At 40.6% G+C, this 286,738-nt stretch overlaps 26 protein-coding genes across 39 annotated transcripts; 14 read left to right on the forward strand and 12 right to left on the reverse strand.

Annotated features, from left to right (window-relative positions):
• Nucleotides 1–298: 298 nt before the first annotated feature.
• Nucleotides 299–3,128, reverse strand: LOC141910378 (uncharacterized). Its single transcript, XM_074801112.1, has 3 exons — nt 1,976–3,128; nt 1,026–1,250; nt 299–693 (listed from the first exon to the last, which is right to left on the reverse strand). Exons 1-3 carry the CDS (start codon nt 3,126–3,128, stop codon nt 299–301), a joined length of 1,773 nt encoding a protein of 590 aa, XP_074657213.1.
• A 2,388-nt stretch (nt 3,129–5,516) lies between these two features.
• LOC141909805 (uncharacterized) lies at nt 5,517–7,626 on the forward strand. The gene is made up of 4 exons (XM_074800435.1): nt 5,517–5,674; nt 6,121–6,221; nt 6,532–6,661; nt 7,087–7,626. Exons 2-4 carry the CDS (start codon nt 6,140–6,142, stop codon nt 7,307–7,309), a joined length of 435 nt encoding a protein of 144 aa, XP_074656536.1. The 5' UTR covers nt 5,517–5,674; nt 6,121–6,139; the 3' UTR covers nt 7,310–7,626.
• Nucleotides 7,627–8,956: 1,330 nt separating this feature from the next.
• Nucleotides 8,957–11,781, forward strand: LOC141910379 (uncharacterized). Its single transcript, XM_074801113.1, has 5 exons — nt 8,957–8,979; nt 9,364–9,442; nt 9,946–10,101; nt 10,908–11,120; nt 11,570–11,781. Exons 2-5 carry the CDS (start codon nt 9,370–9,372, stop codon nt 11,779–11,781), a joined length of 654 nt encoding a protein of 217 aa, XP_074657214.1. The 5' UTR covers nt 8,957–8,979; nt 9,364–9,369.
• A 25,373-nt stretch (nt 11,782–37,154) lies between these two features.
• LOC141910380 (putative G-protein coupled receptor 139) lies at nt 37,155–41,479 on the forward strand. Its single transcript, XM_074801114.1, has 4 exons — nt 37,155–37,247; nt 37,759–37,857; nt 39,317–40,434; nt 41,383–41,479. Exons 1-4 carry the CDS (start codon nt 37,155–37,157, stop codon nt 41,477–41,479), a joined length of 1,407 nt encoding a protein of 468 aa, XP_074657215.1.
• A 7,219-nt stretch (nt 41,480–48,698) lies between these two features.
• On the reverse strand, nt 48,699–49,679 carry LOC141910381 (green-sensitive opsin-1-like). Its single transcript, XM_074801115.1, has one exon. It carries the CDS (start codon nt 49,677–49,679, stop codon nt 48,699–48,701), a length of 981 nt encoding a protein of 326 aa, XP_074657216.1.
• A 1,895-nt stretch (nt 49,680–51,574) lies between these two features.
• Nucleotides 51,575–52,528, forward strand: LOC141910382 (uncharacterized). The gene has a single exon (XM_074801117.1). It carries the CDS (start codon nt 51,575–51,577, stop codon nt 52,526–52,528), a length of 954 nt encoding a protein of 317 aa, XP_074657218.1.
• A 1,394-nt stretch (nt 52,529–53,922) lies between these two features.
• Nucleotides 53,923–98,428, reverse strand: LOC141909509 (neo-calmodulin-like). Of its 8 annotated transcripts, none has more exons than XM_074799924.1 (8): nt 98,337–98,428; nt 94,005–94,150; nt 82,620–82,637; nt 64,012–64,042; nt 63,499–63,642; nt 60,425–60,528; nt 59,718–59,865; nt 53,923–59,476 (listed from the first exon to the last, which is right to left on the reverse strand). In XM_074799924.1, exons 2-8 carry the CDS (start codon nt 94,089–94,091, stop codon nt 59,436–59,438), a joined length of 573 nt encoding a protein of 190 aa, XP_074656025.1. In that variant the 5' UTR covers nt 94,092–94,150; nt 98,337–98,428; the 3' UTR covers nt 53,923–59,435. The 8 variants fall into 8 exon arrangements, with proteins under 8 accessions (XP_074656025.1, XP_074656026.1, XP_074656027.1 ...); XM_074799925.1 differs by lacking the exon at nt 98,337–98,428 and adding an exon at nt 95,004–95,074; XM_074799926.1 differs by lacking the exon at nt 82,620–82,637.
• Nucleotides 98,429–113,765: 15,337 nt separating this feature from the next.
• LOC141909697 (uncharacterized) lies at nt 113,766–126,984 on the forward strand. 2 transcript variants are annotated; one of them, XM_074800271.1, is made up of 4 exons: nt 113,766–114,414; nt 120,704–120,736; nt 125,002–125,040; nt 125,406–126,984. In XM_074800271.1, the coding sequence occupies exons 1-4, from the start codon at nt 114,081–114,083 to the stop codon at nt 125,570–125,572; spliced, it is 573 nt and encodes a 190-aa protein (XP_074656372.1). In that variant the 5' UTR covers nt 113,766–114,080; the 3' UTR covers nt 125,573–126,984. The 2 variants fall into 2 exon arrangements, with proteins under 2 accessions (XP_074656372.1, XP_074656373.1); XM_074800272.1 differs by lacking the exons at nt 125,002–125,040; nt 125,406–126,984 and adding exons at nt 122,180–122,227; nt 123,903–124,986.
• A 3,622-nt stretch (nt 126,985–130,606) lies between these two features.
• Nucleotides 130,607–131,825, forward strand: LOC141910383 (galactoside alpha-(1,2)-fucosyltransferase 2-like). The gene has a single exon (XM_074801118.1). The coding sequence runs from the start codon at nt 130,607–130,609 to the stop codon at nt 131,621–131,623; it is 1,017 nt and encodes a 338-aa protein (XP_074657219.1). The 3' UTR covers nt 131,624–131,825.
• A 1,346-nt stretch (nt 131,826–133,171) lies between these two features.
• On the forward strand, nt 133,172–137,311 carry LOC141909500 (galactoside alpha-(1,2)-fucosyltransferase 2-like). The gene has a single exon (XM_074799899.1). The coding sequence runs from the start codon at nt 133,778–133,780 to the stop codon at nt 134,861–134,863; it is 1,086 nt and encodes a 361-aa protein (XP_074656000.1). The 5' UTR covers nt 133,172–133,777; the 3' UTR covers nt 134,864–137,311.
• A 12-nt stretch (nt 137,312–137,323) lies between these two features.
• On the reverse strand, nt 137,324–146,597 carry LOC141909499 (T-complex protein 1 subunit alpha-like). Its single transcript, XM_074799898.1, has 12 exons — nt 146,518–146,597; nt 145,738–145,823; nt 145,204–145,332; nt 144,680–144,777; nt 144,095–144,205; nt 143,318–143,499; nt 142,740–142,866; nt 142,160–142,335; nt 141,530–141,653; nt 139,678–139,870; nt 138,821–138,984; nt 137,324–137,934 (listed from the first exon to the last, which is right to left on the reverse strand). Exons 1-12 carry the CDS (start codon nt 146,588–146,590, stop codon nt 137,721–137,723), a joined length of 1,677 nt encoding a protein of 558 aa, XP_074655999.1. The 5' UTR covers nt 146,591–146,597; the 3' UTR covers nt 137,324–137,720.
• Nucleotides 146,598–146,941: 344 nt separating this feature from the next.
• LOC141909582 (60S ribosomal export protein NMD3-like) lies at nt 146,942–153,258 on the forward strand. Its single transcript, XM_074800048.1, has 12 exons — nt 146,942–146,994; nt 147,700–147,834; nt 148,323–148,497; nt 148,999–149,127; nt 149,479–149,569; nt 149,887–150,062; nt 150,619–150,736; nt 151,092–151,237; nt 151,389–151,501; nt 151,931–152,110; nt 152,627–152,697; nt 153,051–153,258. Exons 1-12 carry the CDS (start codon nt 146,951–146,953, stop codon nt 153,188–153,190), a joined length of 1,518 nt encoding a protein of 505 aa, XP_074656149.1. The 5' UTR covers nt 146,942–146,950; the 3' UTR covers nt 153,191–153,258.
• A 472-nt stretch (nt 153,259–153,730) lies between these two features.
• Nucleotides 153,731–155,692, forward strand: LOC141909700 (serine/threonine/tyrosine-interacting-like protein 1). Its single transcript, XM_074800282.1, has one exon. It carries the CDS (start codon nt 153,805–153,807, stop codon nt 154,693–154,695), a length of 891 nt encoding a protein of 296 aa, XP_074656383.1. The 5' UTR covers nt 153,731–153,804; the 3' UTR covers nt 154,696–155,692.
• Nucleotides 155,693–155,962: 270 nt separating this feature from the next.
• LOC141910232 (tubulin alpha-2/alpha-4 chain-like) lies at nt 155,963–159,142 on the forward strand. 2 transcript variants are annotated; one of them, XM_074800949.1, is made up of 4 exons: nt 155,963–156,125; nt 157,204–157,361; nt 157,448–157,670; nt 157,920–159,142. In XM_074800949.1, exons 3-4 carry the CDS (start codon nt 157,490–157,492, stop codon nt 159,050–159,052), a joined length of 1,314 nt encoding a protein of 437 aa, XP_074657050.1. In that variant the 5' UTR covers nt 155,963–156,125; nt 157,204–157,361; nt 157,448–157,489; the 3' UTR covers nt 159,053–159,142. The 2 variants fall into 2 exon arrangements, with proteins under 2 accessions (XP_074657050.1, XP_074657049.1); XM_074800948.1 differs by lacking the exon at nt 157,204–157,361 and having other exon boundaries at nt 155,965–156,125.
• Nucleotides 159,143–162,214: 3,072 nt separating this feature from the next.
• Nucleotides 162,215–168,242, reverse strand: LOC141910384 (neo-calmodulin-like). The gene is made up of 5 exons (XM_074801119.1): nt 168,040–168,242; nt 165,277–165,307; nt 163,153–163,296; nt 162,706–162,951; nt 162,215–162,255 (listed from the first exon to the last, which is right to left on the reverse strand). The coding sequence occupies exons 1-5, from the start codon at nt 168,067–168,069 to the stop codon at nt 162,215–162,217; spliced, it is 492 nt and encodes a 163-aa protein (XP_074657220.1). The 5' UTR covers nt 168,070–168,242.
• Nucleotides 168,243–172,235: 3,993 nt separating this feature from the next.
• On the reverse strand, nt 172,236–189,506 carry LOC141909712 (dyslexia-associated protein KIAA0319-like protein). 2 transcript variants are annotated; one of them, XM_074800296.1, is made up of 21 exons: nt 189,403–189,506; nt 188,920–189,086; nt 188,070–188,384; nt 187,418–187,716; nt 187,135–187,291; nt 186,286–186,485; nt 183,171–183,258; nt 182,709–182,798; nt 182,006–182,212; nt 180,796–181,080; nt 179,883–180,015; nt 179,403–179,551; nt 178,714–178,865; nt 178,054–178,263; nt 177,450–177,544; nt 176,943–177,091; nt 176,520–176,642; nt 175,714–175,804; nt 175,211–175,305; nt 174,234–174,263; nt 172,236–172,499 (listed from the first exon to the last, which is right to left on the reverse strand). In XM_074800296.1, exons 2-21 carry the CDS (start codon nt 189,065–189,067, stop codon nt 172,354–172,356), a joined length of 3,162 nt encoding a protein of 1,053 aa, XP_074656397.1. In that variant the 5' UTR covers nt 189,068–189,086; nt 189,403–189,506; the 3' UTR covers nt 172,236–172,353. The 2 variants fall into 2 exon arrangements, with proteins under 2 accessions (XP_074656397.1, XP_074656398.1); XM_074800297.1 differs by lacking the exon at nt 174,234–174,263.
• A 522-nt stretch (nt 189,507–190,028) lies between these two features.
• LOC141909774 (protein unc-45 homolog B-like) lies at nt 190,029–202,202 on the forward strand. The gene is made up of 18 exons (XM_074800380.1): nt 190,029–190,189; nt 190,749–190,947; nt 192,152–192,327; nt 192,766–192,855; nt 193,114–193,278; nt 194,068–194,281; nt 194,707–194,874; nt 195,287–195,455; nt 195,740–195,902; nt 196,360–196,494; nt 196,772–196,866; nt 197,079–197,220; nt 198,179–198,322; nt 198,531–198,830; nt 199,156–199,271; nt 199,361–199,478; nt 199,827–199,985; nt 200,684–202,202. Exons 1-18 carry the CDS (start codon nt 190,178–190,180, stop codon nt 200,957–200,959), a joined length of 2,841 nt encoding a protein of 946 aa, XP_074656481.1. The 5' UTR covers nt 190,029–190,177; the 3' UTR covers nt 200,960–202,202.
• Nucleotides 202,203–203,322: 1,120 nt separating this feature from the next.
• Nucleotides 203,323–207,586, forward strand: LOC141909837 (uncharacterized). Of its 2 annotated transcripts, none has more exons than XM_074800484.1 (4): nt 203,323–203,551; nt 205,420–205,564; nt 206,042–206,174; nt 206,697–207,586. In XM_074800484.1, the coding sequence occupies exons 1-4, from the start codon at nt 203,549–203,551 to the stop codon at nt 206,857–206,859; spliced, it is 444 nt and encodes a 147-aa protein (XP_074656585.1). In that variant the 5' UTR covers nt 203,323–203,548; the 3' UTR covers nt 206,860–207,586. The 2 variants fall into 2 exon arrangements, with proteins under 2 accessions (XP_074656585.1, XP_074656583.1); XM_074800482.1 differs by having other exon boundaries at nt 203,330–203,551; nt 206,036–206,174.
• Nucleotides 207,587–209,803: 2,217 nt separating this feature from the next.
• LOC141909746 (solute carrier organic anion transporter family member 4A1-like) lies at nt 209,804–215,278 on the reverse strand. Its single transcript, XM_074800343.1, has 11 exons — nt 215,224–215,278; nt 214,275–214,908; nt 213,736–213,906; nt 213,160–213,262; nt 212,901–213,022; nt 212,491–212,748; nt 212,043–212,238; nt 211,652–211,823; nt 211,167–211,351; nt 211,027–211,091; nt 209,804–210,836 (listed from the first exon to the last, which is right to left on the reverse strand). Exons 2-11 carry the CDS (start codon nt 214,900–214,902, stop codon nt 210,514–210,516), a joined length of 2,223 nt encoding a protein of 740 aa, XP_074656444.1. The 5' UTR covers nt 214,903–214,908; nt 215,224–215,278; the 3' UTR covers nt 209,804–210,513.
• A 1,598-nt stretch (nt 215,279–216,876) lies between these two features.
• LOC141909816 (uncharacterized) lies at nt 216,877–220,752 on the reverse strand. 2 transcript variants are annotated; one of them, XM_074800454.1, is made up of 8 exons: nt 220,638–220,752; nt 219,354–219,530; nt 219,032–219,232; nt 218,864–218,939; nt 218,622–218,766; nt 218,327–218,530; nt 218,034–218,248; nt 216,877–217,833 (listed from the first exon to the last, which is right to left on the reverse strand). In XM_074800454.1, exons 1-8 carry the CDS (start codon nt 220,744–220,746, stop codon nt 217,548–217,550), a joined length of 1,413 nt encoding a protein of 470 aa, XP_074656555.1. In that variant the 5' UTR covers nt 220,747–220,752; the 3' UTR covers nt 216,877–217,547. The 2 variants fall into 2 exon arrangements, with proteins under 2 accessions (XP_074656555.1, XP_074656554.1); XM_074800453.1 differs by having other exon boundaries at nt 219,032–219,235.
• Nucleotides 220,753–220,869: 117 nt separating this feature from the next.
• LOC141910171 (uncharacterized) lies at nt 220,870–222,515 on the forward strand. The gene is made up of 6 exons (XM_074800897.1): nt 220,870–220,979; nt 221,140–221,215; nt 221,301–221,445; nt 221,537–221,740; nt 221,837–222,051; nt 222,237–222,515. The coding sequence occupies exons 1-6, from the start codon at nt 220,973–220,975 to the stop codon at nt 222,505–222,507; spliced, it is 918 nt and encodes a 305-aa protein (XP_074656998.1). The 5' UTR covers nt 220,870–220,972; the 3' UTR covers nt 222,508–222,515.
• A 19,818-nt stretch (nt 222,516–242,333) lies between these two features.
• Nucleotides 242,334–252,994, reverse strand: LOC141910385 (uncharacterized). The gene is made up of 6 exons (XM_074801120.1): nt 251,637–252,994; nt 250,750–251,101; nt 249,375–249,554; nt 247,545–247,678; nt 246,309–246,487; nt 242,334–245,796 (listed from the first exon to the last, which is right to left on the reverse strand). The coding sequence occupies exons 1-6, from the start codon at nt 252,992–252,994 to the stop codon at nt 244,421–244,423; spliced, it is 3,579 nt and encodes a 1,192-aa protein (XP_074657221.1). The 3' UTR covers nt 242,334–244,420.
• Nucleotides 252,995–256,564: 3,570 nt separating this feature from the next.
• LOC141910386 (kappa-type opioid receptor-like) lies at nt 256,565–257,512 on the reverse strand. The gene has a single exon (XM_074801121.1). It carries the CDS (start codon nt 257,510–257,512, stop codon nt 256,565–256,567), a length of 948 nt encoding a protein of 315 aa, XP_074657222.1.
• Nucleotides 257,513–258,526: 1,014 nt separating this feature from the next.
• On the reverse strand, nt 258,527–266,344 carry LOC141909601 (hydroxyacid-oxoacid transhydrogenase, mitochondrial-like). The gene is made up of 13 exons (XM_074800101.1): nt 266,029–266,344; nt 265,220–265,319; nt 264,743–264,796; nt 263,989–264,143; nt 263,307–263,503; nt 262,303–262,380; nt 261,632–261,737; nt 260,909–261,061; nt 260,725–260,823; nt 260,201–260,279; nt 259,978–260,074; nt 259,313–259,470; nt 258,527–258,854 (listed from the first exon to the last, which is right to left on the reverse strand). The coding sequence occupies exons 1-13, from the start codon at nt 266,094–266,096 to the stop codon at nt 258,771–258,773; spliced, it is 1,428 nt and encodes a 475-aa protein (XP_074656202.1). The 5' UTR covers nt 266,097–266,344; the 3' UTR covers nt 258,527–258,770.
• A 224-nt stretch (nt 266,345–266,568) lies between these two features.
• On the reverse strand, nt 266,569–273,125 carry LOC141909749 (arsenite methyltransferase-like). 2 transcript variants are annotated; one of them, XM_074800348.1, is made up of 9 exons: nt 273,042–273,125; nt 272,154–272,491; nt 271,725–271,875; nt 271,451–271,587; nt 271,247–271,316; nt 270,803–270,884; nt 270,440–270,711; nt 270,251–270,346; nt 266,569–268,802 (listed from the first exon to the last, which is right to left on the reverse strand). In XM_074800348.1, the coding sequence occupies exons 2-9, from the start codon at nt 272,324–272,326 to the stop codon at nt 268,743–268,745; spliced, it is 1,041 nt and encodes a 346-aa protein (XP_074656449.1). In that variant the 5' UTR covers nt 272,327–272,491; nt 273,042–273,125; the 3' UTR covers nt 266,569–268,742. The 2 variants fall into 2 exon arrangements, with proteins under 2 accessions (XP_074656449.1, XP_074656450.1); XM_074800349.1 differs by lacking the exon at nt 273,042–273,125 and adding an exon at nt 272,996–273,017 and having other exon boundaries at nt 272,154–272,556.
• Nucleotides 273,126–276,780: 3,655 nt separating this feature from the next.
• Nucleotides 276,781–283,218, forward strand: LOC141909773 (uncharacterized). The gene is made up of 2 exons (XM_074800379.1): nt 276,781–276,814; nt 280,187–283,218. The coding sequence occupies exon 2, from the start codon at nt 280,201–280,203 to the stop codon at nt 282,121–282,123; it is 1,923 nt and encodes a 640-aa protein (XP_074656480.1). The 5' UTR covers nt 276,781–276,814; nt 280,187–280,200; the 3' UTR covers nt 282,124–283,218.
• Nucleotides 283,219–286,738: the final 3,520 nt, after the last annotated feature.

Below are 286,738 nucleotides of genomic sequence, written 5' to 3' on the forward strand. Positions count from 1 at the left end.
TTTCACTTGCTTCAGCCAATCGTTTTACGCCGGGAAACTCCGTTAGCGCCGCCTTGCGGCTATATTTATTATAAACTTATAAAAAATCATCCAAAAAACCAAACAGCTTTTTACGTTTTGAATACTTCTTTTGACTTCTTATCTTCGTTATGTATTCATTATTAATTTGAATTAATTATATTGATTTAAATTGATTATATTGATTTTTTATGACGTCAGCATACGTGTACAATATCGTATTATGCATTAATGATCCTATAGATGTATCTATAAATCAGAACTTTTGGATTGACTATTTTTAGTTAATGACCGGTAGTAATTGGGCCCGATTTTGGGTTTGGTGTAAACTGTTCGACTGTCTCCTTTGCCGATTGAGGAGTTTCTGTTGTTTTTTGACGGTCTTCGGTATCAACGCTAAGTCAATTTCGTTCACGATATCCGCTCTCTTGATCGCGAGCAAAGCGTTCTTCAAATCGGCCATATTGGCGCGGGTATGTAGGCGGCGCCAGCGTTCTAAACTCTGTCTGGCCAGATCGACGGTTATGCCTCGGAAATTCGACTGATCTATATCGGCGATATCCGAGCTCAATAGCTCGTCCCCTCGGGTCGGAAAGAAAGGCAGGCTACGGTACAAAACGATCCAGTCCTTGTCGATGAAGCGAGCAGCGACGCGAATAGCCCGATCCAAAGCATCTGAAAACAGAAAAAAATTCTCAATTATGTCTACAATATTGAAGTAGTGAAAGACTGCCAGATTTCACCACTGACAGTTCGTCATCATTGATAATTGATTTACTTAATAGAGAAGCAAGGTCTCTATGAAATGTAATGGGAATTTAAGCGCTTATATAGTAACTGCTAGCGAACCTCGCGGATCCTAGCGAAATCCTCTGTTATTACAGTAGCAGTGCCATTATTGACCTAAGTATCTACATTGTTACTTCGTGAAATATCAATCTCATACAAACTACAAAGCAGCTCATTTTTTATTATCCTTTTTGTTGAGATTATTAGTAATCATTTACCTATCTTTTTTCTTGAGCCTGGCGATTGATGTTTCGAATTGAGCAATGGTAAACCGTGGAATATTTTCTTCAACGTTTCGGGATTCGTTTTCAGAGTGTATACACGTTTCAGCGAATTGACGCATGCCTCAATTCGTTCCAGTTCGACGCACATTTTCCTGTATTCTGAGCGATTTTGTTTTAGTTCTTTGATTACTTCGTCCAATTTCTTTCGTGCGGCTGTGCCTGTGGAGAAACGATTAGACAGTGTTTCTCTAAATAAAGTCATTAGTAACCAGTGGAAAGGTTTATGTAGGTATCAATCTGCGGTTTGGATAAACCCGCTTCAGGCATTCGCTGTTGTAGTTCCCGCCTGGACGATCGGTTAATGAAATTGTTCTGATAAAATATCTGTCTAAGGCCAAAAAAAATTGATACCTTGTTTCTCCGCTCTGCTGAGCTTAAATGTTGACCCGGCCGGCCGCCTATCTACCCTATACATTACTTTTTTTTAAATCGTGATCAATTTCACCATAACAGACCCGGCCGCTATAGAAATGAACTGTTTATAAATTTTATCATATTTTACAAAAATGACCCGGCCGCTGCGAAGAAACAAGGTATCATTTTTCTTTAGCCTAATTATCTGGTATTTTTAGTTTATTTGCGTTTAGAAATGTCTCGGATGAAGTTCTAAACAATCACGTGATGTGTGTATAAACTGTTTTTGAAAGTGTGCCGATGAAATGTCTAATGTCTGGTGTTGATAGTTCATTTTCAGTTAAAAATGTCTCAGGCGAAGTCCTGAACATGCGAAGTGTACACGATCAGTTTTTAAAAGTGTTCCGATGAAATGTATGGTGTTTGTAATCTATTTTCAATAGAAGATATCTCATATGAAGTCTTGAATGCGAGTACGACCCAGGTAGCAGATTGATACCTGTATACTATACGGTTACGTTGCCATTTACCTCTATCTCTCTTTTCGTTTATCCAAACTTGTTTCGAATGGATATTCTCGACATCTCGACGAAAAGACTGAAGCTTTACTTTCATGTTCTTTATTTCCGAAACGAGCCGATCGTGTTGTTCGTTGTACTCGGCGGGCGACATCGAATCCGCGTTCTTTTTGATGTCGGCTTTACGCAATACTTTCACGTCCAATTCTAACTTGATGTTGTTTTCGAGCGCGACGGCTCGCGCCTCGTCGTCCATCAGTTTATCGTTTTTTCGAAGCAGCCTCGTGATTTCCTTCTCGAGCGCGGAATGTTCGCGTTTCGCGGCTTGAAATCTGTATTCCATCGCGTAGATTTTGTCTTGTTCTTCGCGTACTAGTTTCGCTTGTGCGGCCAGCTTCTTTTCCAGTTCGGCCAAATCGAATTTGACGAAACTGGCGTACGAGCTATCCAAATCGATCCATTTCTTCAAAGCGGCGCAGGCGGATCTGACCTTTTCGACGCATTCGGGAAAAATAAGCAGGAATGGAATCTGAGCCGTTTGAGTTTTGTAACCTAGTTCTTGGACACTCGGCGAAAAGTCTCCGAATCTTAAACCGGTCGTTTTGAACTTCGGCGCCAACTCGCCGATTCCGTCGATACAAGCGCGGATTTTTTGAACGAATCCTTTCCGCGAGGAGTCGTAATGCAAGGCGCATTCGACGTACGGATCGTTCAACTTCGAATTGCAGAAACTCAAACAGTATTTCGCGGCGTATTTCAGAATATTTTCGAGAGCTTGAATGCAACCGTCGAACGCGGACGGTACGTTCAACATAACCTTAGCTACGGCGTCGCCAGTCATGTGCACGTTGCTGATGTTCACCAGCGGTTGTTCTCCGGGTATGACGACTTTCTCCTCCATGGCGTCTATCTGCCACATCCAATTAATCTCGGTAACGCCGGCCGCCGCCATGACACTCGTAATAGCGTGGCGCCAGTGTCGTATTTCCGTTTCCGGCTGCCCGTTGCCGTAGTACAGACGTTTGACGACATCCAGCGCGCTCTCTACGTCATCGACGGCTTGCGCGAGGACGCCGTGTACTGCCTGCAGCGACTGGGGTCGTTCGTTTCCCAGACTGGACAGAGTCTGTCGTTTACGCCAAAATGACAGCGTTGTCGGAGGCATCCTTGTTCGTTCGGTCGATATTCACTGAAAATTAATGACTGGCGTTATAACCATTGATGAAATACTCTGAGTCCGAGTTGTTCAGATAAAATGAAATCCAACAATGAACGAGTCAGAAATGTTCCCTCGAGCTATTTGTATTCGACGTTTTGACTATGCCCTAACAGCCATCTTCTTCGGGAATACCGATGTTCTTGGTGCAGCATTTCCGAAGATGATTAGTCGAATAGCTCGTTCATTCGCGAGTCGAAGCTCTAAGAAACATTTCAGACACTTTTCATCCTTGGTATTTGTATTTTTACTCAGTAGCTACAAATTAGTTTTTCGGGAGACGGTTTGTGATTATGTTTTCGCATGAACCCTCGTCTCATCGCTACGGGGTTCACTGACCTCTCATTATCCAGAATGACGCAAACGTCAGTTTATATCCTGTAATCAGGCTAAATACGTAAACTATTATATATAATGCTTACTCGATTAAGCGCTATCAACCCATTGATTGGTAAGAGCTACACTTCGGCTTAAAAATCTACGATTATAAATCATGTTAGGCTAAAAACGATACCTTTCTTATAATTTCTACTGAGCTTATTAAACGTTGAATCGGCCGCCTATCTACCCTGTACATAACGTTTTTTTTTTCAAAATCGGGATCAAGCTAACCACAACAGACCCGCCAGAGAAATGAACTGATATCAAAAATTTTGCGGTTTACGAAATGACCCGACCGATTAGGAGAAGCAATGTATCATTTTAGCATTAGTTTTAAAAGCAGATCAGATCAGTAAAACTCCAGATACATGCTGCAATGCTCAGCCCAAGTCGATTTAACTTGTTTCAAATCAATACAGAACACGGTCGTAAACTTATTTATACGTGTAGTTCTATTATTTCAGAAATCCATCATCATTATTAACTTCAACCGGATTTTTTTTCAAGGGGTCTGAACATCCATAGTTATCGCACAGCCTTTATGGCTGTGTTTATCAACAATTGGCTATATCCATATGATGAATGTTTGTAACCTAAGTTGAATTGATGATGAAGTGAAGATTATTATCATCATTATCATTAGTTGTACATTCATTCACAAAACAAATTTCTAAGAAGCGATAACAAGAAAACGGTTTGTTACCAAATTATTTTCTCGAATACTCACCCCAATTTAACGCCTAAATCGACGGCAATGTTTGACAACAAGTCGGCGGTCAATGGATAGCGATATGTATATTAATATATCAACTCCTACTCGTTTCTATATAACCAGTACTCGCGTATTGTTTCGCTTCAACCGTACAGTTTTACCGAATTAAGCTTCTAAGAACGTTTCGGACACGGATGGTTGTTTATGGGGGTTGAAACTATTCTTCCGAGGAAGTTTACTCAGCGTATTGACTGAATGTAAAATGGTCACTGTATATTAACACGCTATTAAAAGCGCGCGTACGCGTAAATGAATCGAACTTAAGAAATTAGGTTGAAGTATAGAATACGATTTAGTTGTTAGAGTTTATTTTTCAAGAGATATTAAAACAAATGTTCATGCGTAGAATATCATAAAACTATAAAACACTTCAGTCAACAAGATGTTGGGAAGCCCAGGAAGCATAAATACGTGTATGAAATAATCAGTCATCTTGTTCTGTGGACTGAAAGTAAAAGTCAAGTCGTCTTTATTTTCATGTTTACTTCATTCTCTTCGTTATCACCGATAACGTAGTTTTGCGAGATTCAAATTCGAATGTTTGAAAATATATGGACTGATCCATCAGATCCATCGACTTCGATAACGGTTCATTAATGCAATCTGATTATTAAACGCACGTATAATACGGCCGTTTGATTAAATATTTCTTTTTTTTCGACAATTTTTCAGTCATTTCTATTCAATTTCGAACTTAAATTCACTACTTTATCATATAAGTATAATGTATATTCCCACAGTAACTTTGCTTTTGAGTTGTTTGGTCTGTAACTGCTTTTTGCTGTATACTACTCTAATAGTTTGTATTACCTAAATGTTCTCTTTGTTCTGGAATATATTATCTCATAATTCTGTTTGATGACATTTAGTATTCCCGAAAGACGACTATTAGGATAAACTCGAAACGCTGAATAAATATCAGCTCGACGAAGCGATTCGCGAACAAAGTGATTCATCAACGGTTTTTAAAAAGAAGATTCGATATAATCCTTCTCACTGGCGATATAAATGATTTAGTTACAATACTCGGGTCGACATGATAATTATAGGCATACTTTGCGATGAAAACAAATATGCGCGTCACCCGTACGACCGTTTCACGCAAACAATAACAATAATTCAACTTTTTCATCATCGCATAAACGAGCTGTAATTTTGTTTGATTACCGGCAGTAATTCGGCGTCATTCGATCAGGAAAAAATGTCTATTGACGAAACTCATTGTGTGTGATTGTTCTTTGAAGTGGATGTTATATCAGAGGGGTGTTACACATATGAGGCGTCAAATGAAGTTCGGTGTTAAGTTGTGTTAGAACTGAGCAATTTGAAGAACTAAAAAGAGGTGAGTGTTTTGAGAATATTGTGTTCAACGGGATATCTTCTTTATATCTTTCTACCGAATTGTGCGTGGTGTTACGTGAAGGAATATGCAACTCACAAAACGAAGAGAAACCTATAATCAAAAAGATTAAACTAAGCGAGCCATTTCCGATATAGTCACCACTCGCTTTAGGTTATCTTTTTCTTTCTAAATTGTGGGTTTTCTTCAATTCAAAAATAGACTGTCACTAATTGTCAATGGCCCAATTGCTAATAGGCTAGTTGCGTAGTGACTTTTGCATAACTTCTGTTTTCAAACTTTCCAATGTACTTTCCGCTGCCTTAAAAGATACGAAGAAAATAACATGATGATGATCGCTTTGAGCTTCATATTGTCTGTGAATCGATTTCGAGAGAGGTTTCACATCAAACGCATTTTGATAATATTCATCATGTTTCTTATTACAGTCGTATCCATCCCTCGGAAATGATGACGTACACCATATTCTTCGCAGTTTTTCTACTGGGGATTTCCTGCACCCAATGTGCCGTTATGCAACTACGCCCAGGTATGGTTTCACTGAATCCCGTCATATTTTCTATTATTCAATTGCAGCGCTAGCTTTTGCAGCGGACGACAATACGAGCGCCCAGTCTAACATCAATTTTAATCAACTTTGAACTGGACTTAAAGTATTCTCATTTGATATAAGTGGAATCATCTATTGCCATTGATATCCTCACTGGCCCCAAGTAGAGTCCTCTATTGCACACTAGCGACACCTGGTGGGTCCTCGCTTGGCACACGTGGAATCCTCTATTGCCAGAGTAGCTTTGATGTTTTCCCTTTCTTTCATTGAATTCAATCATCGTCTTCAGGTATGTGTGCAGAAATGTTTGCGGACCGTTCGGAGTTCAATGAAGCGACGCGACAATTCGAACGCTACAACCGCACGAGTTGCACGACTTGTTACTGTGACGAAGACAAGTCCGGTGGCGAATGCCATAGGTACGTTTAGTTTTAGATGCCTATAATTTCTATGTATTGCGGTTGAGCAGAACAATAAGGCAGGTCAACGAGGGGTGTTTTTGGTTTCGTTCTAAGTACCTGACGACAAAAATGCAGTAGACTCTGCTTGAGTCTAACCTTTTGCAGGCACATTGTGTGATACGAGAATTAATTACATGTTATAGTATAAACGTTTCAATGTTTAAAAAAAAACTATTCCAGGACAAACCGGGAAAAACGGTTATTTCTAAGTTGATCAGATCGAATATTCATTTTTCGAGAAATAAGAGAGTTTGCGTAATCAGCCCTAAACTAAATACCGCTTTCGCAGGCACGCAAATAAAGCGCATTGTCCAGACGACCAATAGAACCACTTGCATCCACTTGGATAGTGCTACGAGCAATCAATTATTTGAATTTTTTAGCTGCGGACAAGTAGCATATATGCAGCCACCTTGCGAGGCTTTGCAGTGGTCGAAAGAGGGCTGTTATCTAGTCGATCCATACGTCGTTCGCGAGACCCAAAGCGAATGTTGCTCCCATCAGAAAGTCTGCTCGACAGGAAAATACTCGAAATACTTCGACCGACAACGATTCGAGCTGATTAAAACGCAGGCTGCTAAATTTTGTAGAAAAAATGGAAATTAAGTTCGCCTACTCTATCGTAGATAGCGGACCTCACCTGCGGCCTGTATGTGCGGTCAAGGCATAGGTCTGAGGTCGGTTTAAGAATCTAATAGTTCTACAACTAATTTTGAAATTTATCACGGCAAGTTTATGATTTTTGAGACCACTTTTGGATTTTTGGAGGTAAACAGGTCAAAGCTTCACGAATAAGTTAAACTCATATTTTTCGTTTAGTTGCTTTTAATTTGGTAGTTTACTACATATATTGCAGTTGTACAGAGCACAATCAATTGATTTCATTATTATTGTAATAAACCGCAATTATTATGGTAAAAGGATCCACTATATTTTCTCTTCGTTATTCAATGAACCTCTGATCTCGACTTTTCATTTCCCCTCTCAACAATCCTGACACGTATGTTTCACGGAAATAATTCGATGTATCGATAAACTGTGAGTCAGCCGCTATCAGGATTCGAACCATCATTCGAGGTCTTTACGCATTACGCCATCGTTCCTATTATCGAATAATCGTCAAAGCGATATGAAGCCTTCATGGCGAATCACTGAAACTATGCATACGCCGCGACAGATACTGCGGTGAGGTGACCAGATGCTTTCTCGATTCGCCGTTGTCGTGTTTACACACCTGACACATGCTTTTTCACTTGATTACTTCTATTAGATTTCAATATCTGCTGCACATGGTTAGAATGTCGAAGATCGCTATATCGAATTACGTTTATATACGTGGAAATAATTATCTAACATCATCGTTAATCGGATTATCATATAAAGTCAACCTCCGATATACCGCAAAACGTCCCCAACAACTTACAAACTTCTAAATCCCTGAGTGAACTTAAATATAAATTCAAAAATAACACAATCTCTCGCTATATGATTTAGTGTTAATGATTCGCAATTTTCTTATTCATTATTATTATGAATGCTGCTTGCTGAGTGGTCGAGTTGTTCTCATAGCATCCACTCCTTCTTAATCGGAGAAAGAAACCCCGATCACGCTAATAATATATTAAGCGCTGCTCAGCGGTTCGGGAATGGAGAAAACCTGACGCGCGATTAGCTCGGGTCAATCGCGCCGTGCCAGACACTGACCAATTCAGCACGAACAGGGCCGTATCTAGCATTTGAATGTTGGGAAGGCAGAGAAACCCGAAAAAAGGACAGTTGCCTTCAGTCAAAAACCGATAAAACGATTCTTCTTTTCACGCTCTCAGAAAAACTCTGTTTTAGGCCTATAACAAAATGCTTGTCAGTCACAAATGAAGGATTCTACATTGAATTTCTATGGGATTTAACAATAAATTTTTTATAAAGGGCAATTTGCCGAAATTACTGGGTAGAACTGTCCCCGCCCAACGGTGTGGCCAGCGTATCCGCGGCGCCAGTGTGCCACACAGTCACAGTCGAAAAGGAACCTTCGATATGAATATGAATTTGTCAACATTCCTAACGTCCGAATTCGTCCACACGATGCGCTTACTCGTGAACACCTGTTGCTTTAACGATCATGTCCGGTTTGTTTAGATTCGATTGTTTAATGAGTGTCCTATCCCCGAAGCAAACAAACACACGTGGCCATCCTCGCCCAGAAAGCTCTATAAAACCTGGTCTTTCCTTGGACATTCAATTGAAGTAATTGTCACGTACGGAACTGGCAGATTGAGGTGAGTAAACTGTTAACTAGGCAAGTACCTCCTCGCATCTACCTAATACAACTAATCTGTATTAGGCAATTTGAACTTGACTTAGAATGTGCTGATAATTGTTTTTTTGTTTGTTATTTTCAAGTAATTTTGTATTTTCTAACTAAGTGTTTGCCGATATCTCATATTCCGATCTCGAGAGGTAGATTTTCGTACCGTGGCAGAGTATCGGTGCCACAACAGGTTCAGATTCTGCTGGGGGAGGTGTACTAATCTTTGATGCCGCTGACATTAGCTTGGTAGCTGCGCACGGCAAGCAAGTGCGCGATGAGATTTCAGAAACAGTTGATTTTGTCCTGGGACACCCGTAGTATCAATGATAACAAGCTACACCGTTTCTTTCAGCGCAAAATGAAGCTGTACGCACTCACCGTGTTTTGCTGTGTGGCACTCGTGGCCGTAGTTTCTGCCGCCAAGTCTTATGGTAAGTTATATAGATTTTGAATTTGCATTTGTTAGCATTCGAAGAACGCTCCTGTAATAAAAGTGTATATGGATCAATCTGGGGCCATTTGCTTAAAAAAAGGTTAGAGAGAAAGCTAAAAGAAAAATACCACGGTAACGATTCCACTGGCTTACTCTTATCAACTTTTGATGAACTGACCCTAGCCGCATATAGAACCATCCCTCAAAAAATCACTATTACAGTGCGTTCTTCGCAATCATTTGGTGGGGTTATAAAATGTCTCATGTCTGGTGGCATTTCTAGTCTATTTTGTACGTTCATTCTCAATCAAAAATGTCTCGGGCGACGTTCTTCATCAATGCGATCGATGACGATAAGAATGGTTGATGAGATATCTAATGTCTAATCGCAGGGTCCAGGCTGCAGATTGATAGCCGCAAGAATTCAAATACTCTGTAACCAGTAATTATGTTTATCGAGATAAATTCATAGGTTATATTATTCATGTTTCTCTTCGACAGTCACACAAGGCGGTAACGCAGGCGGTGCAATGTGCAGGTTTCCATTCACCTTCCAAGGTAAAAAGTATTACAACTGTACCCGTCTTTTCTCCAACAACGTGCCCTGGTGCGGAGTAACTTTGGACTACGACACGGACAAGAGATGGGGATACTGTGGTAAGTGTTTGATTCGAAAGTGTGTTTTTTTCACAATGTCCACAACTAATGTTATCGATGATACACAACACGCGCTTTTTGCGAAGTAATCGTTCCAACTCCTCTCTCCTCGGGCGATTGAACATCCAAGCTACAATACTCACTTCGAATTGATTCGGAAGAAAAGTTATGAGAACAAACCGCCAATACTAAGGCAACGCAAGGAAAAAAACATCAGTTAATACTATTATTCAGCTGACGTTTTGTAGCCCATCTTGGAGTATCAATTCTGTAAAGTATTTCTCAATGATTGGACGTGATGTGCCCAATAAGTCAGCTGAATGACCATATCATATTAGTATACTTTCAAAAATACACAATGTCTTATTTTCATATGATGTACAGTTTGACGCTTTCAGGGAATGACCCCCATGTGTCAGGAAAGATATATATTTTTTTCCTATATGCCTCCAGTATAAGCGATATGGATAGTATTTTGCCTAGGGACACTATTATATATGGGGTTTGATAAAAAATCCCACAAGAAAAGGAGTTCGAAATGTTTCCTTGAGCTCACGGTTAATTCGACGGTAGGATTTAAGGGAAATCGAAACGTTGAATAAACCATCAGTCCAAGGAAACTTTTCGGACTTTTTTCCTTTCAGTTCAGTGCTTGGCAATTTCCAAGTACAGCTCCAAAGGCTCCCGCTGGATACATCTTCAAACATCTCATATTTTGACTTGCAAAATAGCCTATTTAAAATGTAGTAAAATAAAGATGAATTCAATATGTTCATTATAATTATCATCGTTATCTCTAATTCTAGTTCAAGACGATGAATCTTGCGACTGCAACTACAGCAATGGTGGTTGTTACGTGGTTAAAGCCGCCCCGTGGAACAAGGCTTGTAAATGCCGCTACAGAGGAGCGTGGACTTGCAGCGGTTCGGTGACCACGTGCATGCGTCCGGGCAGTCCTGAATGTCAGAATCCGACTAAATCGTTCGCATCATGCTTGAACGGTGGCGGTGACTGTCAAGGTAATTATGATGATTACTGTTATCATCATCATCATCATCATCATAATCTTTTACTGTGATATGCAGTCGATGTTCTATGATAGGTTTACTCCTATCGTAGTCAACCTCTTAACCAATTATTTTCGGGTTCACACGATACGTTGTCTTTTTTGGTGCCGGTCGCCACATCAGATTCGAATCCCGTCATATCAAAATTTTCCATAATTCCCGTTCTTGAACGTGGTCCATCGGTGCAGAAAACCCGTTATCGGTACTTTGCTGCCATATTTGATTTAGGTATCATCATTAACTCTGTGATATCGATGCACCGTGCGTCTCCCAGTGAATACATTCTGCTGACTTGCTCTGGCACCCTTGTAATTTATGTCAAAATCAAAATTTCATTCATGATCATGTTATGTTAAAGTACTATTATCATAATAATTATCATCTTTGTTATCATCATTAAGGTTACAAATGCGATTGCGATTATAAACGCGGCGGCTGTAAGATCAGCTCGGTTCCGACCAGCGGATCGGCGTGCAAGTGCATATACAAGGGCTTCTGGACCTGCCGCGGACAGAGCGTGAAATGCAAGAACGAAAAAGACGCTAAGTGCATAAAACCAGATTTTTCATATGCCACTTGCAAGTTAGGCGGTGGTGATTGCGGTGGCTATTAGAATGCTAATTATCTATCAGTTCGGGTCTGAATAAATTCGTTGGTGATATATTCTACACTTTGTAGTTCTGTATTTTGTTGTTTTTGCTATGATTTTGGATGAATTTCAACTGAAGTTGTGATTGGGATAGAAAAATCAAGCACGTCTTGTAAACGGCGAACTTCGTGAAATGGAAAAGAGAAAAACGACCAACAAATAACTATAGATAGAGAGAAGATTTTTGAAATTTAACGATTTAGATAAAGAGAGTCTGTTTATTCAAGTTATCTGAAATTCGACGACCTGTTCTTCGTGCCATTTGCGAGGATTCAAAATCTGAAAAATTTTTAGAAAAAGAATGTTTCTAATACGTAGCGAAACACCTCATATACAGGAAATGAATATCGGATCACAACGCGCCATATTGGACATCAAGCGGAAGTAGTATATAACTGCTGTGATTAGTAACCAGTTGGTTCAAGTTGCGTATTGACAAATATTGTGTATTTTCTAACTCACATTTCATCCTCTCCAGCAACACGGTGGAATTTCAATACAGTCGACTCCAGATTCTGGGCAGCAACACGGGCTGCACTTATCGACACAGCCGAATGCGTACGGTACTGGACGTATGTCATCAGAAGGAATTTTAAATGCTGCAAAACGTAAATATCTATTGTATTAATCTGACTGGTAATGCAGGTATCAGTCTGCTGACTGTACCCGCCCACCGATACAGTATCGCATTTCTTCTAATTTGTGATCGTCGCAGTTCATATGTTTTCAGCAGATATATATATTGCGATTATAAACGCGGCGGCTGTAAGATCAGCTCGGTTCCGACCAGCGGATCGGCGTGGTGCAAGTGCATATACAATATATATATATATATATATATATATATATATATATATATATATATATATATATATATATATATATATATATATATATATATATATATATATAAAACATTTATCAGCAGACTTTTGATTAATGATCGTCTACACTTCACAATGAGGTTCAGAACTACACCTGAGATCTTTTTAATTGAAAATGAACTACAAACACCAGGCATTAAACATTTGATCAGCACTCTCTCTAAAACTGATCATCCACTCTCCACATGTTTCAGGACTTCAGTTTCCATACTTAGAAACATGATCGTCAAGGCCGCACACTATACGACGTGGAATGTCTGAAGGGCCCAGGCTGCATTTCGGGGTTGGAATTTCTCGATAAGAAAAACTAAGTAGGCATCGATAATACCCCAACGCCTGTTGGTGAATCGTCATAACGAATGAGATGGCGTTACGATAAGACCTTCTTACCTTCGGATTGTACAGAGCACAAAACCAACAGTAATAAAACTATTTTCATAGCAGTCATCGCTAATAACGGTGTAGAGATAAACGAAAAACGGTGCTGGTACGGCGGGACGCTGATTTATATACCACGTGTCCGGCATCGAATGTTGCCGTCATAATGAATTCGCGATAAGATAATCAAATCAGCGAGACATTTTAAGGGAATTTTCACTCACAGATTTTCACTACCGACGACAACAGTTTTGATAAAATATCAGTTGTCGAATCATTTGGTATCTACAACTAAATGGCGATTCGTGATTTGCATACGTAATCAGATCAATTCGAAGTTGTTTGTCCTTTTACGAAAAGCCTAGCGACCACAAATATTCATCGATTGTTTGAACTATTATACAGTTTTTTCTTCGTAAAAGATATTTGAGAAAAAGAATTTAGAAAGATTGATAAATGCGACGTTTTTCGTGGAGGTGAATTGGACTTTAAAATTAGAACATTTGAAAATGAGACTGATGATTCAAGGTCGTTTCGCTCTAGAATTCGCGTTATACGTTTAATTAAAAATGTCTCGGGTGACTTGCCTAGAAACGTGTGAAGCATCGACGATAAAACAGGAAATTGAAAGAATACCGATGAAGTTTCGAATTGGTCTAGGATCCCGTTCCACAGTAATATGAGAAAGAAAGAGTTAACTCTAATTAGAATGAGCCTGTTTTCAGTGATTCAACTCTCAGTCAAAAACTGAATCCAGTTCCGCAATGTGAGTTGGAGTTCTGAGTTCTGAATAAGTTCATTTTCAACGAGTTAAGTCTTGAGTTAAATCAAGTAGATCCAGTTCCACACTAAAGAATTCGAGTAAACTCTGAATTACAGTTAACTCTGAAATACAGTTCATTTTCAATCAGTTAACTCTGAACAAGGTGTTGATTGATACGTTCCCGTGTTAGTAATTCAGAGAATACGGTTCTTGAATCATCAGCGCGACGCCAGGTGTCACTCGATTCCTCTTGGCAGACGAACGTGTGAATTCCTGCGTGGATGAGATCGGCTGCACTAGTGCGAAAACTTAAAAACTGCACGAATAGCGAACAGGATGAATTATGAACTACGAAACGGATTTCGCCGCGAATACAGAACTCCACGCGATTAGGAAGTGCGACAAGCGAGTGACTGCAATAAGGTGAGATGCTTTTTTCTAGCTTCGAATAACGGACAATGTATATACATCGATTCATTTGTGAATTTGAGTTAACTCCAGGTTGAAATCGGATAGTTAGTTTAATGAATCAAATCTCGTTTCAGGATTCAGTTCATTTACTCGGAAGTTTGGGTAAACTGTGAGTTATATATGGTTCCTACTCAAAGAGTTGACGCCGATTCAAAATCTCATTTCAGAACTGCGAAACCAGAGCCCTGGTATATATCGATGATTCGATAGATTATCTGACACTAGGCATCGCTGTGTTTGTCATCATGACCGACGATGCAGATACGAAATGGTTCGACACATTGATGGGTGTCGAAGGTACGGATATCGCCGGTGATTCTATCGTCAACGCGTCGTCGCCAAATGCTCTAGAAAAACTTCAGGTAAGTATCGATTTATCTCGTTAATTAGATAACATAATATTACAGGGGCGGATCTATGAATTCTGGATAGGGGGTGGCAAAAACCGAGAGCGCTGTACACACAAAGCCCTCAAGGGGTTTGGTAAATTTTGAAATGCTGCAGATATTTCAAAGCTTACGGATCTGACAATTTCTACATGTATCTAAATTCCCTCTGCAGAGAATCAGTAAACTTGTAAAAGTCAGGGCCCGGTTTTACAGTTTGGTGTTTACTTTTACCCGGGGGTTAACTCAATTGGAAATGAATTGAGTTAACCCCCGGGTTTAAGTTAATGCCAGTCTATAAAACCGGGCCCAGGTTGATAAACTTGAATACAAGTGTCATTATTCATTGTATCCTTATTTTTTCCCCCATAATTTTACCTTTTAAATTACGAATAACTCGAAATCACAGCATTCGCGATGTATAGTTGAATGTTTCGAGACACATATGCTGGAACTGTCTGGTGAATGACTTGACCATTTTGCTAAAATGCAGAAAATGTTTTGAAAAAGATACAAAAATGTAAAAAAACGACGTGACATTGACCTCATCGGGGATCGAAGTATGTCTCATACGCCTAAGGCGAGGGTGCTGACCAGTAGACCAATATTGACCGTTCGGTTGAACAGCTCGTCGTTTTCGCGTATCATTTTTCATTAGAAATTGACAATTAGCGAAAACACGGCGATCGTAAGTAGGATCTTCGTACTGGTTCAATCCACCACGGACATTTCTCATCTTCTCCCTGCGATATAGCCGCGTTATTCCCGTCAATCACGATAAGGCGATTAATACGAAGAATTCCCCATCAATATCCTATAAATATTATATGAACGACTTCGTAAAGAATGAATTCGTTCGATCCGCAGGAAAACCGCCACACTGCGCGAGCGATCGACGAGAATTAATGGATATTTCATTCAAGAATTTTTGAATCGCAGACCTTCGAATTGCGTCCGGGCTTTGTTCCGAGATCGTAAAATTATCAATAAAGCCAGTCGTATAATCTCGTCAAATTGGTGTTTCAACCAGAAGTTGAAAGAGGACATTCCACAGTTTGATAATTTACGATGTAACGAATTTATTTCCGTGCAATCAATTCAACAGTTTGGGAAACCGATATGGAACCGTGAGAACCTTTCCAGTGTCGCGCATATAGCGGGGGTGCGGGGGATGAAGAATCCTTCACTTTCAACTGATAAGCATTTCATTCTTGGCCTAACAGCCTAACAAGTCAACTGCCCTTTTTGGATTTATCTGCTTTCCCAAATCCAAAAGCTAGGCCCTGCTTCCACAGTAATTGCTTTAAGATTTCAACCCAGGGTTAATTTATTGAAAATGAACTAACTTTTCATTGGCCTAACTAATCCGAGACCTACAGTTCCGTGTGGCTTAGAAACAAGATTTGAGCAGGGTCCAATGAAATGATTTCAACTCGATAGCCGAACCTTACTCGGAACCCAGTTCAGTTCCATATGGTTGTGAGTGAGGAGGTAATTTTACGAGGAATTCGTCCCGGGCTGCTGCTGCTGATTGATATCTCGCAAAGAAATCTCAGCGGCAGTTTTGTCGTTGTTAATAAGGTTTTAGGAATAATTGGGTGTTATTAGCGCGCGCGAAAGTGTTCATCTCGTTACCGTGTCGACGGTTAAAATGGCACGCAACGTTTTGTGCGTGAAGCATCCCGTCGAGCTTTTCGAGTGGCACGTAACATCTGAGCGTATCCGTGCCTAATGGTCGCCATCGCTTAGAAAACCGCTAATAAGTCAGTTAAAGTGACCGACGCGTGCATGCTCAACGAGCGAAACGCCGTCGATGTTCATTTCGTCGATTAAATTTGCATTGTTTTTGAAACACACACACACCGGCAGACTGCGTTAGTTATTGGATATGTCCTTAACGAACCCTTCACATCTGCTGGAAAGAGAACCGAGCTTTCAAGTCAAATTTCGCGTTCAACCGTATAGAACGGAACCCCGAGTTAGGTTTTAATATATAGTTTTAAGATAATCAGTTATCAATGAAAAGTACGAAGAAAACTTCGCAGCAAAGGCAATATTGTATATTTTGCAGGCTTGTATGATCGGCTTTCGATTTAGGAGGTAGTAGTATTCAGTTAGTATTAGCCAATTAACCAATTAGTTATTAGTATTCAGTAGAATGCAAATGAACGTGGGACCGACTCTAATTCACGCCATCTGTTGGGATAGCTGGTGTTTTGGTTGCCCTTATTGGTGAAAGCTATTCCAAAACAACGAGTAGAAGAAGAGTCAATCATTTGGATGAATTATTCATGTGTTCAGACTTGATTGAAAATGAATCTAATCAAATATTGCATATGGTAGCTATGCGGGACTCGAACTTCTGATCCACCAGGTGCAAGTCTTGTGCTCAACTACGACCCACTGTTGGTCACTACATCTGCTGGTACGGCTCGTTTTGGTCATTTCCTTATGGTCGTCACGTATTGGTTTGTCTTTCTGTAGACAGAGCCACCTGCGTTTTCTAATGAAAATCTCACGATTATCCGCAACGTTGTCAGATTCAGAATTGTTATTCGTTCTTTTCTGCTTATAACGCGGACGCTAATATTATTACTGAAATCACCTGCCTGGTGAAATCAACCACTAGACCGTGCCTGGGGCAACTGTGGTTGCAGCTGAATGAGTGTAATTCTCCTGGCGCGTGGTTGAGATCGGCTCGGATATTGCGATCTTTTTCTCTGGATTCAGTTCCAGAACAAATTAAGTTCAGGTCTCTTTTATATCTTGAGACAGATGTCATAGATTTTAAAATGATCGAAGACGCGTTTCTTGAAAGAGTTTTATCATCGCCGAATAAACTTTCTTTAAATATAATGGCATCATAGTGCATCACATTAGACGCCAGGCACAAGCGGCTTAATGAAGTTATAAGTCACAATTTAACGGTCTTTGGTGTTGGCCGAACGTATTTCGCTGTGAACCAAACCTGCAACTTCCGTGTCTAATAGTACGAGTGAGCCTGTGATAAATGCCGCTAATTTTCCCATGCATATTACATCCTTTTCTTGAACGATCGTAATTTGTTGGTGATAAATGTTTTTACCGAGAATGTAACAGGAAACACTGAGTCATGGTCATTAGTTGGTCACTCCTCGGTACACTTCAACAGGTTATGTAGTCACAGCTCGTTATAAACACGCATTTAACAGATCGGTTACCATGATCACGCGTCAGTCACCGTGTGGGTAGCGGTACTGTAATCAGTTTGGGAGTTCGAATCCTGATTTTTTTCTTCGAAACATTTCATTTTCTCTGATTAGAATTGCTACTAAAGCCATAAAATGATTGATCTATTCGTATCTAAAATCTAATGAAGACCATAATACGTGTCTGCAGAAAACCCGTTATCGCTGCTTTGCGCAATACTGCCATCTACGTCCATTATGACGTGAACGATGCATTTCTATTCGAGTACTTTTCTTCGTCTTTGGCTGAATTCATCGTGGGATTTCTCAGATTCATCTCACGCGGACATAGTGCATCTTCTCTCGACTTTGCATATCGATAGATCTACGCCACGATGAAACGACTTGGAATTTTTTCAATGACTGTCACGCATTGACAACGTCGTTAAATGTCACCGAAATCGACGTTCTTTATTCGCAATGATGACCGTGTAATTGGTAACACGACCGTTTATTATTTCTTAAACACCGCAAATAACGTATTTCGAAACCCGACGATAAAGCCCACACACAACTCCGCAATTCGTGTATAGATGGATTATATTGGAGGTTAAACATGTGACGTCATATTGGCCGTCAAGCGCAATTGGCTTACTCGACAAAAAGTCGCAGTCGACTGCCGCCTTATTCGACGGCAAAGTAATGATGCGTGCGAACGATAGAGGGCGCGCACATGATGTCATAATCGACAGGAGACTCGTCTCTGGCCCTCTGCCGATGAGAAAAAGAAAAAGCCCCCTGATCAGCTAAACTGAGATCACGCTCAAATCGGCTTCATTATCCGGATCCACCAATGCTGAAAAAAATATCTGATTCACAATGTGTCTCCTCTTCGGCGTAATATCATCCATCACACCTGGCGACATTTCAAAGGTTCTGCCGACAAAAAAACGCGGTTGTTTTTTTTTCCCGTATCAGAAGTGCTCTCGTTTGATCAGGTCCTGGTTCGAAAGCTACTGTCAACGAGTTCCTGCATAATTCTCTCGCATGTCTACTCAAGGGTGAAGGCGAATCGACACGAAAACACGTTTGTCGTTATGGATTGTCTTTTTACTGTCTTTTTCTCTGATCGATGACCGGTTAACGGAGGAACTTCTGATTGTCAGCGGTACAAATTAGATTCGAGAAATCGTTTGAATATGCGGGAACGTGTCCGGGCGCATTTTGTTTTTCGCTGTGTTATCCAACCGCAACAACCTAATAAGAAAAAATCTAATTATTTCCGATGTCTTTGGACGTGTTTTACAGAACCAGGGCAATTTCGGCGAGTAACGATTATCAGGACTCGAACCTGACACCGAGCACATACTGGGACTCGAACCTTATATATTACACTTTAATGTTATAATGATGTAGAAACTGCTGATATCTGCCATGTAAATGTGGATATGGAAATGGGAATGTAGAAACTGCTTCGATCTTCTGATGCGCGCAGGTTGGTTCGTCAGAATGATAGGTGCGATTACGTGGTAATTTGCGCTGATTATCGCCACGTGACACGGTGCTTACCGTGTCACGATCAAACAAATCAAACAATGCACGCACAAAATGGAAATTAAAGACCTTACGCCCGATTCATTGAACAAGCGCGGTCGCGATTAATCAGGTATCATATAGATACCATCTCTCTCTCTCGACGATTTATCGCCAACTACGTTCAGGAAAGTAGTCCTGCGTCGGATCTGGCTAGATATATTGCTTTCAGGCCACGGGGAAACATTAGTGTTAGAATAGATAGCGTTTATCTACTTCGCGGTTGAGCACGGGGACTGAATGGATCTGTTAAACCGGGTAATAACTGAACTCCGCTGTGAGCCTATTCTTTTTTTTCGGACAGTCAGACGTACGTGAACTTCCAAACCGAATTGTTTTTTTTTGTTTCGACTCGATTTTATGATCCATCTTTTGAAAAATAACAATCCTAAGTTAATTCATTTCGACGGTTCGAACCAATTCTATGAGCCATTTCAAGAACTAAGAGAATAGTGACGTTTCGACTCTCAATGGAGTACCTGCAAAACCAGCTATCCCGCCAAAATCAGTTCATTTTCAATGAACTAAGAACTGAATTTTTAGACTCCCGAATCTATATATTATCACACAATTAGAAAATAGTGACTTTTTGACTTAATTTTGTGAGCAATTTTCAAAACTATGAGAGTAGTAACGTTTCGACAGTTTTGAAAACCAAAGTATTTCTGTTTTTGGTGGTCATTCCACATGGAGCTGTTAGCGAACAGCCGAAACGTTGTGGCTTCATTTCAATAAATTCTATCCGATAGAAAATTGTGGGATTTTCTTCTTCGTTTTTCTTCACAATTGTGGATTTTTTCTTCGATGTTTATAAACGTAGTATTTGTAGTAGGGAATCGTAATTATTTCGAAGTATTTCGATCACGTCGTTTTTTTAAGGATAGATTGCGCCCGGAACGAACTAACCAGCTCAACGAGCCACCCTCATTACAGCTCTGATATCTACCCGGCGCGTTAATGGGTATTTTACGATGCAATTAGCATAAAATAATGGATTGCATATGTTTTGATTTCGAGCTGTTGTACGTACGGGGCGACAGAGCTGTCTCTAACCGACACAAAGGTTAATTCGTGAAAAAGCAGTAAACACCAATCGTGCGTATAGAGGCGGCTTTAGGTCGACTGCCAGCGACTCGTCGCGACCCGAATGTCGTCTGCGACGGCCACGACCATCCAACCCACGCAACTGCCAGCAACGCCATAGTAACACATTTCTTCTTTCTGTTACACGACTCAACACTTGCGCTCCCAGTCGCAACGTACCTACTTACCCTAGCGACTGCCAGCGCAATGTAAGCCGGATGAGCGCTCAATTTGCAGGAAAAGGTTAGGTCCAATCATTTCTTAACATTTTCAAATCTATTCCCGTCCCAAAGTTGGAAATTCATAGCATTTTTCGTGGTCTTTAAGTCTTAACGGATTTACCCAGTAGGTGTCCTTTTGAAACATTGTGTGATTTTTGGTGGACGGAATGATAAGCTGCGCTCATATGAAGTAGAAATATTATGTAATAAAATGAATGAAATATTAGGTTAAAAACGAGAGCTCTCAATTAAACTTATCTCAGTAATGTGGGTTCTCGGGGCGTGCTCACCTCCGGTTATGACAAGCGCCACCTAGTGAGGAGGTATGAAATGAGTATGTTCGAAATCGCAAAGCTACTCTGTGTCAAACGAGGGTCCGCTAGATTCGCTCAGACACTCAGCTTCTTCCATATTTCATCATATGACATTTCATCAAGGCTTGTACGATAGTACTGAAAAAATTGAAAAAAAGATGTAGTTCAAAGTTTATCGGAAAAGACTTAATTTCTTCAAGGTTCGACCGCAGTGACATATCGGTGAAGACCAATTGTTTGTGGATGATTGCTGCTGGTGGTGCATATTTCCCAATTCTGAGAATTGAACCAGACGGCAGCCACTGTTACGTGCACCTGATAGCATCGCGCTACTGATGCGGCGGCGTCTCACTTCGAAACGACAAATCACGATATCTTCTTCGGTAACGTTCGTTGTCTCGAGACGCGAAGAGCGCGAAAATCAGCGATATTTACATCAAAAAGCGATAACTTATTGTGAACTCTTCTCCTTCGAATTAACGGTTCATTTCATTTCCCGCGAGAATTGCCACGGAAAGTCTGAGTATATTTTCCATGGAGACGATTTTTGGATTATGGCGGCCAACATGAGCAGAGCGGATACATTGACCGTAAGTACGTGCAGAACTATTGACTATGGGGTAACAAGAAGCCATCTTAGAAAATGGCCTCTAATATTGGCAGATTTCATTATCAAGTAACTGATAATGATTATAAATAGACGGGTGAATAGAAACGAAATAGAAACGAAATCGATCGTAATTCTGACAGAAATAATGGCTGATTGCTTATTCATTTCAATGTACCAGTTTAGAAAATGGCTCATAGAAGCGAGTCGAATACTCTTGTAATTTTTCTTCATATTCTTGATTTCCTTCGGTTTCGATAGAAAATCTCGAAATGGGTGTTTCCGAGTATAGTTGCGGGTTGCTACCTGCGTAAAATGGGTTAAATCGGGTAGTTATTGTGTCTTGGAGCAATAATGAAATATTAGGTCCGCCTGGTGTCGATTGAGTCAGCAATGAAGCCAGTTAACGCTGTAACTAACATGTACGTACTAAGTTTAGAAGCTTGTTAGTGCACGTTAACGAGGGAGCTGTGTGGCCATAAAGTACCTAGTATTCAGTAATGGTGTACCAGTCCCGACAAACTGGGTAAGCACTTTTTACCATACGCCATGGTAATCGACCTAGTTTTCATCGTCGTATAAGCACGGACAAATTCTGAGTCAATAGCCACGAAAATTGGCATCCGAACACTTCTATTCTAAAAAGTAGGCCCAACGAGGCAACACGATATCACACTTGTTTTATTACTTTTAGTCTAACCATAACCCAAACCCTGACCCCCTGGACCATGAATGACGTAACCGTCTAGACTCTAAAATCCTATACCTTAGAACCTACGATAAACCTAAATTTCAGGGCTGGGTTTCATAGAGATGGAAGAACTGGGAAAATTTTGAAATTTGTCTGTTATAACCATGATTTCTCATTGTTACTATGGTGGATGTCACCCAAATTGAGGATTTACCCCTAGGGATTAATTTGATACTCAGTCTATGAAACCGGGCCCTGCAGTTTAAAGCGCCGCCATTTTGTTTTTGTTACCACGCTTCAAAGTCTTACTTATTTCGACTACGATAAGATATTCGACCTGACAACGTCACATTGTATATCGTGAAAGTGCTATGAAAACACGATCGTAGTCACGCCATCTGGTGGTGTTTGTTCGGCGGTACCTCGTTGACGTTCGATGAAGAACATTCATTGCCTTCCGTCAATCTTGTATACCGAATGATTCGTTCCCCGTCAGGCGTGATGACACCCATCTCAAACAAACAACATCTAACACCGCATGATATAAGATTATCACCAGCGTTTGATGTCTTACATCACGTACGTCGTGAAAGAAAGTGACAACGTTTAATTTTTTGCTAGCATTTGTGCTGTATATCACATCAGTGATTGTGGGTCTGCGCTGGAGACATCACTTCCGATCAAAATACAGGAAATCTAAAGGCCACTGTTAGGGCGCACAATTGATCGGTCAGTCAGGGAGTTAGCCGGCTATATTTACGAGTTATCAGTTAGTCTGAACTTTAGTCGGGAAATATAGTGAACGATGCAACCAAGCACCGGGCCTAGTTCCGAGATGGCCGACACTGCGAAATGCGTGAACAAGCTGTGCGTTGAAAAGCAAAGTTCGCCCTAATCGTCGAATAGGCATTGCTACTGTGCCAGTGTCGATGTTTCTTTGAGAATCCACCAGGTTCGATAGACGCAAGGCGTTGATAAATGAAGAAATCCCACACTTCGAATTTGAAATTATACGATCAAATTTATTATTATGAAACCACAACGTTTCGGCTGTTGACTAACAGCCATCATCAGGTAGAATGCCATCATCATCATCAGCCATCATTCCACCTGATGATGGCTGTTAGTCAACAGCTGAAACGTTGTGGTTTCATAATAATAAATTTGATCGTATAATTTCAAATTCGAAGTGTGGGATTTCTTCATTTATCCACAGTATACACGGATTATAGTGTTTATTCGACAACTAACAAGACGTTGAATTCCTGAGGCACCGATGCGCTACTTTGGCAATTTAGGATTCTCCGAGGATCAGCCGGGTTCGTTAGTATCGAATAAACATTTCTCGAGGGAACCTGTTTATGAATGAAAACAATATCAAACACCACGTTGGATACAGGTCTATCAATGTTACATCTTTTGGTGGCTCATTTTACTGCACCAAGTTCAAAAGATATCAGCATGGGCATCAACATAGGGAATCGGGGATGCGGACGACCCCTCTACCGCTGTCTTAAGTTCCAATCATTCTTTTTCATATTCCGGAAATTTTATGAATATTTTGCCATAAAAAGGTCGAGAAAACGTCACTCTCAAGCTTCGAATGTCAAAGATTATGACTTTTTAAGAACATTTAACCGATTTCAAGGATTCAGAAATGTTCGTTTGCCATCAGCGATCGGCGAATCATGTTGCTATATGCCATGTATGGCATATCGTTTCGATCGCTGAAATAATGCCGATACAACAACGGACCACGTACAGACCGTTTTATGAAATCACTCGTGATACCTCTTATTTGAATACACTAACACTGACTACATGTTGGATGTCTACACGTAGAAGGTTCGATTATAATTATGTATTCGTCAATGGCAGCCTTATGATTGAAATTGCCGTTGGTCATCAGCTGTCTGTCACGAATAGCTGCGGCTACCGGGCCTGATATTGATTGCTCGAATGATGGTGGTCCGATGGGAATTATTAATCAAGTGTAATTTTCATACCTCTCAGAGCAAAACCACTTTTATTGTTGTTTGATGACCACACATAAACGCTGCATTGGTCCAGTGGGCTAAGGCAATTGGTGAAAAATACATTTCAGAGCACCTAACCAGCTCATTGTTTTGGCAACATAAGAATGATCATATTCTTGCATTTCATGGACGTGTCATAAACCTAACGCATACGACCCCTGTTTTTGCCCCAGTGGGATAAGGCATGATGTTGTTGCATTCATTTCAGCGCTGGGTAGCAAGTTAGTTAGAGTCCTGCTTGTCGCTTAAAGTGTGCGGGCAACACGTCAAAGGTCGTCCTATCGCTAAATTAAATGAACAATCCAATATGTGTAGCCTTGGGAAACAAGATCTAAACGGATTAAATGTAAATCAAAACAAATAGACCCATAGTTCAATTCGATGGAACGTGCGCAACTCGCAGACCCTGTTAAGCTCCTTGTTTTTTACAACATATGCGACTCGTACTAAGCACAGTAAAATCTGCCTACTTTTGGTGTTTAGCATTTGCACGGAATTGGCTAAATCTGCAACAAAAGTATGCTTGGAATAACACACATTCGTTGTTAAAGCCACATACGAAAGATAATGTCTTGGTTTACACGGCTTTACACAGATGCTATCGAGTAATTGTCTTTGCCATCAGATCTTCTTTCTTCATTCTGTCGTTCATGTCACATAGCTGACGCCTAGTCATTTGTCTCGTGTTTTGCCTATGCGTGTCGACAACCGATTTGTCGATATCTATAACAAGTACTGAGTACACGGACATCTTTCCGACGGATTTGAGTCGTATTTGTATCACCGGTGCAACGACAAAAATGCGTTTGTTACACGGTAATGCCATTTCGTCGGCGATTGCTCGCGGAAATCGAGTTCCGTTTTTGAACATGCTAGTCTGTCATCGCCGAGCAAATTAACCCGACGCTAAAATGTCTTCATTCAACGGAACGATATCGTGACAGACATTTCTGCCCGACATTCCACCCAGACAGACGTAATCGTCGCGTATTATCAGCATCAGCTCAGCCCCATCTCTTTGGGACATTCAGTCAACGTGAATATGAGGTAACGTAAAACGAAAATGGGAACCACGACGTCGTGTTAACTACGGCGCGCGTGGTTGATGATAACTTGCCAAAAGTGCAACCAACTAATGCCGGGTCCTAAGCTGCGTCCTACTGCAGACAGGGTGGATCCTCACTTGCCACCAGTGGAATCCTCTATTACCACAGTAGTTGATGTCTGCACACTTGCACACCTGGTGGATCCTCACTTGCCACAAATGGAATCCTCTATTGCTGCTGTGGTTGATGTCCTACTGCACACTAGCGACACCTGGTGGATCTTCACTTGCCACAAGTGGAATCCTCTATTGCTGCTGTAGTTGATATTCTGCTGCGCCATTGCACACCCAATAGATCGTCGCCAACTACACGGTAGCTTTGACAGAAGAGCCCATTTTATGTAAACACATCGTTATTGATAATTCGAAAGCACCCAAATGAAAGGCTATCTTTGCCTCTACATCACGTCCAACGCGCATTCGTTCTCATTCGTCGATTTTGTAATTATTCCTCGAAATAGAGATTTTATCCTGAATAATTCATAAACCTTTAAAACAACGCACTGAACGGCTTGTTATGCGGCACAAATCAAGATTTTCGCTGACAATTTCGCTATTCTATACTCCGACAAACGCATTTCTAAACGGTGAATCGAAGTGCATTTCTCAGAACAGATGAGGCATCGCACCCAGAATATTCATCACGATTCACGACGAATATTCATGACAAAGTTGCGATTGATGGGGCTTTGATAATAGTCTGAATGTTAATGATAATCTATTTTAAGTCGTCCATAAAAAGAAACACAATATGATAGAACATAAACGTAAACTTGATTTTGAAATCGGTTTACGAGGGATGCAGCGCGCAGGCCAGCAGGCTGTACGTGCGTTATTCAGAAATTGGGGCACTCGGGATCCCTTCACGCAGTCTTGGACGGAAGTGGATGAATCCACGGTTATCTGCGTCGATCGATACTAGTATACCCAACAGATTGAGCGAAACCATAGAACTTGTCAGAAATGTAATTTGGCAGCAACTGGAGACGAATTCCATTTTCTTTAAGTATGTCCCTTTTTTCAAAGCCTGAGAAGCAAATTTATACCTAGTTACTACTGGCGACATCCCAATGAAAATACCCTACATAACCTTTTCTGTTCGAGAGGTAAAACTTTGCTCAATCTGGCGATATTCATTAAAAAAGGTATCAAATCATTTACCTAATATAGTGTATAATTATCGGATCTCGATACTACAATTCCGCCTCATCTTTTACATTAAAATTTCATTATAATTATAATTATTATTACTATAAGTATTATATTATTGCTATCACAATTATTATTATTATTTTCCTATTATCGTAATTGTTATTATTATAAATATAATTATTATTAATACTATCATTATATTTTTGTAATATGCTGTAATCTATGCGCTACTTTTGTGCTCTGTGCAATGTTATTATAACTTGTGGAGTGAATAAACTAAACTGAAACTGAAACTGAAGCATTACACCAGATACCTCTGGAATATCAGGCAGGTTCTTGAATATCCAATCAGATTCTGTTTCTCAAGTTCATTAAATTCTGTTTCCTGAGTCTTATGTGTTTTCCAGGTGCTTGCGTAAAGCCTTCTTGTTTTTATTTACTTTTTTGCTTGTTTTTTTCGCAATTATATATTTATTCCTTGTATCAGTAACGTACGACTTGTAACGTTTATGCCGAAAAACGTTTGATTTGAATTACTGCGGCACGCGAGTAATAGGTTAGTTCGCACTTTCGCCGCTAATGGTTAATATAGTGGCAGCACGCGACGGTCGAGATCTGACACTAATCGACGACGTCACACTTCAGTTCCAACTTGTATAAAAGCCCCCCGCCCCAAAAAAACCCTCAAATATCAAATTCTTGTATAGCTATAAAACAATTATAGTTTTTTTTTATATCTAGAAATTGTGGGGTTCTTTGCTATACATGGAATAAATGCTAGAGCCAAACTTGAACCGAAAATGTGAAACTGGGTCCCGATTATTGCATATCTACCTTCACATTACCACGAGAAGTTCAGAGAGTTCACTGGTTTAATATACGGCAATCAACATTTCCATGATATCACGAACGGACTTTTTCCTTACGTTCGTGTTAAGCCTATTGTAAAAAAAAGAATCATGAATTTTTTATGATGGACGTTAATACCCATCCCGTGCCTGGCACAAATCCTAGGATTTATTGGACGCGTTATTTCGTTCGGAACGATGTATTTAACAAACTATACTCTGATCGAACATTCTGATACGAAACATACTCAGGAAATCACGCGCGCTCGCTTCATATTTGCATAAAACTTGTTAATATTGTCCTCGATTAACGCTGATGTGAATCTACCTCGTATGAAGCGTTATTGCCTTTTAAAAGACAGTATGAATATGGAATATATGATTTCTGATAATGAAATTAAAACCCACTTCAGGGGTTATGCATCAAGTGCCTTTCCACGTGACTACACTGTATTGGTTGGCGAACGCAATAAGTGTTTTTGATGCCAGTCCCTCAAAGTTTGTAAATCTCCTTGTTATGAACGGCAAGTCTCCGGTACTAACTATAGTGTATAACGACAGCACGGCTATGCAAAAAGCATATGCACAAATTTGAAAGATAGGAAAAGGAAATTCATATATCGAAAATCAAAATTAGAAACACGACGTTTCGAAATTTCGTGTAGATCATCGGCTGTTCGATTGATTTAAGTTCTGGTGTTTGTAGTTATTGTTAGTCCATTTGCAATTAAAAATCTCCAGAGCGAGGTCCCGGACATGATGCGAAGCCTGGATGATGAAAGATCTGGAAGAGTGGTGATTAAGTATCGAATGTCACGGAGTGGGTGGCTCCAGGCTGCAGGGTATTGATACCTAGGCGCGTCAGAAATGATGTATCGCCGTCGAGATGCGAATCCCTTGTGAATACTGACCGCATCTTCGTTCGTACGGACGTGTTAGGTCGAATAGTTCGCTAAATGACCTGGTTCGCAGACGATGGACAACCGGAAGACACGAGAAAAAACACCGAAATCCCTGTTTACTGCAAAACAAGTCAAGGCAACAAATCTATTCACATTACAGATGATGAACTAGGCCTTATACAGAACAGCACAAATAAGACCCAGCAATACCATTACAAACCTAAAGGCTAACTGTGACATTTATTTCAAAATACGACGTATTTTATTGACCTATAAAAGAATCTGAAACTGTCGTGTTCAAATACGTTCAGCTTTGGAATATTTCGTGATTTTGACGGGATTTTTTCGACCTCATAACGCGTTTCATTTTTCGGTCACGCGTTTATGGAACAATCAGGCGCAGGAGCGGATCCATAGACCTACCTCTGAAATGGAAGTCTTATGACACATGCAGAAGGGCATTTCCGATCATTGAAGATCGTATTGGAAGATACGTTAGCAATTGAGACATTTGTGGATTGATGAGATGCATCTTATAGCATTTCCGAGAACAATAACCTTTCTTTATCCTGCTAATTATGCAAGAAAGCTTATTCTATGTAAGACAGTAAAAAGTAAAGAAGAGCTCATTCAGGAGCAGCCGAAAACATTTAAGGGTCTTGTACAGGCTACAATATCTATTATACAGGATTCAGACTTGTGGCTACGATTTACCACAAGGCGCGGTGCGGAAGAGCTTGCGGTCGAATAAAGTTGAAACGTCTCTCGGGTGCCATCACCACTGTAACCATGTCATGTCACAATTTATAACAAACGCACCATAAAACGTCATCATCAAACGGAAATTGGATATACATTCAAAGCGTTCGCGGTGAACCAGTCGCGGCGCGAGTCCCGGACATCTCTATCGGACTGATTGATGTGTGATATCACCCGTATTCACGAAGTAAATTCCAAATGGAAATGAATTTTTTTTCAGATGTTTTCCTTGAAACGAATCGAATGTTGTTCTCTCATTTACATTTGAATTTACATTTGTGATTTACGAAGTGCAAGGTTTGTCAGTTCGGTAATTTTCCAATAAATGGATCGTTCCATATTGATGATGATAATTTACTACCATGTTTTCATATAATTTATGCTCTTTGGCCTACAAATGAAAACGTGAAATGTGTACGATGCACGAATGTGAAAAACAAAAATAGTACCAAAGAATAAATAATTTGTCTATACTTTTGGCAACGCCAATATCTAAGCGAGGAGCATAGTGAACACACTCCCTGCAGTTCTGCGGGATGAAGGTATGATTCCCCTTGGTAAAAATCCCCAATTCTTCAAAATAGGTAAAATCATTCGACGAATAAGTTACCGAATTCCGCCTAAATGTATCAACCTTTGTCTTCCGATTCCAATCGCAAGCGGAATTATACGGCGAACGATTCGCCAAGTCTATCGCAAGCTAAACTTTTTTTAATCGAAGGCTCGATTTCTGCCACCAGGTTCTAATTCGTCTTGACAACGAGAAGTCGACTTGATTCAACAAGAAGTCGTGTTCTCGTCTCGGCGTCGACGCGCGACAGGGGAGTCATTAAATCCGATCCAGACGCTGAAATTGAAAGCAATGCGCTCCTCACGTTGCGTTCACCTCGTAAAAATCTGGTAAGCGAACATTTCTCGCAGGAAATGAAATTTTCATCATGTAACTAATCGTTCATTGACTCGACGCGGTTAGCGGCGAGACGTTTTCAATTATATTGCCATCTCAGTTATCTCGACACCTGCCTTTGCTGAACGCCCGGTTTTACAATCGCGTTTCTTCAAAACTCCGGTGAGACTCCATTGCAGCTTTTCTGATTCGTTCGCTTCTAGCTGTACCCAATAATACAGCTCACGTGGCAGTTCCATATACGCCCGTCGATTCCATAGTCGAAATCAAACTCCAAACGTGGTATTAAAGCTTAGGATTGGCTTTAGAACTATATCGGTGTTTGACTGAGCTAACAAAAACAATAAACTGAATGAAGTGGCCCAATTTGTTTAGCCCCCAGTTTAAGTCCCCTTTAGGACCACTTGCCGCTTCGCTACATTGTCACTACACCCCTTTCTCATTTCTCCTCTTTCGTCTCAACCCGTTTCACACTTAAAGCAACATATCTGAAGCCGGTTCCATGTCCAAAAGTGGTCTTAAATCTCACTAAGACCCGTCTTAAGTTGATAGATTAACCTTGGTCTTAATCTGGTCTTAAGTATTAGCCATGGCTATGGAAGCGTTCCCCGTATGTTTTCATTACAGAATATGAAAGTGGGTGAAATTGGAAAAAGCGATGCTAGTTCGGAGCAGGCGAAAAGTATGATGATGGTTGAACTGGAATTTGGACGAAACACGAACGGGCCGAAATAGGAATGCATAGGAATACGATAATACATTCGTCGCCTGGAAGCAAATTGATTTCAAAATCTTTCCTTCGCTTCCCCTGGGACACAAGCGCGTGAATCTTTTTTTTTATCTCATTAGAATAATGGTCGAGCAGTATGCAAACATGAACGTAACTAGCCACAGGTGAATTCAGTCGAAAGCAAGGTAGCTTAGGAATACTTTTTTTAAATAATTTGTCTTGTTAACACGTGTGGACTGGGGGCACGAACCGAAGGGATTATGATAGCACATTAGCGCACGATGGTATCATAACCGGATAGAAGGTTGAAAACGAAGTCGACGCGCGTTTTGTCTTGTAAATCGCAAATCAAAAACAGCTTTTTGAAAATCAAGTTCGAAGATTAACAACGAAAAATCATTTAAACCGACGTTTCAGGTTTTTTTTCTTCAAATTTCTGAATAAATTCCTGAAGATGAATAAAAACGTTCTACCCGAAACTAATGGTGAACTAATTTTCGTAGTCGAGGCCTTTTTGGATTACTATACTCGGAGAATGGAATTCCTTCTTTTTGATTTGAATATTTTCCACGCAGTCCATCCAACGTTACATATACAAAATACAAAATGCTCGAATTATATAAAAAGATTTTTTCCGCAAATTTTTTCATATTTCACTTTTTTCAAATCGCCTGCAGAGGACGTCTTCTTTTATATTCACTATCTCTTCCATCCGCCCTTTCATTCCGTACCCGCTACAAGTAATTAGCAAAACGCCTACTCCTCGATATCGCGGGCCTTCTATTATAAAGGGAATTTGCAATCGCCGTTGCGCGGTTAATAACCTCGCGGATAATGATAAAACCATGTTTCTTCGGCGCGCGTGTAGGTGACGATTCCTAATAGATTTATCGCAGTTCGTGTATTAATTAATTAGTCATTAAATTCGTCCTTGAATTTTCAAGTCTCTTCGCGTCGAATGTTCACACGACGCGGGAGCAGGGGTTCGTACGGCTCAGGGGGTTCGTTAAGCGAGTACGACTCCGGTTTGTCCGGGCAGCGTTGTCCCCACTGGATTGGAGATTCATTAGTTCGCGATATCCCCTGGCGCACGATACATTAACCAGCGTTTGTTACCGAAATCGACTCGGGACTGAATTACACCCAACGCGTTTCACGTGAAGCCCAATTACCCGCAGTGTTTATTCGCGTCGACATCGATTCAACATCGATAAAGTTTCATAATTTTCTGAGAAGAATTCTCAGCGTTTCTTTTTTATCATAAATAAATTAGCTATCCGGGGTATTCCCGCGCCTTCCTTTGGTTCGCCGACTCGCAGCGGCGCTTTCAAGCTTTGTCGCCCACCAGTTACCCGGATTGGTTTTGTCAACGTTTTAAATGCAACTATAAAAGTGTTTGTTTTGAAGTTATCGAGGGGAAGTCGAGATAATTTCCGATGATTAGATTTGTCTTACACAGATTCATACATGCTGAATTGTGTTAATAGATAGGGAGAGTCTGACAAGGGATCAATCCCGATCAGTGTAACAATGAGCCACGGTCAAAGTTGAGTATCGATGTAAATATTCTTCTGACCGAGTTCATATATCGTTAAAATCATCAGGTGCATTTAAACAAAGTTACGCAGCATAATCGGTTCAACTGACTCGATTCCGAAGCATGGAACCATGTCTTGTGGCTTCGTGCAGGTATTCAACAGGGGTGGCTCCGACAATATGCAAATAACGGCGACCGGAGGGACTGGCTCGGAGCTCCGAGTGTAACGAGCGTAGAATATCCTCGTCAGAGGAAACTTTGTTTCAGCTATAATTAGATACATCTAATTTCCATCGCTTCAAACCTTCATATCGTGTATATGTATATAATGAATCCATGCGCACCAGGCGTAGTTCTCTAGTTCTCCGCCGAGTCATCGAATATGCCTTCAATCGTGGTCAGGGTTCGGCATTTGAAATCTAGTAGGAATTCCCGAATTGAATTGATAAGATCATCATCGATGGATACTCTGAAGTACGGGTAAGTATCGGTCTGTTCCTCTATGATATCTCTATCTGTTCTCTTGGCCCATAAGGTCAATTTTTCAATTTTGTGTTGGTCCATCGATAATCGGGTCGCAGAGCAGGATTTCAACTTTAGCGAGGGATAAACGGTGCAGGGTCTAGTTTCACGTCAATCTTCAAACTTAAACGGTTAAGGTTTACTCGTTGATCTGTTTGAAAACATTGATTGACCGATTGCAGGTTAACCAAAAATTTGAGTTTGAGTCTTTCTGGAATCTGGAACTATATGGTCGGCTTCATAAAACGCCTTAAGTTTCATTAGTTTTCATGAGTAATGGAGCTTGTTTTTTTTAAACGGTCCCTGATTCAAGGTTTTCTAGTTTTCAACTACGTTATTGCGTACGTGCTCAGCAATAATAATACAACGTTTCGTCAAAGAAATGTGTTAGTTTCACGAAACAGTGATTCACGAAATAAGAGCCTTGCACCGCACTATATTTTTATTTCGTATGTTCGCTTTAGCTTAAAAGTCTGGGCCGAGTTGCTCAGCATCTGGTAAAAGATAACCAGCGGATGAATACCATAACAATGACCTTTTTCATTTTCATTATGTTAACTATCCACTGGTCAACTCCAACCAACTCTTGAGCAACGAGGCCCTGATTGAAAACTAAGGCAACATGTTGGTTTCATAATAATCAGTGTTTCTTGTTCAGGGGCGCCGCCCTGCTCCGCTTCGCAAAAAATAACCGTTCTCTCTTTCGCGACTATGTGCGCCAAGCTTAAAAGTCTGTTCGAAAATTAATTTGGCTCCGATTTCGTAAGTTTTTTTCCTAAGAAGTTATGACGACGTCTCTCTGTTTGTTGTATGTTGTTCGTCTGAAGAGCGCGGCGGCGGTGGCGGCGGCGTGCATTTCTCGCGGGCAAAATCTTAATAAAGGCAATCGACACATGAACCTAAACATTTCTGGAAAGTAATTAAAACGCCCGGAATTAATCAGTGTGATACCGCAGGATCGGATTGTAACAGATCTCTTTGCGGTCGTGTGGTTTTGCTTAGCTCTCTAATAACAACTAAGCAACCTATCAGTCTACATGAAAGTAAAGTCCATTATGACTGTTATTGTTCTGTGGGGCGCAGTAGCAAATGGCTTGTCATTTGCCATTCGCTGTGTATATCGTCCGCATTGTAATAATTGCGTGGAATTGAATTTAAAGCATAAAAGACTTACCCATTTATTTGAATATTCTAGCGCCGATATTTTGCCAAGGCGCATTGAAATAAACAATTCGATAGTCATCGTACATTTCATGGAAAGCACCGAAATAAGAAATACACATCGAACAAGGTTGGCCGAAGGTTTGGCAAAATTCGGGTAGAAATCGCTCGAAGAATAACGAGAACTTTTAGCTAGAGTTTCAATACGTAGTACATCAATTATTTCGAGTAAAATAAAGTCAAAATATTGAAACATTAAAATTCATTTAATGGACAAGGGGCAGGGGGTTAGTGTTTACGCACATTATGTGTGTGTAAAGGGTGTGTAATTTAGACAAAAATCTTTATTAAAAAAAAGAAACAAACGCGAGCACAAATACTTAATTAACCAAGCAAAGCGCCTAAGTGGCATTATATGCAAGGGTGAGTGTAAAAAATAAATCATAAGGGCCCACAATTAAACAAAAACTATGACCGATGGTTTTCAACGTGATACTACAAAATGAAAACTGAAAATTTTGTCGGTTTGGTAAAAATCGTTGGCTTTACATAACTTTATGAACCCGTATTTCTAAACTGAGGAATCGTTGGCTATATTACATTTAGAACCCGTATTTAGAAACTGATAATACATGGGAATCGCTGGCTTTGTATTACTTTTAGAACGTCATGTGTTTTATTGCGGTAGATCAATTCGATATTGCGTACAATATGAGTATGTATTGGATGGGTAACTCGAGACAGGAGAGTAGAGTATTCCACATCAATTTACATGCATCATTTTGGTGTCGTGGTGATAACGTATGTACATACAACAAAACGCAATAAACCTCGTAGAGAAGCCGTTGTTAATTGATGCTATATCGATATCGAAGTAGCGATACATGTATTCACGTCGAGGAAGATGGAAAATGTTAAATTTCGTCGGTATGATTGGGATCGTTGGACACGACGATCGTTATGCAGAGACTAACTTTGACAAACCGTGCACACATACGAATTCTACGGCTTGATTCTATATTCATACGCACAAACCCATTGTGTAGGCGGTACCAATCTGCAGTCTGGACCGGACACCGCAAACTTTCATCACTTCCAATTTCCGATCCTTTGTTACAACATTCTTCCGATTCGTACCTGTCTAGACTCTTCGCGTGTTAGGAACTTCATCTAGACATTTTCAATTGAAAATGAACTACAAACACCAGACATCAGACATTTAATCATCGCACTATCAAAAACTGATCATCCACACTTCACATGTCATCAGGACTTCGCCAGAGAAATTCTTATTGAAAATAAACTACAAACAACAGACATTAGACATTTCATCTGCAGAATTTGAAAACCCCGAGACTTCACACGGTGTTCAGTAAATTGATAATGTAATTTATTGAAAAATGAACTACAAACACCAGACGTTAGACGTTTTATCAGCACACATCCAATTAAATCAGCCAGGATCCACGAGCTTCTGCACTTCACCTTTTGGAAATGAGCGACGTACGAACAAACACCAGGCAATAGACATTTTATCAGCAAACGTTGAAAAGAAATCGTCTAAGCCTCATATGTGTTCAGCCGATCGAAGATGAACTAAACGGTTCAAGTCAGACATATTGTCTTACTTCAAATGATTGCAAAAATGAAATCACGAATTACCGTGTGAAATGGCATATGCCAGGCTCAATACTCATATGAATAATTCATCGCCTTTGCAGGATTACTGGATGTATACTCCTTATCTGCTCAAATGCGAAATTGTTCAAATTGTAAAACCTTCTCAAAATGCCATCACACGTATACAATCGACTCACTTTATCATCGTATTCAAACGAAGTTTCGAGATCGTATCAGTTAGTGATGAGTCTACGTACATTAGAGGACGATAATAAAAAATGTAAAAACACCACCGATGTCTATAAGAAGAGTTCCGACGTCAATGGCCAAAAACACGTCTTAAACTGCGAAAGACGAGAAAAAAATCGTTCGCGCGACTAAAAGTGCGGCAGCTCAGGAAAGCCTAGCTGTAACCCGAGCGGAGAGACAATTTACTAACGGGCTAACGCAAATAATAAAGAAAGCCTTAGAAAGAAAACAACCCGGCAACGATCATTAAAGGTTATGTATGGATTCGTTGCGGAACAGAAACAAGAGAACAAAGCAAAGCTCACCGCACCGCGCGCGAACTAAATACTTTAGTCTTCGGAAAATCATTATTTTCTATTATTTCTAGTTTGAGTTTCCGTGTCAGAATACGATTACTAAGTCGTTATGCTGAACATAAGAACCTCACGCAATTCAAAGTAGAAATGGGATTCTGAAATTTCGTTGAGCTTATATTTCATTAGAGCTGTTTTCTTATAGTCATATTTCTTCAGTTACTGAAGATGATTATTCGGATATAGTTACAATGCGCTATTCTATTCTAATATTCATCTTTAGTTACTGAAAATGAATATTAGGATATATTAACAATATACTAGTCTATTGTAATATTCGTCTTCAGTTACAAAAGATGATTATCATGATGTAGTCGAAATATACAATATCAGCCGAAGGCAACATTTCTCCATTTTCATGCGCAATCGTACGTTTTTATATCATCGTTAAAACACGGACGAATTGTTTCATCTAGGTATAGAAATAATCATTCTTCAATTATTTGGCGTACGAGGATTTCGGATTCGGTATAGATTGATATTCGGGTGCCGCTCTCGGGTCATCTGTAGGGAAGGAAAGGGCAAGGAAATAGAAGGCGTGAACTGGTAATGATGATTTGGCCGGGCAAAATACGAATGGGCAAAATAAGATGATTACGTTGGGGATTGGATGCGGCGAAGGCATCCGTATTTTCTATTTTTTTATTTCGTTTTTAGACTTGTAGACCGAATCGTGTTTGTTCAGCCGGTTCTGGCGACTTTTGATGAGTTTCGATCGGTATCGTATACACACGCCGCCGCCGCCGCCGCCGCCGCGGTGGCAGTGGTGTGTGTACTTGCCCGTATAGGCAATATCGGTATCACACACGATTTCAGAGCCGCAACCGACGTGCGGCGAGGAAATATAGCTCAGGGGCTTCATCATCATCATCGCCGCCGCCGCGATAACACCGAAATTATGAATTCGAATGATACTTTAAAATCCGAGCAGCTGTTTCAACCGATTAACGTTAAGTCCAATCGACAACAACGTCGATCGCGACGCTCACGGGTAGACCGCGTAGATCGGGGTGTGTACGGCAAACTGCCGAAAGACTCACACGCAGCGATTTAGCGCACACGGGAAGATACGAAATATGGCTTATAATAAAACGGGTTATGGCTTATTTTGTCCGTTCATGAAACACACTCATTGTCCGCCTCGTTAGCGATAATACGAAATCCCACATTTAGAAATTAAATCGTCTGAAAGCTAACGATTCGATTCAAGCTTCGACTAGATCATATTAGGACTAGGATGTATATTTACTTCCACAAGCAATTTGGATTCAGGCAAAGGATTGTTTTGACTGTTTCAGTTCTAGTTGCACATCGAAATATCTAGGACATATATATTATTCAACTAGAGTTTTAAAGGTATTTAATGATATTCTTTGCAGCGACGAAGACAACCGAAGTTAATTCTTCAACTTAATTGCAATATTTTACTCAATTCGGGACCAATCTATTTTCGTAGATAAAACTATAGTTCCACCTGGTTTTTTTTTCGTTTATATTTTTAGATGGACCTAACCGATGAATTGGGCGGACCGCTTGAATTGTTTGTGACCAGATATCCAAACAACATGAACGAGACTGTCAGCAGGTATTTGAATCAAGGGGTAAGTATAACGATATACCCATCCATACTAAATGCGGGTAACTTCACGCATGGCGCAATCAGAGGGCAGACTGTAATTCTCTATATTGAATTGAATTGAGTAGCTCATTGGGATAAGGCGTGATGTTCTTTAATTTCTGAGCGACAAACGACGGCTGAGTGACTAATATGGGTTCGAGTCCTGCTATAACGACTTAAAGGCCAGTTTCGAATGGACGTTCGGCTAAAGAATAGCAATTTCTTATTACATGCTGTCTGTTATTTCAATCCGGAATAAAAAGAGCCATAAGACTAGTACATGTATAAGCGAAAGGGAAGGCCGACTCCTCCTCAAAATTCAGCTAGGTACCGCTAGTAATCTTGTCTTTTGATCAGCGCCCTCATCGTTAGCGATAAACAATGAATTCTTTAGACTGGTTGCCGGTCTCTAGGTCTCTATTCTTAATAAGCGTTTTTCAGAACTTGTTCAAGTCTTAAAACCTTGAAGAAAACGCGATCCTTAATTATTATACTCGTGGAAAAAAAATACTAAATTTCCGGGAATGTATTGTTTTTTTTGCTGACGATGAGGGCGCTTATCAATTTCGAAGATCGCAAAGGCTAATGAATAGTGACGTCACAGAGTCGGCGCTCCTTTAGTTTATATTTCTATAGTAGAGCGTATATTCTGGATGGAAAGAATTCCAGAATCGGTAGTAACAAATCGAAACCGGCCTAGATCAATGGCGCTTTTCACTTCGCCCGCTGCATCGGTTTTCGAATTCAAAATCTCGTGCCCCGGTTCGGCGAGATCTGTGAGCCCGTAATCCTACCTCGTTACGATCAATCTCATCTCGAATGTCGAAGAACGTAAGTATAATTACACACACACAAGACATCAGCGTTCAGACGAACGAGCGAGGGCGTAGGAAACAAGAGATAGAGAAGTGTGGCTGATTAGTTGTAAACATGGTTTTCCTGACACAATCAACAACGCACCGATGATTCCGGCAATCAGGCATCGGGCATAATCCATCGTAACGTATTCCTTTCAGTTAAATGTGCGTTACGTTTGGTTATGTTCCGTTGCTAGTTTGCATATACAACACCATAAAAGGCGAACTGTGACCCGAAAGGTTGAGATGACGTCATTATTTTTTGTGCTTTTTTCTGTTTTTCTAATTCCATGTGAATGTTATCATAGTTTGAAGTAACGAATGAATACTGATTAATAGATATGAAATGATAGTAAAAAAGTAAGATTTGTATCCTTAAACTTTACCGATTCTGGGGAGTATTAATCCACTGTCTAGAACCAGAAATATGTTTCAAAACGAACTACAAACATCAGGCATCAGACCTTTGATCCATACGGTCCACACTACAGTGGTGAATGTCAGACGGGGGGATTGTTCTAGGCAGCATATTGAAATCTACGTCCGATTCTACAATAACCACTCGAATTTTTTCGTCCTTTTCAGTCGGTCAATGTAAACTGCATAAACAAACTCATTCAGGAATATTTCAAAAACGAAACCCTGTCGTCGAAAGGCAACTGTACCGTACAAGATGTCGACGAGCCGTTTGTATTGAAGTTCGGCACGATGTTCTACGCGTACGTGACGCCGCTGATAATCATTATCGGACTCGTCGGCAACAGCATCAGTTTGAACGTGTTCACCTCGAAACGCATGAAGCGTCACAGCGCCAGTTGTAGTTACTACCTGGCAGCCCTTAGCGCAGCTGACCTTCTCGTACTTATCGTTTACGTACTAGTCGAATGGCTCAAATCGGGCCTGCCCGACTTGCCGGGCAATCTGCACCTGGGCATCGTCGACGTGAAAGGCGCGTGCCATATATTTTTGTATCTGTCGTACGTTGTAAGGTTCATGAGCGTGTGGCTGTTGGTGATCTTCACGTTCGAACGCTATATCGGCGTCTGCAAACCGTTGCAGAAAAAGAAGATCTGCACGCGAAAGAGCGCCCGCCGTATTATCAGCGGTTTGTTTTTGTTGGCCTTGTCCGTTTCGATATTCCGGCCGTTGATGAGCGGCGTGTACGAGGTGCTACCCGACTCGGGGGTCTACCGATGCGTGATGAGTCCGAACCTTCACCTGGCGTCGTTTCTACTCGACAGCATTTACGGTATCTGCGTGACACTGATCCCGTTTATCATCGTTCTCGTGTTCAATATGATGATCGTACGGAAGTTGTTCCGGCGAACACGTCGCCACAATCGATTTCAGGGATTCATTTCTCAAGAGGGACGAATACGAGTTGAGTTCACCGTGATCTTGTTGGCTATATCTACCTGTTTCATTACTCTGAACTCGCCGTACTTCGTGGCTATGTGCTATCAACGTTACCAGGCCCACTTCGGCGAACACCTATTCATCAACCATCTGTCGATCGAAACTTTCTCGTTAGTCGACTTCAGAGCGTTGATCGGCATTCTGAAAATCACCAAGACGATATTCTTCGTGAACTATTGCATCAACTTCTTTTTGTACTCGATCACGGGCGCGTACTTTCGCCGCGAAATGCGAATGGTGTTTTCGTACAAGTTCAAACGGACCACGGAGCCGCGCGCGTCCAAATCGCAGTCGGCCTCGAGGGATCAGGAAAATAACCACCGACACGTACCGGAGCAGCCCGCCAGTGCGCCGTCACGTGTGGCGGTAAAAAACACGACCGCTTCGACGCCGCCGACGACAAATCACTCGGGAACGCGCCAGGCTCGATCATGGGTGTAGAATGATTTGAAAATAGCATAGTATCTCAAATTGATATTAGGGTATGACTGCAGTTTAGGTGTCCCTAATGGTTATGTACCTAACCTTACCATAACACTATTCTTTAATAACACTTGCGCCACCCAGTGGAAAGGTGACCCAAACTGCAGTTAGACCCCAGCGGCGCTTTTGTGTGGCAATGGAGGTCAGATCCATAGGGTAGGACCACAGGGACCTGACAAAAAAAATTTTTGACCCAGTATTCTAGGTACTTTAAATAAAAAAATATTTTTATATATAGTACCTAGAATACTGGGGTCAAAAATTTTTTTGTCAGGTCCCTGTGGGTAGGACACCAACCCCCTTAAATTTTCTGAGTGCCCTTCTTTTTTTCTTGCCCCATTTTTTACGTGTTTATAAATATATATTTATAGTTTCAATGATTGCTTGATTACGTAGATCATATTGAGATCAGAGATGCAATGAAAGGTCACTTGAATATAAGTCTAGATTTTCGAAATCTTTTGGAGGAGGACCCCCAGACCCAGTCAACCCTCCCCATCCCCCAAACGCGAGCTTCGCACCTGAGATTCCTGCACAACGCGGGCTATGATGAATAGTTGCCCTCTTTTCTGCACACCCCGTTTTAAGAAATCCTATCCGCCCCTGAGTAAGCGACGAGGATCAGCCAGGTTTACAAATCTGGTTAGTCTCACATATTTATGGGGGAAAGGCACAATCTCTACGCCCAATTTGCAATTCAGTGAAATAAGTGTTATATATCACGGACATCGTATGGAGACGTGCCCATTAAGTCTATCATCTCACACGCTGTTTAGTACCACCACTATGTTGTGGTGCCTCGATGCCATCAGGTTTGAATCCCTGCTGAGAAGGACGGTTAAAGACTAGTCCGGTACCTTTTTCACACGATGTTGTTTTCGATATAGCCACCGCACGTCAATCAATTGCCAGGTAATCTTTCGGTGGCCTTGTTCTCGGGGCTATACGTCGAGATTTTCATTTCCAAGAACCGTGTAAACTAACAGTGTTTATGATAAACACACCAGATGTCAGAAAACCGACGACGAATTGGCTTTGATTCCTCGTAAATCAGTCAACCACCGGAGGGAGTTAAACCAAGCTACTTAGCCTAGTTTAATAGTTTTAAGTTAGGTTCTTGTAGTTGGGAGTTGAAATTAATTACGTCTCGCCCCAAGGTTTGAAAAGGATGACTCTAACCACCCGATATTTTCGTTAACGAATTTTACATTTCTATATATGTATTATGACTGGTATCGTTTTGTCCGACTGTATAAATTGAAGGTTTATATAAAAAGAATTCAGATCCTAAAAGGAGTAGATTTAATGACAATAAATTCCAATTGCTTTATCCTAAACAGTTAATGTTCTTTATAATACCTTCTTTATTTTGGGACCATTAAAAAACTTTGAGTAATAATGACTTTTGCGTCAGAAAGAAAAATGTCTCTGAAATATGTTGGCGTTTAGTGTGAACAGTGGCATTAAAAAGGAGGATGACAGCAGCGTTATAACGGGTTTTGACTGTAATAGACTCTGAATGCATTATCACGAGTGTTATGAGGTTTCGATGTCGTTTTGAAATCGATGGGAGATACATATTTGTCTACTATTCACCTTCGAGTGTAAGATAAATAAGGCTCGAAGCAAATGCAAATATAACCAATTTCGTTTATCGCGATATTCTTTGAAGAAATAATTACCAAAAGATGAGTGATTGTTTCGAAATGTAAGACAATTAGTTACGAGCGAATTGTGTGTATTAAAAATGAATATATAGAGATGTTCCACTCTCATTGCAAATGTATCCGCAGCCTGGACCGTCTGCCCCTTCAGATAATCGATACTTTATCACCGTTCGTCCAAATTGAATTTCTGTTCGCCCAGGCTTCACGTGCGTTCAAGATTTCACAATAGAATTTCTTATCCAACGTGAACTAACAGTTACAAATCTATAGCAGCCATCAGGTCATTACCGATCTTTTCCACTATTCGATCATATTATAAGATACTTCAAATTGAACGCAAACCGCAATTAATGATTATAAAGATACCGCGGACCGGCTGCTTATAACTTGGTTAACTCCAAGCATGTCGTTAAATCACTTGTAGTTATTTCCTTACGAAACCACAGGTTCAGTTGTACAAACGTTAATCGTGTCTCGTTCCTAAACCATTCGTTCAATGCAAGCAACCTCCTGTATTCACGTTAACTCCTTAAGGCCACTATTTCCTTCGATCAGCATGCAGCGAGCTTTTTGATGAAAATTATGATAATTTGGACGTTACTCGGAGATACGTAGATTTCCGAGCAACCGGTTGGTCATACTTTTCCACCGGGAATATTTTAAAATGGTGATCATCGAGACTTCAACCGAGTCTTAATTAAGGGGCGGTTCATGGTTGCAAAATCGGCACTTGCACAAATGTAACCATGTGTCCTGTAAACAGTTACTGTATATAGAATATTGTTTATCGCTTGGTGTATGGTTGTATTATCGCGTTTACGTATTTTAATTATGATCTTTTGTAAATAGGACGTATAATATTGGAAAGAGTCGAATCAAGATGTAAGAGTCGTTTCTATTGTAATCCGTCGTTTACTTTGCTGGACGACACAAAAATAATGTTGTTGTTGTTGTTGTTGCCTCTCGAATGTTGAAAGAATTGATTTTTGAAATATATACCAGTAAATATAAAAGGCACGTACGCAATCTTTTTGTTCTGATCGCTTGTTTTATGGGTTCGAGATTTCATCCAAAATAAGTGAGGAAAGGCTTGAACTAGAGAAGTGTCGTCCAAAAAACCATCCAGCCACCTGCATGGACTCCGAGCTGCCTTAGATGAATCGTTGACCAAAGGATTTTCCACTTTCCGTTGCCAGGGTTCGACGACTGCACCTTACGGACAACACGGAGCAGTTTATCTGCCTGTAATTTATGTTTCAAAAACACGAAATGTTCCGATAATTACGTGCGCGGTCGTCCTCTAAGCAGCTTACCAGGAAACATCAAATAAACAATAAACCTAACCTCGCTGGCCAGTGTCCTATTTCCTCCGCCCGAAGCTAACATCATCATGCAAAACAACCGTAAATACACTATGACAAAACGATTTCTTCATCTTTTCGTAATTCGGATGTTTTATTGAGCACAAATTTTTGAAACGTAATTCGGCTCTATTTTAGATGGTAACATTTCTGTTTCATTAACACGATACGGGTGATACACAATCACCAGGTCCATCCTTGAAGGTTTCAATGGCGCCTGCAAAAAATAACATTGGAATTGGAATTACTTTCGAGAATTTTAGATAATACGTAATTAGAAAAGTAGAGCTTATATTCTTCGGAGTTCATTTCGAGATCTCAAATCTAAATCTCATCTCCACTGAAACGGTAAATGTAGAACAACATTCAAGTACAGAATTACCGTTCCTTTGATGACGGAGATTAAGATAAATCTCGAAACTCTCGGATAAAAAGTCTTTGAAATGTAATCATTGTGGGATTTTCATCACCGGGAAAGCATCGGTTAATCCATCAAAGCTGTGATTCAACACGGTATAATCCAACATAAGATATCTCATGACATCTCATGATACAAGGAGGAAAAACGTTTCGACTTTATCCGAAAAGTCATCTTCAGGCATAACAGTCATTTTCAATATTCCTGAAGATGACTATTATAGTATATAAACGATATTTTGAATATAAACTATACAGCTAAAAGACACTTTTGGGCTCGTTTTTCTCTTTTAATTTTTGGATTTTCACCGTTTCATCAAAATTCCCAGATTAACCATAATATTAAGTGTCGTTGATACGTACGCTTGGCCATGTCAACATCGTTCAGTTTTTCAATCTCATCCGCATCTACAACACGAAAATATACAAAATCCTGCCTTTTATTAAAAGCTGCGAGTAAAATTCTACTTCAATCGACAAAGTTCCCCGACTGAATTTCAAGCATCGCTGGTTGTCTAATTCACTTCACAGAGATTTGTCTAGATTACAGAGGCGCAGAACACCACGTCAATGTAAACCCATATTATGCCTTCAGCTTCAGACATAATTTGTTTGGGTAAGTTTTTTTTACGATTGCCATACAACTAGACCACATCATGTCGCGGGCCGATAGTTTCGTTTTTTTTCTATCTAATGGTGAGGCTATCTAGATATGGAACATGTATTCTGCGAAAAGTCGGTCAAAGTTAGAACTAGCGAACTGAGCAGCATAATCCTCGATTGCCACAGTAGCGTTGGTCATAGCCCATGTAGGTTACGCAATGACGCCAAACGAATGTTTACACGGGTCATATCTATTGGACGTATGAACTGTGACCTTAACGCGTCATTTTGGACGTAAAACCCAACACACACGATGCAGGGAAACACGAAACACGTAATCAGTTTCCGTATTTCCTTTCGTCATGTGCGTCGGGTTTTTCTGCTTACGCTTGACGTCCAAAATGACGCGCCACCGTGACTTCGGTTGCATTACTTCTACCGGTATACCTGTTTCATTCTAAATGGCCAAACCAAAAAGATTCTTACGTAATGCTTTCCTTTCAACAGCAGCATCAGCAGAAATGCTGAACATGCCGACAGCAACGAGAACAATCATCAGGCATAGGAGTTTCGTTTGTGACATCTACAACAAAAATAACGGAATTTACCTGATTGTGACCATCGGTTTTTTAGTAGAAGTCAAAATTAAAGTTGAATTTTCAAAATGTCATTTTTGGATTCAATATTGGTCGCAATTCAATGAAAAAAATTGCCACCACTTTATGCGCACTAAAAGTGCTGAAAAGTGCTTACTTATGCATAATCCATACAAACCGTATGCAACACATTTACTTAGAACGTCAGTATCTAAACGGAAATCGCTCTGGGGCCCCATATCGGAGCATCAAATTTTTAAAACATTTTAACAGGGGAGGACCCCGGTTCATCAGATGAGTTTGATCAAATTTAGAGCGAACCCACCCGCATGGTCCTCACGTTACGGGCCTGATTTGAAATCGCTGATCTACAAGATCCAGTATCACAGTCGTCAACTCAGAGTTAACATCGCTTCATTTTCAACGAGTCAACTCTACTTATTAAATCTTATCTCACAAAACTGTCGAACTGGCTCCATATCTACAGTTCTCAGTGGAAAATTAACTAATTTCAACTCGGGGTAAACGCCGTGACGCAAAACTGTGGATCTAGATCCAGTAATCCATTCTAGACTTGATTCGTTGAAAATGAATTGTAATTTAGAGTTTTCTCTTAATCACAACTATGGAACCTGATCCAGAAAGTAATTTTACAGGAAAGAGATATCGATTTACAATAGTGATGAAATGTCAAATTAGAAAGCAGTTTCAGTCCAGACACAAATAATATTACCTTGATAGCTGTGTAACACGTCCGAATATCTTCGCGCTGAATAATGATGCCTGGTCGTTTTAGCCCTAGTTTATACTTCGGGATGCGTGATCGCAAATAATTTAATCTTGTAAGTCATTAAGATAAAGCAATCGAAAAAATATCGTTATCAGTGAAAAACCGTGTTTTTGAATTTTTAATCTGTGTATAAGCCGCCAAAGGCGCTCGCCGGAAGCTCTATTTAATTAAGTTAATCGCGCGAAGATAACGTTGAGATAAAGCGCTGCGTATGCGCTAGGCCATATCCTTCATCGGCAGGATTCGAACCCGATGGCACGGAGTCTCGCGAGGCCATCGATCGGTCAACTCTAACCAACGCGCTCGCCCTTAAAAAATGAAAACCAGTCGCCGGTAAAGCGAAAGAGGATTGTCTTATCATTGCACGCTCATAACTTTCTCAGATCTCAACTCCCGAAACCGCCTTAAACCCACGACTAAGAAATTTGATCCAGACGAATTGAAACTCACGATATTGTGGAGTTGAATATCTAGCAGAATCGATAACATTACCTTTACGTTATTCCATATGCCCTTTTAGCAAGTTTCTAAAACCAACCTCTAATCGATTGGCAGATATGATTTCTCATGACCCCAACAAATAAAAAAAAAATATATCCAAAACAGATATTGATTTGTCATAAGGGACCCAAATGAACTGAAAAAATAAATATGGGGTATGCCCTACTGCCAAAAGTATGTTTGGGCTTGAGGAGAGAATCCCACAATGATAATAAAAAGTCCGAAAAAGAAACCTCGAGATAGTAGTTTATTTCAACGTTTCGACTATATCCTAATAGTCATCTTCAGGAATAATGTAATTAGGATATAGTCGAAACGTTGAAATAAACTACTATCTCGAAGTTTCATTTTCGGACTTTTTATTATCATTGTGGGATTCTCTCCTCATCGCGTCAACACGGATATAGTGTTCTACCAATCGTGATGTTTGGGCTTCCCAGGGTTAAAGAGAAATAAATTCTAAAATAGCGAACGACTCTGGAACACTGTACAGAACACTATGCATTCACCTGTCTGTCAATGGATAGAAAAGTGGTAAGGGTATAGTATATAATTTTCTTCAACACACCGTATGAAATCCTTCTCTACAATTATAGTCATTTCCCAACATCGCATTTGATGGAAATGTTAAACGCTTCAGTTGTGCAGAAATGTTTCCCTCGTAGTCGCGTCATTTGGAATCTGATCGCAGTATCTATGATAGGACCGATTGGTTGGTTTGGTCTGGTATCCAATTCCGTTACTATAGCTGTGCTTTATCGGCTCCACAAGACGAATAGCTCCACGACTTCGCATTTCGTTTTATTGTTATTAGCCGTTTTCGACATCGTCTGTTGCGTCGCGATCATCATCTACAACCATTTCGTTTGGGTTTTGAAATTGATTCGCCACGGAAGAACCGGACTGTATTTAGACATGGGTTTAGGGGCCCCTGAACTTTACATAACGGGTAATTTAATCTCAAAATGGGGTTCTTACATTCGCAACGGCCTGACGCTTTTAGTGACGTTCGACCGAGCATTTAACATTTGCTTTCCACTCAAAGCTAAACGCTATTGGGGGTTTAAACATTGTTATATATTTTCAGCCGTTTGCGTAATCGTATGGACTGCCTTGATGTGTGACCGCGCGCAGAATCGAATAGTTGCGTACGTCAACGCGACGTGTACATACGGCTTGTCAATCCGCGACGTAAAAACTATTTTTCAACCTCATAGAAATAGTTATGTATTTGAAGTCATATCGACGACGTATTTACCATTCGCTCTTATACCGCTACTGAATACGATCATGATAATTAAACTACGAATTCACGCGAGAAATAGGAAGAATCTGACAGGCGCTGATACGAGTAGAAAAACTAAACAAGATGGAACCGGCCACAGAATGGTGTTTGTTGCATCCGCTTTATTTATGGTGTCTGTTTTTCCAGATATGGCATTCAACATTCTGTTCATGTACTTGTCATGGTCTGTTGTGTGGCCGGTTTTGCTTTTGAATGATGTTTTTCAAGCCCTGAATTCATCTGTGAACGGTATATTCTATTATGTATACAGTAAAAACTTTCGACAAGAAATAAAGTCGTTGCGCTTCCAAAGAACAGTCTAAACTCTTTCATATATTATTTGATGATTTTACCTATAGTGTAAAACATTTAAGTGAAGCTGGCGTACACGGGTCGATCATGAGCATTCACAAATTGGCGACCCTCACAGTCGAAAATGAAATGCGGCCATATTGTAATCACGTGGCACCACTTCACGGCCTGTGATCCATCTTCGCTTGCCAGGGTTAGATTACCACCTATCGGGGCCCTCACGTCAACACAAACCCTGCCACAACCCTTCATAAAATGGATATGTAACACGAATGGAACTACCCGAATCGACGACAAAAAGGTCACCTTGAGTGATACGATAATACTGATGAAACGAAAGTACTGTAGCGACCCATCCGCCACCTATCGGATTACCCAATCATTGGAATAGACTACCAAAGCTCAATACAAATCAACTTTATTTGCGATTAAAAATCGATTGTAGTCAGGGGGCTCGACACCTCGCGACGCATTGTATCGAGACCTTATTTAACAGATGCAAAGCCTACGTCATGGAAAAAAATTCCCAAGAATGTTCACGATCTAGTGATCGCCGCGCGCAAGTCCTTCTGGAATTGTTGACTGCTAGCCACGTAAACGAACCCGTTGATCACGTGATTCACGTCGTATATCATTTGACCGAATTCATAGCCGAACAACAAGAACGCCCCGTACGCCGTGTCGCAATGCGTCCAGTAGTACAGGCCGGTTTTTTGAGCCGTGCCGTATTCCAAAAACAGCAGTTCAAACAAACCCGCCGGGAATGTAGATACCAGAAATACCAAAGCCGTTGTTACCACGAGAACGGTGATCTTCCTCGACGCGTCTTGCTTCTTCGCCGTTTGCGAAATCTGTTGTTGTTGTTGCATATTCGCCGATTTTCTGACCGAGGATATGATGACGGCGTTAGTGACGGCTATAACCGGTATCGGACCGTACAGAGAAAGTACGTTGACGACGATTTCGTAGATAAACGCTATGTTTATTTCATCGATCTGACAAGTTGTACGGATGTCGTGTTTGTGCGGTTTGAAAAAAATCGACCAAGCGAAATTGTAAGCGGCCAACAAGCAAACGGCGCCGGATATGCTGACCTTCGCTCTTTTGATGGTGCATAAAGATGCGGCCTTCAGAGGTTGAGAAACGGCTACAGCGCGATCTACGGTCATCAATACCAGAATCCAAATAGCGACCTGAGTAGGACAGACGGCGTGGAACTGTCGCAGTACGCATTCGATCCGATTGAAACTGTATCCGAATTTGTTCATCAGCCATTGAGTTTGCATCGACACGATGGCGTATAGATCGGCCACGCCGAGAACGATCATGTAGAAGTGTCCCGTGCTTTTCGACGCGCGTTTGTAACTGCCCAAAACGACTATGACGAAACTAACGAGGCCGATGATCGGGAATATGAACGCCATGTAGTAACGCATGTCCCGGATGTGCAGCGTCACATCGGTATACAGGAGCTGAAAACACGCCGGGCTCGCAGCCGGTCCAGTGCGATTTATCATCACTCGATATTTTCGGTGTTATTCTAAAATTTGAAAAAAACACCAAGGCCCGGTTTTATAGACTGGTACTAACTTTAACCCTGGGCTAGCCCGACTCATTTTCAGTCGACTTAACCCCCAGGTTAAATAAATAGGACCCAGGGTCCAGTTCCACAGTTCTGAGTTAAGATTTGACTCTGGGTTAACTCATTGAAAATGAACTAACTTTAGCTAAGAGTTAATTCTAACTCAGAACTGTGGAACTGGGTCCAGTTCTACAGTTGTGTGTTAGAGTTAACTCTGAGTTAAAGTTAGTTCATTTTCAATGATTTAACTCGGAGTTAAATCTTAACTCGGAACTGTGGAACTGGACCCTGTCTATAAAACCAAGCCCAAGTTTAGATTTAGGGATAATTTGTTTGTCAACTATGATTCCCATTTGTGATATAAACAAATTAGAATTAATGTTGTACGATGCATTAAAAAATGCATAGTAATAAAAAACAACGTTTGTTTTGAGATCTATCTAAAAGACAACGTTTTCGTAATTATGAAGACCTAATGTTACAAATGATTAAAGACTGTCTTGCTCAAAAGATGCTTAAGGATAACCCGCAGATAGATATCGTAGTAACTATGAATTTTTAATTGTCACTGTGTCAACTATCCACTCTGGAGTGGTTAGCTCTAACCAACTTTTGAGCAACTGGTCCCTGATGCTTGAGTTTCTAAGACACTGAGTAGTTGCGCTACGTACCTCTAATCTTTCAGTAGACAATTCTTCGTGAACGGCCGTGAATACAGCACAAAACTGGAGAATTAAGAGTCCTTTTCGTAATCTTCGCGAGACTTTTAATTTATAAAGCTGATGGGTGTGGTGACGTTATGGGTTGTGGTATCTTCATTTTTTGTCGTCTGGTCATCTGAACACACGCGATGACAAGATGCGACGGAAGTCTATTTACAAGACTTGACGTCCATCTGACTGCGGACTTCCCGTTCGGACCGAATGGTGCTTTATTGTCGTGTACACGCGATCTTCAATAAGCTTTTATGAATTTTGAATATTGAACATCTTAACGGGGTCTCTCTCGATAACATTCATATATTCGCGTGACAAAATGTGCAGAAGACGTTCAGCCATTTTGTGACGCGAAAGAATAGGAAAATATTGTATTGTGTTGAATTTCGTTGGATTTTTTCTTGTTTATCTGTCATTTTGCTTTCTGAATTATACTCAAAATGTATACAACGAGCCGACACAATAACGTTGAATTTATCCCCAAAAAGCGTTTAATCGTTGTAATATTTCTGGACCCACCAGAGTTCAACGGGTAACGAGTTGACTCGGAGTTTACTCGTTGAAAATCAACTGATTTCAACTCACCAACAGTTAACTCACAATTGAAGTGGATACAAGGTAAATACAGAAATCGTATGATGATATGAATGATTACAGGCCCGTATTTAGGGGTGGGGTTGGGGTTAAAATGCATTAAACCATCGACGCTACGTGTTATACCCTACGCTTACAAAACGTACGCAATCTAATCTCTACGACCAGTATTTCGTCAATAGATATATCTTCTGATAGATTCTTGACATATTTCATCAATAGTATATCGTCCATCCGGATTTCTTTGAGGATTAGAATACATATAGCCATCGGCGTTTATGAAGTTATCATCGTAGTTGTTACTTGATACGTACTTAACCTGCGCTGGGACAATCAAGACTGCCCGCAGCAAAACACCACCTGGACCAGACGTAATACTATAAGGGTCTGCAATTCTGAATATACTTCTAGTAACTAGATTTGCTTTCAGAATGACGCCCGCGGGTTCAGCGATTAGTTCTCATCTTACGGTATCGGTATCGGATTCGAGACGTCGTCCTCTGTAGTAATAGTCGACCTGATGTCTATTACGAACAGTACGGTCGTCGAATCGGCTCGATTTTGGATCGGGCGCGTCGTCCCGCCTATTTTCATTATCATCGGTTTGATCGGCAACGCCTTGGCCATGTTGATTCTGTCGCAATCGCATTACCGACGAAACACCACGTGTCTGTACATGCGAGTCACTTCTATCGTCGATACAGCTTATCTAATCGGCAGGTGTCTTCAACGCTATCTGTTCACTATGATACCCGCTATATTATCTTCACCGCAGATTAAGAAACCCCTTTGCCTCGAATATTTCTTCGTCTACACAACGGCCGACGATATTTCGTGCGTTCTGCTGCTCGCGATGACCGTCGAACGGTCGCTCGTACTCGCTTTTCCGTTCAAGTCCAAGCAGCTATCGACGATGCGACGCGCCTGGGTCACTATCATCACCATCGTCCTTATAGTCGTTCTATTGAGCGCTTTCAATTTCATTCGTTCGCGTCACGATAAGTACCGCGTCTGGACGTGTCCGTACCACTTCCACAACGGATTCGACGTCGTCTACGACACGGTGCACGCCATCATTCCGACCGGCGTGGCGTTTTTACTCATCGCCCTAAACGCGTTCATCATCGTGACCGTAACGCGAAGTTCAAAGGCAGACGTCGGTAAGCAGGTTCAAGCGGCGGAATCGACATCGTCGGCTAGTCATATCACTCGTTCGCTGGTCGTCCTGACAACTTCCTATTGTCTGTTTCGCTTCCCGTTGACCTTGTATAAGATCATGTATTCGATGCAGTCGTACAAGGCCGGCTCCGGTCTCACCGACTCAGAACACAGTTTGATTTTCGACGTCACTGTTTACTGTCGCTACGGATACTTCGTTTTCAACAGTTACATGTACATATTATCGTGCGCTAAGTTTCGCAAAGAACTCGGCATATTTTTCGCTGGTGGGCGATATTTGGTTTGCTTACGTTAAGATTTTTTTCAATTTGTGCCCCTTTCCGAACCTTCCAACTCAAAAGCTCCTTCGCTAAAGGTATCCATGATCTTCTATAACCTACTCGTCGCGAATACGCATTGACTGTCTGGACTTAAAAAACCCTTGAAAAATGACCAAAATAAACGGGATACGAACACGCAATCACGCAGGATAAGCGTAACGTTTTCCCACAGCGCTATCGCTGCTCGCTTTCAGAAATGCCGATTTTATAACTACATGTAGCTTTACCCTAATTAGCTACCTTATAGTAATAAACCCTAAACCCTACCCCACCCCTAACCATAAACCCTCTTGATACTAACCCATCTGATCTTCAGAACTAGTTTCATCGATTGAAAAAGCCGCCATTGTGTGTACGACTCGGTCAGGATCTAACATTTACCAGGAATCCATCGATCAGGACTGATATGTTTTCTTTTTGGTTTGGCCTGATTTCATCCGTCCAATATTGCTGGATTAATCTAACATAAAGTGGATTTCCGGAAGGTGCCTAAAATATTCAACCTTTTGATGAGCTAGATTTCTTAATCTTATATCTATGAAAGAAGTAATATCTAAAATCGGGGCAAAATTAAAAAGTAACATGCAGAAATGCACGCGCTCCTGTCGAATCAGAAAATTCTGGTCCAATTCCACACGAAGTTCTGGACCCAGTTGCACAGTCGTTGCACAGATTGGCCACACGAAATGTTGGTCTTAAATCTTAAGTCTTATCTTCAGGAAGTTGTTAGATTGATCACAGAACCTGGTTGATGCTTAAGAGACTAAGCTCTCCCTGGGTGATGTCTCCTTATGTGGCAGACCACTGTTTAATTCGTACCCAGCGGCCTCGGTAGCTCAGTGATAGTGGCTGGTTCGAGTTCTGCTGGCTCCTACAGTGTGCGGGCAACACTTCAAAGGCTGAGGTCCCGCCATGTGGTTGAATAATCAAATAGGGTTAGCCTTGGGAAACCAAGATCCAAACATTACTTTTACATAATAGTTACAGGGCATCTCCCCTTATGGTACAGCCCCCGGCTTGGAGATGTCATTTTCTCTAAATGTATTTATGTGAGTATATTTTCAATCATGAGAGTGAATAAAGTATTCATATTCATATTCAAACGATGCATTTTTAACAAACATCATCATACGAGACAGCGACCTGGGAAGATGTCTTACTGTCGTTCTCAACCAATCAATGGAACCAATAGGTGGCGAGTGCGTGCATGAGTGCTCGTCGCCAGTGGTCAGGCCTCGCGATGCCACCAGGTTCGTATCCTTTCCGATAGAGGACGCCACCTCGTAAACCGGAGCATGCAACGCGCAGACGAAAAAGAAATACTCAACGAATTGATATCTTAGTAATAATTATTTATTGGAAATCTACATCAAATTTACACGCTTTTTTTTCTCATATACAAACAAGGGTTTTTTGATAAGATACCAACGGAAAATTCTGCTTCGAAAATGGTGTTCTCGCACGCGGGAAGTTATTCTAAGCAGCGGAACAGAAAATCGCCCGTACGTTATACGATATATCATAATTATCACAGAATGTGTCTAGACTTCGCTGTTGAAATATCAATTGCTGAATTCGAAGAACGATTACAGGACTTGAATTGTTTGGAGCGCGTGGTCCTTTTCGAACGAGCAGAATTTTACACGACGGATTTCATGAGGAATTAAATAATAATACAGATTTATATATTATTCGTATATGTTTTATGTGTAGAGTAACATGTACAATATATTTGCATAAACTATCGATTTGCACGTACTTTTTTCGAGGAGTAAGATTTTCATATTTATAGGGGGTGTAAAGAGGCGCGGGGTAACACAAAAAGTAGTTACATTCTACTACGTCGTTACAATTAACGATAATTTTTTTTCATAAAAAGGAAAGATCTGGGAAAACTAATCGTATTTTGGCTTGGACACTTTCACCGCAATTGATGGATAACTATGTTATATAGAAAATGAAATTCACCACGATCAAGATACTACCAGATAGCGCTCTATGGTATTATACCATTTGTCATAGTCTAACTTACATTTTGATGCAATCTATAAGACAGGGCCACTTGCACTGTCATGGTACCATACGAGGACCATTTTAGTTCAACAGCAAGTCTAACAACTTAAACCAGTTTTAAATTTAGTCTCGATTATGCAACCGGCCCCTAAATCAGTTGCACAGTATGGCTTCAAGACCGGTTTAAGACTGATCTTTTAGACTAGACCACTATCGGACGTAAAGTCACGCCTGTACAGCTGGTTCCGGGGTCAAAAAGCAATTTCCCATTTTGCAGAAAATAGAAGGCGGCAATATAAAATACAGCGCAGCGTAAGTATTTCAATTACCTTAAAACAAAGGGAAATAACAAGAGAGCTTGATGAAAATTGCGCATCCGCTCTAAGGTTTTCAAGTTTCCGATTGGGACACTTTTTGTTTGTTTTGTCGATACCTCTCGTGTTGGTTGGTTTGTAGGTTGGTTGGTATAAATGTATTAAACGCTGTATAAATTATATATATATACACAACAAAAATATACTGAGCGATTGTAACACACTGGTAAATATACAATAATGTTGGATCTTTTTTCTGGTTTTATATTTGGAACGTTTCTCATTAAATCATCATCATTATCATCATCCATGATATTCATCATTCTCACTTGAACCGATTATTTCTGAATCACTACATTTATCCGATATACAGAATGAATTGAATGGGCACCGGAAACGTTACTGTGGCAAGTGAGGATCCACCAGGTGTCAGTAGTGGGCAGAGCGCATCAACTACTGTGGCCATAGAGGATTCCACTCATGGCAAGTGAGGAAAGCAAGACATCAACTACTGTGATAATGCAAGAGATTTTTACTTGTGGCAAGCGAGGGTCCACCAGGTGTCACTAGTGTGCAGTAGGACTTCAACTACTGTAGCAGTAGAGGATTCCACTTGTGGCAAGCGAGGATCCACCAGGTGTGCTAGTGTGCAGTGGGACTTCAACTACTGTAACAGTAGCGGATTCCACTTGTGGCAATCGATGGAACGCTTGGTGTCTATCGACGTTTTCTACATGTCATTTCAGATTCAAACCAGAGAAATCAATAACACACGCGTGGAAGGAAGTCTTCCCAGGCTTCATATTGCGAATATAGTGAATGTATATTTGAGGGAGTGATTGCAAGATGAAGATTGATACCTCTGCGTTACTAACTGTAGTATATTGGTGAATATCGAAGATGTCTACGTGTGCCCACACCTAGTTTCAAGCAAGAAAGATCAGAATATAGACGCGCATACGACACATACCGAGACTTTATCCGAAGCTTCGAACTTTTCTCGAAAGGAGCGAAGCCTAAATGCAATACGTGTAATTACCCGGTGTACTATACCGTTCATTGTATAATTCGGGCTATCACCCACGCGTATGAAGGATGGAAGACGTGAAAATACGTGAAGACAGTTTGATAGCGTCTAATTTAGGTATCAATTTGCTGCCTGGGTCCCACAGCACATCAGACATTCGATATTTTATCGCTGTTTTACCAATTTTTGATCGTTCGTGCTTCACGTGTGTTCGGTACTTCGCCTGAGGCATGTTTCATTTGAAAATGGACTTCAAACACCAGAAATTAGATATTTTCAACACGCTTTCAAAAACTGATCGTCCAAACTACACATCTGTTCAGGAATTCATCTGAGACATTTTTGATTGATAATAAACAGCACATAGATCACCGATAACGCCAGAAAACGATGTCTCGGGGAATTCGGTGTTAAATATCAGAAATGGGTGGCTCCAGGTCGCAAATTGATATCTGCAGCAAGTTGTACACAGTAATCTACATAATTCGAATTCTAATCAGCTCCATAATCAAACTCGGTTTCTAGAAATAGAAACATCGTATTTACGATACATGTATATATGTACATCTATCAAATTACCTTATACTAATTTTATTTTCTGTTATGTACGTTTAGTGTTGAAATCATATGAGTCAAATTCGCTAACAATAAATTAAACCATATTTTATAAGTTTTGTAGACGGATTACTCAAAATACATTCTCGTACCACTCGAAATCGAACCATTTTTTTTGTCGTAGCACACTATGATCGTTTACAAACAAACTAAACCCATCGAAGGTCCATCGATAAGACTGGTCTGAAGTTATATTAGACTGATCTGGAACTTTGCCTTTGTTGCACAGCCCATCTTGCCGATTAGTCGTTAAAACATAGTTTTCTAAATTCTGTATTGGATGGTTCACGAATGAAGGATCAAAAGAGAATCGATTCAAAAATGCCGTCTAGGTTGTGAGTAAGCGATCGGTCTGGAGTTCAACAACATACTGATGGTTTTGTATTGAATATCGGAGACATTAGCTAACACAGAAGAACGGAGTCATCCCAGAAACACAGTTCGATAGTAGTAAAAATACTTAAATAAGTTAATTCAAACAGATATCACGATAAAACCTACGTGGTAGATATGCTAGGCGTGTACGTGACAGACCATAAATGCTTCTGTGGTAATCGAGGATCCACTAGGTTCGCTAGTAGTTAACCAGTCTCCGGGCTACTTGATTTAATCTACACAGATACGTCACAATCAAAATCTCATTCTACGAAATGAATCTATTATCGATTGTCACTATTTTCAGATTTGTCACGAAATGATCAAAAACACAGAAGAATTCATGAATATCTGAAGCGTTTGAATTTCCATGTATTTATTAATTATTTGATTGCGAATGGTATCTTATTGATTTTGCGTACTTTCAAGTCCCGCCGTTTATCATGTGATCCACCAATTTAAGTCTACTTTCTATAATTACTAGCGCTATATAGAAACAACTTATTGCTTAGCGTATATTTAAAACTATTCGGCTCATTCCTTGTATTAAGGATTCAATGTTGGTTGGAAATGAGCGGATTAGAAATAAAACCTAAGACCGTTTGATGCATAAATTGTGTGTAATAGCTGGTGTAACTAGAGGACTCCGCGATCTACTGCGGCAAGTGAGGATCACCACCACCAGACGGCGATAGTGTACGCTAGAACATTAGCGCTAATTTATGCTCATCTTTTTAACGATCTAATTCCTAATTTCCTAAAATCGTTGTATCATATCTTGGAATGGTATTATCACAATCAGGGACCGATGTTAAATCGTTTTTAGACGCATTCCGATTAAAAATGCCCATACTTTTAACACAATAGAATAATCTATGAATCCTGAAGCTCAGAAGTCAGAATTGTAATCGAAGGAAATTAATAGCTGTTGTCGTATTTCCCCATCAGCATGCGTAAATACTCGTCATGGAATATTCTGATTGCCTGTCACGGCTGAGAGTTCTTTTATTATTTTCTGGCCATCAAAATCCTCGGATATCGAATTCAGATTGACTGCCGGCTATTTCGATTACTATAGACGCGTTCGTCACAATGAGAAGATTTTCGAGTATATCGTGTCATAGTCTAAATCACTGAGAAATGGATGTTAAATTAAAAACAGTTTATTCAGACAATCGTTAGAGGAACGTATTGGTTGTTTTCCAGGTGAAAATGTCTTTCGTATAATCGCATTCCAACGAAGGCATTCAAAATAGCAACTTGAACTAAACGTATTTCAACTTTGAACAAAGAAATTAACTAACCTTTTTTTAACGTGCAATATTTGAGATCAAGTTCGTTAACGAGAATACGAAGGGGCGCGCGGGCGACCTACGTGCCCCTTCGAACAAAAAAAAAAACGTTTTAAAATACAAACAAAACACACCCATTATTGAGTAATTAAAGCAGATGTGATTATAAAGATATGTATCATGCGTTCAAACGACACTTGAGGAATAAACGAGGGTTTCCTGCGCTTTGAGAGACGCCTGCGGGCGGTTCGGCTTGCGTTGCGTCAGTGCGTACATTTCGTAGATAGCGCTGTGTTCTGGCGGAGCTGCGAGAGCTGGTACAGGAGAGCATCGGTGCATTGAAAACGACGCCATTTTGCAAGTCAGTCGACTACTCTTCCAGGCGGGCGTCCGTTTTGAAAATACACCTCTGTCCAAAGAGCAACTGTGCGGCATACCATAGGGCAGGTTTCGATTGATCTCTGAATATGTTCTTCCTATTCCGGAAAAGCGTAATCTGTTTCAACGTGATAGAAGCAGCCGGTAGAGTATGGTCGTCGTTTTTGATCGGTGTCTACCGATTTTGGAATTCTCCTCTGGCGCGTTTGTTTCAACCGTAATACGCTTCACCTAAATACCGCATTTTGTAAACCTGATAGAAGCGGCCGGAATACGCGCAATCGAAACCTGGCCAAGTCAACCGCAGGATGCACCGCACTTCCGCAACGCAGCCCCCGAACCGCACGCACGCGTACCCCTAGCTTCATAACAACAAGGTAGATTTTTTTTCATCGGATTGTTATATAATACAAAGGTGTACACGTTATTTTCGTTCGAGACCACAACCGCGCTGAATTCATAGCCACTCTCAAACGTAACTTTATCGTCGCAAATCCGCCGAAGCTCGCTTTTATTTTCGATTAAATCCGCGCACACGCGCGCATGACACGGCGTCGATTGAAACTGGTTGAACTGTCGTTACTCGCGTCACGAGAGAGATTCCGGGATTCCGGGATTAGGTTGTTGTTCTACAGCACCACCACGATTTACGTCAAGACGATATGAGTATTTTTGCGATGCAATTCATGATAAGTAGTTGTTGTGGTATATATATATATTTATATAGTAAGTAATGTTTTGTTTGTTTGTTTTTTTTTTAAAGTTTGCATATTAACAAGAACAACTGGCACGCGTTCGTTTTCGCTTTCTATCTCCGCGCGTTTCATCCGCCAAATCCTTAAACAAAGTTTCTCTAAGATTCACACCTCTATGATGTTTCCTGTTTTAATCGCATCATTTTAATGAATTCTGAAATGCGAATAGAAAAACACGTTTATATAAAGCAATCCGACGGAACACTCTCAGTCCGCGATATTGATATAGAAAATCCCATGCTTAAGCCCGACGCATGGAAACGCGGAAACGTGGAACGATGTTTCCGAGATCAAACCTGTTTCTTTCCACGTTTCTCTCTTTCCCTGCATCGTGCGCGTCGGTCTATTCAGAATGATGAAACGGCGGGAGAGACCACCTCCCCGATAACGCATACCTTCGTAATTAATTCTGCCATCACCGTCGATATCTGCTTCTTTGATCATCGCTTTCACATCTTCGTCTGATAGAGGCTGCCCTAAGTTGTTCATTGTAAACCGTAGTTCTTGGGCGTCGATGAATCCATCGTTATCACGATCAAACACCTTTGAAGATAATTAATAATCAGTGATAAAGGGGCGAAATCGTAGTTTATATAAACGTACAACAACAACAAAAAACATATATAAACATGGGTAGAAAGGTATTGATTGGGCTTGTGCGCAGTAGGTACGTTAAGATAACAAGGGGTCCTCAAGAAAACGGTGTGCAATAGGACATCAAGTACTGCAGGAATATAGGAGACCGGCCTTGTGGCAAGTGAGGATCCACCAGGTGCGCTAGTGTGCAGTAGGGTATAAACCACTAACTCAACCATTAGACGTGTGGCAAGGACGTTTGGACAAGTTGACTCTGGACTTCAATACGTCAACTTTGTTTACGTTTCAATAGTCATGTTAGTCAAACTTTTCTCCAATTAATCCAAACTTTGAGTAGAAAAGTGAGTCTAATATACATTAAGATATTTGGTTGGGGGAATGTTAACGGCCAGTTCAAAGTTCGATGGGAAATGAAGTATATTTGACAAACTGTAAAGCTACTTTTGTCCGACCGTGCAGTGGTTAGGCTGGTGCCCCAATAATTAAAAGATAGAAATATATTTACTTTAAACGCTTCCCGCATTTCCTCGTCCTCCGTTTTCGGCAGTGTTTTGATAGGATTATTCGACATCATTCTGAGAAATTCCTCAAATTCTACGGTGCCGTTACCTGAAAAGGGAAAAAAAGAAACAAAATCGTAAAATAAGAAACGACCGTAGAACAGCCTCAACAACGCTAATCGCCAGGCACTTCAAATGTAGCCGAAGGCAAAATGTCAATATCAAGATAAAAAGATGTCGCGCTAGTTCATCATGGTGATCTATCAATCTTTCAACTTCAACCCGAGTAAAGAGCAGTCTGATTGGAACTGTCAATTCTTAGCGGCGATGAGGTTTACTGCAGCAGAGTCCCACGTTACCGTCAGGTTAGAACCCTGTCAATGGGGATGTCTACTAGGGCGCGGAAGTCATAACGGCAATGTCTCGCGATGCCATCAGATTCAAAATTTGAAACCGAGATGGGTCTACCAGGGCAGCGTATGACGCAGGTTCGAATTCCTGCTGGGGATGGGGAAAAGTACTTCAAAGCACAAACGAATCAAATTGAAGATTTTCAATCGACTACATCAAACCCGGTTCTCTAAACGGGTTACTCGACCGATTCAATGGAAAGCATTTACCGTAGCCACTTATTGGTTCATCACAACAAACCTTGTATCTAACTAACCCGATCAAAGGCCCAGTTATTATGACTCGAGTCTTTAAATGGTCTTGAACGTTAGATTGGCTATACATCAAGATAGGCTTAGACTGTCTTAAATCTATGCCTTCCCGGATGCCGGATGCGCCGGGAAGGGCCAGTCGAGACTAAAGCTCAAATTGACTGTATGGATGGGCATCGGCGACTGATAAGGAAGCACCCTCATAGCACAACCGACTCGAGTTGACGATTTTACGTGTAATGGCAGCAGAGAGCTGGATCCAGTTCCGCAGTTGTAAATGATAGTTAACTCTAAATCAAATTCAGTTCATTTTCAATTAATTTTATCTCCAGAGCCAAATTCTCTAACAGAAACTGTAGAACTCGATGCTCTGCACGCGATATCGTTAAATGATGATAATTTATAGTTTTCTCCGGGCGAGTTTCATACGTTCGTCGCTATCGACGGCGTTTATCGTATCTCTCAGCTCATTAAAATATCATAAAATATTATTTCCGATTTCGGATATCTAATTTAGCGAAGAATGATAAATGGCAGCAGCAGCAGCAACAGCAGCAGCAGCAGCAGCAGCATCAGGATCAGCCTTCTCTTCGCGTTCAGATACTATTGCAGCGTCGAAATGCTCTTTGCGCGTATCGTCGTTGCTTTTAAAAGATTAATCACCGTCACTTCTTTTGCGCGTCGCGCGTCGCCTTAATTTTCATGCAAAATGGGAGCCGTCACCGTCGTCTATCTATTATAAGCCGACACACGCGTCGACCGCGTCCCATTTCTATTATAAGCCGACACGACGACTTTAGCGCCGAATTTTCGAATCGTGCGCGTGTATGTGCTAGATAACCCTCGGGATGGATTATCGAAACGTGTTCAGAATTCTGCGCCGAAACACGGGTCGATATTCTCATTATATCTCCCGTATTAGCTTTTATCGGAGAATTTCGGTCTAAAAAGCGCATTCGATTCGAGTGTAATTGATTTTGTTGCCGCGCGGACCGCGAATCGACTACGAGGATGACTCCGCCGTATCTCGGCGTAGCTCGGATTCCGCCGGGATCCGCTAGGTTCGCCAGTGTCGCTTTGATCAAAATCGAATCAACTTTTCTCATTAGCAAATCGATTTTCAGCAAATACGGCAGCAAACACGCAGCAGAAAAGTGAATCTACTGATGACTTCCAGGTTGACATTCGATTGAAAATGATCTAATTTTGATTACGTAATAGCGACCTTATAGTCGCGCCATCTGGTGGTGTTGCCTGATTATTTGGCTGTATGTAGGACTAAAAGCGAGCGGTAACTTCTACCAAATCATGGACAACGCTATCATGCTCTATGTTAAAAAAATTTCCGTAAATGATATCGAGAATCTAAATCGTTTATAGCTTGGCAAAAACCCAGTATTACTAACGCCCCCTAACGGATTTTTGGAAAGGCAGCGTTGCCGTTCGGTTATAACGTACAAAGTTCCAGACTAAAAAAAGGTTTACTTAGAACTTTGTAATAAGCGTACATATATCTATATACTAGAGGTGCATGCGGCATGAAGAGATACAAGTTTCTATTGTAAATGTCAGAATCATCGCATCCTGCAGAGTTGTACCGGATGCTTTGTTTACATCTCGCTAAGACTTTAAGAGAAATTTGACACGTGTTTGATACGCGGTGAATCAACACTAACAGCAGAAATATTAATAACTCTTAATCACGAATATCATATGAAACAAACGCGAGTTAGTACCGCGTTTCTCAGCACTCGTGGTTCCTACGAAGTAGTTGAACAGAGCTGTTGAAGGATTTCGGATACGGAATTTGCAGTTTGTGTCTTCGTAAATCGGAAAAGGTCGAGGCATTTTGAACATGGTTTATTGGACAGGTTGTTCGATAGTCAGATCTCCTATATGTCCCGTGATTTAGCCGTGTCTAATTTTATTCGTAAATACAATAGTAAAACTTTTTAACGAACGATTACGAGGGTCAGTTGTATAGTACAGAAATGGCTTAGAATTAAGACCAGTCAAAGAACATCTTAGTTCGACAGCGAATCTAACGCGTTTACGTCTCAAAATCTTAGACCACTTTTGTACTTTATCACTATCGGATATAACTTCAATATCTTATGGGGTAGGACCACCTTAACCGTTTCTGTGTTAACATTGTTTTGACATTCTAAAAAATCTTGATTATGACGTAAGTGGGCATTCGAAAATGAGCCTAAACAGTTCACAAGAAGGATATTTCGCTTCGACCGATCATCTCCACACTTTCACCAGTTCTTGGCTCATTTTCGAATGCCTACTTACCTCTCTGATGTGCTGTGTTACTTGACTGAGCAGTGCTTGGGAACTGAGCGCAATAATCATCTCGGTTAAAGGCACCGATGATTTGTTACAGCAGTTCGTGCTGTTGGGGCTACACTTACCATCAGTATCTACTTGGTCGATCATAACTTCTATTTGTTCCTGAGATGGTTTACTGCCGAGGAAGTGCATGACGGAAGCCAGTTCGTACGTCGTTATTTTGCCATCGCCGTCTTTATCGAACAATGTGAAGGCTTCCTTGAATTCTTAGAAAAACGAGAGCGAAACGAGTGAACAAACGCATGAAAAGACGATATCAAATTTCATCACAATCCACCCCCGATATACCGCCCACATCGGTGATTTAGTATGCTGGCGATCTAGGAAGTATGGCGGTATATCGGGGTTTGATTTGCATAGTTCCAAGACACAATACATATATTTCGTTTTCATTAGAAAAAAATTTGCTTCAGGCAGCGGCGATTTATCGTAGGTTGAGACTGCCAGAGGATGTCTAAATATAAAATTTCTATATTTTGACCACCAGATAGCGTTAGGACTGTCAAAACATTTCCCTGAGTTGAGAATCCACGAAATTTCATTTAATCTACATTATATCTTATTTGTTTCCTTACCTTTTCTTTCTTTTTGTGAGAGTCCCTCACACTGCAAAATAAAAGAAAAATTACGTTTAACGAATTTATCATTAAATATGTTGATCAGTTCACTGTACAGGTAACTAATCTGCAGCCTATGTCTACCCAACCAAAGAATTCAACATTGTAGGGTTAAGTCTTAATGGTCAGTTTTTGAAAGTTATGTCGTTTTAGTTATTTTCGTTGAAGTCCCGAACACACCAAATTTCATGAAATTTCAAAGAAATTGAAGCGCGAACGACCGAATAACTACTAGCGCGCCCGGCGGATCCTCACTTGCCATATACGGAATCCTCATTTGCCACAGTAGCGTTGGTAGCTATGCGTAAAAAAGCGTCGACAGGTGGTATCTAGGATTAGGGTAAGCGTTTAGGTAACGGCTCGAAGACCTGCCCATGAATATCGATCGATAATAAACAAACATCCAGTGTTTAGCAAACACTGACATTAAACAATAACCAATCATACAGATGATACCATCCGAGTGAAGACTAGCACGTGCAATTGGAGAACAATTGTCACTAGTAGTCAGTTGAAGACCACGCGGAATAGCGAGCCGGTGTCGGGGAATGCGATGACGATGAAACCCGATGAAAGATAAGTTGCGTTAGCGCGACGGAAATAACCTTACATATCACGGAAATTTTATCTCATAACCTCAAACAACACTGTTTCCATGGTTACTGAGAAACAAGCGTACAGGGAGGGACTCGATCTCGTATTCCACACTCTTAAGAGATTATCCAGGCCTACGTACTCTTTCGTGATTGTCCAGATTTTCGTGATAAAACTGATTTGTCGAAGATTCGCAAATTCATTTCGATTGAAATGTTATCTAAATGTATACGGTTCAGTCGTACTCATTATCTGTATATGCATTTGCGAACTGTTGAATTCGCTCAAAGGTTGCTTGTTCAATTCCAAAAAAGAGATCATCCCACCACGGATTCGAACCTGATGGCATCGAGACTCGCTACGGTACGAATCCTGCCACACTAGCCCGAGTGCGCAGGGACCGCCGCCGGAGGGTGAAAAAAGATGGGAATTTTGCTGAGTGGTTATGAGCTATCGGCCATATACTGGTCTTGCCAATCAAAGGTTCGTGGGCTCTAATACTGGACGAACTTTGGTTATACATAGGCCTAAGTCGTCTTTTTGTGGACTAAGTGAAACCGAATGTCAGTTAGTCAGAATAAGTCTGGAAAAAGTCGACCATGCAACTGACATTCGGACCTGTAATTCGCTGTAGCTTTAAGTACTTTTAATCTGTAAATAGTGGATTTCAGAGCTCTCTCTCCAAGTTTGGTTGCCGCTATTGTACTAAGTCGTTTTAACGGTCCCAAAAATCAAACTTGAGCAGAGTCGACTACTGTGTAGTTAATATCACACGTTGCCTCAGAACACACATCCCGGCTAGGATATGGTTGATTACAGTGAACCCGGGTTTGAACCCATACGCGATCAATAATGAACAATCATCTGTATCGAGTATGATCAGACCATTTCCCGAGTGTTAATATACAACAGACACACCACTGATTAGACAGTTCAGATTTAGAGCCGCTGCACACACGATTACTGTAATAAACTTGAAAGAAGAATGATCCGTTATATCGGGTGAATTTTAGAATATCTCAGAGCGAAGGTATCAATCTGCGGTGTCGAAACAGCCCTCTTCAAGACATTCATAATTGCTGGGTGAAGTTTTAACGATAACCTTTTGAATAAAGTAAAAACCCACGATAATTAAACGAGAAATAATAACTGGAAGAGAATCTGACGTTTCGACTCAATAATATGCGACATTTTCAAAATCTGGCTCAGAATAATTGAGGAAAGGAAAAGTCAGATTTTCTTGTAATTTTTTCATCATATTGTGGATTTTTAGTTCATTGATATCAGACAGTCATGAGTCTATTAAACAAACTGCCGATATGACCGTTTGTAATCTATATATTTGTTATATATTTGTGAGTTCATTTTTATTCATTAAGAAATATCAAAGTGAAGTGTTGTCAATACGCGTGAGCCAAGAATCCCGATAAAGTAATACGAAGAGGGTGCAGGGTCCTGACTGTATAGGATAACCCAGACTCGATCACACGGACACGATTTGGCCGGGGCCGAATTGGCACGGATCAGGCTCGGGCCAAATTTGGCCCGTGCCTAATTAGAGAGCCTAAACAATGCTCAAAAAAAGCGAAGTGGATCATTTCCGGTGTCAGTTGCAATTCAAACGCAATCATTGTCTGGTGCTGAAATTTGGCTCGGGCCTGGTCCGACGTTTTTGGTCAGGCCAAACAGGCTTGGGCCCATTTGCCACCCGTGTGAACAGTTGTTCCCGCGCCAAAAATGCTCGTGTGATCGCGGCTTGTAGGATGTATAAACTGGTTTATACATCCATGGATAACCCTACAGACATCGATGCGTGTTGTCATAGTTAATCCGCCCAGGGAAGTGCGAGATAGGTGGTTTACCCCGTTAGTGTTATGGAGACCTGCCATACATAACAACAACAAAAGATAAAGATGGTAATTTACGATTGGGGGGGATCTGTCGTGTAAATCTCGCGTCATATCGATCGCCAATATGGCGTCGGTCACGTGAGAAAATGCGCATGGCCGCTCGATATTATCAAATCCCAAAATCGTAGGAAACATTTCAGATTCTTTTTCTAAGATTCTATATCACAAAGCCAGAGAGTAATTTTCTCATCAATACGATATGATATGATATGGTTAATTTTCAAGTAAATTTGTACAGAATTAATGAATAAGCAAATACGTTAAAAATGTATTTACATTAAACGAAGGACTGCTTTGAAGCAAAAGCAACAGCAATATCTAACGTAGTTGCACTGATCTCCTATACGAGGGTAGTTATCTCTTCGCCTTTAAGAAGAAATCATGAATTCGACGTCTAGAGCATTGTTCGATATAAATTCTACATTGTTCGATATATTTGATTCAAACTGCATCTGATATACACACAGTCACTGAATTCAATCATTGCGCAAATAATTTGTTGACAGTAAACCTAGTCGGTGCTTATCATTGTGATAATCGATACACAGTCAATCGGTCAAAAGCCATTATCTTTAGTATATATTCCAATGGATCTAGTGTTCCGATAAGAATAGGTCATATATTCAATGAATAGATGGTTATGCGTTAACGTTGCATTAGTTCTAAACCATCTGTCGGAAATGAATTCATGTTTTTGATTGTGAATTGTCTTCTTCGATTTTTGAGTCTTATCGATTAGAAAATAATTTCCGCTTCTAGAATCGCTACTTTTCAAGCGGAAATCTGGAACTCATTTCATTCCCGATCCCAATTTTCAATATTTGCTCCTATAGCGATTCAATTCATTCATAATACATTCTACGAAAAAGAACCATATTTTACATCGATATCAAACAGACATTGACGGTGAATCAATTGAGAATCAAAATAACCGTGATAAGACGATGAGTAAAATCCCACGATATAATATGATTGAATCTAAAAAGTTTATCTAAAAATTAGAAATATTTCGGGTGGTTGCTACCACCCTCCGTCAGTCTAAAAATGACGGTGTACGCATTTTTACCTTGTGCGGTCCTTTCGGCGAATGATTTGGTACTTTGGACATGGTTTCCTAGAAGGCTAACAACACGCCGAGAAAGCGAGCGGCTTTACGTCGAACTGCGATCGAGTGGACAGAACTGTGATCGAAATGTCTTACTTGTTTTGTGGTCATTGCACGAACTGAATAAGCGCGAGGATTTGCATCACGCATAAACAATACTCCAATTAGAAACGGATTGGTTTTATCGCGATCGAGCGTCAGGTATCCACGGATTGGAAATATATACGCTGCGACTACCACGTAGAGACTTCGACCGGATGAGAAAAAACCTCGCAGCGTTTCAATTTAATAATCTCCGAAAATAAAACGTCGACTCTGCTAAACACGTTCTAGGCAATATACTTCGCCTATACTGCGAGAACTGATCGAATTTCTCGTGTCTATCTATACCGTACGCAATATGTTACGGGGAGCGTTCGAACGCGCCAACTGCTGACACACGACGTTATCCATGTGATCCATACGAACGATTGATTTCTCATCTATCCGCGCGACACATACGGCATACTAGGCACGGAAATAGAGCGCTGTTGAATTGCTTTTGCGCTATTCGATTTACGAGCGCTGATGGCCGTGTACGTCTGATCCGGTCGACACAGCGGTCATAACCCTTCATTCACTTGATTCGAGACTGCTTGTGTAACTGGAGGTCAGGCAGCCGCCGCGTGCTTACGTCATGCGACGGCACGATCGGGACCGAGACCGCGGCAAGCTACGATCCGCCAGGTTCGCTAGTGGTCACTGGGTTTCCACGCTTCGATTTCTCCAACTTTTTAATAAAATTCGATTCTACTTTCTCGATAAGTAAATCAATCTCATAAGTGAGAAAGCGAATCTTGATTCGATTAAAAATGTTTGATAATATTCGAATACGGGAGCCTAAAAATCCTGTTCAAATTTCATTGAAAATGAACAAATTTTCACTGCGAATTACGCAGTATACTGTTGCGCCATCTGGTGAGTGCCGGTACGAAATTGAGATCAATCGATCTATTAAATGGTACATCCTAGTAGCTTTCACACGATAAAGACAATGAAAAAAAAGAAGACCGTCATCTTCAGGAATACCATGCAAGTGTGGGGTTTACTATATTATCGTTACAATACGTTTCTACTGTTTCGTCAATGGTTAGCTTTCTACATTTCCGTCGTTAGCTTTCTACATTCCCGTCGTTATCCAAAGTGGTTTATAACTTAGGGCCAATTTTAAATCTCTGGCTACAGGCTTTCTAAAACAATAGCCGACAGAGCTTTTACTATTCATAATCTTCATAGCCATTGAATAGAGCTTCGTAATTTATTAACATTCTCGACAACTGTTTCTGTGCGTTTTATGTGGCAAAAAAGTGCGGAACGTTTCTTTTGTGGCTTCGGCGCGCATTAGCGAATCGGTCCGCATACAATGGAATACCACTTCGCGAAAAGGTTATGCGTAGTGTGAGAGTAGTAGTCATCAATAGTAGTGGTTTCTCTTGCTTTTGATAAACCAAGAGAAATAGATTGCGGTAGATTGATATTAGGTAGATTTTTCAAAACCAAGAGATATAACGATTTCTATAAATATGGTAGCAAAGCAGCGAAGTCGGGTTTTCTGTTGATGCCTCCAATCTCACTACTCCAATGATAGCCCAGCACCGGTAGATATTTCTATTAGAATCCTGGACATTACGCTGCCAATTCTGACGGTTGTAGGATTGCATCGGGACTTATATTGTTCAACTTAGTCCAGTATGCTCTGTCTTGGAATGATACTATTTATTTGGATACAATCACGATGAATGGAATGAGACTTTTCTGGGAAAGCAGGGACGGATCCAGCCGGTGAATTTGACTATATTGTAAAAGATTATTGCTCAATGATATGCCAGCGGCGAAGCTCATTAAAGGGTGGTTTGGGGTTCCTCCACGTGAACAATTTTAAAAATGACTCTTTTCCCTTGTACTTTAAGTCATTCTGGACCTGTTAGATTAGGTACTTCTAGAAAATTATGTTCTCCACATTTTTCTGACTTACTACAATACAATGGAATATAGCTTGGATCCGCCCCTGGAAAACATCAGAAAACCATGATAACAAGATCTGCATCGAACGATATGAAAAACTCTGCGAATTCATTTTGCTATGAAATGCGTTGGCCGTCAGCGGGCTTTTGACCTTTGAACAACGCAAATATTTTACATATCAAGTTACAGATCTGATAAACGCCTATGCACGACGACAAAAAGCGTGTAGATTTACTGTGTTTTACCACGAAACGAAGCAACTTCGTGAAGCGGCTGCGGCGAAGTATTTCAATCCCTATTGGTTGTATTGTTGAATATCGACAAGGCTTAGCATACAAAGTACCAACGATAAATCATCCTCGCAGCGTCGACTATATACGATCGTCATCGGCCCCGTTTCGACTCACGAGACAAGAGATGATGTGTCGGGTTGTTGCGCGCGAATTCCAGGACCGTCGTATCGAATTCGAGTTCGCAAAATGCATTTTTTCGAATGCAAGTAACATCGTCATTGGAATGAATACAGTGGAGGCTGGTGCGAACCAGTTCGCAATTAGCGTTAGAGTCAATGCGCTTGACATCAAAGCGCGTCATTTTGGGCGCCAAGCGTATGCAGTTTATTGGAGTAAGAAGTCACCATTCACTGCTATTTGACGGCCAGTATGACGCTTTTGAACTATTGTCGGTGCACAAGCAACATATCGACAATTCGTAGAATGTTGATTTTAACACGGCACGGAACCCTGCCACACTAGCCCAAGTGCGCGGATACATGATCACCTTTGACGATGTCATTATTAACCAATCAGAAATCCCGTTTTATCTTAGCCCGGGTTTTTGCATTCATATTTTTTCCCGTGAAATTTGCCTCGGCGATTATGCAACGAGCAATCTGATTGGTACCGCAAGTTTTCGCGCGGAAAAGCTGCGCACCCGTTCCAGTGTGGCAGGGTTTCGTGCCGTGGCTGAATCTAGCGATGCCATCAGGTTCGAATCGTTGCCGGCGAAGGATAAAATTCGGATTATCCGACACGCTAGCTAATGCGGTTGCAATATAAACGAATTGTGGCACTTGTCACAAGCCCAGCGCCATGACAATAATATAATAAACCCGTGATCTAATGACGGGTGGTGTATACGTAAATATCAAGGCAATCTAATAATATGATGATATCGTCATTGTCAGCTCCGTTTGACGCACGGCCGCTGTATCTAAGTACTGTGCACCCTCTCGAAGGCCACTCTCGTCGGGTCGGCCAAATATTTCCTGGCACTTACCGCGGCGCTCGTTGCGGCGTGTTGATAAGAAATCCAATATCGACGGTGTTTATATACATGTGTATATGTATTTAGGTAAATCATGTGGCGCATACCATCGCGAAGTGGCGAGGTAAGAATATCGTTAATACGTTTATACCGGGTCAGAAATATCTTAAGCGAGACTATTACGTATTGCAAGAAAACAAACCACGACATAGAATATTAACACTAGTTCATGGTAGTCTACTCATTTACCTGATGGAACTAAGATGCACTCACAGCGACTGCCCGTAGTTTCTGATAAACTCAATTAACCTTCAGAGAGTACTACCTGACTTTTACCGTATTCACTGTTTTTACATGACATGAAATACAGTAAAGGTCCTTTATCATGTTCGTCCCTGTTGGCACCGATGGACAACATGACGTTATAACAAATTGACACAGTGTTATAAAGAATGGCATTTTCATCGAATTTGAGTTAGTTTGGGCAAATTTGTTCATTGAAAAATGCTGGCATAAAGTGAGCATTACTCTATTAGTATTGGTCACTTTATGCCAACATTTTTAAAGTAAAAGTCCTTTATCATTTTGTCACTGTTGGGACCGATGGACAACATGGCGTTATAACATATTTGTCAGTGTTATAATGAATGGTATTCTCATCGAATTTGAGTTAGTTTGGGCAAATTTGTTCGTTGAAAAATGCTGGCATAAAGTGAGCATTACTCTGAGTATGCCAACATTTTTCAATGAACAAATTTGTCCAAACTAAACACACACCCAAAACGCTCACACCTTACGCAAAACTCACACGCACCTTACTCATTTTCGCGCGGTCCTAAATAATTCGTAGAATTTATTTCCTCGTATCCATAACCAGGAGCCCAGTGTCACCGTATAGCCTAATGAGTAGTTTAAAGGAATAAGCGAGTTGGGAAATTTCGCGCGATTAAAAAGGAATACATGAGCGACGATCGCACATAGCACGCGAGCGGTTTTAGTGAATATCGTACACGAAGTTCTCACATTTTTCACTTATGAACTGACAGATTTCTCACAGAACAAAGAACTGATTTATTTCGAAAGTTATATTAGACGCGCGCAGAAATATCCACCGAAACGACCGAAAGCTTTGATCATGAAAATAGAATACGACAATATAATATCGAGAGAAAATTTTTATTTGTATTGTGTACGCCGAAATATGACGTCAAAGTATGACGTTCACAGCGCAACAAACCCGGCAACGGAGTCCTAACGTAAGCAACATAGAGCCCAACAGTCTCGACACTAGTCAATGTATTAAGACTTTTTAAGACTGGTTACAACTCGTTATAACGCCATAAGCCACGATCACACGAAGATGATTTGGCCCGGGCCAAATTGGCACGGAACAGGCCCGGGCCAAATTTGGTCCGTGCCTAACTAGAGAGCGCGTTCACACGCAAACCATTCACTCGATACTAAACAATGCTCAAACAAAGCGAAGTGGATCATTTCCGGTGGCAGTTGCAATTCAAACGCAATCATTTGTCTGGTGCTGAACTTAGGCTCGGGCCTGGTCCGAAGTTTTTGGTCGGGCCAAATTTGGCACGGGCCAAAAATGCTCGTGTAATCGCGGCTATAGTTTTCATCGGTCCCAATGGCCTGGCGTTATAAAGGATTTCTAACTGTATTTGCAATACTTTTTTCCAGCGAAACGTACACTGGTGGATAGATGTTCACTGAAATGACTAGAAAATTGCGTTGGTTCCGTGAAAAGGTGTTCGCTAATTGATAGAGAGGTGTTCACAAAAGACAGATTTAAGTGTGTTCGGCGCAACAACTTCGATTTCTAACGAAATACGTATCTTTCCTAGAATCGATAGGATTTCCGATGACGTCAACGGCACAAGAGAGCGCGCCGCGTGAGTGATGGTTTGCGAGCGCAACGTCGAATTGATGATCTGTATTCGAGTTCCGTACCGGGAAAAAGGCGGAAAAAAATATAACGAGAGATCGCTGTCGTCTGTCGACGAAGATTATCGGTCACATCGGAATTGACGAGGCGTTTTGCGAGCGTATTTGACACCGGTCATCGTCTCGACAAGTTGCACCCGCGCAGCGGAATTCCCTGAGCGATCGCGATGATGGAATATACAAATCGAACGCGGGCCAATAGAAATCGTCATCATTAAGACATACTTTACTCTGGACGAGTGTTTGCGCCCACTTAGACCGACAGTCACGATCTTTATCCCGCCGATCTTAATTAATATTTTCAGTCTGACGAGTTCTTATGTGCAGATCGTTGCAGCTATATTTAATACTCTCATTCCGACGAACTCTTCGGCAGAAAACCAGTTACGACTACTTTGCTTTAATAATTTCAATCTGATCGACTTTTATGCAGAAAACCCGTTATCGCTACGTTGCAGCTATACCTGATATTTTCTTTTTGACGAACACAGGTGCCAGATAGTTCCAAGGGCTCGTGAAAATTCTAACCGACGCCAAGACCAAGCCCATCCGGGGACACCCACTCGAGAAAGGGACGATTCTAAATGCCAGGATTTATATATAATCGGAGCCACCCTTATTGGATTAACGCTATGGGTAGTTCTGTAGACATTGAATCGATGATACTGCGTAACTTTCTAGTTTAAATACCACTGATTTTGATAATCTACGATGAACTCAGTCTTAAGTATGTAACAAACTGTAACCAAGGCTAATAGTGTGGAGATTTTCAAACACTCTTAGTTTCACTGCAAACATGACTTCACTGTATGAGACATTTTCGATGGCAAATGAACCGGCGATACTTCGTTGCTATTTCAATTACGGTGAAGTTCAACTAGCCAGATCTAGGGCAGAGATGTAGGAGCTCATAAAGCAGTGACGTGTCAAGTAGAGCAGAAGCTGAATACGTAATCTTCAACATCGAGTACGGCGCGTAATGCATTTAAAATACGGACACGAGCCGGTACACTTGACGTGCTAATGATGGCATCTACTTGAGCGACGAAAACAATTCGAACTCAGTCAAAACGTGCATACATAATGTTGATCGAGGGTCATGTCATGTCAGAAAAGCTGCTTTCCACCACCCGGCTTTGATAGTTCGATATTCGAGCGATCCAGGCGCTTCGACGTTGCTATGGTTACAAGAGGAGACATTATCGAAGAGTGTTTGTAAATCGGTTCAGACGCTGAAAGGTGGTCATCAATATCAAGCCGTGGGCGGAGAAATTGATTATTAGAATTGCCATCTGAACCGACTAGAAATCACGACGAATCCGCCCGCCGGCGAGCGCTCATTCGATATACCAAATACGATATGATATTGTGCGTAACAACACGTGAATTGCACAACAATCTTATCATAAAAGGCTGAGGTAAATTATCGAATGACGTTATACACGCCCGTAAGTGGTGCAGATCCGGCAACGCTGCTGTGGCAATCGAGGATTCTAATCGACGATCCGCCAGGATCGCTAGTAGTAGTAGTTGTAGTAGCGATGAAAGCACGGGGAAACATGAGTAACTCCTGTTTCGCTCCCGGCTGGACGATGTGGTGGGTTTTTTAAAGGGATACCGAATCAAAACAAATCAAACGTAATCTACCTATCAAATAAATAACGGGGTCAATGCCTATTTTAAAATCAGAAACAGGGGTAACTACTAGCGAACCTGACAGACTTACGTCGAATCCCCGACTGCTAATTATTCAATAAGGTCCGACCAAAACAACCACAACAATGCCGGAAAACGACGAGGATTCAACGAATATCCACCATGTTCGCTAGTAGTTACTCGGTTTCTTGCATATTTCAGGATTCGATCTGCAAACCTCACTTCAAAACGTCGAAAAACATTCAGAACGTTTTCGTTCTTTAATAGTGTGGAATTTTTATATTGATTGAAAATATTCGCATGATCTAAGATCATAGTAGATTGCGCGTTAATTGAGTATAGCAGGTATCCGTCTTGTCCGGAGCGGTGTCAGTGTTCAGTGACATGGCTCAAGCCGAGCCACCGTGATTTACAACCACTTTGTAATTTCCCCCGCCAGCCACAACGAGTGACGTCATTAGGAAATGCGATATCCTCTTGTAATGACGTCATGAATGATTGAACTATCCCATTAGAAATACGACACAGGTTGCATTAGGAAACATAACACGAAACGTCAATCGATGGAAATTCCTGACCGAAACCAAAACCTTCGAAGTCTATGAACACGATGATTTGGATATTCTCGGAGCCACCCCTATCAGAGACGACCATGTGACTTGTCTAAGGTCTGAACAATACTCAAACTTGTCATCAAACTTTCAAAAAAAACCTTACGACTTTACTTCCTCCATATTATTAGCTTTTTAGACTGAGTGTCGATCAAATGTTGCAGTAATCTTTTATATCATATTTGCTTTGCGCGCAAAATCAACTCGAACATGACCTTGAACTTGAACGCGAGAGGCGCGGAAGCTTTGCGGCCATGTTGTTTTTTTTTCTAATGAAAAACGCGACGTAGAAAAATCGGGCGGCGAAGTCAAATCGAGCGCAAAATTGAATATGAAAACAGTTTCATCCTGCTGCAGGTACCGTGTTTACAAAAGACCGGATATTCGCGTAATTTACTAGAAAATCCTCTCTATACGCCGGCTCCGGGTCTTCGTGGAAATATTTTTTTTCTAAATTAACTTTAGATGAGAATTTCGCGTTATTCATTGAGCGCTACGTGATACAGACGATATACGAGGCTAATATTAATAGACCGCGGCGGTTAATAGAACGGGTTCATTGTTGTGTCACGCGCGCGGTTTTCAATTGCCTAGCACGTACAACTCTGTACGTTTGCGCTCGATTGCGCGCTCTCCAGAAATATTCGTGACGTTCTTATCAATGTCGGATGTTGCGACCATCGAAAATATTAAAGGATTTATATCTTTGCTGCGTGCGTTTTCCAACTGCAATTTCTAGCAGGGCTTTGGGCTAACCAAACTAACGGATGGGACTGTGAAGGTAGTGTAGCCTGCCCAGAACCTCAGCCAAAAGACATTTTTAACGGAAAATGAACCACAAATACCATTCAAAAGCTGATCGTCCACACTTCGCGTGTTCAGGGTTTCGCCTGATAAATATTTGATAGAGCCACAGAACACCCGTCATTTGACATTCAGCACAATTTCTGAACTGATCATCCACACTTCACGCCATGTTTTCGGAACATCGTACGAGACTTTTTTAATTGAAATTGGACTACAAACACCAGACATTAGACATTTAATCAGCACATTAATCTTCCACACTTCACATATTGTGTTCAGTATACTTTATCGGAGACATTTCTAATGGAAGATGAACTATAAACAGCAGCAAAAATACATAAATCCTCTTTATGTATTTTTGACAGCAGACGTTAGACATTTCATGGTCCACACTTCACACTTCAGTGGCGAATAGGTTCCAACTACGAGGAATATTATCATTGAGATAATGGCTCGTAGGTTCCACGGTGCTGATTGATACCCGCGGCTGCTGTTCGATATAACCGTCGGCTGTATGTCAATGTTTTTTCAGCACCCGGATTAACTGCAATGTTACCTCTAAACACCTAACACGAATGGCGTTCAATTATCGCTAAACACGTTGCCGGCTATCTGAAGTAGCTCGGCTCCTAGAGGCTCAATCATCGCGACGAGAGGACGGGAGTGGCTACACTTCGGGTGGGGACTAGGATGCCGTCGATTAATTGGATTCGATCGTTATAGCCTAGATTCGGCGGAACATCCGTTGTAATGACGTCAATCGCCGATACGAGCGAACGACCTTGAAGATAAGTGGAGACGATGTCGAACTAGATGTAAAATCGATGATATTTACAATTAAGCCGGTAGTTTCTCAATACAAAAGGATTTGCAGCCATCACGCATGCTTTTTAAGGGGCGAGCTGCTTTCATGCGCAACATAGTCGATCGTGCAAAATGCTACGCCGACATAATGATATTGTTGTTGGCACGATATATTGCCAATATAATACCAAAAATATTTGAAAAGAAAAAAAGGAAGACAACCTTACCCTACGGTGTGTGATTAGGTATATGCCATGTCTGACAAAGAAAACCCTGCATGATCAGGGCAGAACTATGCATTTTAATGTCTATTGGAGGGGATGGGGGAGAAACCCGGAGAAGACGTGTTTTAGACGTGTGCGGCCGCGGCCGGGACGGGGGCCGGGACCGTGTTTCATACGTGCGGCCGCAGCCGGGACCGGGGCCGGGACAGTGTTTCAGACGTGTGGCCGCGGCCGGGGCCGAGGCCGTGTTTCAGACCCTACCCGAAGAAGCGGAGTTCTATTCGATATAACAACAATATTTACAAAAGGGCACTTTCCCAAAATTTCCGGGGCCTACCCCGTATACCCTGTATGCATGAAAAGGTATATAACATGTATGGTTAAGTTTAGTAAGATATTCCCTCCATTATAAGGTATTCCATGATAAAGTATACATACCCTTCAAGTAAAATAGTGACCAAATTGAAGCGAACGCTGGTGAAATATGTACACACCTGAAACCTGAAGACATTCCAGAACCCGTCAGCGACAACATACCGCAGTTTCAGCGGCAATCTAAATACGATGTTTGCAATTTAGTTGAAATGGTGTTGTATTTGTATTGGATGCAATGGGCGGCTGAATCCACAAGTGGAAGAGCATTTACCATTACGGATGTGCAAATACATGCGTGCCTCGGTCAACAGGAGGCGAAGAAAGGTATGTGAGTCTATATGAATGGCCGTTCGTCTCGTGAGGCTACCAGGCCGTTCGTTTATAGCCCGAACAGCATGCTGTCCCCGGGCATCACGCAGGTCCCTGCAGTCCTTTCACCCAGGGGCCATCGGTGTACCGACTGACGACGCTGCCCTGGGATTTTGTCGAGCAACTATCATTGATTTCCTTTCATATCATCCCTACTCAACAACAATTAGCATTGGGAAATCGATTGAAAATTAGATGTTAGAATGAGTAACGTAAACTTCCTAACTACTAATAGCGATCCTCTGCTGGTGGATCCTGAATTGCCGCGAGTGCAACATTAGCATTTTTGGGACCGCGTGCATTGTACAACTTCGGCGCATGTCCTGATCGACTTGAAGGCTTGTAAACTGTCGTGGCTCGTAAATTTTGTTTGTTTTTTTTTCTTTGAATCTCTGTACAAAGCCCGTCATGCTTTCCGTGAAATAAATTTGAACTTGATCTTCTCTGAAGCCACTTTCCGAATTACAGAATTTCGTTCGTATGAAAAGACTGGTTTAGAACCGACTACGCCTTGGCCAACGTAGCCAAATGGTTCCCCACGACACCGAACTCTAAGCCAAATGTCTAAACTGTTTCCTCGTCATCTCACGTATTTTTCCCGATCCTCCGCATAATTCGGAGACGAATTTTACCGGTACCGGTTTGTCCGCTAATACATTTGCCAACATGTTCCATGTTTTGTGAATATCCCCATCATACCTCATGGCGCATCGATATAACACGATGCTATTTCATTACACGCAATGACAAAGCTATTAAATCATTTTGTCACATCATCGACGGTTATTAGCAGTACACGGCACCATTCGGCCGTGTGTTATATGGGTTGTCAGGTATCGGCTGACATCACCATTTATCACTTAACAACCTCAAACTTTATATCCATTTAGATTTTAAGTACACCGCGTAAATGTACACGAACTTAGCCACAAAAATGTCGATTAACTCCGATAGAACCATTTCTCAATGATTAATCTTTAACTGTAGGAAACCCGGGGACCTCACCTATGATCTTACCGCGAACTGGCATACTGAAAAATGTCAACATTCAACGCCCCCTGGCGAACTTTCGGCAACACTCTGAAAGTCGTAGTGTGTCAAGGGCCGTAACCTTGCAGCCAGTACATACACGTAACTTGCAAAGCGCCGCAATTATACTAGGGCATGGACATAGACATTCGACTCCGAACATGCCATCAACAGATTCAAGAAAGTCGCCTGAAGAAAATCTTCTTCGACAAGCTAATGGCTATATCAGAAACGATCGATAAACGCTTAGTAAAATCCGAAATGAAAACACAACCTTTTAATCGCAGTTTTTGCGCGTAAATTCGTTTATCGATAAAGCTTTAACGGCAGGTCGATTTCAGCAGTTAACTGGACTGGATTTTACAATAAACCGCAACGCACCGACGCGAAACCAGGAAAAACTTTCCAACCGACCCGGAGCAGCCCGTCGATGTGTCCTGGAACGTTGTGATGTGGATATTCTCGGAGCCACCACTAATCATCGACAGAGGAACTTCGTATTTTCGACGAAAGTACATCAATATTTATCGAATCGACGGCATAGTACACAGTCTAGGGCCTGCGCCCGAATTTTCTAGGACCAGCCTTACATTTCACAGATGTTGCAGTGCTTATACTCATAAATATCGGCGCTAAAAGATACATTTTACAAGACAAGAAACAAGTAGAAACAACGTGTTTAAAACTACACGGCATTTAGCTGGTAACGCTCAACTAAGACAGTTACGAATGTAAATCTGACTTTTCAAACACGAACAGAACACGACTGTGTATATCGTAGTCAGTCAGACGGATCGTATTTCAAATCAAAGATAAAGGTCCTAAAACAAGTGAAAAGGAAATATGGAGTTCCAGATCAAGATAGCCTCAAGTGAAAAAGAAGGCGAATGTCTACAACAGCCAACAATTCCAGTCTTTTACGCTGACCTATCAGCTTAAAATGTACGGAGGTTTTAATAAGCTCAATCTGCAACTACGCTCGAATTCAATTGACTCAATTTGCATTTCGCATCTTTGGAAATTAACTCAGAGCACAGGCGCGCGTGCAATGAAATTGTCTTTCTTATCCGCATAATAAGATTACCGGTATCCCAAAAGATGGCCGCGTCGGTAGATCGTATGCGTTAGGCAGAATTCGTGTGCATTTTCAATCTTTTTAAAATGGAAACTGCTATATAGCGAATGATAGATCCTCATCTGCCACAAGCCGCGAACCTTCCGAGTGCCACAGTAGCATTCCGAGACCCCGAAAGTCAATGTCTTGATCGACTCGAGACACTGTCGCGGCTGGTCTGACGACAGAGATCGCCACTTTCCGAGGAAAAGACTTTCGTTCGTTCGAAAAGACTTGTGTTCAGAACCAACTACGCCTTGGTCACCGTAGCCAAATGGTCCCCCAGGATACCGACCCAGTATTACAAGCCAAATGTCTAAACTGTTTCATTTCACTGAACTCTTGGTTAAGTTTGACTGGAGGGTTTTGGCTGGAGTTCAATACAACTTTAATCAAAGAACAAAAATGGATCCAACAGTACTCATTTTGGTGGCCTGCGGACTGGGTCGGCATAAATCAGGATTTGAATTTATAGTTCCTTTTTAATAGAAAAACATGTCCCTCTTGGAACGGGCCCCTTGAAGATCCCTGGCTGCAGGTCCATTCTATCATTTCAACTCAAGATGAGAAACGACCGTGTGTCGTCTGTGTCGGTGGTTAATGCGCACAGATGTTCAGATAAACACAAATCGTCGACAATAATCGATTAAATTGCAAGCTACACGAATTGTATACGTATATAGGACGCCTCATCGGGCCTGACGCTTGTGTTAATTAAATTATCATTGATTACTTTAAAATCCACGTAAATGTAAAATTGATTGCGTCAACGCAATGTGCCCGTACCGAAGAGATTGACGACATAATTGTGTGGGCCAAAGATATGGATCATAAACAGTAGCAAGGATGGACGATCGAACGGCTGAACTAAAATTAGCCTAAAAAACCCTGTTTACACGAAGTATCTCCAAAACTAAGGATTTCCGAAAAAAATCTTTTTAATCAACTCAAACTGGATCCAATGCGGTCCGTGCATGAAATATTCGGCGTTTCTTACCTTACTCATTGTGCATTCCTACACTGATACTGTAAGCAAATACTAAAAGGCGAAATATAGCACTCTAGAACAGCGCGGTTTACAACAACAAGTGTTATGATAGTAATTATAAATCCGTTCTCTCTTTCTCGCGCCCTCGATCAAGGTCTATTCTAATCCAAAACTATATGATGGTATGCGTAGAGATAGATACAGAACGATCCGACGCGCTAAGAGTGTAGGCCTACACTGTTCTACAATAATGAAGAGTCTTGATAGCGTATATCTGCAAGTGAAGCGGTTATTGCGTCCACTCCGTCTCGAAGCCACTAAATTCTATCGTCCATAAGATCCTAATTCAAAATGTAGAGCACATTGATTCCAATACTGGTGAGATGATGATGGGGCTACTTGGCTGTGTAGTGGACTGCGATATGACATAAACTATATCCTAACAAGAAAGCAGCATGCACTCTCTATCGCGCGGCCGCTCTGAATCTAACAGCGTTGGGATAAAGTGCTCCTGGTTGGTACGGCGGGATGGTGTTCAGACTGCCGCGTGGTGTGAGTTCTGTGTACCAATATCAGACCATGATTTGATTTGTTGCTCGAAAACTAAGCGTATCGTCAACTACTCTAACGAACAAATGGAAAACCTTCACGGCGCTTAAGTTGTCGTGGTAATCGGGGATTCTTGCTTGTGACGCCAGTACAGCAGATGTTTCCGCCTGGTGTGGGGAGGTTCACAAGCAGTAGGAGATTTACGTACCTATAGTAAGGCCCTACTCTTATTTAGTAAAAAATCAAACATATAAGAAAAAGCAAAAAAAAATTGGTTCTTTAATGTACCGCGGAATAATAGAGACCCCTCCAAGTTGCTCCAATAGTATCATCGTAAATAGAAGGGGTGTTTTGTAAATTTGTAATGTTTAATAAATGCTTTTAAATGTTCTGTTTTTTAAAACCATGCAATGGTTGGAGTTGAACAAATCGATTTTATTATTCTCTATTCCGCAGACTGCATATTTGGATTCGGGAGTTTAATTACTGACTGATAAGTAACTTGACAAAAAAATCATCTGGTATGCTGACCCAACCGGTAAGTAAATATGTCTCAGCGAATCGCATCTCAACCAAAGAAAAACAGTAACTCGAAACGATGTGTTTTTTAAGTCATTTGAACCAGTATTTGTTTTGGCAACACACCAAATTTACATAACTAACTCGATCGAACTGAAAACCAGTCCGCAATTAGAAAAATGTTCTCAGGCAGATCGTTGAAACACTTAATTTCGCGGCTTTATTAATTGAAAACGACTGAAATAGTTTTGTACCCGCGAAATTGAATTTATGTAAATTAGAGTGCAGCACTGACACCTAGGTGTGGAATACCATATACTGGGTGGGATAATGACAATGCTGGAAATGGCCACATTCGATTCATGAAATAAGGACCAACGAAAATATAAGACGTTAGAAAGGGGTACCCCGGATCCGCTGCTGTGGCCACCAGGTGCGCTGTAGTGTACTCGGTTATCCGCACTTCTTTGAAGTTGAATCGATCGGTTATCAGAAAACTATACCAAACACTCGTGGAAACGACTCATTTGATGATATATATTTGGACTCTCGGGAACCTAAAAATCCGGTTCAAGTTTAACGCATAGAGCCGACCGTATAGTGGCGCCATAACGTATATGCCCGATCCGCTATCTCATTAAACGCAATTTAGAAATGAAAATGTATACTTTAAAGAGGTGACATACCTTTGAATTACTTGAATTCTGAAATGAAAAAAAATGAGAGATAACAATACATAATATACGAGGTGCCGAACATGTGGATACACTCGGAGCCATCCACCCATTGAATACATGCTTGGGAGCTAATGCGGGGCACACGCTATGATAGTTTTATTCAAGTCGATGAAACTGCGTATGACTTTCTTGTTTAATAAACACACTATGAACAAGAATATCCTCATTTCCAAGACACGACTTTCAATGACCTTTCGATTTTGCCGCTGGAACTCCGAGCGTCGTAAAGCGAGCCAAACAATAAACGAATGGTTGCTCCACTCGGTTGGTATATCCGATAGATGGCGAACGGATCGGATATCTTCGCGGTACTGATCCGCCGCGGCGGCGCGTGGATGGAAGTATCGATCACCGACTACGATTATTGAGATACAACCCTGGGCAGTAAGCATACAAATTCTATTAACGGTGCTGAAAACCGGGTATTCAGTTTTTTTTCATTTTTACTCTGAAGTGAATACGATTCCACGAACATCTAGGGTCCATCGGCGGATGCGTGTACGTCAGCGGCACAGCGGCAGCGACGCTCTAGCAAACAGTCCCGATAACAGTAACCGTTGTCGACAGTTAATAATATGTAATTCCATAATGGATTTTAATGCATGCTTCCTGGAAGGTTGGCGCAGCGCTGTAGTCAGAGAATTGCGATCAAATGAGCGTATATACGTGGTGCATTTTCTTGGAAAGCATCAGAATATCATCACGCCGCCAAAAATCTATTCGCCAAATTTTGACTACTGATCAAAGGTCGTTTATGCAAGCGCCAACCTGTTGCTTCGTCGCAATTCTTCCAAATTCTTCTGTATAGCCCTACTCGTTTCCTGAGACATTTTCTGATTGAAATGGACTAGCAAATATAATTTACTACAAACCCTAGGAAATGAACATTTTTAAACTGATCGTCCAAACTTTACACGTGTTCAGTACTTCATCGAATACATTTCTAGTTGGAACTGAACTACAAACGTACCAGACATTTGACATTTTATCAGCAAACTTTTTAAAACTTATCGTCCACACTTCACATGAGACATTTCAACATGAACTACAAACCCAAAACATATCATTATATTTCATAAGCACACTTTCAAACACTGATCGTTCTCACTCAACATGAGTTCAGCGCTTCACCCTAGATATTTCTCATCGAAAATGAATTACACAAACACCAGACATTATATAAGACATTCTAGCAGCGCGCTTTCAAAAAGACATCATCACGACATTAGACGACACTGGTAAATGTCTGAAGGAGTGGTTCCAGTTGCAGATTGATGCCTGCGCATCTACTTCTAGTAGAGCTACATGAAGATAATTGTTTCCGACGTATCGAACGAGGTTTGGAACGTCGGAGAATTATAAGATTTTACTTCAAGTATCGATAATGTCTATCGTTTCAAAACCTAAATCTAAAAGCGAAAAGGGCCATGAGATACGCGAATGAATCACAAATTACGATCTTTTCTATTTGAAAAAGTCATTCAGAGTTGGATATCTAAAATCAAATATAGCATTTCAATAAAGATAAACCGAGAGAAAAACTAAGATGACGACGGCGATCGTATCGAGACCAAAATAGCTCCTCTAATTGCGAGATAATTTCTCTTTGAGAAAAAAGATGATTAAAAGGTAATTGCATTATAATTAGAACTGAATTATGCCCCCGGGGTACAAACTTTACTTGATAACCGAGCAAGAAATCTCAACTCGGTCAGGCAGAGGCAGAGGCAGAGGCAGAGGCAGAGGCAGAGGCAGAGGCAGAGGCAGAGGCAGAGGCAGAGGCAGAGGCAGAGGCAGAGGCAGAGGCAGAGGCAGAGGCAGAGGCAGAGGCAGAGGCAGAGGCAGAGGCAGAGAGGCAGAGGCAGAGGCAGAGGCAGAGAGAGAAGGCAGAGGCAGAGGCAGAGGGATCTGATGCAGAGATTTGATAATATCCGGTTTTGACGAGTTGTACACCGAGCCCAGAGCGTAGGAAAAAGATACAAGATCGTTGCATCACATGTAATCTACATGGGATTGCTGTACGCGCCGGGGTCTTCCTTATATCAAATAATTGATTGGAAGGTGGTGGGAGTGCCAGGAGTCTGGTATATGCTCACTTGCCACAAATGGAAAATGATAATCACTCGCCTCGACATGTCGTCTAGTGTGAGAGTGAGTGTGTGTGTACAGTACGTACCTTTCGGTTGAATTTCAATATTTTTACAAATTGGCCAAATTTTCTCGCTAACGACTTGCGGCGGGAAACGACAGATAACGACGTCATTTCCGTTGTACGATGCAGGCGCGATATAGGCGGCGAAGGAAATATCACGATAATCACAGCGTCTTCATTCGAGAAAAATATTCCGTCGGAAAAAAAACGATTCTTCAAAATGAATCCGGGCCCAAGCGTATATTCAAGCTACGTAGACCATATCTAGACTCGATATGCTGTATAAAACAATTTCCAGAATTATGTTCTCCAAAACTCCTTGAATATTCCTCGGATTTTCAGCGTTTTAGAAACTTAACATTCGCGTATACGGCGTTTCGGTACTGTAGCGTTTAACAGTATTCAACCGAAATGAAGTAACGCCGCGGAGAGGGTATTTGTGGATAGAAGTTGCATCGTCAACTTTTGACACCCACGGGGTTATTTACGATCCGGTAAAGTATACGAAAAGTTCAATAGCGAACTAAGTTAGTAAAAAGATACGGGCAACAAGGTGCATCCAATAAAAATACACGTAAACAGAAGGTTAAATACGGGTAGAAATGAATATCGATTCGATGATTATAAACTCCTTGGGCATTCAGCCAATACTGAAACCCAAGTCCATTTGGAAACACCCTTGGTTGTCTCCGAATACCAAGTCAACCTAAGATCTCTCCGCACACGATATGAGAACATAAAACCAGCCACCACAGGTGTGGTCTAGGCGACAAGAGTCGTGCTTATAGGAACGCATACACAACCCGCGCTCCAGGGGCCGGTTGCATAGTCATGGCTTAGACTTAAGACCAGTCTAAGACCAACTTAGTTCTATAGCTAATCTAACAACTTAAGACCAGTTTTAAGATTTAAGACCACTTTTGGACTTAAGTCACGACTGTGCAACTGGCCCCTGGACTGGGTGACGTAACCACCGGGTAAGATGGTCGCCTGACGGAAAGTAGAACAGTACGACATGCGCGACAATCGTTACGAATGACTTCGCTGGCAGGCGCAAGGGCGTGTAGGTCGACGCCGGGTCCTTGGGCCTTAAAAGTTTCAAATGAAACATCTATCAATCTTTCCCGAGAATTCAACGCAAAGCTTTTTAATGTAATCGCCTAACAACGCAATGTAAATAGATAACGCGTATAAACTTTTAGTTTCATAATGGGTTCCTTTTTACTTATCAATAGTTTAGACAGATTGTCTCATTTTAGAAATCGGTAAAAATGATACCCGCGCACTCGACGCAATTTTGCGCGCTTGTTCGTCATTAATCAAAACCTGATCGCGACGTTTTCGAAAACAACAGATGAGTTTTCAATATTAAATGTCGTGTATTCCGAGCGAAAACGTGTTCGTCGTGGGTCGGCGAAATGAAGCGATTGTCAATGATATAGACTGTACGCGTGCCTACGCAAAAAAAATCGCCGCCATCACTTTTGTTAAGTATGATTATATAGAGGATTTGATTGAATTGGAGAATACTTCCATTCCTGTGCGAAAATGTTGTATATGCTGTTGATAAGGGCCCAAGAAAAATTCATTGGCAGCAACAAATGCCGAATTGACCGGTCCCAAGTAAGATGGAGTCCACGCGGGCCATTCACATTTGAAAATGAATGAATAAAAATTATACCAACGATCAACCCTACAGTATCTCTATGTAATGAAAAGGTGAGATGGACATCAAATCATCAATATTGTAAAAATGACCTCTCGAATTCATTAGATTGCGGCATTGTCTGTTGACAGCCCGTCCGAAGCAATAAAGAAGTTTCCAGTTTCTAGGCGCCATTTTGTGGCGGTCCCGCGAGGTCCCCATTGTTGCGATAATTTGCGCTCATTTTTAAAACATAAGTTTAGATTGAATATCATATAGTTCTGCAGACCCTTGCTTGACGAAATCAATTTACACACCATTTTAAAGGAAATGAAATGCAGATATTTGCTGGCGATTCTTGGAATTTTTGAACGCAACAATTGAGAACAGTGATGATGTGAAACCAAGGACCGCATATCTTAACCGTGCGTAAAAGAAATCGCAATATTTATTAATTTTAAAATATCTAAGTATCTCTTAAAGCTATATTTCCAATTTTCACAGAGGTTAAAGAGGGTTATTTGCAGTTAAAGCCTGCGTTGAATTTCCACAAAATGGCGCCTAGAAACTGGAAACTTCTTTATTAAGCTGACTTGAAGCGACGCAGCTATACGATCGCTTCAAGTCAAGAGGTGGTTTTCAATATTTGGACTATTCGTTGGCTTCCTTTTCATTTCATCATAGTAGTGCGCGGTACGGGGATTGGTTTATCCGTCGTTGGAATCTGCTAGTGTATATTCGAAATGAATTGATGAATATAAATCAAAACTTGCACCGCCGACCTAAAACCTCAAACAAAACATTGATTGATCTATTTGTAAATATAGATGCACGACGCACCTATACAAAAGCAATATATTTGTAAATGATGTCTCAGTATTTGATCGAACGCCCGTGTTTTGTTGTTAAATATAGTTTCACGTTCATCGAAACTTGCCCCCGGCCATGTTGCACATTTCGTGAAAAAAGAAATATATACATACATATCTTTCCCTAGCCATTAGACACACAGTAACAAGTCGTCGTAAGTGACAAAACACTGAATTTCAAAGAAGGATTCTACTTGTGGCAAGTGAGGATCCACAATGTGTCACTAGTGGACAGTAGGGCAAGTGAGGATCCACGAGGTGTCACTAGTGGGCAGTAGGACAATAGAGGATTCTACTTGTGGCAATCGAGGATTCCACATGTGGCAAGTGAGGGTCCGCTTGGTGTCGCTAGCGTGCATTAGAACATCGTATCCTGCGGCATAAGAGGATTCCACATGTGGCAAGTGAAGGTCCGCTTGGTGTCGCTAGCGTGCAATAGGACATCGACTTCATAAGTAATTTGACAAAGTAGGATTCCATGTATTCCACTTTTGATGTCTCCTGGCCCGGTCACTGCATCAGCCTATGTGGCAACAAGCATCAGCCTGTATGTAGGTTATATGTAATAAAAAGCCATTGAATGCTACCTGATTGTCTTCAAAGCGGCGATCGGAATATCCGGCCGCCTCCGCCTTCGCCGCCGCTGCAGATGAAATCGTTGATGAGCATTGATTCTTCGGTGATTTCTTCCGTCGCTGGTTGTTGCCGATACATCCGAAATTTTTAAAGAATGACGTCACGCCGGACATATTCCGATGCGATCGGGAAACGCGATATTTCCACAGCCGATCGATTATTGACGACTTAATCGTTTTCGATCACGCAGTTCTATCGACATAATCACCGACAATCTCTAAGACCTGTAGACGACATAAAACCAATTCCTATACGTATTTATTTTCGAATCGTACTTTACGACGCAGATAACGAACTCCATGCAGCTAAACCGTTGCGAAATCGCGGAGCAGTCCACTCACTTAATACTGAAATCTACTTTTTCTTTTTTTCAAATCGAATAAATAAAAAGTAGATTTTCTAATTTATGTCATCAGTCACGTGAATGCTGAGTATATCAAGACGCATTCAGGACGTTATGACGTAACGAGAACTTTTTTTGACTTCAGCGTTTTAGAATCCTCGAAAGAGCGTTTAATCCTTCCGGCATTAACTATTAAACTGTATGTATAGGCCTATATATACTGCAGGGTAGCAACGGCGATTATCTGGAGATAAATATTCGTAGCATTTTCAGCGTATATAGCGGATAGCAATCAACGCCGTACGAACCAAGGTGTTATTCGACGAGAAGGTTGGAACGCCTTGGTCAGCGTGTTCAGATTCTCAAGCGATGATACCGAAATAGCCTTCGAAGTAAATCCGCAATAATTTACAACATCGCCGGTCGGCTCCATGTCGAATGCAGCGATAACTATACGTAATCAAAGACGCGTCCGAAAGTGTGCCCACCGCAATTGTACGATTTTTTGAGAGACCGCGAAAAAATGATACGACATTCGTCGCACGTTCGTTCATACTTCTAAAGCCTAACGGCTATACCCTCGTGTCTCATTCGAGACTTCGTCAATTCGCCGTATAAGCGTCAATGTTTGCATAAGACGCACACATCAACGCGATCTCCACGGCGTTCAAATAACATTATTGTAGGATATATGACTATAAACAACAAAACCAGATTAAAAAGCGATCTATTTAACGCTTGCCACCTGCGACACAGGTATAAAAACTGCAGGAATACAGGTTTTCAACTAAACGTACGAAGGGTAATTTTCAGCGAAAGCTGATTCTAAGAATAGAAAGGATCGAGTGGCGACGGTTCCATTAGGCATATGCACGCAAAAGTATTCGTGTATACCTAGCAAAAATGAGTTTTGGCCGACGACTCGGCGAATAGTCAGCTATCTCGTACCCTGTCGCCTAACGAGGGTATGCGTAGCTTTGAAAAATCATTTGAAGTCGACGCATGACGTATCGGGCCCTAGATGCCTACCAGGGCAGGTATGCACGTCATAGAAGCAAAACCATGTGTAAACACGGACGTTTTTGGAATTCCTATTGCGGAATGTTAGATCATTGTGAAATATAAAGGTTACGTAATAGAAAAGTGAAATCGTTGGGTTTTAGGAAAACAAGAGAATACATAAGTTCTGGGGGGGGGGGGCTACTGGAATAAACGGTCTATATACCACCAGTGCTGGTTAGAATTTTTTAGCCTTTAATTAGCCCATGTCTTTTTTTAACACCCTCAACCCGCTAAGCGCCACGCATAGCATTATAAGCGGGTTCGATGTTTCTTTCTACCAATGGGGAGAGACCAGAGAAGAACCTTCGACCAATTAGAAACTCTGTCGCCACCAGGGTTTGAACCCATAAACCCTGGATTGACGAGACCAGTGACCACTCGGCCACTGCGCCTCTCAAGCCCACGTCTTAGTGTCGACCTGCCCGGGTTTGTCTGCCTGTTAAATGGAACCGTTTTCTTCGCTTCTCAGCCTTGCGTTCGTGAACGAAGTCAAAAGTTATATTCCACACCAAGGTGAGTTGATTGTTTTGACGCTACGGGTTGAAGCGGCGGTGGTGGTGGTGGTGGTGGACCCTGGAAGCAGAGATCGATTCGTTATAAGCGGGATATGAAAGCCGTTTCTATGCTACAGCGTAAGGCAGCACGCACGCTGGCTGATTCGCGGCTATCCGGACCGACACATCAGAGGTGCTTCATCAGTTCGAGCGAATATATACAACCTATATAGAGTCGGCTGCCACAAAATCAATTTCGGGATTGAAGGGAAAAATACGTTTTTTTTCACAATAGCAAACAATTTTTCAGGCACCCAGGTTTTACTTCGCAAATATTATACGTATGCTATGCAAATACGGCATGAAGCTATAACGCGAGTGGTGAATCATAACCGAATTCTCTGAGATTTCCCTGATTTGTTTCTCTAGATTATGCTGAGTTTTCCAAGTTTTCCAGGTCAATGGCCACGCTGGTAATAGTTTGCTTGCTGTTGCTTTTACAAAATGTTCGGATCTGGCTTTTCCCAAGAATTACCCTATAGGATTTTTCATGTAACCTCACGACGGAACCACGGGCTTTGGGATGTGGCGGATGCCCGTATACCGTAAGAGGCTAACATGATTCGAACCCGCTCGTCAATCTGCAGCGCTACGTGACAAGCAGGTTCGAGTCCCGCTGGCTGCTTCGCCGCACGGACAACACTTCAAAGGCCGCGCGTTCGCGTCGTGAGGTCACGCGAACTAATACACCAGGCTTAGCCTTGCGCCAATCCAAGATCCGAACGATGGAATATCGTCAGATAAACAAACAAACTAAAACCTTTCTAGGAAGAGTACATCGTAAAATATAACGAAAATCATTCGTATAGTTCAGTGAGCATCGATTACGACGAGTTCGGGAAAGATTCGATTCGATTAGGCAGAGACGTTCGGCGCAGATCGAATAATAGAAATCTAATAAATTCCATCAACGACTTGGAGACAAAACGTGCGCACTGCTGTAAATATATTATTGTCATATACCGGTATATGACGTGTGTGTCTTGTATACGAAATACATTCTTTACCGACACCGGAATGTCAGTTCGAAATGTAATGTAAACAAATCGCTCTATTGACCAAGATTCTGTTGACATTTTCTCCGTGAAAATGTGGAGTGAACCAGAAACAAAAGTCTCCACGATAAACAGTCATCTTATGAATTAAAGATGGGCCATTTTCATAGACTATTGACTTTAACCCGGGGGCTAACCCAATTGAGTTACTAAGTTGGGTAAAGTTGGTACCAAAACAGGCCCCTGGTGTGCATAGATTTGGAAAGTCTGTTTTCGTAGCAGAAGAGTCGTCTTGGAAAATATGCCAAAATCGTTTATAAAATTAAATAGGTGTCTACACCTGCAGATTCATAATATAGCCGACTGTCCGCCTCCGGAGCCGTCCTTTGATGTTCCGAGCATGGAAGTTATGATATAGATGCCGGATACATGCAAAAAAAACCAAAAGATGACATCGCTACGATTCATTTCATGGAAATGGAATTGAGCCGATGAAACTGCGAAACTTTCGAGTTTTAAAAGCACAACTGATCTCAATCATGTACGCGTACGGTCTGAATCACAATGATACAAGCTGTAACTGAGTGATGACTGAGTAAGCTGAATCATAACAAATGCCTCAGGGGCCAGTTGCACAGCCATGACAGTCATGGCTTAAATAGCAGTTCCATAGCCAATCTTACAACTTAAGAGCACCCGTGGAATTAACTTTTTCTCAAATGTGCGCAACTTGGCCCAGAGGATTGCTAATGGATCAAGTTATCCATCAAAAACAATCATCATACGCCTTCTACGCATTACTATGATTAGCAGAATATACGTAGATGTAGCGCCTCGGTGCTACCTGTCTCATCTGAAATTCAGGTTACGTTTTTAGGCGTATGGCATTTACGTAAATGACGCGGGGTCCATACAAAAACAACGCGAGACACACTAGACTGTGTAATAACAATGCATCAAATCTTTCGTTAAGATGTCAGAATGAAAGTTCGACGTCAGAAAACTATTGATACGCAATCTCTGAGTATCCAGCTGGTGCCCGATAAAATAAGGAAGACCTGCATATTCTATTACCCAAGGGTATCATCGGCTATCACTCTTAGAACGAAGTGTTTACTGTTGAACTTTTAAAGGGCCTTCGGTTTACCTCCCATGGAGAAACCTGAAAGGTTCTTCAGCGAGCCTTTTTGTTGGGTTCTTTCTTGGGAACCATTCCATCCATGAGTTCTTTAGAAAAACCCTTGCTTTATCCTCAGATGGTTCTCGATGGGTTCATTGAAAAACCGTTTCAGATCATTTCTAGGGTTCCTCGTTCACGTTTCGACTGCTCCCTTTAACCTCGTCTAGATAAGAAAACGAAATGGTCCCTTTGTCCAACTTGAAACCATAATTCGAATGAATTTGTGAATTTACGTCCCGATCTTCCATTTTTTGTTTCCAATGCAAAACTTACCTTAGGGGGTACATCAGTGGAGAGTCGTTTGGTTCGGGGTCCGTAACGACCGGAAACGCAACAGGATGCAATACTGGCAATGCTATGGCACATGTAATCATTATGATGCGACATGGTCGATACCTTGAAGTTATCTCAATTTTATCTATTCCTAATACTATAATCCTGCGCTAGAACGTATAATTTCATAATCCTAATCTAGGCTTTATAATCCAACTAATGCATATCCTTCATTGATAATCCATCGCTTCGTATAGATACATATACATATATAACATCGATCTTAAACACAGCAATTAACGTCAACTCGTTCAGATTCTAATATGTTCGTGTCACCCGGATTGACACACAGGGAATCAACACAAACTAAACGATGTAATTATTTCACAAAACGTCGTACGCTACTAGAACTTCAACGATTCCTCAGCTGCGCGGATGATGCTGTGAGAATCCCCCGACCTCAGACGGTTGCATGGAGACTGAGGAAAAACCGATGAATCAACGAGATTTTCTTTAGGTTAATCTTCAACCGAAGACCAATTTCTCAGCGAGCGAACTCGGTCACACAAACGATCGTTTGCTTTTCATCTCCGGCGTATAGAGTCAGAGTGTTGACGGGAACAATGACGGTTCGAAAAGACATTTGCACACGGTCATCATTGTGTATAGCCTACCTCGCGTGCGCTCATCGACGAGGGCATCTATTTACTTTGCTAAAACCGAGCTCAACTAAAATACAGATTCAATTCCTTTCGTCAAAACGAGCGTCTTCGTTTTGTGTGTTTTTTTTTCTCTTCGCGTTAGTCGACATACGAACGGGAGAACGCTTTTTGCTTGACAATGATATGAATGGAGTGTGCCGCTGTGGTGTGTATGTGTGTGTAAGCATAGCGACGTCGCCTACTCTACCCAGCCAGGGATATATTATATGCATGAATATATCATAAACATTGATACCCTCCCATATAGTGTAGCATGTTAACAATCAAACAGCATCGTTTTATTCGAAGTCAATAGCTGACCCATTAGTATAAATAAATCTACGTAATTACAACGCAAATGATAATTTCAACCGATTGGATTTTAAAAATGCGAACATAAAGAGAGCAACGAAAAATTAGGTTTCCAATTGCGACGTATTAATAGATATATTGTGATAGGTGAAAATAGGTTGCAAGACGGCGAGATATACAGGCGGTTTATTAAACGACAGTGCTGCCGACTATCGCTATTCAAGTGAAACAATGATTCCGATTACGTCGAAATGATATTTTCTTTCTATCAGGCGATTACTGAGGGTCGCTGCTGTTCAGCGTTCCATTAAACAAAATACGTATATTCAAAGTATATTCAAATTATTATTTAGATATTTTCATTTCACTTCATTGTAGTTGACGAAAATATACTAACAAAACTTATGTTGATTTTTAGTATAGTTTAACTCCAAATACGTTTATATTTGATTTCTTCGCAAAATTAATTTCTGACGAATGAAGTTTGGAATGGTTAATCCTTTTCGTGAAACCAGGCCTTGTAGAGGCTGCTTTCAATTTTTCATCAATTTTTCGGTCGTGATTTTTGATGTGACGTAAAAACAATTCTCGAATCGAAAGTTTCCAACTTACCCCTGATGATCCATTCTTATCCACGTTTTTGGTATCTGTGCTGTCTTTTTCTTTTTTCACTTTGTATTTCTTCTTCCACGGAGGCATCTTGTATATTACTCCTATAGAAGCCTAACTCCGGGATGGCTGTTCGATCAATTTATCAACTAAAACACACAAAAATACCCTAAAAGTATTTAGTTTTCGGGATCGATATTTTGGACTTCACGAAACCTGCAGCTATCCCCCAGATGGCGTGTCTAACAGTAGAACACATTCGATTAGAATTTAGTTCCTTTTTCATCATCATTTGTTTTTCGATAAGAAATTAAGTTGATTCTTTTGTCTAGATTTTTATTTTGCAATCGACCAAAAAAATAATCATATAAATAAGTATATAAGAATATAAGTATATAAATCAAATATTATATCCCCAGCAAAGAAAACAAAATCTTCAGGAGGGTTTCCTAAGGCGGGCACCGAACGGGTCCGAACATCGCCCTTATCTTCAAAATAAGCAGTTTGTATCGTCAAATATCATTAATTATCATATTCCCTCCAACTTTAAAGAATTATAGAAATCATTCTATATTCAAACCCCTGTAACGTATTGCACGATATATACGTTATGAGTCACTAATACTTGCCTTCGCAGAGAGAGAGAGAGAGAAAAGTTGCTACTGCGTGTAGAGATAATAGCGGCGATCAGCGGAAACTTATTTAGAAGGAACTAAATAGAGCGAAACGATTTTTTGTGCTTTCGATCGAAAGAGATATGCAACCCGAAATACAGTCAAACCCCGTTATAACGCTGCCATCCTCTTTAATGCCTCAGCTCACATAACGCCAACATTTTTCAGAGAACAAATTTGCTCAACCAAACTCAAATTCAACGGAGATACCATTCTCAAAACGCCAAATTCGTTACAACGCCGTGTTTTTTCACTGGTACCAACGTTATAAAGGACTTCAACACAATTTTCACCAAAAACAGAATACGATCAATACCAACGTACTTACGTATGAGCGTACAACCGAACTTATCTATCGAAAGCTCCTAAGTTTTGAGAAGAAGACGATTAAGTATATAACGCCAATTGGAAACTAACTATGGCCAAATATTTTGGCGTACGGTCTATGTATTATGTATAGGCCTGTGCGTCGTATGACTATGTATTATATTAGCGCGACAGGTTAAACGAGTGACATTTTTAACGACACGCCGGACAACGACAGACTGGCCACACATGGTTTTGCTTATTCGCCTACCGACGTCCCATTAAGGAATTACGTCGGTCTTCTTAATCCGAGCCATTCTTAATCCGTTAATAAGCGCGATAATCCACGTGTAACGTCGGAAACATGTGCAACGACCTTTTTTCGCCCGAGTGATATCAGTATATACATGTACATGTACATTTACCCGACATGTATATTTTAAAGAATGATCGAGTTTTCTTCCTGGTTCGATTGCGAACATGCTTCCCGATCAGAATGACTTCCCTAAAAACTGTCCCATACTGTTTGTGCCGCACGGTATACAGGACGCGGAAATTCTTTTTTTTGTTGTGTGTTAATTGATTTACGGATGATGTTTGCACACACGGTGTGAGCTTATGTACGACGCGTTGCCAACAAATATTGCAGCAATATATCGGGGCTTTTGTTCGAACATTTTTATTTGAGTTTTCTGTATCGATGCGAACATGTACTAACGCGTGTACTTACGGCCTATAACATGCTAGATCTGCCTAACTCTATCTCAACTCCCGATAACTATAAGTTTCAACTCAATCGTATACATAGAGTAGTTTCATGTATTGACTTTGTCTATGAGATATCCTTGTTCAAGACGTCTCCGATCGCAAACGAGTGAACATTTACCAAAATTGGACAATTACCAAAATTGGACACAATTTATTAATGTGATTATAGGCCTACACTCAAAAAATCGTATAGTTCTTTACTAATTAGAAGTCATTATTTCTGCGAGATTTGTCAGAGACGAATTCCAGACACCCACGCACTGCGAAGGTTGCAGTGGCCGAGTGGTTTGTGACATGGGTCACTGAGTTAGGGTTCGTTTCAATCCAGGATTCCATGAGTTCGAATCTGGGCAACAGAGTCTTTAATACTAAACTAAACAATAGCGACTAAATTGTCTTGAAGGTGATATTATCCTTGACTGCAACTGCTTGTCCATTGACACCAAAACTGAGAATATACTCAAATTGGTTAATAGATCCCTATAACGGGGTTAGATTTCGAAGGCTACCCCCAGTTAACGAACAAGTTCCGCAACCTAACGTTCCCTTTCATTGCAGATAGGGTGAGTTCTCTTTTGACTGTGCCTATCGAATCGTTTACGCTGAAATTGTTAAATAAAGTTGGGCTAGCTCGTGGACTACTTGGTCGACGGTTTTTCGGGTACAAGATGCACCGAGTCCGTCGTATCGCGTATTTATTCACAAGGGTCGTATTAGCACCCAGTTAGGTACAATATTTAATGACCTTTCCGTAGATATCGTGACCTTTCGGCTATAAGCGTTAATAACTGACGTATGTTAAATCAACTTGCTCCTCGCTGTAAATTGAAGAGGCAATTTCTTAACTGGTTTAAACGTTGTGAATGTTAACGGATGGAAAATATAGTAAACTAAGCTATACCGGTATAAAATGTGAAAGAGTGGGCCTGTTATCTGTTCAACTTAAGCCACTTTCAATAATTAGGGCAATACGTTCCTGATGATTCAGAGTTCGGTCCAAAAAATAGCCTTCGCAACTGGAAAGACTAGGTTATTACCTATTATCTGTTTAAGAAGAAGTTTTTGAACAACAAATTCATACGTTATTTCATCACTTTACAAGCATCCGTATAAGTAGATTGTTCACTTCGATACAAAACAATTGATGGTCAAGTTTTGAAATTTGATGTTTGAATTTTAGAAAGAATTGTGGACGAAAAAATATTATGATATCGTATTCAGCCTAGCAACTGCTCGGATGTTACTTCTCCAGGGAGAGATGACTGATACACGGATTAGAGTTGGTAATATTACCAATTTAATGGAGCGCGCTTATCATGCAGTGGAAAAGGACGCAATAGAAATGAAATTACTTTTACTACTACTATTTCTCAATTTCCCAAGTTCAGATGCGATCATCGTCGAACACTTTCTAAGATATCTAACATATCTATTTTTCCACACGATTTTACGAATGACGGCAAAGATCTGATGCACGATCGGCAACGGGTGTAGTTCCGTCGAGGTTTTACAAGATAAATAATTGAGAATCAACTTATTCTTACTCGAGATGAAGCGACGAGCCGCTCAGTGTGGTAAATATTTTGCCGCAGAAATAATCGTTCAATTCGAAAATACTGCTTACCTTTGCAAAAAAAGTCGGCGCAACGGAGCGAAGAACGGTAAGGTATCCGACGCGCGTTTTGAAGTATGATCGTTACTGTCGGGTTACACGTATGAATATATACTATCAAAATATTATACGACCGCTAAACACCCGTATTGTATCTATATATATAAAACACATGCGCCTCATACCTTCGATAAAATATCATCACGTGCGGAGGAGCATCTTTCAGCCAGGCCGACAAGAAATAACTCAGATACATAAACATATATTAACTTATCTATTACGTGGCATCTTCTCCGCTAGGCTCTGAAAAGCGGTCCTGGGAAGTTCTGATAACTATCAGTATTGCAATCAAGAATTTCATATGTGGCAAGTGAGGATCCACCAGTTGCGCTAGTGTGCGGTAGGACATCAACTACTATAGCAATGGATGATTATATTTTTGGCAAGTGAGGATCCGCTAGGTGTGCTAGTGTGCAGTGACAATAATACAGCAATAGATGATCCCACTTTTGGCAAGTGAGAATTCGCCAGACGTCGCTAGTGTGCAGTAGGACATCAACTTCTGCAGCAATCGATGATCCCACTTGTGGCATAATCAAAGATCCACCAGGTTCACTAGATAATTCGTCGGCCATCTATCTGATTTCAGAAGTAATCTATCAATCAAAACTATACCAATAACAATATCATATCTTTTTGGAGGCTCGTTTGAATTCGGGGGGGGGGGGGTCAAGATCCAGCACGAAGATACAGGTTAATAGAAAATGAGCTAGTTTTGAATAAAACCTACTGTGTAACGTCATCAGGGGAAAACTTGGTGTTAAACTTCGAAACTACCAACTCAGGATACTATACAGTACCGGTAGTAACACTCGCCTCTTGCCAACAAGTTTCAACTCTAGTTCCGCCGATTCTACCTCCCTTGTACATGCCTTCATTTTCTCTAACTAATTTAAAACTGACTCGCAGACTTACCTCTGATAAGACGGGCAGAGCGCTTACCCGTTTACTGTCGCGCCCACTCTCGCGTCGCGACAGCCAATATTCCGGAGAAAATTCACTAGAAGTTTCTTCGAGTTAAACAATTAGTTTCGTAGAAGTTAGCTTTGAATATCGAGGCGCGATCGACGGCGTGGATGAGAGCGATCAGAGTTAGTAAAGCGATGTACTTATATAACACATTCACTAGTATATATTTAAACGCATACTAGAAATAGAGGAATAACGATTACTTCTTCTGCACACGCGGTAACCGTACGTATAACGTGTACTTGACGATGAGTCAAATCTTTAAGGTGAAATAACAATGCATATCATTCAGTTTCCTTCGTTAGTAAGTTTCTCATTTCGAGGAAACGGTGCACTACACACGCAGCACAGAGCTCGAGTTGTTTCTCTGCAGACATGTAGTGTGTGGGTTTTCGCACCGTTTATCTCAAAGTCGATGAAAACGAGCGAGAAATTTCTACGATTTTTTTTTTCTAAAGTTTTGAAACATCAAATATTACTCTGTAGCGAAATAGCAGATCTTCAGCATCGCTCAGTGACTGGCGGTTGTTATGTCTTGGTGGTTGGAGTTCTGGTTATTCGTGGTTTTGGATGTATCAGTGCATCACGAGGAAAGAGATAGGGCCAGGTTTTCAAAGTGTTCAAGCCGATAAAGAAACAAGCAGGGAATTTCTCCCGATTTGTTTAGAGATTTTTGACGCGTGAAAAAGACGCTTTTTTCTGGGGCTGTTGGGCGAGTTACTGCTTGGATGTAGAAACTAGAAAGTCTAATTTATACGTCCCTGGAATAGGTGCGGGGTATAGGTTTCTGAATAAGCGACTGACCATGGAAATCTAGGCTCGCTGCGTGCTCAAAGTAAAGCCGCGATGGACGTCCGATACGTTGGCATAGATCGGCGCTCTCGCATTTAGACAACAGAACGTTGACCACGACGACTGTATGACATCAGACAAACGATTCGCCCAATGACGACTGAATCACCTCGGACGTTATGTTTTACCAATTCACTTCGTCTGTGTTCTACATCTCGTATCTCGTCTAATAGTCAGCCAGCCAATCATGGAAAATTCGACGATCACGGCATTTTTTGTTACAGCTTGGCATCCGGGCTCATTTGATAGCAGAGTATGTGGGCTATCATGTGTGATGGATGCCTTTTACAATTTTTTCGTTTTTTGGCCTACAGGGGGCGTTAAAATCAGTCATTTTGAAATTAAAACATCTTCATTTTCATTTGGCAGGGAAATACACTTTAAACTACTTTTGCTAAATAATTCGAATATCTCATCTTAGGTTTGGAGTAATTTTACAATCTAAACCTAGTTGCTGCTTCCCTTTGGAATAACATTGATGACCACCTTCGTGATCGTCGAATTTTAGGATAGTTTTTTAAGGTTGGCTGGCTGACTATCATTATGCTAATCACATAATGAGAGGAGATACACGAGATGTAGAACACAGATACAACAATAGGTATGATTTACGCATTTACACGATGAAGCCACTATGCACTAATAGCGAAAGCTCGTAATTTCTAATAAAAGCAGTTTAACCCACGCGGTTCTACCCGTTCCAGTGTTCATCTCACCCGGTATTTCATAGGTTAACACGGTTCTTCTACCATTCTTCTCGATAATATGGATATATACTCTCATTTCTGAGGAAACCCCTCCGAAATTCATTGAACAAAAGCGCGATTGTCATGTGTTTTTCATTTTCTTTTTCTTGGTAATTTTAATTCCACAGAGTTGAGCAACGATTAAACAGCACTGGCTTGCCAAGGGAGATAGGAGGAGTTTTGGTGATTGTAGTTTGCAGTTTACACGTTTTTCTAACATTTCTAGTCCAAACTTGATCTGCTTGTTACTTTTCGATATTAGTTTTATTCCGATTCCTGATAATGATTCTGTCATTGGTATCGGGAGATTTTATGGTTTGCCACTGTTCACCGGTAAAGATAAACATTTGTTATCGTAAATTAACGGAAGCTCGTAACTAACTGGGTGTGGTCGCTGAGGTATAAGTGCTCTCTAAGAGTTTAGAATGATCCTCTGCCTTCAAGAAGTGTACCGGTAAAGTTGCCTCTTGCACAGGGAGTTGCAAGGTTCTGGCAACATCAATCAGCTAGGAAACATCGAAAATGAATTGAATTCAATGGTGACTTATACATTCGAATGTGATAGTTAATGATCCACCAGGTTCGCCGGTGTGCATCAGAACAGGACGCCCGGATTTCTCAGATTCAATGGGGCACCGATAACCAAATAAACTCAAATCGGTGAACTTTACTAGAATTCATTTGAATAAACGTTCTATTTCCCTGATTCTCGGCCCTGTATCGCGTCAACTCGTTTAAAACCGATGAATTTTTCTCGAATTCACTTGGAAAACCTTCCATTTCCAGGGTCCTGATTCTCAACTCGGTAACGGATAACTCTAGACCACTTGTCGGTGATTTATTCTAAAACTCATTTCTAAACCTTCTATTTTCCTGATTCTCAACTCGGTGATGATAATAACTACGTTATAAACACTTCCGAGAAGTTGATCGTGACTGTGGCGCCATTTAAAAGCCATTTTTCGGTCAGGATGAGCTGTTTTTTGACGAGTTTGGCTTTTAACGCCGTTTCTTTAGAAATCCATACACACATACACAAGACGACATTATATACAGGCGAACGATTACTGTCGTGTAGCGTATGATGTGACGAGACTACGTAGTCTGCTGCTGGTGCTGTATGTCGCTTCAAGTTACGTACACATCACGTCGACGGCGTTGGAAGGCGCGCGAAGAGACGCTGACAGAGATGCGGCGGAGCAGTGTCTGAAATGGCCGTCAGATCTGGAGAGGTGACCCCCGAAAGCTATCGTCGCAGGAGGAGCCCACGTCTTGATTAGATATATGTAATACAGTCGCTTTATGGTGGGAATATATGGAAACGAGAAAATAGGATTCATCGCTGTTGCAGTTATTCTATATAAGGGAACCTATTGCAGCGGTAAATCACGATTAAATTGGACCCGCTCGGAAAACTGGATTAATTAAGTGAAATGATGTGATGAACGCCACACCAGGCTCCGATATGGTAACCGCGTGACGCCTACGAGAAAAACAACGTTTTTACACCGCAGTTATCGCCGGTCGCGTATGGTGAATTATTAAACAAATTCGATGCGCTGTACACTCCGCAACACGCGTAAGAAAAACCACGACGATGGATGATAAATCAATTGCACGAACGATTATCATATCTTCCTATTTCGTCGTTCGGCTCGTACGAAACGACGACGCGCGTATGTACGAACGGGATATTTCGTTGGAATAACGCCTGTCTAATCCGTATCCGCGCATAAAGAGCCGTTTCCGAATTCATTATGGCGAAGACACAACGCGAGTGATTGTACGGTACTTTTTTTTCTGTGAACGGACGCCAAAATTACCGTGATAAGAGAAGAGGTGAGCTCTCGTATAGTATTTAGAAAGTGTAATCGCTAGATCGTCGTAGTAAATATGAATCCTTTTCTAATCTTTTTAATCTAAATTTCTTACTCTTTGAATACTCTAATCCACTTGCGGCAAGCGAGGATCCGCCAGGTGCGCTAGTAGTTAACTCAGTCCTCCACGTTCAAGTTTTTTTCTTTTTCGATCCAAATTGGGTCAACTTTTCTCTAAATTAATGAATTATCAATGAAATCTGTAGTATACCGAAACACGTTTCATGAAAGTCAATATTCAATGAAATTTGATGGGTATTTAAAAGATATTTGAGCTCGAAAGCCTTTAAATCCAGTTCAAAGCTGATTGAAAATGACTTTTTTTTCAAGGCACTTATGGTCACGTCATCCAGTGGCCTGCTGGTTTTGTAGGTTCCACAATATTTGACAATATTTTTTTAGAAAATAAGAAATGAATATCGTGGATACTGCACTCAGAGTCCAGTTTTCGAAAGATTTTTCAATGTTCATTGTCATCAACCAGCCATAATACATATAGGCAACTAACAGCCACTGTACAATGTGGACAACCTGATTTGCTATAGATGGTGATCAAAATGTCTTCATGGGCCTCGGTAGAAATGACAGAGGTTTTTGACAGGAGATCTGGCAAAGTCTTGAAGATCAGTTTGTGTGAGGATGGCGATAATCTGTCGATTGTCTGATGGCGGTGGTACAGACAGCAGATTATTCGAGGAGTGGGTGTAGACAGGAGATTATCTGGGGAGTGGGTGTAGACAGCAGATTATCTGGGGAGTGGGTGTAGACAGCAATGATCTCAGGGGGTGGATGTAGACAGTATATTGCGAACAGCATAAAATTACGTTTTTATTTTGTTGACTTAATTTTAAGCACCAACCGAAATTAAAGAAATTGGATATGATGTAATATTCCCTATAGTCCATCCGACGATCTAAAGACGATTTTTTGTGTTTGAAAGCGAAGGAAATCTACATGCATGACTCATTTTCCTCGGCGGAATGCATAACACATATACCGGCAATATATTCGGCCGTGTCACTTTCGATTTCCAAGTTTATATATATCGCCCACCCACTGCTGGGTCACAGACGCGTCAACACACATTTTCATAAATTCACGAAGAAATTGTTTGTCGTAACCAAGGAGAACTGTAAAATACTGCATTAGAGGCTGATACGCCGCAGTCATACTGTGTACTGCTGAAGCCTATTAATTACCCTATGACGTCATTGGCTAGTTACCACCGCCTAATGGAAAAAGATGCCGCGGATATTTCGATATACCACGGCTCCTTGGTGGTGTGATATTTTGACCCAAAACGGGAGCACGGCGCGGTATAAAGGCATAGTACCGTACGTGTAGAAGACTTTGCTTTGCCTCGGATCTCACGGGACCAATAAATTTTCACCGAGATGCACGAATTTCGGGCCAGTCCGGAGCGGGTTGGGTCAATATCACGATGAAAAAGGGGTAAGCAACTTTATATATATATATATATATATATCTTTATCACGGCGTGATAAAGATATATATAAAGGACGCATGACGCGGGGAACGCGATGATCCAAAACAATCAAACATCCGTCTCAGAACCGGTGAAATAACACGTCACAAATAGTTTTTTAAAAGAACTGAAACCGACCCAACAATGCAGGATAAAAGTACCCGGACAATAGAAGGCTGCATATATTAAACAAAACGTTTTGGTGAGTTCCGGCGGCCATATTCTCGGAGGTCTCGGCTTAGTAATAACGGCTACGATTATGTTTGTTCGTTTATAAGAAGTTTTTACGCCAACGCTGCTGAACTGGAAAACTGAATATATATCTATAAGAAACGTCGTGGAGAAAAAGACGATCGTAGGATGAATATTGATGACGAAAGACTTGTGGACGCTCCAGTATCTGACCGCGGTTCGCCGACTAGAGAGCTACTGGGATGGAGATTTGCTCTAATAGGGATCGGCAAAATCCGCCTACGTAGATATACGAACGTGATCATCCAATGTACCGTTGAGAGAGAGAGGAGCCTTAGAGAGAGAGAGAGAAAGCTTCGTCGCAGTGAACGACTGTAGCTTGCAAAATCGCTATCCCAGTTGAATTCATGCTAATGTGCACTCACAGCACAACGCGTCGTAACTACGAATGAACTACTCGTTGATTATGCGTATATATGTATAGAAGTTTATTAGATTTATTTCAATTTTGCCGATTATTAACCGGCATAGCGCAAGGTTACCCATCGGTGATGATGGTTTATCGGCGCAGGCATCAAATATTTAGGTATTTGTGGTTGATCCAACACCACGAAATGAAAACTGCGTCGGTGAACCCGGAATAACGCGATGCTATAATTCTCTGGGGAACACGCGCTGCTGTGGCAGTCGAGGGTCAGCGAGGATAGGCCAGGTGTCGTTAGCGCACTGTAGGACATCGATGGGGAAAAGAGCATTCAACTCGTGAGGATCCGTCAGGTTCTCTGATGTGCAGTAGGACATCAACTACTGCGGCAAGAGAGGATTCCACTCGTTGCAAGTGAGGATCAGGTGCGCTAGTGTGCAGTAGGACATCAACTACTGTGGCAAGAGAGGGTCCCAATTGTGCTAGGATCCACCAGGTGCCGCTAGTGTGCAGTAGGACATCAACTACTGCGGCAATGGAGGATTCTACTTGTCGCAAGTGAGGATCCATCAGGTGTGCTAGTGTACAGTAGGACATCAACTACTGCGACAGAGGTGGATTCTACTTGTGACAAGTACAAGTTCAAGTTAATTCATAGAAAAGCACATGTACAACAAAGTATGGATCCGGTGTTGCTAGCGTGCGTATGATTAACTTGAGGATTCCACTTGTGGCAACCGAGGGTCCACCAGGTGCGCAGTAGGACATCTGCTACGGTGGTAAGGATTCCACTAATTGCCGCTACGCCAATAGATGGCGCAAAAAACAAAAACAGTAGGTCTTACACCCATTTACAACTAGTTCATTTTCGATCAACTTCGATGAACTGGATCTTTAGGCTGCCGAATCCGAATATTACGCGATGAGTAATCACTATAAGCGAACCAGGTAGACGCTTCTCACCTAATCCCCGATTGCCACAGTAACGTTGCCGGTACCCTGCACAATGTCCAGCATCGATCGGCAGCGGGTGCGGCCGATTCTCTCACGCTTAAACCATACGTATACACGTAATTCTACCAACCGATCACTATCGATCATAGATATATCGATACTGTGTGTGATTGTTCATGTTTAAAGTCAAGACGACTGAATTCAATCAACCCAATAAACTTTATCGACCTCGCCCTGCGCTCAGCGGCGCTATATCGAAATAAATTCGATAACACACTTCGCGTGGAATCGTGCATTGAATAAATATATATATACATATATATATATATATATATATATATATATAGAATAAGTCAAGCCAAAAGACAAGTGATGAGAATAATACACCGCATCGATCGATCCTGTTTCTTACTAAGGTAGGCTCCATCTGTATCTTTAAATGCATTCGTGTAGTAACGTTGCTGCATTCCAAATATGGTACATTTACGCAACGAAAACAGCGAAAAGTGAAGGTTAAGCCCAGACACAGGAAAACAGAAAAACGTGTTCGATCTCGAAATCATTGTTTCCCGAATATCATGTTTCTCGTTTTAACGCGGAAACGTGATTTTGTTTCCGTGTTTCTTAGCGTCGTGTTCATCGGGCTATAGGCACTGGGGTCATTTCGTAGCACAGATGATGACAGCTAGGAATCCGTCTGGGGTCGATCGTTTGGCTGACTGTTGGTCGAGGTGGCTCAGTCGACAATGATATTTTCCGCGGGCCCAGTTTCACGAAAAAGTTTCAGCCTAAAACGGTTATGTCTGCAGAATTGTTTTGCTCGTTGAAGTGACCAAAAGCAATTACACCAAAAGGCATTGGTTATTGTTTGTGACTTCCATTTTGACGATATCAACTGTTTCGCAGTCGGTTACAGGACAGAGGGCTACATGTGGACTCTAAGAGTCTACATGTCGACTCTAAATTCGAATCGTTTTAGAGCCGTGGTTAGACACTTCACCTAACTTACTCTACCTGGTTATTTTGAAGTGGGAGGAAGGGGGAATCGCCAGCAAAGTCGTTTGAAACATTGTTTAGAAAAAGTAACCCTTGTTTACGAGGTCTGCGGGTAGATTTCTTATGTTAGTAACATTTGAGTCATACAACCGGGTACAAGAGGTTCGTAAATCTGCACTCATCAGGGGCGGATCCAAAGTTTTCCTTTCGTGGTATCCAATATCCCGCTGCATAATTTTCAATATCTCTGAAGTACCGAATACCACTAGAATTACTAAAAGCCGGAATACAGAATTATTGGTCTCGTGAGAATCCGGGATCGAACCGTCCGATTAGAATACTAGCTCGGCTTAAAGCGAAACGTACGATTTTAAGCCGAATTTCACGGAACGTTTTACAGATCGGGCTCAATCCGGATTCTAGTTTACGACCCGAGAACGATGCGGGCGTTTTTTCCGAATGATTGTCATAGCAACGTGGTTGTTGCTTCTGGATATAATCACCAGAGAGATGATGCAGCGACGAGATGCAAGCTAAGAAGTAATTATACCACCGCGACTCGGCGAGTTATAGGTCCGAGTATTGTTAATAATGTGTAATCACTCCTTCGGTTTAGGCCTCGCTTAACAACAGCTACCGATGTGCCGTTAATCAGCTAGGATAATAGCTAATAGTTACCTATTGTCGATGACTTAATGATAAACATAAGGCAGTTAATTACAGAGATAGAATAAACGCGCACCATACAGGTTATTACATACGCATTATGACGTCACACAATATTAATGGCGCTACGTATTGGGCTGTCGAGCGAAAGCCGCTAAATAATGGAAGTAACAAAATATTTCCTGCGACAGGTAGATCTGCGAACAATTTGTCAATAATATTCCGATATAAAGATATTCCATATTGTTTAAGTTGTTTTGTAGTAGGGAAATCCATTCTAGTATTGATAATTCGGGAACTCTAGACATACCGTTTCAGCAACCAATTATTTCATTCGGCCAGTGAACCCTCAAGAAGGCGCTGTATTGCAGGGGTGGATTCTGGAACGGTTTCGGGGTTCGAACCCTGCTTTCTCATTGGGGTTTACGTAGGTTTCCGTATAGAGCCAGAGAGATTGTTAGACCTACTAATTATCTCGGAAATTGCCTCTTTTCGGATGTTTTTCTCCAAAAAAATAGCTAGTGTCCGAGAAATGGACCCCGGTTGCCTTTGGTGTCATTGTTTCGAGAAATGCCTTTTTTTTCTTCTTGGCCCCATCCGCCTCTGAATTTGTGTCAAGACCATGAATCCTTATCATCTTGATATGATCAAAAGTCCGTTTACGGCCAACATGACGCATTTGAACAATACGCACGATGTCGGCATAACTTCGCTGTCTACAATGAAATTCGGGGTCGAACAATTCAATACAAATCTTTATTGACCGCTCTGAGTTTCCAAAAAAATCAGCATGATACTTAAATAGCAGGGAATGTTTATCGCATAAGGTTTTACAAAAATACTGTATACATAGGAAGGGAAGGACTGCCAAGCAATGGTTCGTTCATATTCGATAAAGAAATTAGGAATTGCAATTCTGGATTATGAACTCTCTACCGGCCGCTTCTATCTGATTTACCGATTATGCTATTCCGGGATAGGTTGGGCGTATTCTAGTCGTTACGAACGCACCAGAAGATATTTCCCGAATCAGTAGAAGCCAATCGAAACCTGCCCAAATATGTAAATTATCAGTTGGGACAAAATCCTACATGGATGTATGGGTTCGTACCAACGTACAAAATATATGAATACTTAAAAATGAATGCCTAATCACTAAAAGTTGATGGTGAAACTGGTTTATCTAACTGTAGGCCTACTATTTGCTCGCACGTCCCAATATCAAAGATAAATTTACATTATGAAGGGTATAGTGTCCTTCGATCACAACAATCGATTAGAGATCTTCCACACATAGAGCGAACTTCAGATTTCGTGTTAGTCTCGACTAGTGGTCGGCGCTAATAACCGCGCACTAGAGTTCGGTCTTAACGCATTTCACGGTGTCGACCATCTCAGAACAAGGTCCGAACTACAGCGACCGTTCTCAGTTAGTCGTGCTACAGTTGCGACTAACCGACATACGGTTTCGTTTAGTTCGCAAATAGTCGACTCACACCGATAACCGAAGTTCGCCTAGGCGCGGTTTTCCATGAAGATAACACGGATCGGACGGGCCCTCGCGCCGCGGAAAGGGGTCTACGACCGCGTGTGACAAATATTCCAAATTCATACCGCATAAAATGAACCCTCTTAGAGCTAGGAAACATATGCAAGCGGCGGCGTGTATTCCAACCAAACGCCTGCTCTCAGTTCCCCGTGGAAAAGCGCCTGTCACCATGGTAACGTAAGCAATTGCTGCAACTCAATCAATAAGAATTCGATTACATTCGTCGCTTGATTTTTATTCTTCAGTCCGATAAACGAGAGAAGGGGGCTTTTATGATCATGCTAGGGTAGTTTATTTTCATAAACATTTCATATTTATATACGTTGTGGTTATATGGTGCTGCTGGATAGATACCTTCCTCGCGAATCGTGTATGAACCGCTGTTTATTCGCAGCCGCGGCAGATTCTATGCTGTGCACGGCGAATGACAACAAGGTTTCGGTCAATTCTCGCAGTGATTGGCAACCTCAAACGCTTCTTCTGTGGCAATCGAGGATTCCACCCGTGGCAAGCGGAAGTCCACCAGGTGTGCTAGTAGTCGCTTGGTCTTCCGCGTTAGATTTCGTTCTTCATTTCAATTAAAATCGAATCAACCTTCATCTTAGATAAATCAATTATTCATGAAAACTAGGTACCAATCACTGAGTATAAAAATGAAAATTGTAATGTATATTACGGGATTAGGGAGAAACAAGGGAATACTCGAAGATGCTGATATAACCCTGAGTGGCGCTCAGCGGGTTGGGGGGTAAAAAAGCCTACTAATAGTGGGTTTAGAGAAAAGGGGAACCTCAAACTATACTAATACTTTCCTGATTGATGCTTTGTGGGTTGAGGGGAAAATTAAACTCCTTATTAAAATTAATCTCCCTCCCTGAGTGGCGCTCAGCTGGTTGAAAGATAAAGGATTATCGAAACGTTCTAATAATTCCTCGAGCTATGATCAGTGGGTTGCGAAAAAAGGAACCTTGAACCTACTGTTCATACCTAGAGTGCTGCATATTTACTTGAGGGGGAAATGAACCTCATAACTCCTGATAATTCCTTGAGTGCTGCTTAGTGGGTTGGCGGTTGGAAACAGTACACACACAGCACAGAAACGAATGTAAGACTAATTCCTAATCTTTCCATTTGCAGTGCTATGACAATCCGGTGTTTACATCGGACGAATGGATTCTGAAGTATGGAAACGGAGCTAGTCCAGTAGGGGTCGCCGCAATGCATATTCCGCCAAGTGCTCAAGATCGTCAGGATAGAACACCGTCGAACGACAACCTATCGGAACGGCCTCGTGCGGAGCGACCCGAACACTTGTCGCGTCGTCCCCGCACGCGAGGCGAAGGCGTCGACCACGATCGCCGAATTCCGAAAGACACGCCGCCGTCTTCTTCAGAAAGTTATCCGGACGGCAGAGACCGACGAGAGGGGGGTCGAGATGGGTCGCAGGCTCCGCGCGACCGGCACGTTCCGGAGGGTATGGGTCGCGGGCGCGATCGTCCGCACAGAGATGGCCGCGATCGTTACGCGAGAGATCAAAACAGAGATAAAGATCATAGGGGTCCGGAATTCGGTAGCGGGCGAGGTGATCGGACGGAGAGGGGTGACAGGAGGAATCGCGAACGCGGACCGGCGAATATTTCCGATAGACCGCGTCGTTTCGAAAGTCGCGAAAGAACGGACGGACCGCGCGAGAAAATAGTTCGATCGCGGGATCGTCTCGAGCGAATCGATAGCCGCGAAGGCACCGGTCGGCGCTTCCAGAGTCGGGAGCGGCTTTATCGACCGGAGAGACACGATTCGCGCGATAGTATCGACTCCCGCGGCGGAGGTGGAGGCGGGACGTACGACAGTCGAGAGCGTCTAGAAAGCGGTCGCGATCACCGCGATCAATCGAACAGGGACGAGCGATACGATTCCGGCGATACGATCGATAATAACAGAGACCGCGCCGAGAGGCCTCGATACCCACCACGTGATCACCACGATTCCCCGCGCCGTCGCGAGGATATTAGACCACGTGATCGCGGTGGCGGCGGCAGGGACCGATATGATAAAGGACCTCGTGCGAGACGTACGTCGGAATCTGGCGACCCGTATTCACCCGACTCGAGAGTACCGTACAACGATAATCGACGCTCGGAACGTCGACCTCGCCGTGATCGCGACCGGGACCTCGACCGGTCGGGGATCATGTGTGAGCGCGACGGACGAGGAGACGGAGATAGCGCCAGCGATCGCGGTAAAGAACCAACAACGCGCGATCGCCTGGACGCCGACAACAAGCCTTACAGAGACACCTCGCGGGAGAAGAGCGAATCGCGACGGGAATTGAGACCCGAGCGGGATAACGAGACAGGTATTGTTCGCAGTCAGAGTTGGAGAGGTTCGCAAGTCGAAGTGAGGGGCAGCAGCAGAGACAGTAGAGACGCGACGGCGCCGGCACAAATCCCACCCCAGTCGCCTCGACCGCCTATAACCGACGGAGGCCAACCCGGTGATAAAACTAATCTCAATTCAGGACAAAATATGAACATATCGCGATCGAATAGTAAACAATTTAGTCAAAATAACCCATCAGGCGGAGGGGCGAGTGTACTAGGAAATATATCTTCCAACGCCCATATACGAAATGGGACTATATTAGATAATGATAGTAGCGCTAGTGCCATCGGTAATAAAAGCGATCACCGTGCTATAATGAAACCTACATTTTCGAATTTAGATCGCAAAGACTCATCACGCACAAGTCATTTTCCATCACACAGGCAGCAGCCGGATACTGCTGATTTCACTCAAATCAAAGACCATCAATCAGGACCGGAGACTAGGGGTAACGATAGCCAAACTAGTACGGCAGCGGCGGCAGCAGCGGCAGTAGTAGCGGCGGGTAGAATGTCCGCGCGGCGACCGTGTCCACCTGGCGACGATCCCGATAAACCGAACATGCAACTAGTAAATCGAGCGTTAAAGGTATCGCAGCGAGCCGGTACCGCGACGCTGCGCCGCGATCAACCGGGTTCGGCCGCCGGCGGTGCCAAACCGAACGTAATATTCTATCAGAATCGATTCGCCGTCGTCGCTGGGAAAGATGGCGCCGCCGAGGACGAATCCGGCGCGAACGACGCGCACTTGCAGCAGACGGCGACAGGTGCGCGCAGGCCGCAGAGTCTCGGCACGATATCGCAGAACGATCCGAACGTCCCGATCGACCTGTCACCGGCGCCGTTCGGTCCAAGTTCTTCGTCGCAGTTAGCAAACAACCCGACGGGACCGAAACCGATGGATATGGAGGAAACGTCCGTCACGATGGACCAACCGGCGTCCGACGAGCAGAAAAAATCCTCGCCGAAAGTGAAAGTTAAAAATCCGAGGAAATCGTCGATTTTTCAAAAGATTTCTGACGTTTTAGTTGATAATCGTATGAAAAACGCGCACGGTGCCTCGCTATTACCGGGACAAGAGACCCATAGAATATTGAAACGAACGCTTAATATTATTTTTGTGACGATTGGGATCATTTTGTTCATTGCTGTGATCGTTGTGATAATATACACATCCGTAGGTAAGTGAAATAGATCGAGCACACAAGCGAGGTCACAACATTATTTATATCTCAACATTAATTAATAAAATGTATATACCGTGACATTTTTTTCAGGAATTTATGGGTGTTATTTTGGGGGATCATAATTACTTAGATGCCTGACGCTTGATGCAAGCCGATTTCGTATTCTAAACTCAGCCATTTTTCGTACTAACCACGACAAGGGCTAGTTTTGAACGGAAAATAATTAGAACAACATTTAGAATATGAATATGGAAATTTATCGCTTCTTATTTGGGAGCAATACGAGACTAATAATTGCTTCAATTTTTGTTTGTAGATTCTACTATACTTCATATTTGCAGATGGTTACTTTTCGAAATTTTCGAACAATTTCGATAATGAGTTTTTTCGCTGCAATGATAAAATGCGGTCGATCTCGCTTAGGTCGTCATCGGATAAATCATCAAATTAAGTCTCTACTTTTCTAGTCACAATTTGTTTTTCCAATTCAATTGACTAAGTGTAATAAGTCATCGTTTGGATAAGTCATCAACGTCATCCACGTCATTCCGATGAAGACCATTTAAGCTAGATCAGCTGTAGTTGATGTTAGCATCACGATTTTTACTTATATCAGGAAGGTGGGGGTGAAATTGACGAAGACAGCCGACCCGTTCATATTCCATTCACTCCCGCCTACCGATTTACATGATGCCCCTCAAACTTCATCCAGGAACGCGTACGCATCGATATTAATGTGCATCAGACTTCGTTTACTCCGGAGTCGATTGCCTCGGATCTCCGATCTGACTATACGTCACAATTCTCCCAGCTGAAATCTATCGTGATAAAGACCTCACCTGATACAAGCTCCGACCTCCTCGAAATTCGCGTACCTCGGAGAGAGAGAGTTGTATGGTCCCGCGAGATCCGAGGCAAACGAAGTATAACATATGTTTATATTTTGTGATTGATGAGTTCGTGAACTGATTTTAATATTCTATGTTCCAGCTTGTGAAACAATAGAAGCATCGGACAATTTCTAACAATAATGAATACGATTATTCATATTTATCTATTTCATGTTCAGATTTTCGTACGCTATCGTGATATATGTACATTAATAGTGACAGTTCGTAAAGTACATACGTGCAATCCAAATAAAAATACTCCGACATCGATTCCATTGTCGGACTGTAAAAGAAAAATTTGCCATACTCGGATTGTCGAACGCAAATTTCTCCGACATTGGGAGATAAGTTTATGAATCGTTATAGTACTTAAGTATCCTTAGGAGCATAAAAAATGTGTTCCAAATTTGATTGAAAATCACCACAACTTTACGAAAGACCCACTTTTGGTAACGCCATCTGTTGGCCGAGTTGGTTTCGCAGATTTTCCATTTTCAAAATTAGTGAATCGTAGTACCTCAGAACGCAAACTAGACATGTTTTAAGTCAAACAATGATTTATTGGTAAAATGAAGGATAATTGGAGGAAAATCTATCGTATAATATTCAAGTAATTCATATTCCAGATAAATTAGTTATCATTATATCTCACAGATAACTGATAATTTACTTCGGATAATGCAATTATAATTTACGCTCGAAACTCGACAATAAAATCCATCCTTGTTGATAATTTTTAACCACGGATCGCGGCAATAAAGCGAGTAAATACGCGGAAACCTGTTGCACATATTACGTATAGGGACAGCTGTCGTATTGCTAGTTAACTATGCGGGTATGTTTATAACGGGGAATATACCGCCGTACAGGCCTGCCAGGACTGCCATTACCGATTACATCGGATACGTCCCAAAGGATATCATTATGCGACGGAAGATCGTATTGTTTTACCTTCGTTGACGCGTCATTAGAAAGTACGGATTATAATACGTCGTAAGGTTGTATAAACTGAGGGTAAAATCGCGATAGCTGCGAACGATTATAGTTGGCTATAGATACGTATGTTGAATTCAATAACAACCGCCTGGAATCATTGAATAAAATAATTGAAAGCATTGTGAACTACATTCAAACGATAATAGACTACAGTTTATTATTAAAACCGATCACGGGCAACTAAACTGAAATTCGTGATTTCTTTGGTGTAATAATAGTTATTTCGTCATCCATCAGAGTATTGGAGCTTCTATGTAGAGCCCTTGCACATACGATGACGTCATAAAAAATCCTATATCGATTCTATAGAGATCGTGTGCGTGTGACGTCATAATTTGTACCGGACTGAGTCAGTGATCGAATCTGTACTTGTCAAAACGAAAGATATACTTGTAGATCTGCCGTGCGCCGAAGTACAAGTATTTATAAACGGTTAGATTGGGTTATTGTTAAAATTGTTTAGTTTTATATACGATAAATTCTGAAAAGCAAACATGCAGCACAATCAGCAGCCAGACGTCGAGTATTTTCCGAATAAGAAACCGCTGGACATCGACGACACGTCCGTCACGATGCAACCGTCGATCAACGAATCGAAAACGCAAATCCACGTGAAGAAGGCGCGAAGCTGGTTCAAACGGATCAATCACGTGCTGGAGGATAAATCGAAGAAGAGTCTGACGACCGAATCGGACGCCGGTAGTACGGTCGTCGATGCGAATAGCGGGCATCACCGTATTCTGAAACGAGCTTTGAATATCATATTCGTAACGATCGGGGTGTTCCTGCTGTTAGCCGTGATTGTAGTGATCATATATACTATCGTCAGTAAGTGCATCAGTTATATATACATGAAATTGAAAGAGGTTTTTTAGTATTTAGTAAAAAACCTTATTTGGAATCCTGTGGAGTTGAATGATTATAATGATGTGTGTAGCGTGTAGCGTACAGTGAACGGGTGGTGGGCTCCGGGTAGCAGCAGTCAGCCAGGGCCAAATTCGGTTTTCGTATCTAGTCGACCAGTGGTCGGAACTAATAACCGAATGCGCTTAATTTCCGAACTATTTCCGGAATATAGTTCCGACTAATTAACATTCGGTTTCACTCAGTTCGACTTATAGTACACTAACTCCGATTACCGAAGTTCTCCGTGGGTGAACTATGGTTTTCCAATAGTGGTCGGATCTGATAACCAAACGCACAATAGTTCGGTCGTAACGCATTTCACAGTGTCGGCCATGTTGGAAATTGGCCCAAACTACAGCGACCGCGCTCAATACCGTTGCCGACTAGTTCCGACTTACTGACATCGGTTTCACTTTAGTTCACCCCGTCTTTCGCGTAGGCTTACTGCGCTCTATAGTCAATCCAGGGTTGTATGCTTGAATGCTGGGCTCAGTATCATGCGGGACAAAATAATCCTTGGGAACATTTTGAAATTTGATACGGTGTGTTTCTTGGTGTTCTGCTTTCCATCGACCAATAGCGGAAAGAAACCCCGAAACCACTTGTAATGTCCTTATATAGACACTCAGCTCTCCGATATCATTTTTTCTAGCCATTCGCAGTTTTCGAAATACGTTTTTTATAGATTTCGTCGGAAACCCAACTAGGACCTCAAGACATTAACTTACATTCCGATGATTCCAGGTCGTTCTCACAATTTCTGATTGAGGCTTACTAGAATTCTTGAACGTTACATTTTGAAGGTCGATAGCTGCGGCACACATTTTTATTTATTGTCGCGCGGTCGTCACATTTCATATTGCAGCTGCAAATCCTATCATTGCACCAGAACAAAACAGCTGTGTCGACGTTATATGTCTCAAACAGATGTAATTAAATCTATAATGAAAATATAGGCTACATATGAAACTATTATAGTTTTCGAGGGTAGTAGATCATTGTTTTAAAAAAAGAAATTAAAAATTCCTCCCTCCATCAATATATTCGCAATAAGACTTGGGGAATTTTGATATTTTTGATAAATATTTTGCAAAAAGATATCAAACAAATATAAATGAACACTATACGCTTTCCGACCCGAATAGGTAAAATGATCAAATGGACCATGATTGAGGATATAGCTGCCTAATAGAAAAAAAGACATTTCACCAGTCGGTTTATATATGAACTCATATTACGTGCAATATGTTCGACGGTACTGGCGCTCGGCCATTTACAAATTTTCTATCGTTGCCGCCGAATAGCGGTATAGAGAGGATATTAGGAAACTAACTAGCCACGATTCAGCGGTTATATCAGAAATCCCCGGGGAAGCCGCGCATTTCACTAATGAAAGTTTTATCATTAGCGCATACAATATACATATGTAAATGCGTGTCCCATGTGTCCATCGCCGGAATGTATATGACGACTACTACCAGTAGCTGTTCCGCGTGTGACGCCATCCGATCTTTCAATATAAGCTATTTAGATCAAAGATGTTTTCGCAGAATTCAATCAGTAAACCGCTTAACGCATATTTTTATGCCTTTTACTTATAACATCCTCGCCAGGACCCAGGTACACATAAAGACCAAAAAAAATTATCGGGAGGTTTTCAAACTCCGAGGGTTTAACATGAAAATCACGTATATATTGCTAACCAAGCCGTAGTAATGCGGAAAGGCTTATGGGTTATGACTTCTTCACCCAGTCCTAGAAGTGGTTGTAATCACTCTCCACTGCTTAGATCCTAGTGTACCCAACTGAGATAACTTCATACACTTAAGTCTCGGTGAAATGCCTTCAACACTTCTTTAGGTCTAGTAAACCTCGGCATGCGATTTCTATGCCTATACATGATAAGCCGATGAGCCTTGTGTAATGAGTTCATGTTGCAGGGCGTTACCGGTAGATGAAGGGCTCGAGGGAAAGCTGATGATAACGAGCTTCTGTGATGATACAGATGTAAAAAAAAATGTCGTCATAGTTCTACCGATATTGTAGCTGTATATGAATATTTAAACGCCTAGCCCGATATTGAAAATTCATCATGTTGTCGTTAGGCGACACGAAAAAAACGACTAGTTCAATATGGAAAATATCAGTAGAATTCCTGCTGCCAGCCCGAATTATTGGTTATTTATACAGGATTCGACCATTTCCTCGTTATTTGATGTACGAACTAACGACAGGAAGTGAGGAGAGGTGGCAGCACATGACGGTGCAATCATTTTTCTATCATTTAATATACATTCATACTTCATTTTATCTATTACAAAATAGGAATCCTTCCCCATTTAAAGGCACGCATCAGAACATATCAGTCACAATCGTTGGTGAAAAGGTCAACCATCGGATCGAGTGTAGATACAGTTCAATGTATCACGTTTGAGTTACTGGACCCAGGTGACAGCTGGCTGACATCCGCGATGGTTTTTTTTTTAAATCGTCGCTATGTCAGCTATCCGCTGTAACTCGAACTGAAATTTCCAGGAGCTCCTAGTGACATCATTTAGACCAATCACGGCCGTAGGATTGGGCCAGCCTTACCATAGATGTGGTCCCATTGATTACACCAGGTGACCAGCTGTAAACCAATCGTTGTCCATGGTTGACCGACCAAAGTGACACTAAGGTGTGGCAGATACTGATGTATTTTCACGATCCACGAGGATGTCTGAAGTTAGCTTCTGAAAGTTTCGAGATTTGTCCAAAAATTCCGATCTCCAGAGAAACAGTAATGAATTGAACTCATTACCATAGGCATGGCTTATTTGTTTACAACGAGCCAGTAGTCCAAACACAGACAGGATCAGTCAAAATACTCAGCTCGGCCCGTATACAGTTGTGAGTTGGAGTTAACTAAAATCAGTTCATTTTCAATGAAGAGAATGTTTCAACTCAGAACCGTGGAACTGGATCCCTACAGTTAAAGGTTTAGTTACGAAGTTGATATATAAATAATTCCTTTTTCTCGTGTCTCTTCTATTTAAGTTTTCAAAACTAGCTATTTCATAACACTAATGATATATTTTACATACGTAATTTCACGACTCGGGCTACATCTGCCGCAAAAAAACGTTTTACCCAATATAATTGGACAATTATACATTCGACGATAATATCGAGGCAGCTGCTCGGTTAGTTGAAACCGATGCGCTATTTGGTTATATCAATATCACCATCGCGCGCTACTCATCGATTTCGGGAAGAAGTAGTAACACCCATCGTGTTTGAAAACCTGACGCGAAAATATATCGTTTCAAAGCTGATTCGATACTAACAAGTGTATATACGGTTTGTATGTTATAGAGGTTGTGGCGCGCCATACTGGCGACTGACGCTCTTAGAACAAATGGTTCTTCTGAAGAACTGTATGCGGTTCTTTAGCTTGCGTCTGTGGAGGAACCCTATAGGAACCTGTTCTTCGAAGAACCTCTCTAAGGTTTCCCGAAAAACTATCACTCAAATGTATAGGTTTCTTCAAAGAACAAATCGTTGTATGGAAGAATCTCGGGTTTCGACGAAAAACTTTCAGTTCTATTAAGGGGGATGACGTTTAAGTTTTAACTGAGGTTCATATGCATTTGACAACTAAGTCAGAATGAACTTATCTTAACTCACAACCGTGGAACTGGATCTCGGACTATTACTACCGTAGAGGGTCTACTGCTGTAATATGGCCATGCTCATACAGCTAGCCTGGTACGAACGTATGCATAACAGCAATGAATATTTTACGAATACACAAATTACCCTAGTCTTGTGGCCATAAGCAAAATTGATGGCCGCCATAAAAAGCGAGCAAATACAGTACAGTCTAGGCACTAAATCGTTCGATCGAAACAATGACATAATATTTGTGTAATTGTTGTTTGCAAATGCGATCACGTGACTGCACAGACGAATCGAGTTTTATGGTCGATGTTAACGACTTTTCCGCGGTACATGAAGGTAGTGTAGTCTCGATCGGTCGTCGTCGTTAGAAATAATATCGCATTGCTTAATAAACTAGGTTGACGAATCCACTAATATATGTATCGATTTCTCAGTCTCAAACCACGCCTTCAGGCGTTCGCCATTTTTTCAGCCCCATCAGCGATCACTTGTTGAAAGTGTCTGTGACGATAGAATGACTTATATCTACACTGTTAATTCGTTTAGAAATAACGTTTTTGATTTTAATTTTGTGAATTTTGTGGACCCACGCGATGCCTTGTCGATCGAAAATTGGAGAATGGGGTGACAGAACACGGTATCGAACGTCTAAAAGATAGTATTGAAAACCCCGAGAAAAGAAAAATAACTACGGAAAAGGGTTTCTTTTAGTTTGTGATTTATTATAATAACATGAATCTGATAATTTAGTTAATTATTTCCACAATGAAATAACAACATGCCATGAAGAGATATACAAAATATGCAATTATGAGATATTCTAATATCATTTGGAGGAGATTAAATGAAGCCAACAAAGCCTCATAATAGTCATCTTCGAATAATGCTGAAGATGACTATTAGGATTCATGATAGTCATCTTCGAATGCTGAAGATGACTATTAGGATTCATGATAGTCATCTTCAAATGCTGATGATGACTATTAGGATATAGTCAAAATATCGAAAATAAAGAAAAACCTTTTGGGCCTCGATTTTTCAAAGCGTTGAGTTTTCTTTGTGTCAACTTGGAAAGAGTGTTTCGTTAATGATTGTCTAAGGGGTAGATCCGGGTAGATCCAGGTAGATTGATGAAACAATATTGACGCCACAAGGCCCTATATGCAAAAATAGCGTTTTATTATTGTCATTGTATAAACATAGTTATCTTAGAATTGAGTCACGGTTGGACTCGGTGGTAGATTGCATGCGCCGGTGGTTGAATGAGAGCGTTTCGCATCAGTTTTGAGCTGGCGGCATATATAGACCGGGAACTGTGTCCGTATCTATGGCAACAGCAGTTCATGGCTCTTACTCACGAAGGAAAGAAGATTAAACAGATTGCACATAGCGTGTTCGGGGACTTCTGGATAGACTTCGGGAGAGTCGCGCAATCTTTAGCGGAATCGCTCATCATCAATAATTACAAGATTAGATTGGATTACTCAACTCGAAGTTGAAACTCATTTAGAATCGCTTTACAGCCGAATTTTTCCGATACCGAAAATTCAATTTGTCTGGGCGTCGCTCATTATTTCTATAACTATTTTTCGGTCAGAGGGGGTCGTGCGGGTACGTTCGCGTTCCTATCAGCGCATTTGCTAATTACGAAATCTTGCCGGGCGCGATCGTTTGTGTGGCTAAAATACGAATCCAGATATTCTTTAAAAGGATCTATAATATTCAGTGAATTTCTTTGGGAGGAATGTTTAGGGAGGAATGATAGCTCGAATCCTTGAACAATTAAACCCTCTACGCGTGTTACAAAAACATTTTTGCCGAAAATGGCTCGATATAGCGTTTGAGTTGAAACGTCAAATCCTCTGATACTTTTCCTTTGTACTGTGGGTTCTATTCTTCAAATTGGGCAGTCAATTATCTATGAAAACAAAATAGCTCGTCCCTACCCCAAAAAGCTTGATCGACAAAAAGAGTATTGTGAATGCTAGTAAAACAAAGAGATCGCGCGATGGGTCTCGTGCAGCGCTTAAAGTGATGCCGAAATAAGAGAACATTTCAGAGTGAACTACTTTGCGTTATTACCACGCTAAATAGCATCCCAAACACCTGGCTGCCTCTTTTCGAGAATGACATAAAAACTCATTAAAGTTTCATCAGCAGGCTTGTATTGTATTCATAATTAATGTAACTGTAACTGTAGTTTCGTGAAACTGGACTCAACTGACCAATAGGGTTGATCCACACGCAATATACTTAACCACATGTGTCTATGTATGTATATATTCAACTAAAAACTATTCTATTCGTTTCAGATATTCAAGTCCCATCCTTTAATGTCCTCACAATCTATGTGTAATACCAATGAAATTATTCTTACTTTTCCTATTTTCGATTCTAAAATAGTTACTTCCTCTGTTTGCCCCTTGGCACTTTTCAAAGCCTATTACGTGATTTTAGTATTTTTGTCTTTTCGCATTTTTTTCTTGCTTAAACGTAAATTTATAATTATTTCTATACTATTGTTCATTTATTTTATTTTTTCTGTTTATAGTCGACAGTCAGTCATCGAGTAATTCTACTCAAGGTACAGTGTCGTTACGTTCTATCACATCAGTTCTTGCATTTGGAAATGGGTTTCTCGTATAATATGCCTATACCTATCAGACCAATCGCATCAGTATCCTCTACCTAATATAACATGCACCCCAAACAATAAACAATGACATTGACTTAGCTACTCCAACCGTACACGGGTCATTTGCTCAAAAGGTTGGTTACAGTTTAACCAGTGGATGAAGTGATAATTTAGAGGGTACCCGACGGTAAACTTAAAGCAACCTTCTGAGCAACACTGACCCTTTCGCTGATATATCCCGCCAATTTCTTCGGTAAAATTTAGATTAAATGGTATTTTTGTCTCGTTTGACGCCGGCTATGAGTTCTCTCCTTATTCAATTTATGCCACCATTGCTATAACAAAATATACCTCGTACACCGGTGCTACCACCATTGCGATGAGATATGGCTTATCTTCTCAATTTTGTGATCCTACCACCATTGCCTCTGCGCGATATCCCTTATCTCGAACTTCTGGTTCGGTCACGATTGTCCCCCACCTATGGTTGATACGCGTAGCTCTACGTCACTTGGATTGACATAATTCCTGCGGGATTGGTTGGTAGAGGTGGCATTTCCTAAGCAAAATGCCTAACTTTGCAATAGCCCCGTTGCCGAATATACAAATGTATAGTAGCAACTGGCAAGAATGATCGTTGCAGCGAACATAGTAAAAGATACCGTTTCCTGCAAGGAAACTGTCTTCATAAAAATGTACAGAAAAATATTCCCGACACATTTCTCACCCTCGCAGTCGCATTGGATAAGAATACGCAAAGCGATGTCCTATGAATACAGAAATCTCTCAAGGATCCCGATGCGAGAGTGTGTCACTACTTTGTCGTGGGATTGTATCAGTCTGCAGCCTCTGAACCCTGCAACCCCCGTCAAACAGTCATCCTTACTATCTCCCAATTTCTATCGTTCAGGGTATATCTGACAAATTGTGATCGAAATGATGAACCAAACAATGTCTGAGGGGTGATGGGTTCAAACTGTAGTTTGATACATAAGCTTTCTTATATCGCACGAAACAAAAATCAACCTTCAAAGTTTCCCTCTTCTCCGAAGCCTCTTTGCGAATTTCAAAACTATAACCGATAATTTGCAATGATATGAACAGTGATACAGGGGCGGATCTAGGGGGAGTTCTGTGGGTCTGGAACTCCGCCATCGAGGTTATCCTTTCACCAGGACGGAACTCATCCTCTCTGAAATGATTTCGGATGGATTTCTTCAAAAATATCTAGCACCGTGTATGGGATCTGCCTGTGGCCTTTATAGGTGCAGTGGCTGCCTTATCTTTTCATTTTTCTAGATCCGCTCCTGTGATAGTGTTTGAATAATGCTCTCGGCTGTTTAAATAACGCTTCATGAATTCCAGTTTGTAATCGAATTATTCTCATTTCAGTGGTCCCTATCTGCAAGCCAAAGAACGAGACAACACCTAATAAAACATGTGTGTAATTAAAGGTTTCGGGTTTCTAGGTTACGGGACAAACAGCGCCGCGCAAGAGTTTTTTGTTTAGATAATGGGACAATCGTCGCGTGTCGCAGTCGGTTATGTAATCTACGATCCATATTAAACAACAGCTCATTCCACAGTTCGTGGTTACGGTTAAATTTACATGTAGTGAAATTTTCAATGTTGGCAGTACATGATTCCGCTTGTGGCAGGTGAGGATCCACCAGGTGCGCTACTGTGCACAAGGATGAGGCATCGGTGCTGGTTTTCTTCTCTTGATTTTGATCGAGTTGGTGGCGAGTCCTCAATTGGTAAATATTTACTCAGAACCGTGGAATTAGGTCTAGGGATAGCGTCAGGATAAACCCTAACACACAAACTGTGGAATTGAGTGAAAAAATGGAATTATTGCTACAATGTTTAAACGAAGCTGATCGGAGCCTCTGTGACATGTATATGATTGTCTGGGATATTTTTTTCATCTGGTTTTAAGGAACTGTATATAATCTATATGTTCGTAGTGTTTAATCAAGCCTTAATTTTGAGTCACCTGAAAAATTAGCTAACGAAAAGTCGTATTGCTTAATTCTAATTCCCAGCTGCCTCTTCCAAATAATTCGTAAGTATACGCATTCCCGTGCGAACATCTCTATCCTTGCTCGCGTATCGAGGTTTTGAACGTTCATCCGACAAAACTAATTCTAAGCCCAACGTAGGCGTAGGCACTGTGCAAAAACGTTAAAAATCATTACAACCTTCACAAGCTATCATTTGCGTGCATCATATTCATCTCCGGACAATGTTGAACTCAGTTACGCACACGGCTAGGAATAAGCCCAACGCGCACGATACGGAGAAATCCAACATGAAACAATCGAAAGATGTTTAACAAATGAAACATTGGTTGTCCGGCTAAACGATGTAAAACGTGAAACACTTTTACTTTTATGCGTACAAGTTCTTGTTTCGCGTTTCGCAGAGCGCCACATCAAACAATGTTAGAACATGGCGAAGATGTTTCGCACATGCAGATACTGCGTTGGGCCTTATAAACAGGGGTTAATGAGAAACCCGAGTGACGCCTACTTCTTTACTCGGTAATAATGAATTCTCTTTATTAGCTGTGTAGAGTAATTGAACTCGTTTATCTTCAGCAATAACATCAACTTAGACTGCACTTTATGCGACAAGGATAGCAGTGGTTCTAGCACATCCATTTTTAAGCAGTTTTCTTCATTCAAACTTGTCTGCTTCGGAGTTATCTCATGTTTTAATTTAGACGTGTATTATTGATTATCTTGATCAGTTTTTATGAGCGATTATTTTCAAGTTTTGGAGATATTTGAAGAGAGATGTATCTAACGTATTGATATCTAATTTGAATGCATGTTCGAAGGCCTGGCTACACTACTGTGTTACAGGATTTCACTAATGGCAATCGAGTTGGCCTAATCGCCAGGGCGTAAGATATCTTCCAGATGCTAAACTTGAATTGAAAAAGAAAGATATTGTTAAGTCAAATCCAAAAACAGCGGGTGTATCTGTAGCAGATCGCCCTGCTGATCTACGGTGACACGTACAGTCAAGCACGCCATCTGGTGGGATATCTAATCGCACCCTGTTCCTCATTTGCTGTTAGCATTTTCTTCTCGTTTTTGATCCATAAAAGATTTTCATATCAAGCACTTGACGGGCACCTTGCACACAGCATCTAGAGCAGCAAAAGGTCTCCGAGTTAAAACTGATGAAAGCCATCATGTAACACCTTTTCTTAAGCACAATCTTTTTTAAATGATATTCATCATCCTCCCTGGGCAGGGATTCGAACCTGATGGCATCGCTAGACTTAGCCACGACACGAACCGGGTGCACGGGTACATGCGCAGCTTTGCCGCGCGAAAACTTGCGGCACCAATCAGATTGCTCGTTGTATAATCGCTGAGGCAAATTTCAGGGAAAAACTGAGTGGAAGAACCCGGGTTAAAAGAAAATTGGATTTCTGATTGGCTAATAATGACATCATCTAAGCTGCGCATGAAGCTGCGAGCCCGGGCTAATGTGGCAGGGGTTTGTGCCGTGGCCGAATCAAGCGATGCTATCAGTTTCGAATCCCTGCCGGAGGAGGATGGACATCCATATGATTTTGATCGATTCTGTAAATTAATGATTGGATGATTGTTTCGGCAGTAGAAGCTAATCTTGGAGCATCGGATCGTAAAGCCGAAAATGCGAATGATATAGAGGTTTTTGCACGTTACGCCATTTAAGTTTTTTGCCAACCAGTGTTGGAGTCTTTGCCATATATGCATAACGAAAAGATTAATAAAATCTCGAGGGTCTGTCAATGTAAATCATTTATTGTGTTTGCCAACCAAATATGGTTTGTGTTCGCCAACTGCAAGACCTCCATAAATATGAATCAGATTTTCGGTTGATGAAAAAGAACTATTACTATAATTTTGGGACAGTGTAAATTCGGGAGTTCGAACGCATTGTAGGCCCTCTGGCAAGCGTAAACTGAGTGAAATGCGGCGTACGTTTCTGCAGCAAATTAAAATACATCAGGTCTATCTGGCGTGATCTGTCCCCGCTGTACGGAGTTCGTAATCTTCATCGATTTCTCATCAAATAATCTGGCATTGTCATGGTAACTCTCGGCCTAAACACATTTAACAACGTGTATAGCATCGGGTTAGAATACACGATGCCCTTTTTTTCTAAATACTTCCTGGCCGTTAATTGAATCGATCTTGATCTTGTTCTTTTAGGAAAATCGGAAAGCAAATCAAACGAGCAGTATGAATCGGGTATGTATGTATAACTGACCTTACGGAGCGTCTCCCTACCTTCCCATTGAGATTGCCCTTAATCCCATACAGCAAAACCGACACTCTAGGAAATTGCATATTTTCGTGAATATTTTTCCATAAAATTTGTTAGCACCGAATAAGTGAGAGTCGGCCCTTCGAAGCTCTGCTTAATTCGAGGATTGCCAGTTCTGTTTTTTAGACTGACACTGACATTGGAACATCCTTTATAAATATAAAATTTGTTACGATTTCTTCTGGGAATAAACTATATATCTTATATTATATTTTGTACCGTGCCATGCGATCGAACCGAATAACTCGGCAAAATCCACCATTTTCCATTTCTATAAATGTAATTTCAGATGAATCATCGGGGTCAGGTGACCAGGTTATATTGGACACGTTGATTCAAGTGCCTTCAACTATCAAGCCGCCAACGCCTGGTGTAAAATTCGATCCGAACCCGGAAGTACGGTCACTTCCGGAAAATAGAAACTTCAACTATGTATATCATAGTAAGCAGCATTGACCGCCGTCGCAAATAAAACAATACTATGCCATTTAACGATGCTGCCACAACTAAAATTGGAAAATGATTACAACTTTAAGGCTGGAATCTAAACCTACACCGACACGAATATACAACGGTTGTGGCAATCACACACGGGATGATTCTCTGTCCATCGAAATCGGGAACAGAGTTTAACGATAATGCCAAGAACTTACGTACAATACTAATGTAGCAGCTATTCATAATGAATCGTATAGTGCCCGAGTTGGAATCTAAATCTGGAGTTTGCGCCATCGTCCCCCAACGAATCAAAGAACAACCTAGTGGGATTTTAGACTGGAGACGGGCTTTGGTCGTAGGTAAATCACGAATATGGCCTGGTCATAGCGTATAAGATCAACCGTTAACGATATTCTTAATCGTCGAACCAGTAGATCAGATATATACAGAGATCATGCAAAATAGGAGAAACGCAAAGTTTATTGATGCGTAATTTCTACACCATACCACCGCTGAGCTAAGGACAAGATTCGTCGTCTTTTATTTGTTACTCGCCATGGACAATTATAATCCGACGTGCTTCGAACGACGGACTTGCCCATGCGCCACGATGCGTCGCGTATAGTTTGTGAATGTATAAATGATACGTGTATTTTATTTTTTTTGCTAGAATGTAAATATACTTATACTATCCTATACTAATATCGACGCGATCAGATCATATCATAAAAATAATCTAATATCAAATTACTACTGTAAACGTATTTGCACCACGCGAATTTAAATCGTTCTTCACGTGATAAACTGAATAGATATCTGTCGTCGTCTCCTTTTGTCGTTTAAACACTAATGACATTTTCTATATATGTGTATAATGTTCATCGTTTTTCCTCTTTAAAAGTGGCCCTTAAATAACGATATAGTCCTGTCTTCTATGAAGACAAGTGCATCTACGTTTAAGTAGCTGTCTCGGCATAGTAAACTCCGCATAAGGCGTAATACGAATATGTCTCCGATCATCACGAACCGCGTGTTCAAAGTATTTTGAGTTCACATTTCTTACCTTATTTCATGGCTCCAGAGTTATGATTCAGCATTACGGGGATAAGTGCTTTTGAGCCACCGTCATTGTGTTCTGCATATAGCTACCCAATTCTTTCCGACAAGTCGCCAGTGGCCGACTGAACAGGGAAGGCAAAATAACAATAATGGTTGATTCAACATGGTCGATTCGATGTCGTAGTCAATCGGCCCGTCATCCGGCCAAACCTTTGTGCGACGGCCTGTGATGTCATTTACGTCAGATTTCAAGATAAATTCAATAATATAGATTGAGAACTTCTAATGTCCAATTCCATAGGTTCTCGCTTAGATTTGACTAGAGATAATAAGATAAAATTCCACTATGTACAAATAAAAAGAATTCTAAAATCGATAATTTATTTATTCAAAAAATCTAAAATGTAAAATACACGACGTTTCGATCTCACCCTAGAGATCATCGTCAGGGTGAGATCGAAACGTCGTGTATTTTAAATTTTAAATTTTTTGAATAGATAAATTATCGATTTTAAAATTCTTTTAATTTGTACATGGTGGGTTTGTATCTTATTATCCGTTAGCCACGTTTGAGTGTGGTTATCGCGCTACTTGACTAGAGATGTCTTCATCTCTGCAGTTATCGGTCGTTATCTATTTCTTTGATTTCGATGATTCAAATTTTTAACGATGCGTATATACGTAAAACCGCTACAGTTTTACCGGCCCTATGTTAAAGAATATTGAAGTCCTACTTTCGCAAGTTGTGGACTTACATATTTTTTCAGATCAAAAGTATACGATTTATTCGGAGTTTACTATATTTCAATTCTCAGTCACGTGACCCGAAGAGCGTGGATTCAAGATTACTTATTTTAGGGCGACAGTGATGTATGGAATCGATAATTTCTAAAACTGTATCTGATTCAATTTCTTCTTATTCGAAATCGATATCACAAATATTCGTCTTCCTCTTTGGGTTCCGGGGGTTCGAGTACTGATGGGATATAGAGCCAGCTTTGACGATGAATTCTGTGAATGTTCGTCGTATATACATATACACATTACCTACATATACATACTGAATTGGTGCTATGTTCATTTCCTAGGACTCTACTGCATCCCCCGCCAACCTACGTAACGTGTTCTTATGTGAGGCTGACCGATCATCGAAATTCTTCAAATTTGCATCTGGGGCCAGTTGCACAGTGGCCCTGACTACGTGCCATTATTAGAAATTCAAGAGTAGTTACTTCTCGAAAAATTATCAAAATACTCTCAAAAGCCGGTTGACTTCTAGTTCATTTATAATTAAACTACTATTTTTCGATGTCAAATCGCGGTGAAAACTACCGCAAAGGGCGACACCAAATTAGTCAGGTCTGAGTTACGACTTAGATTAAGACCAGTCTTCTGAGACGATCTTAGCTCTAGGGCACAATCTAGCGACTTTTTTGAACCAGTCGTGATTTAGGACCTCTTTTGGAATTAAATCACGACTATGCGGGATCAAGCTTGGCCCGGGTTGTGAAATCTCCAGTAGTGAAATAATCGACGGCCTGGAACCACGACTGTAGCACTTCCTTCAGATGATATTCAATGTTATGGTGTGAGTCTTGACGATCAGTGTTTTTGAAAGTGTACTGATAAAAAATGTCTAATGTCTGGTGTTTATATATATATATATAAAAGTTCATTTTCATTGAATAATACATGCGTGAAGTCCAAATAATCGTAATTTTAGGGAGAAGTGAGTTGAAAATAAACCATCTGTTGTTCGGTCTGTGAGATGATGACGTACGGTGTGACGGGTGAATGGACGTATGGTCGCGTCTCGAACGAACATGCCTTAAGATGAAATGTTACATATTTTACGCAAGTTTTCCTCGTCAATCCACGTGTCACGCTATGTCATTGCAATTTATGTATTCACGCGCGACTCGTCGATGTTCAGGTCTAAGTCGATTTGTCTGTTAGTAAGTGTATTTTCGATGACCCGCTGTACGAATTCACGCATTTTGCACGATTATTTCTTTTTTATCAATCGTCGGATCGCAACGAAACGTATTCCTTGTTGTCGGTCGAAATATGACATCGAATTCAAACTAGCATGGTCGTAGAATGATGATTGAAGCCACGTCATTGATCGAACTCGTTTGCAATGTCGATATTTCTATAGTGTAGTAGGGAAAAATCAGAAATAATACCTACCAGTGACGTGAGAACGCTACTGCGGCTATCGAGGATTCCGCAGGTTCACAGTCTTCCGAAAAACTAAAAAAAAAAATCAATTATCAATGAAAACTATACAAAGAATTAAAGTCAATCTTATACGTATCCTTTTGGCGACACTGTTATATGATCGCTTTTAGATTCAGGAGCCTAAAAATGCAATTCAAAGTTCACTTGAATAAGACCGCCAAACCGACTGTACGTCGTACCCATAGCGGCGTGTCGGAGGCCCGCAACTCATCGGAGAGTGTCGTGCAAGCCTGGAAATGGTTAAAACGCGAAAGAACCTGGATTGTTCACCAGCCTTAGAATTTTGCAACTTTAAAAAAGATGTATATTACCGAAATACATTGTTAACACGAAAGGCGTTATTTTTGCTTAGATTTGTATCTATTCACAACGAACTGCGATTTATGTTTTTGAAATGTGATTGAACTCTCGATGTGTGCGTTATAATATGCAAATTGGATGCTAGATGAATTATATAAAACCAATGGAATATCATACTAACTATTATTATGAATTCGGGTCGCGGTTGAAAAGCCACGACGCCGCATTGAAATAAAATTATTCTTTCTTAACAGCAAAAACCCGACTGTTTACTTCTCAATGATCGCGGAATGACGCGAATTCACTCACACAGGAGTCCGCCATCGTGGAAGGGGCTGATCCAGAGCTTATATTGAGGGCTAGCACCCGATGAAAAGGGCAACTATTATGAAAAGAGGCACTTTTCACTTATTATTCAAAATTCATTTCGTTTTAGAAATGATACTTTTGTTTAGAAGAATTTCAGATGATTGTCTTGTAACCCTAGCCGAATTTCGAATCCGAATTTCTAAATCCGCCCCTGGTGGTTTACGTTCACCGGAATGAAGAATGACATAACCGATGAGGATGCAATCAAGACGCAAATTCTGAAGGGACCACAGATTTTCTTGATGAAAGGTTTTCTTAACTTCAGTGAGAAGATAGGGTATTACGCGACCCAGGCCCCGATAATACCCCCTATAGACCCTCCTAGACGACCGTCTGGAATCGAAGTCTGTCTAAACCGTTAAGTTTGAAATTTGAATATATACATCTAGACATGACATTCATATTGTGTCATGGTTACGATATAATGTCTGTTTGACTATCATTTTCGTTTACGGTGACCTGATTAAGACTTACGACTTCGCAAAACAGGTTTGTAGCGGCGTAAAAGTCTATTCATTTCAGGTTGATTAATGATTGAAATTTTATCAAAATAAGAGGAATGGAATTCTTACGTCATGAGTATTGTTGGTTCGAGGTGAAAAGAGAAATCGAGGTCACTGCGGATTCAATGTGGAATTACAAGACAACGTCAGTTGGTCGTCGACTCATGTTTGGACTTATAGATATCGTTTGGACGCAAATAATATCGAATGTAATTTTTTCTGAATCATCTTATCATCAACATCTGTAAGTAGGGCACGGGACACGTATCCAATTGTGCATTTCTTAAACGTTCGAATCAGGAAATAGGGTGTATATATGTGTTTATATACCTTAGGCCTACGTTTAGACACGTTCCGTTGCGGTCTCTCCCGATTCTGGAATTTTCAATTCTAACGCGTTCGTTTCGACCGGAATGCGTTCTATTCCGGAATAGGGTGATCTGTGACTGGTGGTGGTGAGTTTGCAATCCGGAATCTGGAATTGCGACATTTACTGAATTGCTGAATCAAGTACACAATTCTGAAAATGCGGAAAATTACTTTAATCGTTTTCATAATTAGTTCTGGTGTTTTTATTATAATGACTGGATTTATCGCAACCCACTACCGAGGATCTACATCGATACCGAGCCTGCCATCCGTCACGACTCTCATTACCAGCACATCTACTGACTCTCTGAAGGAGGTTGATCCCCAACAACGTCCATTCCCCCTAAATCCGCCACCGCTAGAGGTAATACCATTCCCGCAGAATCCATATCCGGTTATGACCGGCTTGTTTGTCGGTCGAACTGGTAACTTGATGTTCCAATACGCGGGGCTGTATGCTATTTCTAAACACTATGATGTCATGCCGGTCATGCCGGTCAATTTTGGAATAGCGACAGCTTTCAAATTAACGGCCCCCTCTATAACGCTTAAGAAAAATAGCGTCAAAATCGTGCTCTACGAAAAAGGCGCGTGTAAATTCGATCCCAGGTTTTTCAATTTAAACATCACCGGTGTGTTCGCCAGCCGTGTCTGGGGTTATTTACAGTCGTGGAAATATTTTCAAAATGAAACCGACGAAATTCGTAAACAATTCACGTTCCGAAAACACATAAAAAAGGCCGCCGAAAATTTCGTACAGCGTAGCGCGTACAATCTTTCATTGCTCACTAGCGCCAAAATTACGACTATCGGCATACATATAAGACGCGGCGATATGACGTTAAAATACTTATCTGAGTACGGCTACGTCATAGTTCCGGTCAGCTATATAAAAAATGCGATGGACCGCATGACGTCATTGTACGGTGAAAATCTACTGTTTATTGTTGCGTCAGATGATATTCGGTGGTGTGAGAAAAACGTACCCAGAAAAAATGCGAATGTAGTTTTTTCTAAAGCGAAAGACCCGGCTTTAGATCTGGCTATATTGTCCTCGTGCGATCACGTGATCATTTCGACTGGTTCGTTCGGATGGTGGGCGGCCTGGTTAGCAAATGATCCGACTATATATTACAAGGATTGGCCGCGTAAAAATTCGACACTGGCACGACAGGTCAATCATGAGGATTATTTTCATCCACATTGGATCGGCTTAACCGGAAAGTGAAAGACGTTTGCGGTTTTGATGGGCGGATCTAGGAATATTGGAGTCCAACCGAATAGAATGTGAATCCCTCGAACAAAGGAGCCCACGCCGAGTCGCCTCGGTGTTGGATTTACATCCGTAAAAAGATGCTATTTCTGAAATGATGAGTATCAAATGCGCTGGTTGTAACGACAATAGCAGAGAGCTCATATACTATGCTCGGCAGCGATCATTCTTCCTGATAAACCGATTCCCCGTTTCCCAGCTTGTATTCAAAGCACACTTCTTCCAATAAGCCCACTTTGATAGAAATTAATGAGAAGGGTCAATCTTTAAAAACCCTGAGAGGCCAGTGGCGCAAAGAAATGTCATAGAAATTACAGCGTTTCAAAAAGAAAATGGAATTCGACATAATTCCGATGAAACGACGGATTTCAATTCAGTTATATGGTTTATCTAGTGACAATAGAAGTTATAGTTGCAATGTGCAGAGACAATAATATTTATAATAATGATAATAAAATAATTGTCATTTAGAAAGCGCCGGCATTTTAGTAATATTCACCATTGTTTTGATTTTAAGTGCCCCCTAGTTTGTCTCTTTTCATCTGTTAACTGATTTTTTTTGTAATAAAAAAACATCTATCTGTTGTACCAGACCACGTCGATTGTCTGGTGCCGCAAATTAGATGCCGAAAAACTTAGCACTGTAGATATCGATAGAAACGAACGTATTTGTACATATTGTAGTCTAGGTCTTAACAAAATCCATTTTCTTTTCGAATATTCCAAACTTAACAATGTACGAAAAACTTTCCTAACACCATTTTATGTAAATAGACACTTTTAAAATGTCACAATTACTTAATGCTTAAAATAACAATATCCTAATCAAACTCACTAGATTTGTAAACGTTGGCCTCAAGTTATTCAAGGAAATTGTATATTTAAATGTATTATCTCCATTACTATTCTATTCTATCAGTATTTTTGTTTTCTTGTTTTTAAATTTTGTAAATTATAAATTTCATTGTATAAGTTATTGTAACCTCTATGTACCAATGTTTTGGTTAGAGTGAAATAAACTTTCAAATTCAAGTGGTTTCAAACGCAAACCAAACGTTCGGCATGGCAGATGACTGGATAGATCTAGGAACGAAGTTGGTAGAATTATTGCGTGACCGGGCCTGATGTCGCTAGCACATTGTTCAAAAAGGAAAGATAAAGGGTTTTAAAGAAATAGCTTTTCAGCTAAAAATTTATTTCCAAATAATTCAAAATAATGTTTACCACTTGACTATCTGAGCCGACGCAGTTACTAGTAATTGGTACCGAGGGAAGCAACTGGGCGGATCTCGTATCCCGCTAGTCGGCCTCAGTAGCTGGGAATTGGAGCGCTGGGCTGCGATCTCGGTCGCTCGCAGTTGAGTGTGTATAGGAGTCGGTAGGCGTTGCGTCGCTTGTCGGCATAAGCCAGCCTTAACAGTGCTTGCTCCATATTAACTTAAAATTTGAATAAATCTTGAAGTGACATTTTTACCGTCGTGTCTGTTTGAGAATAGTTTCACTTTCGCTTTTAATCATTATCAGAACATCGGTAATCTGCTTAGACCCGTGTTCCCGCGAAAACAGGTTTGTAGCGACGAAGACGTCTGTGCATTTAAGAGAGCAGATCTATACATTCGCTGTGAAAAATTTATGTTCAAAAGTAAAATAAATCAAAAAGAAAAGGGGAAGGAATTTAGGTACGTTTCGCGTGGTAGATCACTACGTGTTCAATGCGTATATCCACAACACAGTTGGTCGTCAACTCATGTTTGGACTTCGCAAAAAATATCGGATTTAGTTTTTTCTGAACCATTTTATTATTAAAGTCTGTGAATAGGGCACGGGACACGTATTCAATTGTGGATTTCTTGAACGTTCGAATCAGGAAGTATAAGGTGTATAGAATATGCTTAGACGTCGTAGGCCAGCAGCCTTCGTTTAGACACGTTTCGATGTGGTCTCTTTCGATTCTGGAATATTCAATTCTGACGCGTTCGTTTCGACTGGAATACGCTCTGAATATTACGGAATGGCGTAATCTGTGACTGGCGGTGCTGAGTTTATAATCCGGATTCCTTCGGACAAAAGTCATAACTTTTTACTGGATCGCTGACCACAGCCCGAATCATGTACTCAACCAGGAAAAAGTGGAAAATTATTTCAATCGTTTTCATAATTAGTTCTAGCGTTATTTATATGATGAATGGATTTACCGCAACCCAGTGCCGCTGCCGAGAATCATCATCGACGATACCGGACCTGCCATCCGTCGAGACTTTCATTAACAGTACATCTACGATGAATGTTGAACGTCAACAACTTTCATTACCCTTAAATCCTCCACCGCTAGAGATAAAATTCCCGAAGAATCCATTTCCAGTTATGACTGTCTGGTTTACGGGTCGCATTGGTAACTTGATGTACCAATACGCGGCGCTGTGTGCTATTTCTAAACACTGTGACGTCATGCCGGTCATCCCTTTCGATTTCAAACTAGCGACGGTTTTCGAATTGACAGCGCCTTCTTTAAAGCTTGCGAAAAAAGGCGTCAAAACTGTGCTCAAAGAAAAAAGCACAGGTAAGTTCGATCCAAGGTTTCGCAATTTAAACATCGCCAGTTTGCCCGCCTGTCGTATCCGGGGTTACTTACAGTCATGGAAATATTTTCAAAACGAAGCCGACGAAATTCGTAAACAATTCACATTCCGAAAACACATAAAAATGGCCGCCGAAAATTTCATAGAGCGTAGCGCATACAATCTTCCATTGCTTACTAGCGCCAATATTACGACTATCGGCATACATATAAGACGCGGTGATATGAAGTCAACACGCTCATTTCGTTTCGGTTACGTCACAGTTCCGGTCAGCTATATAAAAAATGCGATGGACCGTATGACGTCATTGTACGGTGAAAAAGTACTGTTTATTGTTGCATCAGATGATATTCCGTGGTGCGAGAAAAACGTACCCAGAAAAAATGCGAATGTGGTTTTTTCTAAAGCGAAAGACCCGGCTTTAGATCTGGCTATATTGTCATCCTGCGATCACATGATCATGTCGACTGGTTCGTTCGGTTGGTGGGCGGCCTGGTTAGCAAATGGAACGACTATATATTACAAGGATTGGCCGCGTAAAAATTCGCCACTGTCACGACAGGTCAGTCATGAGGATTATTTTCCGCCATATTGGATCGGTTTATCCAGGAAGTGAAAGACGTTTCCGGTTTTAATGGGCGGGGTCGGAGAAAAAATCAAGTGAATGTCCCGAACAAAGCAGCCCTCACCGTGTCGCCACGGTGTTAGATTTAGCCTACATCGGTTAGGATGCAATTTCGGAGAGAATGAGTATCTTAATGTGAACAAGTTGTAACGACATCTATGTAGCTGGCTCGATAAAAGACTACGAGAAATTTCGTTGAAAGGTGCATTGTAGGCAAGAAAAATGATTTAACAACGGTTGTCGCTCGGGTTCCCCCTTAGGCGAGCACCAAAAAAAAAGTTTTTTTTTACGGCGCGCCTAAAAAGGGGGAACCCGAACGATTCGTTTTATATGGCCAGATTTTAGGCGAACGGGGGACACTATGAAACAATAAAGCAACAGTTTTAAATACGGGGAACGATCATACCGGCAATTTCAACCATTTTCAACACGTGAAAAAAAAACGCTTGGAAAGAGGTTAATTGAGTAACATGACAGTTACATGTCACGAGTTACAACTTTGCAACTGATTGCGTTTACAAAATATTGTATATGATTCGATACTTAGCTCCCCCTGGTGGCGAGAACATGAAATTGGGTAATCCCAATTCAACGTGAGATGTATCCTATGACAGTGCTAATGATAATCAAATATATATCAAGATTATAATGCAAGCTTTTGATATTTTCCTTGGTACTTTAATTGATAGAAGCGTCTTCAAAAATTGCCGATTCCAGCGAACAACAATGTATGCATCAGTCAGCTTAACTGTTTATAGGCTGCAGGGGCCGGTCCCTAGTCAAGACTTAAGACCAAAAGTGGTATTAAACCTTAAGACTGGTCTTAAGTTGTTAGATTGGCTATAAAACTAAGTTTGTCTTAGACCGCGGTCTTAAGTCTAAGCCAGTCTATGGAACCGGCCCTTGGTGTGTCTAGGGTGGAAGCCAAATACCAAGACAATCAGCGTTTTCAATAATTGGATTCCGTTCCACAGTTCTTTGCTCGGCAACGGTTGCGCGAGTGTTGAACCACGTTTCTCCCTGAAAAAATCGTTTCCCCGTTTCCCATATTGTATTCTAAGCACACTTCCTCCAATACACTCAAGCCCGCTTTAATCGAAATTAATGAAAAGGGTCATTCTTCATAATCCCCGAGAGGCCCGTGGTGAAATTAAACAGCAAAAAATGTATCGAAAAAAAATTGTGTAGTTAAACAGTTGTAACGACGGAAAGTATAAATGGCGACCATATAATTTTCAGGGCATAATTAAATCATCATGCCCTAAACGCCAACATGGGGTTGATCAATTTCATCTTTTTTTCGTTCTTAATTACCAGAATGCGATTATGATATCACGATTTTTGATGCAGACCAGATACGTAGCGGTAAAAAACAACGTATCAGAGGCGCATTTGTTTGAAATCGGTTTATAGGAAACACGTCTTTGTTCATGCCGTTTTACAAACCGGTTCGCATAAACCGGCATCTTTGTTCAGGCGTAAACCTAAAGGTTTCCGAAAACCGACTTAACGCGTTGCGAGCGGTTCGCAACATCGAACCGACTTTTCCAACATGGCCAAATAAGGAAAATTCCGCGGTCAGCTGACTCAAACCGAATTCTCGTTCTGTCGCATTTGTTTGCTCTACCGCAAACCGGTTTATGACGCAATAAAACCGATATAAACCGGTTTTATAGAAACCGATTTCAAACAAATGCGCTTCCGATTGGCTAGATACATAGACTGGTGCCAGTGGCGACCCGTCCACCCAAGAAATCTTGGGCAATGTAATTAGGCGCTTTTACGAAATTGAATCTGATTCAGTTTAGCTAAATCCGATTCGATGTTGGAAAACAAAAGGATTAGTAAATCGAATGGTTTTTCGTAAATGAGTCGAATCAATTTATCAATTTAAAGGTCGCGATTCGAAAGAAAATGGTGACCGAATTATTGATAGATGATGGTCTGCAATAGATGTCTTTAGCCCGCGGTCAAAGAGGACGCCAAGTTGGATTTCACTGACTAAATCGCCACTAACTTGCTCGCCGAGCAAGTTAGTCGATTTAATAAATCAATTTACTAAACCGCGTCCATAAACGAGTTGGTTTACCAAATCAGATTCACTAAACCGCGTGCCGTAAACGTGAAACTTAAATCGATTTACAAGGATTCATTTTCGTAAAATCGCCTATTCACCATTGAAGGCTGTGCGTGTTGGCGTGAGGCAATCAATCCCAGGGGTCGGTTGCACAGTCAGTCACACTTAAGACCAGTCTAAGACCAACTTAGTTCTGTAACCAATCTAACAACTTAAGTCTTAAAATTTAAAACTACTTTTGGACTTAAGACACGACTGTGCAACTGGCCCCTGGTAAGCGAGGATGGTTCCGCTGTATTTCAATAAGAGCAAATGAAGCCACGATCATTCAATAATAATGGAGTAAAACGTTTTATCCCGTACAAAAAAAAAGATAATTTATTACATAGATGGCAGCACAGATACCGTTTAGACCGTATAATCACTCAACTCAAGTTATAATAATTTGATCAGATGCTTCACAGATGGGCAGCGCAATTTTCTTTTTCATGAGAATTCGAACCCTTCGAAAGAAATTCTGTTTGTTTTAAACCGTAATTTAGCGACAATAAAAAGGAACTCGCGAGAACTTTTCTTGAATTCAGTCGATATATGTTCATAATACGCAGTAAAACCAGCTTAATCCGGATCATTCGAATATCAATTTCCAGATGCTTAAAATTCATGTACGGACGAACCGTATGAATGACGAACAGGATCAGATCGAAATCTGGATTAAGCCGGCTTAACCGTATAATTCGAATCTTACAAAGCTAATCATTCATTCTTAAGTTAACCGAGCATTCCGGAATTGACGGCTTGTTGATACGACGGACCGCCCTGGCCTTTGTTTTCCGGCGCCAGTTTGATCATGTCGTCGATTCGTAGAATGGTGATCGCGGCTTCGGTGGCGAATTTCAAACTCTTGATCTTCGATATCGCCGGCTCGAACACGCCGGCTTTCTTGTTGTCGCGAACGACGCCTTCGTACAAGTCGAGCCCGACCCTGAATACGAAAGAGAATGGAAAACTCATTTTCATCACTGAATTATTAACCAGTTAAATGTACATACCGGTATACTGCGGCAGGATGATGTCAGGTGTGGATCTAGAGGGGGGTTTCGATCCCCCTGCTCAGCTACCAAAACAATTTTTTAAGCGTTTTCTTGAAGGAATTGTACTCAAGACAAAGTGGGCGGACAGTACCAGATAATTGGTACTCATTTCATCACTGAATTATTAACCAGTTAAATGTACATATACTGAGGCAGGATGATGTCAGGTGCGGATCCAGAGGAAAGGGGGGTTCAGAGGACGTGAACCCCCTGCTCAGCTACCAAAAAAGTTTTCTAATCCTTTTCTTGAAGGAATGTACTCAAGACAAAGTGGGCGAACAGTACCAGGTAATCGGTACCATACCATCTTATGTTTGGCCAAACAATATGTCGTATAGGCCCCCTATCATTAGAGATTTTAGTCGACAGTTTAACATTTATTAACATTGTTTATGAACCCGCGAAAAAATCCTGGATCGGCGCCTAATGTCATAATAAGACCCTCGTCTTAGTAGACATATCATTTCGAGGGATTTGAACTTGATGACGATGTGAAATACCCTGTCATGGTACTAACCCATACCCTAGTGGACACATTTCCTAAGGAGGGGGTTAGAATGAAATATGCAGTATTATAATTTCCGCCAGGGCGTAAGGCTTTTTTCATTAAAAGTATACCCCCTTTTTTGCCCTTTTTCTTTTCTACGCTTCACAGTGTAGAAGTACTTTCTGTAACTTTTCTTTTATGTAATAGTGATGACTGTATTTCTGTATTCTGTATTGTATCTCTTTAGTAAAGAAATACACTTATATTGCTATTATTATCATTATAATTACCATTTTAGATCGGCGTGTTCCGACTTCGTTTGAGATGAATTGTGATAGGCCCGCAGTTTCGCGACGAGGTCCGTGGAATCTTGCGCGGCGTTGACCGCGAGCTGTTTCGGAATCACCAGTAACGAACGCGCAAACTCGGCAATAGCTAACTGCTCCCTAGAACTCTGTAACATAAAATAAACAAGATTTTTACATACAGCTTAGCTTATACGGCAGGTGTCAATCTGCAGGCTGGAACCACCCGCCCCCTTCAGATTCGCAACCATCTGCGTGAAGTTTTGACAATATTGCTTTCTGACATGCATTTAGGACTTCACCAGAGACGTTTCTAATCGAAAATGGACTGCAAACACTAGAAACTAGGTTTTTCACCAGAAAACTTTCAAGTAGTGATCATCCACACTTCACACAATGTTGAGTTACATGATCAGTGGGAATCAGAAATTCCCCGATATTCTCCAGACCCATTTAACCAACGATTCCTTGATTAAATCATATCCTCATAACAGCCGTTTAATTTTACTCAAGAGGTTCCTCGTGCCACTCAACACCAGCAAAAACAACAAGATGCCAAAAATTTAGATTCCCCGACGTTTCTCCGATTTTCAAGAGAAATCAGAGCCAAACTTTCTGTGCAGGGAAAATAAAACCAGAATTCCCTGATATGTAAAAGCCCGGTGATTAAGGTTTGATTTTAGGCTGCAGGACCCAGTTCCACAGTTGTGAGTTAAGATTTGACTCACCACAGTTAACTCATTGAAAATGAACTAATTCTAACTCTAACTCACAACTGTGGAACTGGATCCAGATTGATATGTGCACAGTTAAACAGTTTTAATATATCGAAGAGAACATACCAGAGAAGTTGCGTAATTTTCCAGATAGATCGATAACGCAGCCTCGACCGCTCCACCGCCGGGTACGAGCGATTTCGATTCTAGTACTCGTTTCACCACGCAGAGGGCGTCGTGTATCGACCGTTCCATTTCGTCGACCATGAAGTCGTTGGCACCGCGGAGAATAATTGACGCAGCTGTGCGAGCCTTCGTTCTGAAATTTAAAAAAAAAAAAAAATATACGAGATACGAGGACTTCACAGTTGATCATGACAATCTAGGATTCCATTTGTGGCAAGTGAGGATCCACCAGGTGCGCTAGTGTGCAGTAGTCAGTGGCAAAGCGTGTATCCACTAGGTTTGCTAGCACGCACAAGCAGGGTCCCTACAGATCGTCATTCCTGGATATAAGCAGTTTACAAGAAGTTAGAGAAGATTTCATCGAACAAAGTCGCACGGAAACTGTTTGATTTTATACGCAATTTAGCACTCTCATCAAATTCCCCTGACGTTAAGCTATTTTACAAAATTCATTTTTTTCAAGACTAGGGGTCCAGGGACACCATGCCCACTTGGGAAGTGGTTTCAAATGCTCAACAATCTAACAATTTCAACATTCAACGCCCCCTGGTGACCATTCACAAAAACCAATGACCTTGAAACTCACCACAATCATAGAACCTGTCAGCAACTACGATTTTGTAATTGATTGTGATAACAAAATATGCCTCGTTACCAATTTAATATGGAAATACTAAGTCATTCTACTATTCACCGCCCCCTGGTGACCATATTCAAAACCCAATGACCTCGAAACTCACCACAATCATAGAACATGTCATGAACTACAACTTTGCAATTGATCATGGTAGCAAAATATGCCTAGGTACCAATATAATAAAGAAATACTAAGTTATTCTACTATTCAACGCTCCCTGGTGACCATATAGATAAACTTATGTCCTTAAAACTCGCAACAATCATAGATGATGTCATGAGCTACAACTTTGCAATTGATTGTGGTTACAAAATATGCATAGGTACGAATATAATAAAGAAACGCTAAGATATTGTATTATTCAACGCCCCCTGGTGGCCATATACAAAATCCAATTACCATGAAACTCACCACAATCATAGAACACGTTATGAGCTACAACTTTCTAATTGATTGTGGTTGCAAAATATGCTTAGGTATCAATATTATGTGGAAAAACTTTTTCCCACTTACGAATGAGTACTGGTGACACCAAGATGGCCGCCAATTGCGTCATAATTGGCTGATGAAAAATACCTGTCTCAGGTATAAAACATCCCTTTCCAAAGAATACCCATCACAAATTGCAATGAGAAATGATAAACCAGTAGGAAGCTACAGGACTCAGAATTTGGGCCAAAATTAACATTTTTGGGCACTAAAAAGGTCATAGGACGGCCATCTTGAGTCCGATCGACCCAATTTTTGTTATGTTGATGGGCCCTGGGGGGATTCACATATATCCGAAAGATCAAGGTAATTGATCAAAGCGTCTTCAAAATTTCCCTCAAAAAGTTCAAAAATGTGTAAAAAGTGCTGATTTTGGCGAACAACAATGGCTGCCAGTCGGCCATCTTGATTCTGACGGGGGCAGTTTTTGGGCTGAAGATGTGTCTAGGGTAGATACATGTGTAACCCAAATATCAAGACGTTACCTTGAAGCGTCTTCAAAACTTCCCAAAATAACTGGATTCCGTCTATGGATGGACGGACGGACGGACGAAAAGTGAACGCAATAGCCCGCTGGGACTAAAGTCCCAAGTGGGCTAAAAAGTCAGAATTCCCCGACTTTTCACCGATTTCCTGTTAAGTGGCCACCCTGGCTATCTTACGTACCCTTTGATAAGGATCAGCTCATCGTCGCAGATACGTTCCTGCACGACTTCATCGGCCTGACCGAGATTAGTGGCGTCGAATGACTCATCTCCTTCTAGATTGGCCATCGTCATAACTAACTGACCTGCAGAGAAAATACACAAGCAAATGAAAATACACATTCGAAGTTCATTGTGTTACCGTCCCTATTTATCTGCTGTTTATCTTTAATTTTCAGGAAATGGTCCAACGATTTGAATTCTTGTGCGTAAATTCTGAGCTCATAGCATATAAATATCACTGTTCCCACAGTTACATGACTTAAAAATTCCCAAGTATTTCATGGTTGATTTATCCGAATGGAAAATGGGGCCTACATAAAAATGGACAGATATCATTATACTACATTTTAATGGTTACTGGTTGATTAAGGTGACTTTTCAAGAGAAATTGCTGAAGAAAGTTGCGTTGGCAAATGCAATGTGTGAAATGTAAATGAATTTCCAAAATATTTCCCTGATTTGAGGAAAATTTTTCAAATTTCCAGACTGGGAATTATTTTTTCCAAAATTCCGAAGTTTTTCCCAATTTCAATGATCAAGATATCCATTTTTCACAAATTATCGCATCAACCCGATAAAGCACACTTACCTCCGGTGGCTTTAGCGATACGTTTCAGATCGGCCTTCTTACAACGTCGCACGGCCATCGCGCCGACCTCGACGAAATACTTCAAACACAGATCATCGATTCCACCCGTCGTGAGGATCACGTTGGCGCCGGTCGCGAGGATTTTCTCGATTCGTTCCTTCGTGATGTCGGATTCCCTGGCGAAATAAAATAGATCACAATACGATGTGGTAGGCTTTCGACCGTTTGATGATGAACATCGGTGAGGGTTCGTTCAGATCAGGGAACCAAAAATTCCTTGATTAAATAAAGTTATCCTTAGTGAGAGCTGTTTCTTATCAAGATGTCCCTTGTGCCACTCATCATCAGCAAGAACAACAAGACACCATCAATTCAAATTCCGTGATTGAATTATAAGATATCCTCAGTGAGGGCTGTTTCTTATCAAGAGGTTCCTTATGCCACTCGTCACCATCAATTGAAATTTTCAACACTTTTCTATGATTTTCAAGAAAAGTCAGAATCCCCATATTTTTCCCTGATCTGCTGGACAAGTAATGCACTTTCTTTGATTCTGTAAATTTCGAGTTAATAAACGTACCTTTGTCTGATGGCGTCTAATTTCTGCGGGTCGGATACCAACACTTGCACGCCCATCTTCATCTTAGCTTTCTGCAGGTTGAAATCCAAACACGCGATCTTCGCGTTCGTGATCTTCTTCACCATCACTGAAATTAACAGAAATAATTTACCATTAAATAATACACTGAAATGTCAAGTACTAGCTAACAAACAAGATCATTCTATGAAACGGCAACCAGGGATTCGGGGCAACATGCGCGCCTGGGATTGATCTGAGAAGCCGGTCAGAAGTGTATTCCAATCGGTTCACAACTGAAGTTGGCTGACAACTTCTAAACACTCTTAAAACATAGCTTCACGTTACGATTCATTTTAAAGAAAATTAAACGATGATAATCTGCCAACTTTCTCGTTCGAACACAACCACTTTTAACCGTCAACGTTATAAATCTAGATAATCGAGACCGAATTTACAATTGTTTCACAAATGTGATTCTAATTTCGCTAAATTCACTCGTTTTTCGAGTCGTGCGATTAAGAAATCGAAGACCTGACAATAATGTCGCATGATCGCTGGTGTAACGAGTCAATACTTACATTGAGAAGCGACCGTGCAGTTCAACGCGTATCCGTTAATCATTTGACTCTCGCGACTGCTCTGGCCGTGCGCTTTCAAAACGTTGATAGCTTTGATCGGATAACGGTGTCCGCCTTTACCGTCGGATACCTTAATCGCGTTCGCCGCGTCGACGACCATGTTCGAGAAGAAGTCGGCGTCAGTGGAAAAACGTCAAGGGAAATTTTCTCATTCAGCAAATTATTTAAGTCATAACCAGGCCACTAGATTAGACCAACACGCCACTGATTTTAACTAATTGTACGCGTTATTCTTATTTATGGGTGACTTAAGTGAACCTTTAATCAAACTTTGAATAAATGCAAAGATTCTTTATCACCATTCTTCCAATTTTTATCGCCCACGCTTCATGTCATTGTTCGGAGCTTCATCAGACATTTTCGATTGAAAATGAACTAAAAACACCAGATATTAGACATTTCATCAGCACACTTTCAAAAACTGACCATCTACACTTCACTTGTGTCCAGTATTTCCATCTGATACATTTTCAATTGAAAATTCACAAATGAATTAATCGAAAAATGAACTACAAACACGAGGTGTCTATTGGTTTTAAGTCAATAATAACAGTTAACAATTCAATACTACCATAGAATATATCCACTGGTTAACTACCATCCATTCAACAACTGGCCCCAGACAATTATCATCAAGTTTATTAAAATTGATCGTCGAGACTTCCGATTGATCCATAACTAACGACAAATATCATAATCATGTCAATAAAAGGATATGATCCGATGACTTTGCTCGCCATGCTGGTTTTCGCTGCATTGATGATGCTGTCCTTGCCGAGTTCATCAACTCCTAACGTCAAATGTTCTTGGATGTACTTACAAGCTTCTCTGAAATGGTAAAATCGGGCAATTTAAATTACAAATCGTCTGGCCATACAACAAAATATAAAACATTTGTTTTTCTAAGTGGACAGGAGCTGGTAACTCAACTGTTAGAGCTAACCAGTGGATAATTGCCATAATGACAATTGAAATAGCTTTGTAACTCTGATCCACCAGTTAACTCTTAACCAACGTCTGAGCAACCGGCCCCATATATCTTATTGCTGAAACTTCCACGACGTTTTTTCAAGTAAAATTCCGGAACTTAAATCCTGCAAATATTCATATTAATCAGACCACTCTTATTATCCCCACTTCAGGTACAGCTCTTAGGGCTTAGGGGTGTCCTCCTCAAATATGTCAATTTTCAATTAATATGTAGTTGTAATCAAACAAAATTTGTATTCCCATGTTCATATATTTGAGAAAATAAATTCATACAGTCATTCACTTTTAAAGCAGTTTATAAGCAGTACTCACTTGCAAGCTAATCTATATCCAGTTATAATCGATGTGGGATGTATTTTATTTGTCACCAGTTCATCGGCGTTCTTTAACAACTCCGCAGCAATAATCACCTGTACGAAAAAATAAGAAAATGTCTATACGTCAAAAATCTTCGAAAGGGTCCAGTTTTATGCGAGTATAACCTGGAATCACCCCTTCTAGGATTCATAGCATAACCGAACTAATTCCATGACTCCATGATATTTTTGTGTGGCAACCAATTCAGACAAATAGGTAGAGTGAACTTCGCCTTACTCGGACATGGGCAACTCGGACTTATGGCTAACTCTTGACAAAAACAAAATCATTTTTCTGACTTCCTAACATATGATATCCATAACTCGGACTTTGTTTCATGGATTTTACGGGCCCCAGTTTGTCTGAGTTTAAGGTAAGGTTTACTGTAGAATTTTTTTAAACCAGAACTTATAAATTTCTGAAATTCAACATTTTAGATACCAATGCGTGAGCGTGTCTGGGAATTTCGCTGCACTTACAACAGAAGTCGTTCCGTCGCCAACTTCCTCGTCCTGAAGCTGAGCCAACTCAACGAGAATCTTTGCCGCAGCATGTTCTACTTCCAACATTTTCAGTATGGTGGCGCCATCATTCGTGATCGTCACGTCCTACAAATAATGATCATTATTGGCAGGTGTTGCTAGTGAGTAAGATATCAATCACCAAGTGCAAATACGAATTCTAATTCTACTGGCAAGTGAGGATCCACCAGGTGAGCTAGCGTTCAGCAGGACATCAACTACTGTGGCGATAGAGGATTCCACTTGTGGCAAGTGAGGATCTACCAGGTGCGCTAGTGTGCTGTAGGACATCAACTACTGCAGCAATATAGGATTCTACTTGTGGCAAGTGAGGATCCACCAGGTGTGCTAGTGTTCAGCAGGACATCAACTCCTACAGCAATAGAAGGTCCTCCAGGTCTGCAGGTGTTGCAAACAGTTTCTAGGTCTTTCGCGCTACAATTTCTTCCACATTTCAATTGAATTAATTCTGTAAGATTCACCAAAACTTACCCCGATATCATCAACCAACATCTTGTCCAACCCGACAGGACCTAAGCTGCTTTTCACGATATTAGCTATGCTTGAAGCTGCCATAACTAAAAACAATTAACCAATTAGTATTACTGTATTAGTAACTAATTATCACGTAAACATCTGAAAGCAGGGGACCAGAAACAAATAGCAAAGAGATTTACAACAGTTTCCTGTTGAAAACCTATGTAAAAGAGAATTGGTGGCTTTACTAACTGAATCCTGAAAGTGGCCGGTTTACGACGCCTCTGTCCAAAAAGACTGAGACTAGCAAGCTTTGCACGTACTTGAATCAGGGCCTGGTCATCATTGAGAGCGATATACCACACGCACTTAAGGTTTCCAGTGAAGTGGTACTTAGGATTCTGTTGAAAATCCCCAGGTCAAATGAGTCTAAATAAAGTGACAAGCCCTGTCTTGTCCATTTACTTTGAAACTCGAAGTCCATTTGGCGACAGCTAATCCCAGCTCATGTGTATCTAGGACCCTCATCGTAAGTGTGGGTAATTCTTTTTTAAGCTTAAATTTTCTCAAGCGTGGATTATTTCCAATTAACAACGTGTCCGCAGGATGAATCACTTGATGGATTTTTCTAGAAGGAACCGGCAAAAGTGACGGTCGGAGCCGCCCGGCCGGCGGGCAAGTCTGGTGAGAATTAAACCAGCGTTCACTGGACCCCAAACAGTGGTAGGCGACTGTCGCACCTCTTCAAAGAAAGAAAATAAAATCCTCTCCCATAAAAATATAAATATATCCTACCGTTTTGTGTCCTGATCGATTGTCCGGTGGTTCTTTCACCACCGACGGACAGAGTTGCCATAGTGTCAGCCATCTTGGATTGTTAGTGCACGAGGAATTTTTTACGGCCGTGATTATATCGTAGCGTAGAGAGATTGAATACGTCACCATTTGCTGTAGTAGAACATATGCTGACAGTACGGTCACGAGTATGATTTAACCTTAATCCATTTAGACAACCAGACCGATTGGCTGAAACGTTGTTCAGTGAAAACCTTCGATAAATTTTATCATCAATCATTTTACTTGCTTTTTAGTTACATTTAATAATTTATAAGATAATTTTATAATTTTTCATACATTCTATATCTCAAAAATCCCAAAATATCGATATTCTATTCATTGAAGGGTATCATCGTTTCGCCATGAAAGGTTTATTCTTTACAGAAACAAGATGGAGGCGCTGGAAATTGTTGGCGATCAACATGTGGGATATATGTAAGTTCAGCTGCCTGGACGTTCACGGATTGACTCGTGATTTTAAGGTTTTAAAAGTAGAGATAGACGCGGCCTGATTCGTTCTAAATAAAGTTTACCTGGTCCTGGTCTCTCCATTCAGAGACCCCCATCATCGTTATCTTGTCCACGTCCACGATGACGGGCCACAGTTACGTCACACAGGCCAGTTCCAAAAAAAAGGCCAACACTACTACGCCACTAGAGTATAGTAGGGTCAGGAAATAAGAGGAGAGAAACTAAAAACATGATTCCGAAAATTCTACTTTTTCCTGTTTTGGGCAATTCAAGTTCTATGTATGACCTTATGTAACGTTGTTAGTGAAAAATGAAAATATTATCCCTACACATGCAAAGAAGTGCAATTTCCGCGGTTTCAGAAAATGTCAATCAGAGTGTCTATTCGAAAAAAGGGCTCAACTTCACTTCAGTCAAATTAAGAAAGGCTGAATCCTGTGAGACCTACACAGGGCACCACCAGGTGACCGGGGCATCCCTGACCTTTTACCAAGAATCTTAGTGTCTGATGTACCACACACAGATCGGTTACACAAGGATCGTAGATCACTGTGGAGACAGCCACACAACAGGACTGGGTGAACCCTGACCTCTGAGTACTGAAGAAGTATTGACCCCTCTGCTCTGGTTTGCTATCCGACAAATGATATTATTTGGTTGTTTTTGCAGCTTGTGTTGCGAGTGTGGAGTTCAAATTGAACCGAACCCTGCGAACATGTGTGTGGCGTGTTTACGCTCACAGGTCGACATCACTGAAGGAATACCGAAACAGATGGCGCTTCATTTCTGCAGGAACTGTGAAAGGTATTGTCAATAAACCCTGTTAATTCAAAATTTAGTCTTTAAATTTTCAAATCATCTCCATGGCCTAGTTTCACGAAAAAGTTTAAGCCTAAAACGGTTAAGTTTGAATTATTGTCCTCGTTGAAAACATGACGTAACCATTGGCAATTACACCAAAAATTTGAGTTTATCTTTTTTGTGAAACCGAGCCCTAGTCTTAAATTGTTAGATTGGCTATAGAACTAAGTTGATCTTAGACTGGTCTTAAGTCTAAGCCATGACTGCGCAACCAGCCCCGCGGGGACAGTTTCACGAAAAAGTTTAAGCCTAAAACGGTTTAATTTGAATTGTTGTCCTCATTGAAAACATGAAGTAACCATTGGCAATTACACCAAAAATTTAGTTTAATTTTTTTGTGAAACTGAGCCCTGCACTCGCGGATATAAATCAGTCGGCACTGTCTGGAAGGGTTAAGCCATTATGTTGCATAACTTTTTTCTATCCTGCAGATATCACCAGCCTCCGGCCGCTTGGGTTCCTGCAGCTCTTGAGTCAAGGGAATTGTTGTCAATTTGTCTGAAAAAGTTGAAAGGTTTGAGTAAAGTGCGACTGATCGACGCCTCGTTCGTGTGGACAGAACCGCATTCGAAACGTATCAAAGTGAAGTTAACCATTCAGAAAGAGGTAATATCTGATTTCATGTCCACGGCAGAGACGACTTTCGTGAATGATTTTGTTAGTCGGGATGAGGAAAATCTGGAAAACAAACTCATCCTCTACCGGCAGGAATTCGAACCTGATAACATCGAGATTGCCACGGTATGAAAACCTGCCACACTAGCCCGTTTTATTTTAATCTGGGTTTTTCCCATTTATAGTTCTTCCGTGAAATTTGCCTCAGCGATTATACAACGAGCAATCTGATTGGTGCTGCAAGTTTTCGAGGGGTTAACCTGAACACCCGGTTTAGTGTGGCAGCGGTTCGTGGCATGGCTGAGTCTAGCAATGGTTCGAATCCCTGGCGAGGGAGGGTGGGAAAACTGGGAATTTCGGCAAATTTTTCAAAAAAAAACCTTGAAATACTCGGGGAATTTGGATAATGCTATTATTGGCCGCATGATTCAATAAGAAATGAATGAATTGTAAGATTTTAAACCACATGAAACGATTCTAATTGATTGACAGGTGAATAACGGTGCTATTTTACAACAGACGTTTATCGTCGAGTATATCGTCAGTAATCAGATGTGCGACGACTGTCATCGCGTCGAAGCCAAAGATTACTGGAAGGCTGTTGTCCAAGTTCGACAAAAGGTAAAATCCAGGCAATTCCCGATTCCTTTTACCCCTGTAGGAATTCCGAGTCTTTTGTTGAAAATCCGAGAATTTGAATTTTGGTGTCTTGATCTGCTGGTTACAAGTGCCATGAGAAACCACTTCAACCCTGAGGATATGCCCAAATCCAATCTGGAAATCTTAGGTCAGGGTGCAGTGAAAATCATGGAAATACTAGGAAAATTTGGATTCCCTGATCTTAAGAACCCTAATCCTAAACAGCCAGAAAAGAAACTGGTGCTGGCAAAAATTCATGATGAATTTTTGGTGCTGGGCATTGTTCGAAAATCGCCTTGTCTTTTTATTTTTTGCTTTATTTACTTTCTGTAGACGGCGCATAAGAAGACATTATTTTACTTGGAACAGTTGATATTGAAGCATAAAGCCCACACCAATACAACTAGTATCAAAACACTGACAGGTAACAAAAATGATATCCATTTAGGCTTAGAAAAATGAAAGAGGGCCTACTATGCCTTCTTTCTCCTAATCAGCCATGTCACTTCTGTAAACTGCGATAAAGTTTGTAAACAGTTCATTTCTTTAACTGTTGGGTCTGTTATAGTTAGTTCGATCATGATCTTTTTAATCCAACTGCTCACGTAACGCCAACCTTTTTGAGAGAACAAATTAGCAAAAACTCAAATTCAATAGAAATACCATTCATTATAACGTCACGTTTTTCATTGGTCTCAAGAGTGGCGTTTTAAAGAACTTTTGTACTGTACTCGGTTTCAGATGGAATGGATTTCTTCTACGCGAATAAACAAGACGCTCGAAAGTTCACGGATTTTCTGCTGGCCGTCGTACCGTGTCGATACCAGACGTCACAACAGTTAATATCGCACGATCAAAGGAGTAATTTGTACAACTACAAATATACTTACTCGGTCGAAATAGTTCCCGTGTGTAAGGCAAGTCATAAAACACAAATACTGATCCGCTAGATTATACAACTTGATTTTCGATTCCTTGAAAAACTTTTTTAAGTTTGTGAACTTTTAGGGATCATTCATTTATTACTTACGCATAAAATTTGAATTTTTCAACCCCCCCTCCCGTTCTGTACGCAAAATCAGCCATTTTTTCATATACATTAAGCATTACAGTACGCAATTGCACTTACTCCTCCACCCTCCCCTAATGCGTACGTAATAAATGAATAACCCCTTACTGGACTGTTAAGTTGGTGAACTGTTACTGAACCTCAAACTGAGCTGACTACGACCACTTTTTCAGATAATTCTTATTCTTTCAAGGAGCCCAAGTACGCAAACATATCAAACTACTTTCAAAATCGGAATAATTTCATTTTGAATTAAACTACATACGATTTTTTATGGCAAATAACTCTCAATTTTGGTGAAAACTACTAAAATCAGATATTCTGATTGTCTGGTCTGGACTGGTTCTCGAAATGCTTTGAGATAAACGCGTTCATGTTTCTGGTTTTTGTTTTTGCGGTTTTAGGATGAAATCGTGTGTCTTCCGGCGAAACTAGCTCAGCAACTCGGTAATCTAGGTCGAATAGCCGTCTGTAACCGAGTGACGCAAACAATTCATCTAATCGACCCGAATACCTGTCAGAGTAAGTATCGACGCTGCTTTATGTTATTTAACCCTTCCAGTGCGGTGTAGAAATCGGTGATGGATTTGCTCATACATCGCACAACGGTGTATCCATGTAAATATTAGTAACTAAAATCTTACGCTGCACCTGGGTGTAGACACCAAATAGCATGCAACAACGCACTGGGGTTGAATTTTCCAAAATTGCCAAATAGTCTAGCGCTCTATAAGGATGTCTCTACTTAAACTGCTCCTGTCACTTAGAAAGTGTTTATTTTGCTGCTCACCCATTCAGACATTCACCATCAGAAGTCTGAATGTACGGATATTGTATCATCTGAAATAAAACGTTTTTGTTTTCCTTTTCACTTCAGTTGCCGAGGTGAATAGTAACGTGTTTTGGCGTTCGCCTTTCACGGTGATTTGCGGTCCGAAACAACTAGTCGAATACCTGGTCATGCAAGTCGATATCATCGGTGATAAACACCTCGCTAGCGGACACGGTCGCGAATCTGTCAAGGTAACGAAAATACTGTATTCGAACTGTGGCCACTGACCTGGAAAACTCAGAAAGTGGCTACCTTGTAATATTTTCCATTCTCTTCTGTGGTAAACGGGAAGTTTGGCCACGCTTTTTGAATGCCTTTTATTAAAAAATCTTTTCCTTATAGCATGTATTGGCTGACGTGTATGTTGTGAAGGCCAGTGAAGTCGGGGTTGAAGAGCCTAAACATTGCCGTACTCATCTTGGACATTTACTGCTAGCCGGTGATTCCGTTCTGGGGTATGTTGTTTTTTCGGGGGTTTTACAACCCCCTAAACCCGCTGAGCAGCACTTGTTGCATTAGCGGGTTTGTGAAATTTGTTATCACTCAACCCACTGAGCGCCACTCAAGACCTTATTGGCAGGCTCACAGTTTCTTTTTCCCGATTTAGGGGCTAAGAAACTTAGCCAACACAAGGATTCGGGATCCGTGAACTTTGGATCAATGATATCAATGACTGATTGCTGAAACCGCTGTTTAAATTCTTCATTAGTCGTCTCTCTTCCCTTGAAAAAAGAAACATTGAATATCATTGATACCCTGTGTGGTGGTTAGCCTGTTGAGGGTAAAACATAGAAAATAAAACTAAGATAGTCTTAGACTGGTCCTAAAAACATCTAAGTCATAACTGAGTAATTCATCCTTTTGTGCCGAAACGATCATTTCAGGTTTGATTTGTCGAATGCTAACGTCAACGACGCGAACTTGGACAAAATGAAACAGGAGCAAATTCCCGACGTGGTCCTCATCAAGAAAGTCTACGGCGACAACACGCGTCGTATGCGTCGACGTCGCTGGAAACTGAAACATTTAAATCGCGACATCGACGACGGAAGCAGCATTCAACGGTACGCAACATCTCATCGATTCTTATCCCCATTATCAATCTGCAGCCTGGAACAAGCGGCCTATTTAGCTCAGTGAGATAAGGCGTATGCTGTTGCATCCACTATCAGTGCTGAGTGGCGAGTGGGTTCGAGTCCTGCTGGCTGCTTACAGTGTGCGGGCAACACTTAAAGGCCGTCCCATCATGAGGTTAAATGAAAAATCCAATAGGGTTAGTCTTGGGAAACCAAGATCTGAACAACGTAAAGCAAACAGACAAACAAACTTGCTTTCTTGTGACAGGGGATCCGCCCGTGGATGTTTGTAGTAAATTTATCAGTTCATTATCAATAGAAAATGTCTTGGGTGAATTGCTCTGTGAAAGTCTAGACTGGTCACGATTATTGCATAAAGCATCGAACGTCTGGTTGAGTGTCCAAGCTGCAGATTGATATCAGTTATGATGGGTCATAAAACCTTGAACAGCGAACTTAAGATGAATTAAAAATTGTTGTCACATTTATTTATTCTATGCACAGGGATTACAACGATTTCTTGAACGACCTGGAAGAGGACGTGGACTACAGACAAAACGTTGATATCTATTTGGGTAAGCATTTCGTCTATTTGCGATGTAGTGGCGATGCATTGGGTTATTCCGGTGAAATATACAAAAATTTCCTTTTTGAAGCCGAATATTATCAAACCGCTAATGAGAAAAGTTGATTCGAATTTAATAGAATTAATATAGTAGAATTGAGGCGCTGTTACTGAGTATCTACTTGCTTGCCAAAGTAGCGGTGCCAGTAACCCCATTCTTAACCTGATAAGTCACCTCTTAAACCGGACTGATTTATTTCATTAGTCACGAATAGTGCGAATAAAGCGGTGATCAATGTATGATTGAAATAACATCCTTTTTCGTCATTCTTGATAAATATCATTTCAATTTTGTCGTTTCAGATCGCGAAAAAGTTGCAGTTGAAACGGACGATTCGGAATACGGCGATGAAGCCCCGAAAATCAGTTTACAAGAGATGTTAGACGACCTTCACATTAGCAATGATGCCACCGGGGGCGAAGGTGACGATATGATCGAGTGAACAGGGAAAAACTCGCGATTCACGTGTGAACTGTGATGATTGATGTGTTGAAATAAATTATCATATATAGATCTAATTTCCTTGGGGTTTTTTCTTTGTTAAATGTTTGCATCATTCTCAAGCATATGACCACGGAATACTGAATGCAGTAAACGATTTCCTAATTCGGCTATGGCCAGTTCAGACTTTAGATTGGCTTGGGCGAAATCATTTTCCGACGTCCTTACGCGTTTTGACCCTCACTCATCTCTGATCAATTTTGCCGGTCCGAGTTTAGTTTAGTTTTACTCGATCCTGAACCCGTCTACACCAGGACGTGCTGCCATCTACTGTTAAAAAAATCTATATAAAATTGTTGCTACAACATATCGAGTTTCAATAAATTCATCATATCTACGCACGAATTACTCCAATTTTGTTCATATTCTTGCTTTTTGTTAATTAAAAACAAATTTTGACTTATGATAGATTTGTCTATCTGTCAATAGAATTATTCGAAATATTTGAATGGTGTAAATCGATGCAACACTCGGGGTAGCCTAGAAACTCGTGTAAACATTCGTGAGAAAATTCTGAAAAAGAGCGCATAGTTTTTTTAACACGGAACCGAAGTGATGGAAGGGTTGGAGCTCATAGAACCGACTGAACTTTACAACATTCTCAATCAATCGACCGAATATCCGTGCGTTAGTGATCAAAACTATCTACTGCTATTGGACGCTCGGTCGAAGTGCGAATTCAACGAAAGCCACGTTATCACTTCGAAAAAGTCGCCCGAAGACGACGAAGGGAATTTTATCGTGCCGTACAATGCTGAACTGGAATGTAAAGAGCATGTCATTGTGTACGACGGCAACACGCAGTCGGTTGAAGAGCCAAGTCGAGCCGTTCGAAGCGCCTCGATCATGTTCAACAACGGCAGCAAGAACAACGTGAAAATACTCCGCGGCGGTTACGAAGAATTTTCGGCGCTGTATCCGTTCTTGCGCACGCAGGAGACCATCTACATGCCGCAGGAACTGGAAGATTTCAAAACCTACCCGATAGAAATTATACCCGGTTTGCTTTATCTGGGCAACAAGCGCCAAGGCAGCGCTCCTTACATTTTCAAAGACGTTAAAATTAAGTGCGCCATCAACTGTACGATGAACGAAGCCGAAGACGTTGCTCCAGAGAATCCGGACGTTATAGACGTTCCGGTGACTGATTGCGCGGAGGCTGATATTTCGAAATACTTCGAAAAAGCTTGCCGCGTAATAGACAATTACAAGAACAGGGACCAAGTGGTTTTGGTGTATTCGGATTTAGGAATAAGTCGTAGCGTGGCTATCATTTTGGCGTATTTGATTCATACTTATAATTATCCGTTGGATGCGGCTTATAAGCACGTCCAGCAGTGCGGAATGACCGTGCGTCCGAATCGAGGATTTATTCAACAATTGTCTAAATGGGAAGAAACTAAATTCGGGGAATGCGTAACGGATATCAGTGATCCAAGATTGTAAGATGTATCTGAGCTAGTAATTCACTCCTCTCCTGCCAAAATAAACTTATAGATTAAGATAATTAGTTGATTCTGCAGAGCCGTCGGAACAGGGGTGGCAAAAGCCGCCCCACTTTTTTGCTTAACCAAAAATTTGTTTGTGCTTTTTCAAAAGCTCGATGTAGTGCGTAGCAGCTCGTCGTTCTGTGTACTAGGTGGTTGCTCACGACTTATTGAATTTTCAAAATTTTTCTGGGGGAGGGCCCCCACACCCGGAAAAAAGCCGGAAATTCGGAAAAAAGCCTCGCCACTGAAAAATCCCTTCCGCAACGGCTCTGCTCTGAGCGAGCGATCTATCGCATAAAAAGCTACGTTTTTATTTCAAGTTGATAAAGGCTCCAATTACAGGAACAATCATCCAGTTTCCACATTTCAGTTACTGTACTCTCTTTTTTTTTCACTAGAATTCTAAGAAGACAAATTCTAAATCGTGTGCCACCAGTATCGGTGTCGCGGTGACTATCTATCATCATGTGATGAGTTTCTGTCTTCTGTTTAAGTTTTATGGGAGACAAGTTGATAATTCTTTATGGGCAAATACGGATTTTGATTGCTGAGCCATCAATGATCTGTGAGGCATAGATAATATGTAAATTCCGGTTGTCTCGAAATAAAAGGACCGCCTCAGAACGTCTACTGCGTATGGGGCATAGTTTTTTAACTGATTCTATAGGATCATTCTTTAAGTGCGTACGCATAAAATTAGAAGTTTTCAACGCAAAATCCGCCATAAAGCAACAGACAAATATACGCAATTGCACTGGGCTCGGCCCTCCCCAATGCGTACACATAATAAATGAATGACCCCTTATTGTTTGTTGTTCATAAATTATGATGTCAAAAATATTGTTACGTATAAGTTATGAGATTGTAATCTGTTTACTGGTGGTTGAATAAAAAAATTAATTTTTCATGAAATTTTTCGATGAATGAATTTTAAATCTAGTACATATATACAATTGTTTCAATTTTGATTTACGTGAGTTTAAATTTAAGCTCAAAAATGACGGTGTCAATCGTTTCAATTTTGTCATAAAATAAAAGTACCCGTATGTCTAATAATAGTTGGTATTCTCGGTAAAGTGCGCTCACGATGAGTAACCGATGACTCATGTAAACAATTCCCGCCCTTGTAAGCTCGGAAATGTCCGTGAAGCGATATCGACCAATGGGAATCGGGAACTCGTCGCTCGGTGAATTCCGGCAGGCTGAAGGCGCAGCGCTACGTGCTCTATAAATATCGACGCAGTCTATGACGTGTCTGTTACTTCACACGCAGACTCATCGTACGTCGCAGTTGTGAATTAAAAGACTACAAAAAGCAGCTTAAATCACGTTTTTCGAAGAGTTTTTTTCATCGGACTTATCAACGACTAGATCATATCAATCATGGTAAGTGTTTTAGTGCTATTTTGCTGCCATAATATTAAAGACTCTTAATGATCGTGATCATGTAATCATTACCGCACGTGCGATGTTGGTTCGCGTGCGTCACATTGGCCATGATGGTGTGACGTCACGCGAATGAGGTCTCACGTGGTACCGCGGTAGCCTGTTCGTCTGTGACGTCATTTTAAATCTTTGCCGTTGAAACCCTTTGTACATAAAATGGGAGTAAATTGGTTGCAAACTTCTTGACGACCGTAGCCTTGATTACCTTTCGCTACGAAAACCTCTACACGTAGTCATTATGTACTTGAAGCGGCCACTTGACACTGTTTGGTTATGGTGGTGGTATCATGATGGAATCCCTGCCAGGAAATGTGTTCAACCTAGTTTCTCATACAAAGGACCTCATGATCGTTTATCGCTGAAGAGTCGAGGTTAAATGATCAACCAACTTTTTCCTTTCTATAATTTATGCCAGACCTTTTCCCTTTATATTTTACCGCCAGATTTTTTGCAAGACGTTATTTAGAGACATTCCATCAATACAATGTACAAACAAAGACAAGCGGGTTGTGTTGGCTCCAGGCTACATTTGCAGTTCACAATGTATGGCTGCACCTTTTTCGATGCTATAAATCTACATGCATTAGCATCTAATACATGTAGGCCTTCAGTGTGCTGCCATAAATGCATGAATCATAGTTTATGCACCAGCTGTGCTTCTAACTGTACATGTCTGGGTGATTTTCACATTGATTATACACGTCAAATTGTCAGATTAGACCTAGTATCATATTCGGCTGTGTACTACTGTACTGTCATTACTGGCTTATAAATTATCCAATATGCAAGGAGGGAAGTCACTTGATGAAAGCCTTAACTACCTTCAAGCATTAAAATCATACATCGTGCCAGCTGCTGGGGCATCAACTTTGCCATGGAGACATTTATAAACTTCCAGTTGGGAACTGATTAGAAAATACTTGTTCCATCACCTTCTGATAGCCGAAGATACATTACCGGATCAAACTTTACCCATGCAAGAAAAACTTCAAAATGCCACTTATACCATCTTGATCAGTTGCAGATGTCAAGACCTATCCAGCAGCAATGCGCGTCGAAAACCTATAATGGAGATAAGTTAGGATTCCGTGTACAGAAGGAGAATCAACTAAGCGCAATAACTAAAACAATTGCCATTTTAAAACCCTCGCAGGGGTAAACCTTTTCATATACCCGGTAAAACCGTATTTTCCTGGTTTGGTATATGTCTACGGTTTTATCGGCCATCAGCTCATGGAATTGATTTCGATTCTTTCTTTCAGCGTGAATGTATCTCCATCCATGTCGGACAGGCCGGTGTACAGATGGGCAATGCCTGTTGGGAGCTGTATTGTCTGGAGCACGGTATCCAGCCCGATGGTCGAATGCCCAGCGATAAAACTATCGGAGGCGGCGACGACAGTTTCAACACGTTCTTCAGCGAAACCGGCGCCGGTAAACACGTGCCCCGAGCCGTGTTCGTCGACCTGGAACCAACCGTAGTCGGTAAGTTGACTCGAAATGTATCTTCGGCCTAAGAGAGCCATCCCCTAGTGTTTGAAGTTCAAAAATGTCGGTGTTGAAATCCTGATCATATACCCGTATATAAATAGTGTGACGACCACAAATTCTATGAAACTGTGATAAGGGGTCACGTGGGGTTGCAGGGTCGAGGCTGCATGCAGACTGGTACCTGATGGGTTTTTTCAAATTACTTCAAATGTTTGAAATGTGATTTTGTCTTTATCATTACAGATGAGGTCCGTACTGGAACCTACCGTCAACTGTTCCACCCCGAACAACTGATCACCGGTAAAGAAGATGCCGCCAATAACTACGCTCGTGGTCACTACACGATTGGTAAAGAGCTTGTCGACCTGGTTCTCGACCGAATCAGAAAGTTAGCCGACCAATGTACCGGTCTCCAGGGTTTCCTGATCTTCCACTCGTTCGGCGGAGGTACCGGGTCCGGTTTTACCTCCCTGTTGATGGAACGACTGTCCGTCGATTATGGAAAGAAATCCAAACTCGAGTTCGCCGTTTACCCAGCCCCACAGATTTCAACAGCCGTCGTCGAGCCGTACAACTCCATCTTGACCACGCATACCACTCTGGAGCACTCCGACTGCGCATTCATGGTCGACAACGAAGCCATCTACGATATCTGTCGTCGTAACTTGGACATCGAAAGACCTTCTTACACAAACCTGAATCGTCTTATTGGTCAGATAGTCAGCTCTATCACCGCTTCTCTTCGTTTCGATGGTGCTTTGAACGTCGATTTGACCGAGTTCCAGACGAATTTGGTACCGTACCCGCGAATTCACTTCCCTCTGGCCACCTACGCCCCGGTCATCTCCGCTGAGAAAGCTTACCACGAGCAGTTGACCGTTGCTGAAATCACCAACGCTTGTTTCGAGCCGTCAAATCAACTTGTAAAATGCGACCCACGTCACGGTAAATACATGGCCTGTTGTATGCTGTACCGCGGAGATGTCGTCCCCAAAGACGTCAACGCCGCCATCGCCACCATCAAGACCAAGAGAACCATCCAGTTCGTCGATTGGTGTCCGACCGGTTTCAAAGTCGGTATCAACTACCAGCCGCCGACTGTCGTACCGGGAGGTGATCTGGCTAAGGTACAGAGAGCCGTCTGCATGTTGAGTAACACGACCGCTATCGCTGAAGCCTGGGCTCGTCTCGATCACAAGTTCGATCTGATGTACGCCAAACGCGCGTTCGTTCACTGGTACGTCGGCGAGGGTATGGAAGAGGGCGAGTTCTCCGAGGCTCGCGAAGATTTGGCCGCGTTGGAGAAAGATTACGAAGAAGTTGGCGTCGACTCGACGGAAGACGGCGAAGAAGATGAACTCGACGAAGAATATTGAACGATGTAGAACGGCCTCTCGACAATCGTCTTAAGAATGTATAACAAATTCAAATTCTCTGTCTTTCGTTATATATATATATATATATATATATATATATATATATATATATATATATATATATATATATATATATATATATATATATATATATATATATATATATATATATATATCCCTGTCGCTTTTTGTCCGTGCATTTAAACTTTAATAATAGAACATTAAAAAATGACTAACTACGTCATCGATCAAGCACATCTCAATGTTTTCACTTTCTATACGAATTTATCCATTTATCCACGTAACTAACGACATCATTTAAAGTAGAGCTGCTCAACGCGACCGCGGGTTTTCGTTGAACCCGGGTACAACGCGCTAGTGTAGACGCGGTTTTTACAAGGTTAACCTTTAGGAAACCGACATCCGAACGACGTAACCTCGCCAACCCGGAAACTTGGGACCAGCAGTAAAATCGGTCCTATAAGTCTGAGCTAAGTATAGAAAAGTTACGTTCGGAAGTCAGAAAAATGAAAAATAATTTTTGCCCGAGTCAGTTGAAAGTCAGAGAGGTCTACTGTACATCGATAAGAAAAGAGACAACCGAATGTAAGTTCCGTTCTGGGCGCCACCTACATGTATCAAGTGAATCAACTTAAGTTCGATCCGGCATCAACGGTAACTATTCAGGTAGAATTTAGGCGTGGTCTATTATAAACCGTACACGGTGATCTATGCGATATGCGTTATTAAACTCTAGGGGTCAATCACAATAGAATGACAATCATAATAACATTTTTATATTCATACTTTTAACGTTGTTTTATTTAACGAATTACAATAAATAATTTTCTTTTATTCATATATACACCGATTAATGTAAAATGCCGTATTCCAATCAAAGCTGCGATGATGACATTGAACCATTTTATGTTCTTAAAACCGCTCCGTCGGACCTCTTGTCGCGAGAACCTGTATAGCAACGAAGCAGCTTTCGGCGAAAGAAATTGACCTCAATTTTTGATTGACCCCGCTGCGTTCAGCTCATCCCGGACACGATGAACTAACTAAAGGACTATAACAAGGGCGGATCTAGGTTTCTTTGAAGGGATGGACTTGAAAATTGGAACAGGCATTTGAAAAGGGCAGATTTGGGCTGCACTAGATACGTTGCTGGGGTTCTGGTGACCCTCCAACGAAAAAATTAGGACAAAAGGGGCTTTTTGGCTTTATAAAATTCGTTTTGAAAAACAATGTTTCCAGTCTGGTTGGAGGGCACATTTGAATTTTGCAGATGGGGTAGACCAGTCCACGACACACAGTCCACACCTCTTGTTAAGGACTCATTACTCATTTTATCACCGCACATAGAATCAAGTGATTTTCACAGGCTAGTATTTTTCAATCTTTCGTATAGTTGGAGACTAAAAATAGATTCAGTGTAACCGCAGTGTGTCAACAAATGTTTACATTTCATCATGAACAACGCACAACGCATTTATGAATGAATATGCGGGGAAAACGATACCGGTGCCCGTGTGGATGCGGTTGTAATCCCCTCAGGAATCAGAGCGATAACTGATGAATTTTTGTCGTTGTTGTTGTAAAAGCTGATAGTGCATTGATACGATACATGTATAATATCCCTTTACCGTCAGAAACACGATTAAAATAGATTTGTAACGTTACGTTACTGGATTTCAGCTTTATTAAAGCTTCTCCAACCTCTGGCCTGGAACCTGCAGCCCGTCAGACTTACTCGCCAACAAGGCTTCACATCTAAATAAAAATAAATGTGGAGCCTTGGCGATGTGGATACTGAGGAGACCAATCATCCTGACATTGAAAATGGACTAGGAAATTGTCCAGAAACGCCAGATTTTAGCATTTCATCAACCATGCACCCAAAACGAAAAAAAAATTTGGTTTTGAGTCCATGCATCAACTGTGATCGCTTATATTTCACACTGATAAGAAATGTCTGAAAAGTGGTTCCAGGCTGCAGATTGTTACCTGCATTCAGGACAAATCGTTCAAGAAAACTTCATTTCATATATTTAAACCTGTCACGTGAATGTACGTTCCTGACACGTGTAGTTACATAATTTGACACCTCATTATATATGATACATATCAAATTGTCTATTTTGCTATAGGATTGATTTATAGATAATAAAAGTTTAGAAAAGAAGTAAAATGCATCAAGATAACTTGAGAAATCGTGTATATGAGCGTCGTAAGATAAAATATATATAAATATTCGTTGAAATCTACATTTACAGTTTATAGGAAAATGATAAAAATATATAATGACCCAAGATGTTTTACAATACATTAGATTATCTTCATACCATTGCACAGTCGCTATCGTTTTTCAGTTTGGACCCACTCCATCGTAATAGCATGCTCTTACAATAGATAAAATGTACCCAGGAGTTGATTGCCTCGGAAAACCGCCGGTCTGAGAGAATATAATTTTAAATTGGCCTACTCCTATTCACCGTGGTCATGACTAAACACTGTTTCGACTGCCCCATCATACCTGACGGGGATAATCTATTAGTCCCGCTAGATCCAAGGCAAGTGGAGTTCACAATATCGTATCGTTGATTAGCATCGCCATCTTTAATTTGATCGTCCAGGCTTGATGTGTTCGGGACAACGCCCGAGACATGAACTTCCACATGACATTAGTCAATCAGCACATTTTGAATCTAAATGGTGAAAGTCTGGAGGGGTGGTTTTAGAGCGAAGGTACTGCAGCCCTCTTATATATCTCAATCTATAGCCGCGCAATCTGAAAGATCGGAAATAGCGCCAGATACTGTTGATTAAGTTCCCAGGATGTGCAAAAAAATCAAGTATAGCGATCTGTCTTGATGCTATTCGCCATTCTGATTTCTTCTATTGTCATTTACCAATTTGAAGAAGATGGTGACTTGCCGGTCATCCAGTTTTCCCAAACCAGCACATAAAGCCTTCCATAGAAGCTGACTGTTCTTTAGATCCAAAAAGTAAGATAATCAATAATTCCATCACAGAAAACATGGCCGCGAGACGATTTAATTCGTTATTGTAGAAGCGGCCATCTTTTATGGAAGGCTCTTTTTAAACGATACTTATATGTAACAGCATTTCCAAATACATAATACATTATAAAATTGTTTATTTGAATATCTTGCTCGAGCACAGCATCAAAGAAAATTCTGAAAGAAAAAATGCATTATATGTAGGTATAATTATTTAACTTCATCCACCATTCATTTTACAGTACACTGATCGGGTTCATAATTCTCCGCCTGCTCCGCAGGATTCGAACCCATGAACACTCGTTTGATGAGACGAGTATCAAAAGACTATAGTCGGCAACTTCCTTATTTTCTAAATGCAAGGATCACCCGGGAGGATCACGGGCTCGATTCATGGTAGTCGTCGAGTTTTCTCTCTATTCTGGGGCCAGTTGCACAGTCGTGACTTAAGTCCAAAAGTGGTCTTAAATCTTAAGACTGGTCTTATTGTTGGATTGGCTATAGAACTTAGTTGATCTTAGACTGGTCTTAAGTGTAAGCCATGACTATGCAACCGGCCCAGGGGTTGAGGGAGAGAATTTCAAGAAAAAGAGACGTACAGTGGAATAAACAGGATCAATATCTTACCTTCGTAGTTAATTTTCCCATCTCTATCCAAGTCAGCTTCTTTCATCATCTCTTGCACGTCTGAGTCGGACAGCTTCTCTCCGAGACCGCCGAGCACTGATTTCAACTCCTCCGCCGTGATGTAACCGTCTCCGTCTTTGTCGAATACGTTAAAAGCCTGTTGCATTTCTTTGATATCCTCGGGTTGCGCTCGTTCCCGTCTGAGCATCATGTCGATGAACTCTTTGAATTCAATCGAATTGTTTCCTAAATATTTCGGGAGAGAGAGGTACTTTTTGACGCGGCAAAATCGTTACAATAATGTTTTTTTCACATCTAACAACTACTATATATGCCTTATTGAAAGGGTACTGTGCGAGATGATGTGCATTGTATAAACCTTTCAGTTTTCTTATTAGAAATACCGGTATAAACTCAATCTACAGCTCATAAGGGAAATTCACTGACCATCTTTATCGAAAGCGGACATAAACTTCTGTAGCTCCTCGTCGGTTGGATCGTGGCCTAACGTCTTCATCAGCGATTTCAGTTCTTCGATGCTGATCTTGCCATCGCCATCTTTGTCAAACCTGTTGAACGCTTCTCTCAACTCTAAAAAAACAACGTTTATATCAGCTTTATGTATTTAATTCAAAGTTTGGTTAGTAATTACTTCTTTTTGACGTGCCCTTTCGAATTCCAACAAAGATTCATGATCCGATGCCCTTAAATCAGGACAAACTTCCCGGCAAGGTGATACTATATTAAAGCTTTTATGCAAATTTAGCATGATTATCGGCATAACTACATATTACGTCAAAACGTGAAACATGAACGGCAAATGTTTTGGTCCGGCCAAGGCCAACCCTGCTACCGGCCATGGGGATAATATATTTCATAGGGGCGAGCCCAGGCCCAACTGTAGAGGGTAGCATACGATTCACGACAAACAGGGGGTATGGGTACCTTGTTTTTGAAAATTTTGAAATCTATTGCTTTTTGGCATAATTCCCAAGCATTTCCGAGGCACAACATTTTCACGACAGTGTGCCTTAGGTGCTATACCGTTTGAATCCGAGCCGCTGTAAATTCGGAATTAACTACCGGAGCTTTAAGCTGAAATTCGACATACGACCCAGCGGGTAACTTGGTGATTAGTGAATATCAATTAAAGGTATATTTGTATATCGCATCACGAACAGCGATGGACGTAAATATAACGTGCACACCGAGCGCGCGCTCGTAGAAAATGACACACCCTGTATAATGTAACTACATAGATCCGCTATAACAAAAACCCGCTAGTGATTCTACAATCATTAATTTCTACACGCATCGCGGTATAAGACTCTAATCAATTATTGGAGCCTGCGATTTTTTTGGTGATGATTCGACTTCTAACAAGCCATCGGCGACAACCAGGTTCTGGGGCTTGGGCTTGTCGTCATGACGTATGCATGAGCCAACTCCGGAATTTCCGTGTGTTAGTTCCCATTGCATTTTGGGTATGTTGTATCTAGGCCTACTAGGTAAATTTTGTCAAGACAACTCTTTGAATTTCGACGCCTTTCTTCAGTTATGAGGTCATCTTCAAGGTCATGTCACTTAACTGTTTGAATTTCGACTCCTCTTCAAGGTCATGTCGCTGAAAAACTTAGATTTTAGTGCCTAGTTCTGCCGTTAGGTGGTGCACTGGACCCATTCTTTGCACCGCACAACAAGACCCCATACTAACTTTTTACGGTACCCAAGTAACATCTACGAGCTATCATCCCAACGTTACGTCAAGCTCGATCACAGACCGACACAGGAGAAGAAGGAAGCCCGAAAACCAATAACGGAAAATGTAGAATAGCCGCGCAACGGCGTCGAATAGTTTAGATTTAATATCATTTGATATCGAATTTTACTTTCAGATTTGTAAGTTTCAGGGGCTGGTTTTATAGACTAGTATGATCTTTGACCCGGGGTGAACTTTATACACATTAATGGAAAATCTACGAAAATAATGCGTAATTTGATTATGTTTGAGTTAGCGAATGGTATCAATCCGCGGCCTGGACCACACCCCTCACACATTCGATAATGCATCACTATTCTTTCAATTTTTAATCGCCCGGGCTTCGCACGTTTTCATGGCTTCACCTGATGCATTTTCATTTGGACATTTTATTTACATTTGATCGTCGCCCCGATGTTCAGCACTTCGCCTAATACACTCGAATTGATCGTGAGTTTAAGATTTGAAAATAGACTAAAAACACCAGACATAAGCATAAGCGTTGTCTATTTGATACTCTTCAGGACGTCATCAAAGAAATTTTTATGTACAATTGAACTGAAATTAAAAATGAACAACAAACGACAGACACTTGGCACGTGTCCCAAAACTCTATGAGAGAGCTGTCGATACGCGGATTGTCTATTTTTATGTAGAGCCAATCAAACGATGCGAACCGATCGAAACCCCGATGTATTATACAACATACTGTAAGAAATGAAAATTATGCGGTTTCGTTGACTGTACGTCGTATGAATACATTATTTTTTCTACGATTTTCGTTAAAAAAGAATCGATAATTAAAAACTTACTCTTCATGTTGTTCTCGTCGTAGTGATTTTCCTGCAAAGAGAGAAACAGCAGATCATCACATATGAATCAGTCGGATTCGATATAGATCGATTGCGGCGGTTACGTCGTTGATCGGATTAGCGACAACAGCCAATCACAGCGAAGCTCTATGGATATCGATGATTGATTGGTGCATTCCAATGCATACGCAATCGCTTACGTCGCATTGAGACATTTCAAGCGGCCTAAAATATCCGCCTAGAAATTCGAGTCATACCGGGTACAAATCTTAGGCAGGTTTCGACTTCAACGTATTCCGCTTTAGGAATATACCGTGACAGGATTACATTAAACTGTCTCAAACCGGTCGCTTCTATCAGGTTTACAGACGGTGCTATACTGCTCGAAACTAACGCGCCAGAAGAGAGTATTCCAGAATCGGGTGGGGAAACCTGCCTTTAGAAGCGTTGTGTAGAATATCCATTATCTAACTCGAATTACCACGTAAAAATCACCGTAGCCCATATTGTGACTCGAGGATTCTACCGCAAAAAATCATTCATCATACCTTCATTTGTTGCCTTAATGCGCACGCCAAATTCCCCATAATAAACCGCAGTCAGCATAAGAACTGACGATGAATGTACTGCGAATGAATATACAGAAAGCTGATATACATATGATTTAGACTTTAAAGGCAAGAGAATATTAATTTTTCAGCATCAAACGCTGATGTATGATACTGTAGTCTATACCAGCCTCAGGTCTTTACACGTGTATACAACATGAATAAAAAACGATCACTGCATATTCTATAGATGGATTAGAAAGAGAAGATGCTTGAGGTGACGATGCGAACGTATGATGATTCTGGAACAATGGGTATATACCGGTTCACCGCCAGATGGCGAGAAATAACGTGTCCAAAACGCTTTAAACTGGCTAAATCTATCAAGTTAGGTCTAGATGTACATAGATCCCTCTGGTAGTATGTAAATAGTATGTTGTAAATAACGTTTGTTACGTTTTAAAATACTTTTATTTCATGTTTTTGTAAATAATTGTAAATATAGTTTTTTTCCTTCATATACCATAGAAATGGTTGGAATGTAATAGATATTCGTATCCGTATTCGTAAAATGTAAATGCGTAACGTTTTTGGGGATGAATTAAATTTTCTTTTTGATATTGTACCCTACACTTACTGAACTTCGCGAAACCATTCCTAATTTAGACACATTTTGAAAGTTTGACATATTAAAGAATTCCAAATTTCCAATTAGCACAATTCATTAAAGATGGTTTGGAAATGTATATATTCCTCCTGTAGTGTAATGTTAATGTTATGTTTTGAGTAATAATAGTATTTCGTTATATAAAGCTTTGATTTTCTTTACTTCGAAATGAATATGAAAAATGAATATATCATATTCATTGAATATGAAGCGCTGCAACTCGCAAACTAAACCAGCGAACCTAGCGGATCCTCAATTGCCACAGTACACCCAGAAAGTGATCGTCCCGCAGCGAATTAAAATCAACTAAATATAAGATCATCGCGTATAAACGATGTGAATATGGTGCCTATATCCTTTCATCTAGTTTTAACATTGATCATTAAAGAATTATCACGAATCTATTCGGCAAAACCCATTTGACTAAATTACGAGTTTTTTCTTTCAAGTATATGGGAAATTTGTATGTATTTTGATATGAAATTCGATCGGCGATAAGTCAGCTAAGTTCAACCAACGCTCGACGGGAAACTGCCTACGTGGTTTGTAATAAACTCAGCATGGATAATTCAATAAACTTGAATCAAAGAGGCTCCCGATTATCGTCTGAAACACTGGAGGGATTTCGCGCATCGTGCTTGTTCAAATAAGACCAATTCTCATCCCTCAGCAGAAGATCGATAACTGCACGTTTTCAAAATAGTCAGAATAGTCAGAATAAGTTACTTTACACGTGCGTGGTGGTGTAACCCCTTAAAGATGTTCACTATATTCAACTCCCAGAGCATCGGCGTTTATTTTGCTATCTGCAAATTGTAATTCATTTCCATAGTGATCGTGTGCAAATAATAGATATTGTTTAGACAAAATAACGATTGAATCACTTTGAATGCATAATATATGAACACGCCGCCGCGCACCCGTTCCGTTTTTTATTCCGGCGTTCATGACATTTCGAAAAACAGAGATAGTCGTCGTTCTAATTCCTCGATACATGATACGCTGTAACTAATGAAACGTGGAAAGTGTCGGTATATTAAAAGTACCACCGGGTGCAGACCGTATTAGCTGTACTACGAAATCCGAAAATAAGCAAGCTTTAAACTCCACAAATCAGCAAAGCTATATAAAAAAAAAGAATGCACCGATATATATGAAAAAAATAGATTTTGCAGACTTTCCGGGGGCAACGTCCCTTTACCTTTCGATTTTCGAATATAGATCTCAAAGACTTTCTAGAGGCCCATCTCTTTACTTTTTAACATCGAGTCGATAAGGTACTCGCCCAATCAAGCCTATATACGGTACTCGCCTAATCGAGAGTACCCGGTATATACGTAACGCTACATGCTCTTTATACGTGGTTTTATACTTATGCACAGGACATACACCTTGATAATGAATAGCCACAAGACGTTAACAGATACAGACGTAAGCAGATTAGGATATTCGTAATATCAAAAATAAAAAAAAGCATTTCCAAAATAAGTCTTAATGTCTCAGAGAGACATGGCAGTTTTAAACCACATGCATATGCTTCGATATTACCTTTCTGTTCGCGCTCGCAAAATTACCCATTATTCTACTAATAGACTGTAGATTTTACGTATAAATCCTTGTTACGAATAGTGATAATAACTGATATCCAACACCTAGAATCAACGCGACAAGATCAGACTCGATGATCAGTTGCTGCGGTGTACGTTATATAGTGGTTATCGCGAATTTCGCACTAGCAGATCAACCAGGAGTTCCCGTCCTAAACCGCGTATATATATTTATGCCGTGATGGCCTCGTTGACGCGTCCTCAAGGGTCGCGTTGTAATTCGTGAATCTGATTTTTCATCAGCTTCATATATTCTGCACTATTTGCAGAGTCTCTAGTTACGTATATAAGAACATTTTTCCTACACCGTTTTGAGGATGACTGCCCGCTAACAGCCAAAACGGTGGTTTTGGTTTAATGAGATTTCGTTTAATGAGATATTGTTTCTGAAAAGGTTCTCGAAGAAAAATACCGGGGTACTTGTATGCATTCAACGTATTTTTGGCTTATGAAATTATTCGATTTTCCAGGTTATACATTTAGTTATTTCATTGAAGGGGTCCACAATATTTTGAAACGCCGATACCGTCACTCTCTATACGGCCAAAATCTCAGATCCCTGGATGCAGAATTAACTCATCGATAATTGGATAATTTCAACCCTAAACTGTGTGTAATTTGACCCTGATTCTGGTGCCGGTGGTGTGTCGAGACATGACTGTATTTTTAAACTATGGTGACCACACCCGTGTTTGTGATAGTGGCAGCTGAATTGATAATCTAGAGCACAATATGTAAATTAAGCCGACGTTTCTTGCGTTATTCAGTCTGCAGCCACTGACTGTAATCGAGGCATTTTGGCTAATTTTGGAGACCTTATACTTATTGTCACAACGCACGCCACGCTATTAAACAATGAACACAGAAAACACGAAATCAAACATGTTTGATGTCGGAAACATTGTTTTCTGTGTGGTTGCATATAGTCACGGCTTAGACTTGTGACTAGTCTAAGACCAAATTTGTTTTATAGCCAATCTAACAACTTAAGAGCAGTCGTTACATTTAAGACCTTGGATTCAAGCTAACCGCGCAACTGCCCATCCTGCCAACAGGGTCCAGTTCCACAGTTCCGAGTTAGGATTTAACTCCGAGTTAAATCATCGATGATGAACTAATTTTAACTCACAGTTAACTCTAACCCACAACTGTGGAACTGGGTCCTGGTTTCTGTTTCCTATTGCGTCGTGTGCGTTGCATGGGCTATACTAGTAGCGAAGACAGATTCTGCGCGTTGCCGTCCATGGGGGATTTCAATCATGCGAAATGGGGAATGGGCGAAACGGGGAGAGACGAAATTTGTAAGTGCGAAATTTGTATCGAGGGTGCTGAATGGAGCTAAAGAGCAAGGAAGCTAATTCTACAAGGAAGCGGGCGAGAGAGAATGAGGATTTGTATAAATAAAATGTCGAAAGGCGAAAGAAGTAATGATTAATAAGAAATATACATATTCGTATAAGTAGAATAAATCTTATTCTATATAAACCTTTGTTAATGTTTAAAATGTGCAAACATCTTCTGTTGCTATTCGTCTGTTTTTGTGTGCATGATGTGTTTCAGTCTCACGTGTAGCCCTATTATCCTGTTACATTTTTCTTCGTTAACTTATGTTTGCAATCGTCCAATGATTGAACATTTTAAAGCAAATAAATTTCAATTGTAATATTGGCAGAAAATATGGAGAAAAATTGAAAGGGCAGGGTGGAATTCATCCTCCCTGGGCGGGGATTCGAACCTGATGACACCGCTGGACTCGGCCAGGGCAGTCTCGATGTGTCCAGGTTCGAATCCCTGCCGAGGGAAGATGGGTGGCATTATAAACCGTTTAAACACTTAGATTACCTGATGTCTCCACAGAGTAAAGTTAGATTTTCGAACTTGTGATGCCATGGTAACGAAAGCGAGTGAAGACCTTTGATCGAGCTTTTATCCTTTAGCTGCTAACGGGTAGAACACAATATAGAGACAAATTAATTAATTGACTCTGAAGAAAAAATGATTGATCCTATACAGTCCTCCGTTTTCATCAGTTATACCGCAGGTCTTATAGAAAATGGTTTAAAAATCTTTTTGGCGGGAAAATCGTTTCCCGACAGACTTTCTTTTAAAAAGAAACGTCACTAGGGTTTCAGTGCCTTAATCTTAAGTACAGCTCTAGGTCACGCCCGTATCTGTATCACGTATTATCAAATGTATCGATTACGTTCGTTACATTTAATTAATGTATGTATCTATCGCTTGATAGTTTACAGAAAATAAATATTACCAATTCATAAAGATACGTAAGATATTCATAAGAAATTGTTAAAATCAGTTTAAAAAAAATATATATACCAACTTTATTGAGCAGATGATATTTCCTAACGAACACGCGGTCTCTAACTGCGGCGCGGGAAATCTATACGAATTCGTGATCGTTGCATGATTATAATACACTACACGTAATGATAAGTATATAGGTTTTTGGTGAACACGCCCGATTCCGAATATCTCCAATAACAATGACAGAATACTCAGAGGCACCATAATAAAGCGTGAAATATGTAACATTGTATGTTCTATCTAACGCAGGTATTATTACCTCGAAGCTCTCGACATCAAAGATGTTTTTAGCTTTTTTTGCGTATTTTACGAAAACAATAGTCGTCGTCAAAGGTGATATACATGTTTATTCATCGAGTATGCGCCACAGGCCTAGCTACAGACGTCAAACGTTTTACAGGCAGTGCAATGGCAGTCAACCGTGACTTAACTTTAGATAGCATCGTACTGTGAGGTCCTTGCATTCGTGACGTCATTTTGTGCCTGCAAACCGCTGGAGACTTTGAATAGACGTAGCAGCCGGCCTCCGCTCAAGTCCGGATCTCTTTGGACCGTAAAATGTGTCCGTTTTGTTTAGTTTGTAACTGTTCTATGTTGCAATACCCCTAGTTTGCTCCACCTTAATTTGTCTGTTCTTGACATTTGTTAAACAGCATTGTGAATTTCGTGAACTCTGTATTCCTGAAGATTACTATTAGGTTAGTCCTCGTAACGGCTAATCAAAAAATTATGAACTTTAAGGAAACTTGTGGGCTTCATTTTCTTGTTAGATCGGTGTGGGATTCTCCATATATCGTCACAACACGGACATAGTGACGTTTCACCAATGGTTCGATCTCAAGTTCCCCCCCCCCTTGAAATTAGAATCAGTTAGCCGGCAGGATCTAGTTCCACAGTTAAGAAGATTCGACTCGAGGATCAACTCTTTGAAAGTGAACTGCCTACTGGATCCTGGATATCACTGAATTTCCATGTGCTAGGCTTGCTTATGTCGACAAGTGACTCGACGCCTACCGGCGCAACTGAGTTTATCGCCGATTAGTGGCAACTAAAGGCTGGCTTATGTCGACAAGCAACGCGACGCCTACCGACGCATATCGCCGATTAGCGGCAACTAGCGGCCTGCGAGAGGCCACCAGTTGCTGCTCTATCGGTTCGACATAAGCCGGCTTGCGACGGCAACCCGACGCCTCCGACTCGTCGCAAGCCGTATCCGGCTAGTTGCCCATGTTCTACTCCGGCCTACGATAGGCCGTCATATCCGTTCAGGTCGATTCCTCTGAAAGCTCTATATTTTCTTCATTACTCCTAGTTCCTCTTCACTAACTCAATTTGTCGGTACTATAAAGGGCCAAGTTGCACAGCCATGACTTCAGTTCAAAGGTGGTCTTTTAATCATTAGACTGATCTTATCTTGTAAGACTGGCTATAGGACTTATGAACGGTCGTAAATACAAGCCATCATCGTGCAACTGGTCTCAGTAGAGGCTTGTCCCACGGAATTCGGATTCGGAAAATGATACCTTGTTTCTCCTAGCCGGCCGGGTCATTTAGTTAACTGTAATCAGTTCATTTCCAGAGCTGCCGGTACTGTTATTGTTAGCTTGTTCATGATTTTAAATTGAGGCAATGTACGTGGTAGATAGACGGCCGGCCGGGTCAACTTTTTAGCTTAGCAGAAAGGAAAAACAAGGTATCATTTTTAGCCCAACGTTGATTGAAAATAGACTATACGTGCAACACTTTCTGTTAGCCACGCGTCTATTCACCTTCAGATCACGAGTCACAGACGTATCTATCTAAATTAAATAGCTTTATTTGTTTTTTATATTAAACATCTCGTCCTCAATGTATATACAATTATATCTATATTTCATATGTGATATTCTCCGTGGAAACTGAACTGCGCTGTGTGTGTGCGTGGGGCAGGTTGTTATGTCTTGTACTTGTTTTTGTGTTTTATGACGCCGTTTGTGCTGTTTTTGCGCAGATATCCGTTCGATTTGCGGTGATTCACGAATAACGTCTCTTCTTCCGTATCCGAGCCCGACACCATCAGACTACTGTGTTGCATCTTGCCTGAAAAACAGAAGGCGAATACTTGACTTTTATATACAACTTCCCTTTTGTCGTTGTATATCTCCCTGAACGGATAGTAAGAGCTTGAGTAATCGTCTTAATCAATCTTCAGGACCGGATTCCTAGTCGTAGCTTAGCCACAATACCAGTATGAGACTATCTTAGAATTAGTTCTATAGCCAATCTATACAACTTGAAACTAGTATCAGGATCTAAGACCATTTTCGGACTTGGCTCTCGACTATGGAACCAGCCTCAGATGATTACTTAAGGTTAGAGGTCATGAACTGGGAATTGAATGTAGGAGCAGATACTAATTAGTTAGATCGATTGTAAAAACAATTTTCGAAAAAGATTGACACATTTTTTGTCAGAAATGGGCAGATTTTCTGGTGCCGCGAACTTCGTTGTAATGAGGTCCCGCTATATATAGAACTATCGGTTATAACAAACATATTTTCTGGTATCCTGAAGTTCATTGTATTGTAACAAGGTTACGCTCTAACTAGCCGTTGTTCCCGGTTCTAGGGGTAATCTAGAACTAATAATCATTTTCATTGACTAAATCTAGAACTAAACTACTAATTACTGTAAGCGACTAAATTCTGAGACTCGAATTAATCTAGACGATGCTTAGATACACGATTTTCTCTTTTCGCGTTTTGATATCTTCCTTTTAATATCTAACCATTATAACGTGCATTTGAAAACTTTGTTATATGTTCCTTATTTGATTATTTTGATAAAGAATCAGAAGAGCTACATATAATATTAAACTAAACATGGCATTTTTCAGTTTTAATTGATTCAACGATCAAATCAACGCGTTTTAATCAACTAATTGAAATCATCGAACTCTAATTTAGCTCCGGTTTGTAAGTCGTTTTTTTTTTCATTAATTCTTCCCGTAGGAATAGATATAAATGACGTATACATATAAACATGAACACTCATCCCTAGACGAAATGGTTTATTCCGATGAAAGTTCCCTACATGAAATTCCAGGCACCTATTAATCAAACCAGAGGTTGAGCGCCAGCGCAATCTTCCTCGAGGACGAGTCCTCTGATGTCATTTAGAATGCTGGCATGCACGCGGTTATCGATCACAATTATGTAACGATGAAAAAATAATATCCATATTTTGCACCTAAGGATTTCTGTAAACAGAGTACAATATTTCCAATGGCGTGTGTATTTTAAGCTGTAGCCAATTAGCTCGAAAGCCCGTTGTCTGAGACTGTGTTTAATACAGTCGGGAACCACCCGAAGTGTGCTGATAAAATATCTAATGTCTGGTGTTTGTAGTTCATTTTCAATTGAAAATGTTTAGGCCGAAGTCCTGAACACATTGTGAAGTTTGGAAGAATCATTGGAAGCACAACAGAGTTAAACCATCAAATGTCTGAGGGCAGTGCAGGATCCACACAGATGACATACTGGTCATACTGGTGTCCGTAAAAAATCAACTTCTTCATTTTCTCATGGTTTTTACTAAATTGATTTGGATTGATTTTAACTGAATTAACTAAAATCGGTAACTTGAATTGTAAGGGTTACCTTATTTTTAGGGTAAAATAACAAATCTGACCGTAAAACTTAAGCGATTACGCATTCTGGTGATTTTCAGGATAATATTCTGAGGGTTATGATGAAATACGTGACTGAATTACATTGATTCATATGATAGATTTGCTCGATTGAACCTAGTCGGGGTCGGGGTCGTCTTACATACCACGCATCAAGGCAACTTTACGATATCTCCCTGTTTAGAAAAAAGAGTTTCAATGGAAGCAAAGAAGGCTGATACATAAGCTCAGTTGCAAAATCATGACTTAAGTCCAAAAGTTGTCTTGGACTGGTCTAAAAGTTGTTAGATTGGTAATGGAACCAAAACGAGCCAAGACTGGTTTAGATAAGCTTTAGATGATCTTAGACTGGTCCCAAACCTAAGCTATGACTGTGCAACTGGCTTTTTTGTAAAGCCCGCCAAATTCAGATCATTCGGGACGCTCGAAATATATCTTCATTAAACACCATGAAGTCGTTCATTCAAATCATCACCATGAAGTCGACCATCGGTCACCATATAAATCATCACAATTTTCTTCAAATCCCGATTAATGTACAGTACATAAATCGGGATTTAAAAATTGCGAATTAAAGACTTACACTTAATTGAATTGAAAGTACAGTACTTTCAATTCAATTTACTAAGTGTAAGTCTTCATTTGGATAAGTCGTCAAGATAAAGATTTTCTCAACTACGGCAACTTATGCAACTGCTTTTTACATACACTTATAACGTAATGAAGACAGACGACCAAAAATGATAACCAGATTCCGTTTACCCTTTCAGTGCGTCTACACCGCAGTGCGGTCTATAAATCGGTGATAGATTTTGCTAGTACACGGCACTGCGGTGTATTGATGTAATCAGTAATTAGTAATTACCTCTCTTGAAAACTGGCAGCGCCTGTCAAACATAGTGAAATACTAGTAACTAACGATACACCGCGCCGCGGTGTAGACGCACTATAGTGGTATTCCCGTTATTCAACACACTAGGGTGGAATTTTTTAGAGTTTTCAAATTATCTCCAGCACTATAGAGTATTAATTAGTCAGCACTGAAAGGGTTAAAATCCGGAGTAAAATGATCTGAATGAAGCGAGCGTAAACTCAGGCATTAACTCTTATTATCATATCTTACTTGGTAACAGTTCGAGTTTATCTTTATTTGCATTTTCGAATTCGTCTGGAAGCAGTTGATATCGATGGCGTTTTTTCGGCCTATATTTTCTGTACCTGAAATCGTCAAAAAAAGAGCCTCGAAAATATATCAATACGATCCATCAAAGCGTGTCGAAAAACAAGTTGCCCGCGGGCGGACACTGAAATCAGCGAAACGCCTTTTTTTTCGAATCACGTGAAGTGTTCGAATATTTCGCTGCAGGCTATGTGAAATAAAATCTAACAAAATTCAATAAACGAAAATCTATCTCGGTTGTATAGAATAACAACCCTGGCAGGTTCAAACACCCCTCCCTCCTTAATACTGGGTACTTCAATCAGTTAAAATCAGTTCCGTGTGATGTAGTTAGTTACCTAATCGTCTTTGGTAAGCTATTATTATAGAATGGGCTGAAAATATCCGATCGTGAAAGAACAGGTTACTGAATACATATACCTTAATTCTCTGCAGCTGGTACTTACCTTCTAATACAACAAATGGCACCCCACACAAGACCTCCAAATGTTACAGCTAATAGGAATGTTACAATGACTACATATAATATACTCCAATCTGAAATAGATGAAACCGAAAAATACAGTCATTAAAAGATGAAATACAATGTTAAACGCCAAAAATACATTAAGAAGATTCCTCTTTATGTATTTTTGTTAATGCGCATAAAAACGATGTCAATTGTGAGTGTACAAAGTACACTACAATATCTGCTAAATGCAATTTACATTGCGCAATCGATGGTATTTTTTAACTAACACAGAGACAGTTGTATACACAGTTGTTTCGTTCAGTAGATGACTTGAAAATTGTTGTGCTTTGTTTGTCTGGTTCACATACGTGATGTGATACTAATAGCTCCCCCAGAGCTAAAAACCATGTACTTTAATCCACATAAGCACACATGCCAGAACACTAATAGCTATTCAAAGAGCTAATCGGTTAACCTACAAGCACTACCTGCTTTTTTCGTTTTAACTATTTCAGGTTGGCCACTTTCCACCCATTTACAAATTCCCCCAAAGATTTCTCTGACTTAAACACGCGATTACACATCATTCCCAGAGTGTGTCAGAGAAATATCTAGGTTAAAAATCTTACAAATCATTCATTTTCATTGAAACAAGAAAAAAGTTTTCCAGGTTTTTGTTAAATTGGTCAAATTCTCTTGAGTTTTTCAGTTCAGTGGCGCCACCCTGTATTTACATCGTGTATTTACATGTCTTGTTACGTGAAGTAAATTGCTGCGTAATTTTGCGTTTTCTCAACTTACCACAGTTTTGCTGCCGGAACCAGAGATGCGATTTAAATATATTCGTCATCCAAAACGGATCACAGATGCATCTCCGTGACGACTGTTCGCACTGTCCATGACCGGAACAATTGTTCTGGCAAACTGTAAAACAATATCAAATCATATTACGCTATAACCTGATATACAACATGGATCCGATCTCATGAAAAAGTTTATGCTGAAAACAGTAAATGTTCATCAACAGTGAAAACATGAAGTAACCAATACAGTCAAACTGGCTTTTTTCATATCAGTTTAATCGGGATTTTGATTTCATCCGAGTATTATTTACAGTCTTTCAAATCATGAACACATATAGAATATGACCTTTATTCTGGATTTATCTGAACTGAATGATTTTCATCGGTCCCAAATAATGATATAGGGTGCTTGAATACTTACTGACAGTGTCGATAAAATACACTTCATAATCGAGAATATCTTTTTCGGCGCGAATTCGACGTCGCAGCACGTCGACTATTTCTGGACCGGGTCTCAACTGAAGGTGTTGATCCGTGCCAACTATATGCACATAAAACTGTACAATTAACCTGCAATTACAAGAACAACGCTACAACAGCTCGGCCCATGTTGAACGTGGGTACCACCAGGTGGCGTGACTAGCACTCAGTTTTTAAAGAAATACAACTAGCTCATTTTCAATCGACTGATCTGAATTTAAAAGCTCATATCATACGAGCTACCCGTTACTATTAGTGACACCTGGTGGATCCTCACTTGCCACAAGTGGAATCCTTAGTCTTTTGCCGCAGTAGTCGATGTCCTACTGCACACTAGCGACACCAGGTGGATCCTCACTTGCCACAAGTGCGATAATCTTTCACCGCAGCCTATGCTACTTCATTGTTTATTTCACGATAATGATGACTACAGGCAATGAGCGCTTACCTTCCAGACGAGTCTTGCAATAAATTTACAATATTCACATCAGAATCACCATTCTGGGAATGTAATAACATCGCGATTTGTTTCCGCAGTAGCTTCTGAAAAAACCAAAATAACTGACCCTTAACTCGGTTTTAAAACTCATCTAGGCCTACCCCTCCATGCGGTGTACAATCCAACCACCCTTTATTGTGTCAAACCCGAGATGCAGCGTATCCATGTTATTGTTGAGTAGTTGGAATCTCTAATAAAAGATGGCAGCATCTGTCAAATTTTTGTGAAGCACGTGTATAAGTAACACAGTTCAAGATAATCGTAAATTATCCTCATTGCCTCTCTCCACCCAGGAGTAAATGGGTACCTGGCCTGATAGATGACTCCTGAGCGCTTAGGAGCAGCTCGGATGTTACTTCTAACCAGGGGAGATGACTGACACGTGAATAAAGTTATATATAGGCTGGGGGTAATAATACCAAGTTGGAGCGCATCTGAACTCCCTCAGGTTAAGATACCTGCGCTATATAAATGTCAATTATCATTGTTATTATTATTATTATTATTATTATTATTATTAAATTGGGAGCGAAAAAATTGACCGTCTGCGAACCTTTTTGCTCTGCGTGAATGAACCGAGATCAGCTCCGAGGTGCACCTCGATGAGGTTCTTCAAGTCGGCGTCCGGCTTCACGATGACGGTCGCCGTGCTTGAACTCGTCAGACCTTCCGCGTCGGACACTTTCAAAATAAATATGTATCGCCCGGGGACGACATTCGTAAGTAACAACGCCACCTGGTGATCGGAACCATTCACTATATCCTACAGAACGAGAAAATTCATATATAATTCATAATTTAAAACCGGTAACTAATTGCTGCCTTGTGTTTCTTGATGTTTAGTTTTATGATCAACAACCTTAGGGCTCGTCCATTTACTACATAAACATTAAATTTGAATTTTTCAACCCCCTTTGGATACAAAATCTGCTATTTTTCCTTGTACTTTAAGCATCATAGTAAGCAATTGCAATAAAACCTCCACTAATGCGTACATGATAAATGAATGACTACCTAACCAAGACAACCTTGACATTGTTTTGAATATGAATTTTATTTCTCAATGAATATTAAATCGTGTACATAATTATAATATATAGCATTGGCATAATTTATTGAGAGGACACCCCCGAGTCTAAAGACTGTACCAAATGATGGGGGGTGCCAGATCAATAACATATATTATGGTTTTCAATAGTTTAGTTGTACTCACCCCAGCCGCGAGGCTCTGATCATCTCTTGTCCACCGGAACGAAGCGATGCCCTTATCATCGGTAGATTTAGAACCGTCGAGCGTGATTAAACTCGTCGGCAGCGTCACTAACTGATCGCCGCCGGCATCGGCTTTCGGCACTTCGTTCAACGCTACAAGAAAGTAAATAGTAACTGATTCGGGGAAAAGAAATGAAGAATTCCCTGTGGCAAGTGAGGATCGACCAGGTGTTTACCAGTGTGCAGCTGGACATTAAGTACTGGGATATAGAGGATTCCACTATTGGCAAGTGAGGATCCACCAGGTGCGCTAGTGTGCAGTAGGATATCAACTACTGCAGCAAGAGGATTCCATTTGCAGGCCGGGTACAAACATCAGATTGTCTGGCAGGCTGGGTAAAAACATCCGATTGTCTGGCAGGCTGGGTACGAACATCAGATTGCCTGACAGGCTGGGTACAAACATCAGATTGTCTGGCAGGCTGGGTAAAAACATCCGATTGTCTGGCAGGCTGGGTACGAACATCAGATTGCCTGACAGGCTGGGTACAAACATCATATTGTCTAACAGGCTGGGCACGAACAACAGATTGTCTGGCAGGCTGGGTACAAACATCAGATTGTCTTCAATGCTTTCAATGAAGCACACCACCTGGCAGCACCAGTTGCTCCTCAAAACTAAAAATTCACCTTTTTTAACAGTTACTTGAACGATTGCGCTGTTGCGTAAGTTTTCTTCATCAGTCACTGTCAGCTTGAATTCGTACTGCCCTTCCGACAGATGAGACGCAGTGGCTACTTGTTTATCGCCGTTTTCCAAAATAACTCCGTCCGCACCCCTACAACGAATAATTACATCTATTGCAACAAGGGTAATTCGAATATCGCTGACACCTAATTCAGGGGCAACTAGACAGCATAATAGCCAATATCAGTAACAATAATATAAACATACAACAATAAATATATAAATATATGAAACCTTGTCACACCAAACTCGGATTCAAACTTAGAATTTCATCCGACATAAGACAATTTACCGGTAATCAACTGGATATAAAAATTCATCAGTGGTTATAAGAACATTTGTTCTAGTCCCCTGAAGTTTGTTGTAACGAGTTTACATCGAATTATGAAAATAATTGATGCGTAAATGAAAACCGAACATACTTTACTTTCTTCCACGCGTAGCTGACAATTCGCTGGTCGTCAGAACTCGCCGAACCGTCTAACGTAACGGTTGTATCCGGCAATGCTGTTATACTCGAATGTACAACCTTCGCTTCTGGTGGTTTATTGTGCTCTGAAATATATACAAACATAGGGTAACTGTAGCACGTAATTATAAGTAGAAACATTTGGGGCGAGGTACAAACATCAGATTGTTTGAGAGGCTGGGTACAAACATCAGATTGTCTGATAGGCTGGGTACAAACAATAGATTGTTTGAGAGGCTGAGTACAAACATCAGATTGTCTGACAGGCTGGGTACAAACATCAGATTGTTTGAGAGGCTGGGTACAAACATCAGATTGTCTGATAGGCTGGGTACAAACAACAGATTGTTTGAGAGGCTGAGTACAAACATCAGATTGTCTGACAGGCTGGGTACAAACAACAGATTGTTTGAGAGGCTGAGTACAAACATCAGATTGTCTGACAGGCTGGGTTCAAACAACAGATTGTCTGACAGACTGGGTACAAACATCAGATTGTCCGATAGGCTGGGTACAAACATCAGAATGTCCGACAGGCTGGCTACAAAGATCAGATTGTCTGATAGGCTGGGTACAAACATCAGATTGTCTGACAGGCTGGGTACAAACATCAGATTGTCCGAAAGGCTGGGTACAAACATCAGATTGTCTGAGAGGCTGGGTGCAAACATCAGAGTGAGGGGTTTCATAGTACAGACAGCAGATTGTCTGAGAAATGCAGGGTAAAGACTGCAGATTGTCAGATGCATAAAACTGGTTGCACTGGAGTTGAATTTTTCCAAGTTTTCAAATCATCTCCAGCACATAAGGGTAAGAATTTGTCAGCAGGCTGAAAGGAAAAAAAACGGGTGCTTTATGAACGGTACCTCTTTGTACGATGACATGTACGTCAGCTGCTGATATCTGACCGGCCGTGTCGGTTACTTTCAACTGGAACGTATAATCGCCGACCTCGAGGTGACTGAGTCGTAACGTCGACGTTCTCGTGCCCTGCATGTCGGCCGTCAGTTTATTATCGCCCTTGTTAATCCACTCGTAGCTGACGATGCCGTGATCGTCTGTACTCGCGTTGCCGTACAGCGTTATCGAATTCTGCGGTAAACTGATGATTCGAGTTTGACCAGCGTTCGCCACCGGTTTATAGTCAATTTCTGTCCGAATAGAATAAAATGAGAGATTCATTTACTGCAAGTTTATATTCTGCGCAAAGCCGCCCAAACGTATCTACATGGAAATAGTGGTTTGGATACTCTTGGAGCCCTATCAGATACATGCATGAAAACAAACTAAAACATACTATGATTCATTTTGATGCTGTGCAACTTTTTTTTCAATACAATCAATTTCAATAATCTATCACAAGCTCAGTCTGAGGAATATTCACATAAATACAAACTGTCACCGAGTGACCATTGGTTCAACCCTCAAAATATGGCTTTAAGCTATGAATCATTTTTAAGATAATTGAACTGATGAAATACTGCGTAACTTTCTTTCAACTGATTTGAAACCATCTACGAACACTCGGTCTGACGAGTATTCACATCAATACAAACTGTGACCGAGTGACAACTTTCAAACGCTCTTAGTTCAAATCTCAAAACATGGCTTCGAGCTATGAATCATTTGATACTGGAATTGAACGGATGATACCATGTAACTGATTTGAAACCATCTACGAACTCGGTCTGAAGAATAATCACAACGATACAAAATGTGACCGAGTGACGACTTCATTTTAACACACAAAACATGGCTGAATCAAAACATTAGCCACAACACTAAGCTGTTTTTGTTGTTGTTTGACCTGACTATGAGAAATCGAAATTAGAGGCGCAGTGGCCGAGTGGTTTAAGCCGCCGGTCACTGGTCTCGTCAATCCAGGGTTTATGGAATCAAACCCTGGTGGCGACAGAGTTTCTTGGTCGAAGGTCCTTCTCTGGTCTCTCCTCCATTGCGAAAAAGAAACATCGAACCCGCTTATAATGCCCTGCGTGGCGCTTAGCGGGTTGAGGGTGTTAAAAATAAAAAAGAGAAATCCATTAACGATACTTCGAACGCTTGAAAAGTACGTACCTTTGATAACGGTTACGTTGGCGAATGTTGAATTGCTGGCTCTGTCCGAATCTACGACTGTTAATTTGAATTTATATTCACCGGGCGTCAGTTTATCTAAGACGAGCATGTTTTTATCTTTCGTAATCGAATTCATCGAATCGTCTCCGAGCGGGCCGGATACCTCCTCCCATTTATAGTGCGTTATTTCGTCGTCGTCGGTGCTGGCTGCGAATAAAATAAAATCGAATTCAAGAAAGATTCAGTTAACAATATTCGCATTGATCTGAGACCAAGTCAGGGCCGGTTGCATAGTCATGGCTTAGACTTAAGACCAGTCTAAGACCAACTTAGTTCTACAGCCAATCTAAAAACTTAAGATTTAGACTTAAGTCGCGACTATGCAACTAGCCCCAGGATTTTTAAATGCTAATCTTCAATCCTCATGGCTTCAGGCTAAGATTAATTTTGAAGAACATTGAAGCCATGATACATACGTAACTAACTTTCGTGTTTAAACAAAACTGATTTCAATCATCTACGATGAACTTGGTCTGAAGAATATTCACATCGATATAAACTGTGACCAAAGAGTGACACCGATTATTAAGTGATGACTTTCAAACACGGTTAGTTTCGCTTTATACGCAGCCAAAACAAAGGTTTGTACGACAATTAAACCCCAATCCCGGAAATAACCATGAACACATTGTAACTAACTCACCTGAACCATCCAGCACAACTGAACTCGGAAGTTGCACTTTCTGATACTTCGGGGTGATGACCACGATCGGAGCTTTATTTTTCCTCTTTGCTGAAAAAAATCCAAGACCATTATTCTGTATTTAGCGTATTTGAGAAATGAATAATTCATTCATTAATAATTGACAGCACACGCCATCAAGGTTATATTCTACCTAATGCAGGGGTATCAATCTGCAGCCTGGAACCCGCACCCCTTCAGGCATTCACAAATGCAGTGTGAAATACCGCAAGTGTGCTGATAAAATGTCTAATGTTTGTAGTTCGTTTTCAATTGAAAATGTCTCAGGTGAACAGATAACAGCTTTTTAAGTCCAGGCTACAGATTGTAAAATGTTATTTAATCTGGATTTCTCAAAACGATACAGATTAAGTTGGGATACCTTTAAGTTATGAAATTTAAGGATTCCCAGTATAAACATACCTGGCAGGACAGTAATATCCGCATAAGCTTCGCCATATTTGCCCGGCCCAGAAACGACCACTTTGAACTTATAAGCACCAGCAATTAACTGAAATGAGAAAAACAAATCAAACACAGAATTCGATGAGATAAATCTGTTGAAAAAGATCTCCAACGAAACAACACGGTTTTACGCAGTTAGTTAATAATAAGGCTTCTCTTCTGGTGCATTAGTTTCTACCAGAATAAGCTCTTCCTATTTCGGAATAGCATAGCATAATAATAGTGAATCTGATAGAAGCCGATCGAGAATTTGTAACCCTGAATTGATATTTCTAAACTGGAATACGTTCGATCGAAGCCTGCCTTTATTTAGCTCATACTGAGTTGAAGAGTCTAACAAGGGGAACCACAACACCAGCAACCACTAGATGGCATGACTATATCTGTCACTGCACAATTTGTCTATTTTTTGGTAGTCTAGATGTTGTTCCCAAGAATCTGTACATCATCAGATATTCAGACAAACGTTTTGGCTATTGGAGACTAAAATAAACATTTACTAAACAGCCCATGTTGTAACAATGATATGAAATCCTTCAATAACAATGAATAGATAGGTCAAAATGTTTCCTAGAGCTCGACTTATATCCTAATAAGAATGGATCGATGGTTTCGAAAAGTTTCCTCGAGCTGTAGTTCATTTCGATGTATCGACTATATCTTGATAGTCATCTTTAGGAATAATACTGAAAATGACTATCAAGATATAGTCGAAACAATTGAAATAAACTACAGCTCCTGGATTCCATTGCGGATCATCTATCAATTCTTATTGTGTGATTGTACAAAACGTATTGAAGGCCCAAAATCTAAATGAACGCAAATTTTTATCAATTATTCCGACATTTTATTGTCGTGAAATCTGGCTCCGCGTATTCAACACATGTATGTGTCATCGGGGCTAAATTAGATCGCGGCAGACATTAGTTTATTGTTATATTACAGGCTGTGATATATCGTTAAATAACAGCGGCCAGCGAGGTGTGATTTATTAACTCTTCACAATGACGAACGACGATGAGAGTAAACGATATGATACTTTAATAAGCTCAGCTCCGGTCATCAGAGCCACACACAAACTTAAACATCTTATCTGATAATATAACGATAGCTGACTCTATTTAACCCGTATTCACCACAACAGGTTTTAGAGGGGCGACCACCTCTACATCCACCCCCCTGAAAGTAATCCACCGGTTATAAAAAATATCTGCTACCCCTACCAGAGTGGATGTTAATATTCTATCAACGCTGATAATTGCTTCGAAATATAGCGAGCTGATGTGACAAATTGATTCCACCAAAATTAAGCTTTAGCTTTAGGTGACTGAACGTGTACGCGATACATTAGAATAGAAATCATTTATATGGCAACAAGGATCGATTTATACAATTCTAACGTTTACTTCCCATGATACGAGGTCATTGAGGAGAGGAGGATGAGGAGAGAATCCCACAATGATAATAAAAAGTCCGAAGATGAAACTTCGAGATAGTAGTTTATTTCAACGTTTCGACTATATCCTAATAGTCATCTTCAGGAATAATGAACATTAAAGGGGTAATTATGGGCATTATTCCTGAAGATGACTATTAGGATATAGTCGAAACGTTGAAATAAACTACTATCTCGAAGTTTCATTTTCGGACTTTTTATTATCATTGTGGGATTCTCTCCTCATCGCGTCAACACGGATATTGTGTTCTACCTAACGAGGTCATTATATTGTCAGTATCCCCTGGTCAAAGTTTCCTATCCCAGTTAGCCTTTCAGTTTGTTATCAAGAAAACACAGGAAACTATCGATTCTAACGATTAAATCAGGGATGGTTTCATTTCAAATTCTAATCGAGCTCTGTCTCAACAACTTTGGTTTCGAAATTGACTTCTGTGCTAGAGACATTTCTACGTGTTACTCTAAAATTTCTTTTGTTTATGGTTTTTTTTTTTCATGTAGCAAACTCTGTGAATTAAGCCACTCTAGTTTATCATCTAGTTTTATCATTGATTTTAAACACGGGATACACGGACGCATAATTAATAATATACAAAACCGACGGTGAAATACTAATAATATAGCAACACAGCTGGCAGCTGTATACAATAGATAGATCAGATGATCACAGAACTACTGCGCACTAGATATATATAAAAACAGATAACCTAATACTATATCAGCAAGCCTGCAATTGGCAACCAGGCTGCTATGATCGATTTCGAAGAAAATTGAACCGAATTCCATGTTTCGGCACAACTTATTTTAAACATCTCCAATCTCGGTCCGAATAATATTCACATCAGTACAAAATGTGACCGACTGACCACTTGTAAACACTCTTCGATACGTAAAGATTCATCGATGATACTGTGTAACTTTCTTGTTTAAACGCAATTTTTCAATCATCTACGTCGATGAACTCGGTTTGAAGAACATTATCATCGCAATTAATTACGTTCGCATCGGTTTGGAATATTTCAATCAAACAACAAAACATTGTGCCGATAAAATATGTGACCACCGATGTTACAGAATTATGAATGACGCGGGCTCGTGCGGTACGGACCAGCTGGGTGACTGTCAGTCACCTAAACAATAAACAATCTACCGCATGTCATACATACACATAAGACAGTTTACAGACATCTTAAGAAATTTGGTATAGTTTACATTGTCCTACTGCGCACTAGAAACACCTCATTTGCTACAAGTGGAATCCTCTATTGCCGCAGTAGTTGGTGTCCTACCGCACACTAGCGACAACTGGTGGATCCTCACTTGCCACAAGTTGAATCCTACATTGTCGCAGTAGTTGATGTCCTACTGCACACTAGCGACACCAGGTGGATCCTCACTTGCCACAAGTGAAATCCTCTATAGCCGCAGTAAATGAGGTCCTATTGCACACTAGCGACACCTGGTGGATACTCATTTGCCAGAAGTGGAATCCTCAACTGCCACAGTAGCACGGTCAGAACATTACTAATGAATAGTGACAATGACGGCGGAACCGGGAACACATACAAAACATCATTCAAAATTACATCACGCAAGAAAGGATATATTAATACTTACATTAGTCAGTTTCAGTGTAGCCGTGTTCTTGCCTTGCATCACGCCACTTTCCGTTCCATCCGGGTGTTTCTCTAGCGACCACTGATACGTGTAAGTCTCATCGTTAGCCGCTGCTGGAACTACGTACACTGATAACGTAGCCGAGTTCTCGGGCAACTGTATTGTTTGGGCATCGCCGGCCGTCACCGTTAACTGCATGACTGAAAAACGAAATGCCAGATTTCTTTACAAAAACTGTTTTTCTGACCATTTCTTTAACCGAAGAGCCACCCTTTAATAACTCAGAATATCATGATTTAGATGTTCTCGGGGCCATCCCTATCGCATGTATGCGTGACAACCCCTATCAAACTGACAAATGAACCAACGATACTGAGTAACTTTGATTTTAATAATCTATGAACTACAACAACCTAACCTACGAGTCTGAAGAATATTCAATGGTTTTAATAATCTACAAACTCAGTCTAAAGAATATTCACATCGATACAAACTGTAACCGAGTGACGACTTTCAAACACTGTTACCAGGTAGTTTCAATTGTAATAAAGCTTCACCCGATGATCGAATTTGAAAACAATTCAGCAAATGATTCTACTTAACTTCCTTGTTTCAACACAACTTAATGCAAACTGTAACCGAGTCACGCTTTCAAATGTTCTTAATGTTTCAATTAAAACGTGGCTTCACATAGCGATTCATTTTGAATACAATTGAACCAATGAAACTGCGTAACTTTCTTGTTTAGTAAAAACAAATGATTTTAATGATTCGATGGGTGTACTTTGTTTTCAACTTCGAACTTCTGAAGAATGTCTATCAATAATGTCTCGTATAAGAGATACGTACCAGCTGCAGTGGTGACTACAGTAGTCCCAGTAGGCCGTAACGTCGTGGTCATCTTGTTCACCGTAGTCGTAAACGGCTGTGGGGTAGTTGTAACAGCAACAGCAGGAGTTGATGCAGAATTTGCGGCGACTAATTTCTCCGTCGTGGTCAACACCTCCTAAAAATCAACGTACACGTAAATTCTATACTTGTAGTTTTTTATTAGTCTTAACCACATTAGCTACCTCCACTTTCCACCGGGATTCACCTGAATAGTTATCACAACTTTCGATCCAGTACTCACTTTTTTTTCATTCAGCTCCTCATTTTGTGCATCCGTTTTCTCAGCTGTTTTCAACGACGACGATGACGTCACCGTCTGCTGCAGCTGCTGCTGTACGCAGTATCCGCGGTTATCGCGCGAGTAGCCGACCACGCAGTTGCATAAACCGATTTTTTTATGCTCGCTCTCGAGAATGCACTCCTCGTGATCCTCGCAATGTTCTAAACCGTAAACGCACGAAGTGTCGAATGCTCGTCCGCCCGGCTCCCATTTCGCGTTTTTAATATAGTCCGGCACGTCTTTCTCGCCGGTCGGTTCAACTGACAAGTGAATCGAATTAAATTCAAACCAGAAAATAGAAATTTCAACGATGGCACAGGTCTGATTGGTAATTTCACGAGAATTTTTAAGAATCTTCGAAATAGGTTTCCAACATTTCGTAAGAAATTTTTATCCTAAAAACCATCTAAACTTGGATTCTAATTTTTGACAACTGTCTAATTGGGTAAAAACAAATCCCAACTGCACCGATTTAGGCGTAGTTTGGACAAAACTGCATAACAATTTAAAATTGTCTACTTCTCAAAATTTCTGGCATTTTGCTTAGGCACTCAAGAAGGAGTTAAGGTATCAAGGAGTCCTGTATAAGGATCCTGTATCGTATTTTACTTACCAGGCTGTCGGAATAATCGTACGTCGACCATTATCGTCGAGCGGAAACTTTTCCCGGTGCGTGCTCGCGGGTCGCAAGCCGCCGACTGCGTCTTATTACACGTTATAAAATAACATTTGTCGCGTAAGAATAAAGCGACGTCGCAAGTTCGCGTCGCGCAGCATTCGTCTACGCACAATTCAAATGTATCGACGTCCACTAGCTGGTATTCACCGGCGTTCGCGCCACCTTTTGGCGTCGATTTGTAAAACGTAGCGAGTTTTTCCGTTTCCGGAGAGCGATTCACGCACGTATCGCCGCTCGTATTTGAAAGCACTGAAATGAGAAAAAAAAAATTCAGCGATAGTGATCATTCATACGCAAGTTTGGAATTCAATCAAGGTTGTGCTATGTTGGAGCAATGAGATCAGGACCACTATTAGCGTATAGGTTCTCGGTGAGCCCCCTGGGCGAGCAAAGGGACCACGGTGCAAAGCCCATGATATCAATTCAAAGTGAACCTCCTGGGAGAGCATATGCCCATGACATTGGTTCTCGGTGAACCTACCTTGGGAGCATAGACAGCATTTATAAGGGACCACGGCTTTAGTAGGTGAACCTCCTGGGGGAGTATACAACCACATCACATATATCATAGGTTCTCAGTGAACCAACTGTGGGAGCGTAGACTAGCAATTATAAGCTTAACCTCTTGTTTGAGCTAAGGGACTACAGCATAGGTGAACCTTCCAGGTGAGCGCTGAGACTACAGGCACCGAATTTCCATAACCTGCCGGGGGAGCGTCGTAGGGAGAACAGCCATCATAGCTTCTGAATAAACATACCGGGGAGAGGGAGGGAGTCGACTTACCCGAACAACTGAGTAAAATAAAAAGCAGGTAAACCAATATCGAGTGGGTTAGAAATGACTGAAGTCTTCCATTTATCACAGATAGAGAATGACGATGACAAGTCGTCCTATTCCACATCGTCGTCTGACACGTTACTAATACAGTCATCTTCAATTCATTCTATTCCCTATGAATAAAAGATCAATAAACATAACATACGCGCAGGGTGAATATCAGGCATGTTTTTCGAACTGTAAAAAAGTTAGTCCGAGTTAGTAGTCGACTACTCGCTTGTGTAATGGTCATCCTTATTACCAAGATAGGACTCTTTGAGTTTAGAGGTAGTGTCTGAAATCTAGCATGTTACGACAGGCCCCCATTCCTTTTCGGTTTTCCATTTCCAGCCAAAAAAAAAGCCACCAACGTCAACGAACGATTTAACAAGTTCATTAAACCTTTTCAATTCAAATTTTCTTAGAAATCATTCATTTTAAGTCTCTCACCTCATCACATCATCTACAGACATTATTTATTGTGGCGTTTGCTTGCGTTTGTAGACGTAGTTGATTGTGTCATCGCCATCTCGATCCCGACATCTGAACCCGGAAGTGATTTTCACGAATACCGGGTGGCTCCGAGAATATACTTGCATTGCAAATAAGAAGGACAATTCAATCCCAATTCTATTGAAATAATTTTTATTTTCGATTTGACACGTAAAACTTTTCAACAGAATACCAAACATATCGCGCAGTTATTGACTGTATTGCAGAAATGTTTGAGGTCGTGAAAAAAGGAGTTGGAAAAAAGCGTGAATTGAAATACTCGCATGCCATAGTATGAATGGCCTTGTGCTCGTCAAGTGCTGCTACCTTCAGGGAATCATGGAAGAAGATGTGAACTAACTTATCATTGAAGTAAATGTTAATACCATAGGATATAACAACATAACAAACGTTTTTGAGTATATTTGGTCACTTTTTGATAACTGGTAGGTAAATAATCCTATGAACCAGTCTGCTGGTCGGCTCCGGTTCATATCTTTTTATTGGTCGGTTCCGGTCGGTTTTTAGTAGGCCCAGAAGTCGAATACTCGAGTAAACGGCGATAAGTTTGCCGGTAGACTAACACCGCCGCCATACCATAAATGGTAAGGATATGATGTAGTAGGTAGCGTCTTCATCTTTTTCTTGTTCTTCGTGTTCTTACTCGAATGTTCTGCTTCCTTCTCAACTTCCAAACCGGAAAGTAAAGTTAAAGGAAGTTTGACAAAGTAAAATGAAAGAAGTGGTAAGTATTATTCAATTTACTGTCTTTAGTATTGACCTTTTGGGTTTTAGGCCCTTTCTGTTTCTCTTTTTTGAATTTTTAGGCCTAAGGCTAAAAGTGAAATTTAGAGATTTTTGATTCTAACACGTTTACATGTGCCCTGTCTAATCTTAGACTTAAGTTATAATAGTGTTGAGTGATCATTCAATAGATTGCTCCAACTGTCCAAAAGAAACTATAATACTAGTAAGTAGCCAAAATATTCTCTTATACTTCATCAATGGCAGGCCTCTACTAAGAGGCCTCAATTTTGCCGAGTAGACCTGTTTTCTGTCCTTAGATAAGTACAATATCCATGGTACTATATATAAAAATTAAAAAAAATTTACGGTAATATATTTCAGTTCACCCCCAAATTTCATATACTAGCCCCTGTGTGACTGACAGATTCCATGTAAGCTTATTATGATATTTACAAGTGAAAGATCATCAATGGTGTAGACCCTTCCCTTGAGGGAAAAGAAAGGGGCGAACGCACATTTCCAAGGTTAATCGTGATCATGTTATTTTTCTTTGAAAGGTAATGGATGCGGACGCGCTTAAAGAGAAGGGAAACGGTCTGTTTAAAGCCGGAAGTTTCAAAGAAGCGATCGCGTGCTACACCGACGCTTTGAAGGCCGATCAGAAAGATACCGGTCGCGTGAATTTGTACAAGAATCTATCGGCTTGCCATTTGAAGTTAGAGAACTACGTCGACGCTAGCAATGCAGCAACATCAGGTTTGTGCACATACTGATAATACTACGATGAGGCAAATGCTAGGGTACCGGCAACGCTTCTGTGGTGAGTGAGGATTCTAGGATGATCCTCCAGGTGGCGCTATAGTGGCACTGGGTTAACGCTCTTCGATTTCTTCTGCATTGCAATTACAATGGGTACCTGGCCTGATAGATGACTCCTGAGCGTTTGTTTGCAGCTCTGTGTTACTTCTCCCCAGGGAGAGATGACTGATACATGTTAGAGTATAAAATTGGCCGGGGTAATAATACTGAAAAATGTAAAGCGCTCTGAGCAGCCTGGCTGGATTTAGCGCTATATAAGACACATATTATTATTATATTTTGATTGGCTTTTCTCAGTGGGAGATCTATTTTTCAGTGAAGTCTATACCATACACTGTGTGAAAGTGAATCTTATATCCTATCCAATGACTCGTTATTGATAATTTGCGGTTTTGTCAGCCTCTAAATCAAATTTTATTGAAAGGGAACTAATAAGCACGATCCTATGTTAGCTGGTGTGTGCCGGTACCCTATTGTCGATAGTCAATTATTAGCTTAGATTGGTAAAAGAAACTCTTTAATTGATTCAACTGATAATCGATAAACTGAAATAATGACAGCATTAAAATGACTTGATGAGTTAAAATTTAAAATCAGCGAAACTGTTCGCCATTTGCTTGAATTTAAAAGCGGCTACATTCTTGTGTGACAGCGTAGCTGCTGAAGAAGCAAGGCTTTCGAGCCCTGAAAAAGAACATAAAAATTGAAGCTTAATTTTGGCATAGTAATCATCTGGGCCCAGTTCCACAGTTGTGAGTTGGAGTTAACTCCGAGTTAAAGTTTGTTCATTTTCAATGAGTGAACTCACGAGTCAAATCTTAACTGTGGAACTGGACCCTGTTTCTAAATAATAAGCAACATTGATTGAATCTTGATATCCACTCTCTGGTGGGCAGAAGATATCCTATAAGGAGTGGATGTCGAAATGTAAGGGGAGGCAACCCCTCTAGAATACGGTCTGTGGTGCCTTCTGGGTCCATTTCCACAGTTCTGAGTTAATATTCAACTCTGAGTTGACTCACTGAAAATGAACTAACTTTAACTCAGAGTTAACTCTATCTCACATCTGTGGAACTGGGTCCTGTATATTTCTACTGTTCAGCCTGCAATATTATAGGAACTGTGTTCGTTTCATTTACAGCGCTGGAAATCTCTCCTCACGACCCGAAGGCGTTGTTCCGTCGATGTCAGGCGTACGAGAAACTCGACAAATTCAACGAAGCGTACAAAGACGCGATGCATCTGTTGAACGTGGAGCCTAAAAACGCGGCCGTTCAGCCGATATTGCGTCGGCTAGCTCCGATTCTACAGGAAAAAGTATGTTCAATCCGCTTGAAATCGTATCCATGGTCTGTAGCTTGTCCTACCTAGTGCTGCTAGCTTAATCGGAATGAGTTTGAATTGTGCTTACCTTCACGAAAATTTCAATAAGTGACGGTGAAAAGTACTACTTTTTGACATAAAAGTCATCTGAAATTTTATCACAGCATTCGAAATTGTGATACCAAGTATTAATCAAAATAATCAAAAGCCACGCAAGCATCACTTCAAGGCAATTAACATGTCATAATCCATAAATGACATCAACCTATATGATTTGTCCTCAGGACAGGTTATTGTTATGGCTTGACAAATACCGGTAATGATGAGCTCTGCAGTTACCATTTCTATCATGTGCGCAATTCACAAAACGAAATGCTACTTTTTTGGGTGTGCTTTATTTCTAGTTATGATCTAAATGCAATTCATTTTCAGATTAAAAAGCATACCAGTACGGACAGCAAGGTCACGCAAATGTTCGACGTTCTACTCAATGCCGATGTAGAATTAGCAAAGAGAATCACGGTAAGTTTGCTCACCGGAGTACTCTAATGTTTGGTGTTTGTAGTTGATTTTCAATCAAAAATGGCTCAGGTTGAGTTCTGAACACATGTGAAGTGTGTACGATCAGTTTATGAGAGTGCGCTCATAAAATGTCTAATGGCTGGTGTTTGTAGTTCATTTTCAATTAAAAATGGTGAAGTTCTGAACGCATGTGAAGTCTTGGCAAAATCTAAAATTGAGCCTGTGAAAAATGAACCTTTACCTTCTGTTTTTCTTCAGGCTGCGAATAATTTGATCGTCCTCGCGCGAGAAGAATCAGGCGCGCAGCAAATTTACAGAGAAGGCGGCGTTCTCAAATTGTGTCCTCTACTGTTAGAAAAGGAAGCTGAGTTACTGGTATCGGCGATTCGTACGCTGGCGTGTTTGGCTAAAGATCTGGACAGAGTAAGTTTGAAAATGATTTGAATTTTCTCAGAGTCGGTGCAACTTCGTGATTCCTTAACAACAGGATTTCTTCTTTACCCAATTAGGCGAATTTGAAACCAAATTTAGGCAGGCCTAGTGTTACGGATAAAAATTTACTTTGAAACCACTGAATTAATGGTTAACTTAACTTAAAAAGTACTGATATATAAGTCTACAGTTATTGAGATATGATAGTGATGCAGACGCTTCCTTGAAATTTGAAATTTTCTCCGTATATCCAGGAATGTCCGATCTGTAGGGACTGTGTTTACGCACAGAATCATGAGTACGTGTTTCAATAATATGTTAGTATTTATATTGGGCCAATCATTATGTATACATGCACACATCCGTGGGAAGAGGATCAAATATTGGCCCTGCGTAAATAGTCCTCGAAATCGTGTTCATGATAATGATAATCTTTATTTATCTAAGCATAATAAATTACATACAATTAATTTAAACATAATAATGAAAATCTATGCACAGAGAGGATATCGACAAGCCTAGTGGCTGAAATCATAGAAGAGGCCGATGCCCTAAAACAGTTAATGATAATGACAATGATAATAATTACATCATAAACTTGTTATAAGGAACTCAGATAATGATAATCTTAGGCAGGTTTTCAGTGAATGTATTCCGCTTTGCGAATATCCATTCTTGATTATAGATACTATTCCCGAATACATAAATCGTTCGTTTTGCTCGAAACGAAGGATGATGCTAAAGATCTTGAATAAAAGTTTCTTTAAAATGATTCTTCAGGCGTTGAATATCATCAAAGTGGTCACGTTCCCGAAACTATTCTCGATAATGGCCGGCAACAACGAGGACATCACCACGGCGACGGCTCATCTGATGCAGAATATCATGTACGCGGTAAGCGGCTTCGAGAAATATAACACCGACCGCGAGAAATATAACGAAGAGAAACGCAAAGATTCGAACAGACGAGCTCCGTTTCCTGCCCTTAAAATAGGTACAGTAAAACATCCCTTAATGAACACGCGAACACCTGTCCATGATGAACACTTCCCTTAATGAACACTCCACAACAAACACCCCCCTTAATGAACGCACGAACACCTGTCCACAATGAACACCTCCCTAAATTAACACTCCACAACAAACACCCCTCCTTAATGAACACACGAACACCTGTCCACGATGAACATCTCCCTAAATTAACACTCCACAACAAACACCCCCCTTAATGAACATCTCCCCACGGTGAACACTTCCCGGAATGAGTACTTCCCTAAAATGAACAATTGCCAGAATGAACACCTCCCATAGCGCAGCCTGGTTGGAGAGGGAAATTACTGTACATGATTCTAAGACGTAATTATAGATTCTAGAATAAAACATATTTCCTTAATCAGCGAAATGTTTTTTTGTTTTCAGCCGATGATAACCAGGCGATCATCGACGATATATTTCTGGCGTTGCTGAAAATGTTGCCGAGCAACAAAGTATCGGCGTACGGCCGCGATGCCGCACTGGAGCTGATCATCAAGAATGTCAGTCGAAACACTGACCTCGGCTGGACTCGAAAACTCCTCGAAAATAAAGGTATGGAGCTGAATGAATTATCACTTCATCATAATTTAATTAAGTCGTTGGTACACCAATTGTTGTCGGACCAATCCATCTATTGTCAGTAGCATTTGTAACAACCATGTTTTATGTGAAACTATAGATAGTCGTCACTCGGTCACAGTTTGTATCCATGTGAATATATTCTTCAAACGGAATTGGTAGATCAAAGAAGTTACTAAATATCATTAGTTCAATTGTCTTCAAAATGAATCTTAGCAAAGACGTGTACAAATTAATCAATGGTTTTCACACGTGTAGGCTCAGAAGAACATTTGAGTTCACAGGAACATTATGAAAGTGTTCCAATTGGCTTGGTTTTGGCGCTCTGCTAGTGAGAATGTCCAATTGTCACGTACCAATTTCAGCTATTTTTCTCGCGTTGTAGGAATCGAGAAGCTGATGGAGGTCGCCGGTACGATACCCGAGTTGAAAGCTCTAACGGTCACGCCCGATACGAGGCGACATACGGCGGTCGCGCTGCATAAAATCTACGAGGACACGATGTCGGACAGAGAGCGCGATATGTTTCGCGACGCCTGTAACGAATTCTTATCGTGAGTACCGTATATAGTTTACTTGGGGGCGACTTTTTACCATGTCGATTGTGAGAAGGGGATGGTTCCATTGATTCATAACATGTTTTGACAAACTATACGTCTCAACTCAATTGAATAGATGATTACTGGTAAATTTGCTTATAAACGACTGAATTACTGGTTTACGGAGATAAACAGTGTAGGAGTCTACAGTAATTGGAATTTGAAAGTGATGCAGACGCTTCCTCATGATTTTGAATTTGAAATTTCCTCCTTTAAAACTCCGTTAATTGTATTTTCAGAGATCGATTGGGCGACGAGATAATGGATTCGAAATACGAAGCGATCGTCGCCGTGACGACGTTGTTGGAAGGACCGTATGAAATCGGTCAGTCGGTGCTCGCGAAGGAAGGCATCGTGGAGATCATGTTAGCGATGGCGAATTCGAACGAAATCTTACACCAGGTATGATACACACCACGCGGGGGAAAATGCAATATATTACTTACCTTTGCCATAATTTGAAATTCGCCTTAAAATCCTTTACATCGAGGAATGACCGATTTGTATAGGGACCCTGTATTGTCAGAGGCATCTCTCACGATCGAGCTATGTTTTAAGTAAAGTATGTTTGATAGTTGTCACTCGGTCACAATTCGTAAAGATTTGAATTTTCTGCATAGACGATTAAAGCGCATTTTTCAGTTGCGTTAAGAAAGTGATGCCGCATCATTGATAGTTCGATTGCCTTCAAAATTAATCATAGCCTGAAACCATGTTTCTAATCAAACGAAAAGTGTTGAGAAAGACATCGCTCATGTCATAGTTTGTATGAACTGTGGAACTGGGTCCATAGAATGATCCATAGAGTGCATCAACAGTGTTGTAATAAATGGTCGTATTATTCTCTTGTGTTTTGTAGCGAATTGCCGTTGAAGCGTTAATTCAAGCCTCTTCTAAGAAGGACAAATGCAGCGGTATTGTCGCACAGGCGGTTCCAATTCTGAAAGCTCTTTACAACTCCAAAAATGAATCGATCAAAGTTCGAGCTCTTGTGGTAAGTACGAAGTTCTGGTAAACAATAAGGCAGGTGCTCGCGGCCAGATTCACTTGGGGGAGCTCAAGGAGCATGTGCTCCTGTCGCAATTTTTCTGTGGCCTTTCAAAAGAGCGATAGCCCGCTGGCCGTGAATACTTGCCCATTTTAACAGTACGCACTTCTCATTTCTCTGCTCCTTTAAAGGTCTGCCCTGGTACTGTAAACTGTGTATTCAAGCCGGTCGTTTCGGGCTTTGAAGATTTTTTTTTTACTTCTATTCTTCATTTTCTATGCAGGGTATGTGCAAGTTGGGATCGCTCGGAGGAACTGATGCCAGTTCGAAGTCTCTCGCCGAAGGATCGACATTGACATTAGCCAAAGCTTGTATCAAGTAAGTAGTTCAAAATGTCATTAGGATTGAAATCTGAAATACTTCTGAAATGTTGACCTAAGTCCTCAGTTACTGGCGAGTTACAAGGTCTACAAAACCAGCGATGAGTGGAGTCTACTGTATTATCATCTTGGCTGTGATTATTGATTGTAAAGTCGTCCAGTGCTGCACTGTTTTTGTGACCGGTACTGATTCTCTTCTTGTCGATTCAGGTTTTTGAAAAATCCGGCGAAGGATGTCGATTTGCGTCGTTGGGCAACTGAAGGTCTCGCGTATTTGACGTTGGACGCCGACATCAAGGAGGAAGTAGTTAATGACACCACAGCGGTAGAATCCATAATAGACTTGTCTAAGGTGAGACGTTTTCTTCAATTAGAATTTTAGCAAGCAAACTGCCTTGAAACACCATGTTTAACATTGTGATGCCAACTACAAGATATCATAGTACTTCATCTGCCATCATTGCTGGAACAAGTTATCTCATAGTACTTCATCTTTTGAAATTGAAATTTATTTTCATTACGATGTTACATTATTGAACGATATAATAAGTATGATTAGACGAAGGTTAATGTAACAGGATAATGGGGCTACACGGAGAGACTGAAACAGTCTATCTAAGCCGTATCACCCAGAAGCATCCACACCACATTCATCACACTCACACATCATGCACACAAGTAATTAACAGGCGAAAAGAAAAAAAAAAGTTTCACATATTACACATTAACATAGGTTTGTATAGAATGAAAATTTACAAAGTGTTGAATAATGATTTAATGTAGGTACGCCTAAAGGCAGGTTCGCTTTGAATAGTTTGAATTGATTCAGATAGAGTATTCCATAATAGGGGACCGGATATTTTGACAGAAATTGTCGGAACTTCATTTGCCATCATTACTGGAACAATTTATCTCATAGTACTTCATCTGCCATCATTGCTGGAACAATTTATCTCATAGTATATCATTTGCCATTATTGTCGGAACAAGTTACCATATCTCAAAGTACTTCATCCGCCATCATTGCTGGAACGACTTATCTCATAGTGCCTGTTCTGCCATCATTGCCACTATATGTTGTAGCTGATCCTTCTTATTCACTGTGTTTGATATTTGCACTCCTGGCGCACGGGAATGACACAGTTCCTGATGTGCTGGTAATTTGAACAAAATCTGCTTCATTTTCAATGCAGCTCTATTGCCAACTACGAGATAAACTTGTAATAACAAAGGCTGTGAAGAAACGAACGTGTTTAGAATGTTATGTCTCACGTTTCCCATAAGTAACTTTTCTCTATCAAATATTCCAGATTCACAACAACAAACAGGTTCAGTATCCAGCCACGCAGATTTTCGTCAATCTGACCAACAGCTACGACAAGAAGGACATTATGCCGGAAATGTTGGAGTTGGCAAAGTTTGCTAAGCATCACGTACCCGAAGAACATGAAAAGGTACGATTATTATTTTTCGAGAAACTATAATTTAGATAAGATGACAGTTGAATGATACAGAGCATAGTTGCACAGTCGTGACTCCTTAAACCTTGAAATCTTAAGACTGGTCTTTCTGGATTCGCCTCGTCATTTAATTGATTTTCAGTCCCTTAATTCAAAACTATGTTCTATATGTACATTAATTGTTTCCTAATTTGTTGAAAAGGACAAAGAAGAATTCATCAAAGAACGGATTAAGAAATTGGTGTCGGCCGGAGTTAGTAGCAGTTTGGTGGCGCTTGCGTCTGGCACCGAAAGTGATAACACTAAAGAACTTATTGCGAGAGTGTTCCTAGCGATAGTAACCGAGCAGGAACACCGTGGGGTGTGCGTTCAGCAAGGAGCCGCTAAAGTGCTTCTATCTCTAGCGCTGAAAGGAACGGACATGGGACGCGTTCTCGCGTCGCAAGCTCTCGCAAAAATAGCAATCACACTGGACCCGAAAATAGCTTTCCCCGGACAAAGGGTAAGGAAGAGTTAAACAATATGTTTTGAATACTGTCACAATGCCACATTTTGTTGATGTCCAACTGCACACTAGGGAACCTGGTGTATCCTCACTTGCTTCAAGTGCTATATCCTATCGACACAGTAGTTGATGTTCACTGCACAGTCAATGGATCCTAACATGCCTTAAAAATGGTATTCTCTGTTACCACAAGATCTGGCACCTACCTTACTGAATCCTCGCTTGGCACTGCAGCCGTGCCAGTACTCCTTATATGAAGTGATGATATTCCTATTACAAATGCGGGTACATGTAAATGCAAATATTTTTGCTTGTCTTGTAGAGTTTGGAGGTCGTTCGACCGATGATTTATTTGTTACATCCGGATTTGACGGGTTTACAGAACTTCGAAGCGTTGATGGCGCTGACGAATCTCTCTTCAATGAATGACAGCGTTAGGTATGGCAGCGTCTTCGCATTGATTCGCCGATCGTTCTATGTTGGAATTATCTACCATCTGAAATCTGGTTTATATTTTTTTTCTTCAGAAATCGAATCGTCCAAGAGAAAGGTCTGTCGAAGATCGAGAATTATATGTTTGAGGATCATGAAATGTTACGCAAGGCGTCTACTCAATGTATCTGTAACATGGTGCTTAACAAAGATGTACGTACAGCGACAGTATTAATACAACTTTCATCATCCCAGTCAACACCTGATTCCCAGAAAATTATGGTTAACCTGATGATGAAGCTGGTTCTTTGATAGATCTTGTACTGGTATTAACCTGCAGAACCAGTCCCAACAGACATGTACAATCGTTTTACCATTGTTGTTTGGAGTGCTGATCAAATCTCTAATGTCTAGTGTTTTTAGTTCATTTTCAATTAAAAAATGTCCCGGCCGAAGTCCCGAACACACGTGATGCCTGAACTACCGATAATTTAAACTATTAAATTTCTCTGAAAAGGGTATTTAGAAAAATGATGTCCATGTCGTATCTTCTGTTGGCAGGTTCAGAAATTGTTTTGCGGAGAAAATGACCGCGTAAAAATGTTACTACTGATGTGTGGTTCCGACGACGAGGATGATGAAGATCTGATAATCGCCGCTAGTGGAGCTCTCGCTATTCTGTCCGCTGCTGAAGAGGAAATTGTCCATAGAATAATGAAGGTACATGATGATATACATGTGCATTTATATTTTATTAGGTGTTCATGAATTATTGCGTCAAACTGTTTATTTAATCAGGTTGGTTTAATCGGGATTTAATCAGTCAAATTATTTAGTTCGGTCTACAGCAAACTCACTTTACCCCTGGGTCAATTGCCTCGGATTTTGCTCCGAAACAATGCTGTTGTATTTGATATCGGTGCTGGGTAGCTATCCTACTTGCTGCGTACTACAGTCAATCGTGAGGTTAAACCAATATGGTTATAATGACCCATTACTCCAAGGCAAGCCCGGTCTTCAGTACAGTCATGTGGATTCTCATAAACAGGATTACCGTAATCTTGTTGGTCCCAAATGATCTGAATTTTCAGATCATTTGGTTCTTCCGTATAAGACTTAGAAAATAAGTAACGAATTAATCCTTTCAGTGCATCGACACCGCAGTGCAGTGTATAAATCAGTGATAAATTTTGCTAGTACACTGCACTGCTGTGTATTGATAGTTAACATAGTGAAATACTAGTAACTAACGATACACCACTCTGCAGTGTAGACTCACTACAGTGGTATTCCCGTTATTCAACACACTAGGGTGGAATTATTGAACATTTTCAAATTATCTCCAGCACTATAGGGTATTAATTAGTCAGCACTGAAAGGGTTAAGAAATAAACTGTCTGTCCTTGAATGTATTTCAGGTGAAAAGCTGGTTGGAGGTGCTGGCGTTGTTGTGCGCGAATGAACGAATCGGTATTCAATACCGCGGCGTTTACATCGTGCGCAATATCATGCTCACGTCGAAGGAATGCGCGCAGAAACTCGTCGAAAGCAGCATGTTGGAAGTGTTAATGGCCGTGTCAAAACTGGACCGTCCCGATCAAAAACAGGCCAGGGACACGGCGACCGAGGCGTTGAAGTGCGCGCAGGATATGGGTTTGATAGCTCCGGCGGAATCCGTGGAGAAAGAGAAATGATGAAACAACGACAGAGAATAGATAGAGAAAGAATGATATTAATAATACAGTATACTGCAATCAAGCCGCACTTTTTGGGACCATAAAAACGTGTCCGACTTGTTGTATGTTATGTATTTCAGTGTCACAAAAATATTTCAACAGACTAGTTGAACATTCAGATCGGACTCAAGCAGAGTCTACTGTACTTGGTCCTCTTGATTACCTGCCACCCTCAAGCTTTCACCTAAATGTTTTATCCCTGGTTACAAAAATTTAGTTGTCAATTAAAATGATGTTCAGTTATCCGCTGTCCTCGGTTATCGACCGACTAGTCAGCGGTCCTAACAGTGGCAGATTATCAAGAGTTTCGCCTGTAGCATTGTGTGAAGCATTTGAAATTTGAGTGACATTGCATGCTAGATCTGTTCACTTTACAGCCTCGAAACCAACAGCCCTCTTTATTTGTTTGTTTTTTTTTCGATTGAAAATGTCTCTGATGGAATCATGAACACAGTAGTTTGTGGTCTTCACCAACCTCTTGGTTATTTATCTGATCTAGAGCTTCTGTCTGGTTTAACCGACTTTGTATAATGCCTGGACTTGCAGTTTTTGAAAGTTTGCTGATCAAGTATTATGTCTGTGTGATTCATTTTCAAATGAGAAATGTCTATGAAGTCCTGAACATCATATGTGAAGTCTAGATGGATGAATAATCATAGAATAGTCAACCTTCAATATATCGCCCCCTGATAAACCACCATCTCCGCCAAACGCCAGGTGTTTTTCAAGGAACAAAAATCGGTATCTTTAATCTTGGAAGTAATCTAAATTGTAAGAAGTAATCAAAATTGTAAATCACCTGTGGGCGGTAAGTCAGGGGTTGAATGTATATGCTAGATGGAGGTCCATCGGCGCTGCAGATTTATATTTCTACTGTCATTGAAGACCATGGCCAAAGATGTGATTTGCTAGTTGGCATGTGGTTCGTATAGTTGGTGCTTCTTTTATAAGAAAAGAATGGTGCTATTATTAATTAAGAAAAGAAACATTTTGTACATACACATATTAATTTATGTAATAAATATGGCCCCATTTGTTCACCTATAACTTAATTATTTATCAACTGATAGCAGTTGCGCTGCCGGTACCTTGTAGTTTAGTTCTTATTTTTGCAAAGTTTTGTATCCCCGACCCTTGTTTTCCCCTTGTCCATTGCTGATTTCTTATGACTTTTGAAATAAATACAAGTACGTATACTGCATACAGTGTATGATCATTTTATCACAAATAAATCTTGAGTTGTACATTCTTCACAGTCGAGCCCGTATTTTTGAAATCACATGAATATATTGTGCCCTTTAATAGTGGTGTGGTAGTTGGACTATTCACGGCCTCGGATCGGACGCTTCATCGGTAATTAAAAACCCCTGAATACTGGAAGATGTGTACACTGACTATGGTTAGTTGTAATCGTTGGTGGTAAGTTATAATCGGATGGGCTTGTCGATACCAAACACAAGGTTACTGTGTGTGAATATACCCGATGAAAATATAGCACCACGGACAGGTTGTACTAAACATAAGCAGATAAGTGGAATATCCACAGGGGCTCCGGTCGTATCGGAGTTGTAGGTAGTGTAAAAACAATTGGATTACGAAAACAGATCATCGTTTTTAAAATCAAAGGTTAGCATTGAACTCGCGGACATCCACGAAGTGAATCGAAGCTAGCTGCATCTCTAGGCGGGCACCTGTCTACGACACCAGATCGTTCGCCCCTGGAATGCAGTCAAGCGAAACCGATGCAGAACATTTCAAAATTTGAACCTTGCGCCCACCTGGTGGGCCACTCTAAAATATTGAATCAATTGTTGAAACAGCGAATTGAGAATTCTTCCTGTATATTCATGTATATGGAACATCTTTCTTAATAACAATGAATTGAGACTAAAGCTTATATCATCTAGCCGTAAAAAGCAATAGCCAACGTGCTAGTTCAAATTTACGCTAGGTTGTTTCAGGAAATCATGAGATTCCAGCTTTTCTGGTGCATGGTTCAGTTACCAATTCAAATGGAATTTTATTGTGCAAATGATAATCGAGCAATTCAATTCAATTGTAATTTTGTTATCACCAAAACGAATGGAATTTCCGATACCTCTTCTTTAAAACTGGATTCGGTCCCCAATAGCAACGGCACTGGTATGTGCGTGACACTAAAACGGTCGTCGCACCAAGGAGGGGACGTCCCAAATAATGAAATAACCAATTTCTAAATTCTGACGCATGATTTTTTTTCATGCCCTTATATAGTGATAGATTATAGTCATGTGGGTCACCAGTCGGTCGCTGCATTGTGTTAGCTGCATATAATATTCCGGTACAATTCAGCCGACGATCACGATTGATTATACTATACTTTGGTCGCACACACACATACGCACACACAGGCTTTCAACACTACGATAGGAAGCCACCATATACGGAGACAAGAGGCCAAGGTTCACTTTACCGACACACAGCCATTTGAGCAGACGTATACGCCCACCGCTCGTTCTTCGGTTAGGATATTTAGCAGTTTCCCGTGGACAACTATCACTTTTCAAAATGGTACGTAAAACTATATTGTAAAAACGATGTATTTGATGTGTAAATTTGAGTGTGTGTCTAGGATTTTAGCTGCTTTGACAGTGAAGAAATTAGAATAATGCGGTAGGCATTACAGTGTAGCAAACTGTATACGGGACATATAAGGTAGGCCTAATGAAGAATGTCGGTATATTCCAATATATATTTGCAGAAATGTAGAACATTTGGTATTTGTATTAGTACAACATATTTGCATATAAACATGTATATATTTATTGAATTCTGGGGTATGCTGTTCTAGTAAAATGTGGCAAATAGATTTGCCGACGGCAGATACTGTAAGTTTGTACTTGATGTCCATTAAAATTAACTACGTATACCTTCGAACCGTAATATTTTTACTTTTACTTTGTAATCATCGACAATAGGCCTGCATTTAATGAAAAAACTACAACAGCACATTCTTTTCACTGGAATTTTATGTCCTATGTACCCGGAAATAAGGTTCCATGGCTAAAAGCTTCGTATAGTTGAGTATTGTGTCCTTATATGGAATTAACTTTTCACTGGAATGCTATTATTTTATGAACGGGTTTGTGTGTATATGCAGGCCTGTGCCGAGCTTTTTCGAGAGGCAGCTATAAGGGCATTTTTCACCATGGGTATCTGAATAAATCATTACTTTTCATCCAAATTTCGAAAGATCATGACCCAACTTTTTGCCCCTGATTTCTTGAAGGGCACTTGGAAAATGTTAGGGGGTTTCGTTCGCTACCCCCACCCCTACTCGGCACGGGCCTGAGTTAATGGAGTCAAAGGACTGGGCTATTATACATCTATTTTTATATGTCACCTTATCAGTGTAAATGATGAAAATTATATATATATATATATATATATATATTGTAATAAATTTGATGGTTAAATTAAGCAATGTTTCATTTGATAAGCCAGTAATTGCAAGTATGAATCTACACCTGGATCCCCCTTCAGACATACACCATTGTAGTCTCGACGATCACATTTTGAAAATGTACCGATTAAAATGACTCATGTCTGGTGTTTGAAGTTGATTTTCAATTAAAAATGTCTGGTGATGTGGAAACCTGATGATGATTTAGCCTATATTTGAATTTCTGAAAGGGTGGTCCAAAGACTGGTAATACCTAGAATTATGTTCTATGTTTTCTCTTATCATTCAGAGTCGCCTTATTTTCAGGCCACACAACACCTGCATAACTTGGCAAAAAGTGACACGTTTCTCCTGATCAACCGGGTCATTTAGTATAACCTCAATGAAATTTTTAATTAGTTCATTTCTATAGCTGCCTGTTGTGGTTAACTTGATCATGATTTTAAAAAGAATGTAATGTAGGGCTTACAGGGTTGATAGGCGGCCGGCCGGGTCAACAGAAACGATAAACAAGGTATCAACTTTTTCGCCTTAAACATGAACAATAAAAAGAACGACATGGCATTTAATCATGGCTTACAAAACCAGGAAGTATAATGGAACCGATGGCACATCATTTGCCAGTGGTTTCGAATCTTGCCAGTCATATATGAATATGGGAACTTAGGCCAAAAAAAATTGATACCTTGTTTCTCCGCTCTGCTGAGCTTAAATGTTGACCCGGCCGGCCGCCTATCTACCCTATACATTACTTTTTTTTAAATCGTGATCAATTTCACCATAACAGACCCGGCCGCTATAGAAATGAACTGTTTATAAATTTTATCATATTTTACAAAAATGACCCGGCCGCTGCGGAGAAACAAGGTATCATTTTTGTTTAGCCTAATAATAATGAGTCTTATGGTAATTCTAAATTAAATCACCGGGCTGTATGTAATTTAAACGGAAATATTTTGGTTTTATTTCTTTGAAGAGTTTATCTGGAGTTGCAGTAAACCCGGAGTGTGTAACCACCTACGAAGAGACAAAATCACAGACTGGAGAACTGGCTTTCGCTATTTACAAGATAGTCGATGGTGAATTCGTCGTGCATCACTCATTTCCAAGATCAGAATTGCGTAAGCTTATTTTTATTCGAAAGTCCGTAAGGAATAAAGAATAGGAACCGGAAATGTTAGCTCATGCGAGGAAACATAAGGCTTAACAAAAATGATACCTTGTTTCTCCGCAGCGGCCGGGTCATTTTTGTAAAATATGATAAAAATTTATAAACAGTTCATTTCTATAGCGGCCGGGTCTGTTATGGTGAAATTGATCACGATTTTAAAAAAAGTAATGTATAGGGTAGATAGGCGGCCGGCCGGGTTAACATTTAAACTCAGCAGAGCGGAGAAACAAGGTATCAATTTTTTTTGGCCTAATATAAGACTGTTTTTACTTTCTTAGTTTGGGGTTTTCATATAACGGTTAAAACATGGCATTTATTGTTTCGTCAATAGTTGACAGTCTAAGGGGAAGGGGAACGCGGCAAAGTCTGGCAATGCGCGCACGATTGCTAGATAGATAACTTTCATTTCCCAATTCTATAGTTACAGATGAGACTTCGTTTGACAAATTCCACAAGTACCTGACGGATAACCTTAAAACGCCCTTCTACGCATCTCTGGTCGTCAAATCCAATAGAGTAAAGGAAGGACGTATCGTTGAGAAGATGATTTTCATTACTTAGTGAGTAAAACTGATCGATTGACTTTCACTGTCTATGTCAAATGCAAGTATAACTTAACCCTCTTTAACTCACACCCCTTCGGACATTCACTATGGCGAAGTGTCGAAAGTGTGCCGATAAAATGTCTTATACATGGTATTGTAGTTCGTTTTCTATTGAAATTGTCTTGGGTGAAGTCCTGAACACCTGTGAAGTGTGGACGATTAATTTTAGAAAATGTGTTGATAAGATGTCTAATATCCGATGTTTGTAAAGTGTAGTTCATTTTCGGTTCGAAAAGTGAAGTCTTGTACGCATTAGTTGTCGAATAAACACTATAATAATCCGTGTATACTGCAGATAAATGAAGAAATCCCGCACAAGCGCGTGTCTGGACAAAGTTTGGAATAATACATTTTGTAATGACGAAGTTCGCAATGTTTATGGTGCAATATGATTAATTTCTGCGTTGATAGAATGATTGGTTAGAGTTTTTTGTGTTCGGTATTATTTACTACTATCATCGGTGTCTTTATTTGCAGCATACCCGAAAACCACTGTTCAATTAAGGAGAAGATGTTGTACTCTTCGTCGAAAGATGCTTTGAAAAAGGCGGTCAGCTCATTTAATATCGAAATTCACGCCAACGACGAAGATGCCCTTGAACCGGAAGAAGTGCAGGACCGTGTAGAGAAAGCTAAATAAGAAAATCGACTTCGTGTAACGGCGTATATTATGTGAATACTATTTGTAATCAATATTTGCCACAGGGTTGGTTGCATAAGATTCGTTCATAAAAAGTTGCCCAAACTGTTTATGCGAATGTATATCAACCTTAATTGCCTGCGTACGCTGTAAACCGGTATTCCATATTGTAATATTATTTAAATGGTTCAAGTCTATTATAACGCCAACGCGCTGGACGAAAAAATCAACACGTTGACGATTATGGCGCTCATGTATGAATTCATTGAATTTTAGCTAAATGCGCCTCCAGACATCGCCATTTTAGTGTCTTGACGATTACTTACGTTCTTTTCTCAGAGGCGAAGCTGGGCGATCGAAAATGGCGATGTCCAGGAAACGGATTGATAGTCACTAAAGGACGATGGCGTCGTAACAGACTTTGACTGGGAATATTAACAATTCATAATTAATGATGATTTATAATTATCACTGATGTAATTTTTTTCGTAAAAAACATACTTTATACAATAGATGAATTAGGAATATCAAACGAATTGATTGTAAAATTATGAGTAAGGCTTACAGTACTAATACACATAAATTAACGAGCTTAACCATGTACGAACGTCGTTAATGATAACTATTTGCTACTGTTACTGCTGATTCTGCTGTTTATAAAGCGGGTATACATACACCGGGAATATGTTTAGAATATTGAGAAATACAATATAAACGATAAAGAAAATGTGCGTTAATTCGTTAAGGCTAAACAAGAATGATACCTTGTTTCTCCGCAGCGGCCGGGTCATTTTTGTAAAATATGATGAAATTTATAAACAGTTCATTTCTATAGCGGCCGGGTCTATTATGGTAAAATTGATCACGATTTTAAAAAAAGTAATTTATAGGGTAGATAGGCGGCCGGCCGGGTCAACATTTAAGCTCAGCAGAGCGGAGAAACAAGGTATCAATTTTTTTTAGCCTAATGTTTCATTTTTAAACTCGCTTGCCGCTGTATCATTTCTTCGTTTAATACGCGTACTTCGTTTTCGATTGAAATGCCGCGATCAAGCCTGGACAATCGCAAATTATGGAAATAGTGACGATATTGAAATTATGTCTTGTATCACTCCTTGATAGTAACCTATTCTAAGTGTCCTCAATTCGAAACGACCTCATGTGAAAACAGACGTGACGGATGTGAAGACCTAATCAATCACAAGTAAGAAGTATGGTTATGACGCGGCGTCTAATTTAAATTCCATTTTTATAATTTTCAATTAGGTAAGTATATATCAGGTGATGTCCGGTGAAGTCACGTTATTAAGCCTGGACGACCAGAGATTGTAAAAACCGGTGATAAAGTATCGTATGTCCACTAGACTATCACTGATGATACGGTATCAGCAACATTGCTGACATATGTAATCCAATACAGATTTATTGGTTCAAAATATGAATAATTAGTCAAAATATCTAACAATACATTGGAAAATACAATAAAAAGCAGTAAAATAAACGATCATATAATCTTAGGAAAGAAACGCACGAAAAATGCGAATACCAGTATATTTATAAAGAAGAGCCTTGTAGTTGGGAGCTTGACTACACCTACGAGCAATTATCTGAACTTATCTCAACTTATCTTGAGATAATTGCTCGTAGAGTACACTGAATCGTATCATTATAATGTAGTACATGTAGTAGAATTATCGGACAAAAAGGGGATTCGAACCTACTTTCAGTTAGAGTTCGCAGAAAATAAACAAGGTAAGAATATAATAACATTTCAGGAAGACGACTATCAGACAAAAAGACGACCGTTGAAATTGACAAACTATATACATTGGCAGTCAAACTTGATGGCCATTTCGTTGTTGAGTTTGAAAAATATATGATGACTTAAACAATATGACGTGACGACTTACTGAGTTTGACCGGGGACGGAACCGTGTGGTACATATTAAGCCATATAATAAGAAGCCGATTTTCATGTTTACGGCTTTAAGTAAGTAAGCTTTAAGTTTCTTACATTTTGAGAAAAGCCATTTACGACCATGTACTGGCAGTTTGGTTTTAAATGAAACGGGTACGGGATACTGCGTTCTCTACTCAGGTCGGATCCAGGTCATAAATAGAAGATGAGCTGCAAGTATAATGTAACATCCAACTCGGATATCATTCTCAAGTCAAAAGATCCAACTTATTGAGCAGTCTACTGATCACAATGAATCCGAGCATTACCAAAATAATGACACTGCAGAGGTGGCGGTCAAAATTTCGAAATCTGGTCCTTACCGTCGTCTACGATACCAACGTCCTTGGAAACGGTAGAAACCTCCGCGACGCTTTCACCGAGCGCATCCTGCGAGTCGGACGAACATATAGGTGGCTTATATAAACGAGCAATGCCACAACGAAGAAAAATAGCGTGAGAAGGCCTAAACCTAGACCCAGCCCGAATATCGTGAATCTCATCTGTTTCATTTTTAAGCTCGCTTGTCGTTGTGTCAGTTTTTTTACACGCAGTTCATTTTCAATTGATATGTCTCGAATCGCAAGCTATGAGAATAGTGATGATATTGAAATGTCGTATATCTAGAATTTTAAGTGTTATTTTCAATTAGAAACTCTATGAGAGGTGAAGTCCTGAACACACCTGTAACGGATGTGAAGCCTATTCAATCAGATATTCGAAGTTTGGTAATTGATAAAACGTCTACCGGTATTAAGATTTTGTTTTCAATTAAGTAAGCATATAAATCTGAGGTGAGGTGATGTTATTAAGCCTGGGGGATCAGAAATTGTAAATATCAGTGATAAAGTATCCGATGTCCACTTATATCACTAGTGATATTAAACAAGAAAACGACAATATCGACATATGCAATCCAATACAGATTTATTTGTTCAGAATATAAATAAATAGTCAAAATATCTAACAATACATTGAAATGTACAATAAATAAGTAGTTATATAAACATTCATATAATATTTTAAGGACAGGAATGCACGAGAAATGTGAATATATTTTATAAAGGAGAGCCATGTAGTTGGGAGCGTGTGTACATTGCATCAGCAAAATTATCGGACAAAAAGGGGATTCGACCCTACGTGTCATTAGAAAAAAATAAGAAAAAGTACTTGGCTGTGGGGTCAATGAAAGAGGATGGAGGGAGTGCAAGTATTCTTCCCTCCCGCCGCACATATCGACACCATCGGGTTTCAATGTCTTTTTCTGATGACGACTTAACTGCGTCTAAAGCCCGAACTGTGAGGTATATATAAAGCTACATAGTGTGAAGCCGATTTTCTTGTTTGCGGCTTTACGTTCAGAAGTTACGCACAATGAGAATGCGGCATTACATTTTGAGAAAAGTCATTTACGACGGGGTGATGTGTACAAATGGCAGTTTAGTTTCAAATGGAACGCGATTTCGGTTACGGTATATACTTTAATAGCAAACTTCGCTCAAATCGGCTCCAATCAAATAGGAGATAACCGCTAAACTCGGATGTTTCTTAAAGTCTTTTGTAACACCATGAAATATTCAGCATAAAATTCGGATATCACCCTCTGAAGATATGGCACATTTCAACGATCCTAAAATGGTCGACAGTTTACTATAAATCCACGAATAACCAAAATAATTACATGACAGAAGTTGCGGTCAAAATTTCGAAACCTGTTCCTTCTTCATATCGTCCTCGTCTGCGATACCGACGTCTTTGGAAACGGTAGAAACCTCCGTGACGCTTTCACCGAGCGCATCCTGCGAGTCGGACGAACATATAGGTGGCTTATAAACGAGCAATGCCACAACGAAGAAAAATAGCGTGAGAAGGCCTAAAGCTAGGCCCAGCCCGAATATCGTCAAGCTCATCTGTAACGTATCGTACAACCAACAGGCGCCTTTCTCTGCACATTTAGACTGCCACACCGAACACGCGTTGTCCATCAGTGCGCCGAAAACAATAGGCCCGGGAATACTGCCTGTAAAAAGAACAAGTAAACCAGCTTGAAAGTTTTATGACACCAAAACATAGCATACAATATTGCTTTATATTGTCGACAAAGAATGATATTCAAGAATGAATGATGATGTCAAATTACTAACACATTTTGTGAAAACTACTTTAATAAGAGATATATATCAGGTAGTCTGGTCTGATAAGATATTTACCTAGAAACCTCAGAAATACCCATTGGATGCCAAGAGCGAACGTTCGCGTTGAGGTAGGAATGCATCTGAAACGATATGAAATGAAATTCCCTGATCTGAAAAAAGGAAATGCGGTTGAAAAGCTGGCGCATGAGGCCTACCGGAGTGTCGCCGAAAGGGACGGCACCAAAGGTAACATGGAGCAGCCGATAAGTACAAACAGTACCGCGAGAAACACGGGTAGTGTGGTACATCCATTATCACACTGGCCACCAGTCGCCATGTTCGAGAAGTCATAATTCCCACTAGGAAGTTGTGCCGCGATACAACTGCAGTTTCCGTACGTCTAAAAAAGATCGATGCATATTTTCGGGAACTTTCTCATTACGAAAAAATCACATTACTTCATATATACGATATATTTGATTGTATATAACAGGGTTCTTACGAATCAGGAAATTCTTTATCGTTTTTATATTCAGGGAATTCAAGGAATTCTGACCCTTTTCTTGAACAGTTAGGGAAGTTTCTTGCCGGTGCCGATTGGCACATGGAACCTGAGTTAGATTTAAGCGGTCGATGGTCAGGGAAAATCAGGAAAAAGTCGGGGAATTTATGAACTATGTACATGGGTTTATATAGATACCGTTTTCGCTCCCGTAGTTTTGTTATAACTAAGACAACCGGCGTGACATGGGCTGAAATATTCGACGTTGTTAATTCCGCATACTGGTTCTCTACTCTCCAACGAACAACCACAACCAGAGTTACACGACGAAGTCAGGTTGATGTCGACTTTATTCCCGATCACGATAGATCTACAGAACATTAGAATATTCACTTAAGTCATCGTTGGAGTCATCATTGCTTGGGGTTTGATTGCCTCCCGCCGAGCTCATGCCAACACAAACCTTGGCCCATTGCCCACGATTTCTTATGCGGACAGGTTGCTGCTAAGCAGCCGCCTGTCTACATATCTAGCCAATCAGATGCGCAGAGAATCTGCCGGCGAAAACGATTTCGGGTGTAATACTTACGTGTTTGTGTATTGCCTGTTAATACCCGCCATATCAGGCGGTGAACACGTGACAAAAAACGCACCCATCGCTACACACGCGATAACCTGAGATATTACGCACAGACGAATCAAACCCGGTACCTTCAGTTTTAATCGGTTAGCAATTACACCGCCTATGACCTGTCCACCGGCGGCACTTGGCACGATCACAAAACCTAGAACAACACATTAGGTCGAATTAACTTAGTTTAATCGCAGTTGATTTGCAGGGGTGGCTCCAGGGTCAAAGGAAAGGGGATGTCTTCTAGATCGAACTTTACTCGCTGCGTTGATAGCAATATTCCGAAAACCTCTAAAAGCACACAGTCATAATGGGGTTCGCAGCGTTCGGCGATTCGTCGACAAATGTATCTCTGAATTTTCCGTCGGATACGTGCTTTCACGTGTGTTATTGATACTTAACTCACCTGATAACATGGCCGACCACGACGGAGTTTGGTAAAGTTGATTTTGTATATATTTTGCTATGAATGTAGCAAACCCAGCAGCTAGAAACAGTTGAGCAGCTCCGGCTAAAGTCAGCATCATAAATGTCGGATTTTTGATCAGCAGAAAAGTGATTTTTGGAAGATCTCTGATACTTTTTCCGAAGCCGGATTTATTGAGTTGGTCCTCGGATCCTTTGAAGGCCTGCGACACGCGCTGTGAGCGAACCTCTTCGGCAACTGTACAATATAAAAACTCTCTAAGATACACAATATCTGATGAATATAGGGATGATGAATAATAGTCTTTAGCCAAAACGCTGCTCAAAATATATACTCTTTTTGTGTCAGTAGTCTATTGTTCAATAGAGAAACTAAATGATTTTACTTACTAGGGGATTCGCGACCAAAACAAAACAGAAACAAAGATACGCTCACGAACAGACACGCCGATATAACGAACCCAATCCACCAAGCTCCGACCCATCGTGGATCATTCGGTTCGACGTGGATTCTGAAATCAGTGAAAAGTGAGAAAACGATCAGATATTCATACATATATACCGTTACATATCTCCAAGAACTGATGATACCATCGAACGAGATCCCATCGTTTGTTGGAAATTCTGATGAAATTCTAAATACACTCACGCCGATGTGTCGACCGCGTCGATGTCAACGTAAATATCCAAAAATGCACCACCGGCTATATACCCGATTGCTGGACCGAGTGCGGCCATTCCTTCGAAGATTGCTGCAATTTTGGTAAAACGTTATTTTACATGCGCGTGATAGAGATAAATTGGACGAAACGGTCTAGAGAAACAGTGAACTACGCGCCTTGCCAGGTATTGACATTAGTATCGCTAGTATTGCTATATCATTTATAAATTCTATGTAATAAGATACAAACCAACTGTTATACGGATTTAACACTTTTGAAATCAAGGATTTGTCAAAAATTAAAATGAATCCATCGTCAGGTATCATAAATTCTTGATTTTGAAACTTTTAAATCTGTATGTAGTGGGGTTTTCATCTTATCTGTTCTCCACGTCTGAATGTGGTTATTCTGCTATCAAAATCTATAATATAGATCGTACACATTTCCAATAACAGATCGGTGATCTTGGAAATGAACTACCTGGAATCACACGTCGAAACCAAAGCGTTTATTATCTGGTTCTCTAGTTGTAACGAGGATATAGAATTCGATTCAAAACTTACAAATATAAAGAGGTGAGGAGTCTGCGTGGACGTTGTCATCGATATACACTACTCCAACTGTATATAATGTCGTGCCGCCCAAACCGTGCAGTAACTGGCCCAGTATCAACACGAACAAAAAGTTCTGTAAGCTGTTGTCTTCGTTTGCTGCGTTACAAGTTGAGGCCGTCGCTAGAACACCAAAAATACGATATACTTTAATTATGATTTTCTGTGATACTTATGTAAGTGAAGACATGAGTAGGTTATGGCGCAAGATACGTAAGACTTTTCCATAAAACGTGGCTCTCTCCTAAATACCAATATGACGTCGTCAGGATCGTTATTAGAAGAAAACAAGATCCAATCACGGGGTCGTTATAGGGGATTTAGGAAACGACCGTCTTTTATGCAACGGTCTATAACACGGTTGTTTCCTAAATGCCACTATGGCATCATCCGATTCGTTCAGAAATTGTACATGTAAATGAAAAAAAAGATCCATAGACGAGGTTATAAGATTTTAGGAAAGTCACCTTTTACGTTATGGAATAACCTACCCGGACATTTGTCTGATACTGGAAGGCCAAGTTCGTATTGCCCCGATGCAAAATGAGGAATAACCATCGTTACCGAACCAAAAGCCATGCTCAATGCCGCTAAGCCAAGCCATCTAGGCATATGACCGAATCGAGCATAGTAACTTATAATGATTACGGTAAGACCGGCTGATATGTCATAAGCGCTGGATATGAAGCCAACTTTCCAACTGGGCAGTTTAAAACGTCTCTCTATCGTCGATGTGTTTACGTTGTTCACGCCATTGACGGCGAAACCTTGGACGATGACGAACCAACATAAAACAGCTAGAATCGATTTAGGATTGTTCCAACTTTGTATCGTTTTAGGCCGACACGAGCCATATCCACAGCCGGATATATTACGTCCTTTCCCGGTGATATCCGTATCGAGGATATCGGTAACTTTTTGTGGATCAGTAGGTTCATCGTAGTCGGTGGCTGCACCATTTCGTTTCGTAATCCCATCGCTGTCGAGGTCTACGTCAACTTTGTTGTTCATTGTCGCCGGATTTTCCGAAGTATTTCGTTGCCAGTTCGTTGATGCGTCTAGATCATCGGCAAGTTCGGTATCAGGATTCTGAGGTCCGTTATAAGCGTATTTACTCATGTTGCTCTGTGTATAAGTACAAATGTAAAAAGAGGCAAATAGACTTTGACAAACCCACAATGACAAAAAACGGAAAGATTTGAAAGAATGGAACAATTTCGAAAAATCTAATCGAAATTTTGGAGTCTTCATTGAATGTTTTAAATCTGTTGCGACACACACGGATAATTTCACATCCCTTTTAAAAGGAATGAACATTCATTTATATGATCCTAGCCTGCCACGTACCAGCAATGTACTGTGTGACTAACAGTGGCATTGATACTATTATAAAGACGGATAGGTTATGGTATTAGCTCTCATCGTTAGATCTAACCTCACCTCATATTGCAAGTATCATATGATTCGTTCTTTGCTCTCGTGAAATGAAATACATGGTAGCTGAGTTAGCGGCTAAATATGGCTTCAACCCCCGTGAAACCGGTTTTTTAATAGCAGTTTGTCGAAAGAGTTCAACATATATATGCTCAAAAGAGATAACGATGTTATAGATATATGACCATTGTTAATATATGTCGAATCATTAATTTAAGGAATAATAAATACATTAAAAACTATTCGGGTGAAGGCCATCCCGCTTGCAGGTATAATAGACTCGCGCAATGTGGTAACGCTACGAAATTCTACCAAATATCGTTTCGGTAATAAATGTGCGGACACAACGTTGCAACGTTACCTAAACAGATCTGGAAAAGATGCGGTTATACGTAAAACTAGCTAGGTGGAACTGCTGTCCCAGACCCCCCGGAATTCCGACGGTAACGAGTTCGATTATCAACGCAAGGGGGTTGAATAAGGTCATATTCGTTAATTCAACTCGGGCTAGAACGGCAGCAGGAGGGTTGAACCAAAACTACCTAAATACGAACGTACCATTGATCCCAGACAAATGATAATAATCTTACCTTGAAAAAGGATGGATATTTTATACCGGTGTGTTAACCATTCCCAATACAGCTCTATACTATTACTATATGCTAATTTCGCATATTTTCGCCAAGATTACCATTTCTATACGACGGGGTTTTTCGGCGTATTATCATATATATATATATATATATATATATTCGAACGTGGGGTTGACCATGCCAAGGCGTGTTCGTTCTATTTATTTCAACGATTAAGAAAGCTTACAGCCGTTTATACGTTATAGTTGTGCTATACTATAGGCGCTGCCTATATATACTCCCTCACTCAGAAACCTTTTGTGCCATATTGACATAAATGCTCGTTAACATATAGAACGACATGTATTGATTATGTTGAAATAGCGACGGCATAATCAAAACCAATTCACAATTAAAAATCGCATTGATATGTGTGTGTATATATCTAAATGTTATACGGTCTCTGTGACGTAATAGGGTTTCCCATTTCGCGGCGATTACTCATACCAAAATCACTCGTCGTCGCAGCAGTGACTCGGTTCATTCGTTCGGACGGATCAAAAGAATGTATTAACGCTGTGGCGATCGATTCATCGGCTGCCAATTCGCTCATCTGCTGACGTCACACATGCGTATTTCAATCTGAGCATTTCATCCCTGTATGAGAACCGTATGGGCCACGATTGGTGTAAACCTCATATTCGCTGAGACTTATTCGTATCAAAGTGACGTGTTATATAGCGGAACAATGGTCAATCGATTGATATCATGATAAAGTGATAAGTACTGATCAATTCAAGGTACTTTGACCGATGATAAGAGTATGCGTATAGTCAGTCTACTAATGTGTATGTTCATTCTGAAGAAATATTTTTGATATTCTAACATTGATAACTCGATGACGTGTTGAGGCAAATTGTTTGGCTTTTTTTTAACCAAAATTGAAGTGCCCCTACCCTGCTGCAATTCCTCTTCCTCCCCTCTTCCCCCTCTCTCCCTTCCCTCCCTCCTTCAATTCCTCTAAAGAAAATGGAACCGAAAATACGAATGAATTCTTCAAGATTGAAAATAAAGTTTATTTCCTTGTTATTTGTCATGCGTGCTATTTATTTCCTTTACAATAAAAAGAAACATTCGTTTTGTCATTCTTCGCGCTAAAACCGCATAGATTATAATATATGCATAGGAGACATTTGATTGCACTGTAATTACAGTAAAAACTTAAGCCTAGCGCACATCGACAAAGCGACTGGAGACAACTAGTTGCTAGTGAGCGCACATCGAAAATTTAGTAAAAACCAGCAACTGCGTGGCTCATGCCGGTCGCTAGGTCCATAGCGCACACATCGACAGCAACTGAGATGTGGTTTAGCAAATATTCTTGAGGGCATCACAAGTCACGTGACAAATAGCTTTGTTTTAGTCAGTTAAAACCATGTGTTGTTGATTATGGAGCGCTCACATCGACGGATATGAGAGCAACTGAGTACAACTAGTTGCTCAAAAGTAGAACATGAGCAACTGGGTGGAACTGGAGATAGATGGACGCTAACCGGTCGTAAGCTCGCTCACATCGACAAATTCGAGCAACTGATTGTATCCAGCGAGTTGCTCTCATGCGCCGAAAACTACCTGGCAACTAGTTGTCTCCAATCGCAGTGTCGATGTGCGCTAGGCTTTAGATATTCACTTCATAGCTTATATATTAAGATAATCGCCATAAGCTCAATAATATGGAGGGTTGTATATGCAGATACGCTAAAAGTTGACAGGTGCCGTGGGTCCAAAATGTAGATTGTAGAACTCCGAGATGGCGTGCGCTACATTTTTGCAGTAATGCTTCGTTTTACATGAGCTGGCAGTTCTAGTGGAATTGGGAAATTCAATTTGAATGGCGTTGAAATGCGCATCGTGGAGGCCATGCCGTTTAGTTAGGTATCCACCACTGAATACGAAACGGCGTTTACGCTCGTCGGTTTTTGGTGTCGGGAACTTCGGACTCGGAACGTAGTCCGTCTGAGCGGCGTATCTTTGTAGAAAATAGCTGAAATAAGAAGAAATGCTTTGCTTTGAAGAATCTTTTTAAATCATGTTGCGTAGCGCCAAGCTGACTCCAGTAGGCGAAGTGAAGCTGCAATGGAACTATAAGAGCCGAATTTTGGCAAGAAAAATAAGAGAAAGAATATAAATGCGACAAAAAGTATTAAAATTTGATTAGCTAGTATGATTTATAACTAAATTTACCCTAAACTATAATGTCCGCTGAGTAAACTGTCAAACGTTTCGCCGGTTTTGGCATGGAATCGCTGGTATAGGTTGTTGATGGAGGACATTTCTGGTTTTCTCAAGTTGGCGCTGTTGAGTTGGTGGCGTTTCAGTGCGTAGCCCAACTGAGTCCAATCGTTCATCCTCTGTCCGTGCAAATCCAGCAATATTCCCCCGGGAATTCTCGACTTGATCTGTACAATGGACAAGTATTTTCATCATCATTTCGAGCATCGTCTAGACGCAGTGCAGTACGGGTTTCACAGTACTACCTGTTGAATAGATGTTTCGTATTCCAACCAAGCTTTTCTCCCTCGATCGGTGACGTCATCGTACACGTAAGGGGCTTCGGTCCAGTTGCGGTTCGCGTCCAGACGACTTCTGTGCAGCAGATTGATCACTACATGCGGTACGATACCGTAACTGGTCTTTAGATGGTGTATTATCTCCAGGGCCATTTCAAGCGTATACGTATCCTTAAAAAAAAACAAAGATCGATTCGTATAAGATATACACGAAAATACAGTTAGTAGCATTTGACGAAGAAGGTATCCATGGTTAACTAACCTGCTGTGCGTGTATCTTACAGACGAGCGGTCGATTGGTACAAGTAGTAATATTATGGAGACAAATGCCGTTTATTTTACACCCTCGTTTTCTATGGATCCTCGCCGTAATCTCATCAGCTTTTAGATAACCCCCGTGTGGTACTCTGTAGGTGAGAATATTTCATGAAGCATCCAAAACTGTAGCGTCAAATGGAACTAAACAGTATTTGTGTGCGTCAAAAAATGAAATGCGCCACTTACGACAAAAGAAGTTTGCTGGTTCCTTCCATTTTTCCAACATATCCAGTGTCCGATAGCTTCATATATTTAGCATGCTCTAAAGAAGTTACGATATGGATTTAGTAATACAAACGTTTTTCAGCTTGATACAAAAAGGCAAGTTCTTAAATGTACAATTTTACAACGTACCCCCGCAAAACGGTTTCATCGACCAGACGGACGTGTTCGTTTCTTCATTGAATTCACAAGTGATCTGATTGCTTCCGAACAGGGTATAACCGGCTTTACATTTATACATCACCGAGTCTCCACAGTTACCACGGGTTTCAGACGTCACCGCCTGACTCACTCTAGGCGGACGTTGCGAACATTTCGGTGCCCGTCCAAAAGCAACAAAATTGAAAAATAGAAAACGTTGTTTTAATAACCGATGATTCTTGATTTTGAACTTATCACTGACCATTATCGACGAATCCTTCTTACTGAATTTTTCGACACCTGTTAAACTTACCAGGACAGCATGCCGGTTTGTGTGACCATTTTCCACTTTTCAAACATCGGATTGATTTTCTGCCTCCTGAGATTCGGAAACCAGCCTTACAGCTGTAAGTAGCTCCGTCGGGTGATACATCGGCACCGTTCGAGTTACGAACATACGGTGCCTCACCACAACTACCGTTGCCTATCTCTACAATGTTTTAGAATACTTAAATCATGCCGATATCGACACCAATATTCTTATCAATAATTGCAATCGAAATGACGCAATATTCTCCACGACTTACATGCGACCAACTGGAGTCGAGAACATAATGTTTGATTTGGTTTATGTAAGTACCCTATACAGTGGAACCTCGTTACAGCGAACTACTTCGCGGTGCCAGAAAATATGTTCGTTATAACCGATAGTTTGTTAAATCCAATATGAAATCAATCAAATTGCTTTACTTGGGACATTATTCTATATTTGTTGTATCTGATTTCGTTGTAACGAGGTTCCGCTGTAGATGTTCTTCTCCCCTAGTCTCTGTAGCGAAGCTTGCGCATGTGCTGTCGGGACAAGTGGTTAGCCTGTGCGCGGCCGAGTTTAAGCAGTAATGTAACATCTGTAAAAAAGAGACCCGACGTGTTCTCTCTCTCTCTCATCATCTTCAGGGATATTCCTGAAGATGACACTTACAATATAGTCGAAACGTCGAATAAATTACTAGCTCCTGTTACATTTTCGGACTGTTTTTCGTAATCACTGTGGGGTTCTCTCCACATGCGATAGATTAGTTCGTAATGCAGTATGATTGTTATGATAGTTATGTTATAACTATTTATATTTTTGTCGCCCTAAACGCTCAGGTCATAGAATACAATATACATATATGAGATTATTGTCAATACCAAATAAAGGAAAACTGTGTTTTATCTTGGCGAAGTGATACAGCCATACACGGACGAAAACTAGCGATGAGCATCAATACGTGCAGAACGTTTTTGATAAAAGCAAGAACATTTCAGATATAATATCTGAATAGAATTATTACTTTCAGGAAAGGGTATTACACTTAAAATGATATTTAGAAGAAGGCAACCAATCGTGAATTTGACCCTAGAGATAGAGTTCGTCGAATTACCGAACACGCTATGCCCTGTACATCGCATTGTAGTTCGTGGATGTTAGGTATTACCATTGCGCTGGTTATCATATGTTCCGCCGTGATTAGCTTACTTTTTACCGTTATGAATAGAATAAGAATATGATTATATAGGCCCTACAGGATCGGCTCGGATATGATTTTATCACCTGTCGACGGGTCTGTTATCCAAGTTGCGCCTAAAGCATTCCCCGAAAACGAAGCAATCCAAAAACAATGGAACGTTATGTACACCAAAAAACGACGTCGTCCGTCCATTAGGCATTTATGATGTGTCTGATTGAAGCGCCTGAACTATATGTTTATGATAATTGTTGACATACATCGTCGGGTTATGATTACGATGCCTAGACCTTTACACCGCAAAATGCGAAATGGACGACGTCGCGTGTTCGTATGCATAATCTGCATAACAATTTTTTCTATTTGGACCGTTAGATTTTCGACGAAGACCGTAGTAGATCAAACGTTGGAAACAGTTAAAATGTCAGGTAAGATTTAATGATTTGATAATTCCCTTTTAGACTTTTACGTTTATTACCATTTCGAGCAAAGACGCAATGATGTCAGAACATGTATTTTTTTTTATGAAGCTTAACAGCTTTTGTATTACCTAACGAATGATCAATCAATATATCGTAACTTCTTCAGAACATGCTAAATATATGAAGCTGTCGGACACTGGATATGTCGGCAAAATGGAAGGAACCAGTAAGCTTCTTCTGTCGTAAGTGATGCATTCATTTATTGCAGTTGAATTTCATTAATTTTGAAATTACGGAATGTTTAGGTGCATCTAAAACTTTTTACAGCGTACCACACGGGGGTTATCTAAAAGCTGATGAGATTACGGCGAGGATCCATAGAAAACGAGGGTGTAGAATAAACGGCATTTGTCTCCATAATATTACTACTTGTACCAATCGACCGCTCGTCTGTAAGATACACGCACAGCAGGTTAGTTAACCATGGATACCTTCTTCGTCAAATGCTACTAACTGTATTTTCGTGTATATCTTATACGAATCGATCTTTGTTTTTTTTAAAGGATACGTATACGCTTGAAATGGCCCTGGAGATAATACACCATCTAAAGACAAGTTACGGTATCGTACCGCATGTAGTGATCAATCTGCTGCACAGAAGTCGTCTGGACGCGAACCGCAACTGGACCGAAGCCGCTTACGTGTACGATGACGTCACCGATCGAGGGAGAAAAGCTTGGTTGGAATACGAAACATCTATTCAACAGGTAGTACCGTGAAACCCGTACTGCACTGCGTTTAGTCCAGGCTCATACGCGTCTATGTCCGAGATACTGATGAAAATATACTTGCCTATCGTACAGATGAAGTCGAGAATTCCTGGGGGAATATTGCTGGATTTGCACGGACAGGACATGAACGATTGGAATCAGTTGGGATATGCGCTGAGTAGCGACAAACTCAACAACGCCAGCCTGAGAAAACCAGAAATGTCCTCCATCAACACCTTGTACCAGCGATTCCATGCCAAAACCGGCGAAACGTTTGACAGTTTACTCAGCGGACATTATAGTTTAGGGTAAATTCGATTATAAGTCACAAATCAAATTTTCAATGCTTGTCGATATGATTTTTTTTTCTCTTGTTTTTTTTCGGCCAAAATTCACCTCTAAAAGTTCCATTGCGCCACACCACTGGAGTTAGCTTGGTGTTGCGCAATATGATCATAATGTATTCATCAAAGCAAGGCGTCTTCTATTTCAGCTATTTTCTACAAAAATACGCCGCTCAGACGGACTACGTTCCGAGTCCGAAGTTCCCGACACCAGAAGCCGACGAGCGTAAACGCCGTTTAGCATTTAGCGGTGGGTATCTAACTAAATGGCACGGCCGCCTTGATCCGCATTTCAACGCCATTCAAATTGAATTTCCAAATTCCACTAGAACTGCCAGCTCATGTAAAACGAAGCATTACTGTAAAAATGTAGCGCACGCCAATCCGGAGTTCTACAATCTACATTTTAAAAACTCTTAAAAGCACATGAAGACATCGATGGAAAATGAGGAATTACATTTTTTCTATTATCTATCGGCTACGAAATGAAATAAATCATATGCTTTATTCCAAGCCACTACTCTGTTTTCTCTATTGGAGATGATGTGTTAATCCTTTTTACGCAGGCAGTTCAACGAGTATATATACCAGGGCCAGTTGTATATGCATCAATTATGTCATTATACGCATATTCACTCATTAAGTTAGACCATGAGTCAACGATAGGGTGCATTTCCGGGTTAAGTTGATCATCATTGTGTTAAACTACGGAGTTTAAGAGTCCACGGTTTAAAGCAAGAACTGGTCCACGCGATTGCAATTGTTACGCCCAATGAATGGGGACTGTGGCACGCGGGTTTCCGTGTTGATCCGCTTGGTTCGCTAGCCGGCAACCAGTCTTGCCCACTGCATAACCGCGGCATCTGGTGGTGTCCCGATGCCTCGTATCAACAGACGATATTAGACGGATACCGATAAGAACCGACGATGAATAAACGAAGTTAAAGCTATCACAAATTTATTCTTATTCCGATTTAACATCACAAAATTGCATTTTTATTTTGCTAAAACATAAAACAACATAAAAAGTTTAATTCCTAATCAACAAATATCGCGGATGTGTAATGAATATGGAAGGTAGTGCGTATAACATTTGGAATAGATCAATTAAGTATTGGATATCATAGTATCTGAAGTGGTAAACCATAACAACGATCGATATTTCATCACCAATTGAAATTTGGAATCGAAAGAATAACTCAAAATCAACATAATACAAGTACAAATGACCTCGACATTCAAACCGATGTTAAATAATTCACAGAGAATCAAAAAGTCATAAATACACAACGCGAAATACACAATTTTCATAACAGATAACTTTAACAAAAGTCAAAATTTTGGCCCACGTGATCATGGGTCACTAGTTCGAAGCTTGGATAAGTATCTGATCGAATATCGGTGGCAATGAAACTAGAATATCTACTTAAAAAATAAATAAATAAATAGATCGATAAATAATTCGGATAACAATAATCTTTCGCTTCGACTCGCGGATCATAATCGGCGTCGAGTAATCAAATACTTTGTCGCATCGACGTCATCGCCGCAGACGAGAATATTGGGGGCATAACTCGTTAAGGAGTCACGGAGTCACCCGTTCCCCGACCTATACCGGAGTAGTATCATCATTTACTGTCATTGAAGGCCGATTAGTTCGCAACCGATGTACAAAGCGAAACTAACAATAACACAACAGGGCTAACAGCTGCACGGTTTGAGACTTAAGATCAAGTCTAGAACCGGTCCTAATTTTGTTATAAAGGTTGGTTATAGAACCTCCAAATGGGTTCAGACCGGTCAAAGCCCTAAATCTAAGCCATTACTGTGCAACTGGCCCCAGAGCAACAGCGAGTGGAGAGACGAGATATCAGCGCTAGCCCAGCGGCCTTTACGATTGTTTCATATGTCGTTTGTACAATAGCGGCAAGCGACAGCGAGATGAGAGACACCTACATCGTCGTTCCGTACCACTAATGACAGTTTAGATATATCAATGATAAAGGGCGAGCTAAGATGATAAATCAACTCGATCCTAACGTAACAGCGTTCACGTGACCCCGAAATACGTGAGAGCAATATCTTAATGCTTACGTAAGCAGATTCTGGTTGATGAATCTCGTTCTTTACGCGGGGAATTGTTACACGCGAGGTTTGAACGAGTCCGTATACGTCGCTGAGCTCTCTCTACACGGCGGACTTGTCCATTTACAATTCAACAGTTTGGACATAGACGGCGAAAAACAGGAAACAGAAAACCGGGTTAAAATTCGTGTATACAACCATAATACGTATCATCGCTCCCCTCGCAGCGGAATGACTCAATACGAAACTTGAAATAATTGAATAAACACCTGAGTCGAAATTGAAAATATCGCCAGCAAGGGGAGCGAAGAAAAAGTGCGAATTAAGTATCTAACATTATCTTTCTAAAGAAAGTTTCAAAATATTCATCATACTTTAGGGGATTCCCTCATATATCTTTACGTGTTCAAAGATATTTCAACAAACAAAGACGGCGCTCGGTGTAATATTGATAAATCGTGCTAAATGGAAAAACAAACTTAAATCTATTTCCTAGTGGTTCCAAAATATGTTCGCATTTTATGGTGTTACATATATCTCTTCTCCCTACTGCTGTCGACAGACGATTAGAACAGATGTTTGAGGGTCAAGACGACGGTCATCAATAACAAAGCAATCGATGCGTGAACTGTAAAGATAAATCGAATTAAGAGAATTAATTATGGATGAAAACCACGAGCACATTATCAGCAGGCTCGGTGAACTTCGCTTTTCGTAGTTAATCTCGACTAGTGGTTTGAACTTGTAATCGAACGCGCCATATTTGTCTAACGCATTTCACAGTGTCGGCCATCTTGGAACTAGGTCCAAGCTACAGCGACCGTGCCCAGTTGCGTTGTCGACTATTTCCGGACTGTAGTTCCGACTAAACTGACATTCGGTTTCACTAAGTTCGCAAATAGTTGAGTAATAACTCCCACGACTGAAGTTTGCCCTCAGTTTTTATTTTTCGTGTAGGTGCTGCCTCCTGTTGGCGTGTTGCTGACTACGAGTCACCTCGTAGGAGCAGCGATGGCAGAATGGGAAGTAAGACATATCTCGTAGTAGGCAGTGAACAAAGATCGAATGGCCAATATCCTGACTTACCATTAACGGCGTGGCTTTGACTCGATCTCAAATCAACGGCTCCGGTAAGGAAAAGGGCGTTCAATTGGGTACTGGTCATGGCGTTCTGTTGGATGGCAGTCACCGAACGGGCCTGGTTAACTGTTAATGACGTAATCTGACTGACGGTAAGCGACTAAAGGAAGAAAACAAACACGTATATACGAATGTGAATAAAAACATTATAGGACCATGTATGTAAACTCTTCACCTTACTCGGACATGATAGAGCACTTTCGACTAATTCTGATTATTTTTTTTTCTGGTCCCAGTTTGTCCGAGTAAGACATTGTTCGCTGTATTTCTTATTTTCATACTTACGGTGATTTTACTGGTCGGGATTGAAGCGATAGCGGTGTTTGACAACGATTGAATCTGGGTGGTAGTCAGAGCAGCGAGTTTAGTGGTAGAAAGACCGGCTGAAATCGTTGAATATTAAGCAGGTTAACAAACATTCGAAGAAAGATATATATCACATATGCCTTATTTTTGTTGTTTAGTTTTGTTGAACTTACCAACTACGGTTCCGACAGAACCAACAACAGATCCAGTCCACGTGCTCGCATCGCCGAAAGCCGAACTTGCCTCAGCTAACGCGGCGTATGCTTCATATTGACCATTATCACAGCTTGTCAGTTGTCCAATGGCGGAGGCAGCACCGCTGAAAAGACAAAAATAATGCAATGAAATACTTTCTTGGACCCTGATCATAAAGCCGAAACGTTGTCCATCGTCAGTGCATTTTCAGTGCACAATCGGAACCGTACAACCATATGCTTACTGATAGTCTCTTTACACCCCCTCATCTCGTTACCCCCTCATTATATTTCATTATACCGTTTGGCGAAGCAGGCATTTGCATTTATTTCAAAATTACATTTTTTTTGTTTTATGTATACGTACGCGTAAGTTGTGAAGGTAGCAATCTGCGCAGAGGTGGCTCCACAAGCGAAATTACCCATACAGGTCAGTTGCGTGGCGGTGACCGAACTGGTCGAGGAGCTAAGCATGTTGCTAACCAGTGAGGTGAATCCGGCGGTAAGCTAGACGAAAAAGAAAAAACAAATCAAAAACTATCCTATAAACGAGGAAAATAATCATCGTATCAACTAAACATCGACCGTAGCTATTGGACTGACCTGGGTAGATGTGAAGATGTTGTTAGCGCCGATGCCAGCAGCGGAACAATCGGACATGGTCAACTGTCCGATTTCCGATGAAGTCAGACCGGCGTTAATCGTTCCCAATGAGCCGATCGTAGAAGTGGTCCATGTGTTAACAGCTCCGTAAGCCTTTGAAAATAATCACGACAAAATTAATGATATATCAATGACGGAGCAATAAAGGTAGGTAGGTATTTGTGACGTGTGTAGGTATCATGTCGTAAGGCGATCAATGACGGAGCAATAAAGGTAGGTAGGTATTTGTGACGTGTGTAGGTATCATGTCGTAAGGCGTCTGGGTCGTCTCCTTTTGTATACAGGGTTTATTACTAATTCCTACGGTACAGATATTTAGATCTGTAATTTTGGCATCACAAATTTCGATGGAATCTTTTAGTTCGTTTCAAATAAGATATGTCAGGTGAAGTTCAGAGGTCAGTTTCATAGGTTTAAATCTAACACCATGCAGTCTGTGACTAGCTTAGTTATCTAGCCAATCTAAGGACTTATAAATTCAAAGGATTTATAACACCATTTAAGGAGCCACGACTTAGCATCGGTTCCTGTACATACGAAATGCCTGGACGATATTGGAAGAATGGTGATAAATGTCTCTGAGGGTTGCATTAAGTAAGTGTGGATATTTACCGTCTTAGCATGAGTAATGAGCGCGTTCAGTTGAACGGTTGACCATCCCACAGCTGCACCGAGAGTATCAACGCAGTTTTGGAATTCACTATTGGCCAGGGCGGTGATTTGTGCTTCGGTAAGTGCAGTGGCGCCAGCTGATCCCATAGTTTGAATATCGGAACAAGTGATGGTTACTGAAATAATAAAACGGAAATATAGAATATGGGAGTGAGTGAAAAGCGTGGTTGTAAATGCCAACGCAGGGAAACAGGGAAACATAAAAAACACGAAATGAAACATTTTCAATCTCTCATTGTTCCCAAAACCACGTTTCTCATGAACGCCACGCCACCGAAAAACGCTCGGAAACACATGTCCGTCTCCTATTCCCATGTTTCACTGCGCCGTGCGCGTTAGACTTAACGGGCAAAGATAGGCCATCAGAATGACGATTTTATACAAACCTGCATTTCGTCTTCTTCTTCTCTTCGAAGCGTTATTTGTGCTGACACCTCTGAGAATTCGTGAGTAAAGAGTGGTGGTCATCGTACGGATTTCAGTCGTTTCGGCAGTTGTAGTTGTAATAGAATTGACACCGTTAGCGGTACGCGTAGCTAAGATCGTGCTTTCCGTGTTCATTACAGTGTAGACGTCGCTAGAAATTGCGGCGATAGTAGCCTGTAAGATTCCAGAAAGAGAATTCGATTTAAATCGCATGAAGTTTTGTGATATTCGTTACGAGTCTTGTCGCGTTGATGAAACTGGGATCCAAAGTAGATTTATACCCCCAGGAACCGAATTGGGTTAACCCCTGAACTCGGGTTGAAACCGGGGCCGATTCAAAATGCATCCCGTGGATACTGTGGTAAAGCTTTGATTTCGGGGCCCAGCTTCAAATCCGCGGCGAGAGCTGTCACAGTTTCATGAATGGTGTATATTAGGCAAAGTACGTGTATGGAACTCACGTCAGTAATAGCGTTCAAGTCGGCAGATGGAGCAAACTTAAGATTGGGCCCTAAAGCGATCAGCATTTCTTGCGATGTGAGAAGGGTCCTGTAAAGATAATAGCATACAAATTGATATGTTGCATACGTAGGATTAGACCCAACAAACTTCATCTAAAACACCGAAGCTAGCGACTATACTTACGAAACTTGAGCTTTTGTTCGGTTATACAAAGCCTGGCCGCGAGCTTTGTCGAAGTTACATTTTGCAAAACTTTCCAAGGTAGCCTCAATGGCGGACTGGTCGAGTTTGTTGATGGTGGCAGCGTCGATACCGCACAGCAGTTTACCCATACTACCGACTTCGCTTGAAGTCAGAGTCGCGGCGCTTGTCTTGTCGGTGGCAGTTCCGCTGACATCCTAAAAAAATAAACTTCCGAAATAGAAATAGCGAACGGGGACGCTTATGAACGGCTAGTGAAAAGCTACATCAAATAAACAAAACAACTAAGAATTTTTTTTTGTTTTATTCGAATTTCATTCGTAGTGACGGATGCAAATAACATGTTCCTCCGGGAATATAGAATATAGAAGAATACAATTTTATGGCAACTTTAGTCTATTTAGCCTCTCGGTACTGCCATATATATATCTGATAACTTTGCTATAACTCTGTAACCATTCGCTCTATAGATAACTATTCGGAGACATCGTTGAATGAAACAATTAGCTCAAACAAACATTTCGGAATCTTTTTTCATTCTTATCGTGAGATCTCATGTGCTCGTTAAGACGGGCCAGAGAGAGATTTCCTTCCGTCGATATGGCAATCGCGTTTAGTACATACCACGTTTTGCAGGGCGAAGGTAAACAGTGCTTTAATTGTATCGGTAGTCAAATCGTCAATATCTGTCGATGCAAGCTCGGAGATGATAGCGAATTTCATGTCGGCACTAAAACTGGCGAACTTCGATGGTCTGAAAATAAAGAAATGAATACGAATGTGACATATTTTAGAAATCTATGAGAAGTTGGAGACGCTTAAAGCCTAAAACACACGACGCGCAGGGAAACACTGCCGTATGCGTAAACGAGAAGCGAGAAACTTAATTTTCGGAAGAACGTCTCACAGATCAGACATGTTTTTTTCGCGTTTCCCTGACGTCCGAGGACCCACCATCGACTGTTACAATAGAGTATCTGTGCGGCAATAGCGCGCATTATTAGGACACCAGGACCTTTTTTGGATTCAATAAAAATCTACTTAAATATTTTTCTTGATTTTAACGAATGACTAAAAATGAATGAATCAATGTGAGTTTTATGCCCGATTTTCTAATAACTATAGACTACTATCATCTAATTTCTAATGGCGGGATAACTACTAGTACCAGTTCACAGGGTTCCGGTAAACTTACGTTACAAGTTTCAGCATTGCACCAGCGCTGACGATTTTGGTCGAGTCAGTAGTTGGGGTGCCTCCGGTGTTAGCTCCGATCATGCTTTCTACGTTGGAAACGGCCGCGTACATTTGACTGCTCGACAACGTGACGCTGTTCGAGCGGACGCTATCGATCCACGACTGGAATACGGTGCCCGAACCCATACCGGTAATATCAGAAGCGGATTGACCCATCGCTAGTACTTTGTTTAATCTGGTAAACATTGCCGAGGTGAAATTGCCGGAGTTGGCTTCGGTCATGGCGCCGTAGTATGATTTTACTTTCGTGTATATTTCCGCAGCCTGAAAAAGATTGTAAAAAATTTAGTTACATTGTAGGACTTCTTCAGTTTACACGGATTATAGTGTTGTATTTGACTGCTAGGGCCAACTTTGTTTAGTTCGACTATAGTCGACTAACTCCGATAACCGAAGTTCGCTTTGTTCGTCGACTGTTCCGAGTGGTTTAAGTCACCGGCCACTGGGGTGACTAGTCCGGGGTTCATGGGCTCGAATCCTGGTGGTGGCAGCGGAGGTTCTCGGTCGAAGGTCATTCTCTGGTCTCTCCACAATTGGGAAAAAGAAACATCGAACCTAATGCCCTGCGAAGCGATGAGTGGGTTGGGGTATTACAAAAACTAATTCGTCGTATGTATGACGTTTGATGTTACCTGTGACACACTTGGAGAGTAGTCGATTGTGTAGGAAGAATCATCAAGTCCCATTTGCGCAACTGTCAAGCTCGATAGCTGTTTGATGCCAACTGCCGAAGCCATAGGTCCTAGATCCTTGAAGATCGCTCCAACTCCCCCACCTGAGGTGGACGCCTATAACATAAGATACATGATATTATACAGTACAACATGTTTCGCACAGTCGTGAGTTAGATTCATTTTCAACGAGTTAACTCCGAATCTTAACTGTGAACCGCATAGAACTAGGTCTAGTATATTGGCAATTTTATACATACCTTTGCAATCAGTTGCATTTTAGTTGAAAAGTCGAAATCGACGTCTTTCAGGGTGGATAAACTACCAACAATTGCCGAATCCGGAATAGCAGCAACGTTCGTCGGCGAAAGGAACTTAGCCATTGGTCCCAATTCGGTTAATTGCGTTGCACCGAAAGAAGATGGCTGCATTAACAAATACAATAACACAAATTATCATCAATTTCAGTTTTAACCGATATTACTTCGTAGTATTAACTGCAAAAATCGACTTACATTTCCTAGACCACCAGAAATGACTGCTTGCAACATTGATTTACCCTAAAAATGTAGAGATAGTTGTTTTAGTTGCAAAATCGAGCGATGAAATGCACGAATGAAATCGGTCGCAATGTCAAGCGATTACTTACAGCCGACTTGCCAAACGATACAGTTTTCAAGGTGGAAAGAGCGCCGTAGGCGGCGGTGTTAGGGATGGAAGTTAGGAAACTTCGTTCAGCGCCGGCTAACAGATTACCAAGGGATTCGACTGTCGAAGCGCTGAACGAGGACGGTGTACTGAAAGTTGTTGACTGTTTCAATTGCTTGAACACCAAAGTAGACTGTAGAAGACGAAAAGAAAACATATTCAGTTGGTATGAACGCTTCTATTTAAAACATTATAGTTAACTTGTGGAATAATATCCATACCTCCGCGGCAGAGTAAGTTTTAGTTGCGAGAGTGGTGACTGATAGGGCTAAAACGCTGGGCGGGATTTTTTTCAACACAGCTGTATCACCTTTGACGAATTCGATGGCGCTGAAAGTAATTTACAAATATTGTTAAGATACAAGATACCAGTATTTTGTGGATCGCTCGCGCTTTTAATCGATCAACACAACACATGAAAAAAGCCTAAAATAATGGGAGCCTAAAAGCACTCTGTTCCCGGTGGGAGGGCTGGTTGCTTATGCGGGTTTGCCATTATTTGGAAAACAATCTCTTTTTGATCGATCAATTGCTGTGACTGCATTCGACTTAAATATCTACGGTAGGTTTTACGTAATGAGGAGAGAATCCCACAATGATAATAAAAAGTCCGAAAATGAAACTTCGAGATAGTAGTTTATTTCAACGTTTCGACTATATCCTAATAGTCATCTTCAGGAATAATAATGGATAATAACTATTAGGATATAGTCGAAACGTTGAAATAAACTACTATCTCGAAGTTTCATTTTCGGACTTTTTATTATCATTGTGGGATTCTCTCCTCATCGCGTCAACACGGATATAGTGTTCTACCAATCGTGAGGTTTAACGTACTTCTCGACATTGCTTGAGGACCAGGTAGACGGGTCTCCCAAATTAGAAAGTGCCAGCGATTTTACGGCGGCCTTCTTTTGTCTGTCGGCTGCGTCGAAAACCATCGAGGACAGGGAACTTACAACCTGCGAGTAAAAAGAAAAGATAACATTTCACGTATACAAGAATTTCACTAATTGATCGAATGCCCGTTGTATAATGCCATCATGCCATATTCGACCTTATTCAATTTCAATAAAAACACCATTCTTCATTCGATGAAGCCATTCCTATATTGGTACGAAAACACATTGACTGGTGTCGATCTTACGTAATTATAGAAATCAGCACTTACCGCAGCTGGTGGGAGGCTTCGAATATCGCTGACATCTAAGGTGGCTACAAGCGAGCCTGCGCTTTGGAGGGTAGCAGCCGTCCATGAACTGGCAGCACCATATGCTGATTTCAACTGAGCGCCGAGGACGCTTTTTTTCGATGGGCTTTTTATGGAACTTAACGAGCCTTGTAGTGTTTCGATGTTGGCGATAAACGCGGCTCCGCTCATTTTCTCGAGGTCTTTACCGGTCAGTAGGGCGACTGAGCTCAGAGCGTTTGTCCATTCATCGGAACTCCAATTGTCAGCCGTCTTATTCCTCAAACCGGCAAGTTGAGCTTGCTTTTCAGCATCAGTTAGCTATTAGAAAATGAACGATAATTTTTGAAACTCTAATGAACAGCTTTGAAAAGGTAATTCAGGATACGGTTTAACAATCAGCGATTCACGAGCGGTAACGAAATGTAATTATGTAGGCCTGTACAGTAAAAGTTTTTGGTTTTGACGATGAACACCAAAACTTACAGTTAACGAGCAGACTTCAGCTTTCAAGGGGCCGAAAGATGCGTGGCTGAAACCAGCGGTGGCTAATGGATTTCCGAAACCCGTACACAAAGCGCCTGCGACTGCTGGCGGAAGCAATTTGAACCAACCTCGTCGAACGCTGGGCTGCAATGAAAGATGATTAATTATATTATGATGCAGTGATAAATTCTTTAAGTCTATCAGCGTGACCGCAGGGCTCCTCAAAGCCCGATGCTACTGTGGTAAGTGAATAGCCACCAGGCGTGCTAGTAGTACGTACGTAGTACTACGCAGTTTGCGGGTGAACCGTACTTCAAACATCTTCAAATATTTCAAATTTGAAATTGAACCAGCTTTCCGTGCGAATCAATATATCATCCATCAAAACTATAGTTCAAAATTGATTGAAAATAGTTTTGACTACGTGAAATCCTTTATTAGTTAATCGTGGTGGCCATCTGACGGGGGGCTAGCTTGGTAGGTAGATGTGATACGAACGTCCAAATACCACAACGTCAATAAGAAAACGGTGAGGTGCTTATGAATGCAAAAGATATCTCAAATAGAGAGGCCGGTTTTCAGCTTACCTTGATGAAAAAATAAAAGTCAAGCGGTATGCTCGCTGTGTCATTGATAGTCAATGATTCGAAAGTGACGTTGCCAACGAGGGCTGCGTTGAAAGGATCGGCGGCTCCTAATCTTCCTATGGTGTCGAACATAGTCTTCGCACTGGATTCGTCCGAGGACTGAATCACTAACACTAAAAACACGACGAATAACATGCATGATAATGAAAAGAAAACCTAGAAGAAACTGTCGTTGTTTAATGCTTAGTGTGAGACAAAACATTGCGAAAATATAATATTTTTTTTATAATAAACATCCAAAATACACAACAAAGAGAAACAACAGGGAAATAATGAAACTGGAAAAGAAACATGTTTGATCTCGGAAACATTGTTTACCGAAACTATGTTTCTCGTTTTTTTCGTAAACACGAACGACATAGGAAAACCCTCGGAATCGTGATCCTGTTTGCTCGTTTTTCCGCGTCGTGTGCGTTGGGTTTTATGAACGTGAAACAAATAAATAATTCATGATAATTCCTCGCGGAAATATATAATTTCTAATAAATCGTGTACTATTTAATCTAATAACGAAATTTTGAATCGTTGTGGTGAATTCGTTTCACTTTTCTTTCTTAACTTACTAAATCTCGCGATCAGATTTTCGGCGAGCGCTCTTCCGCTCAGGTCGGTGATGGTGCTGGTAAATTCGGTGTAGTTTACGAATGTTCGCAGTGGTGGTGGTGTGAATCGTCCCCCGGAGGTTACGGGCGCACCGGTTGTAGGCCCCACTGTAGTCAGTCCATTTGCAGTAGCCACTGTAGGAAAAAATGATAGAGATGTACGTTAATAATAGAATATAAGCCACACTGGCCTGTATGTGGTCAATATAATGGAATCGAAATCCAATTTTTGATGACAAATTCGTTTTCGATCTTAGATTTGCATATATATCATGATTTTGTACAATTAACCTATCATTTCAAGTTCAACTTTTATGTACAATACAATAATCTCTAAAATTTTGTTTTTAAAAGTCAGCCGATAATGATAACCACAGTGAGTGTCATTTACAAAATTACAGATTGTCACGTGCAAATTTAGTTTTTCAAATAAACGTTTGACTTCATAAATCAAGTAGGAATATCTTAGAAATCATATTCGTTTTTTTCTTATATTTGAAAGTTTATCTTAGAAATGGTTTCTTATTCAAACGAAAACTAGATATTCTAAACTTATTATGTTATTCTAATAATATTAAACATCAATAAATTAATTTTCTTCGTGAAAATAATGTTGATTCTTAAAGATAGAAATTTGATTTAGGTATTGCTATAAAGAATGCTCTAAAACGAAAATCATGTTATTGAATATATTGACGATATCGAATATTCCTTGTCATCCAAAGGTTTACGCACATGTAACAATTTGTAACCTAAGGAAAAGATCTTCGATTTGAAAGATTTTTTTGGAAATTTCTAACCAAGCGCCATTAGAAGTGATTTTACTATGAAATTCAGTTTAAATCAGAACATAAACGATGAAATGCGGTAAAAAAACATTTAAAAAACTGGAAAAAAACTTATAAGTACTTACTGAACATAACAGCCAAGACGGCAAAGCAAACCGCCTGATGGTAAAATTGCATCTTTCAAGCTTTGCGAACTAAATAAATCCAAGTAAAAGGTGCGATTTTCTTTTCGTTTCAAGACACGTACGTGGTTTATTTCTACACTGGACTCAGTGAGACTGCTGACACAACGATGGGGCGGCCGCGTTTTATAGTCGGACCCGGACAGTTTGCTAGGCACCCGTTTAACAAAACAAAAACACATCCGGACAAGTTCAACAATGAGTTCGTCGATTCATGCCAAATTTTGCCACAGTGCAGGGCATTGATTACGGCTCGCTTGGCCGATCGCGAACAATCGGACTCCTGAATACCACCGAACTAGTCTCAGCTTTTATAATCCCTGATTTACTAATTACAGTGCGTGCTCGGCGCATGAACTGGTCATCTTTCCGCCGTGAAATAGACATATAAACATTTTTACTCTTATATGACACAAGCGTATATTAGAAAAAAAAATCTGAGGCTTTTTTAAGTTGAATACATTATATACTTCGTCCTACTCAGACACGGCCATCTCGGACTTTTGAACTTATTCGGACCAAAACGATATCGTATTTCTGGTTTCCTAACGTATTTTCCTCTACATAATCCGGACTTCGCTTACTTCGGACCAGTTTCGCCGGTTCCAGTTTGTTTAATTTAGGCGAGGTTAACCATATAAAATGCAGACCACACGGTACAGATATTGAATACTTTCAAATGGTATCAATCGGCTCCACGCATTGTTGATCCATTGGTTTAAATACATATAACTTTATTAATTTGTTATCCAACAAAAAGACCTTCGCTTGGAAAGATTTTTTTTAAATTTCTGCCCAAAGTTCCATTAAAAACTGGTAGCTGGGGTAATTATGATCATTCTAATGCTGAAATGGAATGATTTTCATTCATCCTCATCGTTGCACTGAGGAAAGTAAAGAGGGGTAGTTTTTTTACGAGAAGTATATTCAAATAGGCCGTTTCATATACAAACCACGAGACGAATAGTACTTAAGTACCTTATAGATTAACTAGTTTATTTGACGCACGATGTTTCGTTAGTTGCGCATAAATAGCTTCAGCAGGTGAATGAGAAAACCAAACCAAATAAAAATGATATATTTCTATTTCGTCGAAATATTTGTGTGTCTTTTTTTATTTTTACAATAATTCTGAGTAATTTAGATCAGTTTTGATACGAAATCGGCACCCGCCAAAACACATTCGTGTTCAAGTGTTGATTATTTTGCGTGCCAGAGTCGTTCGACCTGACATGCAATTAAGCATGCTTTATCAATATGATAATTGGCGGTACTAATTTTCAACACGCATTAAGGTGAATATAAGGTGTTTGAACTTGCGCAAAATTACTGCCGCGTGTTGAGCACTCCCTAAAAGCGCGGAGTAGTCTTAATTGTACTGTTCTCTGGGTTGATTACCACAAACTCAAACTATTTCTGTCTCTGTTTCTAGTCGCAGAATCCAAATTTGGCGTCTAAACTATCGAATGTATTTGGTGATTTTCAAACCAAGAAAACGATAGAACGATATAACGTAAAAAAATATGTAAAATAATGTGGAAATCTAAAAATGTATTGAGGTCCTTAAATACACTGCATTATGTTTCAATCTGCTGCCAACACCCTCCTGTCTAATTCGCCTATCTTCAAGACCTCAATCAGACATCTTTTAATCGAAAATGGAATGGCCTAAAGAAAACTACCGGTAGTTCACGAAATGATCGTCAAGACGTCACACAACACGTATCTGGAGGCGACTGTTCGTTTCTCATTCACTTCCTCCCCGAAACGACGTCGAAAACCACTAAAATATCCGTAGGGGCTCAATGGTTAAGGGTTAGGGCAAACTATTATTTTGAAAAGATTGAAATTTGCATAAAACTAGTTTAATTGATTGAATAACAGTGTCGTTGTGAGTTAGAGTTAACTCTGGGTCTAAATCAGTTCATTTTCGGTGAGTTAACTACGAGTCTAATCTAAACTCATTATGGAACTGGGTCCTTTATAACTAATGATTCTCATGGTTTTTCAACGATCAAATAAACACGTCATTGCTTCTGTCCTATTGAATTAGACAGTATGGACAGCAAATAAACAATAATCCATTTTGAACTATTCTAGCAAATATGCACAGCAGATACATAATGTAACGTATTTCAGTTTGCTCGGACCAACTCAAGAAAATAGAAATCTTGCTTGTTTAAGAGATTTTGATGCGGTCGACAGGAAATATCATTAGGTATGTAAGTATGACATTTCCACACACAAAGGTCAACATAGCAGGCCCTTCATTTTCATATTATATATATATATATATATATATATATATATATATATATATATATATATATATATATATATATATATATATATATATATATATATATATATATATATATATATATATATATATATATATATATATATTACTGTCAGAACGTGTAGGATTTATGAAAAACAATTTAAATCCCATAGAACGCCCGCTGTCCGATCAGTGGACTGTGGTCGGTCGCAGGGTCGTTGCTTATAGCGTCACCCAAATATTTACAAGTGTTTTGCGCGTTTCTTAGCAATACGTTCAATAGATTTAATTAAGTCATTGAAAAAAAGGTCACGTCCGAATAATCAGTGGGAGAATCATATATTTTTCAACCCTAAAACAATTTTGAAAACAAATTTGAGCATTCCGATATATGAACCCGTTTAAAATGGAAAGGTCACAGGATGGGTAGTGCCCCCCAATTGAAATTGCCGATTCGCAGCAAAATTTATTTTTACGAACTGTTTATCAAACAACGACCGATCGCCCTTGATAGTCAGACGGGTGTACGCTGAGAGTTCTTCAATTGATATAACTCTACCCAAAAATGCAAATCAACGCTTCTTCAGCAAGAGCGCGTTGAATAAAAACGCAGCCCGATAGCCACTCAAATGCCATGCGAAAAGGGACTCGTAAAATTCCTCACAATCAGGTTCAAAAGGCGATCAAAAGAAGACATTTTCGTAATTGTTAATTGCCGGACTGTAAGATGTCTGACCGGACTGTAAGATGTCTGACCGGACTGTAAGATGACTGACCGGACTGTAAGATGTCTGACCGGACTGTAAGATGTCTGCCCGGACTGTAAGATGACTGACCGGACTGTAAGATGTCTGACCGGACTGTAAGATGTCTGACCGGACTGTAAGATGACTGACCGGACTGTAAGATGTCTGACCGGACTGCAAGATGTCTGCCCGGACTGTAAGATGACTGACCGGACTGTAAGATGTCTGACCGGACTGTAAGATGTCTGACCGGACTGTAAGATGACTGACCGGACTGTAAGATGACTGACCGGACTGTAAGATGTCTGACCGGACTGTAAGATGTCTGACCGGACTGTAAGATGACTGACCGGACTGTAAGATGTCTGACCGGACTGTAAGATGACTGACCGGACTGTAAGATGACTGACCGGACTGTAAGATGTCTGACCGGACTGTAAGATGTCTGACCGGACTGTAAGATGTCTGACCGGACTGTAAGATGACTGACCCGACTGTAAGATGTCTGACCGGACTGTAAGATGTCTGACCGGACTGCAAGATGACTGACCGGACTGTAAGATGTCTGACCGGACTGTTAGATGACTGACCCGACTGTAAGATGTCTGACCGGACTGTAAGATGTCTGACCGGACTGTAAGATGACTGACCGGACTGTAAGATGTCTGACCGGACTGTAAGATGATAAGTTTTCGAATTTCTAAACGTTAGATTTAATTCAATTTATTGACATTATGGCGCATTTGCAGATTCGACCGCTATATCTTTAATTTTCTGAAAATTACAGATAGCTTGCCCCCTCCAAAAGCTAATTGCCCTACACAGGCAGTGCAATTGGGAAAAAAGCTTTGTGACGTAAAATTGCACTAGCCCGATGGACAAGTAATAATAGCCGCGATCACACGAGCATTTTTGGCCCGGGCCAAATTTTAGCACCCGACAAACGGCGTTTGAATAGCATCTGGCACCGGAAATGATCCACTTCGCTTTGTTTGAGTATTGTTTAGTACCGAGTGAATGGTTTGCGTGTGAAAGCACTCTCTAATTAGCCACGGGCCAAATTTGGCCCGAGCCTGATCTGTGCCAATATGGCCCGGGCCAAATCGTGCTCGTGTGATCGCGGCTAATGATAACCTACTTGCCCCTAATGAGAATATGCTTGTCCCGGGCAATCGGACAAGTGCTTAGATCGGACCCTGTTTTATACGTCCACGATTCAACTAGCTCCTCGGGGCAAGACAAAGCTTTCCAGTAGCGCGCAGTGTAGTCTACAATCTACCACCCGCTACTGATATAATAATGGGTTGATACTGACGCCGGGAAGCCTCTCCAGTCGATACAGTTTTGTGCGATGGGCGTGAGGAACCGGTAGACGAATGATGAGCAATTTAAACACCACTATTGAGTCAACGGTTCCAACGAGACGAGTATATCATGGAATTTGCGATTGGGCCCAAGATCAACTGCCAATCCGCTGGGAGTTACAATTCAGTGTGTACGCGTACATTTTCTTTTACGGACCCGTCACAATATTGGGCATCGCTTTGAACGTCATAACGATTTTCGTCTTGAAAAAGATGAATAAGGATATTTACTATTTACTGAAGGTTCTCGCCATTTTCGACATATCTTATTCATCGAGTGTGTTTATCATGTACCCTTTACGCACGGTTCACCTCTATGTACATTTAGGCGATACCATTTTGCGAATGGATGACTGGCATTTTGGCTGGGAATTCATAAAAGTTGCGATCGGGCCTTTTCATATGTTACAACTGATCAGAAACTGGTGCGTTATTCTCATCAGTTTTGAAAGACTCGTAATTACAATTTTCCCGTTAAAATCGAGATTGTTCTGGACGCGAAAAGTAGTGAATTGTATCATATTCTTGATAACTACATTTGGTTTTTTGTGTTTCTTTCCCACTTTTATTCCGGATCGCGCTCTTTTCCACTGGCGTTGTATTCACTACTGGCCTACGCTCGGGCAAGGTCGGTATTTCGCTTTCTTCGATCCTATTTTCGGTCGCTGGAAGAGTAGCATGGAGGGCTGGCAGGGCACCATGTTAAACATTGTCGCTCCTATGATCGCACTTGTCAGTGTGAACGTCATCTTGATCGCGGCTTTGATGGTGATCAAATTTTCACGAATTGGTAAAAGTCGTTCTGCAATAAAGAATCAAACTTCCAACACGTTAGAGTTACGCGCGTTGAGAATGTCGTTTGCGCTTGTTGCTGCATTCGTCACATGCGAATGTTTACTTTTTACTGAAAAGCTACAGTGGGCTGGGTTTGGGATCGTTTATATCCCCATCGGTAATCTTGATGCTGGGGAAACGCTGTTGGTTCGGCGAAAGATCGCCATCGGTCTAACCGTGGTAGATTCCTGTATGAACTTTTTAGTCTACTGTTTGTCTAATGCTAAATTCAGACTCGCTGTTGTCGAGTTGACGACACAGAAATGTAAACCCCGACGCATTCGGGTATGAAAATTCTGCACATTTTTTAAATTTAAAAAATTAAGAGAACTCAAAGCTTCGAGGGGCTGCTAGCATACAGCGCACAGCCAAACAACGACGATTGCATCGGCCCGATCCTCTAGAATATATATAAAAAAGTTTATCTAATTTTTTTCTGTTTTGTCTACGCAATAAAATGGTGTCACAAATGCAGCTGCGGAGAATCAAGAAGAAAAACGATTATAATTTGATAATAATTTCTGAGCATAAACTCTTGTTGAGCCGGCCAATTCTAGGCGTAATTACGGGTACCATCTCGTTATCTAGTCAGACCAAATGGAACAGACGCACTCAAAACATCATCGAAAATGGCACAAACAAATTCTGAAGTTAAGAAATCACCTGGACCCAGTTCCACAGTTGTGAGTTAGAGTTAACTCTGAGTTAAAGTTAGTTCATTTTCAATGTTTTAACCCAGGGTCAAATCTTAACTCAGAACTGTGGAACTGGACCCTGCCGAACATCGGATAAAAAGTGTTAGGTTAAACCAGTTACGATGTGTATAAGAGGCGGCGAGCGGATTACGGGATTTTAAATCGTTGAACTTTTCATTTAGAATGATGTACAAAATATAGCAAAAATTCATGTGTTTTTACTTCGAGTTTCTCCGTAGCAACCGGCTAGAAGACTGGGGTCGGGGTCCCGGCCGCAAAAGCACTTTCCTCTCGCCAGGACCCACGGATTTCACACAGCAGTTCGTCGTTGTTTCTTTTTGTCGATAGGCTAAGCACTAAGGCAATCTTGGGGTACTTTATATTCTAGGTACGGTACAAATTTCGGGACTAAAAATACGCGCCTCGAGGCTTATAGTATAGGCTCGTTCCCGACGCGCAATATCAAAATTTAACATTATTCATTTTTTTTTTTACCTTGGATAAAGCTTTAGGTCACACGCTCTTGGTTCTACTACTCAGCTTATTCAATATAGTTTCAATTTAATTTGGTAATCTCATGTAATTAATCATGTACTGTTAACGCCAAAAGAAGGAAAATAAACCTTCGGACTAAAAAGTGCTATCACGGGATATTGGGTGCCCCTTTTTAAGTTAACTATTCAGGACTCTGCTTCTGCACAGGAAACCGATCGTTGGACATATCAGATATAGCCGGTGGTGACATATATATCATATGCCGTCAAAAACGATAATTTCGAATGGCACTTTGAATTTTAGTTCGTATTGGGCAATACGGCTAATACGGTCTGTATCCACCCCTGATGGCTATAGTGACAATCAAAAAGAATGCTAATTTCGTAATTACTCTTCGGCTGCTCAACACTCACTAACCGGTCAACAAGTGTCAGTGTGTCCGGTTTAAAGTGGTAGCTGTATTGCCAATTATCGATGATCATGTTTCCAGACATCCTCGTCTCCGCGTCATGTTGGTGGAAATATTGGGTTGAAGAGGTTGCAAGAAAATAAAAGAAAACACTGACTGGTCAACTTACAAAGTTCAGAGTAGCTCTAAACAAATGAAGAATTTCAAACAATTATATTTATTATCATACAATAATTATACAAAATGCCAGGTATGTGCTCGAGGAATTATAACGTAAGTTCCTCCAACACGTGGACTGATTTCAAAAACAATCCAACCATGGACGTATGAACTATAAACTAGAGTTCATACGTCCATGGTCCAACCATAGACTCTAAAACAGAAACGTCTATGGCCCACAACCATGGACTCTGAACTGTACGAGTCCATGGCTCCCCGCACTAAGCGTTTATTGAATGACTTTTGTCAATGTTTTGTGAATAGCCGCCTTCGTCTGAATTATTTTTCGTATATGTATATTGTTCAACAGTGTTTTTAATCGTATTCATCAGTCATTTCATCATTGAGAGGGAGGGGGAGGCTCGTTCGTAACGCCACTACGCAGCAGGTCTTAAGATTCCCCTCATGACAGGCGGGTTCTACTACAGACGACCTTTCCACGGAGAATGTTCGAAATTCAAAATAAAACCACGAATCAAACTAATAAAACCTTTATTGAACTTAAAAAAAAAACAAATACAGCCATATAACAAACAAATTACAATAGAACTTTAATACACGTAGAACTTAATAGAAGATTCACTAGTTATTACAACAATAATATCTTTAAATACAGTAGTTCAACAGATACAAGGACTCAACACCGCGTTGGTCACAGCACAGAGATTTAGAAATCCATTGCATTTACATGAACATATAAAATGCAACGTACAACAATATGAGAAATGCACATATAAAACATAAATTGAACTAGAAATCAGATATCAATTCATCAGAAATAACAAACATATAATTGGACAATATGAAGTTTAGATAAAACAATCAGCATTAACAACGGGCACTATATCTATTAAAGTTGTATAAAGTTTTAGACATTAATCTACCTATATATGTACAACGCGCATCTTTGAAGCGATATGCAGCCAGGACCCTGTATCCTCAGATATTCAATATCTTAAATATTTCCAATTTATCCACATATGTCGCAAGTGTGACGTTTTTAATCGAAAACTTAGAAATTTCAAATCTTTTTTTAATCAACACCAAACAGTGGTCATGAAGACACTACGACAGCATAACTCGCTTAATTCAGATTGGTTTAATTCGGATTTTCACTTATTTCAGACAAAAATTCAAGTCCCCTCTAGGTTATTTCTATTCAAATGAGAGAGCACATAATTCGGATTTCTTTTAATTCCCAGATGATCCCGCGAATTAAGCGAGTTCTACCGTAGAATGGTAAATCTTCCTCTAACTCTACACAGGTCTAAGGACAAATGTCTAAAACAATTGGAAGAATGGTGACTAAGGCTAAGGCTACTGGTAGTAACAAATATCTAAGGAATGCCAGGACCAGGCTTCAGATTGACAGATGCCTAAATAATTAAACTATTATGTACTGAATTGCACAACATCCCTCTCTCTAGTACCAATACGTATATCTTCCAACTACTGAATATAAAGGGAAGGGAAATTAAAAATGCGTTCAATTTTACACAGCAGAAAGCATTCGTATTCCATAGAACTATCGATTCGAGTTAGGAAAAGTCTATTCATACCAGTTCAAAAAAGATCTCTACAGTATAAACATTTGACTTCGACTAACATTAAATTCAACAACAAATAATTAATTGACTGTGTAAATAAAGAAGCACAATAACGTGCTTATTTGAGACATCTTTTGAGACATATTTGAGACACCCAGCAGACCTTGAACTTGTTAAATCTGATTGATGCAATGACATTGACTATTGCTCCATTGCCAGGTATGAGTAGTAACTGGGAAATTGACAGAAAGCGACAGAAAACGTGTTAATTCCTTAGGGTCAAGAATAAATGCAATGGCTGTCCTCATGCAGCATTCAGTCATGGGAATTTTCATTTCAGATTTGTGCCGGATTTGGCCTGAATTCAGAGTTGTATCGGATCTCGCCTGAATTCAGAGTTGTGTCGGATCTCGCCTGAATTCAGAGTTGTGTGGGATCTCGCCTGAATTCAGAGTTGTGTCCGATCTCGGCTGAATTCAGAGTTGTGTCCGATCTCGCCTGAATTCAGAGTTGCGTCGGATCTCGCCTGAATTCAGAGTTGCGTCGGATCTCGCCTGAATTCAGAGTTGTGCCGGATCTCGCCTGAATTCAGAGTTGTGTCCGATCTCGCCTGAATTCAGAGTTGTATCGGATCTAGCCTGAATTCTGAGTTGTATCGGATCTCGGCTGAATTCAGAGTTGTGTCGGATCTCGCCTGAATTCAGAGTTGTGTCGTATCTCGCCTGAATTCAGAGTTGTGTCGGATCTCGCCTGAATTCAGAGTTGCGTCGGATCTCGGCTGAATTCAGAGTTGTGTCGGATCTCGCCTGAATTCAGCGTTGTGTCGGATCTCGCCTGAATTCAGAGTTGCGTCGGATCTCGGCTGAATTCAGAGTTGTGTCGGATCTCGCCTGAATTCAGAGTTGCGTCGGATCTCGGCTGAATTCAGAGTTGTGTCCGATCTCGCCTGAATTCAGAGTTGTGTCGGATCTCGCCTGAATTCAGAGCTGTGTCCGATCTCGGCTGAATTCAGAGTTGTGTCGGATCTCGCCTGAATTCAGAGTTGTGTCGGATCTCGCCTGAATTCAGAGTTGCGCCGGATCTCGACTGAATTCATTTTCACCGATGTTATGATTCACCGGTGGCTGGTTGTTCACTGTATAATACTGCATCTGATTAGTCTGCAACATGTGCACGTACTGTCCGTGAATCTCCTCGCGAGGATCGCGCGTGTCCTCGTCAGGCGACTGCGACGCGAACTGCAACCGCTGCAGCACGTCGAGACTGATCGCGCGCGGACAATCGAGAATCTGCGCTTGAACGCGGCCGTTTTCGCTCGCGTTCGCCATCGCCGATTCGAGCTGCGCGACGAATAAATCCGCGGGAAACCCCGCCCGAGACGACCCCGCAGACGAGGTTTCATCGATACCGATCTGATCGATTCCCAGCGGCGGCTGCTGCTGCTGCTGCATATCGTGAATGACGACTAGATTATGACTGGCCATCAATTGTCGCGTCGTAGCCGTCAAGCCGGCGACGTCGTCTAACGATTTAACCGCGCCCGGGGACACGCCGTCGAACTGCGACGATAGTTCGCTGACGTGCACGGTGACGCCGTCCGCGCCGAGATTACGAATTTGTACCGTTATATCGTCGTCAGTTACGTCGCTGCGGCTCTTACGCACGAATTCGTAACCGTCACCGGCCGCGAGTTCCTCCCCGCTGATAATTTCTGCCGGCAACAAAATAACCGCGTCTCCTTCGCTCGACGCCGATTGAGACGACGTCGGCTCCGCGCCGATCGTTAGTTCGTCCGATTCATCGTCGAGCATCCGTTCCTTCGTTTTCAAGCGCGCTTCCTCCAGCGCGGAGACCGTCTCCGCCGGTAGCGTTAACGGCTGGCCGTCCTCGCGTTTCGGTACGGGAAGCGGCCCGGCGACGTCGCCGATCAGCGCCTGCGGCGCCGATATCGTCGCGGCCGGCGCGTCGCCGCCTTCGTCGACTTCCGTTCGCGACGACGATTTCGGCAAGTCCAAATTGAAATCGACCACCTTCACCCATTTGATCGCCATGCCCTTGTGCGCCGAGCGACAGTGCACGCGGCAATTACCGCTCAACTCGCAGCGGAAATCGCAATACGCGCATTTATACGGTTTGAGGCCGCGTTGCGTGTGCATGATGCGCACGTGTTGTTTCAGATTGGACAGCGAGCCGCCACGGTAGCTGCAGAACTCGCAGCGGTAACGCTTCTCGCTGTGCACCCAGTTCGTGTGGCCGCGTAGCGAGTTCGCCGACACGAACGACTTGCCGCAGTCGGCGCACGTGAAATTGCGAACGTTCAAATGCGAATTGATGTGATTTGTGAGGTGTTTTTCGCGCATTGTTTTGTAGTCGCACATCGGGCAGTGATAGAGACGTTCGTTTTCGCGCACTTGTATATTATGACGAGATAACATGTGACCTGTAACGATAATAAAGAGTAAATTCAGACCAGGGCGGCCACTTTGTTGAGTGTTGAGTACTACTAATATGAACATAATATCGAGTTAATGTGAGGAATAGAATTCATCAGAATTAAGCTTAATACACCACAATGCGGCGTACTAGCAAAGTCCATCAAACGCCGAGTAGGTGCACTAAAAGAACGCCCTGAAAAGGTTAATAAAGTGTTGAAAAAAATTCCTCCTCACAACGTTGAATAACGGGGATATTGCTAAAGTGTGTCTACACCACAGTGCAGTGTACTAAGTCCATCACCAATTTATACACCGCACTGCAGTGTAGATGCCCTGAAAAGGTTGAGCGTTAAATTTTGTACCCCAGCAGGTTGATCACCGATTTATACACCGCACTGCAGTGTAGATGCCCTGAAAGGGTTAAACGTTAAATTTTCTACCCCAGCATGTTGATCACCGATTTATACACCGCACTGTAGAGTAGACACACCGAAATAATCAAGTAATGTGAACTTACTAATCATGCTGTATTTGTTCATGGTGTTATAATTACAGTGATCGCACTGTAGTTTCTCCGTCGTATGCTGTCGTACGTGAGCGCGGATTTCGCACTTACGAGCGAACGAATGGCCGCATATTTCACACATGTACGGTCGAATACGTTTGTGCACTTTATCGACGTGCATTACCAAACTCCTGCAAAATAAAAACATATTTAAAGTACAGGATTCAGGACAAAGTTCTAGACTTTTAAGCCTAGCGCACATCGACAAAGTGACTGGAGACAACTAGTTGCTAGTGAGTATCCCGCGCACATCGAAAATTTAGTAAAAACCAGCAACTGCGTGGCTCATGCCGGTCGCTAGGTCCGTAGCGCACACATCGACAGCAACTGAGATGTGGTTTAGCGAATATTCTTGAGGGCATCACAAGTCACGTGACAAATAGCTTTGTTTTAGTCAGTTACAGCCATGTGTTGTTGATTATGGAGCGCTCACATCGACGGATATGAGAGCAACTGAGTACAACTAGTTGCTCAAAAGTAGAACATGAGCATCTGGGTGGAACTGGAGATAGATGGACGCTAACCAGTCGTAAGCTCGCTCACATCGACAAATTCGAGCAACTGATTGTATCCAGCCAGTTGCTCTCATGCGCCGAAAACTGCCTGGCAACTAGTTGTCTCCAATCGCAGTGTCGATGTGCGCTAGGCTTTAGAATACAGGGTCCAGTTCCGCAGTTCCGAGTTAAGACTTGACTGGTGATGAGTTAACTCATTGAAAAGGAACTAACTTTATCTCAAGAGTTATAACTCTTAACTCATAACTGTGGAACTGGGTCCAGATATATGGATTGCATGTGAAGCCTAAACGATCACAAATTGAAAGAACAGGGTGGCCCCTTTTATTATTTGAATACCCTGCTAGCTTTTTTTCCCAACTATTTGCTAACTTGGAAGAGATTTTCCCCGCTGAGAATCCAATCAATTAATAAAGTTAGAATACATTAAACGTACACGGAAACTGTTTGATGATATACGCGATTTAACTAGCCCAACAAATATCCCCAATTATTCCCTGACTTTGTTAACTGGGTGACTTTTCGAATGAAAATAAAATTCCCTCACTCTTCCTCGATTTACAGATACCGGTTGCAGCCACTTAGAAGAAACGTGATAAAAAGTATCAAATGACGAAGGGGTACTCGAGGTACCCGCATGCATTAGGAAGGCGTCTACTGTACGATCACTTACTGTCTAGTTTTCAGACACCGGCCGCATTCCTGACACACGAACGGCTTATCGCGTTGATGTTTGATTTTGTGCGCTTTCAACGAACATTTCTGGAAACATGTGTAGTGGCATCCCGGTTCCTCGCACTCCAATAACTAGAAATAAATGAATATATTGATCAACCTGAATTCTTGCAGATTCAGATCGGAAAGTGGTTAAGTCAGTCGTACAATCAAGCCACAGTACGGTCAAGTTTAAGTAGTACAGTGGATTATGGCTGGTCAAGTCAGTAGTAGGTAGGCTACAGTTGACTATGCAGTAGGTAAGCTAAGTCAGTAGTAGGTAGGCTTCAGTCAAGTCTGCAGTACGTAGGCTACTGTTAACTGTAGCCTACAGTTAAGTCCACAGTAGTCAAGTCAGTAGTAGGTATGCTACAGTCAAGTCCGCAGTATGTAGGCTACAGTTACCAGTAAATCCACAGTAGTCAAGTCAGTAGTAGGTACGCTACTGTCAAGTCTGCAGTATGTAGGCTACAGTTACCGGTAGCCTACAATTAAGAAGTACACACACAGTAGTCAAGTCAGTAGTAGGTACGCTACTGTCAAGTCTGCAGTATGTAGGCTACAGTTACCAGTAAATCCACAGTAGTCAAGTCAGTAGTAGGTACGCTACTGTCAAGTCTGCAGTATGTAGGCTACAGTTACCAGTAAATCCACAGTAGTCAAGTCAGTAGTAGGTATGCTACAGTCAAGTCCGCATTATGTAGGCTACAGTTACCGGTAGCCTACAATTAAGTAGTACACAGTAGTCAAGTCAGTAGTAGGTACGCTACTGTCAAGTCTGCAGTATGTAGGCTACAGTTACCGGTAGCCTACAATTAAGAAGTACACACACAGTAGTCAAGTCAGTAGTAGGTACGCTACTGTCAAGTCTGCAGTATGTAGGCTACAGTTACCAGTAAATCCACAGTAGTGAAGTCAGTAGTAGGTACGCTACTGTCAAGTCTGCAGTATGTAGGCTACAGTTACCGGTAGCCTACAATTAAGAAGTACACACACAGTAGTCAAGTCAGTAGTAGGTACGCTACAGTCAAGTCCGCAGTATGTAGGCTACAGTTACCGGTAGCCTACAATTAAGTAGTACACACACAGTAGTCAAGTCAGTAGTAGGTACGCTACTGTCAAGTCCGCAGTATGTAGGCTACAGTTACCGGTAGCCTACAATTAAGTAGTACACACACAGTAGTCAAGTCAGTAGTAGGTACGCTACTGTCAAGTCTGCAGTATGTAGGCTACAGTTACCAGTAAATCCACAGTAGTCAAGTCAGTAGTAGGTACGCTACTGTCAAGTCTGCAGTATGTAGGCTACAGTTACCAGTAAATCCACAGTAGTCAAGTCAGTAGTAGGTATGCTACAGTCAAGTCCGCAGTATGTAGGCTACAGTTACCAGTAAATCCACAGTAGTCAAGTCAGTAGTAGGTATGCTACAGTCAAGTCTGCAGTATGTAGGCTACAGTTACCGGTAGCCTACAATTAAGTAGTACACACACAGTAGTCAAGTCAGTAGTAGGTACGCTACTGTCAAGTCTGCAGTATGTAGGCTACAGTTACCAGTAAATCCACAGCAGTCAAGTCAGTAGTAGGTTAAGTTAAGTTCACAGTAGTCAGTCAGCAGTTAGGTAGACGACTACAAGTAGAGTCAGAAGTACAGTCTAGTCAAGTCCACAGTAGTCGAGTCAGCAGTATTATAGTCAAATTACCGGTGAGTCCACAGTAGTCGAGTCAGCAGTACAGTCAAGTAACCGGTAGAGAGAGACAAATGTAAACCTGCCTCGGTTGGTATCTGTTTACCTTTAGCGAAGAATCTTTGATGCCGTGTTTTTTAAACTTGTGCCGTTTCAACGCGAACTGTTTGCGACATTCTTTGTTACAGATGTTGCACGGATATTTCACGCCGTGTTTCGGCAGATGGTCGGTCAACTGGTAGAACAAGCGCGCCGAATACTGGCAGTGCGGACAGTCGTATTTCACCTGAAAACACAAATTTCAAATACGTTTAACCCTTTCAGTGCATCTACACCTCAGTGCGGTGTATGAATCGGTGAAGCATTTTACTAGTACACCACACTGTGGTGTATTGATGTAATTAGTTTTTAGTTTTTATCTCTATACAAAGATGACAGCACCCATCAAACACACATCGTGAAATACTAGCACCTAACGACAGTGCTATTCCCGTTATTCAACACACTAGGGTGGAATTTTCCAAAATTTTCACATTTTCTCTAGCACTTAGGGTATTAATTAGTCAGCACGGAAAGGGTTAAGGTACGTGATTAATGTACACTATACAAATTACTATTTGCGTTCGGTGAGACATACCCGTACTTCTGCATAATATAAATTCATCTTCATTTTTCATCATTTCAATCCTTTTCATTCTTTAATTTGTTCATGTTTATATCAAGGCGTCTGAACATCCTTTTGCATATATACAGCCTTTATGGCTGTGATAAGACGAGAAGATACACAATATCCGTGTATGATAACGAGAGAAATCCCACAATAACGAAGAATTTTTCAATCTTGGCTTCGTTATTGTGGGATTTCTCTTGTTTTTATGGCTCTACTCGGGCTGCTGTCACCTCATTATAATCTATTTTGTTATCGTTAATTTTGTAGGTATCGATGGTGACAAATAAACTACTATATAATACACCGACGTTTTAATCAACTCTTTAACGACTGGCTCTAAAACGACGATTTTTTCCGAATAAGTACATTTTAACTTTCCGAATTATATCACCGGTCCTTGTTTATTCATGGAACCCGAATACTCATTAGATGTATCCGATTGTCTAGGTAATTTCCACGCATTACCTGTAACGAGGAACACTATTCCCCCATGACCCTAACCCCCGCCCATCATTTTCTCACCGGATCTACATCGATCTCAAGAACGATAAAAACGGACTCCAACCGTGGAAATGCGCGTTTCCGAACAAGATTTTAATCCCTGGAGGAATGAGGTGAAAGTAGACTAATAATTTCGTTTTGACTTAGTTACCAGATAGACTACTCATTGAAGTGAAGCCACACTGACGACGGCTGGCAATTATGTCAACATTCTTTTCGCTATTTTCATGGACAAATTCTTTTAAGCAAGAATAAATTGACCACAGGTCTGGCGCGTTCAACAACGTTAAAAAAAAAATACTTCACTTACCGCCGGATGAACTAAAACCATGTGCAAGTTCAATTCACTGTCGAGTTTCGATTCGAACGCGCACTGATCCTCGCGACACCGAAACACGCCGCGGATCGCGTCGCGCGCCCGTCCGCGGTTACGTTTACCGAGACTGTGCTCCTCGACGAAGTGTAACTGCATGACGCGACAGTCGACGAACACTCGGTGACAACGCAGACACTCGTACTTATAACGATCTCCCGCGCCGGACGCCGAAAGGTCGATATACGCGAAACTGGCGTATTGACCGTGCGTCGTCTGCAGGTGTTCGAACAGCGACTCCTCGCGAGGGTAAACCTCGTCGCAGTAATGACACTTCAAATTTTCTCGCCTGTAAGAAAATAAGTGATGTCATAGTGTGATGGATTCACATGGAGGAAGCCGAAATCTAAACCTGTGACTTAATGATTTAGGATGGGCCTTTATATTCCCTTAAGGGGTCATTCATTTATTACGTACGCATTAGGGGAGGGGGGAGGTGTCAGTGCAATTGCGTACTGTAATGCTTAATGTATATGAAAAAATGGCAGATTTTGCGTAGAGGGGGAGGGGGGGTTGAAAAATTCAAATTTTATGCATACGTAATAAATGAATGACCCCTAAGGCTAGAGTGAGGTTCTAAGGATACAGTTCCAAAAGGATATCAGAGAATGTTATCCAGAATAAACAAATTTTATTCTTGCCAGTCATGAATAAACGAGTTTTCGCTCAAGGATCTAGGAATTGCATCCGGTTCCACTTTACCCCAGTCAGTAACCTGCCTGCGGTTTAGTTTTATGATCGGATGTTGGTATGAGTCCATCTGATTATAAAAGCTTACCACCAAATGTAACTACAGTTTGTGCCCAGCAACTATTAATACTTACTTAATGTCGTCGAATTTCATTTCAGTTTTGACCGCGGTCGCGCCCGGAGACGCGATGTACTTCCGATGAACGGGCAAGTATCGTAAAACGCGCGATTTATGCCGGTGTCGACAGTCGAGGTGGCGCCACAATCCGCGTCGCGTCTGATACGACTCGCCGCACACGTAGCACTGGCGCGATAGATCGACGCTGTGCTCGTCGAACAGGTGTTGCTCGAAATCGCGATACGCGCGCGCATTCACCGATTCGTCGCGATTCCCTGACGATTCCTCTAAGCGCGGGCAGCGCGGACACGCGAGCGCGAACGGCTCCCGCGCGTACGCCAGCGTCGCGATATCGTGGCTCGTCCGCAAGTGATCGGACACGCACGCGTGCGTCGGGAATCGCGATGCGCACTGCGGGCATTTGATCGACGAGTTTTTGCGCGACGACGGCGCTTTTTTGACACGCGACGCCGATCGTGTCGTAATCTCGTCGGAGTTCGTTCTCGCCGGTGGCGACGCCACCGGTTCCATCGCTTCGAACCAGTCGATCGAACCGTGATACGAACGAGAATGATTTTTTAGAATATTCAAATGCGCGAACGCGCGACGACAAAAGCGGCATTTATACGGCGCGGCTTTCACGTTGATGGCCCCGCGGCGTTGGCGTTGCGTTTTCTTCGACGCCGGCGCCATTGCTCCCCGTATCCGATGTTCTACGACGTAATGTGCTCGGTAGCGATTCCGTAAATCGAACGTCCGCGAACATTTCGCGCATTCGATTCGACCCGATTCGTTTTTAACGCCGATTGGAATGCCGGCGCCGCCGCTCGCGCCATCGCGTCGGGCCATCGCGTAGTTAAACGTTTCGTGGCGTTTCGACCGATGAAGTTTCAATAATGCGTCGTATTTGAATCGTCTTTTGCAAGCGGAACACTGGTGGCCGCTCGCGACATCGGCGGCCATATCCCGACATCTTCTCGATGTCGAATCTGTCTTTTCGTCATGAATTTTTCCCTCTTTACGTTCGATATCGCGACGTTCACCGATGTCAGCCGCGAGACATCGTCCGGTCGTCCGTGACGACAGTAGTAGTCGTTTTAATTTCCGTTTCAAACGCTTTTCATCCTCGTTTTTGCCGGCAAACATCGGCTCCGATTTCGAATCGTCGGATTTTTCCTTTTCTCTTTCTTCGATCAAAGTTTTAATTTTGCGGTCGAGTATTCGATCGGACGACCGCACCGCTGACACCTGGTGACGTTTCGGAGAACCACGGCGGGTTTTCTTCGGTTTCGTTTCATTTGTTCTCATAACCTCTAGTTTGATGTTATCACTAGAAGGCGCTAGTCCTATTTGACCCTGGATCGCGGGTTCCATACTCCTAATGTCAATGACACATAATCTCGGTGTCCCTACCCCCCTCGTAGGCACAACTATTCAGCATCCTAGTCGAAAGAAAGTAAGGGTCCTAGACCTATAAAAATATGAGAAATACGGGTTATATTGCAACAATGACAACTTATTTAGACAAGTGGGGACAGTTCTTACAGTCTTTCCGCTGCCTGGAAATGAAAGGTTCGTGAACCTTTTTACCCGTCATTTCTAGGCAGTCAGTGAAAGATCATCAAAACTGACCGAGCTAGGCCAACGGAAGTCAATTAGAAATAGGACATTACTGTTGAGGACCGTTCTGACGGCCTTCGTTCACTCATCACTGGATGGAAGGGAGAAAGGTTCAGCATCATCGTTTGTTTAGCATATAGCTCTCGCGACGTTTCTCAATTCTCGACGTTTGCTGCAAAAATGGCAGTGGAAGTGGTGGCCATACACCTTTTTGAAACAACAACGTACCCTATGTTTGGGGGGTCGGCTATTGTTGACGACCAAGATTACCCAGACCCAATCATCAACGCACAAACGCGCCCAAAATAATAAGCTGCAGAAGAGAAATTTTTTTCGTTTGACAGTTAGATTTCATAAGGGTGACTCCAGTTAAACGCACTCCCTGTAATATTTGCGTACGCGAGTCAATTAGGGATAGCTCCGATAATATCCAACCCTTACGCGAGCAAGGGCTTCACAGTACTCGCTTACCTCTGTAAGCTACCCACTTCGGCCTCCTGCGTTCTAGATGGTCATCCAAGAACAAAATTGTCTCCTTTATTTCAAGGAAAAAAGGCCTAAGATGAGGTAGGGACAATTTGTTTGCAAAGTCCCCAAAATTGGTGCTCAATCATTAGTCAGTGTGGCCACTAAGAAAATCCTCAACGTTTCCCTTCGAGCCCTGGCCCGAGCCGGGCCCCCTTTAAGAAATCATCCGCTCAAGCCCTTCATTGGCTATTGATTCAGAGTGGTCCTGATGCTGAATGGAGGATGTACAGGGGTGTCCCGGGTTCGAACCCAGTAATTACTGATGCTGATTCAGAGTGGTCCTGATGCTGAATATATAGAGGATGTACAGGGGTGTCCTGCAGTTATCAGTAATTACTTTTGTTAAGATATCAACATTTTACCGTACGGTGCTGTCTCTACGCTCATCGTTAGCGGGATTTTTATACACTAACGTTAGTCAACTCTGGCAAGCTAAGGTCACGGAGTATAACTGGACAGCACGTCGATTGCCAGAGTTGACTTTAGTTAGTGTATGAAAATCCCGCTGGTGAAAGCATAGTGGCAGCACTGTACGGTCTGGACACCCCTGTACATCCTTTATTCAGCATCAGGACAACTCTGAATCAGTATCAGTAATTACTGGGTTTGAACCCAGGACACACCTGTACATCCTCTATTCAGCATCAGTACCACTCTGAACCAGTATCAGTAAATACTGTGTTCGAACCTAGGACACCCCTGTTCATCCTTTATCCATCACGACCGCTCCGAATCACAGTAATTGATGGGTTTGAACCCGGGACATCCCTGTACATCCTCTATTCAGCATCAGGACCACTCTGAATCAGTATCAGTAATTACTGGGTTCGAACCCGGGATACCCCTGTACATCCTCCATTCAGCATCAGGAGGACCACTCTGAATCAGTATCAGTAATTACTGGGTTTGAACCTGGGACACCCATGTACATTCTCTATTCAGCATCAGGACCACTCTGAATCAGTATCAGCAATTACTGGGTTTGAACGCGGGACAGCCCTGTTCATCCTTTATCCATCAGGACCACTCTGAATCACAGCAATTGATGGGTTTGAACCCGGGATACCCCTGTACATCCTCTATTCAGCATCAGAACCACTCTGAACCAGTATCAGTAATTACTGGGCTCGAACCTTAGAGACGATCAGGAGGTCATCGGCTACATTTACTGAAAGCATGAAGAAAATAAAAACAATGATTTTTACAAGAGAAACACAAATCTCATGTAATTAATCATGTAATGTTAACACCAAAAGAAGGATACTGGGTGCCACTTTTAAAGGCAAAACTAACTATTCAGGACTCTGCTTCTGTATATAAAAATCAAACCGATCATCAGTGGAAATATCAAATTAGCGGGTGGTGAAATATATATGCCGTCACAAAATATTGCCGAAGGGCACTGGGGAAAACCCACTAATACCATGTATTCACGATTATTCATCATTCATACTGTTATCACAGAATCCCGTCAATAGACAGATTTTCATTAAAAAAATTCCTCGATTCAATTGAGGGGAGATATATGAGGCATTTTTAATTACTTGGAGCACCGATCCTCTGAAATTCTGCCAAAAACTTCATGGTAACCACTCATAATTTAAAAAAAAAACAAATTGTTTTCTTTAATTTTGATACTCAACTGGAGATTAAACGGTACATCATCATGTAAATTTAGGAAAGTCCATATTAGAATTTCGTTTCTTGATGTTCCAATTTACTCTTATCCCAATTTTTGATTTTGGTCAGAGTATGGCGGTATCAAATCATGCGTACAGGGTCAGTCTGTCCATGAGGACACTAGTTCTGATAAGTCAGACAAGTCATGATTAGGCATTAAAGCAATTCACTAAGTGAAAAACTGCCAGGGATTACACCACTTGAGTGTTTGAGTTGCTACATACTACTAACTAAAAACTCAAGTAATAATGGAAACGAGCAAGGAATTTGAAATTATTCCGACTATTTCAATTCGTTGGTCCGAGATCGACACCGTTCTGTTTTGTCCGGGGTATTTGTGAATGTTTTTACTGGCACGCCGAGATTTCACGATTTCTTGAAATAGACGATAGGAGTTGTTCCTGAAAGACGGATATTTTATCATGGTGGATTAGATTTCGACGAAATGAATACGGGGTTTATTCACGGCGTGGGGGTCGCTCTGGCCATTCACGCTAGCAGGGGGCTTTACCTTCTGACTTTCGGGAATGGGTTCTTTCAGGACATGAAGGCAGTTTATGACCAGTCTTATTAGAATTTTTGTTACCGACTTCGACTACTATTTCAGCGATGGTTTTGTTTGATAAATCGTATTACCTATCTGTCTGAAATAATTTACTTCCAATATTGTCAATTTAAAAAATAGAAACGGACGGATAGTTTATTGATAAAAACTGAAAGGAATTGAGTTATAGATTGAGACTTTATCAATCCACTGTAACGTGAAGTATCGGAGAGTTCGATGATGATGTCTAACGTCTGGTGTTTGCTAGTTCACTTTCCAGTTTAACTTCTGGTGTTAGTTCGCTTTCGTTCATTTCTTGGAAAATGTCGTGGGCGAGGTCCTGAACTCAGGTATAAGATGAATGAATAGTTTTAGATGTGATCAAAATGAAAAATGATGAAAAAGTTCTGGACGCCTTGGTGCTGGTGGTTCCGCGGGCAGCAGATTGACACACTGATGACAAATCTAAATCACTTGGATCCAGTTCCACAATTCTAAGCGAATTAGCTGTTACTACATTATCAATAATTCCGAAACAAAACCCTCGCCGTACAACCGCGGGACCTGGGATGTTACTTGCAACATCGAAAAAGACGACACATTTCATGTCGGAATTTCGGTCCGCTGATGCAATAAAGCCAGAAGTTGATCGCGTAGTTAACGTACGATATTAGACCTAGCGTCGCGTCTAAAGTCGTACCGGCCCAGTCGACCACGTCCAAATAAATACTATACGGTAACGTAGCGGTTATGAAGGTGAAATTAGTAACGAGTAACATAATTGTAACGCTTTCTACTTTGTCCTTTTTCTTCTCGGCGCTCGTTTGCCGGTTGTTCGTCATGGCGGCGCGACCAGAGCGCGAACGTTTTATCAAAACGATAATGACGACGTTGCTGGTGAACGAAACGCTGAACGGGATGATAACGCTCAAAGTAGTGTCGACCGTTTCTAGATATTTATTGAGATACTTAATGTAGGTTCCGTCCTCGTCCAAAGGACACCATCCGTACGGATAGTGAATATTGACGGCTAGGATCGCCACTAGTACGGTCGCCAGCACGCTGCCGACATTCTTTCTCGTGCAGATAAGCCGCGCCTTCATCGGAAACGCGACCGATATGCAGCGCTCGATGCTTATGACGACCAGCGACCACGCCGATAGCATGGACGATACGTACGTCAGGTATATGTGGAGTTTGCATAGAATCGGATGGGATTGGATCCTGATGTCGACTTGCCAGACGTTCAACCACAGAATCAACCGACGAATGAAGCCCGTGCATAAGTAGGCCGTATCGGCGCAGGCTAACGACGTGAATACGATCGAAAACGACGATTTGCGGAGATTTTTTGCGTTGAAAACGGTGACAATTAGGAAATTTCCGATTACGCCCAATACGAACAACGTCACGCCGACAACTGTAACAACAGTTTCGAGAGCGGGCGTTATTCCGAACAATGCGGCCATTTGTTCGCGTGTGTATTGCGGCTGTATTTCATCGGTGTTATTTGACTCCATTTTTGTGCGTTAGATTTCGATGTAACGTGCGCGCGCTATCGTCAAATAGATATCGTGCTAAAAAGACACGAACGTTTTTTTTTCTCACTAAAACGAAGCGGTAATGAATAAATGAAAAACACGACGATCACACGACTCGCTCGTGAAATGGTTCATACAACATGACACACACGATTAGGATGTCGGCCTCGAGTTTCGTGACTAGACTGAATTCATACGTCCTGGAACAACTATTTATGCATATCATTTTTCATCATTCTATCGTATTTCAAATAAACTTGCTTGTGTTTCCATTTTTTATGTATGTATATATGTATCCTAATGTTTGGTAACGTGTGCATATGAGAGTGAATGAGGGTGTGCATGTGGGAGTGAATGGACGAGGGATTAGGACTAGTTTAAGCCAACTTTGGCTTTTCCTAATTCCTCGAATAATCTACGGTAACAATGATTGTTATCATATTTTCATACTGTTCCGTATTATCTTGTAATAATTACATGTTTTGTATCAAACTACTATGAAAAATAAACTATATACCATGAATAGTAAGACTCCACATGTATCGCGGCTTATGGTAAGATTAACAAAATCGGATCTTTATGCCATGCCGTGCACCGTATCCGCTGATTAATTGCTTGAATACTCTTTAAGTCTGAAATTCGAAGTTTGGGAGGGGCGTTTTTTGGACCTCGGCGAAAAGTTTATGAAATTTCTGGAATGTGAAAAAAAAACAGATTCGTAACGGGCTTCGATTGAATTGTATCGGGCTTCGATTTAAAAGATGGACCCCGACCGCCTCTGGTGACGACTATCACCTTTGAGAGTATTAATTGGTCACGTGGGATCCGCGTCTGTTTTACACGTGTATATGGACTAGTGACTGCGAAGCCCACGACATGCATGTCTCGCAATTGCATCAGGTTCGAATCCCAGTCGAGAGAGGATTTGACAAGCGAGGATGATGATCTAAGAAAGTCGACTGTACCGCGAATAACACTAATATTCCAAATATATGATATTAAAAAAAAAATTTTATTTCAGAATCCCACAAGCAACAATCATTTAAAATAATTATTTATGAAAATAGCACCTTATAAATCATATATACCAGTTACAAGAATTCCAGGGACTACGAAAACGGTGAAAAGCAGATGAAAATTTCATAACTCTTAGCACCCTTTTTGTTTATGATTATTGAAAATCAACATTATAATCAACGATAGCGAAGTTGTGTATTGAGTGAGACCAGCGAACGTTTCAATAGACAGTCAGACTGTTTTCAAACAGTCTGGCCAAGTCTTCTTCTGTCTGAGGACGAGGGGCCAGCTTAGTTACACGATGCTACAATGAAATACAATGAAATACATTTATAACTAGATTCCTCACTAGGGTTCTATGAAGAAATACATTTATAGCTAGATTCCAAACTAGGGTTCTATGACGAAATACATTTATAACTAGATGACTAACTAGGGTTCTAGGACACGTATATGCCCACCTAGGAGCTGGTTAAATGCATCAGTAATCATTTTTTGAAGTTTGCTGATAAAATGTCTTAAGTTCGTCTTCAAATAAAAATGTTCTGAACTCATGAGAAGCCTAAATAACCAAAAAGGGGTGCGTGCAGCAGACTAGATACTGCATGTATTATACAATTGAATTAAAAATGCTCAAAAACATTACATGGCCACAACTACGCAATTCAGGAGTTACAAAATAAACATGAAATTTGAGCAATTTGAATTATTTCAATATTCAACACTCCCCGTTGAACATACCCAGAAACCAAATATTCTTACCTGAGGTAAAGTGCCTTCAACTAGCGCAGGAATATCATCCGTAGTGAAACCAACTGCTTTAAGGCCGTTATCAATTTTCATAGCCGACATTATCTCGCGTAGCTTATCGGCCAAAATAAGACCCGCGTCCTCGAGCTTTTTATTAGTCACATCTACTCCTAAATCAATGGAATAATTGTTTGTTATTAACCCTTTCAGTGCTGACTAATTAATACCCTATAGTGCTAGAGATAATTTGAAAATTAAAAAAAAATTCCACCCTAGTGTGTTTAATAACGGGAATACCACTATAGTGCGTCTACACCGCGGCGCAGTGTATCGTTAGTTACTAGTATTTCATTAAATTAGACAGGTGCTGCCATTTTTCAAGAGAGATAATTACTAATTACATCAATACACCGCAGTGTGGTGTACTATTAAAATCTTTCACTGATTTATACACCGCACTGCGGTGTAGACGCACTGAAAGGGTTTAAGATCGTGCATAATTATACACTTCTAACACAGGGTAAACGGAAAGCGGGTGTACACTTAAGAAATTAAGGGCCGTTTTCTAAGCTCCACCGCGATTCCGTTGTTCACGTCATAATGACTTAAACTTCTTGTAATTGTAAAACAGCTAGTTATTACGACTACAAAATTTTGATATATTTCGAAATATGTACCTAAAATTTCAGCAGCCTCTAAATGTCGCTCTGGACACATCGGAGCCGTGAACTGGAACACAGCCGGGGCTGATAGTACTACAGATAAACCATGAGGCTAAAGAACAAAATAATGGCTACCATGTAATAATGAAATAATGGCTACCAGAGGATCAACTTTTTCAAACTCTTTACTGGAAACTTCGTAGTGGATTCCTGTTAGTTTTATGATTAAAGCACTTACAATGATCGGGTGATCAACTTCATATTCTTTAGCTTTAAAGGATTTCACCATGCCGGATATCGGATAGGACATTCCGTGGCTGAAATTGCAATCGGAGTAAAAGCATTCAGACGACAATGATGAGGAAAAGCTGAAGACGATAGAGGAACTTTATTGTTTAACCCTTTCAGTGCGTCTACACCGCAGTGCAGTGTATAAATCAGTGGTTGATTTTGCTAGTACACCGCATTGCAGTGTATTGACTTAATAAGTAATTACTTATCATCTCTCTTGAAAGATGGCAGCACCTGTCAAACATAGTGAAATATTAGTAACTACCGATACACCGCGCCGCAGTGTAGATGCCCTATAGTGCTATTCCCGTTATTCAACACACTAGGGTGGAATTTTCCAGAATTTTCAAATTATGTTCAGCACTATAGGGTATTAATTAGTCAGCAATGAAAGGGTTAAACTGATTTCAACCATCCCGAATCTCTTAATTTCTTCTTTCAAACGTGGCTGTTGATTTTGAAAAAACTTACCAAAGATGAACACCAGCATTACCGAAACCGATCCCGGCAAATGCACTAGCCAAATGCATTTTAGACCTCGCCTCCAAATCACTGGGATTGTAGACCGATCTGTGAAGTACATTACAATAGCGTCAACTATGTTATCACAATCATCAACAGTCATCATTAGTCAACATGTTATTCATTCTCTAACCTTTCGAAATAGTTCTTCATAATATGCAGAGCATGCTTAGACCAGATATCGCTGATAGGGTTGCTGCCCTGGTAGGCTGGACGATTGATCGGGTTGTCAGGACGGGGCGCGCGTTCGTTGTACGGAATCGCTGTAAATGATTCCAATGCGTGGCTACAAAAAAAGAATCAGATCACTGGTGGCATGATCACACAGTACCGGTGGTATGATCACACAGTACCGGTGGTATGATCATGTGGTATGATCACTCGGTATCATTGGTATGATCACTCGGTACCGGTGGTATGATCACGCGGTATGATCACTTGGTATCAGTGGTATGATCACTCCATACCGGTGGTATGATCATGTGGTATGATCACTCCGTACTCATGGTATGATCACTCGGTGCTAGTAATATGATCATGTGGTATGATCACTCAAAATTACTGGAATTTTTTTTTCATTTTCCAAAACTTTCCAAAACCTGTGAGCACTTGATAGATATCGAAGGTGAAGTGTGGATGATCTGTTTTTGGAAAGTGCGCTGATAAAAAATCTAATCTCCAATCTTTGTACTTTCCTTATCAATAAAAAATGTCTCTAGTGAAATCCCTGTAGTTGATCAAGTCATAGTTAAATCGAAGATATTGCAGGTGAAGTCCTTTTAGCAATCATCAACAATGACGATCAATAAACCAAATGAAGCGCACGTGGAGGGTTCAAACACATTAACATATTTACCATAGTACATCGAAACCACTATAAGCAGCCACCCGTTCAGGCATATGTCGAGCGTGTAGAGGATCAACGATTCCCAACAGCGGCCGCAAAGCACGACTTGCGATACCTACAATCATGAACATAATTCTCATTATTAATGATCTTCTTAACTCCACGCAGGAGTAAAAGGGTACCTGGCCTGATAGATGACTCCTAAGCGCGCTGCTCGGATGTTACTTCTCCCCAGGGAGAGATGACTGACACGTGAATATAGACTGGGGGTAATAATACCAAGTTGGAGCGCATTTGAACTCACTCAGGTTAGGATACCTGCGCTATCATCAGTTACATCAGCAAGCGCCACTGCGCTAATATGTTGTGTACTTTATTTCTCCATTGCTCATAATCTGTATTAATTTGTTTTAGGATTTCAGTATCTGATGTTCTATTGTTGAGGTTTATGCCAATCATAGAAAGATCTTGTTTAATGTTTGACAGCCAGGTTTTACAGGGTCGTCCTATAGGTCTGACTTTAAGTGGGTCTCAAGGACTCTCGTAGTGCTTTACATACTGGTGTTTCAGATGGTAGGCGCATCAGATGTCCAAGCCAAGTTAGTATAAATGTCAATTATCATTATTACTATTATTATCATTATCTTGTATTTTTTGCAGTTCTTTAAATCGAAATTCACCTGTTTTGGCTTTGAGCGGTTCGTAATCGAAAACAGCGACACCTGTAGTTTCGCTGCCAGTTCCAGCAGTCGTCGGCACTGAAAAACAAGAAGATACATTAACCCTTTCAGTGCTGGCTAATTAATACTCTATAGTGCTGAAGATAATTTGAAAATTCTGAAAAATTTCACCCTAGTGTGTTGAATAACGGGAATAGCACTATACTCGTCTACACCCTGGCGCCGTATATCGTTAGTTACTAATATTTCACAATGTTTGACAGGTGCTGCCATCTTTCAAGAGAGATAATTAGTTATTACTCATTAAATCAATACACCGCAGTGCGGTGTACTAGCAAAATCCATCACTGATTCGTACACCGTACTTCGGTGTAGACGCACTGAAAGGGTTAAATTCATTTTAATGAGATCACTTTCATTCGAAATTACTTTTTTGAGGTGAATGGAAATTTTTCGTTTACGAGTCACATACAGTAGACCTGGTTTTACGTCATTCTAGTCAGTAATCTAGCAAGGTCATGATAATGTTGATGAATTATCCAAAAAGTGACGGACACTGATACAGGCGTCAATCTAGCCTAGCATAGATTGAGTCTCAGATGTAAGTTTTTTCAAGTATGCTGATAAAATAGTCTGATGTTTGGTGGTCGTAGTTCATTTTCAATCAAATCTGCTTCCAATGAAGCACTGAACACACGTCACTTAATGTGTGACAAATTAGTTTGTGTGCTGATGAAATGTCTAATGTTTGGGGTTTGTAGTTCATTTTCAATCAAAAAAACTCCAAGTGAAGTACCGGTAATGAACACACTTAATGTGTGCAAAATTAGTTTGTTTGGTGATAAAATGTCTGTCTGGGGTTTGTAGTTCATTTTCAATTAAAAATAACTCTGGTAAATTTCTTAACACACGTGAAGTGTGTATAATCGAAAACTAGCAGATTGGTGATAAAGGATTGAAGGGTTCAGGGTCGAGGCAGCAGATTTTCACCCAGTTGAGTTTACCTGCTATGAGAGGTTTAACGGTATGCGTCACTGGAAGCCCTTTTCCAATCGGAGCATTTACGTAATCCAAAAAATCAGCATCGGGTTTCGAGGCATAAAGATTAGCAGCTTTACACGTGTCAATGACGGAACCGCCTCCAACAGCGAGAAACGCGTCGTATTCACCGGCTTTGGCGAAGTCTATAGCCGCTTTGAAACTGTAACAGAATACATTTTCAAATAATTTTTTGAACATATTTTTATCAGCTGTACGAGGAAACTTGAAATATCATGAGCCCTCCTAATCCAGATATGGGATAGACGAAATTATGACGGTTCATAAGAAATCATAGTGAGCCCCTGAGTCTATCAAAACTACATTCGACCGTAGCTCGACTGATTTGCGATGCAGCAGGCGTGGCTGGGGTTTGTAAGGGACACCGAAATTGAAACATGTCAGACCAAAACTACCGATCAAATGCATAACATAGTCAATCCCTATTTCAAGGTAAAAAAAAAGACCTGGGCCCAGATCGACAAAAAATTTTAACTCCAATTTTTGGTGTAATTGCCAATGGTTACTTCATGTTTTCAATGAGGACAACAATTCAAACTTAAAACCGTTTTAGGCTCGAACAACTTTTTCATGAAACTGGGCCCTGATTCGGGACACAACAGACTTCACCGTTAATCATCACTGTACCTTTTATCCGTCGGTTCAATTCGTACTTGGTCAAAAACGTCATGAGGCACCGAATTTTTCCGCAGCGATTCCAACGCCGTTTTCACCGGTGGAAGATTCACTAAATTCTTGTCGGTAAACACGCAAACCTTTTTCGCCCCGAGATTGTTGAAGTCCTACGAAAAATGAACGAAATACTGTGAATACCCGCGAATAGTACCAAAACCAACTGCACTAGGGGCCACAGACTGCGGTGTTCAAATGAATTCAATACATGCATGATAATCAAAATATGGCTCGATTGATTTTTGAGGCAATTGAACCGATGAAATTGCCGCATGTCTTTCTCGTTTAAAGGCAACTGATTCTAATAATCCACAAACTCAGTCTGAAGAAAATTCACAGCGATACCAGGGTCCAATCTAAAGAATGAAAGCCACTTGCCCGTGGGCAAGCATAACTGAAGTTTCGCTTGCACCCTCCAAAAAATACTTGCCCTACACAGGCAGTCCGATTGGTGGCACTATCATCATTGTATCGAGTGGGAAAAAAGCTTTGTGACATAAAATTGCACTAGCCCGGCGGACAAGTGATAATGATTACCTTGCCCTGATGAGAATATACTTATCCCGGACAAACGGACAAGTGCTTAGATCGGACCCTGCGATACAAACTGTGACCGAGTGACGACGCGAATGCTCAGAATATCTTCACTTAAAACATGGCTGAATCAAAACAATGGAAAATGCGTCAGAATTAACGTCAGTATACCCACCATACCAACTTCTTGAGTGACATTTTCTCCATAACGAATATTAGAACACGCCATCTGAAATATTACGAACAAATTCTGAATTATTCCCTACTTTCAAAACTTTACACTATTCTATCTTATTCAACTCGAAGGAACTAATTCATCAACATGAATACTGATTCCTGAAGATGAGATAAAGTTTAGACTAAAGTTGAAAGGTCGAAATGAACTAGGCCTAGCTCGGAATGGAAAACTTTTTCGGACTCGTTTTTCGGTTTGGATAGTGGAATTTCAATCGTATCGTTAAAACACCATTGTTTCAAGATGATACTAGTAATTTTGTAAAGTGTTGAGCTTTTTATTATGAAGTAGGGGAGTCATTTCAATATCAAGTACTAGCCTAAGTATACACCACCAGTGTGAATACCTGGTGATGTAAGGGTTAGTCTGGTAGGTTTTTTAGAAAAAATGGTTAGACACTAGACTAATATCACGTACCTCAAACGCATAATCTGTATTATCGGTCGTACTGTGGGTCTTGGTCTGACAAATATGCAAATCTGGTTGCATCACGTTTGAATGAGCTGGACAACGACATCTACCAAAGAGAAGGATGTAAGTCAGTAAGTGAGGTGCAGAGTGCAGTGCAGTTTAGTCAGTAAGGCTTTATTGGACAGCATTTTTACTCAGTAATAATCGGACAGCAATTTAGACAGCAAAACGGACCGCAGTTTAGAAAGTCAAACAGACAGCAATTTAGACAGCAAAACGGACCGCAGTTTAGACAGTAAACAGACTGCAGTTTAATTAGGCACTGACTGAACAGAGTCAGAGACAATGATATAGCCCGAAGTTTAGTTGGCTCCTGATCCTTTGACCTGACAAAGCTCGCCTCGTCACAGCCGGGATCAGTTTGTATACCGCGGTCATGAATTCAATTTATTTGAATTTCAAAAAATTAATAAAAATATCAGGAATTCCAGACGTGTTCCAAAAACAAAGGGGCTCACCACGATGGCTGGGCGGGGGTCGACATTTGACCCAGTATCCTAGGACTAGTTTTCATAGGCTATGAAAAAAGAACTCTCTTTTTTATAGGTGGGCAGTGCTACCTAGGATACTGGGTCAAATCTTTGATTTTGGACCCCCAACTATCGTAACGAGCCCCTGTGGTGATTTAAAACTACACACTTTTTTTTACGTCAAAAATACAAACGAGCCGAAACAAAATGGCAATGCCAATAATGGCTACTACGGCTATTTCTTTCTACATTTCTTGCCGACGATGCGATGCCGATAATACTTACGTTATCGCTGAAACGGCTTTGACGAGTTGTAAACTACGGTCTCTCATACTGTTCATGTACACATTCATGTTGACTCTACGCCCGTCAGTACCGAAATTAAATTCGGCACAGGTTTGTCGATCGATTTTACTTCCGGGTTGTTACGTACCACGACAGCCTTGACCTCTCGCGATAAATCGAACCGAACGTCCAAAACGTCATTCAAGTGGTCGTCTTATCCAAAGATTGCATTTCAATCCAACGATGTGGGTTGATACTAACTTTTAACAATCAGTTCATTTTCAATGAGTTAACTCTGAGTCAAATCTGAAATCACGTGGAACTGGGCCGCTCGAATTTAAAAAATTCGGTGTTTGCAAATATTCATTCTATCTGTACATTCTGGAACTTTAAGTTATTTTCTGTTATGAATTCAAAACATTTTGAATTGTGCAATTTAATTATCTGAACCGCAATTTATGTGGCAATTTGTGAACGTATCACAATATCATATTAGTAAACGTGGCCCACGTGAAAAACAAAATTACGCGTAAATCAATCACCGTTCAAATTTATTCACAGAAAGCATGACAGGCTATTTACACAGGTTGAGAGAAAAAAAAACAATAAAATTTACAATTTGAAAAAAAACACAACTAAAAAGAGAGAGAGAACAGTTATAGCTTTCAGTGTGGGCCAAGCAAAGCCTTTGGGCCGCTGTCGCGTGCACCCAGGGAAAAAACGAAAGGAAAATGAAGAAACAAAGGGAAATGAAATGAGAGTTGATAATTTTTGATAATTCAAGGAGAGTTTATATGAGTAAGCTAGAGGGTTCAGGAGAATGAGCAATTATAACAATTAGGATTATTACATTGATGGATATCATTGTAGGCGGAGACCTTCAGTAGGTTGATGTCAGATAAGCTCCGGTTGTTATGTTTTAGGTGATAACTAGATTTTAGAGTTGCACTCCCGTCGATCCGTCAAAGCCTAATTCGAACACCTTGGTACGGTAGGCCTATGTATTTTAGAAAATCCAACAGATCCCCCAATGGTTTATAAATAGCGCGTGACTTGTTAGTAACTTTGTTAAATCGTATTTAAAAAGGCCGAATTGTTAGTAATTACACATAATAATGGTTTCCTCCGCTTCACCGAGATCCTTGTGTCCGATGACCACAGCAATACCAAAAGATCTGACAATCATTCCCTACTGTCGGCGTAGAGTCTACATTTCTTTTCACCTTAACCTCATGGAGGCTATCAAAAAACTTTTTTATAACAATCGTCAGATTGTCAAGCATTTCAATGCCTATGTCCCGTTCGAAACAACCCTTTAAACAACTCACTGCGATCTTCCAATCCGGTGTTTTTTCGCATATTGATATATTTCGCATGTACTTACAAACTAAGAAATTACTTCTTTTTCTAATCGTAATGTTTGAATGATACGATTAAATTAATTAGATACGCGTTTCTTTAATACATTTTTGAACATATACCATGTATTATCGATATCATTTTGGAACATTTAGTGAATTGTAATTTCCAATTACCGATAGACGGCGCAAGTGCGCCACATTTCGTTTCAACACCTTCGAAAGACCGTTTCCACTATAGACATTAATAATTTTGTCTTAACGCAAATTTTGTACGGGAAATTTTAATATTTTGTATAAGCCTAGGTTGCAAGATGTCTTAACATCTATATTATGTTTCATTATCCTGTAATTTAAAATTCAAAAATTATATTTTCTAAAACTGATCAGTCCCCCACCTGACTCCAGTGGGTGTGATTTAGTTTGTTATGGAGCTACAACCGGCCGCTCAGCTTTTACGGCAAATAAACTTAAGATATATATTTAAAAAAAATAATAGGCAATACAAAAATCATATCGAATTAGAAACGTATATTAATGAGCTCGGCGAGGTTTCAATAATAATCATCAAACATGATCGATTATGTTCCGCTTGTAGCGTTTTATGCGATGAATTAGATTTTATATTTGATTGTCCTATACTGAATTAGATTTGTGAAAACAACCTAATTTTGAACAATCTTTGGTAATCTCTATATTCTAAAAAAATCCAACAACCCAGTTTGCTAAATTCAATGCATGCATATAGATCCCTCCAAATGGTGTACTAAGCGTGTTTATTTTCTACAATGTATAGAAATTAATAGTAGATCGTCATTTTGATGATCGCGTCGCGATCGCTTCCATTGAAGAAAAAAAAACACGCATTTGAGTGTCTAATCGTAACATGACACCCTAAATTTACGACCACCAAATATCGCCATAACTCTTACTCACTCAGCATACCGGGATTATACACAACAATCGTATAATGTATAAATTGTCGCTAAACACAAAACCAAACCGGTTTGGGTGTATGTTGAATGAAGCAATGATGTTAATGCGAATGAGTCACCTATTTCGTCGTTGTATGTCTTCTTTGTCATTATTCATACAATATGCTATAATTAGACATGCGTGTTTTTTCTTCAACGGAAGCGACCGGTTTCGGTTATACTATTACTTATTATTATTATACTGTAACCTGAACTTTGCTAGAAGTCAGAAAATGTTCGTTTCGTTGTAGAAGTGACGCCTGTTAAGTTGAAAATCTTATTCTATTTACGTAGATTTTACGCATTAGAACTTGGATTTTTTTAATAACATAATATTTGATTATGACGTGAATCTATGACAGCTGTAGAGAGTTCATTGACACTAACAACAGCTTCCAGTTGGAGGTCGGTTGACGTACTTGAACGGGTCCGGCTCGTGCATCTAGAAAATATCAAAATGGACAAAATGAAAAATGAGCTTCAGCCTTATAGTATAGCTATCTCCAGAATCTCAATGTATTAAGATAGGCAGCCAACGTGATTAACCCCAATCAGTCGCTTGCCGGCTCAAGGCTGAATAGACGATTGTCTGAATGAACCGGAACCGAAATTTCCAAGTCATGTGATCAAAATGCTGTAAATTCGACTATCGACCACCGATATGTGTACTTAGATTTCCGATTTCAAAATCAAACCCCCTGTTTCACTTCCGGGCAGTTGTGGTGGGTTTGTAAGGGACACGCCAATTAGTTAAATAAATAACAGGATCAGTCCCTATTTTGAGATAAAATGAAAAATAAAGAAGCAAAATAATTTAATTGTTACTTCAGACAGGTACCTACGGAAGCCCCTAGGTGACATAAGAGATAATTTTTTTCATAATTTCGACTTATTAAGTCGAATTTCGACATAATAAGTCGAATTTCAACTTAATAAGTCGAATTTCGAGATAATAAGTCGAATTTCGTGTTAATTAAGTCGAATTTCGACTTAATAAGTCGAAATTCGACATAATAAGTCGAATTTCGTGTTAATTAAGTCGAAATTCGACTTAGACTTATTAAGTCGAATTTCGACTTATTAAGTCGAAATTCGACTTAATTAACACGAAATTCGACTTATTATGTCGAAATTCGACTTAATAAGTCGAAATTGTGAAAAAGTTTTCTCGTATGTCACCTAGGGGCTTCCGTAGGTACCAATGAGCACACATATACCCAATGCTTGATTGTGTTTAGTTCTCATCTGTGTTCACGCATATCTTACCCGGGACAATTTCCAGGCGAGATAATGAACTATATAGACACAACTATATCTGTACTTAGATTTCCGATTTCAAAATCAAACCACCCTGCAGTTGTGGTGGGTTTGTAAGGGACGCCAATTTGATTAGGAACAACTCGCAGCGGATCCCCGGAAAGCCAGTGCTTTTTTAATTTGTTGTGGTAAATGACATGTTTAGCTGGTAACGACAGACAGCATTCATCGGAAGTACAATTGATAAAAGCCATGTGAACAATTGTATTTTGAATTGAGACGAGTAGTTCTTCATAGGTTAACTATTTTATTTGACGCACGAGCTTTCGCTACTGCACTAGCTTTGACTGGTAAAAAAGAAATACCAGAAATACCGGTATTATACTCTACAATTATGGAACGTAACTTGTCGGGTGTATTTAAAGTGTTTCATAGCTTAAAGCCCTTTGACGCTTCTGATAAAAATAGGTTTTTGTCCACCGGATCTTTTGTTCAAAACAAGAGTATTGGGACTTGAGCATCGAACACTGGCGAATATTTAATGGGGGCAGGCTTCAAGCTGTAGATCGATATCTGCGTAAGTCAACATGAAAACTGAGACATTTTTGGCTAGAAACTCTAGAATAAACCTACCAATCCTGTGCTCGGACTAAACTGAAAATATTTCCGAAATCTTGATAGACGAAGAATTGTCGCTAGCTCGCAATCAACTTCTCTCGCTTCGCCGGCCTAACAAAAACAAAATAGATGTACATTAATAAGATGCTTAAGTCATCGTTAAATGAAAATTTCGAAATCCGCAAAATTGGCTTGAAGCCATACCACGAAGTTCGTCAAATGATCCATAGAGAATAATTTCTGTGAGCCTTCTATCTTTCCATTATACACTGCCACGCATTCTTTTACGCGGTCACGAGGCAATTTAAAAAGACGGTATGTGGCCGAAACGTAATGGGCTGAGCCCAGCATCTTTTGTATTTCTTCATCTTTGATTTTGACATTGCTGGCATTGACGAGACGTGGGCAGCTGAACCCACACTCTCTCACCATTTCCACCATGTTTTTCCAATAAAGGGCGCCTCCAAGTCCTTCGCCTGTCGTAAAGTAAATATATATCTCTTTTGTTATGAAATCTTTCTTTGATAAAAATAATGGCATAGTCGACTTTCGATAACCGGATCATACCCCAAAGAAGCTGATTTCTGCTTAGATGGAGGGGTACCTCTTGGTCACAGTACATATCGCTGAAGTAAAGTTCACCACCGACCTGGAAATGAAAAATGAAAAAAAAAAATCTTTTTATGGCAGTTTTCGATTGGTCCTGTACCGATTCCGGAATTCTCTTCCATCGCGTTCGTTTCGATCAGAATGCGCTCTTTACCTTTTCCGGAGTAGCATAATCTATAAACCCAACGAAAGTGGCATTCAGGGCCACCTTCGGTTATCTGAGTTAGTCGACTATAGTCGAACTAAACGAAACCGAATGTCCGTTAGTCGGAACTATATTCCGGAAATAGTTCGAAAATCAAGCGCATTCGGTTATTTGTTCCGACCACTAGTCGACTAGATACGAAAACCGAATTTGGCCCAAGCTATCACAATTGGACCCCTCGCTGAACTCGATTTTACCTTCAAAGCTCTGAATGCTTCTTTGAATACAAATTTTTTATCCGCCGTAAGATTCACAACGCAGTTTGACCTGTAATTGAATTGAATTGATATTGAATTCAATTGAAATTGAATGACCTTAGACAATAGATGTGATATTAAGATTGGCAGTAAAGTGCTAACTGCACACTCGTGGTGGAAGCCAGATTAAAATTTTATACATACACGATTATATCATATGAATTTGGTTGAACACCAGCATTTTCCAGATTTTCGATGTATCCTTTCAAAAATCGAACGTTTGGCTTACTGTAACCATATTTTTCTGTGTGCCATGAAACGTACCGATTTGCTACTTGCAGCTGGAAAATCAACGATGATAACCTTATTATGCCAATAATCTTCCCTTTCTGTGACGGTAGAAATCTTCTACCGACAAATAATTTTCCGTCGTCCAGGAGTGCACAATCGAAACGGGGGGTCTCCAGTGTCCACTCACCATTTCATCCGTCATATCAACACCCGTGACGCACCCGCTTTCTCCGACCAGCTTACTGAGCGTATATGAATCTCTACCACTTCCGCATCCTAAATCCAACACGGACGCTCCTGTCAAACAGTCGGGGAATACTGAACCACAGCCAAAGTATCTGGATAGAAATGGTGTATATAATGTTCTCAGGTTTAGGAACTGGAATATAAGTCACACAAAAAGAGGTTAAAAGTGAAGAATAAAAAGTCGCTGAAAAATGACCAAAAGAATATACGCAGATGAATCGTTTTTTCGAAATTTGGATAAAAAGTTGCGCGTCCATTTAAGACGTCCTCTTAGAAAACAACAAATTTTCGAAAGAGAGACTATAGGCAAAATCTGTTATCGAGTGTCAACCTCTAAAAATGAAGAAATAAAGGAATAGTTGCCGCTTACCGGGACGACACATCCTCGTGCACCAATTTCAACGCCTCGTCGATATGCGATGGATGTTTATTGCACGTTGTTTTGCACACGTTTGTCCGAAGATCAGCGCAGGTTGTTAACGTTTTACCGTAGTATTCGCGCACGTTCTCTTCAATCAAGCTCCCGGGTTCCGTCGACGCCATTTTCAGCCCACTATCTATATTCGGACCCCGCCTTAGATATAGATAACCTTCTAGCCTTTTGTAAACTCTCTATCGACCCCACGAGGAACTTAATTATAACTACTAACGATCACGTGTTTTTCAGGTTTTGTTTTCCGTACGTGTTTCGGCAAACGATTGTTTGTACTGTGAATGAAACATTGAAAAGTGCTATTGAAGAGTTTCTCACAACTGGCCCGTGAAAAGAGAAACTAGTTTTCGAGATTTAAAAATACATTCGGTATCCAGATGGTGGAATACGGATTAACGGATTCGGCTCAAACAAAGCCTAATTAATGGCCATGGCTTTTGATTATATTAATGCGCTTTTTTTTTAAATTGTAAATATGTAAGACTTTGATACACGGATACGTAACTATAATCCAATATGATCCAGGATCAAACGCGAGGGACAGCTGTCGGTAAATACATGTACAACGTCGTTTATTCTGCGAGTGTCGGTTAGTAAATTGACTAAGTTGTAATGAATGTTAGTATCTTATATACATCACGGTTACTATTTACAATAAACAAAATATAAACATAATTAAAAACTATGGTCACTTATCGGGCTGTGTCTGGGTGGAACACGTTAATCCGTGTTCCGCTGAGGCCTAATATAGCAACTATTATGTGTATATATATTCTAACATTCAATCGAGGTGGCCTCCCTGGTTATGTCCGTCAATTAACTTACCGAAACTTGAGAATAAACCTACATACAAATATATCGATTGGTGTCTATAGTACCTGATCTTGGATTGTATCGCGATAGTTTTGTGTATAAAAGTCTTATACACAGGAATGCCGTTTTCTAGCCATTAAGAAACACTAAAAACGTACTGCAGCGTACGCGATTGTTCCTTCTCTATTGAAACTGCTACGCTGGCGATAACTTTTAACTTCTGGAAGTAATGATTTTTTCTTCTAAATGTAAAAAGTAATAAAAATAAAACAAGAATAAAATTGATAGATGTCAGTTTTCTTTACAGTAGCTACTGTTGGGTCCTCTATTAGTGTCCAACTGCACACTAGTGACACCTAGTGATCTTCACTTGCCATAAATGGAATCCTCTATCGCCACAGTAGTTGATGTCCTACTGCACACTAGCACACCGGGTTGATCCTCACTTGCCATATGCAGAATCATCTATCTGCGGTAGTTGATATCATACTGCACACTAGTGACACATGGCGGGTCCTCGTGGAATATTGAATGTTTAAGTCCTGCTTTAACTATAAGGACTAATGTTTTTAAAATAACATCATGGATCTTCAAACTGTTTGAAGATACTATAGAATTGAAATTGAAATGCGTAGGCTACAAACACGATCTTGGCTTGCCTTTCGGCTCCAGTTCCGTGATATGGTAAGAAGAATCCCCACATGGGAAGAAAACACGCAACATTCTAATCTGCTGTTCATTAATTATAATGTTTATGAAATATAACTGTGGGGTGTATTCAAACGGTTTGCTACAACGGGAGGCTTTAATCGCCAGATAAGTTAAAGAAAATCCTTTCGGTTAAGAAAGTCACATTGCCTATGAAACATCGGTAAGATGTATTCAAAAATGTACGTTATATTGTCTCTCAAAGCGGCTTAAATGATAAAAAGTAGCCACTGGTTTCGTTCTTTCATTCTCCAGCTTCAGGCAGCAACACAGGTTAATGAAATGAGAAAGATTCAAGGCATTTAGAAACTAAGAATAATTTTTTTCAGAAATGGTTTCAAACGTTTAAAAGTATATGACGAACCTTATTGGAAGTTTATCAGATTAAGTTAAATTACGCTGCTGGATGTTCGCTGCGCTTTTATTTACTTCTTTCATTTAGAACCCGATAAAGATTTGAAACGGACCGCAGAAGAAGAATCGCGATGGACGCGAAAAACAAATTGAATTTCTTACCATTCGTCGTTTTATGCCTCGTTACCGTCGCCGTTCGTTCCGACACTCGTTATCAGAAATTCACTCGCCTTCCCGAATGTTCGAAACTTGAATCGAGCAGAAATTCGCAAAACCGATCGGAGAAAAAAGTTCGCAGCGTTTTCGAGTGCGGAACTAATTGCATGAATGATGAGAAATGTTCGGCCTTTTCCTTCGCTGATGGCGGAAATTGTTATCTACATGACGTCACTATGGACGATGACCCATGTAGCGTTACTGGCAGAACCGTCGACTACTACCAGGTAAGATCTTATATCTCCGTATCTTATATCGAAGATCCGCAATATCGAATGTTTAACATCGGAAATCTGTTACAGTGGCGTTTAGGGGGAAAATACTTCAGGCATTAAATGAATCTTATTTGAAAATGAAGATCGCGGTAGAAGCATTCTACCTCCGAAGCGTCGGCGAACCTACGAGCAATCATCTCTTGAGATGAAACCCATTTTCGTTATTAAATTGACAATGTTGTTGGCCTTTTGAATATACGCAACTCAAACAACGATTGAATTAATAATGAAAAGAAGGAGAAAAGCCACAGACATGCCAGTGATAGTCGATATGGAATCAAAACTAGTTTCTTTCTGTTCCAGATAAATGAACAGACAAGCAGCGATATGAAAGGAGCTAACGGTGAGAATAAAGAAGTTTCCAGTTTCTAGGCGCCATTTTGTGGCGGTCCCTCGAGGTCCCCATTGTAGCGACGATTTGCGCTCATTTTTAAAACATAAGTTTAGATTGAATATCATATAGTTCTGCAGTCCCTTGCTCGATGAACTTAAGTTATACGGCATTTTAAAGGAAATGAAATGCAGATATTTGCTGGCAATTCTTGGAATGTTTGAACGCAACAATATTGAGAACAGTGCTGATGTGAAACCAAGGACCGCATATCTTAACCGCGCGTAAATGAAATCGCAATATCTATTAATTTCAAAATATCTAAGTATATCTTGAAGCTATATTTCCAATTTTCACAGAGGTTAAAGAGGGTTATTTGCAGTTTAAGCCTGCGTTGAATTATTTTGAATATCTTTCCTGACGACTGATCTGTACCCGCTTGAGTTTGAGATTACGCGCAAAAGGGGTCTCCCACTGCGCACCGCCATTTCACTGAACACAGTTTCCTTTCGATTTGCAAATTTCACAAAAAAGTTCGTTGATAACGAATAATGCAATACGGTAAGTAATGACAGGTTTAGTAATGAAGGAATCTCGTCTGTACATGTAAGATGTGGTTGAAAGTCAAGCGACATGACAGGCACTTAGAAATTATCCAAACTTCAGTCGTTCAAAGATTGCACGTTAAAGGACTTCAAGGCCCGGTTGCACAGTCGTGACTTAAGTCCAAGAGTGGTCTTTTTAAGACTGGTCTTTAGTTGTTAGATTGGCTTTACAAGTAAGTTGGTCTTATACTGGTCTTAAGTCTAAGCCATGACTTTGCAACCGGCCCCAAGTGTTTAAGAAATGAGCCTCGTCGAAAAATAGGCAAGCATATAAGACGGTTTAGGTATTTGTAGTTTGAGGGAATTTACGATTATTTCTTTTTCGAAAATTAATTTCAGATGCTGACGTATCGCCATCGCGCAAATTTCGTTATTTTTTCGACTTCGAGAAAGTTGACGCCGAGCGAGGAATTGTGTTCGGCGATGGAGCCAATATGACCGCAGATGATGGCACAAGCAGGATCAATCTTACGCTAAAGGAAGGTGTAGACAACAGTCAGACAATAGCGTCTGGTCTCACTCGTCAAGCGTTTTATCTGCGTTATGGCGACGTAATGGATGACATAGCTATCAAAAACTACACGATTTCGTTTCTCGTCAGCGGACGTTTCGGTGACGTGGTTATCGAACATAAAAGTCAAATGGCACGCATCAGTCTGAGTGCATATGGCCGGTGTCAAAATCTAACTTCGAAGAAAATAATCAGTTACAATTTCGATACGATTCGCGATCTATTCGTCGATGATAGCTGGGTTTCAGTGAGATGTGTGAACGGCGCTCTGTACGTCAACGATATTCAACTAAGACCGTTTGCCGAGTATACGCCGAGTCAGATTGGTATGCGTTCAAATCGCATGAGCCCTAAATTGGCAGCTCAGGTTAACAAGACAAATCTTTATAATATCATCATTGGCGAAATTGCTTGTATTGATGATTATGAAATGGAGATTTGGGATTAGTTAATAGGCTATCGGTAACGTTACTGCGGCAATCAAGGCTTCCGTGATAATCCGCCAGGTTCGCTAGCGGTTAGTCGATATTGCTCAACGCTTCAATTAAGATTAATAAGAAATGCCCGAATAGTGAATGTCATAGCTTGATTTTAATGTTGGGATTGGGGCTAGTCGCACAATAAAATGCATATCACCGCCAGGTATATTTTGTGGTATCTGGGTCATTCTCTTCATCGCGTCTCGCGTATATAATAATTCACAAAGCTGTCACGTGGTGGCAGAAAAGAAGTTGTCTAAACCAGTTTTTTGGTGGATGTCGATCGTCGTTAAGGTTTAGAATCAGGTAAGCTTAATTAAATGTACTAACGGGACCCATTTCCGGAACGAATTTATGGTTTTTACAGATATCATGCAGTATGTGGTCATGAACTTTTGAATACCTTCCACTGATTTGAAATGATGAAAGTTTCAATGGTTTTAAACTACTCTCATAACATACCGCCCAAATGATTAGAAATGCATTGGCGTCCATTAGCTTTAAGCTGAAATAGGAGTAGGCCTCGCCTCTGGCAGTCGAGATTATACTTGGTACTTTGAAACTCAGTTTTGTCAAAATCGTGAAAATCCGACTCTTTACTCACAGTCGGAGCTTTTCCCAAGTTGTAGAAAATCTTTAAGTCCCATAATCACCACTAAAGCCAAAGTGAGACATCTTGATTCGTAAGAATTCGTAAGACTAAATACTCACTAACTATTCAATATTTCTTATTCTTTTTATGTGATTGATCGATTCATTTTTATTTGATTTGAATTTTGTATTCCTTACAAACCGACCACACCCTGTCGGGAACGAAACAAGGGGTTTAATTTTGAAAACCGAAAATCGAGAACAGTAATCGGTCCAATTTACTATGAAATTTTGGTTCCGGATATTTTGAATAATCTTCCAACCAGCCTGAACCAGACGGATTGGGGTTATATGTCTTAATCGTAATGGTCGTTTTTCAGTTCTAATGTAAACGTAATGCCGATTGTTTTGTGACGTTCATAGTTTGATTTCGAAAATAGAACCAATTTTTCAATTCTTAATTAAAACGATCGACTTAATAAACGAGACATCGAACGGCACATCTTTCGATCATCGCCGACCACTCTTATAGCAAATGGTTCTTTGGGGGTTCTACAAAAAACCTCTTCGCACATACCCTGGGAGCCTTCAGTGCCTAAAAGTGATATTCATGGTATAAATGGGTTCTAGTGAAAGATTCTCCAAAGAACCCACAACTCCCATTCCATTTAGAACACAATGAAAACCTTCGTTCCTGAGGTTGATATCAGGAAGTTTCAAGAATAGCAAATCATTTATTTTACAAAAATTTATTAACTTTGAAATAAATCATTTGAAATCTTTGAAATCAACTAGGAAAAAACATTTTTTGCATTATATACCAACACTAAAAAACCCTGCTTGATATTTTTGTGTGTGGTTGAAAATCAGCAGGGTTGTATGTACAAAAACGGGATAACTGCGCTCCTTAAAATCAGTTATCATAGATACACGGTAAGCGACAAAAATTACATGTATCCGGAGTATATGCAATGCATACGCTGATATCGAAGTCTTTCATTTAATCAAGTGAAAAAGTATCGGCTACGCCTTGATGCCATCGGTCACATAATCAATGATTTTGGAGCCTCTTTCAATCGACGATGGGATAAGAGGGGGTCATTGGAAAAGATATATTGTACAAGGGTTTTGCGGTGTACTAATATTATGCAGAAAATAAGTCGAGGCAAATCTATGAGTATGTGAACCACGCCTATCGCCTTGGAAACGACGATCGTCACGCCAGAAATGCCGAACATTACCGAATACACAAGCCGCGGATACATTGACACAAGCGACGCACGTCGTCATGGAGAAATCAACAGCTGCGTGCGCCCACAATTCAGGCTTGTTACTCCGAGATAAAAACATGAAAAATACTAACGAAGAAAATATTGGCGCCTGGTGGAAAAATGTAGAATGTAGTAATATATACATATAGGTGAAATGTGACATGGAGGTTTGTGTATTAGGGGATTTTTCATGTAACTAGGGGTCCAGGGACACCATGGTCACTTTGGATATGGTTAGTAAGACTGGGGCCGGTTTCTGCTGGTGTATATATTAAAGTTAGGCATCACCCACAATATGTGAGCTGTCATTAAGTAAATGTTTAAACTTTTCACTTGGTGTCAATCTATGGGTTATATATTATTTGCAATAATTTGTCATTATCAAATTTGCTGCCTTTAGGAATGATAGAAAAGACGCAGCTGTTTTATGTTTACAGCTCTGCCTCGTAGCTTACAGTATTGAAGTGGGTTAATCGCTTCCAACTGCTGGTTGTAAACTACAATGCACATGTTTCGATGACGTTTTGTGCGACTGTTTAACATCTCTCATCTCAAGTTATCAATATCTCCGTTCTCAAAATAATTTCTTATTTCTAATCTCAAAATGATTCTTAAGTAAGCTCTTTTGAAAATTCCTGACAAATGTTTAGTGTATACACCGTTTGTGTTGTACTTTCTATTTGTTTGTCCGTCCATTTGTTTGTCATGTTTTTCAAGTTTTCATTAAAATGAAATTTATAATCTATTTCCGAATGCAACATCCTTACTAAACAAACTAGCATTATACAGGTAACGTCTATTTCAAATGTTTATACGTAATTACAGACAGGAATGATATGTGGTAAATCTACGCAATGGATCGCCAGATACGAATAGAAAATAAGTCCCACAATCACAGGATCGAAAAAGTTTTTTTAAAATCGAAACTATTAGAATTTATTAAAAACCCGAATTTTCGGTTTTATTCTAAATGTTAACTCGTAGTTACTCTTGAAAATGGTTTTTAGTATAAAACCGAAAATTCGGGTTTTTAATAAATTTTAATAGTTTCGATTTTTTTTAAAAACATTTCGATCCTGTGATTGTGAGACTTGATCGGACAAAAGTGAATCCATATCATTTACCAACATCAGAAACGTTAAGCATATGCTCAGGAGTGCTACAAACTATTTTTGAAATCTAAACTGCAAAGATACAATAAATTGAACCTATACAATCAATATGAATTTGACGTTGGAACACTGCTTACTTTTGGATGTACCCAAATTAGTGCGCACAATTTCGAAGATAACCGTAGCCGAAAGAGCATTGGTTACAACGTGGTAGAAGACAAACTACATTTTCTACTTGAATGTGCAAAACTGAGTGAGTTAGGAGAAGGCCTTTGGGTGGAATTTAGAAAGCATTCTCCTCTTCAAGAACGATTAAGCCAATTCCGAAAAATTCAAAATTATCACGTGTTCCCCAAATCGGCCAAAGCTCTCGGAAAATTTATCTGCTTGGGCTTCGAACATTTGTAAATAGTTAAATATTGTTATTGTTGTTAATTTTTCATACTTTATTCATATTTTGTAACCGCTTTTATATCATAATTTCTTATTTATTTTGTATTTTATCCTTTTATTGTTACAAAACCTGAAGTGTATAATAAATTGCCCAAAGGACAGTAACGATTAATTAAGCTGAATCGAATTGGGTTATCGTATTCAAGTCCCCCGCGACTGAATGTATCAAATTTGTTCCGATATTTTTGACGGTTACCAGGATCGTTTTTAGCCAGATGTTTGATTTCTTTTTCATTTCCTTTATCTTTCAGCTGAACAAAGAATAATGAGGAATTGTCAAAGATCTCCGCTGAAAATCTGCGCTATAGTTGTCAGTATTTTGGCAGTTGGTACTTTGCTGTTTTCTTTGCAATTCGAGATGTTTAATTTGACTAAGCATAATTCGCTAGCTGGAGTAGTCTATAAATATGTCATGCAAAGGTCAAATGCGCTAATCGTCTATCCACTGGACGTCAAAGAACCGGACTCGCCGGAAATACCGTGTGCAACGCAAAAAACCAAATATTCCGGGTCGACTCCAATATGTGTTTATAACGCGACAGTTGACACGATCGTGTCCAATGCTATATTGAAAAATGGGGCTTGGGAACCTCACCTAACCGGACTCATGGAGGAACTTTTCCGTCGCGACCCACATTTGAACTTACTCGATTTCGGGTCGAATATCGGCGCTTTTACGGTAACGGCGCTAAAAAGCGGTCGTAAAGTCGTCGCGGTCGATCCTAAAGCGGGGAACCTGCGCCGAATCAGAATGTCGATTCATAAAGGTAATCTGACCGGCGCGGTTTTAGTACAGAACGGTTTATCGGACTTCCGAACAACGGCGACTTTTCATCAACATCACAGCAACAACGGCGGTTTATACCTCACTGATAGCAATTTGAATTTAACGTATGGTTATAACGCCGCAGTGAAGTTTCAAGTTAGAACGATTTTAGTGACCGATTTGATACCGTTGATAAAATTCAAACGAGCTATGATTAAGATAGATATTCAGGGTTTCGAGTACAAGGCTTTTCGAAATCTCGATGCGTTATTGAAAGTTTTAGATATACCCTTTATACAAATGGAATGGGTGATGGTTAAGTTAGGAGAGACTGGTAATCGTATGGTAGCGCTGATGTATAAACTGGGCTATCAATGTTTTCAGAGCGTATTAAATGGCGCTCCTTGTCCGGGTAATGACCACACTAAATGGCCGTATGACGTAGTTTGGGTGAGAACTGATGCCACTGTTTACCCTGGAGCATATGAAGCTATTCGTATTTGGAACGGGAAGCCACCAGTCACACATATAACGACAGCTTCTCCAATAAACGGCGTCGCAATCGTCTATCCACTCAACATCAAAGAACCAGACTCGCCGGAAATACCGTGTACAGCGCGTAAAACCAAATATTCCGGGGTGACTGCAATATGTGTTTACAAAGCGACAGTTGATACGGTCGTGTCCAAGGCTATATTGATAAACGGGGCTTGGGAACCTCACCTAACCGAACTTATGGAGGAACTTTTCCGTCGCAATCCTAATTTGAACTTACTCGATTTCGGGTCGAATGTCGGCGCTTTTACGGTAACGGCGCTAAAAAGCGGTCGTAAAGTCGTCGCGGTCGATCCTAAAGCGGAGAACCTGCGCCGAATCAGAATGTCGATTCATAAAGGTAATCTGACCGGCGCGGTTTTAGTACAGAATGGTTTATCGGACTTCCGAACAACGGCGACTTTTCACCAAGACCCTGGAAACAACGGCGGGTCATACCTCACCGATACTAAACTGAATAACACACACGGTATAATAGCAAAAGTGAAATTTCAAGTTAAAACAATTCTAGTGACCGATTTGATTCCAGTGATTAGATTTAAACGAGCTATGATTAAGATTGATATTCAGGGTTTCGAACTGAAGGCGTTTCAACATCTCGAGTCGTTTTTAAAAACGGTAGATATTCCGTTTATACTGATGGAATGGATCTGGGTGAAGGTCGGAGAGACTGGTAAACGTATGGTAGCGCTGATGTATAAACTGGGCTATCAATGTTTTCAAACCGCTCTGAACGGCGCTCGATGTCCGGGTAACGACCACACTAAATGGTCATATGACGTAGTTTGGGTGAGAACTAATGCCACTGTTTACCCTGGAGCATATGAAGCTATTCGTATATGGAACGGGAAACCAAAACCTTCCTAGAGAGAGATACCGGTCAGGTGTTCTTTGAATATATATTCTTGTACACAAATTTCGATTTATATACATCACGAAGCTAAAACTGCAATTTTTGCCAAGTGAAAATGATATCTTAAATGATATCTGCGAGAAAACAGGCATTGTGCTGTCACCAACTTCTGACGTGCCATTCGGGTATAGATTCAATACATCTGTCTCGATTTATATGAATGGTTGTTTGGTTAGCATGCATGGACGTATAAGCTAGATGAAGAAAAAACTCCACAATGACTATGATTATTTGACCTAATTCTATTCTTCCGGAAAAGCTGATTTCTTAAGCAGTTTTTTACAAAACAGCGGTTAGCGACAATAATGACAATTTATTCCGCCTTAGATTTATATAAAATATCATCGTGTTTACAAGCAATTGGAATATCAGGGGTTCAGCCAGAGGTCGTGAGGTCAACACACCACTCGCCACCACAACTAATTTTTTTTCTTATAAATGGGAGATAGAAAAGCATTCTTAGCGAAAATAAATAACAACATAAAACCAGCAAAAAAACAATTCGAAATAAAAAAGTTAGCCGATGTTACAAAAGAAATTGAACATAAAATATTAAAATTAGAAAAGATAAAAACTAAATATGGAGAGAAAGTATCTGCAAATTTTAGTTACTGTAATGTTCGTACAACGCGAGAATTTAAAGTATTTGTACCTGATAAATGGGTTTCATTGAGTAAAGATGAATTAACAGATTTAGAAGGATTTAAAATAATCTATCATGGAAAAAATGAAGACGGTCATCATGATTTAGAAATTGTTGATTAAATAAAAAAAATTAAATAATAGAAATAATAAAATAATAAAATCAATTTAATATCTAGAATCCGAAATGACCTATCTGGACAATTTAGTTGCTCCTCATAGATAAACAAAAGTAGTGAGATATTTAATTGATTTAAAATATTGTTTAATGAATTTAATTTTTTTTTGCTTTTTTTCTAAAATATTAGTCCATTTTTTGTATAGTGAACTTTGGAATTTCAACAGTAGTAAAATTTCATTTGATCTTTTATACCAACTACATCCAATCAAAATGAATACAATTACAAATCCAGCTGCAAAATATAGTAGAAATAACAATATTATTACCATTATTATTAACATTTCCATTGTTTATTTTTTCTTTTATAGCTTTTTTGAATTCTCTCGATTTAATTCCTAATTGCCGAGACCATTCAATTTGTTTTCGAGTTCTCGGTTTTTTCTTCACAGTTAATTCCTTCAATTCTTTTACCACGCTCATTTATTGTAGATAAATTTTTACTTTCAATATTTGAAATATTTGATGTTATAACTCCAGTTGATAATAGCGTCATAAATCCACCTTATTGAAATGATAAATATCCAATCCATTTATTTAATTCAGTCGTAACTAAATAATCATTTTTTAAATCGGAATATAATCTATTTTCATCTTGAATTGGTAGCATATAATTACATAATTTACTATAACCTTTTACTACATTTTCTGATATTGCATCATTGATTCTAGCTATTCTTGCAGTTTCATAGATCTTAAATAATTTAATAATTTGGTCTGGTTTCATTGTATCTAATTCATTATACGTTAAATTCTTACCAATAAAATTTTTACATTTTCCAGACGCTATAAATATATCTAATTGATGTTTGCGATAAAGATAATATTCAAAATTATTATTTGTAGTAATATCATTTAACGTACTATTATCTGGAGTTAATTTTGTTTCTGATATACCTATATCATCCAAAGTTTTTTCAATTTGAACATCACTATTCTAAGATTCTATTTTCTTTTCACCTCCCATTTATATAACAAAAGAATTAGTTGTGTTGTTGCAACTAGAATTTAACTAGAATGTAAATAAAAATATAATAGATTAAAAAGCTAGTTGAATTTGAATGAATTCATATTTAAATGGGTGTTGTAATCGAAATGGTAATTTAGATCTTTTATTATTTTTCAATTTAACCATATATTCATTATGTAAATCATGCGGAATAATAAAATTTTCCTCAAGCGCATTTTTCATTGATTTTCTATCTTTATTGTAGAATAATACTAAAAATCTAATGTTTTCTCTAAAATCTTTAACAATTGAATTATATTTTTGATTTTAATCCCACGTTGTTATCCCAAAATGTCTCCCAGAGAAAGCTAAATTACATAGTTCACTTTCTCTAATTTTTGAATCATGTAAATTTGCACAATCATCTATGATAAATAATGTATTTGTTGCTTTATAAATATCAATTGCTATTTTAATACAATTTTCTAAATTTTCTTTAACTGTTTTAGGATCTAATACAATAAATTTATCATTTCAAGTAATATTTCTATCATAAGTTTGATTAAATTCATACGTTGGACAAAATAATACTACATTATCAAAATAGTTTTTACAAATAGTTTCTAATAAATTTAATATAAAATAAGTTTTTCCGCAATTTGTTACACCAGAAATTAACATATTATGAGGTTCAAATATAAATAATTCTTTTAAACTAAAATGAAACTTTTGATGTTTGTACAGCATCTTTTCTGGATAGTTGAAAACATACATAACGACTAAAAATATCAATTATATTTAATATCCACCAATAATCATCATTATCTTTCTTAAGATTTTTCATATCAATCAAATCACCCTGCCACTGTTGATCTACATAATTCTTACCATAGTAGTTGTCGAATAAACACTATAATCCGTGTAAACTGTAGATAAATGAAGAAATCCCACTCTTCGAATTTAAAATTATACGATTAAATTTATTATTATGAAACCACAACGTTTCGGTCGTTGACTAACAGCCATCATCAGGTGGAATGACCAGAAAAACAAGTTACAAAGCATATAAACTCACAGGATCTAAAATAGAAGCAGTGTGTCAAAACTAAAGATAAACAGACCAAGCAATAAAACATCAAGGGGTACCGTGGAAACCACAGCAATTCTAAACAAACTAAAGAGTAAAAACAAATTATGTAACTAAGTGAAGTGGACTGAAGAGGGTGGCGATAACAGAGTGACATCCACCCAAATCTAATAAAGAGTTGATGTGTCTGGATAATAATTGGTTATGTGGAGAAAAACCAGTATAAAATCCAAAACATTTTCATTTTCATCATCTAACTTTATTTTAATTTTATTAGAACTCTCACTTTTTATGAATCTAACTGAAAATGTATCTTCACTTCTAATTTTTATTCGTGCTTTTCTACTAATATCTTGCGCTAATGTTTCTAAATTATATAATCCTGGTGTTAGCATAAGATGGACCCATTTATGATTACTTTTATTAAAAATTAAAAAGGCTCTATGATCATCAGTTTTATCTGATACATTATAAAAAGAGTTACATAAACTTTCATTTACTAATTCTAAATCTACACAATTTTTAAATTCTCTATCTAATTGTACTAGTAAATTATGTGATTTTGAATTTGTGAGTTTTCTGGAATAAACAAATATTCTATATTCTTTTAATTCAATCATTATTCATTACACAAAAAATTACCTCGAACCACTAAAAATTAATTTTAATAAAATTTTTCCTAAATAAATGGAAGATTGTGTTGTGCCAAACTGTAGACATTCCGAAGAATTATTCAATAAACATATCCTGTATTCGTAAATGTCGTTTGTATCAGTGTCAGCGTCTTGGTCTAACCACTCATTTCGGGGAAGTTCCGGACCAACTATATGAGTTAAGGTTGGAGCCAAAGTAATGGAAAATCTCCTCTCAAGTAAGTGACGGACTCGAAACGGTAAATCGTATTCGGGGGCACCCGTACGAATTCCACTGTTTTGGCGATTTCAGATTCGGCCAAAATATTGATCAACGTATGAAAGATTCTTGCATATGATTAACGACGCGAACATACACATACATTTCAATTTTCCAATTTCGTTCCGGAGCTGGGAAAATAATCAGTGCGAGTCGTCACTCAATAGAAAGAATTCGACTACGCATTACGTGCTTACCTCATTATAAGCTTATGTGGTAAATAAAGTTGATCCAAACTTTCATTTCAAATAATTTGAATTAAACGGATTCTATATCTACGTTGGCTAAATATCCATTCGATGGATGTAGCCTAGCTCTAGTGTCGATGAATCCCATGACGGGGTAAGTTCTACAAGACAAAATCTAAACTAGGCTAAAATCTCGAATGTGAACCATACAATCGAATAGAATCGTTTATTTCTCACTAAGCAAACTTGGCACATGTAGAAGATACAAGAATCGATACGATAGAAATTTATAATTTACAAAACTTTAAAAACAAACGAAAATGAAAAATAGGATAGAATTGATAACAGAGATAATATACGTATATGTACTTCAGTAATTTGAGGCCAACATTAACACATCTAGCGAGTTAAGCGGTTATTAGGATATCACTATTTGCAGCATTAAGTAATTAGATAGTGTCAGGTCTATTATGAACCTCTCGCCCCTGAAAGTATATATGGAATCGAAACGAAACGACTGTTGACACATTGTTTTATATCATTAATACATGATACCTTCATATTTTTCTACTCGTAACCGAAGGTCAATATCATTGACGTGCAAACGGAAACC

The sequence above is a fragment of the Tubulanus polymorphus genome, chromosome 8 (genome assembly GCF_964204645.1).
Source record: "Tubulanus polymorphus chromosome 8, tnTubPoly1.2, whole genome shotgun sequence".
NCBI classification, from domain to species: Eukaryota; Metazoa; Nemertea; class Palaeonemertea; order Tubulaniformes; family Tubulanidae; genus Tubulanus; species Tubulanus polymorphus.

What these genes read in the sequence shown, in the direction of transcription:
- LOC141909816 (XM_074800453.1), bottom strand. Translation starts at nt 220,746, where the DNA reads ATGGACGGACGACGTCGTTTTTTGGTGTACATAACGTTCCATTGTTTT. An exon ending in CAAACCGGCATGCTGTCCTG is followed by an intron (nt 219,236 to 219,353) that starts GTAAGTTTAACA and finishes TTTTCAATTTTG; the next exon opens with TTGCTTTTGGACGGGCACCG. An exon ending in GATGAAACCGTTTTGCGGGG is followed by an intron (nt 218,940 to 219,031) that starts GTACGTTGTAAA and finishes TAACTTCTTTAG; the next exon opens with AGCATGCTAAATATATGAAG.
- LOC141909700 (XM_074800282.1), top strand. Translation starts at nt 153,805, where the DNA reads ATGGAAGGGTTGGAGCTCATAGAACCGACTGAACTTTACAACATTCTC.
- LOC141910382 (XM_074801117.1), top strand. Translation starts at nt 51,575, where the DNA reads ATGTCTATTACGAACAGTACGGTCGTCGAATCGGCTCGATTTTGGATC.
- LOC141910378 (XM_074801112.1), bottom strand. Translation starts at nt 3,128, where the DNA reads ATGCCTCCGACAACGCTGTCATTTTGGCGTAAACGACAGACTCTGTCC. An exon ending in AAACGAAAAGAGAGATAGAG is followed by an intron (nt 1,251 to 1,975) that starts GTAAATGGCAAC and finishes GTTTCTCCACAG; the next exon opens with GCACAGCCGCACGAAAGAAA. An exon ending in AGGCTCAAGAAAAAAGATAG is followed by an intron (nt 694 to 1,025) that starts GTAAATGATTAC and finishes TTCTGTTTTCAG; the next exon opens with ATGCTTTGGATCGGGCTATT.
- LOC141910383 (XM_074801118.1), top strand. Translation starts at nt 130,607, where the DNA reads ATGACTGGATTTATCGCAACCCACTACCGAGGATCTACATCGATACCG.
- LOC141910171 (XM_074800897.1), top strand. An exon ending in ACCAGTAAGCTTCTTCTGTC is followed by an intron (nt 221,216 to 221,300) that starts GTAAGTGATGCA and finishes AACTTTTTACAG; the next exon opens with CGTACCACACGGGGGTTATC. An exon ending in AGCGGACATTATAGTTTAGG is followed by an intron (nt 222,052 to 222,236) that starts GTAAATTCGATT and finishes CTTCTATTTCAG; the next exon opens with CTATTTTCTACAAAAATACG.
- LOC141910232 (XM_074800948.1), top strand. An exon ending in CCTGGAACCAACCGTAGTCG is followed by an intron (nt 157,671 to 157,919) that starts GTAAGTTGACTC and finishes TTATCATTACAG; the next exon opens with ATGAGGTCCGTACTGGAACC.
- LOC141910379 (XM_074801113.1), top strand. Translation starts at nt 9,370, where the DNA reads ATGAAGCTGTACGCACTCACCGTGTTTTGCTGTGTGGCACTCGTGGCC. An exon ending in CAAGAGATGGGGATACTGTG is followed by an intron (nt 10,102 to 10,907) that starts GTAAGTGTTTGA and finishes CTCTAATTCTAG; the next exon opens with TTCAAGACGATGAATCTTGC. An exon ending in CGGTGGCGGTGACTGTCAAG is followed by an intron (nt 11,121 to 11,569) that starts GTAATTATGATG and finishes ATCATCATTAAG; the next exon opens with GTTACAAATGCGATTGCGAT.
- LOC141909746 (XM_074800343.1), bottom strand. Translation starts at nt 214,902, where the DNA reads ATGAGTAAATACGCTTATAACGGACCTCAGAATCCTGATACCGAACTT. An exon ending in AGTATCAGACAAATGTCCGG is followed by an intron (nt 213,907 to 214,274) that starts GTAGGTTATTCC and finishes TTGGTGTTCTAG; the next exon opens with CGACGGCCTCAACTTGTAAC. An exon ending in TCCCTTTCGGCGACACTCCG is followed by an intron (nt 211,092 to 211,166) that starts GTAGGCCTCATG and finishes ATATCGTTTCAG; the next exon opens with ATGCATTCCTACCTCAACGC.
- LOC141909712 (XM_074800296.1), bottom strand. Translation starts at nt 189,067, where the DNA reads ATGACTGTATTAGTAACGTGTCAGACGACGATGTGGAATAGGACGACT. An exon ending in ACGATTATTCCGACAGCCTG is followed by an intron (nt 187,717 to 188,069) that starts GTAAGTAAAATA and finishes TTCACTTGTCAG; the next exon opens with TTGAACCGACCGGCGAGAAA. An exon ending in GTATTTTATCGACACTGTCA is followed by an intron (nt 176,643 to 176,942) that starts GTAAGTATTCAA and finishes ATTGTTTTACAG; the next exon opens with TTTGCCAGAACAATTGTTCC.
- LOC141909582 (XM_074800048.1), top strand. Translation starts at nt 146,951, where the DNA reads ATGGAGGCGCTGGAAATTGTTGGCGATCAACATGTGGGATATAT. An exon ending in TTGTCCAAGTTCGACAAAAG is followed by an intron (nt 149,128 to 149,478) that starts GTAAAATCCAGG and finishes TACTTTCTGTAG; the next exon opens with ACGGCGCATAAGAAGACATT. An exon ending in TAGTATCAAAACACTGACAG is followed by an intron (nt 149,570 to 149,886) that starts GTAACAAAAATG and finishes ACTCGGTTTCAG; the next exon opens with ATGGAATGGATTTCTTCTAC.
- LOC141910386 (XM_074801121.1), bottom strand. Translation starts at nt 257,512, where the DNA reads ATGGAGTCAAATAACACCGATGAAATACAGCCGCAATACACACGCGAA.
- LOC141909749 (XM_074800348.1), bottom strand. Translation starts at nt 272,326, where the DNA reads ATGGCGTCGACGGAACCCGGGAGCTTGATTGAAGAGAACGTGCGCGAA. An exon ending in CAGAAATCAGCTTCTTTGGG is followed by an intron (nt 270,712 to 270,802) that starts GTATGATCCGGT and finishes ACTTTACGACAG; the next exon opens with GCGAAGGACTTGGAGGCGCC. An exon ending in ATCATTTGACGAACTTCGTG is followed by an intron (nt 270,347 to 270,439) that starts GTATGGCTTCAA and finishes TGTTTTTGTTAG; the next exon opens with GCCGGCGAAGCGAGAGAAGT.
- LOC141910385 (XM_074801120.1), bottom strand. Translation starts at nt 252,994, where the DNA reads ATGGAACCCGCGATCCAGGGTCAAATAGGACTAGCGCCTTCTAGTGAT. An exon ending in TGGTTTTAGTTCATCCGGCG is followed by an intron (nt 249,555 to 250,749) that starts GTAAGTGAAGTA and finishes TTGTGTTTTCAG; the next exon opens with GTGAAATACGACTGTCCGCA. An exon ending in GAACAAATACAGCATGATTA is followed by an intron (nt 245,797 to 246,308) that starts GTAAGTTCACAT and finishes TTATCGTTACAG; the next exon opens with GTCACATGTTATCTCGTCAT.
- LOC141910380 (XM_074801114.1), top strand. Translation starts at nt 37,155, where the DNA reads ATGAATTCGAATGATACTTTAAAATCCGAGCAGCTGTTTCAACCGATT. An exon ending in GTCGATCGCGACGCTCACGG is followed by an intron (nt 37,248 to 37,758) that starts GTAGACCGCGTA and finishes TTATATTTTTAG; the next exon opens with ATGGACCTAACCGATGAATT. An exon ending in GCAGGTATTTGAATCAAGGG is followed by an intron (nt 37,858 to 39,316) that starts GTAAGTATAACG and finishes CGTCCTTTTCAG; the next exon opens with TCGGTCAATGTAAACTGCAT.
- LOC141909697 (XM_074800271.1), top strand. Translation starts at nt 114,081, where the DNA reads ATGCAGCACAATCAGCAGCCAGACGTCGAGTATTTTCCGAATAAGAAA. An exon ending in GATCATATATACTATCGTCA is followed by an intron (nt 114,415 to 120,703) that starts GTAAGTGCATCA and finishes TTCTGTTTATAG; the next exon opens with TCGACAGTCAGTCATCGAGT. An exon ending in ATCGAGTAATTCTACTCAAG is followed by an intron (nt 120,737 to 125,001) that starts GTACAGTGTCGT and finishes TTGTTCTTTTAG; the next exon opens with GAAAATCGGAAAGCAAATCA.
- LOC141909774 (XM_074800380.1), top strand. An exon ending in AAAACTCCTCGAAAATAAAG is followed by an intron (nt 194,875 to 195,286) that starts GTATGGAGCTGA and finishes CTCGCGTTGTAG; the next exon opens with GAATCGAGAAGCTGATGGAG. An exon ending in TTGTCCATAGAATAATGAAG is followed by an intron (nt 199,986 to 200,683) that starts GTACATGATGAT and finishes AATGTATTTCAG; the next exon opens with GTGAAAAGCTGGTTGGAGGT.
- LOC141909773 (XM_074800379.1), top strand. Translation starts at nt 280,201, where the DNA reads ATGAGGAATTGTCAAAGATCTCCGCTGAAAATCTGCGCTATAGTTGTC.
- LOC141909805 (XM_074800435.1), top strand. Translation starts at nt 6,140, where the DNA reads ATGATGACGTACACCATATTCTTCGCAGTTTTTCTACTGGGGATTTCC. An exon ending in CGTTATGCAACTACGCCCAG is followed by an intron (nt 6,222 to 6,531) that starts GTATGGTTTCAC and finishes CATCGTCTTCAG; the next exon opens with GTATGTGTGCAGAAATGTTT. An exon ending in TCCGGTGGCGAATGCCATAG is followed by an intron (nt 6,662 to 7,086) that starts GTACGTTTAGTT and finishes TGAATTTTTTAG; the next exon opens with CTGCGGACAAGTAGCATATA.
- LOC141910384 (XM_074801119.1), bottom strand. Translation starts at nt 168,069, where the DNA reads ATGGGTAATTTTGCGAGCGCGAACAGAAAG. An exon ending in GTCCGCTTTCGATAAAGATG is followed by an intron (nt 162,952 to 163,152) that starts GTCAGTGAATTT and finishes CGAAATATTTAG; the next exon opens with GAAACAATTCGATTGAATTC. An exon ending in TGGGAAAATTAACTACGAAG is followed by an intron (nt 162,256 to 162,705) that starts GTAAGATATTGA and finishes TTTTTCTTTCAG; the next exon opens with AATTTTCTTTGATGCTGTGC.
- LOC141909601 (XM_074800101.1), bottom strand. Translation starts at nt 266,096, where the DNA reads ATGAATGTGTACATGAACAGTATGAGAGACCGTAGTTTACAACTCGTC. An exon ending in AGTGGTTTCGATGTACTATG is followed by an intron (nt 261,062 to 261,631) that starts GTAAATATGTTA and finishes CTTTTTTTGTAG; the next exon opens with CCACGCATTGGAATCATTTA. An exon ending in TTGAAGGCACTTTACCTCAG is followed by an intron (nt 258,855 to 259,312) that starts GTAAGAATATTT and finishes ATTTCATTGTAG; the next exon opens with CATCGTGTAACTAAGCTGGC.
- LOC141909499 (XM_074799898.1), bottom strand. Translation starts at nt 146,590, where the DNA reads ATGGCTGACACTATGGCAACTCTGTCCGTCGGTGGTGAAAGAACCACC. An exon ending in ATCGATCAGGACACAAAACG is followed by an intron (nt 145,824 to 146,517) that starts GTAGGATATATT and finishes AATTGTTTTTAG; the next exon opens with TTATGGCAGCTTCAAGCATA. An exon ending in TATCGCTAAAGCCACCGGAG is followed by an intron (nt 141,654 to 142,159) that starts GTAAGTGTGCTT and finishes TTTTCTCTGCAG; the next exon opens with GTCAGTTAGTTATGACGATG.
- LOC141909509 (XM_074799921.1), bottom strand. Translation starts at nt 88,085, where the DNA reads ATGTCCGGCGTGACGTCATTCTTTAAAAATTTCGGATGTATCGGCAAC. An exon ending in CGACCAAGTAGATACTGATG is followed by an intron (nt 60,529 to 63,498) that starts GTAAGTGTAGCC and finishes TTCCCTTTTCAG; the next exon opens with GTAACGGCACCGTAGAATTT. An exon ending in TGGCAGAATTAATTACGAAG is followed by an intron (nt 59,477 to 59,717) that starts GTATGCGTTATC and finishes TTCGCATTTCAG; the next exon opens with AATTCATTAAAATGATGCGA.
- LOC141909837 (XM_074800482.1), top strand. An exon ending in ATTTCCAAGATCAGAATTGC is followed by an intron (nt 205,565 to 206,035) that starts GTAAGCTTATTT and finishes CCAATTCTATAG; the next exon opens with TTACAGATGAGACTTCGTTT. An exon ending in AAGATGATTTTCATTACTTA is followed by an intron (nt 206,175 to 206,696) that starts GTGAGTAAAACT and finishes CTTTATTTGCAG; the next exon opens with CATACCCGAAAACCACTGTT.
- LOC141909500 (XM_074799899.1), top strand. Translation starts at nt 133,778, where the DNA reads ATGTACTCAACCAGGAAAAAGTGGAAAATTATTTCAATCGTTTTCATA.
- LOC141910381 (XM_074801115.1), bottom strand. Translation starts at nt 49,679, where the DNA reads ATGATAAATCGCACTGGACCGGCTGCGAGCCCGGCGTGTTTTCAGCTC.